General features: G+C 42.4%; 3 protein-coding genes across 12 annotated transcripts; 2 read left to right on the top strand and 1 right to left on the bottom strand.

Moving 5' to 3' along the window:
* Nucleotides 1–47,906: 47,906 nt before the first annotated feature.
* lrig1 (leucine-rich repeats and immunoglobulin-like domains 1) lies at nt 47,907–76,177 on the top strand. Its single transcript, XM_072451641.1, has 18 exons — nt 47,907–48,636; nt 58,213–58,284; nt 59,139–59,213; nt 63,224–63,361; nt 63,754–63,897; nt 64,723–64,866; nt 64,948–65,091; nt 66,576–66,719; nt 69,062–69,142; nt 70,349–70,420; nt 70,766–70,837; nt 70,922–71,085; nt 71,407–71,745; nt 71,830–72,111; nt 72,836–73,270; nt 73,363–73,494; nt 73,564–73,866; nt 74,306–76,177. The coding sequence occupies exons 1-18, from the start codon at nt 48,434–48,436 to the stop codon at nt 74,485–74,487; spliced, it is 3,126 nt and encodes a 1,041-aa protein (XP_072307742.1). The 5' UTR covers nt 47,907–48,433; the 3' UTR covers nt 74,488–76,177.
* Nucleotides 76,178–78,827: 2,650 nt separating this feature from the next.
* slc25a26 (solute carrier family 25 member 26) lies at nt 78,828–129,170 on the bottom strand. 2 transcript variants are annotated; one of them, XM_072451639.1, is made up of 10 exons: nt 128,997–129,168; nt 128,502–128,658; nt 125,091–125,209; nt 118,117–118,221; nt 117,872–117,919; nt 97,631–97,675; nt 94,335–94,404; nt 89,878–89,942; nt 85,125–85,198; nt 78,828–79,213 (listed from the first exon to the last, which is right to left on the bottom strand). In XM_072451639.1, the coding sequence occupies exons 1-10, from the start codon at nt 129,027–129,029 to the stop codon at nt 79,105–79,107; spliced, it is 825 nt and encodes a 274-aa protein (XP_072307740.1). In that variant the 5' UTR covers nt 129,030–129,168; the 3' UTR covers nt 78,828–79,104. The 2 variants fall into 2 exon arrangements, with proteins under 2 accessions (XP_072307740.1, XP_072307741.1); XM_072451640.1 differs by lacking the exon at nt 94,335–94,404 and having other exon boundaries at nt 79,096–79,213; nt 128,997–129,170.
* Nucleotides 129,171–158,464: 29,294 nt separating this feature from the next.
* On the top strand, nt 158,465–280,736 carry magi1b (membrane associated guanylate kinase, WW and PDZ domain containing 1b). Of its 9 annotated transcripts, XM_072451637.1 has the most exons (25): nt 158,465–158,779; nt 209,150–209,266; nt 229,950–230,069; nt 231,617–231,847; nt 234,907–235,132; nt 235,647–235,729; nt 236,139–236,174; nt 239,143–239,200; nt 240,242–240,372; nt 243,074–243,193; nt 244,611–244,796; nt 244,870–245,526; nt 254,879–254,910; nt 255,271–255,315; nt 258,081–258,327; nt 260,830–260,921; nt 261,348–261,540; nt 263,620–264,012; nt 266,091–266,294; nt 272,860–272,953; nt 273,252–273,336; nt 274,308–274,451; nt 276,515–276,653; nt 278,112–278,191; nt 278,867–278,992. In XM_072451637.1, the coding sequence occupies exons 1-25, from the start codon at nt 158,494–158,496 to the stop codon at nt 278,924–278,926; spliced, it is 4,059 nt and encodes a 1,352-aa protein (XP_072307738.1). In that variant the 5' UTR covers nt 158,465–158,493; the 3' UTR covers nt 278,927–278,992. The 9 variants fall into 9 exon arrangements, with proteins under 9 accessions (XP_072307738.1, XP_072307732.1, XP_072307731.1 ...); XM_072451631.1 differs by lacking the exon at nt 278,112–278,191 and having other exon boundaries at nt 240,242–240,354; nt 278,867–280,736; XM_072451630.1 differs by lacking the exon at nt 278,112–278,191 and having other exon boundaries at nt 258,081–258,321; nt 278,867–280,736.
* Nucleotides 280,737–288,358: the final 7,622 nt, after the last annotated feature.

The following is a 288,358-nucleotide window of genomic DNA, read 5'->3' as shown; positions in this document are numbered from 1 at the left end:
TCACGTTCAAAACTGCAGAACTGTTATTCAGCGTAGCAAGCAACGAAAAGAAGTTACTTGACATTTTAGAGCTTTACATATATCACTCGGAGTGCAAGTTTTACACATAATCACAGCCAAGTACAGGGACGTGGGCGGGGATAGGGGGTAGGTGAAAGCAGGATCACTCAAACATGCACGAATCAATCAAAACACAACGTTGAGTAAACTATCGATGAGGAAACGCTGTTGTAACAAGGTCCACAGATCTTTATGGTGATTTTGCATCTACTGTAAATCTCCTTCACGACTGCGTATTCTATTTCCACACGATTCGGTCCAAAAAAAACAACCGAGATCGTCTGGTCCGCGCTCACCTCTGACAGATGCCCTCTAAGACCGAGGAGGCAACTGAAAGTAATAAGCTCTAAATCCCGGCGGTTGGCTTAAGTGTAGCCGGAGACGTTTGGGAAGAAGTGCGCCCGGTCCGTCTGTCAGCGGCGCTCCCATATCACCCAATCGCCCGGATTCATGAGAACAAGATTCACTCTGATCATCAACGAGCCTTTGAAATGTTGTCAAAAATAATCAATATCAGGAAAAATACGTCTGAATTCCTTTGAACAAGCGCGATACTGGGGGAAAATAGGACTAAATAGGACTAAATTAGACGGTTTTGGAACGGTCTGGATCAATATCACAACATGTAAAGTAGTTTGGGCCGAAGTTCACACTGTTCATTCAAAAGAGAAACATTTACCATATTTTCTGGACTATAAGTCGCACCGGATTATAAGTCGCACCAGCCAAAAAATGCATAATAGAGAAGAAAAAAACATACATAAGTTGCACTGGAGTATGAAATAAAGTTGCAAGTGTGAAAATAACAAATAATATCACATGGAGTATAAGTATAAGTATAAATATAAGTATGAGTTGCACCGGAGTATGAGTCGCACCAGCCAAAAAATGCATAATAGAGAAGAAAAAAACATATATAAGTCGCATTGATAATTTTCAATTTAGTTAATTTTATTGTATTTCTGTTTCTGTAATTTATTTGTGATTTGAATGCATTTTTCCTGCTGTGTGAAGCACTTTGAATTGCCTTGTGTATGAAATGTGCTCTACAAATAAACTTGCCTTGCCTTGCCTTACACTGGGGGATGAAATAAAGTTGTAAATGTGAAAATAACAAATAATATCACATGGAGTATAAGTATAAGTATAAATGTAAGTATAAGTCGCACCCCGGCCAAAACTATAGACTATAGTCCGGAAAATACAGTATTTAGATATTCATGTCTTTACAAATCAGTATAAGTCAGGCAATCATACTTGAGTGACATGATTTGAATGTTTGTTTGTTTTTTTGCTTTAGCTTTTTATCAGTCGATTGGACATTGGAGCCTGAGCATTTCTTAACAAAACAAAGTCAATGAAAATACATGTACGTTTCGACTTCTGCTGAGCAAACAGACACGACTGACTGACCAGGGGAAACAGGTTCGCTCAGTTCATGTTTGCTGAGGACTAAGTGAGTCAATTATATCTTTGCATCAACAATCAGCAACATTAGAATTTGAACGTGACCAAGGGGATCATTTCTAAACTATATAAATGTATTAGTAATCACTACAGCCACTACTAGATTCATTCACAATAAGCGAGGAGAGTAAAGCACTGTATATTATTTTCCAACACTAGCATCTCTCTAAAAAAAATTATAAGTAAAAATTATAAAATATGTAAGTAATAGTTACACTTTCATCACAACAATACTTCACTATCGGACTCTGTATCACTGCTTCTATTTTATGTTACATTTGGGGAAAGGAAAACACGTTTGTCTGTATTTTAAAAAAGCAGTCAATGCCATCTCCCATCAGTTCACAACGCCCCGCTCAGTGAATGCAGCGCTCTTGCTCTAATGGTTATCCCGCTCGTGGTTATCCGGGGCAGGGGCCTGACAGCCAACTGTTTGACACCGAGGCGGCGCAGACAGATGGACACCAAATGCCTTTTATTGCCTGCCTTGACCACATCTTGAATTCTCACTCAAGAGCCGCACCGTCCGAGAGTTCCTCAGAGATCAGAATCAGAAAAGGTTCATTGCCTTTGTCAGATTTCACAAACAGGAACTTGCTTTGGTGATTCAGTGCAACATCAAACAATGAACAATGATAAAACAACCTGTATAAGTCAAAAAGAAAAATGCTATGGGATAAAAAATATTAAATAGGCTTACTATGTACGAAAATTTACAGTTGAATTTCTGTATTTTCTGGACTATAAGTCGCACTATAAGTGGTTTTTCATAGTTTGGTCAAGGTGCAACTTATATATGATATTATTTGTTATTTTCACACTGGCAACCACAAGAGGGCGCTCTAGGCTCTAAGCTACGCAGAAGAAGAATCTGAACTTCCTCTACCTCTGGAGTTTGTGGAGTTGTTTAGAAGTGACACAGAGGAAGAAGAATTCAATGGATTTAGTGATTTGGGGTAAAACTGATGCTTTGGTAAACTTGTTAGCATGTTCTTTATGCTATAGTTATCTGAATAACTGTTAATATGTTACGTTAACATACCAGACACTTACCACAGTTCTGTCTGTGCGTCATGTAGCTGAAGGTGTTAGCGTTAGCATACGTACACCTATTCACCATGTTCTCTAATCTGTTATTATTTTAAACTGCATTTCAAGATGAAATGTCTGTTCTTGGTCTTGGATTTTATCAAATAAATTTCCCTCAAAAATGCGACTTATACTCCAGTGCGACTTATATATGTTTTTTCTTCACTATTATCCATTTTTTGGCTGGTGCAACTTATACTCTGGAAAATACAGTATGGTTAAAGTGCCAGAGTTTAGGAAGTGCTTGTGAGTCCAACGTCAGAGGGAAAGAAACTCTTCTTGTGGCGGGAGGTTCCTGCACATGATTCAGACATATTTTCTTTCGTATTTATCCAGTGTTACGGCTGACGGTGCTCGTTGCTAATCACGCCTCGCCGCCCTCCACCACCAGCTGTTGATTCTGGAGTGTCACATGAGCTCCTTACGCACACAGACACACGCACACGCACACAGACACACGCACACAGATGCACACGGACGCACGCACACAGATGCACACGGACGCACGCACACAGATGCACACAGACACACGCACACAGATGCACACGGACACACGCACACCAATGCACACGGACGCACGCACACAGATGCACACGGACACACTCACACAGATGCACACGGACACACGCACACCAATGCACACGGACGCACGCACACAGATGCACACGGACACACGCACACCAATGCACACGGACGCACGCACACAGATGCACACAGACACACGCACACAGATGCACACGGACGCACGCACACAGATGCACACGGACACACTCACACAGATGCACACGGACACACGCACACAGATGCACACGGACACACTCACACAGATGCACACGGACACACGCACACCAATGCACACGGACGCACGCACACAGATGCACACGGACACACGCACACAGATGCACACGGACACACGCACACAGATGCACACAGACACACGCACACAGATGCACATGGACACACGCACACAGATGCACACAGACACACGCACACAGATGCACACGGACGCAAGCACACGCACACAGATGCACACAGACACACGTACACAGATGCACACAGACACACGCACACAGATGCACACGGACGCACGCACACAGATGCACACGGACGCACGCACACAGATGCACACAGACACACGCACACAGATGCACACGGACGCACGCACACAGATGCACACAGACACACGCACACAGATGCACACGGACACACGCACACAGATGCACACGGACGCATGCACACGCACACAGATGCACACGGACACACGCACACCAATGCACACGGACGCACGCACACAGATGCACACGGACACACTCACACAGATGCACACGGACACACGCACACCAATGCACACGGACGCACGCACACAGATGCACACGGACACACGCACACAGATGCACACGGACACACTCACACAGATGCACACGGACACACGCACACAGATGCACACGGACACACTCACACAGATGCACACGGACACACGCACACCAATGCACACGGACGCACGCACACAGATGCACACGGACACACGCACACAGATGCACACGGACACACTCACACAGATGCACACGGACACACGCACACCAATGCACACGGACGCACGCACACAGATGCACACGGACACACTCACACAGATGCACACGGACACACTCACACCAATGCACACAGACACACGCACACAGATGCACACGGACACACTCACACAGATGCACACGGACGCACGCACACAGATGCACACGGACACACGCACACCAATGCACACGGACACACGCACACCAATGCACACGGACACACGCACACAGATGCACACGGACGCACGCACACAGATGCACACGGACACACGCACACCAATGCACACGGACACACGCACACCAATGCACACGGACACACGCACACAGATGCACACGGACACACTCACACAGATGCACACGGACACACGCACACCAATGCACACGGACGCACGCACACAGATGCACACGGACACACTCACACAGATGCACACGGACACACTCACACCAATGCACACAGACACACGCACACAGATGCACACGGACACACTCACACAGATGCACACGGACGCACGCACACAGATGCACACGGACACACGCACACCAATGCACACGGACACACGCACACCAATGCACACGGACACACGCACACAGATGCACACGGACACACTCACACAGATGCACACGGACGCACGCACACAGATGCACACGGACACACGCACACCAATGCACACGGACACACGCACACCAATGCACACGGACACACGCACACAGATGCACACGGACACACCACATGCACCGACATATGTTGCCTCCATATGACTGTGCGGGGCCCGTGCTGCTCAATGCATCAAGTCTTCTCTCACAGGTGCAGCAGGAAATGGCTCAAATTGTTTCGAAACGATCAAAGGGACGACGCTAATAAAGATGATGCGGTATTTCAAAAAGGGATAAACGTGTTGCAACCCGTCGATATTGGATTGAGCTGATGTAGAAGTGAATGCGGAACACTTTCTTACTGCTCAGGCCAGTTTCAGTTTTGAATTTCAAACTGTTGTGCAGGCAAACATTTAAAGCAAGTAAAATAAACATTTACACACGCTTTTTCTGTTATTTTGGTTATTTTTATTCTATTTCTAACAAACATTAAATTAAACAGGGAGAACATGCTTTGCCCCGTTGATTTCTGTCCTAGTTTCACAGGACAGTCCCAGGTGGAACTTTTTAAACAAGTTGTACTTGAGTAGTTTTCAGTCTGCATACTTTTACTCCTGCTTGAGTAATACAGTTTCTTGATAATTGATACGTGATAATAAATGATTTGGACATTTGTGTTTCTCACACTGCTCCTTCAGATATGATTTAGGTTTTCTAATTTTTTTTACTTTCCCCTGCATTAGTAGTTTACTCAAATACCTTTTTACTCTTCCTGGAGTACTGTACTTACTGTACTTTTACGTCACATCATTTTGAAGTAATGCCACTCTTACTTGAGTACATATTTTGGCTCTACCCACCTCTACTCCTGTCTTAAACAACAAAATTAATTTTGTATTTTGATTTTTTTTCAGCCATAGAAAGTCACTGAACTCCTTGTGCCAGTCCCAAACCTGGATAAATGAAGATGACTGCCAATATTGCTGTGTTAGTTGATATGACGGAGTAGAGATTATATGTTTGTTCTTTGGAATAAATATAATGTTTGTTCTTTGGAATAAATATAAATATAAAATTATATAAAAATATAGACCTTGTTGTTCTTCTTTATTGACCAACAGGCTCTGCTATGGATTCCAACGAACGATTCCAACAACAATATGGTTTTCCTCTCAACGTTTTAGGTTCATCCCAGTTTGTGGCACAAAATAAAATCCATATGATCATTGGAGACCATAAAAAATGCCTGCAAAAGTAAAGAAAACAATTATTCGGGGGGAAAAAAGTGAAACTATTGGCTGATACACTTGCCACATACACTCACTGATGATAATATTAGAGTACACGTCGCAGTGGCCACTTGAATCACGACGCACACAAGAGAAAAGAGCGTCTAGACACCCCGTCGTCACAGTAGCGCGCCGCCAAAGCCACACAGTCAGGCAGAATCTTGATGTATAGAAAATACACAGCTACAAACGGAGATCAAAGGGAATCTTACAGAGGGCGTGTGTTCAAGTTGTTGATAAGATATTGCAGTGGAGACCAGCTGAAGGTGTAAGAAGTGCTGTGACTTTCTCCAACTGCAGACTAATCTAATCTTTTGTGTTACGGTGGTGGGTGACGGGGGGGAAAGCTGTCTCAAGGTCACATGGCTGCAGTAAGGCACCTGGAGGATGGTTGAATCAGGCAAATTAATCAAATTCTTCGTCGTTTACGATGTTGTTGCAGCCGCACGTGAAGAAACAATGGACCTAAAGTTTAAAACGCGACTGTAAATGTTGATGGAGTGTGAGGATAGGAGGTTTAGGCGGAGGGTGTGGCTGCTGTACCGGGACGTCCGATGGGGAAAGGTCACCTGTTTATGAGGTGTTTAGGTCGGTCACACTCCTTCTGATGCATGTGGACTACTGCAGACTATGACTGTTGGACGCTGTAAGAAGACTTCTGGGTTGAGTGGTGCATGGATCTGTCATAAATGTCATGTGTTTGTCTTGATTTGAAGGTTATTGGACTGCTGTGGTTTTAGATCTTTTAATAGATAAGACTGCAATATTAAAAAAGCACATTATGTTCTGATGAAAATGTTTATTTTCTTTTTGGACTGTAATCTAATTTGCCTCAAACCATTCCAAGAACCCTGAGAGACCCCCTGAGAATCTTTGGGGACCCACATTTGAGTCCTGACCCCGCAGTTTGGGAATGACTCATAAATACAAAATAGTTTCATATTTGTTTGAGTTTTTTTCACAAATATGATTGCACAGGAATACACAAACAAATGTAGTTAACCTTCGAAAACGTCATTCTGATTGGGTAATTTATGAAAGTAACAGTAACAGTTTTGTTGCTTTAGTAAAACGGGGGCGTTATCTTGCATCGGTGGACGACGCACAGGTGAAGGCGTTTTCTTCCGTCCGTTTACACGAGGAAAGTGGAAATCTGTTCCGTGCAGAGGAATGTCCCTGGCGCTGCGCTCTTGTTGACCCACACATACTGTTTGTTTGTGGGGAGACAGGGAGGAGAAAGGAGGGCGAGGTGCGAGGTAAGGAAGTCATCATACCCCCTCCTGAGATGGACAAGCCTCTATTATACCCCGAGCACCCCTCTCCCCCCCCCCCCCCGGGCTCTGAGCGGGGGCCCATAATTGGAGCTTTGTGCAGTGTGTGAATTCTTCGCCTGCACACACTTTCCCAGAGCGTGTCCGGTCACCAAACAGATGGGCTCTGTGCGCCGGACACAACATGGTGCACAAACTCACAGACGCACGGGACAGGTCACACTTCCGTACCAGAGCACATGGCCTAATGGCAGGAATATGTCGGGGGGAAGTGGTGAAGTTTGAATATTCTTTCATTTGTCAGAAAAAAAGGAAAAAAAGAACGAATGAACTGGTCATATTTCTTATAACTAATATGTTTTTTTTCTGATTCTGGTTTGAAAATGAGGAATCTGTGGCAGTTCTGGGGTGTAGTGGTCATCCTGCCTGTGAAGTTGGCAGTTTAAACCCAGCTCTCCCTCTCACACTGCTGTTGTGTCCTTGGGAAAGACACTTCACTTACTTTGTGGCTTTATAAGTGTTGCTGCGATGGCTGTAACGGTCTTTATTATGCAAAACTGACCTTTTTCAAGCCACGCTATTATGTTCTATACTTTGAAACAAACCTGGAGTTGTGTTGAGGAGTTTCAGTGCCGTAATGTTGCATATTTTGTTTCCAATTTACAATTTACCCAATTACACATTAATCCTGGACAAATTAGAGATACATACATTTAACATTTTCATTTTATAATTCACTATGACCTGCAGATAGGCCCTTTGTTTAAAAATATATGATTTATAGTAAGAGTTTTATCTGCGTTCAGGGTTCTTAGATGTTTAGGTTTAAAGTTTTGATTGAATACGAGGGTCTAAATTAAGAAAATTATTTTAAATGTTATTTTGATTTATTTAATTTTATTGTATTATATTTTAACTATTTCAAAAGTGGGTGTTTTGGGATGTGATTATGTGCAAATAGATCATTTTAATTTTGAAAACGCTATATTAATTTCAAATCTACAAAACAATCTTCAGAAGGTAAGTTCTATTTACAAAAATATCAAACAGTAATTGGTCAATTCAAATGTTTTCTATGCTTTGATTAGTTCAGGCAGATAGAGACGTATAACACCAAGTTCGGCTTTGAAATTCAAACTATTTTCGCTCATAATATTCTCAAAATTGCACGAAACTCCAAACAATTTTGACACATACAGAAGTGATCCAGCAACATAAATATATGAATAACTCAATTCAGTTTTTTGTTTACTTACCATTAGTATTTTTATTATTTAGTCTTATGCTAGCTGTTTTATTTTATTTTATTCAATTTTATTTTATTTCATCTTATCTTATCTTTTAATTTTAATTTTAATTTTCCTCCATTCCCTATTAAGATATGAGAGGAGTTTTGTTAATGAGAGTGGTTTTGTTTATATTCTTCTATTAGAGTGGTTTTTTTAAACTCCCTATAAGTTAACTGTCCTTTCCTCTGTATCTACTGCGTTGTAACATCAAAATCGCCCCATGTGTGGACAATAAAGGATTATCCTATCTTATCTTATCTAATTTTGACAAAGACGTTAGAAAGAACCTTTAAATTTTAAGAGAACTTCGCAACTGGACCTTCAAACGAGCTATAGCTAAACTTTATTACATGTGAAGTTATGCAACACACAGTGCACGGAAATGTGACTTAGTATTTCAATTTTATCATTACATTGATCGTGTGTAAGGCAGGTGCAGCCCAGACCTCGAGCTCGACAGTGAGATGAAACGGGGCGAGCAAAGCAAACGGAAAACAACTTAAGTTCTAAAGGCTTTTGTTGTGACTTTCCTTTGCTTTGTCCACATTACTGGACACTATTGTGGGAAGTTTCGGGGCTTGGACGAAAACAGCCCATCGCCAAGGCAACCAGACTTCACTAATTAGCCTCCTTTGCAGCTGCATGGACACATTTTGGGCCTGGGAATTCATGTGTGAAGGTGTCTGTATAAAACGCCATTCTTCTTCTCTTCAGCCGGTTTGGAACGTTCTCTCTCTCTGACTTTCCCCGTCTCATCCTTCACGCTGTCACCGAGCTATCTCAGGCCCCTTGGTTCTGTTCAGTCATTTTGTCGACGAGCGCGCTCCTGTGCCAGCGCTTTCCTGTCAGGTATATGTTCACGCGTGAGCGGAAAAGTCAAGAAGTCCTCCACTTGTTCGCCTCTTCATTTAGACACTTCCGTCTGTCGGCAAACGAGCGCCGCATTCCCGACCTGCTTATCCACAACGAGACCTTTATGTGTCGGCTTTAAGACCAGTGCAATATGTGGGATTGGGTAAATGGGATAGTTTGATATTTGTGATTTAATGGTGACGATTCTATTCTTTATGAATTTAATCAAAACTAATCAAAGAAGTACCGTATTTTCCGGACTAGAAATCACACCTTTTTTCATAGTTTTGGCCGGGGTGCAACTTATACTTATACTTATATACTTATACTTATACTCCGGAGCAACTTATATGTGATAGCATTTGTTATTTTCACACTTGCAACCGCATTTCATATTCTAGTACAACTTATGTATGTTTTTTTCTTCTCTATTATGCATTTTTTGGCTGGTGCGACTTATATTCCAGTGCGACTTATAGTCCGGAAAATACGGTAAGTCTTTTGCCCCAGAACACCAGTGCCAGTTGTCAGAATACCTCTAACTGTGGAAGGAAGAACCCAAAGAATATATTGTTAATGCTTTGGAATAAGAAATGTGTGTATTTGCAAACAAAACAAAGACAATAGTCTGTTTTTATTTTTTCACATCCAATTGTTTTTTCGTTATATTCTGCTCTCCAACTGTTTCTCCCTAACCCTTACAGTATGCCACTCACACAGCTACGGTCGAAGGCTCGTGATCTCATAAAACGTGTGAAGAAATATTAAACTGGGCTGAAATAGCTGAAGTTTTATTCTTTTTAAACACACACACACATCACTTTTCCAGAGCTGCATTTCAAACCCAAAGTACTGTCCTCGTGACTTCGGAGCCCTCGTTGGAAGCATGTGACCGGAGAGCGCGACGAATCGACAGTGTACATTGGAAAAGGCATTAGAAACAACACACTGGTTTTGTGGCAGGGATTTCCTCCTCGCGGTGGATAGTCATGCTCGTGGAAGGAGGAATGCGGTGGAATATATGTGCTGCCCCGGGGCCCCGACTAACAGGTGCTCCGAGCGCTTGTGTGCGTGTCGTGAGAAGACTAGGCCGCTGGGAGCAGAGGAGGCCAGGTGCACTGTCACCATGTTCATCTGTCCGAGGGGGGGGGGGAATACGCCGCATGAATCCGAGCGCAACTGTAAACCTGATCCAGGACTAAAGGGAATTTAGCCAAGTGCCTCGCCGTAAAGGCAAGTGCATAAACTGGGGAGCGCATTAACCGCATCTACTCATTTAGAAACAACACTGTCAACAAACGGGTCTCTGTGGTCATCGGGTCACATTTTAGACATGTTGTTACGGACACTGGGGGGGTGAAGTATGTGTGCCATTAACTCGTGATCATTTACAAGTGTGGTTTAAGTAAGTTAAGTTGTGTTTTTTTTGGTATGTCAGTGTATGTCTGAGCAACTGAGTAACTGGCCTAGTCGTATTTAAATGCATTTAAACCTGTTTGGATGTGTACTCTTGAGTTTATTTGCACTTCGGCAATCGTTCATAGCGTCTCCGAAAATCAAACGCTCAATGTGAATTATGCCAAGTGTGGTTATATGTGATGGCTGTTTTTATTAGATATATTATAACTACAAAGCTGTAGTGTTAAAAATGACTAGACAACCCTGAACGTCTCTTAGCCCCCGTTTGCACCTGTTCGGTTCCTTGATCTGCTGTAGACTGGGACGAGAGAGGTCTGAAAGGTTTGGGTGCAAAGACTAATTTAATTTGATTGTTTAGCACACTCAGAGTTCTCTGTGCATGTTCACAGTAACTGCTCATTGTAGCTTACATTATCGATCTCGTCGGATCTCAGAAGCAGGACTGGACTTGGTTAGTACTTGATGGAGATCGCTGGAAGTACCAGGAGTGCACACTATACATGTGATGTGTGTGAGTGAGTGATTAGTGGTGGTCGCAGAGGCCAGTTGTGCAGATTGGCAGCCATTTGTCTACACCAGGGCAGCTGTGGCTACAACAGTAGTTTGCCAGCAGAGTGTGGAGTGAAGGAATAATGCACAAGACTAATGCATTATTATCATGGATTTGCCTGGAAAACCAACACACTTTTCCCAGACTTTATAGATGGTTAGTGCTACATAGTAGGAGACGATTTTCACATTACAATGACTCACATCAGTCGTTGTAAGTGAAACATTTAGGGACAGGGTTATGATCAAGGTGAGGAATATGGTCATGGGTACAATAACAAATAAGGGGCTGTGATTTGATCACTCAAAAATTACTTGATTTGATGTGCGTCTAGTCTCATATACTCCTGCATCTGAAAGAACTGGTTTGTCATCTCTTTTTGCAAAGATTTTTGTGTTTCAGTTTACAAGTAACACATTCATTTACTTGCTGAAACGTGTGTCTAAAAAAAGTAAATTACAGAATCAGTTTTTAGTTCAGACAAACATCTGGATGTGAACATTAGATATCATCATCCCAACATAAATGTCACTGGACCTGAGGGTTCAGTTCTAAAAAGGAGGTTTAGGAGGATTCTCATTGTATTGTACAAGATGAATATACAGAAGAAAACCTGTAATGAGGAAACATAAATGACACAAGTGCACAAGCAAATGTTTGTTTTTGCCATTTAGCGCCTATTGACTTAGCTGTGCCTCCGTTCCGGCCAATCCTGTCCTTTCAGAACCAGGTGCACGCTGGGAAAAAAATAAAACAGACTACAGCGAATCTTGTTGCTGCTTGCTGCTCCGCTGTGCCAACCAAAGATGAATCTGATGGTTCTCAACACCTCCAATAGAAAGAACAGTGTCTGAAAGAACTTTGCTTGTAAAGATCTGGGCCTGACTTGAATGCTTGAATGCTTGCAGCTGTTTTCGCCACATATCCTGTGATTATTTGTTGTTCTAAAGCTTAGTGTGCAAACATGGCGCACAAATCCTCTGAGCTGGTTTGGGTTTTTGTGCAGAAACCTGGTGTGGTATTTCACTGAGAGGAGAGAAGTGTAAAGTCCAGCTGCTGGCACTGACAGCTTTAGGACACAGCTGGTCCTGTGGGTGTGAGGAAGGACAAAGTATAAGCACCATAATTTTTATTGCAAAGAATTTAGCACACAATTAAAAACAGGATTACGTTAAAATACAGCGTTGTTCTTTTTTATATATATTTTCTAAATGCATGTATTTAATATTTAAATGTAAACATAACAGTGTAAAGGTTTTACCCAGAATGCGTTCAACATTGCATTTTTTTGGAAGAAATTAATCAAAGAACTGATATTTTGTTTTAGTTTTTCATTATTTTTTGTTGTTGTTGTTCTGGTTGTGATGATGATTTTTTTTTCCATCATATTCTTTATTACATTTCAGACAAAAAGCTTCCTGTCTTTGTATATTCTGAGAAATTGTCATTCCAAATTTAATTTGGAATGACAATTTCTCAGAATGTACAAAGACAGGAAGCGTAACCTGCACCCTGACCTGCATATCTATTGTTACTATTATATGGCACACAGAGAGAACAGGTCATAAAATGCACTGTTAATTTTAACGATCAAACTATTAAAGAACTTTACCATTAACAACAGCCAGTGACCTGTGATGAAGTCAAACCACTTTGTGTGTCTTCAATGTCTCATATTCCATTATGCTGCACTTTGCTTTAGAACGAGAACCTCCTGCAAAACAGTTTGAACTGAGTCAGAACAGATTTTTTCTTGCATAAAACATTGTATTGCTTTCCCTCACCAACTCGCAACGGAGTAAAACAACAGGTAGTTTTTAAAGTATTATTTTAACCTAACAAATCAGATGTACGTTCTATGTACGTTTCTGTTTCAAAGGTGCAGTACTGTACACATTTTTTTTCATGTAACAAAGTCAAATCTGTCTTGCCGTGACTGGCCTCAGAGAGTTGTGTAAAGCGCTTATAAACTAATTGCGGTGAATATTTAGGATGCTTGAAATGCATTAGGTTCATTGGACTGCCGCAGTAACATATTTCAACCAGCAAGTACCGCAAAATTGTAAAAGTGAAAATTGTATCGCGTGTGGCGGGTGGGAGGGCTGCCGGGTTATACCGAGGAGTCCGGTGACGGTCCCGGGGTGCGGTGGTGTTAACTGAGCTCCTCCCGGTCCCACTGAGACCCAGGCAAACCCAGGCAAACTCCAAACGCTCCCCTCTCTCTCCGGCTCTGCCCCATTGTCCCCTGCACCGCTCCTTATCTGATGGGGCATCCACTCACTCCGATTTGCAATTCTAATGAAAGCCGCCACGCTAACCTTCACCCCTTTCTGCGAGAAACCTTGCCACAACAACGGAAGGATACGAAAGGGGACAGCGAGTAAAAAGCCCCTGTTAGAAGAGGGATATTGTGTTACTGCTGGCCTAATAGATTGGATTGTCAGATGGAGCTGGCCGCCTTTTCACCGTGGTGTTCTCACATGATAAAAGAGCCGGGCAACGATACGTCGACTGTAGCACTGTCTGGAGAGCTAATCAGCCCTGTGGGAGGTCGGACGGCAGGGATCCACTTCCGCATTGTCCCAGCAGAAGTTATTGTGGCGTCGTCAACAACGGCGATGCGCATCTGAGCCGCTGTCCGGCCGAGCGTTCAGTTCATCGCGTCGACTCGCCGGGGCTTTTCATTACGACCTGCTATCCGGAATGAGAATCTTACCGAATGAAGTTCCAAAACCTTGCCTCGTCTATCACGGAACAATCTGCGTCCTCTCCTCTCCTGTAATCGCTCCTCTTGCTCACTGACAGCCAAAAAGGTTGAGAGTATTATTCTCAAAGAGGCCTTTAACAGCCAGCGAGCGCACTGGGGGAGAGGGACGAGGTGGGGAGGGGTGGTCAGCACGATGCTATCAGTGCAATACAGACAACTGAGAACAAAGGCCGACTATCTCCTCACCGCTGTGGCCTAGTTGTAGCTTTTTCTGTGCTTCGGTGAATGGGCATCTGGACAAAAGTGGAGGTGTTCCGGAAGATGGAGGTGTCAGGAAGTGCCGGTCACTCTAAAGGGACTTGAACCTGTGTTTTGTTGCGTCTCTTTTCTTGAAATGAACAGACCCCAAAACGTTTTCGACTTCAATGCTTTATTAGGTTGTGTTAAAAACTGTTAATACCAAGATGCGTTGGACATCAAGGCAAACAATCAAGTCTAATCGATGTCTTTAGCTGATACATGGATAACTGCAAATGCATAAATGTTGGTTGTGGTTTTAGTTTCTATGGTCATTGTTGGGACACATCAATCATGTGCATATAGATGATAGACAATATAATGACATTCTATAGCAGGAGCAACAAGGAAATAAAACAATGTAAGAGAAGCAAGAGTTGTATTATGAATTACTGTTACTTTGGAAAAATTAAGATGCTTAACACTGGGTTTAAAAAAGAAAAGAAAGCATTTCTTGACTTTTTATGTAACAACCCTCTATTTTTTTCCCTTTTGTGCCCTTCATGTGATGCCTTCTCTTCTTCCACGGGGGTTTTAAAGCTTTAGAGTAATGTTTTTAGCATGTGTGAGGGCCTCGGGGACACCTGTTTCTCCTCTTTGAATGTCTTCAGCAGCTCTGCTCCCCGACCCAGCCTGGCAGCGAGTCACTGTAGCCTAATCCCGACGGGCGAGGACAGTGGTATTGTCACCCATTTAGAGGGTGCTGCGGACACGTGGCTGACCCTTTAGCACGCCGGAGGGGTACGAGTGCAGGCACGCCGCGAGCAGCCCTGGCAGGTGCTTTGACGGATGTTCTGCGGCTGCCAAAGCAAACAGGGTCGGAGAGGTGCGAGTGAGGGTGCAGAGTGCTGGGAGAAGATCCGTGTGCCGTGGCCCGGGCCTTCACAATGAGAAGGAGCACACGGAATTACATGCCTTTGCTTTCCACGCACATACTCTGATTGGTGTAACGCATCTGCCCTTGGTTGATATGATACTGGTCAAATCTAATCTCTAATATAGAAAATGAAATTACTTGCCACCTTCATACCACTCTCCAGCTAAATGTCCGTGTGAATTAGAGGGAGTTTGAAAAGCAGGGCTCAGTGTCGGGGGCCTTAGATCCACTGAACCACAAGTGATTTTATTAGACGGCCCGCTCCTTAACTCATTGTGTAGCTTTAGCTCTGACGTGTGCCGCAGCGAGAGGAAGTCTGACGGAGGTTTGAGTTTCACTTGTCTTATGTGCTCTAAAGTCCCACCCAATCACCAGGACATGAGCGTTACCCCGAACATGTGCACAGGAAGCCTGGAGGTATTGCCGTTACACAACAGTAACCAGATCTGCCTTGTTCGCTAACCTTGGGTCTCTCTCCTGCCCTCAGCCGCTATTATGAGGGCGACGAAAGAAGGGCATCAAGAAAGTGTGTCCCGCTAACTGTTGTGCACCACTCTGAATAGCTGAACCGACTGCATGCAAAGTCAGATACAACATACATAGAGGATAAGTTGTGTTGTGGCAAGAACAGACGTGTTTGTCAAAAGTTGAGATTCATGGAGATAACCAAAGTACTGTGTTGGATTGTTAATGGTTGATGCCAGATTTATATCTCTATACTCACTGGTTTAAGACATTTCCAACAGTCTTTTCTTTTCCAAGTTGTTGTAAATACATCTTTATCCATGTATTGCATAAGTCATTCTGGACTCATGCCCTGGGCAGTGTATTGTTGTTGCATAATATTGAATTCCCAGTTGCTAAATTCTAAATGTACTAATCTCCCATATGTATAGCCTTTGCTGCTTTGATCATTCACATGACAAGTTCCTGCTACTTTTAACTGTCCCTGAATGAACCTTCAAGATTTCCGGGGGCCACTTTGGTCTGATGGATTAAATATGGAAACAAGAAGCAAATCAAAGTTCGACATGTGCCTGACCCGTTGTAGCTTTCCCGGTTGCCTTCTTGTCCCAGACCCAAATCACTCCCTTTATCACCTGTGTAATATTTCATCCCACAGCCGCAGTGCACCGCTCCAGGGAACAGTATCAGAGTGCAGCGTTGGGGGGGGGGTCTGGTCATCCAAGCAGTACATGAGTGCTAAACACAAGCCAAGGAATGTCTGATAGAAGGGCAGAGGTCACGACGAAGCATGCCTTGGCAGGGACAGAGGGACATAGCCACCTGGTCAGCTGGGTTAATTATAAATGAGGCAGGCCATGAAGGGAAGATGAGCTGCGCAGCTGTCTCCTGTGCGCACACAAACACATACACGCTCACACACATACACACACGCATCACAATGTGCTGGTCAACTCTGCTCAGCACCTCGTCCCGGGGGCCAGTGGTGGCTGAGACGCCCGCCGACCGAGTCAGGTGAAAGTGAGGAAAAGTTCACTGAAGCGGGGACCAAAACCGAAGGGTCAGCAGATGTATGATTGGTTTACCGATCCATTCATCTGTACTTGAACTGCCCAACTTATAATGACTACACCTATACACATAATTGTTCTATTTTTAGTATTAAACACCTTGTAACAATCTAAGTTGCAGATACGTTCTGTAATCACCTTTAAAAGATCCATTCCTTCCTTTATGTGGTTCACAGTGATGTGAAAAACGATCAGAAAATGACACAATCACAAATTACATTGGACATTATGACCATGATTAAACGATTAGAATCAGATGAAGATTACAGAAGCATTGGTATCTTTTATTTGGTCAGTGTTTGAGTTAAAACGATAAACATTGTTATTTTGTGCTGAGCCTTGAAATGCAATCAGGCAGACATGAGCCACTGCACTTCCAAAAATGTTCTGTTACTTCTAAATCAGAAATAACACTCAATGGACTGTCAGGGTTTACCATACATTTATCACTTTAAAGTTTATTTGTAAAGCATGATGCAAGATGCAATAATGCAAACAAATAAAAACATGAAATAATCATTATCATTATATTTCGACCAGTTTTATCACTGCTAAACTGCTGCAATTCCTAAACTATATAACGACTGCTTCCGATAATACCACGTTAACTACAACTACTGTACCACAATAACCTTTTAAATTGCCACCTTAAGAAAGATAACAAGCACATTTTGCAGGAAAGGGAAAACCTAAAATGTTACTTTCCCACCCCCTCGAAACAACGTCCAGCACAGGCACAGGCTTCTGCAAACGCATTGTCCAAAAAGTCGCTGACAATTGCTTTCCTCCATTCAAACTGTGCGCACTGAACAAACTGAATGGAAAACCCATTGCAATACCAGGCGGAGAGCGATCCACAGGCCCTGGCTTTGTACTTAGGAAACCTATAAGAAGCCAAGCCTTGAGTCCAATGCCTCCCCTGGCGCTCATAGCAGAGATAGCAAAGAGTGTTCTGGGGCCACTGCGTATGAAATAAACAGACCAGTGTCCGTTGGGAGCTATAACACTGATGCTGGCTGAATCACTCAAAGGCCAACAGCAGAATACATAATGTAGCCAATTCTCTGTGTGACAGGCTTTCATGTCGAGTCATTTGCCCCATGCACAAATGCTAATGTGCTGTCTTCTCACGGCAGGATTTCATCTGCAAATGCTTGTGTTTATTTTACAGAAATAACGAGGAAGGCTGACCCATATGAACACACGTTTCAGCGGTTTAGTGGGATGGGAAGGACTAACCATAGCTGTTGAAGTGTAATGTTGTTTGATGGTAATTATAGAGATAGCAGGCAATAGTGGTTGTAGTTTTTGTAGTAATTGTTGCAGTACTTGCGTCGTTGTTTACTTTACAACAGCTTGAATTTGGTCTTAGCCATTTGCTAGTTCAAACGTCTTTATTATATCTGTCCACATTCCAACAATAGAGCAAACACTGCCAGGAACTGCAAACACCACAATTTGAATGTTGCATGCTAAAATGTTGTTTTATATGTGATACACTTTACTAATTATTGGACTCCCTCTATAATATCATACAGACTATTCATGGGTTTCAGCTTCATAGAACAATATGCAACATTTTGAGGACTTTTTTCCCATCAAGATAGGGTATTTTGTTTTAAATTGTAATATTTATAATGGTCCTAATGTTGTATGATTCTGAAACACATAGATAGATAATGGCCATAATATAACAGGGATAAAGCTCTGTCTCTTATAAAATATGTTAAAAATTCATTGTAGTAAAGAAAATATCTGCCATGTGACATAATTAACATAAAATAGAATGTGTTGAGGTTATATAATAATAATAACTGACAACATTACAAAGGCTGTAGACATGGACAAAGACTAATAAACTGGACGGCCGAACCACAGCAGCCGAAAAGGAAATTAGATCACGTGTACGATTATTGGTCTTCCAGAGGACACGGAAGGGAAAGATATGGTCACATTTATGCAGGTTGGAGTCCTGAATATCTCAAACTTGGAAAATAAAGCTTGACAGTGCACATCGCTCTCTGGCTTAAAAATGGGCTCTAAACCAGACTTATTATACTGACGCTCCATAACTTTAGTGAGCAGCCCCAGCTAGAAGTCTCGCTGCAGATCGGACCAGACCAAATGAGCTCCATGTCTGATTCTTCAGCGACTTCTCTGCAAGAGTCAAGAAACACAAGGCCTTTGATGATGTCAAATCTCGTTTTGAGTAAGTGGAGTATGCTCTGCTTCATACTGCAACACTGAGGCTCAACGTAGATGGTAAAATAAAAAGATTTACCTCACTGGAGGAGACATCGGCTTTTGCACAGGCCCTACCGGATCCTCGAGAAATGTTACATTCTGCCTTTTATTTATTTTTTCCTTGTTTCTATGGAAGGGACCTGGACTTTATTTATGATTTGCCTGGGCCATTGTGTTTCTCCTTTTGCTTGTAACTACACAGATTCCATTAATTGTACTGGAGGGCCTTTTTTTTACCTAGAAAATGGTTTTCTCTCCCTCTTCTGATCCCTTTTTGGATCAGTCTGTGGGCTCTTTGCATGTTTTTGGCAGGCGGAGTTTGTTTATTTGTTTTATCATGTTCTATTGTTGTAGTTCTCGTGTTTGTGTTTGACCAGAGAGTTGTGTCAAATCAAGGCGTTTTTCATCCTCCTCAGGCAGTTCATCTTCCCCAGCATTTCATCCCCCCAGGGCATTTCATCCTCCCCAGCATTTCATCCCCCCAGGGCATTTCATCCTCCCCAGCATTTCATCCCCCCAGGGCATTTCATCCTCCCCAGGTGTTTCATTGCATTTGATCACATTATTTCACCCTGGGAAGTTCAGCACATTCACCCCCTCTGGACATTGAACTGTATTTCATCATATCCGTCCCCCCTGGGCATTTCACCGCATTGGTCCCTCCTGGCCATTTCATCACATTCATATCCTTTGGGCATTTCACCACATTCATCCCCTAATGGCATTCAATCACTTTCATACCTTTGTGGCATTTTATATATCTTCCACCCAGAGCATTTCATCACACGTCCCATTGCATTCGTCCCTTCTGCATTTGTCCCGCCAGGGCATTTCATCACATTCGTCCACCTTGGGAATTACGTCGCGTCACATCGCATTCGTCCTCTCAGTCTTCGTCCCTTCTGGGCATTTCATTGCATTCCACCTCCCTGGACAAGGTAGTCTTGACCAAGCCAACCTCAACATCTGAAGATGGGTCCCCTGGGTGACCACTGCTCTTAAGTAGATGCCCCAGTGGCTTGATTGAAGGATGAGTCAAATGCAGAAGACAAAATCTAATCTATTTAACTTGCCATGTTTTGTTTTTTTTAAGCTCATCCATAAGCATCAGTCCTCTGTTTGCTAATGCTGTATGTCAGGAGAACATCTTTGCCCATACAATGAAAGCTCGAGACAATCTGCAGTGTATCAACAATACCCAGCAGCCTCTTCTCCCGGGCACATGCTTTTGAGCATGACCAACGTCTGTCACTCACACAGGGCATTAAATCAATTAGCCCCCCAGGAGATCTGATTAAGGGGACTGCAGCATTTCATTTACTCACAGGGAAAATGAATTGCTCCTCTGCCCTTTGTGCTTATTACAAATGAATCCGTCTGTCAACAGAAAGAAGAACGACAAACAAACAAAGAGATGACAAAAATGGATGTTTGGACTTTTATGTGTGGTTTTTTGATTGGTGCCGCAAACAATTTACAGAAAATAGTTCATTTATTTTACAGATACATTTTTCACCTAGGTTTCTGAAACTCATTGTCATTTGTAAGGTTTTAGTATGATTTTTGTTTGTCAAAATCCAGATGAAAAAGTTAGATTCACAAGACTATCCATGTTGATGTGATGAAAGTGAAATGGCTATTTTGATAACAGATGCTAAATTAATACATCCATATTGAAATCATTTAAATGTAATTATTGAAACAGTTCGAAATGTATCAAGAAACAGATTGTAATTGTTAACAATCAATTTTAATTTCTAATTGTATCAAGAGACAAACTATCTTCAGTTATCCCTCAAAATGACAACTGCAAGCAGATGAGAGAGAGAGATCATCCAAAATATGGACTGTACAGGGAAGATGACTTTATAATAACCACTTTTATTAGTCACAAACAAAGACTTAATTCATAATCAACAAAAAGTTTAGTAAGAATGATTCAAGCTTAGTAACTACTTTATTAATATCCCTAATCATAACTTGTTGTTCATAATGAATTAAGGCTTTGTTCACGCTCTATTAAGGCTTTTTAATGTGTAGTTATTATAAAGTAGAACAAAGAAGACGAGCTGGAGGCCCGGTTTCAAGCCACAAGAGCAGGAGGACCGGAAGATGCCAGAGATCAGATCAATGAAGACAGGAAAAGTTATCACCAAATCTAAATAGAATCAAACCGGGGTGGCTCAATGCATTTCCAAATAAAGCAAATACAAAATGTACAATTAAAATTACATGAAAGTAGTCCTATAGATCCTCGTTCTATGCACTCACACGCTGCATGTCTTTTTGGGGGGGAAGAGCACGCGCACAGACACTTCCAACAGCTGAGGATCTAAATGTGAAGAGCTCCACCCAAACAGAGATTAGCAGGTCAGGCCGTCTGTTGTCCCCAGACCACTGCATATCTGGACCAGGTCGGGTCAAACCAGCAACAAATCATGAAGCAAAGCAGCAAGTTACGGGGCTGCTGTGATTATACTTCATCTGTTCGATTATTAAACTCAAAATATGTCTAGATGCATTATTTATTTACTCCTTGGTGAGACTAAAAGTGCTGTAATACTTCTCACCTGCCAGGAATGTTCCGCATCATGGCAATAAATAAACGTATCTATCGCCGTTCGCCACGCAAGCAGGTAACGCCGGGCCGACTTACGGGTCAGATCTTTGTAGAGGGGACCCTGCTCATAAGGCTTTCAAGTTTGTTAATCAGAATACTCATTTAGAGTAACTGTATTCCGGTTACTCTTTCATGCATGGTATAGTGAGGAAAATACTAGAGCCAGCTGTATTGAGCTTGTTACAACAATGTTTCCTCATTATTAGTTTACTCAAAGTTGTATTTTGATTTCTGAATGTTTGAATAATCTTGTATTATCCGGCAACTGAGGCTCCAGTGCTCAGAAAATTCCAGTTGTCACCTAGGCAAAAAAAGGTGACAAAATTCCAGTTGTCACCTATCCCCCACCCACAGCCCTGTACGTGACTACATATATAATATAAAGCTGTTTCAATTGTGTTGATACAGTGCTCTGATTGGACAATAACAGAATAGGTTTTAAATACATTTACTTTACACAGTGCACCTTTGGCATGACATTTGGCATAATCAAAATCTCAACCCAACTTTGTTCTTTTTTCTTTTCAACGGTATGATTAGTTGTGTTTTTGTAAAGTAAAGTCTTTGTATTTGCTATCAAATATTAAATAATAATAGCTTTGAATTTCTCTCATCGCTTCATGTGTATTTGTTTTAAGGAGAAGCAGAAGGCATTTTAAGATGTATATTATATGCAGAAAGGCCCATGCTATAAATTCCATTGATGTCCACTTTTTTCATATATAGTGTTAGTGTATACATATATACCGTATTTTCCAGACTATAAGTCGCACCTTTTTTCATAGTTTTTGCGACTTATACTCCTGAGCAACTTATATGTGATATTATTTGTTATTTTCACACTGACAACCACAAGAGGGCGCTCTAGGCTCTAAATGGCACAGAAGAAGAATCTGCACTTCCTCTTCCTCTGGAGTTTGTGGAGTTGTTTAGAAGTGACACAGAGGAAGAAGAATTCGTAGTGATTTGGGGTAATACTGATGTTTTTATACTTGTTAGCATGTTCTTTATGCTATAGTTATCTAAATTGCATTTCAAGATTAAATGTCTGTTCTTGGTCTTGGATTTTATCAAAATAAATTCCCCCCAAAAATGTGACTTATACTCCAGTGCGACTTATACTCCAGTGCGACTTATACATGTTTTTTCCTTCTCTATTATGCCTTTTTTTTACTGGTGCGACTTGAATTCTTTTCCATCCTTCCGCTTCTCCCCAAAGACAAAGTGTATCTGCTGAGCGCACACTAAACCTTCGATCTCCGCGGGTCCGTTCAGCAGGTGGTGGTCTGGCGATTGACATCTGAGTGAGATGTGATCACACTCGGTCCCGCGTGGAGCCGGTCCAGTGCTCCTGACTGACAGCTCGCCTCTCAATAATTCATCCGGCCCGGGTGTCTGAAGGTCAGGACAGTGTTGGGCGCTGTGTGCAGAGGTGGCACCATCATGAAATATTTATTGACCCGCTGTACTCACAATACACTCTCTAAATACTCCATCTCCTCCGCTGAACGTGGCACCTATTTACACGCAGCTGTAGGAGAGAAATCAGAGGGTGGAGCCAACAAGCAGGTACTGTTACACAAGTAGAAGTAAAAAGTGAAAGTGCAAAAGAGAAAAGAGGTGAGACACTGCAATAGAATAATAATATCTTATAACAGTATGATAAATAAATACAAATTTAGAGTAAGAAGAAAATGTAACACACGTTTTTCCTCATGTAATGTTTTCATATATAGATAAGGCGTTTTATGTACCGTATACATTTTGGAAGTCCAATTTAATATTTAAAATAAACTATAAAATGACTTAGATACAAGTCGTGGGTAATGTAATCAATCCCTCAATTGTCCATGAGTGTTCCATTGTAGAAAAAGATTCAGTCGTAGTCATTTGGACACAACTCTAATCCAAGAGTCATTCTCAATATAGAGAATTGGCTCTGTGACACTTTGCTGAATGTCCTTGCTGCTGTTCACCCCCAGTTCACGCTAAACTGCCCTGTCCAATAAAAGCTGTGCCAAAAACCCATTCAAAATAGACGATAAATAAAAACATAACCAATGCACATGTTAATTTACTTGAGAGAGAAAGTATAGAGTAAAGTATGTGTCTGTTGGGCGATTCGCTCTTAGTCAACATTTCACGTTCCAGTATCAAATCAAACTGTTGTGTAAGATTCCTCGGAGCTGTGAGGACCTCCATATGTGGACATGTCTCCACCGGTGGAGAGCAGCAGCTGCAGACGCCAGCAGCAGGAGCGAGGGATGATGACCTAACGCTGCTGGTCCTTCATCCCGATCAGAGCCGGAGGAGCATGCAGGGCCCGGGCCAAGACCCCCCCCCCCCCCCCCTTCTCCCTGTCGGAGCTCAGGCAGGTGCTGCTGGGGTGCGCTCGGGCCCTTGGCAGAGGACTCTTGGATCGCACGGCTCTGGTACATCTGCATCTGCTGCGTACAAGCTGTTGCGTGCTTCCAGAAGTATGCCGGAGCTGAGTTTCACGAAGGCAAAACAGTAAAGCTGATCCATGCAAATGTGGGATTGATTTGTGTTGACTTGCTGCACTAACGTAACATGTCAGACGTCAGAGCACTCCTGAGTCCTGTGTTCAGTCACTTCTGTTCCGAGTCACTTTTATAGATTCACTGTGTATGACGTAATAACAACTGTGCCTTTACGTTAAAAGAAGACAATGCAATGGCAAAATAAAGGTCTTTCTTTCTTCCCTGGCCTCTCCAGAGTGATCACATCGGGTTGGGCTTGAGACTGGAAAGTAATACTACAACGATAAACACTTCCAACATTGATGGTTTATTTGAATACTGAGGTCAGACTGAAACGGTTTACAATGGATGTTGTGGGTGAATATGAGCTACAAATTGGCTGAAGTATAGCTGGGGAGTCTCTTATTTACAGCTTAATGATGAGTTGTAATGTGATGAAGGAGAAGAAAGACAACTCGCCAAAGATCTTTATTTAGTGGCTGTAAAAGATCCACTCAAAGATCCCACTCATCCCAAATCCCCCCGTTCCCAAGAACTGGCAGAACATTCTACATTATTTCTGTCTCTGAGTGGTTAAGTCTTCCCTTTAAACACTGGGTAAAAAGTGAACTTAAAAGTTACAACTTTTTTCTATGAGACTGGAGCTTCTAGTTGCATTTGCTACTGTTCCTAGTCCTTTTTTGATTTAATACAAACTTTTTGTTTTAGCTTTGTGGTATAAAATTGTCAAAAACCTCTAAACTTCTGCAATTGCATTGTAAGAGGCCTGTGACATCACACACCGCTCTTCTTTACTCCTCCAGGCCCCGCCCCTCCTCCTTCTTCACGCTAAATTATTTACCAAAAACCTGATACTTTTTTTCAACTAAATCTGTCCAGTTCAATAGCACAATTATTATCATATTGATGTGCGGTTTTATGAGATTAGCTGAAAATCGGCAATTTAGGGCGTGTTCCCTCCCTGTGTGCCATGTTTAGACACGGCTTAGTCTCAAATCTGATGTTTTGTGTTTGCCAGTTTGAACACACCCTTATTTATGCCTTATTTGTGCACTCATTCCAGCCTGTTTGAAATTAAAAACTTACCAAAGGCTTTGTTCTTGCCAAGCCTTTGTGGCCACATGCAGACACATTTACCTCTGTAATTTACAAGTGTTTTTTGTGTTTGTTTTTCTTTACAGTCTGCACATCAAAAAAGGCCCGACACTTTAAAAAAGGATGGAACAAATTATCTGTGAGTGAATGTGTGTGCCAAAGCGCCGGTGCTTTCAGGTGTCCAGAACGAGCCGTGACAAACGAGACCTGTCATGTGAGGATGTGTGGAAGATCTGAGCAGTTGTGTCGGGGCTCAGAGCGTGGAGCCACAGGTGTTAAACAGCTAAGCGCTTTATCCGCTCTGGGGGGAAAAGATGGACCTGACCCAGTGAGGCTTCTGCAGCGGCCCCTCCCTGCAGCGCCACTCAAAGCCCCTGGGGTCAAAGGCCGACCGTCAACAGCCATGGAAGCCATTTGTTTTTGGTTGTCAGGGCTCAACAGGTGAGCCCGGGGTGGAGGGGAGCGTGCTTCTCCAAACATCTCACCCCAAAGAAGAAAAATAGCACCCGAGGCTGCGTGAAGAATTCTTCTGGGACACGGAAACGGCACTCGGTAGTTAGAAGTAGAAGTATAGGTGGTTGTAGTGTGTCAGTCCATCCATATTCATGTTTTGTAAAAGAAGTATTTAGAAATAGTGGTTTGGAGCTCAGTCCCACTCACATTGAAGCCTGCAAAGACTCCAGAAGTAATTTTTCCATATATTTTTCCTACTTTTCAGAAAAATGACTATATTAAGAGTTTAAAGGCTCGATGGAGGCTAGCCAGATAAATGTCTAAAAAAAAAACAGGGAGTGAATGACCAGGCCACTATGAATAGTAGGAATTATAGAAATCATACTAAGGATCTAAGGAAAACAAGGGATGTGTTTGTCGTTGGAATAGTAGTAGTTGAGATGAATTGCTATTGGACGGAAATTGCTTTTGGTTACAATTAGCATATCACGAACGCTGCAATTAATGAATGAATTATTAATTAATAATTTGCTTTATATAGCACCTTTCATGACACCCAAAGCACTTTACAGTGAATTATTCATTCAGTCGGTGGTGGTAAACTACTGCAGCCACAGCTGCCCTGGGGCACTGAAATTATTGAAGTTGTATTAATAAAACACACTATTACTTTATACTTTGAGGACCGTGTTAACTTCATGCGGGGCTGGTTACCATGTGACCTAAACAAATCACTCAGGCGGTCTGCTGGGGGACACAAGTACAAGTACAAGTACAAGTACACAACTGAGCAAACCTGTGGTCAGAGTCATGAGTACTGGACTGCTGACCTGTGTCCGGCTAGTTTTGAAAACATGGAAGGACCTATCACTCCTACACATGTGATGTGTAAAGCACTTAGTATTGCAATCTTTGTATGAAAGGTGCTTTTAAAATAAAGTTTTGATATACACAGGATAACATAGGAACTTGTCTCGGCGTGAAGGTGCAACATAAAACAATGAATAATAAAATAATAATAATAGCAACTAATAGCAATAGAATCAAATGTGGCATGTATAAATTAAATTGATTTAATAGAAAAAAGGTAAAAAAATAGGCTTGGTCCTGGTATTTACACAAAAATGTACAGATGGTCGTAAATAGTGCAGAAAGTGAACAGTTTGTGAATAGTATTGGTTTGAATAACTGTTAAAGTGAAAGTGTTTAGAAGTGTTCAAGAGTCCAACGGCAGAGGAAAAGAAACTGTTCTTGTGGATGGACCAACAAATAAAACAAAAACAAACCCAATAAGATTTTCTTTTCTTTTTTCCTTTCTTCAAACCCTTCAGCCGTTATATTGGTGCCATTATTGTCAGTTGTCGGTGTAATCCCTCATTCGTCCAGGCGTGTTCCATAGTAGAAAAAGCTTCAGTTGTAGTCATCTGGACTCAGTTTGAAAAAATAGACGTTTCGACTCTCATCCAAGAGTCATTGTCAATAAAAGAATTTAGATCGAGAACTCCGATATTAATACTGTTCTGTGGTAAGACCCGCCCATTGGGAGGAGCCTTCCTGAAGTAGAAAGAGTTGTTTGTTTCAACAGAAACTCCCTCCTTGTATCTACTGAGCTAACCTATTCAGAATCTTAATGGGCTATTAGAATCCTCTTTGTCTTTGTGAGACCCTGGCTCAACCACCCTGAGTACCTGATTAGCATCTAAATGTCCTGGGCCTGGTCCTCTACCTTTCCAGGGGTTCAGTATACCATTATAGATACCAGGAAGATTGAATCTTAGCCCTCCATTTCTGTTTAAAGAAGGTCTTTCTTTTTTTAACAAAAATAGCTTCCTTGACTCCTCTTTCAAACCATCTTTTCTCCCTGCTTAAAACCTTCACTTCACCGTCTTCAAACGAGTGATTAGAGGCTTCAAGATGGAGATGCACGGCACTCTGTGGACCTGAACTTGTATTTCTTCTGTGCTGATATTATTGTCAGTTGCACATCTATGTGAGAAGTGGCTGTAAACTGTGACTCCACCGGCCTCAGCCCAGTGTTTGTTTTTGTTTGAATATTTCTGTTCTTCTTTGGTGGGGGGCACTCGGGCTGCACTCGGGCTGCACCTGCACCACAATGGCCCCGGGACTGCCCTGCTCCTCGCCTTTGTCCTGCACGCACCGTAGAGTTTTGGGTAAACCATCACACACACATTCCTCCTCTCGGGTCCATTCAGACAGTTTGTAGTCATTATATCAGCACAATGAGGCCTGATGGTCCAGGGCTAATTTCAAATCTTGTTTAACCGGACGATATATGTTTTCTTAAAGTGGTCGAAGTGGATATTCACCAGCGCAACGTAAGATTCAGTGCGTTCAGGTCTTTTATGTACTTTTATGTACTATTTTTAAGTCAAAACTTGGATATTTTAGATGTGGGGACTTGTCATTGGGCTGAGTATAATAACTACAGATTATATTCAAGAAAGAGTAACTTTTCTTCCAAATAATAATCCTCAAGTAGAAGTACACAGTAGAAGTCCAGGAAAATACTAAGGTAAGAGTAAAAAAGTAGAGTAATTATAAGCGTAACTGTCTAGACATTGCATCTGATTCATAATTTGAAATGAATGTAATTTGAAGGACCAAATATTAGTATAACATTGAACATAGCATAGATATAATATAAACCATTATTGAAGGAGTGGTGCAAGAAATCCAAATGTTCTAATCATTAAATACTGTAAAGATAAAATTTGGCTAACTAAAAACTTACAGTGGGACGAAACATTTACTCAAGTGAGAGTACTGTTACTTCAAAAGAAATATTACTGAAGTAAAGTAAATTATATGCGGTCCAAGAACTATTTTAAGAGGTACAATGTCTTTAAGTGAATATTCCACAGTGAGGCATTAAACATATCTTTGTCATTAAAGACAGGACATGTCTACAGGTCTCATCTGTGGAGTGGCGATCCTACTCACAGTTAGAATGCATGCTTTTAAAGTTGAGCAATAAAACATCTGCAATTTAATAAATGCAAGATAAATAGACACACTTTACATGTTTAGCCACATTAGACATTTAAAGTGAATAAACCGTTCACTTTGCACTCTATTTTAACCAGTGTAAGCATTTGTGTTACATAAATTCTATGTGCGTGTCTTTATACATTTTCCATTGTCTGTTCCCACTGCCTGACCATCTGTGTGGAAGACTGTTCAGTGCATAACTCAGCACAGGCGCTCCTCACAAACCAGGCTAACAAGCATAAAGTAATGCTCTAATGCCGAACATGACAGCGCATCAGAATCATTATCTGTAGGGAACTTGGGTGATTTCAGAGTTGTCAAACGGAGCATGAAACATCTGTTGTTTTATGACGGACGGAATAAGAAAAATCTGGACTTCTTCCTTGTTCTCGTTCCTCGCGTCGTCTACCTTTTCGGCCAATCACAAGCCAGTGTCATTTATCCTTGCGACCAATCGGCTGTCAATGCGTTCATTTAAGTGCGTCATCTCAGCCCTTTTTTCATCTGACAGTTTCAGCATCTCTCAGCCACCTCAGCCTTGCAATCTTCTCCTCAGGACTCAGGATTTGACATTCTCATTGGTCTTTTTTATGCTAAAGTGACTCGTGTTTTGGTTTGTGTCGTACATCAGTTACACAAAACAAGTTAAGCTCAGTGAAATCCCTCAAGCTTTGCAGGTAATGTTCATCCAGAGAGTGAGAGAGAGAGAGAATAATATAATATATGCTCAACGGTCTATAAATGTAAGAACTCGAGAGCATTGTCAGGCAAAAGGATTTGAAATGTTGCTGCTGACATGAAACGAGCAACTTCAAAAGAACTTTTAAAGAATAGTCGGTATAAATATACTTTAGAAGAACAACGTTAAGGACAGTGTTGTGTTGACTGATTTGAAAAGGGCAGGAACAAAAGCCTTTCGCCTGTTCACAGACACATTTCAGTTGATTTGTTTGACTGTAATGTTAGTACTAATAAATGAACAGAAAAAAAGAGGTCTGAGTAATTGTTTTTTTTCTTATTTCACAGACATCTTATGCTGCAGTCTGCTTTATTATACTTAATCTATAATATCAAATGGCTCATTGTTTTATATTTTGAACATTTTGGATGAGAAACGATCTAAAACAACTCAATAAAAGAAACAAGTCCATGATACTTGCATCGCAGATTTTCACCTGCACTTCTCCATTAACGTCATGACAACAAAGTGACAACTCCACTTCATGATTATGAAAATGGTGATGCTGCTGAATCCTTTGTGTATCACAGTGTAAGAAAAAAATTGAGAGCAAAGTACAGAGCAGTGGGGCGTGTATGAGCGTGGGGGGGAAAAAAGGGAATTTTCAGAGCAATGGTGCCTTGACTGCATTAGAATAAAGATTACTCGCACATGCACGATGCTGAATGGTTAAATGACGAGGGGAAAACAATAATAAAATGGTTAAAATCGAAGTATATTGCATTACATTTCTCCAGTAAACTGTCACTCTCCACTGTTGCAGAAGAGGAGACCAGAGGTTTTTTTTTACACTGAGAAAATCACGGTTGAAATATTTTCCATACAGGTCATAAAGCTGAAACATCTTTTGAAGCCAGAATAATGCAGTCAATGCCTCACTTCTGGTGGAAATGTGAGGTTCTGAAGGCCCCAAAATTATCTGGACACACATCCCCACATGCACTGCCCAGATGTTCAGTGTTGTCCCATCTCAATAGACGCTGCAGTGGAGATAATTGCGCTTAAATGCACCCGTTTAAAGATAAATGAGCAATAGTCAGTAATGGTGGCTTATTTCCCATCTGTCTGTGCATCGCGGTGCAGCTGTGAAAGAGCCGCGCTGTTCTAAAATGCACCCAGCAACTTCACAGCACCCATTACGGGCAGTTACGCAAAAACCATTACAAATCCAGCTAGAAAAATCAAGTGAAAGGTGAAAAAATGCTTCCAACAAACACCAAATGTTGGCTACAAATAGACAGTATGTGTGTTGTTTCGGTAACCACAACAGTGTTCGCAGCTGCGCCTCACGGGCCCGCGGAGCAGATAGGAGCGCGTCGGCGAGAAGAGCCAATGCGTTGCAGGTTGATTGAAACCAGGCTGCGGAGATGCAATGGGCTCGCGCGTTGCCGGGCGACTGAGAAAAAGCAACTGCGCGGAGGGAAAATCAAAAGGTCCCAGAGTGAACGGAGAGGCCCCGTGGAACATCCCGACGGTCCCACGTGAAGTTCACAGCTCATCGCGGGTGTCGTTGTCTGCAAATGATTAAGCACACATTGCATTTTGGAAGTAATAGTACATAATACATCTGATCCACATGTAGTCCCCTCAGAATTGTAAGGTTGTTGGCATTTTGTTAAATTCTTGTTCCTGGATCACACTGTATCCACATTTTGTAGAGTTTGGTGCATTTCTGAGAATTTGATGAGCAAAAAACTGATTTGATTTCAAAGATTTACCTGGAATTATAAGGTTCTATGTCTGAACCAATCAGAGCATAGACGACACAATTACATTCACCAATTACATTCATCTGCTTTTAATTGTTGAGGTTTTGTTCCGTTTCAGTTTCAGCCTACAGATAAATCTTCATGTAAATGTATTTTTGAGAGATTATAATTAACAAAAACATAGCTTTGTCTCTAAAGGAGTAGTTTGATTAAAATAAGTTGACCTCTGGAACATGAGTGGTTGTTTTTGTCATGTTTTTGTCATGTTTTTGTCATATTTTTGGCGATGAAACCTTATATTTCTAAATTAATAATGCATTTTCAGCATTATAGTGTTCTATCTGCAAATGACCACTTCCCAAACACCCACTTACTGGTATGACATTTCAATAAAATACATTTTCTTAATATAGACCCTCCTTAGAGTGTCCCCACATATTAAATAAACGTATCCTTTCTTTCATTTGTCTTATACAAGCGGTAAAATCCTAAATATCAGAGAACCACTTCATCGCAGATAGAACCTTTTTATGGAAGCAAAAGTAAAACAATTCAAACATATGAACAATTGTATTTCTTTCTGTCTGAGGGCGTAAATGGTACAGGTGCAAGCAGAATAAGAGCGAGAGGCCTGCACAGGACGGGGGCATGCAGGTGTCAGGGTTGTGTAAGCAGCTTGACGCAGGTGCACATGCAGTGTTTGAAATGTGCCGTCCTCTCTGCATTCCACTCATATTAAAGTTCTGCTGCTCCACTGGTTTAAGAGCACACTTCATACATCTGCCCCTGATGTCATTGGATACACAGAATTTCAAGTTGGAACTGGTTTGTATGTGCTTTGAATTTGAAAGTGTTGGGATGCAGGGTGTGATAAATAAGTAGCGACACAAAGCTAACGAATAAACCTCAGTTGTTTTTAGAGACAATCTTATATTAAATCAACTTGAATGAGCTTTTACCCTGGTCACAACAGTGTTTTCTTATCATTAGTTTACTCAAAGCTGTATTTTCATTGATTCGTGCATGAGTTTGAGTAATCCTGTATTGTCCTGCACCCTACCCTCTATCCACGCCCACATCCTTGTGATTATTACCGAGTGACACGTGTAGGGTTTTAAAATGTCACATAGCCATGCGTCACGGTAAAATGTCACTACAAAGAGGCTTCAGTCCTGCAGTTTTGAACAGAAAGTCAAGAAAAGAATAAAGTTTAAAGAATAAAGTCTAAAGAATAAAGTCTGGCGGTAATGTCACACTTGGATACCAGCCGCCATAAAACACCATAGAAGAAGAAGAACAGAAAGTCAATCAACCTGAAGCCGTTTTATATCAGTGTTGCGGTTTACATTGAACAAAAGGTAAAATGATGATGTCTCACAAATAAAATGGGAAAACAAAAAAGTGTGAAGCGCACAGAGATGTTTTTTTGTTATTTTTTTTGCCAGATTAACAAATAAAGACATTGAATGACCAAAGTAACATCTGTATGTGTCTTACAGGAGTGAAACACACAAACTCACACCTGAGAATGTGTCTGCAGCTGAAGTTCACATGCCTTCATGTTTGCATTCATGCATGCTCGCATCTATGAACACATAACACACCGGTCATGAGAGGAAACCTAATACAGCTCGCATGCACATCCATAGGAACCTGCGCAACAGCAAGTGATCAGCACAAAACCACACGCGCTTATAGAATTAGACCAAACTAAATGTGACATTCCAAGACAAGGAAGCCCTTTCCCAGCGTTGTCCAAGATGGAATCTGAGATAAGAGAGCCGTGTCCAAGACCATCAATCTGGCCCCTCAGCGACTGCCAGGAGAGGTCCCCCAATTCCATTTACACCGCACACTTCCTGTTATGGTCATGTTTTAATCAGCCATAGTGTTTAACTTGGACACTCACTGCAGGTGTCAGGGCCTTTTCCCCTTTTTGTTTAAGGACAGTCTCTGCACTTAACTGCACTTTTGATACAAGGGGATTTTAGTGAGGTCTTCTTAAACCTAAGCCTTAATGCCTTGACCCAAGCAAGGTACAAATTATAACAACCTTTTATCAACCTCTCGGTATCAGGAGCAACAGATTTAAAAGTTATCCGGCATTTAGTCCGTTTTCTCAGCTGCCAGAAAGCAGGCGTTTCAAAACAAGCAAATTAAAAGCCACAGACCAGGACAAACGATGAAGGAATCGCCGTAAGTCTGGTCGGAGTTAGACATGTGGAAATGCTCTGCTTCTGCCTCGTCATGCCTGGGCCTTCAAACTGCCCGAGGTGCCCGTGCTAAATATGCAAGACAAATCACACACGAGGAAGCACATGTTGCGTATATATGCGCACGGCTGACGTGTGTAACCGGCCTTTGATGCTAAAACAAATCACGCTGTCGGGTCTAGACAAAACGGTCAGATCGATCCCATGGAAACCAATGGCGGTAGATCATTCCCAGCAGCTACGTTGTCAGGACTTTTGGCAAACATGTTGTGTCTGCAGCCTGATATTAATTGGATTTTATGCTGATTCTTTTCAACGCGGCTGCACATCTGCTGCTTGTTGAAATTTGCACCATCACTCGGGCGGCCCCAAAAACCACAGAGGGACTAGTAATCCTTTGGGCTCAAAACTATTATTAGTATTTCAAGGCTGAAACAGACACTGTCATCACCTTACTGCCCTGTATGCTTCGTGAAGATTAAATTGGAATATTGAATACATTTAAGTAAACTTTCCAGGTATTTTTCCCCTTTTTTAAATCGAAAAAAGGGCAACTCTTAAAAATGGAAAGGAAATAGTTTAATACAAAGTCAGTCTTATCAATGTGGTCTGGTGTATAAAGTTCAAAACATGGTGAATTCTTATATAAATTTCTTATATAACAGTACGTTGGCATATCTCTGATTGTTAAACGAGTGTATGCAAATAAAAATGATATTACTTGCCGTCAGCTGTGAGAAAGCAATGCGTTGTCTGTTTTCAGAGGAACGAAAGAGTTGAGTAAATGATCGTGCAGGAGTGGCAGACACTGCAGTGCTCCGAATGAACAAAGGGGGCGCTCTGCAATGGAGAAAGAAGCATAAACAACAAACCCTTCAAGAGTTTTCCTTCATTCTGAGCCACATTCTGTGTCAATTATCTCTGCCGCTTCTTAGCTCATCTACTATTCATCCCCTTCATTAGTCCTTGTCATGAGAGCATGAGCACATAGGGCCTCCCCAGCAGATTTCCAGCCTCATCAGTCTTGGGCCTCTTTGCGCACTTCTTTTCAGGGCTGCTCTGTCTCTGCTGATCATCTCCACGCTATATCTTTACTTTACTCAACTGAAATTGGAGATAATATTGTTCTACACTATGTAACTACATGCAATGGTATTTATGTATTTATTTATTTATTTATTTGTCTATGGGAGCTTTTATTTATTTATAAGAGATCTTCTACTGAAAGTGTTTTTCAGACTTTCAGACTTCCTATAAGTGTTCTGTTCTTCTGTATCTACCTCTGTATCTACCTGCGTTGCACCAATGAAATTTCCCCATGTGGGACAATAAAGGAATATCTTATCTTATCTTAACTGTTATCCCATAGCAGATTTAGATTGTTTCTCTTTTTGACTTTTTCATTGTTTTTATGTTGCACCGAATCACCAAAACAAGTTCCTATGTTTGTGAGATCTGCAATAAAACCTTTCCGATTCTGATTCTAATTCTGATTGATGATGGAGATGCTATTTCTTTGCCTGTTTTGTTCCAAAAAAGGACTTTTGACTTTGTCTAGCGGCATCATCTGCTTGTAAGTTAAGCAGCTGATTATTAATGCCACAGTGGGACATTCTATACTAGGGGTGGGGAATTATTTTCCTTCAAGGGCCATATTCGAATCCAGGCAAGTAGTGGAGGGCCGGCCCGCGATCATTGGTGTGAAAAAAAACAAATCCCAAAAATATTACGGATACAAGTGCAGACAGATGCCTGAGGGCAAAAAAGGGAAAAAAAATATATATATATATATATATATATATATATATATATATATATATCAGGGTTCAGAATAAGCGGTATCGCATCGCAAAATGCGACGCAATTTCTCTCAAATACGATGCGTTCGTCAGAAAAAAGTGCTTTTGTATCGCAGCTTTTGCGATACAAAAATGTGTGTTCAATTGTGTAACCAAAGCGCCTAAAAAGCACTGATCACTCGTCAATCGATCGTCAATAACAGCATGATACATGTGACGCGTCCCGCTGCTGTCACAGATCACGCGTACGAAAACTGCTGAGCTGGAGGAGCCGCCGGGAGCGCGCGGAGGCGATGAGGCGCTTTACGAGCGCCGCGTCTCGCTGATCTCACATAGTTATGTGTTACATGTGTTCATGTGTTACATGTAGTTATTGTGTAACATGTAGTTATTGTGTAACATTCAGTTATTGTGTAACATGTAGTTATTGTCGTGAGATCAGTGAGACGCGGCGCTCGTAAAACCCCTCGTCGCCTTCGCGCGCGCTCCCGTTTTCATCCCGAGAACCCCGAGGATGTGGAGTTCAAAGGGTCAAACTCACTCATGTCCAGGACACAACCAAAACATGTTGTGTGTGTAAGAGAAGTCATTCTGATACAAACAGCTCATTGTCATGACGACTCTGGTGGTGATATGTAACTAGTGAGTGTAAAGACAATATGTAAATGAGACTCATGCAAATAGTCATCTGATGATGATGATGATATGGATGAAAGTTGTAAATAAGACCATCTGACTTGGTGTTAATTATTTATCAATATTCAAAACTATTAAGTGCACTCTCAAAACAAAACAAAAGAACTCTTATTAACAAAACTGTTGGTGTTCAACAAAAATAATCTTGTTACATCAATGGAAAATATTGATTGTTAGTCACTTTTGTGTTTTGCTATGCAATTATCAAATTGCTATACAAATTTGAAAAAAATTGCGGATGCCGGATTGAAAGGCCCGGCGGGCCGGATGTGGCCCACGGGCCGTAGTTTGCCCACCCCTGTTCTATACAATGCAATATCATCTTAATGGAGACAAACAGACCACGTATTCTCTACCAGAACAGTTACATAATGAATCAGAATCAGAAAAGGTTTATTGCCATTGTCAATGAACAGAATTCACAAACATAGGAACTTGCTTTGGTGATTCGATGCAACATAAAACAATGAACAATGATAAAACAACCAAAGCCTAAACTGAAGCTCTGAATTTGACATTAGAATAGAATTCTGGCATTGCATCTTATAATGAATTTACTATACTTGGAACTTATATCTTTCACACTGCTCTTCATCTTCACTGCTCATAATGTGAAATCACTTAGGATCTGATGTTACCTTTCCATTGCCTATTTGGTCCTCTCGCTTCAGCTGCACAATATTGGACAGACATTCGAATCAAAGAACATCTGCTGAGTAGTTCAAACGGCATCCTCACGTTCCACGGAGAACTTTGCCCTCGTTTTCAAATACATTCTCAACTCTGCAGCTCATTTTGGACAACGCTGCTTTTGCAAGGTGGATCTTCTCAGACGCCACGATCTGTCATTCCACTTATATTCTGCAAAGAAAATAGGGGTTGTATTTTTCCCCCTCTGAATTGCCCTGAGCACTGGGGCTTTTGAGTGTGTGTAACCTGGCAGCGATTATCCCATTAACATCAGCGCGGAGCCGCAGGAAGTTGGGGGGTCAAAAGCAGTGAGGAGAGCGACATCAGAAAGCACGGGGAGGGAGGCCACAACGCTCTGAAGAAAGAAAAGACATGAAAAGAAAAGAAACCTGAAAGCGGCTTTTGCATAACCTTGTGCTTTTCAATGAAATGACACAGAACAAGGTTTGGCGACGCTTTCTGCCAAACATTGTCTCGAACACATATATGTATACTGTATATGTATACTGTGCAGTAACGTGGATAATGTGTAACCCGATCTGTAACCCACACGTAACAGTCTGTTTAACGACATGTAATGCACTGCAACCCAAACGTAACATTCTATAACACTCTGTAACAGGAAACGTAAAGGTAAAGGACTTTGTAACATACTCTGATACCATGTGACTTACATGTAATGCACGGCAACTCAAACGTAACACTCTGCAACACTCTGTAACACTCTGTAACACTCTGCGACACTCAGCAACACACTGCAACGCTCTGCAACACTCTGCAACACTCTGCGACACTCTGCGACACTCTGCAACGCTTTGTAACGCTCTGCAACACTCTGTAACACTCTGCAACACTCAGTAACCCTCTGTAGCCCTCTGCAACACTCTGTAACACTCTGTAAACTCTGCAACACTCTGCAACACTCTGTAACACTCTGTAACACTCTGCAACACTCTGCAACACTCTGCAACACTCTGCGACACTCTGCAACACACTGCAACGCTCTGCAACACTCTGCAACACTCTGCGACACTCTGCAACGCTTTGTAACGCTCTGCAACACTCTGTAACACTCTGCAACACTCAGTAACCCTCTGTAGCCCTCTGCAACACTCTGTAACACTCTGTAACACTCTGCAACACTCTGCAACACTCTGCAACACTCTGTAACACTCTGTAACACGCTGTAACGTAAAGATTTCGGATCTTTGGGAAAACCTTGAGTCGTGGCTTAAAATGAGGGGTCTTAAGATTAAACTTAGAACCATTGTGCGGCCAAAGACGAGATTTACATCGAGCGTGTCTGATATTTTGGGAACCTGGGTTGCAGAGTGAGTCTTCTTCTCGCTGTATCCACGCCAGCGTTTCTCAAAGTAACAGCCGTGAACCGGGACCTTATGTCACAATTTCCCTTTCATTCCATAACTTTTACAAATGCAAAACACTCCAGTGACTTTACCTTCTTGTAAGACACCAGGCTTTATATGGAAGCAGTCACAACATCACTGAGCTATAAACTAGGAAAGCGTTTGTGTTTTTTTTCAGCATTTCAAACTCGGGAAGACCCACAGCGTGCATTCAATCAGTCCTCTGATCGCTTATGAAACTCTTTACTGCAGTTCTTCTGTCTTTGAGTCGCGGCGGAGGCCCTGCCAAGCCGGATTTGGCCCCTCCGCTCGAATCTGCTCCGCTCCGAAGTCAGCCATCCACTTTGAACCGTCGCGAATAATGGACCTCTCAGCGCACTTCATTATAACATGCTAATTTCCTTTATGATTGATTAAAGCAAGCTGCTCTTCTTCTCCCGCCCGCGCTAACCCTGAGAGCGCACAGCGGGGGCATAACGATGGTCTCATGCAAAAATAACCCCCCCAACCCGCCCCTAACTTTCTCTCTCACTCTCTCTCTTCTTTTTGCTTCCTCCTCTATCTATCTCTCCACCAACTTCCATCCCTCACTCCCCTGTCCCGTGCATTCAGGGGATCTTTTCACAAGCTCTCTATTCAAGCGGAGGGAATGGGGCTTTAGAGCCAGCAGCTGTGCCGGCCCTTTCTCCCGAGCAGGTATAGAGTTGGCTGGGAGCGCTCTGCATGAGTGAGCCCCCTCTGCTACTCCTCGGCCTTCCTCCATTCAAACGCTCTGTGTAGCCTCCGCTATTCAGCCGAGCCATACTTTGTCAGAGGGAAAGACTAAGGAAGGGGGAAAAAAGTGGATAAGGATTGGGTCTTTTTGTCTCTTTGTGTCCCGTGCCAGCGTTTCCCAAAAACAGCTTGCCCTAATGAGCACTGGCGAAATGCAAAAGGTTTGATTAATACAAGTTCATTCTCCGCTCTGATGGAATGTCAGCCCCGTGCTCGTTAGCCCACTGGGTGGCTTAGCGTTTTTAAGTGCCGTGTTGTGCAAACCCCGAACTATTTTAAAGGTTCCTGTTCTTGAATTTGAATGACTAACTATTGTGACGTTTTCAATTGGGGAGAGAAAGCGGTGTTTTTGCTATTCCCAGGCACAGGCGGAAACTGCACGTATACGCACGCAGCCACGGCAGCGGTTAACGCAGCAGCTAATTGCCATTTCTCCACAGCTAATGGTACGTTTAAGATAATGTAATGATGCCGGATGAATTGCTCGTAAACATGTACAGCGCGCGCACGCAGGGGGCGAGCCATCTGGTTCTACGCGCAGTAAAAATGGGTATCCAGTTGCTTGAAATAAATTGAATTTTCCACCTCAGCCCATTGCGCCATTGAAGGTCTAATTGAATTTGGGCCAGCTAATTAAAGCGTTCAGGGTATGAGGAAAGGCTACAGGCTTAAGCGCAACCGAGCGTGAAATTGGACAGGTCAAACGGTAGGTGTTGTGTTTTTACTGTGTGTGATTCAGCTTTAAATGGAATGATTTAACAAGCTCGGTGTAAAAAACTTGCTGCAGTGTTTGAAAAAAGCAGGAGCAGTTAAGTTTGTGGTACCTGGATTCCTGCTGGCATTAGGAGTCTGTAGTGTTGTTTTTATGAAGGTGATTGTATACCTGCTTCTGTAATTTGGTGCCGACACTTAAAGAGGGGATACCTGATTTTCAAAGTGTGAAAGGAGAAAGTTAGTAGTTCATGAATATGTTCCTATAACCCTTTGGCACATTGCTTGTATTTTAAAAAGTTAAGGTTGGAGATCGTACTAATCTCCTGGAATCCAGAATACATGTTTCATCTGTTTGAGTGAAGCATATGCAACAACGGAGCTCATTGGCCATCCATCATTTAAAACCATATCAAAGTTCTCTCACCAGATTGTGTGCCTTGCTCATTGAGTCAGCAGAAATCTGCAGAAATTCCTTTCGTTTTCCTTGTAAGCGGCCATATTTGTTTTGAATGGACAGATAGACAGTTTGCGTTCATCAATTATGCCCATTGGAACTCTGGGAGATGAAACCGATGACCAGACTGCAGACTAATATTAATATGTGCATTTAAAATAGAGAAACATCATTCTGGACCTTCAGCCAACAATATACTCTTTTACATGAACAAGTAAAGGCCCAACTTTAGTTATTTAGTCATCCTGGTTTAGTTACGTCCTTGTTTGGCATTTCCCCCAAAGCTCAAACTCTAAGAAGCGCAGGTAAGAGCATGCATATGGTTAGATTGCAGCACTGACGAGGCTGTGGGTCCAGTCAGACTTGACTAAATGGATAATTATTAATAAAAGTGTACGTTATATCAAGAACATTTATACCTATATTACTTTTGATTTAGTAAGTAAAGTAAGTAAGTAAATAAGTAAGTAAATGTTATTTGTACTGCACCTTTCACAGACAGTAGTCATAAAGTTCTTCACAAAAACACAGAATAAAATAATAAAAGCACAAAAAACTTATATACAGTCAATCAGTCCCAAAATAAACTGAGTTGTGCAGGTTCTGATCCAAAGACCTCAGTGAGCGAGGGCCAGTGTACGGTGTGAGGTTCTGATCCAAAGACCTCAGCGAGCGAGGGCCAGTGTACGGTGTGAGGTTCTGATCCAAAGACCTCAGCGAGCGAGGGCCAGTGTACGGTGTGAGGTTCTGATCCAAAGACCTCAGCGAGCGAGGGCCAGTGTACGGTGTGAGGTTCTGATCCAAAGACCTCAGCGAGCGAAGGGGAACGTACGGTGTGAGGTTCTGATCCAAAGACCTCAGCGAGCAAAGGGGAACGTACGGTGTGAGGGACTGATCCAAAGACCTCAGCGAGCGAAGGGGAATGTACGGTGCTGATGTACAAAGGGACCTGACCATGCAAAGCTCTAAAAGTCAGGACTAAAAAAAAATTTCCAGGGTGGAACTTACTGCGAAAAATTCCAAGAACCACTGCTGTAGAACAAGACAGATTTGGTGAAAGCCAGGGCAACGGGTTCACTCATTGGCACACTGATAATTACATTCAACAAAACAAAAGTCAATTTCTTAGGGAGCTGGCAACAAAGGTAAACGGACAAAGGCCTGAATAAGAGCCTTCTCTGCCCAAAACGCATTCACACTGGAAGGCACTGAAACAAAGAGCGCTGGCAGACAAAAAGAGCGCTTGGCCCGCCGCACAGAAGTCACCTTTCAAAGAGCCAAACAAGCGCATTCCTCGCTTTGCACCCAACAAAAACTGTTCCAGCCCATTGCTTCTTTAATGAAATATTCTATTGACAAGGCCTATTAAAACAACCATTGCCAGATACACACAAAGGAGAGCGCACCATCTCCACCCATGTGTCACTGAATCCGCAAAATCAACACGAAACTTTGTCTTTGGCGAGGTGAGGATGTCAGCGATGTGGACACAAGTAAACACCTGTTGAGAACAAATGGAAACCGGAGTGCCACCTTGGCTCTACTTTCAACAATGCATGCCTTCACGGCGCGCATGACAGGTAAGCCAAACAGTCGTCGCTTTGCCCCGCCCGGCTCGTGATGGAACAGGTTAGGGAGGTGCTCGTCCATCATCGGCTCGCCGTCGGGTCCGTGGGCCGTGACTTTTTTTTTTAGCCTCCTGACAGGAACTTGGCACACGGCACCCGCTCGACTCACTCTGCCCATCGGACGAACGGTGATGAGTAATGTCGATATTAAGCCGCACATCCAGGACGGGCATATTCAAAATAATTCAAAGTGGAGAATGGAGAGGCTTGTTTGGACACCTGCGGAGCACAGGCGGTTGGCGGGATGTAGGTTGGAGGTTATGGGCAAGTGAGTGAGTGGTTTAGTTGGAACATTTGTCTGTAAAGGCGCTTGAAAGACGTCAGTGAAAGGGGTGAGAGACGTGCACATCCGTCCTGAAGATGCAGAATCACAGAAACATTGTCACAAAAAAAGAAAAGAAATCACCCGCACGGCACACCTGTTATTTAATCTCTTTGGAGCTAATCGAGTTGTGCGGATCGTCTCTTTTCTTTATCATCAAACATCCTCAAACATCCTATACCTGGAAGAAGATTGGACATTTAGACACTGATTAAAAGTGTAAAAAACGGGGGACAATTATCAGGTAATTGTGGGCCTAATATAGTTCAAATCTGTTTCATCGATATTTTTGCAAGAGGAGCTCCTGCACGCTGTCTCCTGTGACCTTTATCATAAAGCAATAAAGTGAAATAAATTGAAGTCTTAACCATCTGGAAATCCACTTTGGCTAAAGAATCCACATTGCAAAGAGATCCACCTGTAAATGTACATATGTAAGCACGAAACATGAATGAGAACGCACCAAACATGAATTTGTCCAAATTTGCTGATTTTAATTTATAACTGTAATTATTTAAAGGTGCACAATGTCACTTTTCTGAACTCAGTGGAGATGTTATTGAGTTCCACAGAAGGACATTGGATCGATCTAACAGTAAACAAATATAGTTATTTTTATTGCTCAAAATATCCCTTGAAAACATAAATTCTTACAGATCTGACCTTGACCCGGTGGTCTCCATGGAGATATACCGTATTTTCCGGACTATAAGTCGCACCTTTTTTGCTGGTGTGCGACTTATACTTGTATTTACACTTATATACTTATACTTGCTTGTGTGATATTATTTGTTATTTTCACACTTGCAACCGCATTTCATCCTCCAGTGCAACTTATTTATGTTTTTTTCTTCTCTATTGTGCATTTTTTGGCTGGTGCGACTTATACTACGATGCGACTTATAGTCCAGATAATACGGTACGCTTAATGCTATGTAGGCCTTTTGTACTCGATTAATCAGTCAGTTGCGCCATCATTTTTTTTGTCAACTAAATTATTTTATTACAATTTTAGGAATTTATATGGAGAACTGCAGTGACATGAGTTTTTAGTCGCTTACCCTCCTAAATGTCATACTGTGGAACATACCAGGAAAAGCAAGAACACCTCTATGGACACAAACGGGCTGCGGAAATATCAACATTAAAGTTATTGCACCATTAATGTTGTTGTGTATTTTTATATTATGCATGACCGAGCGTCACCGCGTGGTGCAGGCAGGAGTGGTCACACCGGTGCTGTTTTCTATTAGCGAGGTATGTCCACACTCCTGCACACCCGTTAGCCATCTCGTCCCGTCTCATGATGAGTTGGCCACATTTCCCCCTCTCCGGTTTATAGTTGATGCATGTCTGCAGCAGATGGTTTGTTATCTTTGAAGATTCCACTTATAGACGAGCGTGAGGAATCGCTCCAGGCCTCAAACATCCATCCTGGCACCTATTTTATACTTGCTTGTCAGTGCTACTATCACCAGCACTGGCACATTCTCCTTGCTTTTTTGCTTACTACTGTTTCAAAACCGAAAGCGAATCATCAACGTGCAATGAACTGTTTGTAAAATAGATCAACAAGCAGAATATTCACTTACAGGGACCCAGACACTGCTGTGGAGAGAGCGGGAGGTAAGTTGGCATTAAGGTGGTACGTGGTTCTGCGGCTGGGAAAGATGTGAGTTGTAGCTAAGAGTTACTGCAAATAAGGGTGAGAAATTATGACGGGGGTTCAGGCTCTGAATTTCCACCAACAAGAAGGTGACAGTTTCCAGTTTTGCACTATCGCTCTGATCTTGTTGTACCGTATTTTCCTATAAGTCGCACCTTTTTTCATAGTTTTGGCGACTTATACTTATATTTATACTCATATACTTATAATCAGGAGCGGCTTATATGTGATATTATTTGTTATTTTCACACTTGCAAACGCATTTCATACTCCAGTGCAACTTACATATGTTTTTTTCCTTCTCTTTTATGCATGTTTTGGCTGGTGCCATTTACAGTCTGGAAAATACAATACTTTTTCTCTGCACATTCTATTTTGCACGCCTTATTTTATTCTAGCATACTGTTAACATACTTTTTTTTATTATTTTTTTACTATCATTATTATTATGATCATTATTATTATTATACATTGTTATATGTTGCACCTTAACGCCATAAAAAGTTCCTAGTTCTGAATTGTTCACTGACATTGGCAATAAAACTGATTCTGATTCTGACAGGAAGAAGAAATAAGGTCGGGGATATATTACTTTTAATTAAATTGATTGAATTTCATGTTCTCAAGTTTTAAAAAAAAAATCATGTTTATAAAGCATATACAAATCCATGACTAACTTATTTTTGCTAGAAATAGATTTTGGACTTGAAAGTGAATACGGTTTTGCAGATGTGTATGTTTAAATAGAAACATACTGTAGGGTTAGCACTGGGCCCCGTGGTGTGGAATTCCTGTCCCGAATGTCCAGATGCGTTAGGCTTTCTTTCAGACACGTATGCACTGACAGTTTCATTCTTCTTCAGCTGTGCAAACACAAATGTGGTTGGTGTTAAAAACATGCAAGCACACAGACACACACACACACACACACACACACACACGCACACGCACACACCCAGTTCATGGCTCATCTGGTGCAGCCGTTATCTTCTTTACAATGCGCCCTCATGACAGGCTCCACACAGCAGCGCGTAGCAGAGCGGACACAACGGCACACGCGGCAGATCCCACTAATGCTTTTCCTCATATCTCGTATCATGGATCAATCGTTACCAGTGGAAGAGAAACCCTGAAATGTCAAGACGGCCGAAAACCGTTCCCGTTTTGGGAGCGTGCACCTGTTCCTTTCTTGGTCGGCGATCATTGTTTTGATTTTGGTTCCAACCTTGGCAAACACAAACTTTTACAGTGATGAGCAAGGCCATAAAACAACCCTCACCAAGTACCCGTATTTTCTGGAGTATAAGTCGCACCGCAGTATAAGTCGCACCAGCCAAAAAATGCACCGGAGTATGAAATGCGGCTGCAAGTGTGAAAATAACAAATAATATCACATATAAGTCGCTCCAGAGTATAAGTATAAGTGTATAAGTATAAGTCGCACCCCGGCCAAAACTATGAAAAAACGTATAAAGACTTATAGTCCGGAAAATACGATATATCTTCCTCATTTAAACCAAAAGTAATGTGAGACCAAAGCTCCATTTTTGAAGTTCAAGGGACAACAACAGCAGCGAACTTTGACATAAACAGGGATGATCTTCTTTGACACGCTCAATGCCACAGCTTTGTCTTTTACTCGCCATCTCAACCTGGTATGGGCTCGCAGCATTGGCAGTATTTGTGCACGAAGTTGTCCGCAGCAGGTCATCATTCAGATAAATCACGTTAAAAGACGTGTCAGCAGCCTTCTTAAAATAGAGGGCCAAACTACCTGGTCCAAATGCCCAAACCATGCAAGCAAAATAAAAATGCATAGTGTCGCATACTTGGGATTGCTGAGATTACAGACCGCCTGTCACTTCAGTGGAGCTCAAAACAGCTGCATTTCTATTGTGACATTGAAGTTATGGGTCGTCCGTTTAAGTAATTTGTTTCTTTCAGTGCTCAATAAAAGCGCCGTATATCACTCAAATGTGACAAATGAGCCATAACATTCTTTAAGCAGATCTTTAGTCAGACTTTTTTTAATCTGTAAGTTTTCCTCAGCTGCAACTAACGTGATTTCTGTGGCTGATACACACAGCTCCTCACCAGTAAACTCAAGTTTAAACAGATTCTCATATCTTTGATGTGCCTATGGGCCTCACCTCTGGGCTTGTGCGTTCTCACACATACATGATGCAATGTGAAACCTGGGCCTGTTCACTGAGAGGAAGGAGGAACTGGGCTATTGCCTGCAGTGTTGCAGGTGTGAATATCTCTGTCCCTGCTACTGTGATTAATAGCATGAAATCTGGGACTTTTCCAAGCATGAAGCATTCATAAAAGCAGTTCTGACAGCGTCAGTCATTTCACTCAGTCAATCATGCATATGACAAAAAATGCAGGGCTTGAAAAGTTGACACGTCTACTGATTTATCACAGATGTGGAAAAAAATGGACAAAGATGTCTTCAACATTTGCAAAGACTTTTGTGCTATCATTCTGCAATTAGTGTAGACTTTCAAAAGATCTGTGTGCAAGCAATAGCCCCAAAAATAGACGTTGTTTTATTGTGCACTTGGACATACTTAACATTTGCATTAACAATACATTTGTGCATAAGTATACTGACACTCTAGTGACTGAAGGGCTGTGCAAGGTACTGCGAAATGTGGTGGGACCTCCTTTTCTGCCTACGAGCACAATGAAAGTCCTCATATATGATAAGGAGGAGTTTTCTGTTTGTCAAGATTTATATTTTGCAGTTGGGTGAACAGTTTGGGAGTGACAGACTTCTGACACTGTGGGGGCTTGTTCGAACCAATCAAGTGCAATCTACTGAAGACAGAAATCACTGCTTATTAATGAACTCTAAACTCACTTTAAAGTTTGTCATGTGGTCCACAGCTAACTAAGCTGTTTTAAACGTGCCTCACCTGGGGAAAGCCCATGGGAATAGTTCTCAGTACAGTTCAGTTCCTCTTTTGCTGACTAATGAAAAGATGTTATTCAAAACACATGAGCTGAACAATGGTCCCACTACAGTCCTGCAGCGCAAAGATCTGGATGAAACCTAACTTTTTCCATCTAAACCCAAGAAACAGATGGCCTTTGGTCTGGAAGAACATCAGGTTACGAGCACAGTCCTGCCTTGACCCACCACCATATGTTAAAATCTTTTAAGTATGCTTATGTATGAGACTTCCTTACCATTTGGACCGGTTTCGTCCCGCCGCTGTTGGACTCATGAACACATTATAACACTTGTCACTTCAATAACTCATGCCAACAACACTTTATAAGTGTTTATAAGAGATCTTCTACTGAGAGTGTTTTTTTCAAACTTCCTTTAAGTTAACTGTTCTTTTCCTCTGTATCTACCTGTGTTGCAAAAGATAAATTTCCCCATGTGGGACAATAAAGGATTATCTTATCTTATCCATTTGAATTGTTATTTAGCATTTCTGTCCATATTGTATTTACTTTACACCTTATGCATTAATTTTGTCATGTCATATTTTACTATTCACCGAAACACATTCATACTTTGTGCATTTTGTTAACTACAACAACAACGCACCTTTTTTTTCCAGATTTTGAACTTTTTTTTTACAAAACATCCAGTGGCATTTGCAGAGTCTGTTACAACCTGCGCGCTCCCGTTCGACCGTCACGTTTTAACCCTCAAACTTTTTAGCCCATATAAACTTTTCAAAAAAAGCCTTTGCGGTCGCGCTTCAAAGCTATTATGTTATTACGGTTTGTTATAATGCGATTACGCCGCCAGATCTCGGTGATTGTTCCTTTAAGACGCAGCGAGAGTGAGAGGGGGCGGTGCGGTTTCACACCCCGGGGTGGGAAACATGGGCGGGCCTCGCGGGGCGCTGAGTGACGGCCCCTCATTGGCTGTCCAACTTCGAGATGCCCTAAAATTCCCCCGCGACCAATCAGGCGCGTTCGCTTCCCCGTCCGTCATCTTCTAACAGCCTATCGCGAACGGGAGGAGGCGGACCTTTATTCCGCTGTTGTGCACCCAACGTGGGACTTCACACAGAGCGGTCACCGAGGGGGGGAAAAAAAGGGAAAAGTAACAGCAAAACTCAAGAAAGGGGAAAACTGAAGACGGCGTTGGGAAAGGAGGAGACCCAACATATTCTGCTATTAATTGGATCGTCGGGATTTAGTGAGCGCAGAGTGCACCCGATTACGCTGGGGACCGGGGACCTCCGCGCGCAGCATCGGACACTTGGATCTAAGCCGCGGCGAAGAAGTGTTGAGATTTCGGGGCGATACGCGGCGGCGCTGGAGCTGATCCGCGGACGAGCGGAGAACACTTTTTTTAAACTCTAAACTTTTACTTGGTTTAGTTTCCCCGACACCGCGGGCCCTTTTAACCTTCACGCCGAAGCTGTGCGTGAACGCGGTGCCAAGTTTGTGGAGTTTCTCTGGCCGCGCGAGTCTAATTTAAGGATCGGGGGCTGCGCTGTGTGTCCTTTTCCCCCACCGCACGTTACTACAACCTTCTGCTGTCGGACATGGAGATATCAACGTAACTCACGTGTTTTGGGGACTGAAACGAGCTGCTTTCTTTGCATATTTCCTTGTCTTATTATTGCCAATTGTTCCCTTAAACTGAGTCACTTTTTGATCCGCGCTCCGCTTCCGAGTCCCATAGAAAGTTTAGACTGGAAACTCGTCCCGCAAAAAATGACTGTTTGAGATGGATTCTGTGCTCTCCTTGACAAGCCCTCGTTTGTCGGACTACACGGGGTTATAAACGCGTTATTAATGCGTTATAAAGGGGACCGTGTCTCTCTGAAAGCCGCATTATCCCTCGGTTAAGGGTTCGGAGACGGTGCTCCCGCGGCCGCGCTATTTAACTGGATACAAAATGGCGGCGTCCCTGGGAAGATTTGGATTGGTTTCTTGTTTTATTTGTCATTTAATTTTCATACCTGAGCTGACCGTCGGCTCTGGACTGGGCTCGGACGTGCTCTGTGCCCAGAACTGCACTTGCCGTGGAGATTCCGTGGACTGTAGCGGCCTGGGACTGACCGCTGTTCCCCTGGAGCTTCCTGACGGGACAGTGTCTCTGTGAGTATCACTCTTTGTCACACTGTATACTGCTAAATAACATGCGTAAAAGAACGTTCAGGGACAGTTTAGAGTTATCAAAGTGTAACTGTTAGTCTGAGAACTTGCTTTAAGACAACTGTAACTCTACAATCAAAGCACAGGAGAACTTGTCTACACAGTTTCAATAACCTGTTACATTTTATTGACTGCATTATAAGACAATCCTTTAGGTGTTGTGTTGTAAATTCATTAGATTGTTTCTTCTAAACCCAATTGTGATGCTTTGCTGGGCCTACTGCCTATTACAGCCTGTTCAAATGTGTTATGTTTCTATTTTATACTCTACAAACACACAATATGGAAGCGACCACAGTACAATTTGGTCTCATGCCTGGACGTCCCATGAGCTGTAGATTGACATGTGTCCCGATATGTGACCGTCCCATATGCTGCAGATTGACATGTGTCCTGATAACGTGACACATAGATGCTGGATGTGGGCTTTGGATGTGAATGATGACTTCTGGAGTGAACCAACAGCTCCTTGGGCTGTGTAAACAAACAGAGCCAGACATGTCATGAGACACAGTGCTCTTCTTTATGCTTTCCAATTTATCACCCTTTGTGTCGCGGCAATTACTGACAAATTGAGTTTATTAAAACTTATTCACAGGTTACGCCGGGTTAGACCGACAACAGTTGGAACTCTGTCCTGGGAATACGTTTCAGAAATGAGCCAAATCAGGTCGTTTTAATGAAACATCCTGTGGCAGCTTGGGAAACGTCTGCTTAGAGCGGAATGAGGGATTGCTTATGGACAGTGTCGCTCTTTGTTATAGTGTATCTGCAATAGTTGAAGGCGAATGAAAATATTGGGGTTATCGCTCTTTGTTTTTCCGTTTGTTGCTTCGTTCTGGGGTTGAGTTTGAGGTTTCTGTCACATATGAAGGTTGTTCTGCCCCTGGGAAGTGAGGAATGCATCTTCTATTCTACCAAGTCCTCTAAACCATGAATAATAATGACACTTGTGCCCAGCCCCCTGAAGCCCCTCATAGCCAAGTGCTGTTGCTGTTCATCCTGTCTGTCACTGCTCTTTCAGCCTTTGTGCACAGTGGCTGCACCTTTTTTCATAGTTTTGGCCGGGGTGCAACTTGTACTTATATTTATACTTATACTTGAACTCCGGAGAGACGTGTATGTGATATTATTTGTTATTTTCACACTTGCAACCTCATTTCATACTCCAGTGCAACTTATATATGTTTTTTTCGACTTATATAAAAGTTGCACTGGAGTATGTTTTTTTCTTCTCTAGCATGCATTTTTTGGCTGGTGCGACTTATACTCAGAAAAATACGGGAAACACTGTTCCACGCTGGCATTTGCATCTTAATAAAGTTCAGAAAAAGACTCATCGAAGGCGACGTGTTTTTATCTTGGTTAGACTTTATCAGTGAAAGCTCTCAGCATAGTTTTTTATTTTAAGGATATGACTTTATGACTCGGGTTATCTTCTTAAAACACCTGCAATTGTATGGCTTTATGTCTGCCTGATATAGCTTTATTATGCTGGCACGTAACTCAAAGGCTTCCGACTCCTTTTTCCACAAAGATCTGACGTTGTGCCAGAATTCTGCGTGATTACTTTGAAAGCCTCAAAAGTTAAGTATGGATAATTTCACTTGTGGCCAAAAGTGATCTTATTAAATTGTACGTTTTGGCTAATTCCTGTCCAGTTTAATGGATGCAAATACCTCTCAGAGTTAGTGCTTACTGTGCATTTTGGGGCCGATACAGGAATAGTTACGCAATGTGAGGTTATTTATGTTACAATTTATGTACTTTTTGCAGTATAAAATACAACTAGAACCACAGCCAGTTAAGAAATGTGTGTAGTGACTGGTAGAATTGTAAATAGTCTCTTTTTGTTCGAGGATCTACCATAGTTTCCATTATGAACAAATATGGACATAGTTCTTGAAATAGAGGAAAAATGTTAATGCTTCCAACGTCAAAACAAACAATGGTTTAAGAAAAACTTCTTGGAACCCAACAACGTTTCACTCTCATTTATTCAGTATTAGTCATTATTTAATACAAATCTTACATGTTTGAATGGGCTAATAATATTCAAAGCAAGTCACATATTTCCTCCCTGGAGTAGAGCCTTATCTTATTTGCAGCCACGGTAATGTGTTTAAAAGCACTTTTGCGCACTGTGCCACGGCCGTAATGGGATTTCGCTTGTAAATAAAAGCATGAGCGTTACTAATTTCGTGGCTGGATAGAGATGAAGGAGATACGTTGTGTCTGTTCGCCAACTCGGTGCGTGTGTCTTCATTCGTGTAGCCATTGGTTCGGTCATGCCAGCTTTTTTCGGACCTAATTTGTGTTTTTATCTGGCCGTGCGATCTGTGGCCAAAGAAGGCAGGGAAGTGAAGTGCGCAACGTCAGATCCTCTTTTGTGACAGCTCGTGTGGGTCTGCGATACACCACGATGCGTCCTACCATGACCAGAAGCCTCGTAGTATGGCTTCACGGTATAAATGCCTTCCCCCGGCAATTTGGTGTTGGGCTGTGATTTCAGGAAATGGGTTTGTGTTGGTGGTTTCCTGCTGGGGAGCGGTTTGGTCACTAGAGGGGCGGAGCTGCAGATCGCCGAGGCTTGCGGGAATAGAGGGCCACTCGAGGATTTAGCTTGAGACGGGCCCTCGCGACGGAAGGGTTCGTTTGGGGCATAGGGCAGCGGCTTTGTCGGCTCGGTGGGTGAATGTTCCTCACAAACCTCGGCCACTGTCACACAGGAACGCCATTATCATTATACGTTAAATGCGAATTTGTTTCCTATACAAAGCATTTAAACGGATTCATTTTCATTTCCAGGAGCTGATTATCGTATTTTCCGGACTTTTACAAGTCGCACCTTTTTTCATAGTTTTGGCCACGGTGCGACTCATACTTATATTTATACTTATATACTTATACTCCGGAGTGACTTATATGTGATATTATTTGTTATTTGCACACTTGCAACTGCATTTCACACTCCAGTGCAACTTATACATGTTTTTTTCTTCTCTATTATGCATTTTTTGGCTGGTGCGACTTATAGTCCGGAAAATACGGTAATCTAAAGTTGCAAATGTAACTATGATTCTACGAAACCCAGATAGGGAATCATGCTTTTCAGTCATCCGGGATTGATAGAACCGTCACATTCAGTACAAAGTCTTCAATGTAGGGACTTTAACAAATTCTTTTTAAAACTTTCTCTGTTTCTGAATCAGTTGTATTCAATTAGTTTTACTTACCTTGGCCCAGGGCAGCTTCATAATATAACCTGTTGAATACCGTATTTTCCTGACTATAAGTTGCACCGGAGTATAAGTCGCACCAGCCAAAAAATGCATCATAGAGAAGAAAAAAACATATAAAAGTTGCACTGGAGTATGAAATGCAGTTGTGGAGTATAAGTATATAAGTATAAATATAAGTATAAGTCGCACCGCGGCCAAAACTATGACAAAAGATGCGGCTTATAGTACGGAAAATACGGTAGTTATTTTCTATTCTATGTTGCAAGGGTAATGGACCGGAACAGCTATTAAGTAGGACCTATCAGATGCTTAAATTAGAACCATTTCCATCCCTATTCTTAAAAAGCTTCCATTTCCGCCACTTAAATTCAAAGACTAACTGTGGTGTTAAGTCTTAATGCTGTAATGTTTGTTCCCTGCGTTTTACTAGTTCTCCTGATTTACAACTCAAACTTTTAAGAGCAGAGGCCGCCAGCAGCAGCAGCAGCAGCACTACTCAGCAGGCAGAGTCCTTGTGGTTTCCAGGGCATTTCTCTCCGCACAGCCCTGTAATCTTGCGGTATTGAGAGTGATTAAACCGAGTTTGTTTATTGTCATCGTTTTCCTGCCCTGCGACTCGCGTTTTCCTCGGGGCCGGTCGCCGAAGAAAGCAGTTCAAGCATTTCTAAGACGTTTCGGATGATCTTATCGCCGGGAAGATAATCTCGCTTGTTTTTTTCTCACTTATCTCCACTTGGAAGTTTCTAAAGCATCGCAGCCGTTCGAGCAATTCGCCGCGAACAAATAGGAGTTTAACAGCCCCTTCCACGTCTGGGGGGGGGGGGGGGGGGGGGGGGGGGGGGGGGAAGATATGGAATGAGCTCATGCACGGCGCACACTGAATTTAATGACAATCAAACAGCTGCTGCCACAAGTCATTCTGCAAGAATCCAGTCAGCAGAATAGATGGGCCTTTTGTGAAGACACTTGCGAGCGCCAACTTTTGCTCCCCCTCCTCCCGAAGTCGGTGTCTACAAAGTGGGTTTGATCGATGAATCATCTGTGAATTCTCTACATCTGGTACGAGTTTGGAAATCTGGAGAAGATGTTACAAAAAAAAGCGTGACTTGGACGCAGAGCGAGAGGTGCAGCTTCTCTCCCAGACAAGTCTAGGCAACCGGGACAGAGAGAGCGATCCAGAAGTCACGTGGGCGCGCTCATTATTAGCCTATTGTACTTGTGCTGATATTTGAAATCACAATTATCATTATGGTGTCTAGACAGCTGGAATGTCATTTATTCTTAGCTCGTCTGGAGAAAACGGTCCGACGTTAAAGCGAAATCTGTTAGCATACTAAATAATAAACGCGTGACCTACAGAATACGAGGTCCATCCAAACGACATGGTATCGTTTGAGTTTAATTAGGGTCGTTGGTCTACTTTCTCAGACCAGAACGCATTTACAAAGACCCCTGAAGCTTAATGCAAAAGCATGCTCCGCGCGTAGACGGCGTGTGTGCGCACATACATGTGTAAAGCGGCGTCGAAGATCCTGGTTCATGCATGGCCCGGGGCCAGTGCAGACCCCTCCATGTCCATGTTTGCTTGCTTTTGCCCTGCCGTATCCCAAGAGAAGCCGGCGGAGAGTACCGGCCCTCCACATGGTCCCAAGATGTGGCCTTCCCAAGCTTGAGTCACGCTCGCCGTCTAAGTGATCTCAAAGGCTCAGTGCGGTTTGGTGGGTTTTGTGGGGGCGGTGGCGAGTCTGTAACACAAATGTTAAGAAATACGTTCACCTCTCTGACCTCACGGCGAATGTCTTTTAGCCTCCCCTAAAGTTGACGCGACTGCCGTTTTAGCCCGGCACATTTATCTTTTACAGGGCTAAATCTCGCGTCGCGTCTTATGCTTTTAACCTTGTCATAGTTGATAAGATATTGCCACTTTCTACCGTTTGACCGCTGTGTGAAAAGGTGGCGGGTTTTCCCTGCGCGTACACCACTTCCATCGCAGTTGCTCGGATATGAGCGAGCTCCGAAGCGACAGGAAGAGTTGTTTGTGCTGGACCGTTGCCACCGCGGGGTTATTATTTGACTAGTTTTACGATTCTTTGAAATGGGCCACATTAAAGGCCTTTGTCTTTTAGCCAGGTGACAGAGAGCTCATCCTTAACATCACTTCACACTGTGAGCGAGCAAAGTTCAGCCGGCGTTTGTCTTTGATAAAAGCGGCATAGATAATGGCGATAATGGTGATGCATGTGTGCGCGTCCGGCTCGGTTCCTCTCTCGAATCCGCTCTCTCCCACACAACGGTCTGCGCACTGACTTACAAGCGTCTGACATTTGCAATTACATCACCCCTGGACTTCCAGTTCTCGTCGACTCCCACAGCACGCATTTTTAAAACAGTTTAATGACTTTTATTTGTCAGCTCAACTCCATGGGCCAGCGGTGACGGTCTGCTGCAACTATTGAGGACCATTTTTCTCCTTAAAACGGACTTCATTTCATTGCACTCTGGTCTAAAACAAGCAGCAATCATTTCAAAGTTAAGAGGATTCATTATACCATCTTGTCAGTGCACTTTATGTCCACCACTTCGATTGAAAATGTCATATTTTCTAGACTCCTGTGGGTGACTTTCTGGAAAGGTTCACTGCACCAACACAAACCCTGCTCGGGACCGTGAAGGGAACTTAATTTCATCTCCATCTGAGGCGGGGCGACAATATGGACGATTTGTTTTCCTTTTATAGCTATCAACATCTCATTAAAAACACAAAAAAGTCTGAATTCTGTTCCAAACCACACCCTTTTTCTGGATTGGCTGCTAATACACTGAAAGTGTTTTTCAGACTTCCTATAAGTGATCTGTTCTTCTGTATCTACCTCTGTATCTACCTGCGTTGCACCAATGAAATTTCCCCATGTGGGACAATAAAGGAATATCTTATCTTATCTTAATAGCCCCATTGACGATTAGAGTTGACTGAATCTCGCCTGCGATCCAAATTCGATTCACTGCACGTCCCCATCTCGATCGCTTTGCTGCTCGGTTACACGGAACTGTAATACCCATCCGATATTTAAATGAAGGCGTTTACAAAGGTGAGTACGTGTGTGAAGTCGAGTTGTGAAAACAGCACAGGTGACTGGGAGAGCTGCGGTACAGGCATGGTTTTGTGGACGTCTGTTTGTTGCTGTGGCCTTTAGCACCACCATGGCGGGTCGGGCGGACCGTCACGATTCAAGCAGCTCGTGACCGTTTTTGTATGTTGTTATTAAGAAGTAACTGAAGTAATTTGCTGCGACAGAGAGTTCGCACTTCACTTGCAGGGATCAAATCTTATTACCATATTACCCAGCTAATGGCAGATTAAGCTTTCAAACATGACATAGCTCTACGTTTTTACAGATTATTAATTAACAAACAGGCTTCATCGACGCAGTTGCTTTCATTTATTTTCACCTGATTTAAGAGCACGTTTTTCTCTGGGTTCTGACTATACATGATTGAGAATAGTAAGATTATTATTATTATGATTTTATTATTCTTATTATTCTTACCATTATATTATAATTTTTAGTTGTATTATTTTTCGATTCTTTTTTAATTATTATTATTATTATCATTATTGTATTATTATTATAATTTTATTATTACCGTATTTTCCGGACTATAAGTTATACCGGACTATAAATCGCACCAGCCCAAAAATGCATAATAGAGAAGAAAAAACATATATAAGTTGCACTGGAGTATGAAATGCGGTTGCAAGTGTGAAAATATCAAATAATATCACATATAAGTCGCTAAGTATATAAGTATAAATATAAGTATAAGTTGCACCCCGGCCAAAACTATGAAAAAAGACTTATAGTCCGGAAAATACGGTATTATCATCAATATTTGGATCATAGTGGGTTAACCTGCTGGTGAACTTGACCTTTCAAACCTGTCTTAAACAACGGAGACGCACACGTCCCTGTCGACGAGCCGGTGTCAGAAGCCGGGGCCGTGCCTGGAGGGGCCACACATGCACTGCTATTATCTTGTCACACACACAAGAGCCAGGGAGGGAGACTGTCATTACCTGCAATCAGCCACAAAAGACTGGAAAGGGAAATCCGTCAAGAGGGACACGCGATTGAGATGGATCGGTGTAAATAGTGTTAAGAGGCGTGGAGTCTGGAACTGTAATAGAAAGTCAGTACCGTATTTAGTAGCATAAGTCGCACCGGAGTATAAGTATAAGTATATAAGTATAAATATAAGTATAAGTCGCACCGGAGTATAAGTCGTACCAGCCAAAAAATGCATAATAGAGAAGAAAAAAACATACATAAGTCACACTGGAGTACGAAATGCAGTTGCAAGTGTGAAAATAACAAATAATATCACATATAAGTCGCTCCCGAGTATAAGTATAAATATAAGTATAAGTGGCACCCCGGCCAAAACTATGAAAAAAGGTGCAACTTATAGTCCGGAAAATACGGTAATTAGCTTAGCGTTCAAAACAAAAATCCGTCTCTCACAGAAATACAAGTTTAAGACATGTTAAATCAAGTTAATTAGTTTACTCACATTAGCTAGAAGGAAAATATTGTTGAGTTGGGACATAATAAACTATTATAACATCATTACAAGTACTTTTCTTAATACACTTGACATTAAAGTGACAGTATGCAACGCTTTGGTAGGTGGCACCTCACCTATAACCTGCCTGGCCAGATGACGTCTCACCAGATTTGACTCACAAACTCTTGAGGATCCTTTTAGTCCTGTTCTGTTCTGCAGAAGTCAAAAGGATGAACCTAAACAAACATGGTGACGCAGACAGTTTTAGCAGATTAGATTGTTTTTTTTAACGTGCAAATCGAAGCGCTTTGTGTATTTGAGGACGAGGAAGTGGTCTGTTGGTCACTTTGATATTAAACTCGGCTTGTTCCTGTTGTTGTGACGCTTTGACCAATCAGATTCACATATTCCCCTTGACTTTGCACCTTTTCACGACTGATTTCTTCGAGAGCTTGTCCAGATTGATGTTGTGCAGAACGCAGCGTGACACACATCAAACTGGCACGTCACCTGCAGGATTCCATGGAAATATAAAGTTGACACCAGACTTCTGAACATTCTTCATAAAGATACATATGTTTTATGCCATTCTGTGGAATATTATAGCCAAAGGAACAACATCTCTATGGAAACAGGCAGAAGTGCGAGTCTGGTGTGTGGAGTTCAGCTCGCTCACAGTAAGGACGCATGTACAAACGTCCAGAATTATAATTTATTTTTGCTAAAAAGTTAGGTAGCTAACGGTCTATCTCTGCTAAGGCTGCCCCAAATGAATTGTATGTTTGCTGTAACCTGACCCACCATTTTTCAAGCGTGGGTAGGTAGGTAAATCTTTTTTTTTTTATTTGAAGACAAAAAAAAACCTCCAGATTAATTGTATGTTTGCTGTAACCCTACCAACATTTTTCAAGTAGGTAGGTAAACATTTTTTTTTTACTTTGAAGGCATAAAAAATTCCAAATTCGTATATAAAATCCACCCATTTAATGTATTTCATATTTTTTTCCTCTGCCTAATTGTCTATTTGTCAGAATCAGAAAAAGGTTTGTTGTCATTATCAGTGAACAAAATTCACAAACAACATACAACAATGAATAAGGCAATGCATAAATAGAATAAAAGAATTTACTGATAAAATGAAAATAAACTTGGTCTCAGTATGTACACAAAATGTATTTATTCACACCTACAGTCAGTGAAACAATAGCTGTACATTATGATTTGCTTTTTATTGCACACATCTGTTCACATGTGACCCTGCTCTTTGTTCAAACACCTTTGCGTGGTGGTAACGTTATATCAGTGGACAAATTACTCTTCGATACGTCCCGGCACAAGTCAAGTGGCAGCTATAAAGAACAGCGTTAGCTTAAAGTGCAAATTGACTGCGCAGATGAATAGCCTGCGGGTTATGTTTGGTAAGTGAGACAGCATGTATCAATAGTATCGATCTGTCCCTCCTGGAAGGCCGGCTGAATGGATGCGCTGCAGTGTGTTCACCCATACTTAACGCAGACATCTGAAGCTGTTTGTCAAAGAAATAATTGTTACTGGTAATCAATATTGTTTAAGCAGGAAACGTCTGGAGCGGCTTAAACACATTATCACTTACAGTCCACGATGTTCCGGACGAGGACTGTTTTTCCTAATCTGCTGTTTGGAATATAAGTGACACACCTAATAATTAATGATCACTTTGTCTCTCTCATTACAGGAATCTTGGGCACAACAAGCTGACTGCAATAGACCCCGAATCCTTTGCCAACCTCCTTCATTTACGAGAGTTGTAAGTACACACTCTGATTACAAAAAACTCTCACAAAGTCTATGCTATGAGTAATTGTCTGGTTGGGTTGTTGTAATAACTCTCTTTTTTTAAGTTTGGTTACACTTTTCAAACTAAAGACATCAGTGTACAGCGTTATATAAGATCAGAAGTCCTTTTTTAAGAGAACAGGACAGTGTGTAATGGATGTGAGACTGTTTTAACACGTGACCAGAACATTGACCGAAAGCCTCGATGCAAAGTTGTGATTTTTCAACAAATGACTCGCTCTTTTCATTACCTCTTTGTGCGTCGCTCTGAACTAAGCTCAATTGAGAATAAAGTGGTGGTTTTCTATATTAAGCCTCCACTCCACCACCCGATACTGTGGCCAACGCTGCTGGCCTTGTGAATATTTTATACGGTGAGGAGAGGACTTGGCTCGGTGTCACTCAGCGCCGGCGCACTGGACACACACACACACACGGACGGACACGTACACACACACACAAGTTCGAACTGTTGATACACACTCTGGTGACATCTTTGGCAGGCAGCGCAGCCAGTCATTCGCTCTCGACATCTGTTTTACTCCCGTGTTATTTTTGGTCTCTAAAAGCATGACTTGCGACTCGCTTTGCGGCCGACGTGACAAGTCGTGTTTGACATCTTTTGATTTACGCGTAGTTGCATTAAATTAGGAGCCTGTAGCATAGAATATATCTAATTTAAAGTGGGCAGTAGGTTTGAATGCTTCATTGTTCGTATTTGTTCCTGTTGAGTATGTAGATTGTTCTAGCACAACCACATATTAACACCTTGACTGCAAAGTATGTTTTCCTCCTCTGACCTTCTCTTTGTGTGTCACTTTACAGGCGGCTGGACCACAATGAGCTGACCTCCATTCCAGATTTAGGACCTGCCGCTTCTAAGATTGTCTCGCTCTACCTGTGAGTACCGCTCCACTGGCTCTTGCCCTCTTTGAAATGTCACTAAAATAGTTCAGTAACCTTTCGGACAGAGCTTCTTGGGAGAAACTGCCTCGGTGATGATATATACATTATGTGGTAGCCTGCTAACTGACATGTCCACATGCTCTTTTCTACTGTGTGCTTTGGTGGTTACTCACACTGTCAGCTCTGATATCGTTCCAACTCGCTCCCAGTAGTGAAACTGTGCCTGTGGGAGTGCAGCGCAGGCATTTCACTGGAGATTTACTGCCCTATTTGGGATGGGTGTGTGAGCGCGCCTCCGTATGTCACAAACGTGAGCTACATTTTGCTTTATAAAAAGGGACGTACGAATTCTGCTTGGAAGTATCATATTCAGTTTTGTATCTAAGGTATATTTTTTGTAATGATATATGGTTTAGATGATTTAAAAGCTCGTATGCCAGCAGACTGCCCGATCATAAAATCCATCGCTGTTATTTCCTGTAATGTTACTCATCCTTGTATCATTTTCAGTGGTGATCTTAGAGGGAGTCACACCTTCACTTCTCCCTGTGTCATCTGCTGTTTCTCAGAATCATGATGTGTTCATGTGCAGAAGATGTGGTGTAAGCACAGCACAGGGGCACGTAGGCGTTAGAGAGGTCGTACTGTACGTTGTATTATTTAAGAACAGTGCTATCATTCACGCACAATGGTTTGGGGAAAGTTCTCCTTCTCTTTCTGTCAAAGTGTGGCCTCTCCAAATGACCAGTGTGTCTTTTTTTGGCCTGAGTGGAAGCCTGTTGCTAGGGTAAGGCCTGCAGCCCGGGTGGGAGTGTCCCATCTTTACACAGGCACACAGCTGAAGTGAAGGCCTGCTGAAGCACTTGCAGCTGCAGCTGTCCGTCACATGGCTCAGTAAGTTTGAGCTGGAGGACTGGGCGGTGCGAGCGCTGGCGGATCACACTGATTCTGCACTTGTCAAAGATGAAATGGTTAAAGAGAAGCAGACCAGGTGCGAGGTTCGGCAGAAACGGGCACGAGAAGAAGGACGGGAAGTGAGAAGCGGTCTGTCCACAGTTCTCAAAATCCACATCAGCAAATTCATTTAGATTATGAGTGTTTGTCAGTGCGCTGCCAGGACCGTCCCACAGGCTGATGTGTTCCTCTGCATCTGCAGTCTGGAATGCTGTCTGACTGCAAGCTTGTGTGAGAGAGCGGCTGAATCTCACACACACACTCACTTTCACACAGTCAAGCAAATGAAGGAGCCCTCGTCCAACTGCCATTCAAGAGATTTACAGCTCTTTTAAACGTGGCCCTCTCAAAACCCGGCTTTGTGCTGCGTGTATTCTCTACAACGAGATAAGAGGCGAGAGACAGTTTGAAGAGAAGATCACACAGTTGTTTCGGAGATATGCTACATTAGAAAATGAAGCATATGGGCCGTAATAATAATCAGTATAGAAAAAAAAACTACGAAATATAATGGAATAGCTGCGGCGCTGCGCTTTACGTCTTGTGTGATTGAATAAGACGTTTCCCTATTGAGAGCACTTCATCTATACAAACAGCATCTTGGCCCGTTTGGCTCATACGATATGCCAAACTCCCACTGTCCCACAGAGTCTTTGGCGAGACCGGTGGTATCCCATGGACTCTCAGAATGCAGCAGCAGGATGTCAGAAAGGAGTTTTAAGTTTAGTGTCAAAGAGACAACCGGCAAGTTCAGATGCCGTCTTTGTGCTCGCCATCGACTGTCAACGGCCGACTTTTTTTTTTAACGCTCGAATTAGAACAAAAAGAGAACGAGCTTGTGTTTGTCCGAAATATGAACGCCGTAAATTCAGTGCTTCAAACTCTATATCGTTAAAGAAGAGTTAAAAAAAAAAAGAGAGATGCTGTGCGTCTGGTACGTGCAGCTGGACGCAGACTGTGTGAATAAACGGACGGAGGGAATTGGATTTAAGTGGTGGAAGAAGAGAGAGAGAGAGGGGCCACGCTCTCCCACCAGTTCGAGACGGATCTGTTTTTCCCAGCGAAGGTCACCAGCTGTTGACCCCGGCCTCGGCCCCCGCCCCTCGCCGAAGCCTTCCCCCGTCCCGCTCCGCGCACGCTAACTGTAGCCACTCTCTGCCTCAAATCCTGCGCCCGCACTGCAGTTTGCTCATCCCTAACCAGTTCTGCCACTGTTTATTCAGGTGGGCTGTCCCAGTGTAACCCTCCCCACGAGACGCCCATAAAAGGCTGTGTGCAGAGTGCGTGTGTGTGAGTGTGTGTGTGTGTGTGTGCGCGTCTCAGAGCGGAAGCTTGTTAGAAGACGAGACTGACCTTGTTTTGGTGCGGTTTAGCTCTTCAGACACCTGTTCTCCTTCGTTTAACGCCCGAGAATACTGTTGATTTAAGGTGGACAAGCGACAGGTGGAAGAGTCATCGAAAGTCATTTGCAATTTTGTTCGAGATAAATCATTAATTTCTCAGCTGAAAACAAATCCAGCGTCACTCTCAAGTGTCGTCACGGTACTAACGTTTCAAACTCGATGCTGAGGAAAAGGCGGAGCACTCGATGCATATTTTGACCCCGCAATAGTGATTAAAAAAAAAGTGTGAGAGTGTAATTTTGAAGGCAAAGCAATAGTGTTTCCTTAATGTTACCGTGTGATCTTATACTAGTTCTGAAATAGGTCACAAACAATCTGAAACTACTCAGGAATGTTCTGATTTATGTACTTTCTATTGACCAACTGAGTACCGTATTTTTTCATAGTTTTGGCCTGGGGTGCGACTTATACTTATATATTTATTCTTATTCTTATATACTTGTAACTACATTTCATACTCCAGTGCAACTTACATGTGTTTTTTTCTTCTCCATTATGCATTTTTTGGCTGGTGCGACCTGTACTCCGGTGCGACTTATAGTCCGGAAAATACGGTATCTAGTTTTAGTATTGACACTTTTGACAGCCCTCACTTCTATACATTACAAAATAAAAGTCTAATATTTGAATACATATGAACTGTCACTAGTCATACAAGTTTGGGATCTTTTAGAGAGAAATGTAGTGATTGACAGAAAACCATTATCCTGTTGGGATTATTTTAGGCCGTTATTTAGCCAATTTTGAACGTGGTTGGACTCGTATGGAAAATGTCCACAAGGCAGTGATGCCAAATGACATTTCCATCTCTAGTTAGCACACAAGCATGTGTTAAATGTGTCACCCAGCAGAGGCTTTCATGGGCGCTCAGATGACACGGGCCTTCTCACCCAGCAAACGCACACACACGCACACACACGCACACACACACACACACACACACACACAAGCGCACACACAAGCACGCGCACACACGCACGCACACACACACACACACAAGCACGCGCACACACGCACGCACACACACACACACACAAGCACGCGCACGCACACACGCACACACAGACGGATGCGCTGCCATGTTTGCTCTATGTTTACCTGGCGGCCGTCGTTGCACATTACATACTCGTCCCTCTTGTATGTTCTCTGCTCTTTAAATGCCTTCTCTTCCACTGAATTGTTTAAAATTCCATTTCATACACGCACATAAAGTGTCCTAGCTCGGTTGACGTGTCTTGTCTATGTAGTGGGACCCAGTACAGTTTGCCGTAGGTTCTCACAGCTCCACCGACACGATTCCCATGGACAGCGTCATCGTATCATCCACTCTCACGTTGAATCTTATTGCTGTCTATCTTGCAGATCCTGTCCTCTGCTCTGTTTAACATGGCACGGTCGTTGTTTGGAAGCTTCCTCACTGCAGTGTTAACGTTAGACAAGAACCACTTGTGGCCCGCGCTCTCCACTCCGCTCGCCTCGGCTTAAGTGGAGCGACTGTGGCGAAAGAAACAAATGAGTCGTATTAAGCCAAGTGTAAACGGGTCGAAAAATGTCAAGGGGGAGCCCGGAATCCCACAGCGAATTGCAAGCTCTCTTCGCGAGTCCGGTTGCGTGAAGGATTTAGTCTTATTTTCTCGTTGTTTTCAGGCACCACAACAAGATCCACGTTATCGACGGGAGGCTGACCAGAGAGCTGGCTTCAGTGGAAACCCTGGACCTCAGTAACAACGACATCACCGAACTACGAGGACAGTCTTTCCCCGCCGGCCTTCAAGTCCGAGACCTGTGAGTGTCGACACAAAACGAGGATTCTATAAGGTTTTATTTGACTTATTATATGATGGAGAAAACTAGCATCACTGTGACTTTTTAAACTAGCATTCGTGCCTGTCTCATTCTCATTACTGTCGGGCCGCAAAAGGTTAAAGTGTGACCAAAAACAGGACTAAAACAAAGCCAAAAAAGTCTACAAATGATCCAAAATTAGCCGTGTGTACCAGACAGAGAGAACTTCTTGCTCGTTCACATTTTAAAGGCCTGTTTGTTCTCCCTTTCTCGCGTTTTTTTTTCTCACGTTTGTTTGAAATTCAGGCCTCTCCAAGGATAACCGCGTGAATCCACCCATTTCGTGCCTCAGCTCTTGTGCTACAAACGATTAAAATTGTGCTTGTTGTTAGGTATCTGAGCAACAACAAGATCAAGGACTTGGAATTGGGAGCTCTGGACCATCTGGGCGCGACCCTCCAGGTTCTCCGACTGAGCCGAAATCGCATCAGCCAGATCCCTGTGAGGGCCTTCCAGCTCCCCAAACTCACCCAGCTGTGAGTACTGATGCCTTTCTACACTTTCCTCTCCGCTTTATGAAGAAAAGGGGGACGGCGGTGGCGTTTGAGTCCGATTACTGACACGCAAAGGCATCGTTTTGTCTCCCTTGTACTAGTAATGCAGTAGTAGTACTTCCCTTTTGCAACCACATTGTTGTAGAAACTTTTAAGATTTTTCACTTCTGCTTGTATACAAAAAGATCCATGCACAGTTTTGCTCAGAAGCAACTACCAGACATACATTTTATATTTCTGTATTCATTATTTTATAGACTATAGACTGCTGCTTACTCTCATTTTTACTCATTTTTATCATTCTAAACGGGCTTTTATGCCACAACAATTTGATCAGAGCCATTTCTCTTCAGCGTGTTTAAGTTTTAGTCCGTAGTCTTTTGAGAGTCCCCCATCTCGAGGCTCAGTAAAGAGCAAAATGGCACAATATGATGTGATTTATAACCTTTCTCCACATCTTACAACGCCGTTAGTTCATTCGTCACTGTGAGGTCGGGCCCATCTGTAGCTCAACGCCTCCATTCTACCCCGCACTCACCCGAGGGCGGCTCTGGCACTTCTTCCAGGTGCCTTTTGTTACACAGGTGGCCCCGGTGACACTGTATCTCCATGAGTCAGTCACGACATGCACGGGGCACAAAGAAAACAACATGTCAGCCCGGGGCCATTTACAGCCAGTATACGAAACGATCCGGATCCTGTAAAGATACCGCTGTTTTATTCTAGTCCGGTCGCTCGGTTTGTGTCGTTTTGGGAGCGCTAAGAACATGCCAGGATGTAAAAGCGTGTCGGTGTTGTTTCCCGCAGTGAGCTGAGCAGGAACCGCATTCGTCAGGTGGAAGGTCTGACCTTTCAGGGGCTGTCGAGTCTGGAGGTGCTGAAGCTGCAGAGGAACGGCATCGGCAAACTCACCGACGGAGCCTTCTACGACCTGGCCAAAATGAAAGTCCTGTACGTGCTTCCCCTTTTTTTTGCACCGTATCGTCACAAGTTGTGCGACATTGTGAGAATTATGTTCGATGTTTTACACAGACATCTGGACTACAACAGCCTGACGGAGGTAAACAGTGGCTCGCTGTACGGCCTGACGTCCCTTCAGCAGCTTTTCCTCAGTAACAACTCCATAGCTCGGATTAACGCGGACGGTTGGAAGTTTTGCAATAAACTGAGGGAACTGTGAGTATTGTAACATTTTAAGACTGTGTCATTTAAATTTTTAATCCAATAGGTTGTGTTCTCGTTGTTGAAATAGGTCCAACAGGTTGTGTTTTCCAGAAATATTAAAAAAATAAACCCACAAATGTCGAACCGTATCACTATTTGTTAGGGAACGGCTCCACAATTCTGCAATATCAACCTCATAGCGTAAATTCAACACTGTCACATTTTTGGGGTTGAATAACGGCACCACCTTCTGTTTGTGTATTTATGCCGACAGAGAAGCTCTTGAACTTTGTGCCGTTGTTTCTTTCACGCAAATCGGTCCAGTAATTACAGAGATATTACCCATAAACCAGGTCGATAAATCTTACAATTAAACCGCAAATTCCAGCATAAAATTCCACCCTGACCTCCAGCTCCGTAAGAAACGCTACAACGACACATGAACCAAACCTATCGGTCGACACGAGAGAAAGTCATTGTTTAGCTGATAATCTTAACACGTGAGAACCGAACTCTCGCACTCGTATCACGCTCTGGTCGGCCCAGGGTTCGGTTACGTCGCACTTTAACACTCAATACACAATGTAATTCTGAGGATAAGCCCGTTCATCCCATAATTAGAGTCGAGCTCAGCGGCATTCAAGCGCTTTGACAAGAGTTTTTGTGCTCACTTCTGAGGCGTAGGGGTTCGGCGAGCGGGCTGCTAATCCTCCGCCGGTTGTGTTGCGGTAATTACGCCGGGGGTATTGTCTCCGCCGCCTTTGTCTTCTGAACGAGGAGTTATTATCTCTCATCTGCTGACACCACTGCCGTTTAGCCGCTCTTAAGTGCGCTGCGCCGCTGGAGCGTCGCTAACTGCCAGGTAGCGCGCAAATCCGTGGCGCCGATGTTTGTTTATACGGACCAATCAGAACGTATGAAGAGATAAAGGGAATTATGGCCTTTCCCCTCGGTTGATCCAAGTTTACACAGTGGGTTTCTGTGCCATTTCCTGCACGTATGACAGTCTTTGGATGACATATTGCTCCCTCCATCCTCCTCTCGCGCTAAGAGCAGTCGTAGCTTCAGATTTTTATTGCCTGATAGTTATGATGACCCCAGTGGCTCTGAGAATGGAGTGACACGTCTTTATGAGGATCCTGTTATTGCATTCCCGATAGCCCGAGCTGAGAATCCGTGCGCACATGACTGCTCAAGCACTCGGCCGCAGAGTGGGAAATCGAATACGGCACAATGCACCTATTCAACGTGATTTTAAAGAACCATTGTGGATTTTATCAACATTTGTGATCCGTCATTATCGCGAGGAATTTCATACATCATGCGGTCAAAGTGCTCACTCGCATCTGAGAACTTTGTGAACCCCATTTTGTCAAAGTTTTTTTTTAAAAGTGGACTTGAATGTAATGTTTACTGTGAGGTGTTTACTCTGACATTAGCCTCAGAACTGCTTCTCAGACTCACTTTCTGCCACCGTCTGCGTCTCTTCTCTCCAGGAATCTGTCTTACAATAACTTGACTCGTCTGGAGGAGAGCAGCCTCGCAGTGCTGGGGGATCTCCACACTCTCCGCCTGGGCCACAACTCCATCAGCCACATCACAGAGGGAGCCTTCAGGGGCCTCCAGGCTGTGCGTGTCCTGTGAGTACAACCCCCATCATTGCCATAGGCTTTTAGATAGGATTTGAAGACACCCCGGCCAAATAATTTTGTACGGGGGTCGACTTGGAAGAGTAGCTTCGGCATTCTCCGGACCACGGCTCGGCAGCCAATCAGAGCCAAGCACACAAATTTCGTCGACCAATCAGCGCGCAGCATACACATTTTCACTTGTAAACAGTCAACTGTAATGGAGGACTATTGTCAAAGGCTTCCCGGCCCAATTTGATGATAATATTCCCTTTTTTTCTAAGATCTATTAATAAAATGGACTGCACTCGAAAATGCCCGTCCACATTTTAAAATAACCCCGTCCAAAATACGGGAAGATGGCCTCTAAAAGCCTGCATTGCCATTATGGAACACCCTCTGCACGCAACCATAAACGTCAGTAATTGTCATTAATTAGGTGTAGGTGTCATCGTTTTATTAGTATTAGTATTAGTATTAACCCCTTATTCTGAGGGTCTAAAAATCCCATGAAACATCCTCTTCCTAAGTACTTTTTTGTTGGGCCCTTGAGAAATAAAAAAAGATTGAAGACAAATACTTTGGGATCTTGATATCTGACCAAGTTTGTGGTTTCTTCCTCACTTGTTTAAGCCTTTGACACTAGAGCGATGCCAGAGCTGCAAAGACGAGCCGTTTCTCACAGTGATGCGACAGTCAAGCCACAGATGACTTTCTGTTGGCACGCCCACTCAAAGAAAGGGGCAAGAAAAACAGATTGGCTTTCATGATGCTAAATGGTGTGAAAGTCTGTTCATCTTGGCGACATTTGTGGATCAGAGGAAGTGTTATTTCGATCGGTTTCTGTCTAATTGAAATGAGCGTTCACATTAGCATTAGGCCACTTCAGTCTGACACCATCACGCCAACCGTTTTGATCCACGTCATCCTCCTTATTCGCCCGCTCGTGACTGTGCAGATCTTTGAAGCAAGCCTAATGTAATCAGTGGAGGCCGGTGCAGACATGGGCCGGGCTTTGAAAAGGAGTAGGGAGAGCTTTAATTGGTCCGGCACTGCTGACCGTGCCGGCATGGGGCTGGAGCCTGCATCGGGGTGTGAAAGGTCCAAACAAGCCAGCCTGGTTGTTGACCCATCTCACTCTCCCCCCGCTTTCATCTGTGGCCAGTCCCATGCTCCGCAGCCCCCACCACTGGCCCGGCTTTAACAAGGCAGCGGCCATTCACATTCAGCCAGCCAGAAAGAGTGGGGAATTGGCAGCTCAGGTCCAGTCCGAGCAAGATGGTGGTCACTGAACATAGAAAAGAGTAAGAGGGGATGAGAAAAGCGAAGAGGGGTGAGGGGGTAACGGTGTGGTGAGGGGGTAACGGTGTGGTGAGGGGGTAACGGTGTGGTGAGGGGGTAACGCTGTGGTGAGGGGGTAACGCTGTGGTGAGGGGGTAACGGTGTGGTGAGGGGGTAACGGTGTGGTGAGGGGGTAACGCTGTGGTGAGGGGGTAACGCTGTGGTGAGGGGGTAACGCTGTGGTGAGGGGGTAACGCTGTGGTGAGGGGGTACCACGGTAACGCTGTGGTGAGGGGGTAACGCTGTGGTGAGGGGGTAACGCTGTGGTGAGGGGGTAACGCTGTGGTGAGGGGGTACCACGGTAACGCTGTGGTGAGGGGGTAACGCTGTGGTGAGGGGGTAACGCTGTGGTGAGGGGGTAACGCTGTGGTGAGGGGGTACCACGGTAACGCTGTGGTGAGGGGGTAACGCTGTGGTGAGGGGGTAACGCTGTGGTGAACGGGTCTGATCGACAAAGACCTGTCCCGTGTTTTGAAAGGACGTTTTTATGGTTCAGGGACTTGGACTACCGGTACGTTTAAGGCTGTTGTTGTTTTATCCCGTGCACAAAGCAAAGAGGAGCTTTGACTTAACCTCGAGACCCTTTTGACCTTGTGAGGAAAGAAAATAAGCACGTTCTACAATTGTTTTAGAACCGTGAAAGACATTGAAAACGGCATTACTGCTAAAGCATCTTTGCTACAGCTTGATGTGGCGTTGGTGAGACCGCCCATCGTGGTGACCGAGGGGACCGGGTGATTGGCACATTTAGTTTACACCATGAGATGTTTGTCCATGTGACGTTGACACAGACTGGAATATACACTTTCAGGGGGAAGAAACAAACAAACAAAAAGTTCCTTGTTTTGAAAAGAGGGTAACTCTTGGGGAGGGGTAGATGGGGTATGGGGGCAACCACTGCCAAGGCTGTGAGACGCTTGAGTGAGGCTGTGCCCTTTCTCCCCCACTGCCCCCTCCTCTTCCTCCTCTATTTGTGCCTTTCTTATTCCAATCTATTTTCTTATTCTCTGCAGGGAGTTGGACCAAAACGACATCGCAGGCACAATAGAGGACACCAACGGGGCCTTCTCTGGATTGGACAGCCTCAACAAGTTGTGAGTCACCACTTTCTTTAACCAGTTTGAATTGCAATCGTGACAAAGATGTGAAGTGGAAATGCACAAAACCGCATTTGACATAAAGCTGTTTTGCTTTTTTTTTGCTAGAAAACATACAAAACAATATATCCTTTATATTCATAAATCACCGTTACATTTAAATGTACAGTACATTATTATTAGATTAAATATTTAATTATCTACTGTGTTGTCAGTTTTTACATTAAGCTAAATAAAGTCCATGCAAGTTGGTATATAGTGTATCTGTCTATGGACGTCTGCTTTCTATATGGAGAATATGAATGTATTTAATGCATTGAGGAGGAATATGAGCAGACACAGTTGTCTTGGACTCTTGGCCAAGATGGTTCTCAGTGTGAGCGCAGCCCAGCTCGAGCAGGGAGAGAGGGGCACAGAAAGGGCTTTTCTTTAAGCTGGCAGGGGTGCACCCTCCAATAGGCTTATTTCAATTGGTCCCCCACGCCTCCCTCCTTTTATCCTCTCTTTGACCAATGCGTGTTGTTAGGAACACAGAAAGGGTGAAATTGAGGGCCGTATTCAGTAATCAACATCAAACAGCCTATAGGCCCCGCCCTCTGACCTTGGCCCTCTCGGTTATGGGGCAGAGTACAAACTGCTCGCTGCATCTCACTGACACAGTGAGCCATGGGAAAAGTGTTGTGGAAAGTCTTCAAAAGCTCCATGTATTGTCCACCAGGGAAGATGTGTTTAGGGATGAGATAAGGATCTGGCAGTCTGCTTTGCTTATTACAATAGGAGTCAAATGGAAAAGGCAAATGCACCCAAAATAATGTGGTCAGTGTTACTGAAAATAAACCATGCACACCGTAAATAGTGTTATAATGCTGCATCAGGGAGAGGGAGGGGCACACTGAGCACAGTGAGACAGAGGTGATGTAGCCCGCAGCCATGGGAGTTTATCTCCCGGTTTACAACAGTCTGAGAGCTTTACAGTGAGCCTTGTGTTCACATGAGTGAGTGCCCTGGAATATGCCTATAGTTTATACTTTATGAAAGCAAATGTGTTATGCATTCAGCACAAAAATAACAAGTTCCCCCCGTCCTTCCCCCTAAAGTGCTCACAGAAGTCCAGGACCTATGTCCCCCTGGTTCTTATCACACTGAATCTCTTCTTTCCCTTCTCGCTCATCTATCAACACATTTCTTGTTTGCCATTGACAGGACTCTGTTTGGAAACAAGATCAAGTCGGTGGCCAAGAAAGCCTTCTCGGGTCTGGAAACACTGGAACACCTGTGAGTATTCCACAATGCTTAGCCGTTCTTCCTTCTGGCGAGAAAGTTATACAGGGAGTGGAGGCGGGTGGAGGAGCGGTTGCCAAATGTAGCTGGCTGAGGAAAGTGCTGGCAATTAAATAGTATCTTTGTAAAGGGAGAAGACTGAGGGGCTTTGCAAGCTCCAGCTGCTCTGCTCTCCTTAGCTTAGCAAAGCTCAACCTTAGTAAGGAGTAAACTTGTTATTTTCCACAAGCTTTTGCCACATCACAGCAAAGCAACAAGTCTCAGAACAGTTACGACAGAATATTACACAATTTGCAGTTATACATGTTTCATTGAAATCATTTGAAATTGTGCCAACAGAAATATGGGGGACAACGCCATCCGTTCGATTCAACCCGAAGCTTTCAGCAAGATGAAGAGTCTCAAAACCCTGTGAGTCACCTCAGTCAGATTCTCACTGTGTTTTCACTGATGCTTTTCTTTACCGATATTTTATTTTGCGTTCGTGTTCTCCAGCCTCATCCAGAGTGACAGCTTCCTCTGCGACTGTCAGCTTCACTGGCTGCCCACGTGGCTGGTCTCGCGTAACCTCCAGGCCGGGGTCAACGCCACCTGCGCCCATCCCGAGAACCTCAAAGGGGCCAGCATCTTCCGGGCTCCATCCGACAGCTTCGTGTGCGGTTAGTTTTCATTTGAATAATAATGCCGTCGCCTTTGGATTTCAAGATACTCAAAGAACTTCACAATACACTATTCATTCACTCCATCCACGTGCAGTATTATTTTAATCGTTGGTCGTGACAGGAAACCGTAGATCTGTGTAGCCTTTTATAACAGGAAGCAGATATTGTACACAGGGATCTGACTTTACGTTTCTGTTTGATATTCCGACTGATTGTGTGCGGAATTCTGTCACGCACTGGGGTAGACGGATAGAAACGTGGCTGCCAAACTCTTACAATACCTACCAATTACTCACACACTTATCCTCTGTCTCGTAGATGACCTCCCGAAGCCTCAGATCACGGTACAACCTGAAACAACCGTGACCGTTTTGGGCAGCGACGTCCGTCTCACCTGCACGGCGGCCAGCAGCAGCTCGTCCCCGATGACCTTTGCATGGCGGAAGGACCAGGAGCCGCTTCGTCACGCCGAGACCAAAAACTTTGCTCACGTCCGGGCCTCGGACTCGGTGGCGGGACACAGTGGAGGTGTCATGGAGTACACCACCATCCTGCACCTCAAGCGCGTCACGTTTGCCCACGAAGGTCGATACCAATGCATCATCACCAACCATTTCGGCTCCACCTACTCCACCAAGGCTCGCCTCATCGTCAACAGTAGGTTTAGTACAATGGTCATTTCTCATTGACCGGACGGAATGACGTAACCTTTCTGTTTCTGTCCACTCCTTGTTTTCCCAGTTCTCCCCTCTTTCGTGAAGATGCCACGTGACATCACAATAAGGACCGGGCACACGGCGCGGCTCGAGTGTGCGGCGGTGGGACATCCTACTCCACAGATTGCCTGGCAAAAAGATGGAGGCACAGACTTCCCTGCTGCTCGAGAGCGGCGGATGCAAGTCATGCCCGATGATGATGTTTTCTTCATCATGTCCGTGAAGCCCGAGGACATGGGCGTGTACAGCTGCACGGCCAAGAACATGGCAGGCACCTTGTCAGCAAATGCCACGCTCACGGTTCTAGGTAAGATCAGCCGTCAAACAAATGCTTTAGCACTTTATGTCATGAACTTCAAACTAAACATTAGAATCGACACATTTTTAGATTTGCTGGTGTTTTGTGAAGCCCCTCACACTGCTAGGCACTGGTCACTACCCACAGAATGTGAAGCTTTATATTTTTCTTTCTAAGCAGCTGTGGCCTTGCTGTGGGTCAGAGGTCAGAGGTGATGTGCGGGAGTCACAGGGGGTCACAGGGGGATGGGTGGTGGAGGAGAGGGCTCACAGAGGGGTGTTTGTGCAGCATTCTCTCCCGTCATGGACCGTCCTAGCTGCTAAACAGCACCCAGTTGTTTTAGACGGTTGAATCAAATGATCTCTGAGTTTTAAGCAGAGTTTGCTATCAAACCATTTCAAATGTGTACTATTTTGTGACTCACTTATAAATTGTTACTTGTGAAAGTTTTCCTATGCGAGTTATTTTCTCTCTTTCTCCATGATGTTAAAAAAAATGGGTGCTTGAGGTAATAAGGAAGAGAGGTAGAAGGCAAACGCGAAAACCAGAAAGAAGTATTGAAAGATGAGGACTAATTTATAACACACAAGCTCAAAAGGAAACCCATATTGTTTATACAGAAGATTTACTTTGTCTGGAAGGAAACTTTTTTAGTTTTCACCTTCGTGTCCCTTTTCCACCTAAACTAATGTGTGTAGCCATTGTCATAAACATTGCATTCTGCTGTTTACAGAGACGCCTCACCTGGCCCAGGACCTGGAGGACCGCGCGGCGGTGGTGGGCGACACTGTAGCGCTGCAGTGTAAAGCTCTGGGCAGCCCAATGCCCCGCATCACATGGTTACGTAATGACCAGCCTCTGCGCCAGTCTGAGCGGCACCATTTCACACCCGGAAATCAGCTGCTTGTGATCGGCTCGGTCTCCCTGGAGGACGCTGGACGCTACACCTGCCTCATGTCCAACACTTTGGGAACAGAACGAGCTCACAGCCAGCTGGTGGTCACTCAACGCCGATCCCCCTGCGCGCCCTCGTCAGGCCCTGGCACGGTCACCATAGGAATAATTGTGATTGCCGTGGTGACTAGTATTGTCCTGACTTCACTAGTGTGGGTGTGCATCATCTACCAAACCAGGAAAAAGAGCGAGGAGTGTAGCGTCACCAACACGGGTGAGCTGGAGCGATTGTTCTGTCATTTCAGAGTTAAAATGCCATCGTGTGTATGAAACATGCCTAAATTGTGACTTTTGTTCTCTGTACAGACGAGACAATAGTTCCTCCAGATGTGCCCAGCTACCTCTCGTCTCAGGGCACTCTGTCCGAGCGCCAGGACGTGTGCATCCGAGTGGAGGCGGGCGGCGGTCCTCAGCCAAATGGACACATCGACTCCACAGGTCAGCCGCTTTTTTACACTCTGAAAATCATAATATTTAGATCTTCATTTCCTTCTTTTTGATCGACAGGTTTTGATTGTGCCATGATGTGTTCGGACTGTATCGAAACCAGCAAGAGTTACTCCAAAGACTCTGACTACCTGAGCCACGAGTTTAGACCTGTGGCGGGTTTGGACTACCAGCAGCAGGACAGTGAACCTCCTGCGTACTCCCTCTGCACCACAGCGGAGCAGCCGGACAGAGAGCCGCACAGAGAGCCGCACAGAGAGCCGCACAGAGCCCTATTGTGTAACGGGACGCCCAACGGGATCCGAAAGGACGAACAAGACCCATTTCCCCAAAAGCACAATTCGATCCAACATGATAGAAAAGGTGAGACTATCTCGGCATCACCAACTCTGAACTACATTTATAATTGGACTAAACTAAACCATGATCAAGACCATGAATGAGCCAAAGGACGACAAAACACCTTCATATATTATATTATATTATATTACTCACAGAGTCTAGATTTGTAGATGTACGTGCACACCACCAGAATAAACCTGTAAAGTTTGAGAACTACGGTATTTCTGTTTTATATCATGACAGTTGTAGTGGAATAAGACACAAATGCTCCAACACTCCATTTACATTTTGGATAAAAGTGCTTGGCCATTTGTTTGCTTGTGGATTCTGAGGTGCAGGTCTGGACATGCTCCTGTTTATGTACACAACAGGAGTCTAGTACATCTGATCATAGTGTACTGTATTATGTTCAATCCATATTTATCCTTTCAAACTAACTCCTCTCCCTTTCTCTGTGCAGTGGACAGAGAAGCTCATGAAGACTTCTTATCACGGGACAATTCCTTCCACAAACCAGTGAAATTGTCTAATCAGCAAGATTCAGACTGTGAGCTGGAGCTCAGACAGACACTTCTGTCGAATGGACACATTCTCAGAGCCTCCCAGATAGAGAGTGCCCCCTTAAGAAGAGCCAGCGACTAGCAGGCACTTGAGCCAACAACATGAACTCACGGAAGCTGAGAGGATTTTTCTTTGCACTGGGAAATAAACTGCTACCTCATACAGAGGCCAATGGCCCCAAGCTTCCTGGCCTGAGGCTGGGAAAGGCGGAGGGCATCCGGAGTTTGAAGGTGGAGCTTGTGTGGGTGGCGTCCCATCTGAGCGTATCAGCTGTACATAATTAAAACCTTCCTCTGGGAGGTGACCAATAATTCTAGCTCCAAAATATGACTTGCATTGGAAGCATGTACATGTAGGGAATCTGTACAGTATATATTGTGCAGGGAAACGTACCTTGGACATTTGACTGTACATAAGAGTTTCTTATATATTATATGATTTTTACAAAAGAGTATTTGAATTTATGTGCATGACAAAGAAATGAGTGATTGTATCTTTATTTTTGTTCAAAACATTTTCAGCTTCTACCAACATCCAGCTGCTGTGCCTTACTGTACTGCATGAACAAAGACGACTCACAGTTTGAAACGCCTGAGGGGAACTGCTCCTCTCACTACGCCACGTACGGGACCGTTTTGCACTTGAACGATGCCAGTCCTGGCCTTTCACAGATACAGTTGTGCAGCCATTTATATGAAGGAAGAGCAGACATGTTTATATAAGCCAGACAGTTCAGTGTGGATCAGACCGAGGGGAGATCAGTTAAAGCACTTTCAAATTATTATTCGGAAAAGAAATGCGGATAATTGCTGCCAGTTGTTGACAGTCGAGTGATCAGCACACTACCTTTTGGTTTAATTTAAGTCACTACAAGTTCATGCATTCATTTTCTGCCGCTTGTTCCCGTGGCTTTGGGCCTTAGGCGGGGCGCACCTTGGACAGGGGCCAGCTCGTCACGGTTAACACAGAGACAGAGACACAGACTTTCATTCACTCTCAATTTCTTTTTCTTTTTTTTTCCGAGTTGCCAACTGACCTCCCACATGCATGTCTGTGGGAGGAAGCCGGTAACACCCAGAGAGATCATGAGATGTTTGTCTGGCCCGGAAATTGAACCCATGATCTCTTTGTTGGAGATCACACTCAATTCATTCAGTCCCATGTAGTTCCTTTATTTCCAGGAAACGCGTCAATATTTGTTCCGTTGTTCAAATCTACAGAACTGATAACACTTTGCCGTTTGGATTTCATGCATCTTTGCTTTCAAGCCGTGTGTGTTAAAGCACTTATTGTTAATTGGACAAAAAGTGACTGTTTCTCATTAAAAAGTTCATTTGTTACTGCTGTAATGTGTCTCAACATCCTCCATGTGGTCAGTATTCCCCGTTTAGTCATGTCTCCAGGTGAATACTTTTATGTTAAAGTTCTTTATGCGCCGGCACAGCCCCAACAGTTTAAACAGCTACTTTGTCTGGTGTTTGCGTGCGTTTTCTTCATGGTTCTGTTACCTGTGGCCTTATCAAGGTAAACCAGAGGACGCGGCGTCTCTGGTTACACCTGATAGAACCTAACAGCAAGGGCAATCAAAAGCCCCCTTTTCTAGAAACAAATCCACCAGATAAAGAGGGACTAAATGGAGTGAGGTGCAGTTCATGTTCAGTTCTGCGTAATTTATTAAACTGTGCAAACCATTGTACCGGCAGCAAAGCTAAAGCATAGAAGTGTCTAACATGGCATTGAAGTGTCTAATAAAAAATCACTTTTGCTAATACCATGTGTTTGAATTCTTCTTTGATGTGTGTGACCCAGGTATGAGGAGCAGCTGAGTTTGCATTTAGTTTGCTCACATGACACAGCGGTTATGGCGAATCCATCTAGTCAGAAGAAGCGTGTACAAAGACATGGAATCCAGAGGCCGTGGTCATCAAAGCCATGCAGAAGCTTGTGCCTGGGCACACCGCTAATCGCCCGACCAGGAATGTCTCTTGGCTCTCTGAAGCTCCACAAAGACAGCAGGAGTATTTTGTCTTTCTGCTGGCTGTTTTAAATATTTGCTGTAGAGTCTGGGCCGATTGAGGGTCAGTGACTGCCCTGAATGTGCATTCCAGATGGGTGTTTGTCACCGGTGATTGACATGCCCCTGGCTGTGGCCTCCACCAATCACACACAGACACTGTTGTTGCTTAGCGAGATAGTGACAAGTAGCATGACAAACACTCCCACCTGTGAGGCCATACGTCTCCCTCTGCACAGGCCGGATTTAGCCCCGTCTTCAGGATGCCTCATCATGACAAGGCTATAGATAAAGAGATAGAGATAGAGATAGAGATAGAGATAGAGATAGAGATAGAGATAGAGATAGAGATAGAGATAGAGATAGAGATAGAGATAGAGATAGAGATAGAGATAGAGATAGAGATAGAGATAGAGATAGAGACAGAGACAGAGACAGAGACAGAGACAGAGATATATAGATATCTATATATATATATATATCTATCTATATATCTATATAGATATATCTATATATATATCTATATATCTATATATATATATCTATATATATATCTATATATATCTATATATATATAGATATATATATATATATATTTATATATATATATATATATATATATAATCTATATATATATCTATATATCTATATATCTATATATATATATATAAATATATAGATAAATATATATATATATATATATATAGATAAATATATATATATATAGATAAATATATATATATAATATATATATAGAGATATATATATAGATATATATATATATATATATATAGATAGATATATATATATATATAGATAGATATATATATATATAGATATATATATATATATAGATATATATATATATATATATATATATATATCTATATCTATATATATATCTATATATATATATATCTATATATATATATATTATATATATATTTATCTATATATATTTATCTATATATATATTTATCTATCTATATATATATATATATATATATATATATATATATATATATTTATCTATATATATATATATATATATATATATATAGATATTTATCTATATATATATATATATATATATATATATATAGATATATAGATATATATAGATTATATAGATATATATAGATTATATATATATATATATATATATATATAGATTATATATATATATATATATATAGATAAATATATATATAGATAAATATATAGATAAATATATATATATATATATATATATATATATATATATATATATATATATACTTTCTTTACACTCATTTAGTTGTATTCATTTATTTATATAGCCTAAAATGTTTGGAAATGTCAGATAATGCATAATAAATGACTATCCTATAACTGAATGTTGGGCTGTAACGTTTTACAAAAGGATTACTGTACCGTATTTTTCGGACTATAAGGCACACTTAAAAGCCTTCAATTTTCTCAAAAAATGACACCTGCATTTTATAATCCAGTGCGCCTTTGATATGGATTAATTAATCTCTCACAGCAACTGCCAAAAGATTACGAAGAAAAGCTGGACTGATTTATCTGACTGTTTCGTTTGGCTTCATGCTTAGTCTGGTGCGCTTTATATTTGAAAAATGATTACAAAAAATAGACCATTCATTGACAGTGCTCCTTATAATCCAGGCCGCCTTATAGTGCGGAAAATTCGGTAAACAGATGTATTTACAATATTACAATAACCTAAGAAACAATAACCTAATCTTGAAATGCAACTTACTTTCTCCCAACCACAAATGTGTGTAATCATAACCGTCTTAAAACTGTTTCACCGATTTGAAATTATAGTAAATAACTAAGTTTAATGAGTGGGAAGATGCTTTTACAAGTTAGCCCCTGAGCTTTTAGCTTTCTTATTTAGAAATCAGATTAGTTCTACAAAGTACTCCACTCTAGCCATAAACCACTGTAGCATTTTGAGAAGCTTGACAAACGTATAGAGCACAATCCAAACGTACACACAGACACACTTGATTTGATTTTTGGGTCAATAAGTTTGTTGAGTGAAAATTCAAACAGACATTCTCTAACGATCATGCTTGTAATATATCATGTAGTAAACTGGGGAAGATCAGCCCAAAGCCTGGAGGACTAGCAGGAGGCGTCTGAAGGGTGAATTGTCGCTCCTGCAGGTGGATGAGCTCAGTCGTGCTCCAGTGGGAACGACGTGATATTAAAGTTCCTCCCTCCCCTGTGACTCTCCAACACAGGTGGCTTGGCTTATGAGTGAGGGGAGGGGGGGCTGGCCTGGGGGGGGATCAAACACTAAAAACGATGACACACGGGAAGCACGGGGGAGCCAATCGGACTCCTCACGGGAACCGAAAAGAAACCAGCAAACCTCAGAACAGATCATTAAAAAAAAAAAGAGAGACAGGCTTTAATATCAGATTGTAATTCACAGCTGGAGGACAGGAAGACGCTTGTCGTGGTCTCGTGTGACCGGGCGGGGCAAAGATATGTGTAAAAGGCGATGGGTGACAGCCCGTTAAACCGATGTGAGCAGGAATGCAGGAGTAATGTGATAAGAGCCCGATGACGGCTGCTCACTGTGGGTTTTATGTGTGCGTCTCCCTTCTTCTGTAGAACACCGGACCCTCTTTTGGGGGACACGCAAATACTGTCCAGAACGGTAAGTCCAGTCAGGTGTATTGCCGCAGTATAGAGCGCCGCACCTGCTCGTAGGCTCCGAGGAAGATGAAACCGCCGACGCTGATGAAGGTCACTCTGGGGATGGTACCGGCAAACAGGCTGAGAAGAAAGAAAGAGTCAGTTTGTGTTGTCATGTAGATACAGTTAAGCCCAAAATGATGCATTCCTTGTACCAGAGATGTCCAAATAGCAGCAATATATCTTTTATCTACCAAATATCAAACATTTTAGGTGCCCCGTGAAGGTTCCAATGCTGAATAAAAGTCTAACCTGTGTTAAATGCACAAAATTACAACATTGAATAGTCCTCAAATGTCTTTCTGCTTTCAATATCTGTTTCAATATGCGTCTTCCAGAGTCAAAGACCGTTAGAATGCGAGTATCAATAACATTATTCCATTTCAGACATCGCTCACATGACCTCTATCGCGCAATGTTATAAAAAGTACGCAAGAGGAGCGAACTCGGATCCGATTACGAGCGATCTCCGTGGACACAGAGACACTTATAGCCGACCACGTGTTAATGGCACGTCCAGACAGCATCATCATCATCTCCTACGACAACTGCGGGCACGCTCCCGACACACAACGACCCAAACGCTGTCAACAGCCGTGACAATAACACCAGATCATAAATAACACTATGTGGCAGTGTTTTGGAAAATGTGCTTCACTTTTTCTGTGTTGGATCCACTCCAGAGTGACCAGACGTCCCCATTTACCCGGGACAGTCACAGCTTTGAGCCCCGTGTCCCGTGTCCCGGCAGGTGTGTCCAAAACCATTGATTTGTCCCAGTTTTATTCAAGACGTGTCCCAGTTGTCCCAGTTTTGACCACTTTGAGACCTTCTAACAACAAAGAAGGGAATATATTGTTGTTTCTTAAGCCAAACTAGAGAAAATCTGGCTTTAGAATAACCAAAAAAATCACAAAAGATGCACTTATTTCCACTGATAAAGTCTCTCAGATTATACACAGACTCACAAGTTCGCCGTGAAAGAGGTGTGAATGATCGAGTGCATACAAATATACTTAATTACCTGTATTTTTTACTCTTTATTATTACTTCCCACTCCAACCCGGGTGTGTCCCGGTTTTTAAATTTGAAAATCTGGTCACCCTAATCCACTCACATACTAGGCTGCGTTCACATTTTAAGAGTTTAATGTCATAATCTGATGGCGGACGACGGCCTTGCATAACTCTACGGAAGAGTTATCGATTTTGAGGAGAAATATCCAAAATAGAAATCCACGGACGTTGAACCTTATCGTCGTCACCACAAACTTGTCCATTTTTAACATCGCGGCGTGAAGTCCTCAATCAAAACCGGCCAATACACGTTGAACTTTGCGACGTTTTTTGTTTCATGTGAATAGACCGCAGTAATTACAGAGATATGAACGTCGACACCGGGTAAACAAACGCACAGTCCCACAGTTTGAACGGCAAATCCTTCTAGAACGTTTCGATGTCACGCGTACAGAGGCTGGAGCTACTGCGGGGGTCAGTGAAATGTGATGGACCATCCAAAGCGTTCCTACCTCGCACAGCTGGTTTAGGAATCAGGCCCCCCCCCCCCCGTGTTCCTCACTGTGCGCATGACTGATGGCCAGATGACATCCACACATGTCCCGGGTGCCGTCCCTGTGCCCCCCGTCCCAGCTCCGTCCGGCCTACTCGTTTGGATGAGGTTCTCCTGCTTTGTGCGGCGTCATGCTCTCTCGTTTGTGATCCCGCGTTTCTTGTCGACTAATGCTTCCGATCTTTCCACGCGCTCGCATGGAAGGAACCAGATGTAGTGCTTGGCGTGGAGGAAGAATGGCCCGCGCGCACTCGAGTCGACCTGTAACCGTTTGTGTCGGGCATTACATCCACCCTTTCAAAAAACATGAACCTTTAATGTCCACGCTTCCAATTAAAATGTTTTTTTAATACTTATTCTGCTTTTAATCTAACGTTTGTAAAACTAATAAAGAAAAAGGAGGAGGGAAACTCAAAATAATCATCCTTTCGATATCACTAAGGCTCACGTCAATTCTTATCTTTCACTTCATTGGCTGTAACACATTAGTCAATCCCAAAATTACCGTAGACATTTGACGGATTAGACTATGTAATATCAAAACTATGACGCGTTTCAAACAACTGACATCTGAAAACGTGTGTACCCTTTAGTGCAGGGGTGTCCAAACTGCGGCCCGGGGGCTAAATGCGGCCCTCAAGCCAAGTGTTGATGGCCCTCAGGCTTCCGGCTAAATTGGCCCAGACAACAAAAAGTAGTTTTACTGTAAAAGTAATATTACTGTGAAATGTATTACAGTAAAATTGGACGAATTCAAACTTGTTCATGTTATACCAACCTAATATTAATGTTCCAAGTCTTATTAAAGGTGTGCATCAAAACTATGTCAAATGCAAAATGTCCAATGGTTCACTTCATTGTCGGGTTGTGTGTGACCCTCTGCTCCGTGTAAGTTTCAGAATCCGGCCCTCAGTGAAACAGGTTTGGACACCCCTGCCTTAGTGCTTATGTGCAGCTTTTGTCAACTGCAAAGCTCTACAAGGTGCCAGGCATGTTTGAGACGTCCCGAACATCTCACACATTCACACAGTTTCACGTTTTGCCACACCCAGATCAGAGTAACCAGAGTAGGTTAGATTCAAGCTGGTTATCATCCCAAATTAGGCCTTTCATTGTATGTCGATTAAGCACATTTTCCGATTGAGCGTAAACAGTAAACTTTGCCGTATTCTGACTGCTCGGCTTCAAAGAGTGGACTGAAATCACCTCTGCGCTCACTTTTTACCCTCGCACTTCCTGTCCGGGGTCAGGCTACAGTGAATGCTGCGATGTTGACACAGATTCACGGCTCAAATGTTCCCCTCGCCCCCGCCGCTCCCACCCTCGGACCCTCTGCCTTTGACATCACGAGCAGAAAGGCCACTTGCGACTGTCATCCCGCTGTTGTCGGGCCAATCGTCTTCCGAGGGAGCTGGACTAAACATAGTTGCTGAGGTGCGATGGGAGAGTGCAAGAATAGAGAGGGAACTTCTGGGATGATCAATGTTCACGGTCGTGCGGTTTGCAGAGGACTTTAGAACAGATCAGCGTTGCAGATGAGATAAGGCTGCGAGGTTAGCATACGTGCTAATCGCGAAAAGAGGCTCAACTAATTGCTGAGGCCTCCGGGACGGTCTGTAGCAAAAGAGCGTTTAATTCTGTCAACTGGACAAACGTTTTAAGAGTGAATATGTTTTGCTACTCGTCCAAATGTAGTTAGCTCCTCCTGTCGGACAGATATTTGAAGGCAAGCATATTTAAGGCATATTCGTTCTTAAAACGATTGCCCCGTTGACAGAGATTGCTATTTTTAGGCGGCTAATTTCCTGGGGGACTTATTGAGCATCAAAGCAGCAAAAACTAAACTGAATGTTCTAAAACGTAAGTGATTCTGGTAGTAGTTTATCAGATACATTTTCAGTCTTCCCTCAAGTGTCAAAACATGCACCGTGAACTGAAGTTGGATTTGTATTTTAAAACTCTCACTCTCATCTAATCACAATACTTAAACAGTTACAATGAGTGATTATTTTTTTTTGGAGAGGGTAGAAGAAGTAGAAGACTTAAATGAAACAATTCTTATATTTTTTCTCGTTGCAAGGGACGACACAAGTCACTTTTCAACATCTAAGATCATTCAAAATCTCAAATTTGTATCATCTTTCAAAAAAATCTGATAAACATACAAATAAAACCGACATTAACCACTACATGAATTTATGCTGTAAATGTCTAAAAACCTTTGATTTGAATGACTGAAAAAAATGGGTTTGGTTCAAATTTAGGACGTCTTTTTGCACACAAGCTGCAGCGAGCTCCGCGGGACACGTTGCCAGTCGAGTCCTGTGTTTGTTTTTTAAATTCTGGTGTGCCCCCGTTGGGTTTGCAGGTTCCTGACGCGGGCTGCAGGGAGCTCCACGGGTCTCTGGGGCACGGCGCACACATGGAAGCACTTAAGAGCTTCACTGCACTGCAATTGGCTCCATTACCATAATTACAGCTTTAAAGCCAGAGCAATTTGTATGAGGCATGCACCGGCGCAACCAGCAGCCCCATCGCCCCGCGGATCAACGAGCTCCCCCCCTTTTTTTTGCTTTCTAAACACTTGTCTTGGCCTCGGCTGGATCCTTCTCTGGTTACATGGATGTGACAGGAGAATAGGATTTTCGTAGAAAGAGGGAGCGATGATAGACGCTTTACAGGCCGAGAAGATTTATGAAGGAGGCCTAACAATGAAAGCATTTGTCATAGAGATGTACGTTCTATAGATCACAGAGAAGAGAGGTTTTATTTTGATGGGCGTCTAAAATGGAGGGAAGACTGGGGTCGAGCGTGAAGGTGCAAACCTGGAGATGCTGCGGTTCGTGTGGCGTGAGGTTGGTGGAGTGCGGTTGTGATTGGGCAAGGACTTAACGGGACGACTCACTGGCAAAGACAAAGTGTCTATGTGATATTATTCGTTATTTTCACGCTGGCAACCGCAAGAGGGCGCTCTAGGCTCTGAGCGACGCAGAAGAAGAATCTGCACTTCCTCTACCTCTGGAGTTTGTGGAGTTGTTTAGAAGTGACACAGAGGAAGAAGAATTCAATGGATTTAGTGATTTGGGGTAAAACTGATGCTTTGGTAAACTTGTTAGCATGTTCTTTATGCTATAGTTATCTGAATAACTGTTAATATGTTACGTTAACATACCAGACACTTACCACAGTTCTGTCTGTGCGTCATGTAGCTGAAGATGTTAGCGTTAGCATACGTACACCTATTCACCATGTTCTCTAAATAAATTGTATTTCAAGATAAAATGTCTGTTCTTGGTCTTGGATTTGATCAAAAAAAATTCCCCAAAAAATGCAACTTATACTCCAGTGTGACATATAGTCCAGAAAATAGGGTAGTATGGAAAATGCGTGGAGATTCAGTGTTTTCCCTAATGAAATGTTGTTGATAAAATTGTTAATACATGGACATGCTGATTATAATGACATTGATGTTGGATCTTTAGAGACAATTTCATTGGGGCAAAATTAAGGTTAAACACGGCCTAAAATGAGATTAAACCATGGCTAAGGCAGTTCTAATTAACCCAAAGGAAAACAAAAACATAGATTTTTCTCTAAATAAAACCAACACCCTACACTAAAGAAGGCCTTGCGTACACGTACCAAAGTTTGAGAAACACTGAGTAAATAAATAAACCAATCAAAATGACTAGCACAAATAGCTTAGCATAATTGTCATAGGTTTTATATGAGCTTAAAATAGAGCATCAAACACTGCAGAAGGCCTTGCTGTTGAGTTATAGTAGCCACACCCCCCGTGAAAATCCCCCTAAATGATTGCTTCTCATACTCAAGAGGACATATTAAGTCACTAGGGGTATTTTCTGGAGTGCGCAGCCCCCGGGGGAGCCATTAGACGTGTCCCTTTGTCCGATGTGCATCATAAACACATCACAACACTCAAATAAAGCCCTCCACTGGACCTCTGGACCGCCTTAATCAATACAAGGAAAAGCTTTTATACTTCTCATTTTTCAGCTGCGGTTATAAATTCTTGCCCCGGAGCAGCCCCGCCCTCGTCCGACGTGATCACCGCGGTTAAATCGAATCGTGTAAAGAACGCAGAGCTCTTAAATGAGGGCTTGTGTAAAGAGGCCGGCTTTGGCTTTTAAGCAATAATCTCTGGTTATGAATACCGTATTTTTCGGACTATAAGTGGCACCTTTTTTTCATAGTTTTGGCCGGGGTGCTTATATACTTATACTCCGGAGCGACTTATATGTGATATTATTTGTCATTTCCACACTTGCAACCGCATTTCATACTCCAGTGCGACTTATAGATGTTTTTTCTTCTCTATTATGCATTTTTTGACTGGTGCGACTTATACTCCGGTGCGACTTATAGTCCGATAAATACGGTAATCGAGTTTGAGGGGTCTTACCCGGAAAAGCCTCGACTCCTCCACACTTCGCAGAGCACCAGGGGGATGTTGCCGCTCGCCGTGGTCGTCCCGGGCTGTGGGGAAAGACGCAAGAGAGAGAAAATAGGGGTGTGATGATGGATGGATGGTCCGCGCGCTTCCTGTTCTTCACAAAGACGCTGTTTAGTCTTTCTCCGGTGAGCTTCCTTTCTCAACACCCCCCCCACGCTCTTACGCCTCATCGTCTTTCCTCTTGGAGACAGCTGCGTCGGAGCAGGTGACACCCTCGACACAAGCAGATGTAGGGGCCACTCAAAAAGCACACAGAGTAAGCCAAAAGATCGCCCCGAGTCTGATGACGCTGATGACGGTCTAGCACTCGATAGATATGTCAAGTACACGTATGGCGCTAGGGCCGAAGAACTTAAACGATACAACAACATGAGTATTGTGATACTTTTAAACTATATTCAGAATCATAATCAGAAAAGGTTTAGTGCCATTCCTAATGAACAGAATTCACGAACATAGGAACTTGCTTTGGTGATTCGGTGCAACATAAAACAATGAACAATGATAAAACAACCTGTATAAATTCAAAAAGGGCATAAGTTAAAGACAAAATATAACATGACATAAATAAATAACAAATTAAAAAGATAAATTAATTGTAAATGGGTTATATACTTATTAACCTGCTGACTACCTGCTGGGCTGAAAAGGTGACTTATTCATGAGTCAATTGTATTCTGATATTAAAGAATGACATTTCTCCCCTGTGCCAGTCAAACTTTGCTGGCTCACTCAACACGTGCCACTTTAACCATTATTCAAATCAATAATCACTCATTGCACTGCTCATTTTTTTCGCACTATTGATACATGTTAATTGTGTGTATATTCAGATCAAGTCTATTTTATTCTATTTGTAAATTATAAATGTGTGAATTCTAAATTGTATTCATGGCCTTTTTGATATATTTTGCTACCGTTATCATACATTGTTGTGTGCTGCACCTCAAAGCCAAAGCAAGCTCAGAGTTTGTAAATTCTGTTCATTGACAATGGCAATAAACCCCTTTGTGATCCTGATTCTGATCAGAGGAACAGGGCCCCACGTCACTGATGGTGATAAACTTCTCCAGTCTAAAACGCCTCTTCTTTCAACTGGAACAAGTTACATTTATTCTACAACACACTGTGAACATGGCATTCTACATAATCAAAAAACTTTTATCCCTGGTTTACTAGCAGGACACAAATTGTATCACGATTCGAGTATCGGGATACATATTGTATCGTGGACGCTGTATCGGGGCATGACATATTGTATCGTGAGGAACTATAGGAAATACCATGCACTACATTGCACTGAGACTTATTATTATGATTACGATTATTCAACAACTACAAGTGGAATTTGCACGCTCTGCTTTGGTTTCCTTCAGGACTATCCCTCTTATTGTACAACGTCTGATGTAAAATAACAAAAATGCAGTTCTTTTTCAAGTAAGTCCTGCTATTGCCCAAATCAAGTCAAACACACACATAACTAAGACTATAAAGGAGAATGTAGCGTTGCAATGTTTTGTGACTCCAACAAATGTTTGAATGGAAAACATGTTTCTTACTCCGTGTATTGTCCTAATGCCTTTTCCTCGCCTGAATATGAGGGATGAACTGCCTGTGTTGCGAGTGTTTAGTGATGAAGACAGGTGGCTAAGGAATGATTTTCACATCTGTCTGCGGGACGAGTTTTCCTTTACCGCAGTGAAATAGCAGAAGAAGAAAAAGAACGGTCCAAAACACACACATATATTCCCATTGTGGGTTTGCGCTGATAGCAGTTATGGGCCCGATGTGAAGACCCTGGGCTTTAGTTTCACGGCTGATATTTGCACACGCACTGACAGCTATATGCACTCACATTCTTTATTATGGGACAATTTAGACTTTCCTTGAACTGTCGGAAAGCAGAGATTACGTTCAAATACACAAAACCACAATTGTCCGTCACATTGGTAGGATTTGCAGTTACTCTAATGATGATGCTCAAATGGCTTTACATTTGCCCTTCAACATAACATTTTAAAGACTTGTACAGACCCAACAACACAGTAAAGAAAGAAACCTCCCAAGTAAAATGTCTCCGCACTTTCATTTATTTTTGCTGATCATAAAAGCTTCAGTTCCTGTGCGGACTTGAAAGACCGACATCCTTGCTCTCATCGGCATCCTTACAAGTTTATGTTTAAAGTACTTGCAGCGAGCCATTCTACACTGTAATAGATGGAACAAAATCCAAGAGGTTTATCGCCAATCAGGATAAGCTGTTTAAAACTCTCATTAAAGCAATAATCGTGATTTTAAAAAACAGAATTAAAACCTCTTTCACTGGCTAAGTAGCGGTGCAGATGTAGACTGCAGGGCGGAAAAGGTTGGACACATGTGAAACAAAACAAATGGAATACTCTGACCGAAGTAACGGACACTTAGGAGAGAAACAGAACAGAGATCTGGAAGTGACGGCCTGAGATCAGAATGATTCGGACTCAATACCTGCACCTGCTCGTCTCCATGGAGATGTTTTAGCTTCGCCTGGGACGTAAAAGTATCTACAGTATATAAAAAACAGACTTTACTGAGAAATGTATACATTTGGAAGACATTTATTTTGGATTTTAATAGATATCCTGCATGTAAAATCAGCTCAGTTGTCATCTTAGCAGGTTGTTATTCATTATAGCTACTGCAAGCTTTTAAGGCTGCAACTAACAATCATTTTGGTAATTCATTAATCGGGCATGTATTATTTGTTTTTGATTATTCGTTTGGTTACCGTATTTTCCGGACTATAAGTCGCACCGGAGTATAAGCCGTACCAGCCAAAAAATGCATAATAGAGAAGAAAAAAACATATATAAGTTGCACTGGAGTTTGAAATGTGGTTGCAAGAGTGAAAATAACAAATAATATCACTTATTAGTCGCTCCGGAGTATAAGTATATTCTGTGTATAAATATAAGTATAAGTCGCTCCCCGGCCAAAACTATGAAAAAAGGTGCGACTTATAGTCCGGAGAATACGGTATTTGGATTTTTATCAAATTGAGATGATGCCGTTTCCCTCTGTTTAAACCACTTCTCTGAGCACATGGCGTGTTTCGGAGCGCGTGCATATTTCATAAACGGATTCATCGATCGCTAAAACAGCTGACGATTATTTGGAGTATCGATCGGTCACGGTTAATGAATGAACCGGTTTTCTTGCGTTCACCTATGGCTGGCCTTATAAAGTTATAGAACCGCGTCCGTCGAAGTGGCCCGCATCTTTTTTTTTCCCGCCTGCGGTAAATGACAGGAGCCGCAACTCAAACGTTTGTGTTTACGGGAAACCTTCGCGCCGCACACACAACAGATCACGACCGTAACCGGTGTTTTGTTCGTTCCCATTCGTCAAGTCGCGGTGTCTTATGCGCGGACGACTGAACTCGCTCGCCTCGCCGCTGACACCCGCCCGCGAGAGGCCGTGAGCAAAGCCAGACGTACAGCGCGGCCTGCCAAGAAGAGAAGAACGCGGAGGAGCGGGAGGGAAAAAGAAGCGATATCGAGGCAGAGGGAACGTCCCAGCGTGAATGGACAGGAAAGACAGATAGGAAAGTTTACCTGAGTGGAGAGAAAATATGTATAAACGTCAAGCAAAGAGATCAGCGGCGGTTGTGGGTGTGTGAAAGAGACGCACGATGTTAGTAACTTCCCTCCCCAACCGGTTTTACATGTCGCTTGTACTGCAGAGGCTAAATAAGGATTAGCATTACGTGAAATATACCGTCATTTTCTGGACTATAAGTCACACCTTTTTCATAGTTTGGCCGGGGTGCGACTTATACTCCAGAGCGACTTATATGTGATATTATTCGTTATTTTCTCACTTGCAACTGCATTTCACATGTTGATTATTTTCACACTGACAAACGCAAGAGGGCGCTCTAGGCTCTAAGCGACGCAGAAGAAGAATCTGCACTTCCTCTACCTCCGGAGTTTGTGGAGTTGTTTAGAAGTGACACAGAGGAAGAAGAACTGAATGGATTTAGTGATTTGGGGTAATACTGATGCTTTGGTAAACTTGTTAGCATGTTCTTTATGCTATAGTTATCTGAATAACTGTTAATATGTTACGTTAACATACCAGACACTTACCACAGTTCTGTCTGTGCGTCATGTAGCTGAAGGTGTTAGCGTTAGCATACGTACACCTATTCACCATGTTCTCTAATCTGTTATTATTTTAAACTGCATTTCAAGATTAAATGTCTGTTCTTGGTCTTGGATTTTATCAAATACATTTCCCCAAAAATGCAAATTATACTCCGGATAATACGGTTTGTGTATATATATACCTCCAATTCCCGTATTTGATCCTAGCGTGGTTAAGTTCAGCACCCTGATCTCCAGACGTTTGTGAACAGGACAGAAAGCCAACAGAAGACAGAGGACCTTCTGGCTCACATCGAAGAGGGACGAGCAGCCTTGTGATCTGATCTGGATTCCACGTAGAGCAGCGCTAACACTAACCATACACACAAACATGTCTCCCCCCCCCTCGTGTACTGTCCACAATCCGGGGCCGGGTGACGGATGAGGGCCCGGGTCCCAAAACTGTCCCAGCGCTACCTCAGCACCGGGGCCTGGGACGCATCAGCTGACAGCACCGTTTAAAAGGCAGTGCCAGACGAGGTGGCAGCTGCCTCGTGTGCGCCGGAGTGTGCGTTTACCTTAGCGAGCATGATCCGGGTCTTGGCCACGTCCAGCGGAGTGGTGACAAATGCTGCCGCGGCACCTTCAAAAGACACCAGCGTTTAGAACAGTACAAGGCCTTGCATAACTCTCACCAGAGTTGTGCGAGATAAACTGCAGCCGCAAAAAGACACGACAAAGTGAACGTCAACTATTCAGGTAAAATAATCATGTTTTCTTGGGTAAGACACTCGGAAGTGTGAACAATAAGAGTTTTTCTATCAATGTCACGATACTGTACAAAGAATACATGTTATATTTTTAAATAAACGTGGCGGATATTTTTGCCTGTATTGGTTTGGTATTACTGTATTTTCTGGACTATAAGTCACACCTTTTTTCGACTTATACCTATTTTTATACCTATATACTTGTACCTATACTCCGGAGTGACTTATAAGATAAGATAAGATAAGATATTCCTTTATTGTCCCACATGGGGAAATTTCATTGGTGCAACGCAGGTAGATACAGAGGTAGATACAGAAGAACAGATCACTTATAGGAAGTCTGAAAAACACTTTCAGTAGAAGATCTCCTATAAATAAATAAAAACTCCCATAGACAAATAAATAAATAAATACATAAATACCATTGCATGTGATCCCGACAGTAATTGCACATGAATATGTGTCACGACGGCACATGGATTGCACATGAATTTCACAGTAATTGCACATGAATTGCACATGAATTCCAACAGCAATTGCACATATGACAGAATTGCACATCAGTATTAGGTTAGGTCAGTATTGCGAGTGTTCAGTACTAACAGTTTTTGTTATAAAGTCTGACAGCAGCAGGAAGGAAAGACCTACGGAACCTTTCCTTCACACATTGAGGGTGGATCAGTCTCTCACTGAAGCTGCTCTCCAGAGCGGAGAGAGTGTCCTGCAGGGGGTGACACTCATGGTCCAGCATAGATGTGAATCTAGCCAGGACCCTCCTGTCCCCCACCTCCTGCACCGAGTCCAGAGCACAGCCCAGGACGGAGCTGGACTTCTTGATGACTCTGTCCAGCCTCTTCCTCTCCCTCTCTGTGATGCTGCTGCTCCAGCAGGCCACACCGTACAGGAGGGCTGGTGCCACCACAGAGTCGTAGAAGGTCTTCAGGAGTGGCCCTGTCACTCCAAAAGACCTGAGTCTCCTCAGGAGGTAGAGCCGACTCTGGCTCTTCCTGTACAGTGCGTCTGTGTTATGAGTCCAGTCCAGTTTGTGGTTCAGATGAACACCCAGGTACTTGTATGAGTCCACTCTCTCAATGTCCCGTCCCTGGATGTTCACTGGTGAGGGGGCGGTGGGGTGGCGTCTGCGGAAATCCACCACCATCTCCTTGGTCTTCCCCGCGTTGATGAGGAGGTGGTTCCGCTGACACCAGTCCACAAAGTCCTGTGCCAGTCCTCTTTACTCCGCGTCATCGTCGTCCGTGATGAGTGTTATTATTTGTTATTTTCACACTTGCAAACGCATTTCACACATCAGTGCGACTTATATGTTTTTTTCTTCTCTGTTAAGAATTTTTTGGCTGGTGCCGCTTATACTCCGGTGCGACTTATAGTCAGGAAAATACGGTACATTTGGAGTTGGATAAAACAGTCTAGGGGTGGGCAATATTAACAGAAATGTATATCTTTATTTTTTGTAGTATTATTGACAATATTATGTAAATCAGAAATGTGTCAAACATGTCTTTAAATATATTAGTTGAGGTTTATTTATCAGACAAATGTGAAGTGTTTGTAATGTTTGAAATGTATTTAAATAAAAAGTGCAGAAATACCACATTGAAAGTATTTATTTTTTCCATATCCCTTTTTAATCAGCTCATTTTGTAGCTTTTCTTTCTACTATAAGCGATATATTTTATGTTCAAATATGGCAAATCTTCAAAACCAAATTCCCAATATTATCCGCATTTCAAGCCCATCTAAAACGACAGTAAATCTCCTTCAATAACCACAAAACCCTTGACTATTCCGACAAAACAGCCGGCCGGCCACAGCCCAAACACTGTGCATAACCTCTGTGAGCCGTGCGTTAAATTAAAATGATAATATTCCCCTTTTTACGACCTCGTCCTATTATGTGCGCACATAAACCAGACAGAACACACTTCCTCCCCCCCGTACACCCGCACAGTCCCTGCTCTGGAGTTTTATGGACCAGTTTACTTCCCCCCCCTTTAGTTGCTGTAAATTGCAAACTGGAGGGTGGGCCGCATCCAGAAGTGTCTGCGCCGAGCCAAACACTGCGTCTGAGTGTTAAACTATGGGCCTGTCCCTGTCACTTCTTTGCCACAATCATAGCAACTGCTCTCTGTAAACACATCCAGATCAGCCACCGAAAGGAGTGAGCGTACGTTAGCCGCGGCAACAGGATCCCCCGCACGTCATTGCATTTTATTAGCCGCTTATTCTTTCTTTTTTTTATAACAATGAATATTTTGTGTGCTCGTACGCGGCGTTTTAATGCGGGCTATTTTGTCATCTCGGGCCGGCCGTAAAAAAAGGATGCATCACCCTCAATAAATTTCTCACGCGGAGTGGCCGAATTTGAAGACCTAAAATTGGCCGGCGAGACTGCGGCGCGATCCGAGCGGCGATAAATCGAAAGCGATGCTACGCGGCCGCTTGAAACGGGGTCGAATTACCGTGTTTGGATTTAGCGTGACGAGCCGATGCGAGCGTTCGAAAGGTGCAATCCGAGGCGAGTGTGAGAGACGCAACGCGAGCTAATGACATCGTGGGACTCCATGCTGGGCCGACGTATGAAACCGAGCCTGTGTTCCCGGGACGTCGCACGGGCCGAAACTGCGAACCCCGATGAAGTTCCCCTCGTCAGTGCCGCGACTACTGCGATGTACATTTAACGGAGTCTTGTGTCACATGGCCCATCTCCTGTATCCTTATCCAGCGGGTCCTTTGGGTGCCATATCCCCCTGTCCGTCCGTCTCCCCTCTTCGATTTCTGCCGTCCCCGGGGCTGCTGCCGGTCTTCCTGTCCTGTCGGGCCGCTCAGACTCGCCGCGTGAGTTATGGAGTGGAGGCTGCGAGCGTCCAACGCAGGTGCACCACTCGTCTCGTTTGAAAGAAAATAAATGCTGACATCACGCCATTTTAGCGTGATGTGTTGGAATCCGTATTCGGGGGAAAGGCCAGTGAACATTTAAAAAGGAACGCTACCAAGTTAAGGTAGAATTTAAGTTAAAATGACTTATAACTCATAACTGCTGCTGCATCGTACTGTCTACAACCATTACATTGTTGTTACTAAAGTATGAAAGCGGAATACTATTATTACTAAAGTTTTCCTCATTCGGGAGGCACTGATGGAACTGCTTATCGTATTTTTTGGATTATAAGTCGCACCGTTTTATATAGTTTTGGCCGGGGTGCGATTTATACTCCGGAGCGACTTATACGTGATATTATTCATTATTTTCACACTAGGAACCCCATTTCACAAGAGGGCGCTCTAGAGTCTAGACTCTAGCGACGCAGAAGAAGAATCTGCACTTCCTCTTCCTCTGGAGTTTGTGGAGTTGTTTAGAAGTGACACAGAGGAAGAAGAATTCAATGGATTTAGTGATTTGGGGTAAAACTGATGCTTTGGTAAACTTGTTAGCATGTTCTTTATGCTATAGTTATCTGAATAACTGTTAATATGTTACGTTAATGTACCAGACACTTACCACAGTTCTGTCTGTGCGTCATGTAGCTGAAGGTGTTAGCGTTAGCATACGTACACCTATTCACCATGTTCTCTAATCTCTTATTATTTTAAATTGCATTTCAAGATGAAATGTCTGTTCTTGGTCTTGAATTTTATCAAATAAATCTCCCCCAAATAATGAGACTAATACTCCAGTGCGACTTATATATTATTATTTTTTTCTTCTCTATTATGCATTTTTTGGCTAGTGCGACTTGTACTTATAGGGTATTTTTTATTATTTTAACAGCTCCACACAGCTCTTGTTCTTTGCCGTTGCAACTCTGACATGAGTGGGGAAAACTAAAGCATCTCCCGTTTTCTGCATTCGACCTTTTTGTTCGACCTCTTTGTTCCGAGTGCCGGAGATGACATGCCACCGTTTAAATGCAGTACTCTAATTGTGGGATGTGTGCATGGCTTAAGACTTTTGACTCGACTTGGCAAATTCATTTCCAATACCAAAATACGTACAAAATTGCCCGAGCGCATCGTCTGAAGCGCCTCATGCAATATAAAAAGGCACGTTCACTATTTGGAGCTTCGTAATGCCGCGGCCTACGTGGATTATACGAAGAATGTCGATTAAACTTGCTCTGCACTCCTGGCCACGGACTCACCCAACCACCCGCGCGCCCGTCCCCTTATTCCCCCGCTCCCTCCTTTCCTTCATTTTACCCCCTTCGTCCTCACGGTTCCCCAAAGCAGCGCATAATCCTCTGCACCTGCAACAGCTCCGCACACAGCCGACTGCCAAGACGAGAGCGTGTGACCTTGCCTTCGCGTCCACAGCGTCTGCGGGGGAGAGAAAAAACACAGAGGAATTGTCAGGCGAGAGAAAGGGTCGATGGAGAGAGACGGTGATGTGAGGAAGAGGGGCGAAAGGAGGAGTGTTAGTTCGCTAGTGGACGACTTCGGGAACGCTCCGAGGTCCCGGTAGAGCGTCTGGGAAGTGGCTATGTTTCTGTGTCGGGTTTCCTGCCCCGGCGACGTCACGTTACTCCTGTTACTCCTGTTACTCCTGTTACTCCTGTTACTCCTGTTACTCCTGTTACTCCTGTTACTCCTGTTACTCCGTTACTCCCGAGAGGCCGGACGGAGCGGACCGGACCGTGCACTGGATACAAGATGATTGACAGGCGGGTGTAAGACCGGTAGCTGTTTGAAGTCAAAGGTCAGCTGCGGTGGAGTGATGTTGGTGTTTCTGTGGCTAAAGCTGGGAATTTGTTCAATACTAAGGAAAAGGCTTGGCACAAAAAACACTCTTATAAAACAGTTCAGTGTCATTTTGGAACCATAATAATAGTAGTTTCTGTAATATTGTACTAATTGGTGTCTTATATTAGTTCAAGACCATCATAAAACTCTTCAGGAAAAGGCCAGTTTAAGAGTTTTCATCAATATATCGACTCAAATGTATCTACTTTTGATATTAGTTTTAGCATGTAGGAGGAATTGATGGGGAAAGAATCCTACACAGTTTGTTAAGCAGAATTATGCTTTTCAACATAAACTGTGAAAAAGACAGGAATCAAGAATAATTGGGAGGATGAAAATGAGGGATGGAGGTACCGTACTTACCGCACTATAAAGCGCACTTAAAAGCCTTTAATTTCCTCAAAAACCGTCAGTGCGCTATGGATTAATTATGGCTGTGCTTACCGTCAATATGCTAACGTGTCTTTTAGCTGTATCTGAGTGTGTTATTTTACGTGTTATAACTAGACAAGTTTGGGAGTTGTTGTAAATACGCTCATTAACATTTGAACAATGTTGATGCGTTTAATAAAGCTCAACCGATTGACTTATCCGTCTGTTTTGTTTCACTTTATATATGAACAATTATCCAAAATAGACCATTTATTGACAGAGCGCTTTATAATCCAGTGCAGAAAATATGGTTCTATTGAAAAGGGGATAATTGAGCAGACATATTCAAAGTTGTGCACACTTGATATCACTTTTACACTATTTTGCATCACGTGTCTGTTTGTTTTCTATAGGAGCTGCCGCGGATGCCTGAAGAAGCAGCCTGACCTGTGTTTGGACATGTGCGAAAGGCAAAGTAAATAAAGAAAACAGGAGCTGAGCTGGATATCCTTCTCACTGTTCTGTTTGTTATAGAAGAGCTCGGGAGGCAATCTGGAGGAGGGCTTTTGGAGTCCGGTTTGCTTGTGTGATCAGAGCAGACTCAGGTGACTGTTGTGTATGAACTGCATGTGGGCACGAGGTGAGTCCTGTGGGGGAGAGGTGAGTCCTGTGGAGGAGAGGTGAGTCCTGTGGGGGAGAGGTGAGTCCTGTGGGGAAGAGGTGAGTCCTGTGGGGGAGAGGCGAGTCCTGTGGGGGAGAGGTGAGTCCTGTGGGGGAGAGGTGAGTCCTGTGGGGGAGAGGTGAGTCCTGTGGGGGAGAGGTGAGTCCTGTGGGGGAGAGGTGAGTCCTGTGGGGGAGAGGTGAGTCCTGTGGGGGAGAGAGCAATTGAGCAACAGCGTGGAGCCATTATAAATATTGTCTTTGTCCATTGACCCTTGAGAGTCTAATCTGTAGCATGTTACCACGCTCCTGTCCCAACTCTCACACACACACTCGCATCACAAAGAGTGTGTGTCCGCAACAGATGCGAACACACAAACAACTTCAAGAGGAAAGCTGGCCCGAGTGCGCACGGAGCCTCATGTGTATTCCATTAAAGGAGAGATTAAAAAGGAGATTTTGTTTTCCACTTCAAAAGGTCTCGCACTGGGGATTCTTCTGTCTTTCTCAGCCTTCCTCCATGTTTCATGAATAAATAATAAGGGCTCAACCTGCAAAAACAAACTTTTTGACCTCTGAACTCAAGAGTCAGGGTTAGACTCTGCACCTGGGCTACTTCCCACAGGAAGGATATTATACCGTCTGGGCGCTCTTCAGATTACCCATTTTTATTCAGGCAGTGCAAGAAGGGTAAACTTAATTAAATACTGAGTTCCCATCATGCCTTGATGCTAAATTCATTGAATTCTTTGTGGTTCTCTCTTGGTGTTCCGTCATAACAAGTGCTACACCCTCCTGTTTGCTAATGTTGTTTTTGCAAGTCTCACTCTCCATCTGCTGGGATAAACAAGAAAGCCAAACCACTGCATTGTGAAACTAATTTGCCAAAATTAAGACAATAATTCACTTGTGAGAACACAAGACAATAACACAAGACAATAACCATGTGCAGATACTTGCACAATTAAATATGATGTTTTCCCATGTGGACGTGTGTGCCTAAACAAGAGCATTTTGTCTACCATTGTTTCTCTTTGTAGTTACGAGGGCAGATTCAGGTGTCAGTCATCATAAACAGTTAGGGGACACATAAAAACATTCTATGTGCATAACATGTTCACTTAACTTCAACAAAATAACAACAGTAAAACAGTTTACTGTAAAAAGATTCCTGGTGCAGTTTCACAACCAAAGTGGCTCCACTTGATAACACACTTGATTAACTGTGTGCTCATTTAGACTGAACTCTACATCTGGTCGGAGCATGAGAGGAAAGAGCTCCAGATTCCAGCAGTAGTCCAGCTCTCCGCCAACGGACATGTCCAGATGGCCCACAGAGAGAGGGCCTTTGACTCAGGCACAAAGAGACACTTGTGGACAGCAGATTTGGACACACACACACACACACACAGCTGTGGTGGTTATTGTTCGCTTTGCTTGCCCGTTAGCTCCAAACTAGCGCAGAAGAAATGTCTGACTGTCACGCCTTTGAGACATGATGTCACTCTAACACATGTGCCCAGGTCTGTCAGTGTGCCAGCCGTGCCACGCAATGACCATCGCACATAGAACACCTATGCACAAACTGCAACAAGTGTGGTGAATTAAACATAATTAAAATAGGTCATTTAGTCAGAAGGATTCAAGTGAGGGCAGAGGCTGAGATGGTGAAGGTAATGATACACATTCTCAAAAGCAAACATAATAGATTTGTTTTTGGAGAGTGGTTTAAATGAAATGCTTTGTAGATATGGAAAGCTGCAGTACTTACCTTTAAATATTCCCAAAGTGGAAACTGCACCAGAGAGAACGGGATCTGAAAGACAAGCAAACACATCGATTATGATAAAACAAATACAAAACAATCCGTCTCAAATCCTTGTACGGTTTTATTTTTCACAAACTATTTTCTAAAATACTGAGAGGAACATTGATCTGGTATAAAAGGAGACCTATTATTTTTAATATATTTGACTAAGTATTGAACTGTAACATAAGTAGATGATCCTTTTACATTTTGTTCATTGTACACCACAATATTGACCTAAAACAGTGTCAGATTAGAAATAGGTCCACTGACTTTCTGTTCAATTTCACAGTAGCAAGCAGCATTTTTTGTCTTTGATTTTTTTTTCTTCTGTAAATTGCCTACGTGATATTTTAGAACTCCACATGTAGCACTTCATTTTGTTCACATTTTTCAAACAATTGCACCTCGTTACAGGGACGCGAGTCCTGCTTTCTGAGCACTCAAATCGCAGTTGCAAAACAAAAAAGGATGATTCAAACGTGCATGAATCAATCAAAATAAGACTTTGAGCAAACTGAAGCTGCACCAACAAGGTCAAAAGGTCAATAAAGTTGATTTAAGATAATCCTTTATTGTCCCACATGGGGAAATTTTGCTTAAAATGTCTCTTTTAAGTCACAATATTAAACTGCCGTCCTCAGTACAGAGGAGGGGCTTCTTGATGGGACTTTTATGATTCCATGATTATGACTAAGATTTCTCCAACAATGTTCATTTTGTCTTCTCAAGTTATATCCACAGACTGCTGTTTTGTTTTTTTAAAGACAATAATTTAGGAGATGATTATGATTATTACCAACAATATCAACAAGGTAATACCATCTCCTAATCGAGTGTCTTTGAAAAGAACCAAAGTCTACATGTTTTATGTGAGCAGAAAAAGTTAAATTAAAACAACATAATGAGCAAGTGTAAAAGTTGCCACAAAGAAGTTAAAATAAACAAGAAATGAATGCATTGCCAGTCCTTAAATACCACACACACACACACACACACAGACACACACTTCCTAATGTGAGACTGAAAGAGGTAAACAAAAAGGTCCAAAGGGAAACAAACAAAGTGACCGCAAGACGTGTCGTGCGGCTTTGATGACGGCGTCCGCAGCGTCGCTCGCCCACCACTGACCACCCGATGTGAGTCAGCCGCACGACTCACACAACGCTGGGTCTGTTTACACCGGCTAACGAGCTTATGAAGGCACCGGGGCCAAATCTACTGACCTCATATAAACACTCATTACAAGTCGATTAGCTTAAAGGCTATCTGCTGCTGCTGCTGCTGCTGCTGCTGCTGCTGCTGCTGCTGCTGCTGCTGCTGCTGCTGCTGCTGCTGCTGCTGCTGCTGCTGCTGCTGCTGCTGCTGCTGCTGCTGCTGCTGCTGCTGCTGCTGCTGCTGCTGCTGCTGGACCTGACGGACAAGCTGCTGTAGGTGATTCATCCATTTACACAAACTCAATCAAGCAGTTGTGCACGATTTAGAACGGCCAATTCCCTCAGTTCCCATCCAAGTCAGTTGTTCTTAAAAGGTGCACTACACAACTTTTCTGGAAGAGAGTACGCTGCCGGCTCATCTTGATTAAAGTAATATCAAACTTGAGTGAAACCGTTATAGTGAGAAGAAATATCACAATTTAATGAGTATTTACAAATGATGAGCAAACAACAGTGAAATCTTTCATCAGCTTTCATTCTCGTATCAAACACAATCATTAACGCTCCTTAAAGTATGTCCAGCTTTATAAAATAAAACGTTTTGAATGCTACAGTAAAGTTGATCCGACATAAACAGCACTTTTAACTTAAAGATTGAATAGAAAGGACATAATTTTGCTTCTAAAATTTTAGTTTTTATAATTGCATTGTGACATAAATAATCCAGAGTATGAATAAACCTAATACCGTATTTTCCGGACTATAAGTCGCACCAGCCAAAAAATGCATAATAGAGACATATAGAACATATATAAGTCGCACTGGAGTATGACATGCGGTTGCAAGTGTGAAAATAACAAATAATATCACATATAAGTTGCTCCGGAATATAGGTATAAGTATAAATATACAAGTATAAATATAAGTATAAGTCGCACCCCGACCAAAACTGTGAAACAGGTGAGACTTATAGTACAGAAAATACGGTACTCCTAGTCTGGATAGGGATTATCTTTCTTTGCATAGAATGATGATGATGATTACCGGCAGTAATTCAATTACAGATGTTTTTATTCCTTCAAAATACATCCAAACGAAGCGCGGCCACACACAGATCTGACCCGTAACATGGCCATGAAGACGGATACAGTGCGTTTAATGCTGCACTGAAAAACATTCCAGGCCAAGCAATAACTCTTTTAGCAATAACTTTTTTCACACGTTTGGTTTGGCATAATATCAGGGAGAATGGTGGAAATGCAGTAATTCAATAGCAGCGCCTTAAGGGTAAAACCAATCAAAATCTATGTAGTTTCATGATTAAGTTGTCAGTGCCTTGACAGTGTCGCCCTTCGCTCTTCTTTTACTGCAGCGCGCTCATGTGCCAAAGCCCCAAAACATCCATATCTTTAAAATATTCCCACTGATTGACAAGTTGCAACGACACAATATGAACGCATTCTCTAACTAATATGATCAAAACTACCGACAGAGTTGAGACCGATGCAGAGAAACGGTGCTTTGCTGTGATTTATATTGCGGTTGTGACACCTCTGGCGCCCTCTGTGGTGAGCGTGTGTCAGTGCGAGTGTGTGGGTGTAGCGTGGCAGTGATGAAGTGTCAGAAAACCACATGTGTTCGCGTTCAAATTGATAAGATTCCAAAAAAGAGGGAGTTAGGTCTTCAGCGAATACTCCTGCCTCTACTGCCAATTCTGCTGCCAATACTACTACTTAAAAATGAGTTATTTGTACTGCCTGCTTAAACAATACACTATAGTAGCAGCAGTTATTTGAAATGTGCTGAGCTTGCAAAGTGGTTGATGTACTGAAGTGAACTTTTTGTCATTTATAATGCACAGCTGCAAGTGGAAGGACATTTATGTGTCCCCCCCATGCTGTTTGAGGGCCACAGGGGGCAAATAGTTGTAACTAATGCAGGTGAGAGGGGACTATTTTATATTACAGGCCAAATACTTCAACCACATGCCCCAGATTTTCATAGTTTAGACTTAACAAAATACAAGTAGTAGTTCAATCAACTTATTTTGAGAATATAAAACACTAAAGTGGTCATGAATAGTAAAAAGCAAATGTTACTTGAGTGAACCGCAGTGATTTATTTTTAAATACTTGGTCTAGCGCGGCAGTAACAAAGTAAATGCACTATCACAGCATCCTATGAATACTTTGAAAAGAATTCCCGCAATGTTTAGTTGTTCCGCATCATCGCACACAATCAGACAATGGAACGAGGAAACCTTAATATTTAAATTGTCCAATTAAAATGTGGTTTCCCGCTTTGTGCCAAAACACTCAAATCAAAACAAGTAGCACAGTAATCCATTATTGATATCAGTCAGTTTTAATTAAACAACCCATTTTAAAAAACGAACAAACAAAAGGTCAACAGTTCGGGTTAGGCCTGTATTATAAAACACAACCAGGAAGTGCAACCTCACCCCAGGCATGAGGTTCAATAACACAACCACAGTAGCACAGCAACAAAGGCAACAAAGGCAACAGAGGCTAAAGTGCAACAGTTCCTCAAACATTTGAACATTGAGCATTTTAGTACATATTGCCTGCAATTAAAATTGAATCAAGTGTGCACAAGAAGTCGACCTTTAAAGTGTTTTGCATGTGGTTTTGGTTCACAGTCAACAATTTTCCGAATGCCTCTTCTCTCTTTCTCCCCATTTCATGCTTTAACTGACCTGTCCAGTAAAAACAGATTAAAAGGGCCCAGGTTTGTATTACAGAGACAGCAGTCGTTTAATAGAGGCAGCGAATGACGTTCCAAACTTCAAATTGACTCAAGTTGTGCTGAAATTCGCTGCAAACCCACCGCCTCAGCCCGAGCAGCTTCCAGAGCATCTGTTGGAAAAGCCAGAAAAATGTGTGTCGTTGCAGCTGCCTCCTGGGACTGGAATCCACTGCTGGGAACCATATGACCGGTGCTCATGCGGACGCCCTCTGTCGTGTGAGGCATTTTTTTGTGGGAACGCGGCCGACTCGTCCGTCAGATTTCCACCGGAGCTCGAGCGTACGCAGCCTGACACACTTTGCACTGATCAGAGATGACGGCGCCACTTGTGAGATTGTGTGTGTGTGTGTGTGTGTGTTAGCTCTAACTTTATCAGTATTCAGAGACGCTACAGGCCGTCACAGGTCCTTAGGCGCTCGGCGGAGGGCAGCGAAAACACACGTCAAAATATATTCACATCGAGTCTGATTGGAAGCAAGCAGTCGGGCAGCAATTTGACAAATGACTTTAATAGGTCATACGCCGGCATCTGCGAAGAACAAACAGCGAAGCGGAGGAGGAGGAGGGACAGTGAGATGCTGGAAAACAAGGACACAAGACCAAGCCAGCAAATAACAGTCAAAGCCAATTTACTGAGGGGAAAAAAGAAAAGAAAAAGGGGGTTGTCATGTTTTCTAAGAGTCGATGTAGATTGGGAGTGTTGATTTATTTGACAAGTGCAGTATATTCCATGCATTGAAAACCATTCTAACCATCTTTTTTTTTAAACTGCTTGATAACCATTACTGCTGCTGCAATAGAAGGGGGAAAAACGAGACTCTGACGGTTGTTGAAAACCCACGTATTAAATTGAGTGCCATTGGCGTGATATTAAACACAAGTCTCAGCTCTTTCCACTGCTCTCGCGCTCGTCCTCTCCCACCCAGATGTGGATCAAATGAGGAAAATGATTAATGAGTTGAAAAAGCCTGGACTCCAGTTTAGGAGGTTCGAGACTTTGTGACGCTATAGCCCAGGGGTGGGCAAACTACGGCCCGCGGGCCGGATCCGGCCCGCCTGGCCTTTCAATCCGGCCCGCCGGGCCTTTCAATCCGGCCCGCCGGGCCTTTCAATCCGGCCCGCCAAGCTTGTCCAAGTAAAAAAAAGTTTTTTGTAGCTGGCATTGTCCAACACCTTGAATGCCTGTATTGATCACATACTTCTGAAAATGTGTTGTTTGAATCAATTTTGTGTTTTCTCCTCGACTTTTCAGACCATCTAAAAACTGATCAGGCCGTTTCCTCGTGTGCGTGTCGTTTTCACCGTGGTAACTGTGGTACCATCCTCCATAAATGCATCTGCATTTCCCCCCCCAGCGCGTCGTCACCGCAAGCATCGATTGTTTTTATTATATTCAGTGACCAATTTTTTTTCAGATGATGCACTTTGACACCCAATATGTGGATGCTTCAAGAACATGTACCTATTTTCTGGATTATAAGTCACACCAGCCAAAAAAAAGCATAATAGAGAAGAAAAAAACAGGTATAAGTCGCACTGGAGTATAAGTTGCATTTTAGGGGGAAATTTATTTGATATAATCCAGGACCAAGAACAGACATTTAATTTTGAAATGCAATTTAAAATAATAACAGATTAGAGAACTTGGTGAATAGGTGTACGTATGCTAACGCTAACACCTTCAGCTACATGACGCACAGACAACGAACTGTGGTAAGTGTCTGGTATGTTAACGTAACATATTAACAGTTATTCAGATAACTATAGCATAAAGAACATGCTAACAAGTTTACCAAAGCATCAGTATTACCCCAAATCACTAAATCCATTGAATTCTGTGGCCCCATGCATGAACCTGACAACCCACAAAACATCAACAATTACACAAAAGAAAGATAATAATATGATAAGGTGTGTTATCATAGTTATGTCTCAGTTTTTTCAAAAATGTGGGTTGTCAGGTTCATGCATGGGGCCACAGAATTCTTCTTCCTCTGTGTCACTTCTAAACAACTCCGGAGGTAGAGGAAGTGCTGATTCTTCTTCTGTGTCGCTTAGAGCCTAGAGTGCCCTCTTGCGGTTGTCAGTGTGAAAATAACTAATAATATCACATATAAGTCGCTCTGGAGTATAAGTCGCACCCCGGCCAAAACTATGCAAAAAGTGCAACTTATAGTCCTGAAAATACGGTACTTAAAGTAACCGCCACGCCGTCGGGAGCAGAAGTTCTCCCGCAGACATCCAGTCACACCCACATTCCTCAGAGCCGTGTCACGAAACAATGAGATGGGACCAAAAGCGGTGACAATGATAAACAGACTAAACACATTTAATATTCGCAGAGAGTCATCAATCACGCTGCGGACTAGACAGGTGCACTGGATACCTCTGCACGCTCCAGTGCCAAATCAGAATCGTTGGGTTTTGACAAGAGAAGACAAACGGCTGAAGAGTGATGCAAAACAAAAATTCGGATTAGTCAGTGGACAAAACGGGGTGTGGTTGATGCCAGGCACAAATGTAATTAAGTTTGAGAGAAAGGTTTATTCAGGGACGTTATTGCACAGGAACAGTACATGCAATATTACCGATAGATTAAACTGTTTATTACCAAAGCAAACATTACACCTCCTTACCTCCTTTGAAGACTCAATGTGTAACAGTGTGTACATGGCCAACACTGGGTCACATGGGCAATAACACAGAGAACCACCTGTCTAATTATTTTTGAACCGCACTGGTTGATCCGCAGGTCGATTCGTAATGACTTTGGATTTCTTCCTGAACCGCACCCGACTTGCGCTTGGTTTGAACACATTGTTTTTCTGTAGCATTTTTGTTTAGTTTTTTTCCATTATCTTCCACGTGGCACTGCATTAGAATTGTGACAGGCGTGTGCAACGTGAGTGAATAAAACCATGAGGAAAAACACATTGTGAATGCTAACGTACCGTTTTTTCCGCACTATAAGGCGCACTTAAAAACCTTTAATTTTCTCAAAAAAACTGACAGTGCGCCTTATAATCCAGAGCGCCTTATGGATTAATTCTGGTTGCGCTCACTGACCTCGAAGCAATTTAGTGTGGTACACGTTTTGTTTCGCTTGATGCGCCTTATAGTCCTTATATATGAAAAATTATGGAAAATAGACCCTTGACAGTACTCCTTATAATCCAGTGTGATTTATATATGGATAAATTCTGGTTGTGCTTACTGACCTCGAAGCAATTTAGTGTGGTACATGTTTTGTTTCACTTAATGTGCCTTATATATGAAAAATGATGGAAAATAGACCATTGACAGTTCGCCTTATAATCCAGAGCGTTTTATATATGGATGAATTCTGGTTGTGCTTACTGACCTCAAAGCGATTGTGTGTGGTGCACGTTATGTTTCGCTTAATGCGCTTTATAGTCCTTATAGTGCGCCTTATAAATGAAAAATTATGGCATATGGACCATTGACAGTACTCCTTATAATCCAGCACGCCTTATATATGGATTAATTCTGGTTGCTCTCACTGAATTTGAAGCGATTGTGTGTGGTGCACGTTTTGTTTTGCTTGATGCGCCTTATAGTCCTTATAGTGCGCCTTATATATGAAAGATTATGGAAAATAGACCATTGACAGTGTGCCTTATAGTGCGGAAAATAGTAAGTTAAAATGAGTAGTTCCAAGCTTATTTATTTCATTTTTTTGGACTCGTGCGTGTGTAAAAGGCCATTTCATAATTGCGTTTCCCACACAAACTCGGCGTATAGTCGGGGGCGCCTCATGTGTTTTCACTCTGTCGGCCCGTCACATTCTGCACCTCTGTGTTGTGTCTCCAAACAGCCGCCGACCCACACGTGTGCAACATGTATGAGCTCATGTCACGGCCACCTACAGCCGCGACGCCACATGTCCAGGTGACACGCCGCCCGAGCGCAGGCTGGGTCAACACAGGCTAAAGAGAGGGGCTTCTGTGAGCGGGAGAGGAAGGGTCCGGCCTCATCGGTAAGTAAACAAAGGTGGAAGTAATGAGTTAAATACATTCGCAATCGTGTAACGCAGTACACGTTTAAGGAGCCATTTGCACCTCTGTACGTGAATGAATTGACCAATTGAGAGGCGGACCTGCTCTGGCTGGTGCCTGTAGGTGATTCAGAAGAAAACATGACTTAATTAGAAAGGACTAATACACGCCGTTTACATCTATATTGATTTTAAAAGTTTTGTTTGTTCAACATAGACTTTGTCGAGCTGCAGAAAATATTAATAAAACCAGGATTGAGTTTTAAGAACTACAGATTTTACTTTTATTTGAGTAATGACATAAAAATAACTAAATATGATATTATATTCTGTTAGTATCATGTGGGCTTCTGGAACTAGGGATTCCGAAATGTCAAATCTTCTTTTCATTTACGTGTTTTTAAGCTCGGAAAGTTGGAATTTTGATATGACCAGTAATAAAATCACAAAGTCCACTCTTTAACAGCGTTTAAGGATTAAGTTTTGTAGTTGTTAGCATTTTCCAAAGCTAAATGTCCATCTAATGTTACATCTCTATTGAACAGTAGTGTCTGGTCTTTTTACACAAATATGTGGCTCGACAACCGATAAATGTGGTAATGTTTAGTCAAAGAACTCAAATGTTTCAGATAAAGTCGGGCAGAGTTCCAGAAAACCACATGAAGGTCGCGTTAGTTACAACCTCCTGTAAAGACCGGTGCAATATTCACATATAAACAACATTCATTTCGAAAGTCGCAGACCATTTTTTGTTACTCCACCTCTGCCAAAAAGCCACGTACTGTATGTCATCTCTCTCACACACACACACACCTACACACACACAAATCCAGACACTCCCTTGAGGCCCGCTTCACACGAATCGCAGGCCAATCCAGACTAAATCCCTCACACATACGCTGCATATCTCCGCCGCGCTCAGTGCCGCTCCTCAAAAGCGAGTTTTGTTACCGATTACAGAGGCCAGGCTTGTGCCCCGCGGCCCCTTTAAGTCCGACTGAACGGAGCAGAAAAGTTCACGTCTTGAGCCACTCTGCCGCCTCAGCCCAAGTGCAACCGTCAACGAGGCAGATACGAGTGTGTGTGTGTGTTTAAGACTGTACTGGCAGAAGTTCACAGCTGGCCCCGATCCCATTCGCAGCCCGTTAAACGTCAGCACGAGGCAAGCGATATTTCATACAAATTAAGACTTGTTTTGAGGTGACGGCTGAGCAGGAGTGAACAGGAGGATGGAGGAGGAGGAATTGGGGTGGCTGGAACGAATTCAAGACGGCAATTCCATCGAAATGTGAGAAATGCTTCCCAGAAACGCGGAATAATATTGACGTTGGTGTTGGTGAATCTTCCTCGAGCCCACCTGCAAGCGGCGTATTGCCATGACACCGCAGAAGAAATGAGACGGAATGAAAAAATGGCAATTCACTTACAATATGCTCTTTAACTGCCATTTAAATTAAATATATATTTCCTTGAACAGATATTTTCTAGAAGTAGCTATTCGGGTGAACAAGTGAGCAATACAGTACATGTGAACTAGTTCTGTGCTTTGCTTAAGGTCACTTCTCAGCTGAAACTTGGATTTTACTAGTATTTGAATGCTGCTAAAACCGAGGTTTTAGCAGCATTCACTTTGTGACTTTGTTTTAGGAAAAACAAAGTCACTGCAGCTGAGAGTATATTCCACGAGGAAAAAGTCAAAATTCGTACAGATATTTGGCCACGTTTTGGACGATCGACTGGGATTTGACGTTTACGCTGCATCTCTTGTCAAGGACGTTTCGAGGAAGTTGAACTCTTTTTCCGTCAGTCCTTCCATTCTGTGTCCTTCTGTATTTTTCTTAATCACTAGACAAAAAAAAAGATTTAATTCCATTGTTAAAACCTGTTAAAAAATCACAAAGTGCAGCAGAGAATAATGACTTGAAATCATGAAAAGCCAATGTGATTCTTAGTATACAGAGCAAAATTTTAAAATTTGAGTTTTCGTTACCGTCTCCAGGGGCATTGCTAGGTTGTTCCATATTCAAAGACAAGTGGTTAACTGAAATCTTTTGCCCCTACTTCTATTCACCTTTTAAATCTAAAGTTTGAGTGATAATGTAGATTAAATATATTTATTTTAATTAAGTGCTTTTACTTTTACTGCTCCTCTTTGTTCAGATTTGCTTGCATCGTGTGTTTTATGTTTTTGTAGAATGTTTGGCTGTTCTCTGTGTGTTCTTTAACTGCTCGAACTAATTTCTAAACTGAACACTTTTAAACTTTAATCTGCAAATAATAATAATAAAATGCATCTTGTAAATACCATAACATAGGTATAGTATTGAAAATGTATAAAGAAAACAAATAAAAAAATATGACTTTTTTTAATCCAACTCCATAAGATATAGCCTATTTTTCCCCTAGTTTGACAATTTTGGTGACATTTATATAATACTACTTCCTGGTTGGACATGACAATGTCATGTGTGTCAATAATAACACTTTTAATTTGTTAAATGATTGTTTAGAAAAATGTGTCCGTTGCGTTTAAATTGACTTGATTTCTGATGAAATATCACTTTAGGAGGGATTCTGTTCAGAACTTGGCTCTCCTTCCTGTAATTTTCAAATTTTATTTCAACTTGACTGGTGTAACACTATGATAAATATTTGCCATCTCACCAAACAAAGTATTTATCAACTCGTCACGTGCGCTTTAAACAAATTTTATCTCCACTTAGTCAACAATCAAACCACACTTTAGAAATGACAAGCAGTCGTATGTAAGTGCATTCAACAGAAATACTCACTCTCATTTGTTGGGAATTGTTTGTATACACCGTTTATACTCATTATTGCGTTCTTCTTGACATAAATACCACAAATGCAAGAAGCAAGTAGTTTGAACTTTTCTTCTTCAGATTTTAGCTCAATAATGTTCTGAGATACAGCTGAAGCCGTCTCAAACCTGCAGCCCTCTGACGGATGACATCACAGGCAAAGTGCATATCAGCCAATGAATTGCTCGGTCTGACAGGAAGCCCCCAGGGTCAACCAATTAGCCGTTGACAGGAAGAGAGATGTACGAGCGGGGGGCCTTGAGGAACGAGCAAACGCGTTAACAGCTGACAGGTGGACGATGTTACCTTAGGTGGAACCGATGCGAAAAGTGCTTCAAACTACCAAAGATTATAACAAGATAGAAGTTTTATTAAGCGAGGGGGAAACGAAAAATGATATTGTAACTTAGCTTAGCCGTCGGGCGTCATGTGACTTGTCAAACGGCCTGGAGAAAACCGATCTGAACATGAATTGAGACAAATGGCGGTATCGGTAAAATATGCATGGTATTTGAAGAGTAACAGCCAGCGGCAAGGACATAACTCAAACGACCTCGGATACGCAAATGTGCTTATGAAAACGTGACATTAGAAGACGTTGAATGGGTTGGTCATCATTAGATTGAAGCGGCAGTGCTTTGTCTTGCGGTAAAGCAAATGGCATGTATGACACTTTTTAATGTAATATCAATAGATCAAGAAAATACATCCGTTTATTTCCATAGCCACAGCTGCCTTTCCTTTAACCACAACCTAATGATGCACGTACATAGGCAAAGGCAAAGTGGGTGTAGTGTCTTAACCCACAATACAACGAGAGCGTGTACTGGTCCAAGAAGAGGAGGGAAATATATCAAAATGTAAAAATAATATTGTGGAAAAAAAGAAAAAAAACTAAACTAAACAATGTGGTATTACAGATATGCAAATTTTGAATATTTTCCAGACTATATGTTTTTTCACAGTTTTGGCCGGGGTGCGACTTATTTATATCATTTGATATTTTCACACTGACAACTGCAAGAGGGCGCTCTAGGCTCTGAGCGACGCAGAAGAAGAATCTGCACTTCCTCTACCTCTGGAGTTTGTGGAGTTGTTTAGAAGTGACACAGAGGAAGAAGAATTCAATGGATTTAGTGATTTGGGGTAAAACTGATGCTTTGGTAAACTTGTTAGCATGTTCTTTATGCTATAGTTATCTGAATAACTGTTAATATGTTACGTTAACATACCAAACACTTCCACAGAACCACAGTTCTGTCTGTGGGTCATGTAGCTGAAGGTGTTAGCGTTAGCATACGGACACCTATTCACCATGTTCTCTAATCTGTTATTATTTTAAACTGCATTTCAAGATGAAATGTCTGTTCTTGGTCTTGGATTTTATCAAATAAATCTCCCCCAAAAGTGCGACTTATACTCCAGTGCGACTTGTATACGTTTTTCTTATTTATTATGCTTTTTTGGGGGGGCTGGTGCGACTTATAGTCCACAAAATACGGTACATTGTTTACAGAAAAAAATACTGCAAAATGAGCTAATGAGCAATTTTGTTTTTAATAAAACGTTAGCTTGTAAATATTCAAACGAGGTTATTAACTTTTGCGATTCATTTTACATACATTTCACATTTGTCTGATAACTAAACCTCAACGAATAAGTATGAAGACAGGTTTAAACACATTTCTTCAGGACTGAAATAATTTCGTCTTGAGATGTTCATTTGCCGGGTCCAAAAATTTTAACCGCCGAAGCTAGAGCGCAACGCCATGTGCTCATTTGATAATCATGACCAATTAAAAAAGAAACTCAATACACTGTCATGACGAGTATCTTTCAAATAAACACCTTCTTTAACATTATTAATTAACAAGCCTTATGAAAATCTCTGGAAATCTTCAGAAAATAGACGGGGCCCCGACTTATGAATGGGTTTGAACTCCTCACCTCCGCGGGGGTCGGCTAAGGTGGCGCAGCGCGGAGCGAGTGGCACTTTATATTACACTGCCTGCATTGGACGTTAGGCAGTGACATCAGCGCCTGACCTTTGCCCTCCAGGTGCTGCGTTCCAGATGCGACTTCTGGGGAGTCTCGTATGACCGCGGGCGTTTGTCACTCGTAATCGGACGGCGCTAACATTCACTGTGGACGTTTACAGTAGCTTTCATTGGAAAAAATAAACCGTGTCGGAGTAAATTATTGTTTTACATCCAGGGGTGCGCAGACTAAAAAGTAATTGAAAATACCGTATTTTCCGGACTATAAGTCGCACCTATTTTCATAGTTCTGGCCGGGGTGCGACTTATACTCCAGAGCGACTTACTGTATATGTGAAATTATTCATTAATTTTACATTGGCAACCGCATTTCACATGTTGATTATTTTCACACTGGCAACCACAAGAGGGCGCTCTTGGCTCTAAGCGACACAGAAGAAGAATTTGCACTTCCTCTACCTCTGGAATTTGTGGAGTTGTTTAGAAGTGACACAGAGGAAGAAGAATTCAATGGATTTAGTGATTTGGGGTAAAACTGATGCTTTGGTAAACTTGTTAGCATGTTCTTTATGCTATAGTTATCTGAATAACTGTTAATATGTTACGTTAACATACCAGACACTTACCACAGTTCTGTCTGTGCGTCATGTAGCTGAAGGTGTTAGCGTTAGCATACGTAAACCTATTCACCATGTTCTCTAATCTGTTATAATTTTAAATTGCATTTCAAGATTAAATGTCTGTTCTTGGTCTTATACTCCAGTGCGACTTATGTGTTTTTCTTCTCTATTATGTATTTTTTTGCTGGTGCAACTTATACTCCGGAAAATACGGTAATCAAGCTTGTGTGCAAAAGAGTTGATCAAATAATAATGGTTTTACAGTATTAATAGAATTTATTGGAGCAAACTGATCAATAGGTTTGGATGATTTTGGTATATTAGCAATAGCAATGTTTCGAATAAGTACTACAACTGCGGTTACTGGTTTCAAAAGTAGGATTATGCTCAGAGTACACATTGTAAAACGAGTCCAGCAGCATTCGCACGGAGAGAAAACTGACACATGGACTTCAAAACTAATTCAATGCATTACAGAACATAATTTGCAGAGGTAAAAAACTACTGCGTGGACCGTTTTGCTTTGCTTGTCCTTTGTTTTATTTAGTTCCTGCAGCATAACTTTCACAATGATCCACTTTTAACATGTTTTATGTGGCATTAAGCTGCACGATTTGGGCACTGAATGAATGAAGACGACCTTAAAGTAATAACAACAACGCAAAGCTACACAGCTTCGCGTAAAAAAGGGTAAACCACAAATTGCTAGTTGGTAAGAGTAAATGATTATAATTGAGAACGTCTTAAACTCTTGTCGCCGCTTCAAGAACACGTCAGCGCTTGTAAAAACGTCCCTTTCAATTTGCAGCGATACTAAAGCAGTTTGGCAGTCGGAGAAGTAAGTCATTTCATCTTCGGCTTTCAGGGAATAATGCATCATTCACAATCTGGCGCGTAGTGGCAAGTGACACTACATTTCGCCGCAATTCCACTACTTTCCACCGACTTTTGCCGTTTTCATTCACTCCGGGTCCTGTGCGCGGCCATCGGGGCTCGTGTGTGCGATTGGAAACACGTGCGGCGCGCCAACGGTTTTCCGCTCGAATTGGGACGAACGTGCTTAAAGTTGTGGGGGGCCGACGTAGACCCTCCCCGGACGCACACGGGGTCTGGGGGAGAGGAGGCTGACGTATGTTACTAAGACATTGTGGTTTAAAGACTTCTATTTGGCATTACACTGTGAATTTATGTCATTTAGTTTCCATTTACGCTGTGCACATGTGTAGGTGATGGAGGGTTCCTGCTCGTTTCCATGGAGATACTATGGCGTGTAGTGATTTAAGGGATTGTGCGACCACCTCAGCGTCGCGGGTTTGCGCAGAATGTGTCTACTCTCTCTTTATCCTCCTTTCACACAACAGCTGTCTTGTCAAATCAAGCCTCTGAGCAAGAAAATTTAATAATAATTAAAACAAATGAAATAAATTTATGTTAAATATTCAATTACAGATTTGTGTTGCTTTAAATAAAAATCAGTTCTGGTGCGGCCCAGTGGTGGAGCGGTTAAGACGGCAGCACATGGAACATTCAAAGCAAAGCAATGACATGTCCAAACTACGGCCCGGGGGCCAAATGCGGCCCTCAGACCAATTTTTGCTGGCCCTCAGGCTTCCTGCTAAGTTGGTCCAAACAAGAAAAATAGTACTTTTTACTGGAAAATTGGAAAAAAATTCAAGTATGTTGATGTTATTCCAGCCTAATATTAATGTTCCAAGTCTTATTAAAAGGTGTGGAGGCATCGAAACTGTCCAATGCAAAATTTTCAATGATTCACGTCAATGTCGGGTCGTCTGTGGCCCTCTGCTCCGTCCTTATAAGTTACAAAATGCGGCGGCCCTCGGGGAAAAAAGTTTGGACACCTCTGTTGTTCAGCCTGCCACAGATAATTGGTGGTTATAATAATGGTCTTCAGCATTTAACATGCAGCGGATTTGGGTGTATTTTTATTGTTTATCTACCAAGGATGTTTAGGTCAGGAGGAGCGGGAATCGAACCGGGGACCTTCGAGCACCAACAGACCTTCTTGAACACGCACAGAGCAATGAGCGGGGATAAGGGATATGTAGGCGAAAACTGCGGACAACTGAGACACAACAGAGCTGCAATGTCAGCAAAAATGTCCCGACTTTGCATAGCCAATTTTCCAATCACCCGTTGCAGGAGAAAGTACTGCCTGATCCCGTTTAGTACTTATACTCAGACCTGCAGAACTCATCAACAAGACAATGTAGTACAAGCACAGGCCTGAAATACAATGCTAGGTTCCCGTCCAAAAGGTACAGAGGTTATACGAGGCCGCGTTGGACGGGGAGGAAGACAAAACAAAGCAAAACCGGTGAGGTTTTTGCATTCAGCAGGGCTATCGTCATGGTACACACTCATCAAAGACATCCGTTCCTCAGTGGCAGTAGTGACATGTGCTAAAGTGATAGATTCCTCCAGATTCAAACAGAAATCTTTTGTACGGCTTTTTCAGATACAATATCGCCTTCTGCATTATAGTGAACGGTTTAGTTTGAACTTATCATAGAGAAAATTATGGTAATATTCCACATACAATAGAGTAGCCCTTGCAGTACAATAGCACAGATGGACTAAAGCAGGTTTAAAGCAGGTCTAAAGCAGGACTAAAAGTGGACTAAAGCAGGTCTAAAGCAGGACTAAAAGTGGACTAAAGCAGGTCTAAAGCAGGACTAAAAGTGGACAAAAGCAGGTCTAAAGCAGGTCTAAAGCAGGACTAAAGCAGGACTAAAAGTGGACTAAAGCAGGTCTAAAGCAGGTCTAAAGCAGGACTAAAAGTGGACTAAAAGTGGTCTAAAGCAGGTCTAAAGCAGGACTAAAGCGGGTCTAAAGCGGGTCTAAAGCGGGAGTAAAGCGGGTCTAAAGCAGGTCTAAAGCAGGACTAAAGCAGGTCTAAAGCAGGACTAAAGCAGGACTAAAGCAGGTCTAAAGCAGGTCTAAAGCAGGTCTAAAGCGGGAGTAAAGCGGGTCTAAAGCAGGTCTAAAGCAGGACTAAAGCAGGTCTAAAGCAGGTCTAAAGCAGGACTAAAGCAGGACTAAAGCAGGTCTAAAGCAGGTCTAAAGCAGGACTAAAGCGGGTCTAAAGAGGGACTAAAGCGGGTCTAAAGCGGGACTAGAGCGGGTCTAAAGCGGGTCTAAAGCGGGACTAAAGCGGGTCTAAAGGGGGTCTAAAGCGGTACTAAAGCGGGTCTAAAGCGGGTCTAAAGCAGGTCTAAAGCAGGACTAAAGCAGGTCTAAAGCAGGACTAAAGCAGGACTAAAGCAGGTCTAAAGCAGGACTAAAGCAGGTCTAAAGCAGTACTAAAGCAGGTCTAAAGCAGGTCTAAAGCAGGACTAAAGCAGGTCTAAAGCAGGTCTAAAGCAGGACTAAAGCAGGACTAAAGTAGGTCTAAAGCAGGACTAAAGCAGGTCTAAAGCAGTACTAAAGCAGGTCTAAAGCAGGTCTAAAGCAGGACTAAAGCAGGTCTGAAGCAGGTCTGAAGCAGGTCTAAAGCAGGACTAAAGCAGGTCTAAAGCAGTACAAAAGCAGGTCTAAAGCAGGTCTAAAGCAGGTCTAAAGCAGGTCTAAAGCAGGACTAAAGCATGACTAAAAAATTGCAGTTAAGTTCCTCCAGTATCTCATCTTCATCAAAACAGTCCTGTATAAATACATCTGTGGGACATGACCAAACAAGGGTGAACTCTTTAAAGATAACTGCAACGGACTCAAAATCGTGTGTACGCAACGACAGTCTCACACATGTGTACAATATTACAGCGAGTATTCGCAGGCAAGAATAAAGTGTTAAAGTGCGTACAGTGCTGAAGTAACTGCTCTGAAATGACACAGCTGTTGTCGAGTAAGCACAAAGGGGGCACTTCTGCTCTTTCACGTGTGTGTTCCAGAATCCTGGCCTTTTCAAATGTAGCAGATGAAAATAAACAGGCCCCATCCTTCTGTCTCCAGTATGTGTGTGTGTGTGTGTGTAGGTGTGCGTGTGCGTGTCTGTGTGTCTGTGTGCGTGTGCATAGACTAGTATCTGCACACCACTGCTCAGAGAAACAGGATATCGGAGCAATCCCCCATATTCTCTGTAAATGTTGAGTCAGCTTAACTAGAGAGTGGCTTCTTTTCAAACCTGCACCAGGGTCAGCTTTGCTTTGGTGTAGTCGTACCCAAGATCATAAGAGGAAGCAGAAGTCCTCCTTTGGATCAGAAGCCCAGTATGTCCACAAGTGGTACAGTACTTTCAAAAACAGTACTAAACCTTTTGGAAAATACTCATTTGGAAAATACTCATTATTCATCATGCACCTGCAGCCTGACATGTGAGAATGAGAACTGCAACTTCTACTGCAAAAATGACAATCTTAAATACATTAAATGAGTTAATCCCATGTGAGGGAAATTCCTTCTCTGCATTCGTTATCCTCAATGTCGATGGGGAAACCTGAGGAGCAGTGAGCAGCAACTAACTCCAGATTACGAGCTTGTCTTGGTCAGAACCACTAAACTGGAAGATTTTGCCTATGGTGCATGTTTTGGGTTCATGGAGGGAACCAGATTACCCAACGCAAATCCGCAGTAACAGGGAGAACATGCAAACTCCACACAAGAAGCCCCAGTCCGGCCCGGGAGTCCAACTCGGAAACATCCGAGTGCGTGTTTAGTCTAGCTTTCGGTTTAGGATAACTTGCACTGCACTGTTAAAACTCCTGAACCGTTTTGTGCATGTCCTGATACCGTCAAAATGATCACGAAGATAAGTCCAGGGCGTGGTGAGGAGAAACCTGGATGGAGAGGTGTTTCATAAGCGTTCGAATCCTCAGGTGCCAGGTTGCAGCTGTTGGGTGGAGGAGCATGGAGGAATCACATGTGCGATCCAGACAACCGTTCCTCCTCTGCTCTGCCAAAAGCACACTCACGCAGCCAAGAATCGGCTGTTGTCTGCAGTTTTCAGGTGAAACAAGACTGTAGTTGTCACAGTAACAGTAACAGTAATGCCAAGGAACAGACTCGACACATATTACAGTTTCGACACCAAAGAGATCATAAACACTCTCGCTTTATACAAAAGATACAAATATAGCAGTATATTATCATTACTGTGTGGTCTTGTACTAGTTCAGATGACCAGGGTCACACCATAGCAACAATACCATAGCAATTAACAATTCAAAACTAAATATTATATCCTTTGAATGGGCAAAAGTATTCAAATATCACATGACTAGATCAAGAACATTCTAACACTATTCAAGAAAGGTTCAAAATGTCAAAAATGTTTTTTTGCAGCCCTAAGTGTAAAAAGTGTCATGCCTCTTATTGCAAACTTCACATTGAAAACACTGTATGCAGAATATAAACTATAGTCTGAAATAGTCCTAAAATAAATGTCCTGCTTGAGACGGAGAACAGGTAGACAGGTGCAGTGAAGGACCAGTCAGTTGCAGTAGACTATCTTGGCACGCCATCTAGTGGTGGTACACGGGTTCACAGCTTCATTAGAGTTCTAGGTTAGTCTAGTAGTTGGACTAGATTTGTTATATTTACACATAATAGACAAAAGCAGCCACGACATGCTTTCTGACAAATGAGAAAGGGTCGACTATGGCAAAGATTAAAATGACCACGACACTTAATCTTTCTGCATGTAACAAACACAGTCGAGGGGGGCATACTTAGTGTAAGATGTGTACAAACCAAACCCTGTGCCTTTAAACAGCGTTAATGCTTTAAACAGTTACACCTGTAAGACAATTTCTGCGACAACTCGCTCCAACGTGGCATCAAGTCCATCAAAAAGGCTCCTAAATAAATATCCAACACAAGAGGCCTCTCAATTAGCAGGCCGGCAACAGAGGGGACCACATAAACAAACTTATCTTGATGAGATCCTCAGCCAAGGAGCAGAGATGGGCGGATAGCAGCGGCGGCCAAGGGAAAATGAATTACCTGGCTGACACGCGTCAAAGCCAATCACAGCAGAGGATCCTTAGCCGCTTCCTCGCCCGAATCCCTGCTGCCACTGTTGCGTTTCATCTGCCAGCGTTAGTATGCACACAGGCCGTTTGCCAGCATCCAAATGTATTCATTTATTCAGAGCCCCTTGGAGAAATCACAGTGTCTTGTTGTCCCTTTTTCCCCATCTGTCCAGATGGAATTTGCGTGAATAACATCAGTTTAGTGAGGGGGAAAATAAGTACGGGCTAGCGCAGCGGAGGCGACTAGATTACGTTCTCCCACCTCCAAAAAGACAGAGAAAGTCACCTTCAGACTCTCCTTTTCACACCTTTTCAAATCTTTTAATCTGAGAAATATGTTGTTTTTATTATTATCATGCACGGCCAGTCCAACTAAGCAGCGTTATCATTGTAATCAAATGTAATAGCCATCGTGGGACCGATAGCTCAGTGCCCATTTATCCCTCATTTGTTTTCCATTTATACCACGACTAACTGCATCAATTAATCTGGTGCGTTTCTGCAATCTAAACTATTGTCACACAAGCTACTGGGAGAAAAATCTAACCTCTGTGAATTACCATGGGAAGGAATAGGAATAGGAAAAGCCTAAAAAATATCTGCCAGTCTTTCAAAATGAGTCATTACCCCACTTTAAGTACTCCAGTAATTGTCCTTTTAACCTGAGACTTCTTAAGACCACCTGCAACTCAAATCTATTTATCAAGTAGTTGAGAGGCAAAACTAGCACTTACGCTCCATTTCAAACTTAACATCAGATAGTCATTCATCAGTGTATTTTAACTAAATTATGAGTTTCGAACAGAATGTCTTCTTTTCGAGTAGAAAATAAAATAACTCCTACCTCTCGGAGAACAGTGCTCCCGTATCCTCTGTAGAGGCCTTTGATCCCCTGTGGAAGAAAAACATTTATTTTTTTAAACACAATCATCGCTTCTTAACCACAGACGAGTTGAGAATCTTTGAGCAGTGTAAGTTACAGATGGGTTTATATCATTTTTGTTATAATTTCTATTACTGAAGCCGTTAGAATAGCTGAAAAAACACTTATAAAAAGGACAGTATAGGATGTATTATTGACAATGGGACCTCTTGCCGCAGTGTAGCCAGCAGCATGTGGTAGGTGGTAGATCTTGGAGAGGCTTGGGTCCTTTGCTTCACCACTTCAGCCGGCACCCGGATCAGACAGGCCACCTAAAGGAGACACACAAACCACTGCGGTCAGTCTGGTGAAACTCAGCAGATTTCCCCGTCGCCGTGCTACTCCCGGTTCTGAAGGCTAACACGATGATAACTGCATGTGTGTCTGGTCTGGATGTGTGGCAGGTGGTCGTGTGCCGCCGTGGAGCGGTTGTGTTGAGCGTTGGGCTAACGAGCGTTTTAGTTAGAGCTGTACACTCGGCAGACGTGACACCTGAGCGGGTAAAAAGGTCACCGTGTTCACTGTACGGACCCAAGCACGTGATGGATGTATACTAAAGTGATCACATTCACAGCTACAAGTGCCAACCCATCCGCCATATGTCAACAAAACCACGGACTGCCAACAGCAAGTGAAGATGGACATGAATATTTATGCTGCATCACTCCCGCTGCCCTAAAGGCACGCAGCTAGACGGGCACACAGAGCTGCCCACCTGCACACAGAGCTGCCCACCTGCACACAGAGCTGCCCACCTGCACACAGAGCTGCCCACCTGCCCGCATCGATTCTGCCTGCATCAGAGAAGATGAACCGGGAGGCAATTTTAGAAAGTTGGGCCTCTCCTGCTGCAACTCCCCATGATCTCACAGATGCCAATCTGCTGGTGCCACCCCAGTCCCAAACAAATGAAGTGGCAAGAAGAAAACTACTATACAATCACTAAAACCAAAGTATGTCTCGCTCCTACAACAGAAAAGTGTAGTTGAGACAAATTATCTTTATTTAGGTAAAGAGAATGTTCAGAATGTGCATTTTATGTTATTTTTTTAATGGCTATAATATCATATATAATATCATTGTGAATCTCAGTTGTATCTTCATTGATCCAGTTTTTTTAAAGCTATGATGTTCACCAATTTGACCAGAGTGTAAAGTTTCTGCTTCTGGAAAGACCAGGCAGGAATTATGATTAGAGTAAAATAATGATCTGTCTCATGTCCTGTTGTCCTGTATTAATGAAATGATTCAAGAACTATGTCCTGTTAAGGGGAGCCTATTTATGTGCAGTGCAACACTACCACCAAGCGGTCAGACATGAAACTGCAGTATATATTCAACGATCATTATAGTCTATTTGCACACACTTTGGTCAAGTTAAATTTGACACCACAGTGCTTATCTTTTATTTCTTCTTCTTCAACCTCATTTTCTGAAGGTGCAGGAAAGGGTGGCTAAAGGGAGAAAAAGTGGCTATGACAAGTAATTACAGATGTAATTGTCTGGGGCCTGAGTTGATGCAGCCTTTCCTCTGCTGTCACTGCTGGGGTGGAGGCAGAATGAGCCTGTGATTAGAACAAATAAAGAAGGAACACTGTTTATTTTGGAGTCATTTGCAAGCGAGAACGGCAGTAGGAAATAACGGTAGACTCAATCGAAGATAGCGAGCTGGCTAGGGGTCATCTTTGGACCTGCAAACAACTGTAAATGAGAAAACGGTGCAGTGTCAAAAGCATGAAATGAGAATAAATTGGATCACAGAGCTGTATAATATTGGGTGAACAGTGTTTGGGAGACTGTGGCTTACAATTGTGGATTTATATGAGCCCAATGCGTAGAGTGCTTCATCCAGATATGCTTTGTAACTACGTACGAATGACTACAGTTGTCACTAACAGGTGATTTGCGATGTACTTAATTGAGAGAGCTACACGCAAATGTACTATTGCTAATCTGCAAATATTTAAGTGAAATCTGACAGTTAAAGAAGCAAATTCCATCACAGAATTCTGACCCATCTCTGTCTCAATTTATTATGCGATAGCAACCTATTTACTTTTATTCGTTTATTACTTTCGTTACAGACATGCAAACGACCAGCAGAAGAAAAATATATCAAAAAATGTAACTAAAATTAACTATATCACAGAATAAAATGATACAAATCTGTCTTGTAAAACTAAACCATAATATGGTACCTTCACAACATATTACATATTCACATAGTCACAGAGCAGGTTCATTTTTAAATGCAATATATTATTACAACAACCCCAAAAAGCAGGTAAATCCTTGAATCAATTGCTCCAAACTGTCCCCATAAATTACAATGATGTATTATTTAATAACTAACAACATCACAAAACGCTTGTCATTCAATTTACACGAATATGATGCAGAAATAATGAATACAGACCACAATCTAAGGCAGATATAAATAATCATTCAAAATTAGATTGTACACATGGAAAAGCGTTTTGAGAAAGCCACGGAGACTGTACGGTCAGCATATGGGCCCAAACTATTCTATCACATAATTAAGGGGAAATGCAAGATATTTAAGATAAAAGATTAATTTTTAGGACCCAAAGAGAAGCGATAAGGACAGAAGCCCTTTGGGAGAGCGGGTTCACGTCATAAGGCGCTGGTACAGCTGGCAGCCCGGTGTAAACGCTCTCTCTCCTTTCTCACACTTATTGTGCTTTATCTCCTATATTTTGTAAATATAGTTAGTATATTTTTTCTATTTTACTGTACGATAGGGACACGCGCTGGAATAGTTTTTTAATTCAACTGTTTTTGACTTTTTTCGGCTGGATTTGAGCGTTTTTCGTTGCGTTCGTTGTGTTGTTGTGACGTGAGCTAGCTCCGAGCGAGCCCACCAGCCCCCCCTCCCCACGCCCTACGGGCGCGCTAAAGTACGGCGTGTCGTCGGTACACGTTTATATACACGTTTATATGAAAGAGGAACTTCACGAACGATCGGGACACGCACTGGAATCGCTTTAAATTAACTTGTTTTGACTTCATTCGGCTGGATTGAGTGTTTTCGTCGTGTCGTTGCGATGTGTCTTGGCTCTGAGTCCCCCGGCTCCGGCCCCGCCCCCCGGCCGGCGCCGTACCGCGAGGAACTCATGAAACTGCGGAGAACAGTCGTCTTACCCGGAGATCGTCACGTTATCCCGGCGCAATACTGACCTAACCTAATACTGATGTGCAATTCTGTCATATGTGCAATTACTGTTGGAATTCATGTGCAATTCATGTGCAATTACTGTGAAATTCATGTGCAATCTATGTGCTGTCGTGACACATATTCATGTGCAATTACTGTCGTGATCACATGCAATGGTATTTATTTATTTGTCTATGGGAGTTTTTATTTATCTATAGGAGATCTTCTAGTGAAAGTGTTTTTCAGACTTCCTATAAGTGATCTGTTCTTCTGGATCTACCTCTGTATCTACCTGCGTTGCACCAATGAAATTTCCCCATGTGGGACAATAAAGGAATATCTTATCTTATCTGTTACCCACACAGAGCTCCTCAAAGCCTATGCATGGTTTCTTTCTCGGAGCCAATTTTAAGTGGCAGCCAGTTTCTCACCTCAACAAAACTCCTCTCTCTGGCCCCTCCCCTTCCATTTCGCCGTGTCACACTATGTTTTCCAGTACATCGTCCCGCAGATGAGGTGTGTGTGTGCGCGTGTGTGAGGGGGGGGGGGCAGAGATGCGGGAGAAGAAGACCGTCGTCTGGCCTTGACAAATGAGCTTTCAGGGCAAACATCGAGCGAATGGGAATGAAGATAAATCTGATCTAATGGCTGGATAACAGCCTGGTAGAGCCTGACAGACGCCATCAGCGTACACATTCTTTATGGAAGCGTCCCCAGAGCACTGCAGTGGCACACAAACACCAACACACCTGTGCACTGCTGCTGTCTCTGCACTCTGCCTTCTACTGTGGCTTTTCTTTGCACTCGTTTTCAAAATAAAAAATATATACCGTATTTTCCGGACTATAAGCCGCACCTTTTTTCATAGTTTGGCCGGGGTGCGACTTAAACTCCAGAGCCACTTATATGTGAAATTATTCGTTATCTTCACACTGGCAACCGCAAGAGGGCGCTCTAGGCTCTAAGCGACGCAGAAGAAGAATCTGCACTTCCTCTTCCTCTGGAGTTTGTGGAGTTGTTTAGAAGTGACACAGAGGAAGAAGAATTCAATGGATTTAGTGATTTGGGGTAAAACTGATGCTTTGGTAAACTTGTTAGCATGTTCTTTATGCTATAGTTATCTGAATAACTGTTTATATGTCACATTAACATACCAGACACTTACCACAGTTTGTTGTCTGTGCGTCATGTAGCTGAAGGTGTTACGTTAGCATACGTACACCTATTCACCATGTTCTCTAATCTGTTATTATTTTAAATTGTATTTCGAGATTAAATATCTGCTCTTGGCCTTTTTTGTTCTCAGATTTTATCAAATAATTTCCCCCCCAAAAATTCGACTTTTATATGTCTTTTTCTTCTTTCTTATGCATTTTTTTGTAAAAGCATTTATTTTCTTATTGATGTTTTATGTAAAATAATGACATCCATGCACTCGTACTTTCTGTCTTTTGTGATTGTGCTTTAATTTTTGAATAACCTGTAAAAGCCAGTTTGTCCATTTATGATCAGAGTTGTTTGAAAACTAAAGAATAAGCAATTCAAACACAAGCGGGAATTGTATCGCTGAGAATGCATTTGACTTGGGTCCTTCGTGGCCAAACCTAAAGATGACCCTGTTTGAAGGGCAGTTACAGATGGTAGAGATGGAAGACATGAATGGCGGGACAATTACTGATCTGGACGTCCAAAATTCCCGAGGTTCGAAGCAGTTTAAACCCCAGTCTCGCTCCTCACACTCTACGGGACAAACTAAAAGACGCTCTCGGACGCATGAGATCAGAAGCGCCACTAAAACGTGATCATGGAACAGGTGCTGATGCTAATGTCGTAGTAGCTTGACGCTCTCTCCTGAACAATGAGACGCGGTGAGACGTCGTAAACTCTGCTGCGGCCACCTTCCCAGGTGGAATAATCCCATTTCATAAACATGCAAAACTTGGGGGCAAACACTATCCATCCAAAAACCATGAATACTGAAGCGTGTAATATTTTGTGCTGTGGAGGTACGCGGCAGAAGAGCGCCCGCTTTCCATACCCCCTGCCCTACCACTTCCTTTATGCCCACGCAAATCTCCAAAAGCCTGCATACGACTGGGACCCAGCACTGCGCGTGATTGGAACACGGGTGGAGGAAATTGCGCTGCTTCTGCATGGTTTCCGAGGCAGATTCCCTCCACTAAATTGCGGCACTCTAGGGGCCCGAGCTGGGAAAGTAGATGAGTCAATAAGCGGCAATGAGCTCTTATTTACCCAGCTTGTGGGAGCAAATCTGGGGACGTTCCTGAGGAAGCACCCTTTAGTCACCCAGCTGGACCCTGGGGCCTTGAGCTGCAAACCCTGAAAACAGCCACTCTCCATCTGCTGCCCCCTTGGAATGGCCTGTGAAATTTGAAACGGCGTTCATCTGGGACTTGCAGTTGTGGGAAAGAAACCAAGGAAAATGAGCAATTACAACTATGCAAAGCAGATGGTTTTCCTAAATAGGAGAGGTAAGAACATACTTTTTTTTATGCAATATTAGGCCGCAGTTATTTTATTACTTGGTTTACGGATTTTTAAATGAAATATATTGAACAGGCGGGCGAAATATAAATATAATTTCAATTTCAAAAGATCTTTTCTTGTAACAGTAGATTTAGCATGTTTTGCATTGGTAGAATTGACGCTTCTAAGTGTGCACTCTTAGTCACGGCAAAACGCACTGGAGAAAATGTGGTAAACGGGTTTAAAATGTGTATTTGCGATATAAAGGAGTTAGCGCTATGCGTAGCAGACAGGGAAACGGGCGCGCGCGTCTTCTCATGCTCTCCCAGGGCCGCAGCCGCTCAGTCACAGACTCCAGCAGGATTTTGACAAAAAAATTGCTTCACGCGCTCTTATCTTTTGACTTAATGCAACTTTTTATATTTCATTTGAAGCTATTTTGCGTTGTTGGCGGTACTTTATAAAAAAAAAAAAAAATAGATAATAATTTATTTAATTTATATTGTAGAAATCAATAATCTAAGTGCAGCGGATCCGTAAACCAAGTAATAAAATAACTGTGGCCTTACATTAAATAAATGGCCTTTTAAACAGAGCCCCACAACTGTAATATGGGAGTCTTTTTCCTCTTTATTTATATTAATTATATTTCTAATTATTATATGCAGACAATACTTTTTCTTTTCTTTTTTAAATTCCCATCCCCTTTTTGTTCATAAAAAAACTGTCCTCTAATCTGGTGACTATTCAGCAATGTTGTTAATCTGAGAAACAAAAAGTATACTCAATCACCCAGGAAGAAGCTACAACCAAACAACCCAGTCAACTTTTCTGGTCAGAAACTTAATCTAACAAGTACTTAAAGGAGTGCTCCTGAACTCACATTTCAGCTGGAGAGAGCACACTTTAAAATCTAGATTAAAAAACTAAATTCATGGGTTTCAGGCAAATTATTCCTTCCTGGAAAGATTTTGTGAGAACCTTTCACTGCCTGATGTTACGGAAGAGGAATCCTTTGTTTTGAGACTTTTTGTTGCCACAGCCCAGAGCACAACATGCGGCTTTCTTCCTCAAGATGGCAGTAGCGTCACTTCAACTGTGGTTGTCTGCTCTTGTAGTGAATGTTCTTTCTGCAGAACAGGAATCTGCTGCAAAACTGAGTTAGGCCTTATTAATGTAGTTCCATATTTGTTCCTGTATAAAAACAAATGTAAATTATCTGCATCCTCTGACAAAAGCACTGCGTCTTCTGCAAGCACAGCATCTGTCGTCTCTCCCTGGCATCTCAACATATTGTTTTCACTGTCCGCCCTCGGCATGTGGCATTTAGATTTTTTAAAATAAGTAGACTGATATTTGACGGACTGGCCTAACAGACATAGAAAAGATTACAATAGAAAAGTCAACGGAATATTATAGAAAACACAAAACATTCAATGCAAACAGATGAGATGGACTCTATAAATGAGAAAGACTTACAACTTCCCCGAGGGAGGCGGCCAACATATGAGTGACAGGTGCCACGTGGGGGGCCGCTAGCCATCCAGCAGACCCCAGCAGGGACTTTGTGCATTCGTAGGTGACAAAGAAAGCAGCAGCTGAAACCAAGCAGAACCACAGCAATTTAAGGCCCATTAGTCAACCAGCATAGAGCAATTAATATCCTTCACAACCACTGACAGGGGAGACACAGAGGAGGCCATGTGTGTGTATGTGTGTAGAACAAGTTACCCCTCTTTAAGATAAGATAAGATATTCCTTTATTGTCCCACATGGGGAAATTTCATTGGTGCAACGCAGGTAGATACAGAGGTAGATACAGAAGAACAGATCACTTATAGGAAGTCTGAAAGTCTGAAAAACACTTTCAGTAGAAGATCTCCTATAAATAAATAAAAACTCCCATAGACAAATAAATAAATAAATACATAAATACCATTGCATGTGATCACGACAGTAATTGCACATGAATATGTGTCACGACAGCACATAGGTTGCACATGAATTGCACATGAATTCCAACAGCAATTGCACATATGACAGAATTGCACATGGTTAGGTCAGTATTGCGAGTGTTCAGTACTAACAGTTTTTGTTATAAAGTCTGACAGCAGCAGGAAGGAAAGACCTACGGAACCTTTCCTTCGCACATCGAGGGTGGATCAGTCTCTCACTGAAGCTGCTCTCCAGAGCGGAGAAAGTGTCCTGCAGGGGGTGACACTCATGGTCCAGCATAGATGTGAATCTAGCCAGGACCCTCCTGTCCCCCACCTCCTGCACCGAGTCCAGAGCACAGCCCAGGACGGAGCTGGACTTCTTGATGACTCTGTCCAGCTTCTTCCTCTCCCTCTCTGTGATGCTGCTGCTCCAGCAGGCCACACCGTACAGGAGGGCTGATGCCACCACAGAGTCGTAGAAGGTCTTCAGGAGTGGCCCTGTCACTCCAAAAGACCTGAGTCTCCTCAGGAGGTAGAGCCGACTCTGGCTCTTCCTGTACAGTGCGTCCGTGTTATGAGTCCAGTCCAGTTTGTGGTTCAGATGAACACCCAGGTACTTGTATGAGTCCACTCTCTCAATGTCCCGTCCCTGGATGTTCACTGGTGAGGGGGCAGTGGGGTGGCGTCTGCGGAAATCCACCACCATCTCCTTGGTCTTCCCCGCGTTGATGAGGAGGTGGTTCCGCTGGCACCAGTCCACAAAGTCCTGCGCCAGTCCTCTGTACTCCGCGTCATCGTCGTCCGTGATGAGTCCGATGATAGCAGAGTCGTCAGAGAACTTCTGCAGGACACAGCTGTCCGTGTCATGTCTGAAGTCTGCAGTGTAAAGGGTGAAGAGAAAGGGCGCGAGGACAGTGCCCTGGGGCGCCCCCACACTGCAGGTCCGAGTGTCAGACACACAGTTCCGGGCTCTCACAAACTGGGGTCGGTCTGTGAGGTAGTCCAGGATCCACTCTGCCAGGTCATACTCCACACCAGCCGTCTCCAGCTTGTCCCTCAGGAGCAGCGGCTGGATGGTGTTGAAGGCGCTGGAAAGATCGAAGAACAGAATCCTCACAGAGCTGCCAGGCTTTTCCAGGTGAGAGAGAGAGCGGTACAGTAGGGAGATGACGGCGTCCTCCACTCCGATGCCAGACCGATATGCAAACTGCAGCGGGTCCATGGCTGAGCTCACGGTGGAGCGGAGGTGGTCCAGGACTAGCCGCTCCAGTGTCTTCATCAGGTGGGACGTGAGAGCCACTGGCCTGAAGCTGTTGAGGTCTTTGGGGCGCGGTGTCTTAGGCACAGGTACCAGACAGGAGGTCTTCCAGACCTGTGGTACCACCCTCAGCTTCAGGCTCATGTTGAAGACATGCTCCACAACTCCACACAGTTCATCTGCGCAGGACTTAAGGAGCCTGGGGCTGATGCCATCAGGTCCTGCTGCCTTCCTCACTTTAATCCTCTTCAGCTCACTCCTCACCTGTGCTGCTGTGACAGTCAGTGGTTGGCAGGGGGACTGTGTGCTGGGGGGATGGGTGAGTCCAGGCGAAGTGGGGAGCCGATGGTCCGGGGCAGATAAGCGAAGAGGAACAGATGCAGGGCATTGTCCAGCTGTGGAAGAGGGAGCATGCAGCTGTGCAGGGGGAGGGGCGGGTGACCGATCAAACCTCAAGAAGTGAGCATTTAAATCATTCACCCACTGTAGATCCCCCTCTGTCTGGGCAGGGGGGATTTTGAAGCCCGAGATGGTTTTCAGGCTCCTCCACAGGCTCCAGTACTAGACTGTATAGCCAAAAAATTGCTTGTTTTTTGTTTTGTTTTTCATTTTGGATGTTTTTATGGCTCTAAAATAAAATCTGGACAGGCTTTATCTCCACAAAGTCAAACCTTGCTTGTTTTTTCATGGAAATGTGGTTCTTTTGGCTCCATCCCTCCATGGAGAATGATTTTAACTTTATATTTCAATGGAATCGTGTAGGTGACAAGCGCAACACATTCCAAAAATAAGAAGGACACAAGAAGCAGTGTTATGCTCGCGAGGAGAGAATGCTTCGAGGTCTCACTCCAAGGACGTCGCAAACATCTCTGACACCTCGAAGCATCCCTTTCAGTTTTATTGTTTTTTTTTTAGTTTAGCAGCCCAGGGTCAAAAGTTCACAAGACACTCCACATGTGGTCAAAGATCTCAAGATAAACACACACACTGTTCGTTGATACAAGTATTTGTCTAAACATTAACATGGCTTCTCATCTTCAACCCAAACTGGATTTAATGTCTAAACAGATGGATCCTCTCTAACTGCAAGGATTAAAAGAGAGACACTTATGATTATACTTTCATGGTTATATATCGATACAAATGATAAAACCTATGCTTTATTCACATTTTACTCCATAACACCTCCAGAATGTAACATACTGTGTTTTAACATAATCTTTGTGAATAGTACGGTATATAGGCTTTTAGTGGGACTTTATATTAATAATTACAAAATACAAAAAACTATATCTACACACAAGAAAGGTTGTGAGAAGGAGTAGCATGCCAATAAATAAATAGAAGTAGAAAGAATAGATGGCACATATTTGCTGTTACCAAAAAATATACAAATAAATAAAACCATAAATCATTGAATATAATAGTGAAACAACCTCATAAGTATTGTGTACAACTCTATCAAAAATATCAAATCAAATATCATATCAAAAATGCATATAAAATAAATAATGTCAAAAATGTCAAAATAAGAAATTTAATAATGAGGCCATTTATAATCCGTTTGTTTGATATCGTCAACATGACACAGGACTAGATGTGTAATAAAAGGGTGTTGTGGTGCTTTTGGGGCAATGTCATGTTTATATGAAACGGTGCCAACACAGGGGTTAGAGTTAAGGTTAAGGTTGTTACCATTAGGGAAGGAGCCAATGGCAGCGGTTGGGACCCCTGCATAGATTCTCCTGAAGCCTCCAGCTTGGAAGAAGCCCTTTTGACTCTGCAGCCGAGTTTTGATGGTGTCCAGAGGGTAAAGGGTAAGGTCAACGCACATCCCAGCACAACCTCCTGCCTAAACAAGACATAGTGGCACAGGTCACGTAACAACCATGACACATTAGACATAAGAGAAGCTTTGATTCATTTATGTTGCACAGAACATTCATTTAACGTGTAGGGTGGACATAAGGCATCTTGCATAATTGTTTAAAGTCAAGTCCTCTGAATACAAAAAGACTAGGAGCTAAAAGCAGGTGAATAACACACCTGTACATTCTGTTAAAGGCTCGTGATATAAAACATCTTTCCATTGCAGATTGTTGCAGTTGTTGATGGTGATCATGTCATTGATACTTTGACATTTCCCCTCTGACACAATCACTAAACAGCTTATAATATGTGTGTATTTACCATCAGGGACGCAACAAACTGGTGTCTTTCCATTGTCCGACCTCAGCCGACTCGTCCGTCCTCCTTGCGGTCCTCCTTGCGGTCCTCCTTGCGGTCCTCCTTGCGGTCCTCCTTGTGGTCCTCACGGTTGTGACCGCGGAGCATTTTCACGCGGAGCCGCTGAGCTCAAAACCAAAACCATGACAAAACATGTTGGACAAGGGCGCGGCCATCTTGTTTCCGGGTTCAGGGTTGCCAGAATGAGACTTTCATTTTACTCGTTTCGCTCGCCAAATTCACAAAGCAAACTCGTCCCGTGTCGAATTATTAATTCACTAGTTGATTAAAATTACTAATTAACAATCAAATAATCAAAATAAGCTTTTCGTGAGAATTTGCAGCAGTACAATAGTATTAATTCCATCTAAGTCACTTTCTAACTCTTCCAGCTCAGTTGTGTGCAAGAGGCTTTTAACGCCACACTTTTCTGATATTCTAAGGAGTTTTCAAGATTCAGGATGGAATTATTTATTTAGTTAATTATTTTTTTTAATGTTTTAATTTAGTTGATTATTTTTTATGTTTTAATTTAGTTAATTATTTTGATGTTTTAATTTAGTTAATTATTTTTTGATGTTTTAATTTAGTTATTTAATTTTTTATGTTTTTAGTTAGTTAATTATTTTTTGATGTTTTAATGTAGTTAATTATTTTTGATGTTTTAATTTAGTTATTTAATTTTTTTATGTTTTTAGTTAGTTAGGTATTTTTTTTAATGTTTTTAGTTAGTTATTTTTTTTATGTTTTTTTGTTAGTTAGTCAGTTAGTTAGTTATTTTTTTTAATGTTTTTAGTTAGTTAGTCAGTCAGTTAGTTTTGTATTAAGTTATTTATTTTATCTGTATACTTGTTCCAATAAGCACGTTTCTAATTTTGAAAGGACTTTTTGACAAGCCTAATAGACATAGTATTTCAAAGCAATAAGAAAAAAATAGCGAGGCTGCATCGCAAGAAAATGTAAAGCACGTCATTTATCAAGCAAACTTATTTCACAGTGCCATGTTCTTAATGCTAATCACTGCTGACCTGCTTCTCTGCTCGGTCAATACAACACATTCACTCTATGCCATCCTGGAATTGATTTTCTTCTGCTTCTTGTAGATACGTTTGCAGTATCCAGAGTCCTGTCTGCTTCATCATGTAGAGCCATTTATCACGCTGTCACCAAATGTCCTTGGTTATTAGCCTCTTTGTCATTTGTACTGCGGAAGCCCTCAATAGTCACCTAACAGTACAGCGTGGACCCAAAAGAGTTCCATAGAAGCACAAGCAATAGGCCTATTTGTGCTCATAACATGCTGTGAGTTCTAACAGTGCAGACAAAATATGATGAAAATGATCTGCAGCTTCTGTCATGGTTACCACAAACAAAGCAGCCACGCATGAATTTGACCGCTTTTTGTGCTGAATGACTTCGTTAGTCTTTAATTTGGGCTAAAGGGCTAGAAGAGTATTGTAGGGAGACCGACTGTACAGCACTGCCACCATAACTCCTGGTAATTTGACTGCATTTACTGATAATATAGGCTTTCAACACTGTCTCCGTGTACAACTTCCCTTTACCTTGTTACACATAGACTAGTTGAACTAATTTATAAATGTTGTAATTTGACTTATAGTTCCGACTAAAAGTTACAAATTAAAGGAAAATAACATATGAACAGAAATAAATAGAGACTGACATGAAATAATACTGTGTCTTTATTTCATTATGTTATTATTAGGCCCGAGCGCCACAAGCTGGCGAGAGGCCTATTAATCTCGTAAGGCCGTGCGAAGCACGGCTGCGAAAGTGAGTGCGAAGCGCTCGCCCACTTCCAAACACTCACTAACGCACTCCTTCACTCATGCACGCCCCGTGCATACTAATTAGTAGTAGGAAAATGGAACATTACCGTTGTAAACGGGCGAAGCCCGTGCAAAAGTGCGCACTAAACGAGCACTTTACATTGAGATGACGACCGCTTCATATAAAGCACTCATTTGCGCTAAGTAGCTCACGAATACGTTCCCCATCTCTTGCATGTTCCGTGCATATAAGCATGTAATGCAAAAATTGAACATTATTACTGTTTAGAGGGCCAAAAACACAAAGTGGGCGGAGCCCACTCAAAATTAACGAAAGTACCCGTCAGTGACCAGGGACCCACACCATGAGGTAGGAAAGCGCGAGCGCTTTCCGAAAATGTATAGTTTATGATATTTGAAAAATGGGAAACATTGTTTTCGCATCGGAATATTATTCTTTCTTCTTCTTCTCGGGACCAACCCCCCTATTTTTCACCCAGTGAACATTGACGAAAAGTCACAAAAATGTTCACACCTCTAAAAATCGTGCCTCTCTACATTCTGGCTATTTCCCTTTTCTAAAATAAAAAAATTGGCGCGTCAGCGCCCCCAAATGTACCAAAAATGCATTGAGAGATGGGAAATGACCCAAAAAAAATCTGATCGTAGAATCATGAAATTTGGCGCAGAGGTAGATGGTGACAAGAGAAGTAAAAAATATTATTACGGCAACGCCGTCCGCCCAACCAAATGTCGGCCATATTGCTTCAAAAATGGCTAAACATGACTTCGGAGTTTTTCCAAACGTCGTACTTTTACGAACTCCTCCCAGGGCGTTGGCCCTAAAAAGCTGAAATTTGGTGAAAATGCTACTGAGGAGTGGGACATCAAAAGTTATCCAAATTACATTGATACCTCTCACGGTCTCTGTGCGGCGAAGCCGCAAACTGTAGCTAGAATTTCAGAAATCTCCCATATTTAAAATTTCTGCCGTTTGCGCAGATAAAGTCCGAATTGCGTCAAATTAGAATCAGTTGTTAAACTCTTTGCCCTAAACCTACTTGAAGTGAAATAAATTCATTTGGCGCCACAGCGCCCCCTACAGATTTTATATGGAGGTTAAATGTTTAGTTTTGCGAAATTATATGAAATTTGACACACAACTCAATTTTAGCATCCCCATCAAAAAAGTCAAAGAGACCCATGTCATAATTGTTATGGCGTTGCCGTAACGATGACCGAAACCTTTCATGTTATTCCAATGGGGAAATCGCCAGAACATGTTTACACTTTAGACTTTCACAAACTCCTCCCAGGGCGTCAGCCCTATTAACCTGAAATTTGGTGAGACTCATCTTCAGGGGTGGACCATCAAAAGTTATCCACATTTTTATTCAAAGAGTCACGGTGTCTGTGCGGCAAAGCCGCACATTTTGCCAAGAATTCAAAATAAAATTGCTTTTTGATGGTAAAACAAAGGGGAGAAGATGTGACAGCGTCACAGATTCAGCAGTAGGCGTAATAAAAGGACAATTGGGGCGCGTTAGCGCCCCCTCCTCTTGCGGCGTGGCGGCGGTGTGGCGGCGGCGTGGCGAGGGCCGATCATTGCCGCTTGCGGCTATATTATTCTATTGTTATTATATTCTAATGTTCCGTGTCATATTTTATTGCCCTAAATACTAAAAAGCTTATATTTTCACTCCAAATGTAGAAAACAATATGTAAAAACTAATTAATAAATAAGAATGGTCAACATAGAGCAATTCTCTGCATCCACTGACTAAGTGATTTCAGGTCAGAGAAAAGGTGCTGTGAGCGCATTTGCAGAGCGCACCCGTGATCTTGCCCCACTCTTGAATCTGATCCCCAAGATAAAAATAAATAAAAAAGACACACATCTAGACAGAGCTTTCTCCACTCAATTTCTTCTCTGAACTCCAACACCTTCAGGAAAAAGACCCACCTGTTTAGAACTGCTTTTAATCTTTAAAATCATTTTCACTATTTCATCCATTTACCTTTCTTTTTTTCTGCATTATTTGTTAGTTAATGTTCTTTAAATTGACTGTTTGCTTTTATAATTGTTCTGTTAAGCGTCTCTGAGTGTCCTCAAAAGTGTTGTATCTAAATATGTAGATATGATTATGTGATTGTTATATCATAATTCGCTATCGGCAAAGGACAACATGCCAGGGGGTAAAAGTGTGCGGGATTAAACAATACATTTGGTGATGAATTGCAAACCATCAGGTAATGTTGCGCAAAGTTGTCTGCGTTGTACAAGTTGAGTCAGGACCGAAAGTATTCAATCAATAAAACTTTATTTACAAAGCACTTTTCGGGTGACACAAAATGCTTTACCGAGAGTAATGCCTCTCCACAGCTGCCTGACTTCACACACCCATCACCTCAGTCAAAGTCTCACACACACACACGCACACGCACACGCACACGCACACGCACACGCACACAGACAGACACACACACACACACTAAAATAATAAGAGCGAATAGGCCGGACTCTGGTTGTGTTCAAAATGTGATTTAAATAAACAATAGTTCTAATAATCTTTCTTCTAAAAGTCAACCCAAAACGAGGTGCATGTTTTTCACTTGTGGGGGATGGATTCAAATACCCAATTATGTGATCTCCATTGAGTATTTCTCTATGTTGGGAAGTTATGTATTATTTTTCTAGGTCTTTTCACAAGACAACTACAGGATTATATATTTTTAAAGATGCCTGCAGGAGGTCACAGAAAGGTTGTGCTACTCTTTTTTATCCTCCAAGTTTTAAACACGTCTCAGCCTAGCACTATCTGCTTCTGTCACATTGCATACATTTGAATGCCCTAAATACATTTGAATAATTTTGACAATAGTCCAGTTTTAAAAGCACCATCTGTTGTGTTGGTTCGTTTGCGAGGTGGTGGCAGCGCGCATATTGACTGTGACGGCGCAGCGCACTCACAACATGACGCATGCTCATTAGCGGATTCGTGGCATTTGCATTATTAGGACACAGCAACAGCCGGAGCCCAGGGGCCCAGCTCCACGGCTCTGTTGGAGGTGAGAGAGCCGGAGCCCAGGAGCCGGAGCCCCGGAGCTGGAGCACAGGGGACCGGCTCGCACGACTCTATTGGAGGTGAGAGGCTATACATGCTGCTCCCCAGGGAGGCGTCCAGGGGACATGAGCCACCTCAGCTGGCTCTATACTCAACGTGGAAGAGTAGCGGCTCTACCCCGAGCTCCGCCCATGTGACTGAGCTCCTCACCCTATGGCCCAGCCACCTTGCAGAGGAAACTCATTTCCACCACTTGTATCCACAATCTCATCTTTTCGGTCAATACCCAAAGCTCATGACCAGAGGTGAGAGTAGGAATAGGAGCATAGATTGACCAGTAAATTGAAAGCTTTCGATTCAGCTCCTCTTCACAACAACATCCATGAGTGTTGCAGTCACAATTAAATGTGTCATGGCCCGACTAGAGCGCGACAAAAACAAAACTCAGGAAAATATAAAAACACAAACTACCACTAACACTAACACTACACTACACTACACTACACTACACTACACTGTGTGTGTGTGTGTGTGTGTGTGTGTGTGTGTGTGTGTGTGTGTGCGTCTGTGCGCGTGCGTGCGTGCGCGTGCGTGTGTGTGTGTGTGTGAGTGAGTGAATCGATGTCTCCATGTGTCAGGCAGAATGAGGATAGTCCCCTCTCTCATGTACAGATTGATCTGTTGGATCCATCGACGAGGTGCAGGACAGGGACAGGGACAGAGTCTTACTGTCAGATCCACGAGCGAAGCAGAGTCGATTATGCACTGACATGCTTGTGAAATGTTCTGCATGTAAAATTATTATTCTCTATGCATTCAATAACTCACAATATGAGAATATGTAGATGACGAATATATTATTATTATTTATGGAAAAATGCACTTAATCCTTCTACAACCACCACCATAAAGAACAATTACAACCTATTTCTTATTCAAAATTAGACCCATTACCACAATAAATTTGGCTGTAAACTTGTGATCTTAAATATTTTCAAATTGAATTAATTCTAAATGAATTATAGTTGCAAATTACTAACGCGTCACCTCACAAGCTGCAAAGAACAGGTTTAAGAAAATTGTCCTTTGTGTGCAAATAATGACCAATCTTCATTCACATTGGAAAGAATGAACTTTGAGGAGAAGTTATGCTGAGGCCTCATCTGTGGTTTAACAGCGACATCTAGTGGTCAGAGTGCTTTCCTTCAGCTTGAGCGAGCACAAAAGCATGGATTTATAGTTCTATCATTTCACCCCTTTGTTAGTTTGTAAGACTGGCTCTCCATATTATTGCACCTACTTAGTTTTACAATGAACAATAAAAGGCTTACAAATAATATTCCATACATACACTCTATAGCTTGACAAATTGCACACCAGCCAAAACCCTTTATTATCAGCCACTGCCAAGAATATTGTCCCAAGGGATAAAAGGGATAAGTGTGCTGAATACTGTGTGCTAATAAGTAATGAATTAGCTAATTGTTGCTATTAATCTTTGCAGTAATTGCCCTCGTTAATAGAAACCGTGATGTATGGAGATGCCGCAGGGTTTACATGTCAGGACTCATGAAGTATAACATTTAAGTTAAATCAAAAGTCTTGTATTATTTCTATTATTCACTGTAAAGTAATAATAATTGTATCATTAATATTTTGCATGGCATTGACAAAAATAAAAATAATATTGAATTGCAAGTAAGGCAAATGATAACGGACGGTATTTTTTCTTGAAATAAGGGAGTGTCCCGCATTAAGCAGCTTTAAAGCTCAAAGTGTGGCTGAAAGTGCAGTCATGTGATCACTATAGCCATAGCCTAGTGTTGTACTAATTACCAATTAATGCAGCTATAATACAGCATATTTATATTTGTTCATTGGGCTATACTGATGTACATTAAGGATTACTTGTCTGATTATTTTATACAGTTTGAATTATAGAACCTGTAATAAAAACTGTGGTCATTCATTTATTTATATTTTCTTTTTACACATAGACAAAAATAATTATTTTGTTATTTGCAAATTTGTAATAGGTCTGTCATTATAGCCTTATAGCATAATTGCCAAACACTTTTTTTTCATTAAATTGTTTTCATTGCATTTCGTGTGCTGAATTGTCCATGATTTAGGCGGTTTTCGTCTTAGTTCTATTGGTTTCAGATTTTAAATTACGGGTTAAATAGTTGTAAGTTGTATTTTATTGGGAAAAATATTTTGGAAAGTATTCACATTAAAACACAAAAACATAACAGAGTAGAGAGAATTTACAATACACTGCTATAATAAAGATTCAGAGTTAGGGGGTACTTGGAGTGTAAGAAAGACTCAAAAGAAAGACAAAAAAATAGGTTATTATTATTCATTTTTGTTTCGTATTAACCTTTATTTAACCAGGTAAGAACCCAATGCGATCAAGATCTCTTTTTCAGGGGTGACCTGGAGTTCTAGATTGGTGTAATGTTCAAACTCAGCAGCAGAGGGAGAACTTGCTTCACCAATTTCCTTAAACATACCAGTCATACCAACAATTCCTGAGACTGGATTCTGTAAACAATGTTTGACATTTGTCTGTTTAGAGTTTTTTTGTGTGTACTTTCTGCATTGTTCAGGTCTGTGTAAAAATGCCAGACATATTTACACATTAGTCCTGTTCTCAGGTCTCTGCACTGGCCCCTGTGGCTCAGAGAATAGACTTTAAAGCAGCTCTGCTTGTGTACAAGTCTCTCCATGGCCTAGCACCAAAGTACATCTTGGATATGTTAGTGCCATATGAACCATCTCGGACTCTGAGGACCTCAGGGACCGGCCTCCTGCTGGTGCCCAGAGTCAGGACAAAACATGGGGAATCTGCGTTTCAGTTTTATGCAGCTAAAATCTGGAACAGTCTTCCTGAAGATGTGAGACAGGCTTCTACTCTGACAATGTTCAAATCTAAGCTAAAAACAGTTTTGTTTAGCTGCGCATATGACTGAAAGGATTTTTTTCTTTGCACTCTTCTCTTTTGTTTGTGATTTTATTAGTTTAGAAAATCAGTTGGATTGATAATTTTTAATTTAGTTAATTTTATTGTAGTTAATTTTTTTATCTTTGCACTCTTCTCTTTTGTTTGTGATTTTATTAGTTTAGAAAATCAGTTGGATTGATAATTTTTAATTTAGTTAATTTTATTGTATTTCTGTAATTTCTTTGTGATTTTGATGCATTTTTCCTGCTGTGTGAAGCACTTTGAATTGCCTTGTGTATGAAATGTGCTCTACAAATAAACTTGCCTTGCCTTGCCTTGCCTATTTCAGTACAGGGAGTAATTAAAACCAGTCTGTCTTTGTACTATTTGAAGTATTTGAGTATTAAAATACTCCTCCTGACCTTCAAAGCTCTTCACCACCTTGCCCCCCCCTACCTGTCTGACCTCCTCATCCCCCACCGCCCCTCCCGAGCTCTCCGATCCTCCTCCTCTCTCACCCTGACTGCACCAACATCCCGACTCAAAACTTTTGGCGACAGAGCATTCTCCAGAACAGCACCCCGACTCTGGAACTCCCTCCCCCAACCTGTCCGCCACTCTCCCTCACTCACAACATTCAAATCCCGCCTAAAAACATACCTCTTCACCCAAGCCTATGACCTCCCCTACCCCTAGCCTCCTCTACCCCATTGCCTACACTTCCACCCCCTGTTACATCCCCATCTTTTTCTCTCTACTTCTTCTGTCTTGTTCATTTTATCTGTATATTAATGTGTTCTGTACGAGTTGTCCCCCCTGTCTGTAAATACCCCCCCCCCCCCTTTTTTTTATATATGTTCAGTGTCTTTGGGTCACTGAAAAGCGCCATATAAATAAAAGTTATTATTAGACCCGAGCGCCACAAGCTGGCGAGAGGCCTATTAGTCTCGTAAGGCCGTGCGAGGCACGGCTGCGAAAGTGCGCACGTAGTGCGCACGAAATCGAGCGCGAAGCACTCGCCCACTTCCAAACACTTACTAACGCACTCCTCCACTCATGCACGCCCTGTGCATGCTAATTAGTTGTAGGAAAATGGAACATTACCGTTGTAAACGGGCGAAGCCCGTGCAAAAGTTTGCACTAAACGAGCCCTTTATATGGGGATGACGACCGCTTCGCGGTCGTCATCCCCATATAAAGCACTCATTCGCGCTAAGTAGCTCACAAATACGTTCCCCATCTCTTGCATGTTCCGTGCATATAAGCTTGTAATGCAAAAATTGAACATTATTACTGTATAGAGGGCCAAAAACACAAAGTGGGCGGAGCCCACTCAAAATTATCGAAAGTACCCGTCAGTGACCAGGGACCCACACCATGAGGTAGGAAAGCGCGAGCGCTTTCCGAAAATGTATAGTTTATGATATTTGAAAAATGGGAAACATTGTTTTCGCATCGGAATATTTAGGCCCGAGCCCCAGCAGGGCGGAGGGCCTATTGCTCCCGCAACGCTGCCGAAGGCGCCCGCATGTTTGGTGCCCCGTCGCCCCTGGCAAGTACAGTGAACTAGCCCATGCCGAAGGCATGGATCATGCATACTTACTCCTGCGATGACAGAAATAGTCAACAATTTCACAATTCACAAATTGTTGACAACAGCAGCGCGAAGCGCTGCATTCCTCCAAAAACCCTCCTGGCATCGTCCTGTACGCGAGAATCCATGCCGCAGGCATGGGCCATGCTTGTATCTGCTCAAATCAATGGAAGTCTATGGGGAGTGGGCGGGGCATCCCGACGGAATGGGGAGTGACGAGCGCGTAAGCGCTCGTAATGATGATTCCACCCCATGGCGGCATGGGGAAGGCTTAGAGCTTTCAAACGATGTATAATTTGTTGTTATAGTGGAAACGGCTATATTGTTTTTGCTAAAAATATTATTATTTTTATTAGGCCCGAGCCCCAGCAGGGGGAGGGCCTATTGCTCCCGCAACGCTGCCGAAGGCAGCGTTGCAACTGTCTGACCAAACATGCGGGCGCAGCCCGCATGTTTGGTACCCCGTCGCCCCTGGCAAGTACAGTGAACTAGCCCATGCCGAAGGCATGGATCATGCATACTTACTCCTGCTATGACAGAAATAGTCAACAATTAGTGAATGGGCGTAGCCCATTCACTAATTGTTGACAACAGCAGCGCGAAGCGCTGCATTCCTCCAAAAACCCTCCTGGCATCGTCCCGTACGCGAGAATCCATGCCGCAGGCATGGGCCATGCTTGTATCTGCTCAAATCAATGGAAGTCTATGGGGAGTGGGCGGGGCATCCCGACGGAATAGGGAGTGACGAGCGCGTAAGCGCTCGTAATGATGATTCCACCCCATGGCGGCATCGGGAAGGCTTAGAGCTTTCAAACGATGTATCATTTGTTGTTATAGTAAAAACGGCTATATTGTTTTTGCTAAAAATATTATTATTATTATTATTATTATTATTTTTCTTGTTCTTCTTCAGCGCTTTGATCTCTAATTTGACCCCCTGAACATGCTCAAAAACTCACCAAACTTTGCCCAAAATTCAGAATCGGCGAAAAATTTGATTTTTTCTGGGCCATTTTTTTTTTCGTTAAAAAATGGCGCGACAGCGCCACCGACAAAAGTCAAAATACATTGCGCCTATGGGAGACGCCCCGAGGTCAACTTTGGCGTAAAGCTACGAAATTCGGGACACGCATTCCTCTCGTGAGGATAAACAAAAAAAAATCATTGTGGCCACGCCCCCAAACTTACCCTATGGCCGCCATCTTCCTTTGAAAATGAAAACAAGCTGAGTTAGCCATTTTGTTTACGTCAAACTTTGACGAACTCCTCCTAGGGCGTTTTGCCCACCGACTTCAAAATCGGCGTACGTCCTCTGGACAAGTGGGGCATCTAAAGTTATTCAATTTTTTGAGATACCTTTTACGGTCTGTGTGCGGCGCAGCCGCAAAGTTGGACAACTTATTTTGGAATATTGCAGGTCTAAAAATTGCTCCCATTTGATCAAAACCAGTCCGATTAGGACCAAATTTGAATCAGTTGTTAAACTTTCTAGTTTGGACCAGTTTAGGCTGACAAAATTGAAATGGCAGTGATAGCGCCCCCTACAGAGTGACCTTTAAATTAACATTGAAGGTCAAAAATTAGTTTTACCAAAATTGTCTAAACTTTACCCAAAATTCTATTTTGCCGTCCCGATCACAAAAGCCAATCACAAAAATGCCTAAATTTTTACGCCGTAGTCGTAGCGATGACAGAAACCTCCCATGTTATCCCTATGGGAAAACCACAAAATCTCTCAAATTACCACATTTTTATGTTTTACACTTTAACGAAGTCCTTCTAGTGCGTTTTGCCCACCAACCTCAAAATCGGTGTACGTCCTCTAGACAAGTGGTGTATCTAAAGTTATCCAAATTTTAAGGATAACTTTTACGGTCTTTGTGCGACGGAGCCGCAAACGTTTCCCAGAATTCTGACTATTTGGCCTTCAGAGTGGCCTATAAACAATAGAGTTTTTCCAAATGACATGATATTTTGAACTAAATTCTAATTTGCCATCCTGATCATAAAAGTATGAGAGCCAAAGTCATATTTTGTACGGCGTAACCGTAGCGTTGACAGAAACATCCCATGTTATCCTTATGGGAAAATCGTAGAATCGCTCAAGTCACCACATTTTTACGCTTCACACTTTAACAAACTCCTCCTAGGGCGATTGTCCGATCAAGTTCATATTTGGAGAATATCATCTACACAAGCGGGGCATCAAAACTTACCCATATTTTGATTCTAAGTGCTACGGTCTCTGTGTGGCGGACCCGCAAATATATGTCAGAAATGGGAAAACAGCGAAATCTCTAAAATCACCACATTTTTACGCTTCACACTTTAACGAACTCCTCCTAGGCCGATTGCCCGATCAAGCTCATATTTGGGGAAAATCATCTACACAAACGGGGCATCAAAAGTTATCCATATTTTGATTTTAAGTGGTACGGTCTCTGTGCCGTGGAGCTGCAAATATACTGTCACAAATGGGAAAAACGCCAAATCCTTGAAATGTTCACATTTACGCTTCACACTTTAACAAACTCCTCCGTGGGCAATAGCTCGATCAAGCTTTACTTTGGGAAAAATCATCTACACAAGCGCGGCATCAAAAGTTATCCATATTTTTATTCCAAGTGCTACGGTCTCTGTGCGGCGGCGCAGCAAATTTGACTGACACTTGTGTTCATTTGCACTGGATTGGCCATGTCCAATGTGTCGCCGTCTGTCAAGTTCTTTTTTTATTCAACACACAATAAGGGCGCCATCTTTATCAAGTCAAAAGCGCAGAGTCGGAAGGCCGGCGGCCCGCGAGGGCCGTTGGATGCCGCTTGCGGCTTTAATTTTTCTTGTTCTTCTGCTTTTTGATCTCTAATTTGACCCCCTGAACATGCTCAAAAACTCACCAAACTTTGCCCAAAATTCAGAATCGGCGAAAAATTTGATTTTTTCTGGGCCATTTTTTTTTTCGTTAAAAAATGGCGCGACAGCGCCACCGACAAAAGTCAAAATACATTGCGCCTATGGGAGACGCCCCGAGGTCAACTTTGGCGTAAAGCTACGAAATTCGGGACACGCATTCCTCTCGTGAGGACGAACAAAAAAAATCATTGTGGCCACGCCCCCAGACTTACCCTATGGCCGCCATCTTCCTTTGAAAATGAAAACACGCTGTGTTAGCCATTTTGTTCACGTCAAACTTTGACGAACTCCTCCTAGGGCGTTTTGCCCACCGACTTCAAAATCGGCGTACGTCCTCTGGACAAGTGGGGCATCTAAAGTTATTCAATTTTTTGAGATACCTTTAACGGTCTGTGTGCGGCGCAGCCGCAAAGTTGGACAACTTATTTTGGAATATTGCAGATCTAAAAATTGCTCCCATTTGATCAAAACCAGTCCGATTAGGACCAAATTTGAATCAGTTGTTAAACTTTCTAGTTTGGACCAGTTTAGGCTGACAAAATTGAAATGGCCGCGATAGCGCCCCCTACAGAGTGACCTTTAAATTAACATTGAAGGTCAAAAATTAGTTTTACCAAAATTGTCTAAACTTTACCCAAAATTCTATTTTGCCGTCCCGATCACAAAAGCCAATCACAAAAATGCCTAAATTTTTACGGCGTAGTCGTAGCGATGACAGAAACCTCCCATGTTATCCCTATGGGAAAACCGCAAAATCTCTCAAATTACCACATTTTTATGTTTTACACTTCAACGAACTCCTCCTAGTGCGTTTTGCCCACCAACCTCAAAATCGGTGTACGTCCTCTAGACAAGTGGTGTATCTAAAGTTATCCAAATTTTAAGGATAACTTTTACGGTCTCTGTGCGACGGAGCCGCAAACGTTTCCCAGAATTCTGACTATTTGGCCTTCAGAGTGGCCTATAAACAATAGAGTTTTTCCAAATGACATGACATTTTGCACTAAATTCTAATTTGCCATCCTGATCATACAAGTATGAGAGCCAAAGTCATATTTTGTACGGCGTAACCGTAGCGTTGACAGAAACATCCCATGTTATCCTTATGGGAAAATCGTAGAATCGCTCAAATCACCACATTTTTACACTTCACACTTTAACAAACTCCTCCTAGGGCGATTGTCCGATCAAGCTCATATTTGGAGAAAATCATCTACACAAGCGAGCCATCAAAACGTATCCATATTTTGATTCTAAGTGCTACGGTCTCTGTGTGGCGGACCCGCAAATATATGTCAGAAATGGGAAAACAGCGAAATCTCCAAAATGACCACATTTTCACGCTTCACACTTTCACCAACTCCTCCTAGGCCGATTGCCCGATCAAGCTCATATTTGGGGAAATCATCTACACAAATGGGGCATCAAAAGTTATCCATATTTTGATTTTAAGTGCTACGGTCTCTGTGCCGTGGAGCTGCAAATATACTGTCACAAATGGGAAAAACGCCAAATCCTTGAAATGTTCACATTTATGCTTCACACTTTAATGAACTCCTCTGTGGGCAATAGCTCGATCAAGCTCATATTTGGGAAAAATAATCTACACAAGCGGAGCATCAAAAGTTATCCATATTTTTATTCCAAGTGTCACGGTCTCTGTGCGCTGGAGCTGCACATTTGACCGACATTTGTGTTCATTTGCACTGGTTAAGCACAGCATTGTACATGTCCAATGTGTCGCTGTCTTAGTTCTTAGACAATTGCGTTAGCGCCATCTCTGTAAAATGCAGAGAGCAGAGTCGGAAGGCCGGCGGCCCGCGAGGGCCGTTGGATGCCGCTTGCGGCTTTAATATTCTTTCTTTTTCTTCTCGGGACCAACCCCCCCATTTTTCACCCAGTGAACATTGACGAAAAGTCACAAAAATTTGCACACCTCTAAAAATCGTGCCTCTCTACATTCTGGCTATTTCCCTTTTCTAAAATAAAAAAAATTGGCGCGTCAGCGCCCCCAAATGTACCAAAAATGCATTGAGGGATGGGAAATGACCCAAAAAAAATCTGATCGTAGAATCATGAAATTTGGCGCAGAGGTAGATGGTGACAAGAGAAGTAAAAAATATTATTACGGCAATGCCGTCTGCCCAACCAAATGTCGGCCATATTGCTTCAAAAATGGCTAAACATGACTTCGGAGTTTTTCCAAACGTCGTACTTTTACGAACTCCTCCCAGGGCGTTGGCCCTAAAAAGCTGAAATTTGGTGAAAATGCTACTGAGGAGTGGGACATCAAAAGTTATCCAAATTACATTGATACCTGTCACGGTCTCTGTGCGGCGAAGCCGCAAACTGTAGCAAGAATTTCAGAAATCTCCCAAATTTAACATTTCTGCCGTTTGCGCAGATAAAGTCCGAATTGCGTCAAATTAGAATCAGTTGTTAAACTCTTTGCCCTAAACCTACTTGAAGTGAAATAAATTAATTTGGAGCCACAGCGCCCCCTACAGATTTTATATGGAGGTTAAATATTTAGTTTTGCGAAATTATATGAAATTTGACACACAACTCAATTTTGGCATCCCCATCAAAAAAGTCAATGAGACCCATGTCATAATTGTTATGGCGTTGCCGTAGCGATGACCAAAACCTCCCATGTTATTCCAATGGGGAAATCGCCAGAACATGTTTACACTTTAGACTTTCACAAACTCCTCTTAGGGCGTTAGACATATTAACCTGAAATTTGGTGAGACTCATCTTCAGGGGTGGACCATCAAAAGTTATCCACATTTTTATTCAAAGAGTCACGGTGTCTGTGCGGCAAAGCCGCACATTTTGCTAAGAATTCAAAATAAAATTGCTTTTTGATGGTAAAACAAAGGGGAGAAGATGTGACAGCGTCACAGATTCAGCAGTAGGCGTAATAAAAGGACAATTGGGGCGCGTTAGCGCCCCCTCCTCTTGCGGCGTGGCGGCGGCGTGGCGAGGGCCGATCATTGCCGCTTGCGGCTATATTTATTATTATTGTTATTATTTCCTGCCTGTCATACTGTGATCTCCCGCTGAGTCAAAGCACTGACTTTTATAATCTATGAAGAAGGCGGAAGGGAGTCAAAGGAAATCACTCAAAATGACTCAACAGTAACATATTTCAATCCGTTTGCTTATGGTTTTGATACAGTACACTGAATTATTTGTTAAATGAATGCTACACTGACATAATTGTGAATATTAATGCACGTCTGGTTTATAAAATACATTCTAATCTGTGATTGAAAAGCTTGGGCCAGTGTCATGTGAAGGAGGAATTCTTTGCATCGCTCGACTCATTTGAATATTCAAAAGCCAGGCTGAAACTTTCTCATGCTCTTTTGGCACATGTTTTTCCACTTTTTGCTTGTTAAAATGGCATCAGTCGGTTCAGATCGAGTCGTTAGAAATCCATAGATGGAATAGAACTAATCTTATTTCACCTCTTCGAGACTATGGTTCTCATTGGCGCTGCACACAAAGAAAATGGCCTCCAAGACTTGTTTTCTAAGGCTTTTTTGTATTTCCACTTGAGGAAGCACTTTTTAGGATTATCTCAATGAGGATTTGAATGTGCAATAATCAGACGTCCAACATTGTGGAGGAGGAGGAATAGTGAGTGGCAGAACTTCAACAAGTCTTCTGGTTTTCACAATGAAATCAATAATACATGATAAGCCGATGTTTTAGTGTCTCATTTGAACGCTGTTGTTGGTAATGCTAAATTTATAACAGACAAACGCACAATAGAAAACATAACCTCAGGACTCAACTTAAATATAGACATATTTAAAAAAAACAATGGACAAAATGGGACTAATATTCTGTAATAATTCCTTACTTTTACTTTTACTCCTTTACTTGCCTTATGTTCTATCTGGTCCTGCTCATTCTTTATGTTTTTTTGTGTGTGATATTTGCATTGTTTGTTGTTGTTTCCCCCCCTTTCTGTTGTTGTTGTTGTTGTTGTTGTTGTTTTGTTTTGTTTTTGTGGGTCTATGTTCTGATAAAATATAAAATAGCAAAAATAATGCTATGCTTTCAGTTCCAGAGTTAACACTGAGTCCATCAATGCTTCTCAATGAACTATTTTTATTATATTAATTACGTACTAATTTGTTATTCGTTGTCGTCTTTACACACGGGTGAGTAAGAAAAGGTCAAATCGTGACCGTTGTAAATTCAATGATGAAAGTTGTCAACCCCGAATATGAAAGAGGAATAAAATCTAGTGAAAAAGCTCTTTGGATTCACCCAAAAAGTGTTTCTTCGTGTGATTTTTTTTCTTCCAAGGCTGTATTTACGCCGTGTTCCTGTTTCCACCCTCTTCCACTCCTGATTTAGTCTTGTCTAGTCTTTATTTCCAGGTTTAGTGCCAAATATAAAATTTAACACAATGAAGATTTGGGGTTTTGGCTTTTAGTTTGACACTTGCAGGACTTTATTACAATCGTGTAATGTATATAAGTAATATCTGAAAGCGTACAGTAATTTTTCAAATGAGCAAGCAATAAAGGCATCCTAAACTACCACTTCTTTATGTAGGATGAGTATTATTGAATATGGGAAAATACGTTTACATCTCTGTGACTGGTCTGATCATAGCTTATGTGAGTGCAGGCCACACCCCGCCACAATAAGAGAGGCGACATCAGAGAACGATTATAGAAAAGTAACAACAGACGAGTCATTTACCAGTGTCGGTGAGGACGTGAGTCAGTGTCACATGCATCAATCATGTTTGTGTCCTCCCAACACCAGGGCGGCGCTGCAGTGACTCTGAGGGGGACTGAGGGCGGCAGATAGGGCCTGATAAACCACGGTTTCAGAACACACACGAGTCACAAGATGAAGACGTTTTAGAGTTTTCACAGATTTATGAAACGCCAAAAACTGTGATACTATCTTTACTACTGCACTGAAACAAGAACGGTTCATATTTGTTGAGTATATACCGTCTTGTCCACCAAGCGGGAAAACATTTGGTCCAATAAGTAATATAAAGAGTATCAATAACCATGACAGGACCACTTAAATGTGAATGAGCTTTACCTGTTCACAAGCAAAATACAGTAAACTAGGAATATTTCATGTGCACGTGATGTACAATTAGCAAAATTACAGGCATATTGGACCCCACTTTGAGCGTAATGTCCAGATAACCTAACGACAAAGGCAGAATATAGCGTGAGATTTTCCCTGAGGCTTGTGGGGCTTGTTTGTGGTCTTATTGTTTTTCTTCTCCGGACAAAGAAACGTAATAGAAAACTTCTTAATATTGCCTGCTTGAGTGTGGTTTAGGTGAGGCGACCGTAAGATTCTTCTAGAAGATTCCCAATGTGATACTGAAAGTGGTTGTGTGAAATTCATACCACACCTGAGAGTACTTTGTCATTGCAGCAAACAAAAATGTCAAAATAATGATCTAACTTTGCTGACATCATATCAGATAGATGCAATACAAACATCAAAACATACAAACATCCAAACAACAAAGCAAAGTGCAAACGCATTGACTTTGTTCAAGGGGCTGAAAATAGCAAAAGGATTTTAATACATTGATGTGAACAGTGCGTATTGCTGTTGTGTCCTTGGGCAAGACACTTCAACCACATTATCTCCATTAACTATGTATGAATAAGAATCAGAAAAGATTTATTGCCATTGTCAAGAACAGAATTCACAAACATAGGAACTTGCTTTAGAGATGCATCACAAAACAATGAACAATGATTTAAAAAACAACAACAACTATATAGTCAAAAAGAAAAACAATTAATATCTGCTTTAGGGTAAAAAAAAAAAAAAAGAATAAAAATAGGCTATAAGATAAATAAAATAAATAAGAAGATAAGAAAATAAAATAAATAAGAAGATGAGAAAATAAAATAAATAAATAAAATAAATAAAATAAATAAAATAAATAAAATAAATAAAATAAATAAAATAAATAAAATAAATAAAATAAATAAAATAAATAAAATAAATAAAATAAATAAAATAAAATAAATAAAATAAATAAAATAAATAAATTACAATAAATACAATAAATACAATAAATAAAATGTATACATATATATATATACTTTTTTTTTTTCAAAATTCAAGAATTGACAACGAAATTACACTGTTATGTTCCTTTATAAGCGTTGTCTTAACCAAAAATAAAAAATCCTAATGAATATAGTCATAATGCTTGAACACAAATTGAGCCTTATCTTGTGATAACTACCTAATTAAAATGAAAACAATTACCCAATTAAAAGCTACATTTTCACACTCTGATTAGGTTAGACGAGGCATTGAGTTTAATAGTCCTGGTGGTAAAATATGCTGTGGTCAAATGGGAAAAAAGCAGCTTCATAACAAGCTGTGGCATTATTTCTTCATCTCTTTGTTTATATCAGTACATCAATTATTTTGACGCTTATACTTATTGCGTTTCTGTGCATTGCATTGGACAGGCAGCTTGAATGAATGGAGAAAAGACCTATGTCGAGTGTCTGCTTTGAATTATTCTCCACTTCCTGAGAGCCCAAATGAAACTCAATCCAGGGCCGACATCTATACGAGGAGCTTCAGAAAACAGCGGCACTCCCGGCTCCACTCGGGCCCACGGGCAGGCCCTCTCTCCTGGGGGCAGCTCGCTCCATCTCCCTTTACATCTGCTGGAGGTTTGCCAAGCCTTCAGCACACGGGCCACTGCTACAGCTGTGTGCGGAACCAGATGAATCGGACTTTAGCGCGACGACCTAAAATAAGAAATTCGTGTCATTCTTGTATTTTTTGGAATTGTCACTTTTCGTCGTCTAATTATAGAGCAGATGCAGTGGTGTAGAAATAGAACTGTTTCTTTCACAGTCGTTTGAACACAATGCTCATGGATGCGAGTGTGATAAAAATAAATGTGCTGCTGATGATGCTGTTCAGTGTAATATCTATTCCTCCTACAGCTTTACCTATAGTTTATTTGTTAAAAAAGAGGTTTTGTTTGTCACTAACTAAACAAGACATAAAGTCAGTCTTGTAGTTATAAAATTAAAGGCATTTGCACCATATTTTCTGGACTATAAATTGCACTTTTTTCACAGTTTGGCCAGGGTGCGACTTATACTCCAGAGCGACTTATATGTGATATTATTCTTTATTTTCACACTGGCAACCACATTTCACATGTTGATTATTTTTCCCCTGACGCTCTAGGCTCTAAAGCGACGCAGAAGAAGAATCTGCACTTCCTCTACCTCCGGAGTTGTTTAGAAGTGACACCGAGGTTGTGATTTGGGGTAATACTGATGCTTTGGTAAACTTGTTAGCATGTTCTTTATGCTAATATGTTACGTTAACATACCAGACACTTACCACAGTTCGTTGTCTGTGCGTCATGTAGCTGCAGGTGTTAGCGTTAGCATACGTACACCTATTCACCATGTTCTCTAAACTGTTATTATTTTAAATTGTATTTCAAGAAGAAATGTCTGTTCTTGGTCTTGGATTTTATCAAATACATTTCCCCCAAAAATGCGACTCATACTCTATATGACTAATATATATGTGTTTTTTTTTTTTGGCTGGTCATAAAACTCACTGTAATGTTAACAACAGATGGATACCTTGGAACATGTTACCTTTGGCAGCAGGATGAAAACAGCCGCATGTAAATGGATGTCACAGAATGAACCGGCTGTCAAGGACTGAGCTCAAATAACAGTGGACGTTTATCAAATCCAGACCATTTTACTTAAGACAGACAGATTTATCACTGGAACAATATGCCAAGCCACAGACATTATGTGATTCTTACCAGATAAAACATGTATTCTCTTTTTTGTGTGGGGTCACCTTTCCGCAGATCTGACCTATAAGTTGGCTTGGTAGTGTTGAACAAGCCTCTCCCTCCACAAGAATCACAACAACACAAACAGCTCCTGTACCACTCCGCCAACAACTTAAATCCACTGTAATGCAATTATCTTATTTTAGATTTAATTTAAACTTCATCAGGACCCACACCTCTTGAGACACACCTTTTATTTATTTTTTTGGTCAAACTGGCTTTGGCCCCTGTATAAAAATCAGTTGTCCTGGATATGGTGATCATGTGAATGGCAACAGTTTTGACAATAGTGCTGTCCAAGGAGAATGGCCATTGTTATCTTGTCAGCACTGCTGTATTGTAAAGACCCCCTAACTACCCCTAACTATCCCATAACTACCCCTAACTGCCCCTAACTACCCGTAACTACAGCCTATTCCACTGTGTTGGCTCATAAACTACACCAGGCTCCAGAAACACAATCCTGTCTCCCAGCAAGCGTACTGTCAACATACCTCTGTGTGTCTGAGCCTCTTCAAATATTACAAGACAGTGTTTCAGAAGTCATGTACATTTACTATTGGTTGTGTTTTTGTTTTTGTGACATAATCTTAATTCTTGAATATGACAGCGTCAGCATTCATATGGACCAGTGGAGAGCTTGGCAGGGCTGATGCAGACATCCACAAACAGACAATCATTAAAAATGACATATCATGCCCTTTTGGGTTATTTGTCAGGGTAAATCATGGCAGCATCGTCAGAGACAGCTCTCACCCCAGCCACCAACTGTTTGCCCTCCTCCCCTCCGGGAGGCGCTACAGGGTGCTCCGTTCCCGGACCAGCAGGTTCAGGAAAAGCTTCCTCCCTGCAGCGGTCATCCTGCTGAACTCTCTAGACTGTAGACTGCCACACACACACAGTGATTGTGTCCCCTACTGTACATTCTGTATTTATTCACTGATTCACTTTACATACTCTGCACTTTTAACTGCTGTTTTGCACTTCTGGTTGATGCTAACTGCATTTCGTTGTCTTAGTACCTATACTCTGTGCAATGACAATAAAGTTGAATCTAATCTAATCTAATCTATAATGTAATATAATGTAATATAATGTAAATCACCACACACTTTACCTGCTATTTATTGTGTCCATGCTGCACAGTCCACAGCCATAGTCGCAGCCACATATTGGACTTCATAGTGTTGTAGCTCTATATTTTTACTCTACTTGCACAGTGTTTTGTAAGTTTATTTTGCTGCTGTTTTTGAACTTTCAGTTACAACACAATTTCCCCATTGTTTCTCATAAAATGATGGCAATGTTTAAAAATCCCACTTATAATTGCAAATTGTCTGGTTATGGATTTTAAATTAAATGTGCTCTGGAAACGTCCGGGGTGTAATCCGTTACCTTTTCATCTGCAAAAAATCACAAACAAACGGAGACAGGAATGCTAAACGCTCAGTTGACCCTCAATTAAATTACTTTTCAATTCTTTGTTTTTGTATAGCATTTTGCATGATGTCATTGTCAGCCGCTTCTAACCTTATTATAAAAATGTAAAACACTTCAACCCTAACGCAGCGGAGTCGTTATTAGTTCCAGCTGCTCCAACACAAAGCTCTTTGTTCAAGCAGTGCACTCCTGAACGAGAGGGGAAAGCACCTGCCCTGCCCTGACAGCCCATGACCTGCTGAGGCATCACGTCCAAGCTTAAATAGTGGAGCTGCAGAAAGGGGCGTGAAAGGGGTGTGGTCTTTCTCATGAAAAAAATTTACTTCAAATAATTCAAATAATTCCGACTCTGGGTCATACATGTAGAGTAAACAATAGAGTGTATAGCCAACAATAAAACACATTAAAACGTGCTTCTCTTTGTGGTTAATGCACAGAACACATAGGTTCCATGTGCAGCCGGCCTCAGTGTTGCAAGTTCGAATTCTGACCCTGACGATTTACTGTATGTCCTCCCTTCTCTCATCCCCCATTTCCCACTCATCTGTCTGTCTAATAAAGCCTGCAAGCCAAAATATCTATTCAAAAAATTCTAAATAGGGTGCTTGGCTGAATTACTAATTTATGTTCGAGAAATAACGCTTCTGTTTTAACCTTTGGCCATGTTTCCGTTTTTTATTTTTTTTATTTGGGGGGTTTGGGGTATTAACATTCACTTCTACGCAGCATGACCAAGTTCTCATGTAAAAACATTTTGGTCCATATCTCATGACCTCTATTGACTGTTTTGGCTTGCTTCCCGGTGGAATTACACTGCAAAATACAGTATCTACACGAGGTAAAATGACTTGAATTCAGAATGTTTGTCTTGATTTGAACAATTTTCCCCTAGTCCTGATTTTTAATTTGCATTTTATTATCTGTTATTTTTCTTTCTTTTTTGGTTCCTTGCTAATTTTTTATCTAGCAATTTTCTAACTTCACTTATTAGACGGAAGAGTTAGCAATTTTAGAAAACACTAAATTCAAAATCCCAAAATCAACGCCAACCCAAACAGTTTAATTACCGACAGTCATTAAAAAAAAAAAAATAAAGGTTATTATCCTGAATTCAAATCGTTTTACCTCATGCAAATATACAACTTATAGCTTTAAAACACGACTGAGAAGTTTGTAAAAAAAACTCAAATCTCGTCTAAAAATGTGAACACAAAACAATATTCTGGAGCAAAAACAGCTTCCAGACTTTAAGCTCTGAAGGTTCTGACATAAGCCAAACATCTTGCAGCGTCATTCTCTGCGAGAGGCGTTTGTGAAGATGAGAATCGTAGTAATCCTGTGCAGTGTGACGCGACTTTCCCATGGGCTTGTGTTGTTTGTTACGTGATCGTGCCCAGTAGCCAAACAAAGCCACGCTCGCACACAATGGTTGCCTTGTTGGCCAACGAGAGACACAGACGCACAGGTGTAGTTTCACCAACACCAGGTATAGAGATATTGAGATATGTACGTTAGTTTACTATGGTGTGCACATGTCTGGGTTTAAGATGTAAATCAATCTGTAAAAGTGTCAAAAATGTGCTGATATACAAACACTACACTCCTCTAAGTTGACTTCTTTGGGTTCAACATCGACTTCTTCCGTGCACACTTTTGGACATTGAGTAATGGGTGTCGAGAAGAATACTTTGGAAATGTAAAGAATACCTGCATTAAAGTGTATTCTGCAACATTTGTAGCACGATGAGTTGCAGAATATTATAGTGTGACAAAGTGACTTATTGCGTTGTGTTTTTGTTTCACCGTTTGTTCTGAATTCATTTGATTTATAATAAGATAAGAGAACTTTTATCACAAATGTCACATGCGCTCAGTGTAAGAGCTGCGTTTTCTATTTCCCTCCTCAATTTAGGGACGTTTGAAACCGAAATTTCATGATTAAATACCACAGTGTATTCCTCTGATTTTATTTTTTCTGATTTTTAAGTAATTGTAAGCTGAATATCACCAAATTAAAGAGTAACAAAATTAGTATTCCGATTATATATTTTGATGCATGTATTGTATTTGGTTACTTTCCCACACTGAATAAAGCAAAAAGTCGTTGTTTTTTTTGTTTGGGAAATATATGTTTCAGTTGACTTTATCCTAGTCTAATTTTAAAGATGGGGTGTGGTACATTTATTGTAATATTTATTTTATTCTAATCACTAAAAAGCATTTCCTTTCCTTTTGTTTTGTGAAATATGTAAATGTCAACAGGGAAAACTGGCTCTCGGCTCGATCTGTGTGTATGAAAAACATTAATTCATTATAAAACTATTGAACCGTCAGTAGTTTTATCATTTTCACTATTAAAGCAAAAATAAAAGCCAATAAATGTAGCCTTCAGGGCACAAGTCAATCCGCATCCATCCGTGAACACACAACCCCAAAGTATTTCGTAAAAAGTCTTGTTGTTAATTCATTTTTTAATATTCATGAATTATTTTGCATTTGCTGATATTCTAAGCCTTTTGGACACAGAGGGTTATGCAGAGGAGAGTGCAGATGTCACTTTTACTGCCAGAAAATATGAAAATAAATGTTTAGAGGCTCTGTGGAAATAAAACACTGGCAAGCACGCCGTAAATGGAACAATTTATAAAACATCTCTGTATCGTATCATTTATTTAATTTTATTCTAAAGATTGAAAACTGTGGTACGCAAGCTCTTTCAAGTAGTAGTCAACGATTGTTCAATTTAGAGTTCAATTTATTCATATTTTTGTCCTTTTTGTGTAATTTCTTGCCAAGTTGCAGCCAAACTCTTGTCTTTGGAAGGACAAACTGCACAGGAATACAAAGAGGAAGATGAAAAAATCAAATTAAATACATCTTCAGCATTTTACTTTACATTATTAGTGTGATTCTGTGTATGCAAAAAGTAAAAATGTACCTATACTGTACTTCAATTTAAATAAATGCCTATTGTACTGCTTATATTTGCCCCTGCCACACATAAATGTCTTTGCATACTGAATACAAGCCGTACAGTTGTAATGCTTCATCGGCTGAGCTTTCTTTTTATACTTTTTTTTTCCTCGTGGAATCCAGCCAGCATCAGAAATGTGCTGACGTGAATTTAGGCAGTTAAATAGGCTGAACATAGTGGATTACTCACTCAGTGCTTTCCTGATTCAATGGAGACTCATTCAATACTGATTCACTCAGATTATACAATAAATTCTAAAGCCAATACAAAAAGTGCACCATCATAAGTTTAGTTCTGTTCAGTTTATTAAGATCCCCATTATCTCCAGAAATATCAGTCACAGTGTAGACTGATGGCTTGTTTGACAAATGAGGATAAACAGATAAGTTCAGTGGTGAGAGAGATACTTCATGTGTTTAAAAGCGCTTATCTACGGCAGTAAAGCTCCGCCCACACTGCCATGTGACTTGAGAGCCCTCCCCAGCCCCATAATCTGATGTCCTTTTTCTGCACCTCCATCCATTCTTAATCTTTCAGAGGAACACAAAGCTCTGCATGGCTGATTTAGTTAAAAGAAGGATTTTTTTTCTCGTTAATGCTTTATGGATATGATGATGCACGAGGTATTATCAGGGCACTCTGGGAAAGTAGATTAACGTCTCATTTACAGGGCATGGGTTGTACAGATGAAAGCAAAGAGGGCAAAGGTCAAAGAATGAGACGTCACCAAAAGTTTTTATGAGTTGCAATTTTTTATTCTTTTGTTTTTTTAATATTTATAACATTATTTATGTGTGCCATCTTTCAACAGTTCCTGACTAAAATTCTTACTTGATTTGCAAAAGACAATGAAAAATGTGAAGACGAGAGTGGTTAAACTGAATAATATATAATATATCCATCTATTTTCTTTGGCTGTTCCAGGGCTGAGGCAGCAGTCTGAGCAGGGACTCCCATACTTCCATTTCCACACGCACTTCCTCCAGCTCTTTCAGGGGGATCCTGAGGCGTTCCCAGGCAACAGAGAGATACAGTCCCTCTGGCGTGTGCTGGGTCTTTCCCCGGGGCCTCTTTGCAGTGGGACATGCCTGTACGTCTCCAGGGCTCTGGGACGACCAGGTCAGATCACAGCTGACCCTTCTCACCCTGGACTATTTGTGCCACTCCCCTCAGGCAGGAGGCCACGCCCCTCATACAGGAGGCCACTCCCCTCAGGCAGGAGGCTATCACTTTAACCATGAATTAATCACTCACTGCACTGATCACTTTCTGTACATTTGTGTACATAGTAAGCCATTTTAATTTTTTTATCCTAAAGCAGATTTAAATTATTTTTCTTTTTAACTTATATAGGTTGTTTTATCATTGTTCATAGTTTTATTTTGCACCGAATCACCAAAGCAAGTTCCTATGTTTGTGAATTTTGTTGATTTAAAATGGCAATAAATCCGTCCAGGAGGCGTCCAGGAGGCATCCAGGAGGCATACAGAACAGATGCTCGAGCCCACTCAGCTGGCTCCTCTCCACGTGGAGGAGCAGCGGCTCTACTCCAAGCTCCTCCCATGTGTCTCCTCACCCTATATCTAAGGGAGCCACCCTGCGGAGGAAACTTATTTCAACCGCCTGTATCCATGATCTTGTCCTTTCTTGCCTTTCGACTCAGCATCTTCTTCACCAACAGTCCGACATCGCGACCGCGTCACCCACTATGTCTGCATGAAAGCCAGGAACATTATATAAGTTTTTCGATTTCCCGAAGCGCATGTGAACCCCGCCACGTCATTTCAGGTGCTGTGGATCAAAATCTATGAGGCACAAATGGTCTCGATCACTTCTAGTCCGTATTCAGATGCAATGTAATGACATGAATGTAAACGAAGGCCTGCAACTGGACAAACTCACCGGCACGTGCTGGGCAAAGCTAGTAGTGGCGGACAGGCAGGTAAACATTACAATGTGGAATTAACTACAATTCACTCACTTTTTTAGCCCAGTCCAATTTCTCTGTGCGTGTAGATGTAGAGACTGCAGGTGCCTGTAAAAGTCACACTCTATTTTCACCGTCACTCATTAACAAGACTCAGAGATACTTGAAAACACCTGAAAACCTGCATGAATAAATAATTAATGAAGTAAATAATAAATGCACGCAACCTTTTGACTTTGTAGCTATGAATTCCTTAAGAAGGTAGTTTTGCATTAAATATAGTTTGAATAGAGATGTGTTTTGAATCCTAACGTTATGAAGATAAAAGTGTACATAAATCGTGATAAACCTGTCGTATTGCTCAGATAATGTAACCGTTCTTTTCTTTCATTAATAGTCATTTAATTCTCAAAACAATGTCGCTATGTGGCTGTTTACAGTGAGACTTTCACATACGTGGCAAGAATTTAAGCTGCAACACAAGACGATGATGAGATGAATACAGAATGAATGACGGCGGCCAAATTGTTGTAAAACAAGAGGAAGTAGCGTGCAAAGTGTTATGGACAAGCATAGAGTGACGGATAAGTGCAAAGAGGATATGATATGCGAGGCCAGTGGCTGTGTGTCGCTGTGATTCGGGTGATGCTGTGTGACAGGAAGCTGGCAGACAAGCCGGACGACCCTCATCATTAGAGGTCAGAATGATCAGAACAGGACAAGAAACAAGCTTTAAAACTGTACACAGCAGATACATATATTAGCCATGATTTTGTACATTAGAAATTAACAAAGAAGAGAGCAAACATTCAGAGAGCTCCGTCATTTTCTACAGCTCTGACATATTTTGTGGGAAGTTAACAATGAATAAAATAAGTATATCCCTAAAAGACTTGGTGCGTTTTGCATATTTCATATACTGGTACTTCACGTCTTTCAACAATTCTGACGTAGGATAAAAAGGCCCTGGGCTCGTTACAGAACCACTGAACGACAATAAATTCATTTGAGGATATTTTGTTGGAACCTAAAATATTTCCGATCGACTCATAAATCTCAGTGTGCATGTGTAATATTCGACAAATGTTTCCGACAGAAAGACAAAGCTGAACCAACAAAGGGGAGGTTTTTCTGGACTCGTAAAACCTGAATAGCAGATCGGTGAGACTGGGTGCAATCTATTTCACAGTTTCGTTTATCATTGTGAAATTAAAATAGCAGATTTCAAATTAATGTGTTGTAATGTACACTTTCTTGTGTACAAGTCTCTCCATGGCCTAGCACCAAAGTACATCTTGGATATGTTAGTGCCATATGAACCATCTCGGACTCTGAGGACCTCAGGGACCGGCCTCCTGCTGGTGCCCAGAGTCAGGACAAAACATGGGGAATCTGCGTTTCAGTTTTATGCAGCTAAAACCTGGAACAGTCTTCCTGAAGATGTGAGACAGGCTTCTACTCTGACAATGTTAGAATCTAAGCTAAAAACAGTTTTGTTTAGCTGCGCATATGACTGAAACAATTTTTTCTTTGCACTTTTCTCTTTTGTTTGTGATTTTATTAGTTTAGAAAATCAGTTGGATTGATAATTTTTAATTTTGTTAATTTTATTGTATTTCTGTTTCTGTAATTTCTTTGTGATTTGAATGCATTTTTCCTGCTCTGTGAAGCACTTTGAATTGCCTTGTGTATGAAATGTGCTCTACAAATAAACTTGCCTTGCCTTTCCTTGCCTTTCTTTAAAGAGTTTGGAATAAGACTTTGTTAGAAGAATCGCAGTTCACCGCCTAATATTTATTACATATCTGATATATTATTACTGTAGCCTATTAAGTGTTTGTTAAACGCTGTTGATATTGTCTATCTGAATATAGTTAACTGGTTTAATATTGAAAAAAAGAACAAGTAAGGGCCCTATATACACACACACACACACACACACACACACACACACGCATGCGCTCGTTGTAATGCTGTTGCCTTCAGGTTCTCCTCGTAATCTCTGCAACTTCAAGATGTTCGAAGATTTCTCTACCTTAAAATCACCATTGTAAGTCAAGATGTGATTATAATTATGGTTATTATGATTATTTTGTCTTTTTAAGGGTAGTGTTTATTTTAAAATCCAAATAGTACCATTATTAAAACACCCAAAGAACAATTATACTATACCATATAGAACGTGTCCACAACTTTAACGCAAATGCTCAAGTCAAAAATAGGCTAGTACAACAGGAATATAGTAGTTACTATTCCAAACGGGCTGTGAAATTAAATTATACTGTTGTTTGGAGGACAAATACCCACGCACACGTCTAGTCATGGATCTATTATAATATCGCGTCCGGTCTCGCGTCTAGTCCCCGTAAAGTGTTGGAAGGGATTCTACATTTTCCGACGGTACTTGAAGGTCACACGAACAGCAACACGGCCAAACACATTTGAGCCGCAGAACGAGCTCGGAGTACTCACAGAAGTACAAGTATCCGACACGCGAGGGACAGAAGTACAAGTATCCCACACGCGAGCGCTCTTCCCGCTGCGGACGGAGGCAGAGAGTCGGCGTTTGTCCACGAAGAGCACCGCGTTTGTCCACTTTCCACGCGCGGGACACAAGGAAGCGACACCTGGAGTGAGTTCGGGACAGAGTTCGGGACAGCGCGGAGCGGATTCGCCTCACGAGGGAAAAAAAAATGACTGAATTTAAGTGCACTAGGATCAGAAGTGCGTAAGGGGAGCGCGCGCGGGGCCGTGGGGATGTCTTGAAGTGTCCCAGGGGAGACGGACGGAACAGCGGGCGCACTTATGCTTCCGTGGAGAGGAGTAAAGTTTCTTCTATTTTTATTGGACTCGCTGCACTGAACAACAACGCGCCGGGAATTCCGTGTTGTCGTTTTTTTTTGTTTTTGTTGTTTTTGCCAGGGCCGCTCCAAACTGTCCCGTTATCATGGCCAAGAAGAGCCACTGGAGCTCCCGGGTGACCGAGAGCGCCGTGGGCAAGGACGCCCGCGGGGAGCTGCACGTGGCGCTGCGCGGCGGCGCGGAGCACGGGGAGTTCGCCTACGTCGGCCCCGTGAGCGACGCGGAGGTGATCTACCACTACGGGGCCGTGGCCGAGGGGGAGCTGCTGCTGGAGGTGGAGAACCTGTCCGTGTCGGGATTACCGCTTTACGACGTGCACACCGTGATCAGGAACTGCAAAGGTCCCGTCCGGTTGAAGACTGTGAGACAAGGTGAGCGCGCCCGTGGGGGGAGTGGGACACATGGGGGAGTGGGACACATGGGGGAGTGGGGGACACATGGGGGAGTGGGGGACACATCATGGGAGAGTGGGGGACACATGGGAGAGTGGGGGACACATGGGAGAGTGGGGGACACATGGGAGAGTGGGACACATGGGAGACTGGGACACGGGAGACTGGGACACGGGAGACTGGGACACGGGAGACTGGGACATGGGAGACTGGGACATGGGGCAAGCATCACGCGACACGCACTTCAGGAACCATTCCACACACTGTTGTTTTACGTCCACTTTTGTCACACTTTGGGAGTCTTTTGATTACCCCCTGCACGCAATTGTCCCTGTAATTGTCCCCCACAGCTTTTTACTGCGGACACGCCCTCTTGAAACTACTGAGCTTTTTATTATTTCAAGACATTCATTGCCACAGCCACGCGGCCCTATCTCTCGTTTGCCCTCTGGAATAATGTAGCCACCACAAGAAAATTGCCACCTGTCGCGTCACGGGGCATAAACGCACACACCCTGTTTACACAACCTGCACTTATCAAACACAGGCACACAAAGCAGGACACACACACAAAGCAGGACACACACACACAGAGTCACTCCAGCAGACATGTCCTCCTGGAAGCTGTGGAGCAGGTGTAATCCCACCATCACCATGTACAAACTTCCATGGTTTTACTGTATTTCGTGTGGTATTTTTGCCCCAGTGTAGTGTGGCAACTACAATCTGTTGGTAGTACGTGTGTCTGGTTGGAATAATAGTGTGTGTGTGTGTGTGTGTGGTCATTGTGTGGTCAGTTCCCATCAGCAGGAGCTCGGGACGGGTGTGAGACCGAAACTCTGTGACGCCACTGACCACCCAGCCACTTCTTCACACACGCAGACTCTTCAAGGACATTCTCACAGCGATATCCAAGTCTGTGAAGGCAACAACTTGGCCCGATCTGGTCTAAACGAGCTCAATATTGTCTTTAAAGTCCTGGTCGTGGTTGAAAATATGAGCAATCGTTTGTTTAGTGTCCTTTTCCTCGACTGCTTCTACATTTGGCAAGGTTTTTGTGATAAGAACTTGATAGAAACACTCGAACCACCCCCCAAAAACAAATAGGATAACAAATGTATGCAAATCGCTGCATGGCTACTTCAAAAATCAATGTTTGCTTACGGACACTGCACATTCACTGCGATGATGGCGTTTTAAAGCTGCACTATATAACTTTCTCTCAATCGTGTGCTGCTGCTGCTGCTGCTGAACGCAAAACAATGACAAACAGGAAACGCGAACATAGGTTTAAAATTAGCTATATAGTTATCACGGTCCACCTCTGTTGACAACATCCTGCCTCTTTTACCACCCTCGGCCTGATTTGGGACAATAGCAGGAAAAGCTCCCCTTACGTTGAGCCGCTGAGAGGGTCCCGCAGCCGCCCGTCCTGTTTGGGGATGCTGCTGTGCTGACTGTTACCCCATACCTAGTCCCGGGACCAGATTCCATTTCGGTGTTTTAAATAATTAACGCTGTCTGGGAATACCCCCTCCCTAATCGGGCCTAATTGGAAAAATATGCCTCAACAAGGGCCATCTGTAAAATCCGAGTGACCTAATTCTAGCCAGCGCTTGTGCCATTTTCCAGCGCTAATCAAAGGAGATGTGAGAAAAGGTGTATAGCTCAGTAAAAGTCAGGAAGTCAGAAAAGTAAGAGCATTCATCTGCCTGTCATGGTCTAAATGCAACTGTTATTGTCAAATAGAACTAGTCATCTGAGCCCTATATTGTTGTACTGCAGGAGCTCTGGGGAAAAAAGACTAATGACTTTGACCCTCTAGTGTTTATTGCCGTATATTTGAGAAGATATCCGGCAAGAAGGTTCTGGGTTTCTGTGCGGAGTCTGCTTGTTCTCCTCGTGTCCTTACTACTACAACTATGAAAACTGATTGGAATATGATTATGTGGTGCTTTGAGAGGGGTGTGTCTAGCTTGTAAAGGGCAATATGTAGAGCTTTTCCCCCTGCTGTATGTCCAGTTCAAGTGCAAAATGTTTTATAACCATTTAGCAGGAATTATCAGTGTATTTCCAAGCAGAGGAAAATAATGCCATCTGGTTTGGATACATGACTCTTTCCAATAAATCTCTGTAAGGTTGTATTAATTTGACCCTCCAAAAGAATAAAGTCTAAAGAATGAAGTCTAAGATGTACAACTACAGTAGGTGGCGATAATGTAGCGCTTGGATACCAGCCGCCATAAAACACCAAAGAAGAAGAAGAATAAGAAGACTTTGACCCTTCATGTCTAATTAGATAAGATGATTGTACTGTAAGAAAAGGCTCCAATAGTAGGCTGACTATGAAAATGACCAGAGGGCGATCGGGGCCATTGTTTATCATTTATCATTGTTTATTATACGAATACTTGTGGCATTGTTGTGTTTAACCTGTTGCTCACTTGCTGTTGATGACTTCTGGTCCATCTCCTGTGTCGGTGTTGGTCAGTGGAGCCTCAGCCTCTGCTTCCTCCAGTACTCTGACCTCAGTCTCTGTGAGCTGCACTGGACACTGGACTGTGTGGACAGAAAAACTAAAGACTGAAACTTTGGTCAAGACGGAAAACGTGGAAAGAAATATGCTTTCGATAATAAATCTAGAGAAGTATTATTATTTGAACCCTATGAATAAGAGGTGAAATAAAGAATGCTTATGGGATGTAGAACTTCTCAATGTAGTCTCCAGAGTTGCTGGTTTTGCGCTATTCAGGCGATGGTCAGTCAGTGTTCTCTTCAGTCTTGCTGCAGTGATCCGTCTCTGCAGTTTTGGACTCAAGTGCCTAGCTGCTTGTAGCCTAACGTCGCTTATTTAGTGTAGGTAAACATATTTTTCTCTTGTTCCTTTTAGATTTCAAACCGTCTTTAATATTGCGCGCCGTAATCCCAACGAACAGGGACGCATGGGGGAGGCGGGGCGTACGGCAGATAAACCAATGAGCGCTGCGCATTGAGCTGAGCTGTGGCAAATCACAGCGCTGCGGGCCCCGTGTGCGGTGCCACTGTGTGTCTGCGGCGGAGAGGCATTGTCCCTCTCTCAAATCACCTACTGGACATTACCAACTTGAGCCTGGCTTTATACTTCGCTAAACTTATCTTCATAATACTTCATAATACTTTGTGACGACAGTAATTGTAATGGGTTCATGTCATGTAACAAATTTAAATGTGCGATGACATATTTTATTGGCCCATCATTGTTGTTGCGTCAACAGCTAAGCTCTAACTCTTTTTTTTCTCTCATCCTGTCCAATGTTCCAGTTTTGACTTGAACAAAAACTGACCTTCAGTACTTGCGTGCGGACTGAATGCAGTAAAGGTCTCCTGTCCTGTACTAGAACTAACTGTTGAATAAATGGGTGTGTTTTTGCTTTTGGGACATGGCACAGGGAACTGAAATGTTGATGGGATTCCCCTGGATTTTTGTGTGTGGAGGTCATCAGCACTAAAGGATTGTGGCCACCCAAATATACCTTACTAGGTCTGCGGATTATGTAGATTTATTTATAATGTTTTTTTTGAGGTATTAAATATTGTGAATCATAATGCTGCCATCAACTCTTCCTGGAGAAGGGTTCGTCAAATTGTTTGGCTTGGGCTGGCACTGAAAAGGTCATGCCTCTGAGTGTGCCAACACTCCACGCAGTCACACCATTAAATTGCTTCTGCTCATTCATTCAATTTCCACTCTGCAGTTGTAATATTGCACTTCAAAATGTGATCAAATTAGCACACGCTCTCCTAAATAGTTTTGTTCTGCCCCAAACCTTTGTCAGGACTGAGCCAAAAGCATCTCCCATTTAAATAACAGCATTACTCCAACTACATAACAGGTCTGTACGGATGAATGGAAGGGCGCGTGAGGTTTGGTCACACACCTTTAGTTTCATGCTTCGTCACATCAGCACAAAGGGTGAAAGCGAGACAGTGGACTGGCTATTGGGATTTGCTTGTGATTACACTGTATTATAGTTGTTATAGTACGGTAATTGTGATTTTTGTTGTTGTAATTGTCTGTATTCACTGGCGACGCACATTTTCAAACCCTCTGATTCTGTTAGAAATAATAAAAAGCTTCAGTCTGACCCTGGCAGTGGCCTCAGCACACGGTGATGGAGGAGGTGAGGGTGGTCTTCTTGGTGATGGTGTAGAACTGCACCATCATCAGCGCTGGCAGCTCGGCCTTCCTCAGCTGCAGGAAGTACATCCTCTGCTGTGCCCAACCGATGAGGAGCTGATGGTGGGCTCTCTCTTGAGGTCCCAAGTGAGCGTGGGGCTGAGGAAGTGGAAGAAGTCCACAGTGGTGATGGAGGAGTCTGTCAAGGCTGTGACTATTGTTTGAAACCATTTTATTCTTCATTTGTTTTATGTCCCTATAGTTCTGCACATCTATAATGGCATAATTGCTGTGACATATTAAATGACTTATATTTATGATTATTACTTCCAGCATTTGCACATTTGCTGCCATTAGTACATCTAATTACCTTTGCAGTTTATCCTTCCAGATTGTATCCATGAATCTATACTTGATCTTGTGCCTCTGGACATGTAAAGACTCTCTTCTCCATTCTCCAACAATCTCCATTCTTCACCTTTAATTAGGTTCTGGTGAGGCCTCGGGCTCTGTTTACAAATCCCATTAATGTACAGCTTTGTTTGTGCACATTCGCATGCACACACATCAGTACGAGATGGTTTGAGACCAGATTAAGAGGATTTAGCACCAAACGTGTCTGTCAGCAGAAATCCGCGAGGTCCTCCTGTCCGGACCATCATGGCTTTATAACAATCCCTCACCAAGCACTTTTCTCTTTTTTCTCTTATTGTTTGCCATCTTTATCATGCTCTTTCTCAAATATGCTTCATGCTTTCCACATCTCTCTTTGTTATTGACGGCTTGTATTTAGACTTGGACCATTGTGACTGCTTCCTGCTTAAGTGCTCTAATGAAAGGAGGACTCTGCAGAACACTTCACCGAGGTTATGGGTGACGGGGCTTTGGCAGCCATTGTGAAGGGAGATTACCACCGAGTCACATTTTCTCAATTAACCTTTAAGAAGCGTGTAGCAGTTTTTTTTCCAAGTCCAAAGTCCAAAGCGGTGTTGTTTAAGGGTGCTTTGTTTGCTTTAGGGGTTCAATTTATGAGATTGGAATATCATGTAGGCTCCATTGCACTGGTTTAAACTGATGATGACTTGCTGCTCCAGTTATTTATTTATTTGCAAAAACTTATCACACAATTTTTCCAGATAAATAAAGTCAGTTATTTCAAACCATCACTTCTAAACTGTCAAATTAACCTGTACATGAAGAGTAGATCTAATTTGTTTAATTTGTAAGGTTTTGTGACCATTTTGTTTAAAAGCCTTTGTAAATAAGACTTTTTTTTTTGCCACCCCAATATCAGTCACCCATATGTGCATTTTCTCTCTGGTTGTTGTACAAAAACTAAAATGTTTCACCATAATAATCCCTTTTTTACCATGTTTTAAAATGTAAATATGGTCTTTTTGCAGCAATATTATTTATATTAATTATAATGCCCAATACAACATTTTCAAAACGGCTTTCACAAAATTATCAGTAATTCAATATATAGCTCGCTACATTAAAACGCTGACTTCATAGAAAACACGATGAACAATTTAGCTTGAAAGGCAAGAAAAGACTGGCACTGAGCCCCGACCCAATATTTTTTAGCGATTTGTTTGAAGAGGTGAATGATGTTGGTGCATACTGTATATTTCTCTGTTGACAAATGGGACCAGGAACCTCCGACGGGGCTTTGATTGAGAAACGATGCACCCCGCAGCTCCCGGGGCATCTCCATGACACACAACGGCCATTGTAATTTCCCACAAAGACACGGGGGACACGGGGTCTGCCATTAGCGCTGCAGGTGGTCTCTCGCCGTTTATGGAGCCGCTGTGACGGAGCAGCTGAGGTCGCCGTAGTGTGTAATGGCAGGTTTCTGTGTCTGAGCTCCTGCATCAGCTGTTACCGTTTGCCCACTTAAGCTGGCCCCTGATCCGCACACCATTGTTACTCCCGAAATATTGGACCACACTCAAGTTTAGTTTCTGATCGAATAAAGATGACAAACCTCGCTTTAACATTTTGCTGGCTGCGCTGAACTGCAAAGGACATTGTTGGATTGGTGATGGCTAGAATCTGTCTAAAAATGTCTTGAAGTGGCCACAAACCCCATTTATAATTTATGTATTAATGACATACATCACACTTGGAGGTAAGAGATGTATAATTAAATGGATAATATTGCAATTGTTCTTTTGGAAATATACAAAATTAGAATATTGAGTAAATAATCTGTAATTAAAATGGGGAAAAAAGACGGTGGCGACCTTTCTGCCCTTTTGTGGTTAATGTTATGGTCTATTCACCATTGTTAATATAGAGAATGCAAAATATATATATCATTTTTGTCAACACTTCTTCCTTTTTATGGGGTTTTGGTTCCAATTATTTATATCAATATCGACAAGATGTTCAAACAAACTTAAATCGACAAATTGTTTTAGTTAACGGCACAGTACGTAGCTTTTATAGCAAAAAAATGGACTAAAACAAAAGGATGTATAAAACACTTGGGCATCTTGACAAAAACGACTCTTATAACCCTTACCTGTCTGCTCGTTTCCATGGAAATGCTGTCCCTTTGGTTATAATATCCCACAGTATGGCACAAAACTTATCTGCATGGAGAATATTAACTTTCTCTTTACATGGAATTATGCAGGTAACTTTCCACTTCCTGAGAGTTACGTTGTGTGCTTTTAAGTATCTCGTAGCGTTCATTTTGAAAGACTTAATTGATTGATAGCTCTGCAACCACAGCGTAGCGCTTGTTTCTGTTTGGGGACCCTTCATTTGATCTCCACCAGCCCGGATCTCGGTCAGGAACATTGGAACACGGGTCAACATTTTAAACCGGATACACTTTGGCCTTGTTAGTCTTTGACAGTAGCCACCGAATTACTCCACGTGGCTGGTGCAAGCTCATTTTAACAACCTCTGCGGTGCAATTGTACCAAGGCCACTGATAGTCTCTGCTTGTCTAATTAAGATTCTAATTAGCAAAGACAGGAGCAGAATTGAGTCTTAATTAAGAGGCCATCAGTGTCCATCCCGTTTCACAGCTGCTGACAGATGTGCGCTGGGGTTGTCTTCTTCAAAACCTGTACACTTTTTCATTCCTTTTTAAGGATTTTTTAAAACTTTATTAGACAAGACAGCTGAGCGTGAAATGGAGATGAGAGAGATGGGAGGACATGCAGTAAATTGTCAGAGCTGGGATTCAAAATCACGACACTGCGGCCTGGCATGTGTGCTGCCACCTTAACCACTCGACCGCCGCGCAAGACAAAACGTACATACCATATTTTCCAGAGTATAAGTCGCACCAGCCAAAATATGCATAATAGAGAAGAAAAAAACATATGTCGCACTAGAGTAGAAGTCGTTTTTTGGGGAAATGTATTTGATAAAATCCAAGACCAAGAACAGACATTTAATCTTGAAATGCAATTTAAAATAATAGCAGATTAGAGAACACGGTGAATAGGTGTACGTATGCTAACGCTAACACCTTCAGCTACATGACGCACAGACAGAACTGTGGTAAGTGTCTGGTACGTTAACGTAGAACATGCTAACAAGTTTATCAAAGCATCAGTTTTACCCCAAATCACTAAATCCATTGAATTCTTCTTCCTCTGTGTCACTTCTAAACAACTCCACAAACTCCAGAGGTAGAGGAAGTGCAGATCATTCTTCTGCGTCGCTTAGAGCCTAGAGTGCCCTCTTGCGGTTGTCAGTGTGAAAATAATGAATAATATCACATAAGTCGCTCTGGAGTATAAGTCGCCCTCCCGCCAAACAATGAAAAAAGGTGCAACTTGTAGTCCAGAAAATACAGACTTTTTTAAAATATATTTTTTTCTATTTTAAGAAATGGAATAGGGACTAACACATGATAACAATGGTTCATTCCTGCATTTCTAAATGTGCTTCAAAGTAGTGGAAGCGCCACCACCAGACCAGCTTGTAAAGTCGTAACGCCTTTTCTCTTTTGTCTACATAATAATAAATCATGGTTTTCTGAAAAGGTCATCCACCATTAAACCAACTGCACAGAGATGTCCTCGTGCTGGCCGGCTCCCCTCTGCCTACAGAAAGAGAGGTAGCTCATATGCAGGAGGAATGCAGTGTTTACTTAGCTGTGCCTGGTTCTGTGTCTCGGGTGTCTTAGTTTATGAGCCTGTACACTCAAACACTCAACTCACGCTAAAGCTAGTTGATATATCAGAAGAATGAGGGGTTCAGATGGTAATCCATAGATGTTTCTTTTACATACCACAGGCGCACACGTTACCTGTCTGTTGGGGCGCCACCTGCTCGTCTTCAAAGAAATGTTTGTTGCTTTGTTAGTGGAACTAGCTTGCATTTATTCGACTACCGGAGTTTTTTTGTTTCGTTTTTTTGGATTAACATTCACGAGTCCGCTGCCTCTCCAAAGATCTGACCGTCGCTCGCTTGTGTCATGGAGATGGTCATGTTTCATGTCATACTGTGGGACATTACAAGCAAAGCAATGACACATCCCTGGAGACTGGCAAATGGTAGACCCTCCTCTCACCATCTTGTTCCTATCTTTTACGGGATTTATGTGTACAATAATTGTCATCTTCTGCGTTTTCCTCCAGCCAGTGATAACGGTTCCTGTAATAACGTGTTTAAACAAGTATTGCCTTTTTTTTTCCTTTTACAAACCTGCTGTTAAAGTATGATGGATGCACAACACGCTCACTGATTGCTGAACCAAATATTTTCATGCTGCCTGATTAGAGGCTGAATCTCCTTTTGTAAACACGTAACGTCAGTATGTCTCTTCGAAATCATCTCAGTCTCTCTGATGTTCCTGCTCGATACACCTTGCGAGTAAATGACAGTTCCCGTGCCATTGATGTATTGCACCAATCTGCCTACAACACCTAGACAATAACTTACTCTAGAAAAGAAAAATCTGCTCATTGGTGCAAATAGTGGAAAGATTGCTGGCGAACGCAGATGTCCCTCTTGTCCTGAGGCTGCACTGGGCTGCAAAGCTCATAAATTAGACAAGAAATCTAATTTCCCTGTGGGGCTTTTAGACTCTCTGAGTGCTCCGAGACACGTTGTTTCTTCTCTGAGTGGCTTGACTTCTATTCCTCCTGATGTAAATGGGCTGATAAAGGGACGGCGGCCGGATCGTGCCCTAGTTACTTGCTGAGTCACAGACGTAGCATCTCGTTGGGACTTTTTCAGACGTTCGCTGTTGGATTCCGGTACATTGTTTGACAGACGCACGTTAGCAAACCGTTTCGCACGCCCGGGGGTCAAGCGGGGAGACACACTTGTTGGGGAATCTTATCGCTCAGAACAGCTGGATGCCCGCCGTGGGAATGACTGTGATAAGCCTACTACTTTTCACTACTTTGATATTTGACCAAGCTTCTCCATTGTTGGGAAGGAACTTTAGGTGATGCCGTGCTTTATTCTTTACTACGCTCGGACTATCTCAGATTCCACTCCTCTCCAGTTCCTGTGTTACTTCCTTGGCCCATTGTCTGTTGTCTGCTCGGTGTTTTTTAGCCCGTGATGGAATTTCCTGCTGTTTGTTAACTTTAAAACTCACTGAATCCTCAAAGTCGGGCCCAAAAAGGTGAGATGCGTTCGGCTGAGGTGAGACTTGCATCGTGTAACCTTTCTTGTGTGGGATCTCAGGTCTGCCACCTGCAAGGAGGTTACCGTATTTTCCGGACTATAACTTATACTTATATTTATACTTTGGAGCGAATTACATGTGATACTATTTGTTATTTTCACACTTCATTTCATACTCCAGTGCAACTTCTCTTTCTTCTCCTATTATGCATTTTTTGGCTGATGCGACTTATACTCTGGTGCAACGTATAGTCCGGAAAATACGGTATATTGATTGCTTGGAATGGTCCGCAGTATGGCATTTACTGGTGCACCCTTTTTGAATATCTGTTATCTGAATATTTATACAAAGAAAGACTTGAAGACTCTTCTGCAATCGAATACTTGGAAACCGAAGAGTCATTTGTAAAGTTGGCTCATTACTTTTGACAAGACCATTTTGGCTTGTACTTCCTTTTGATACTTGAATTAGAATGAGGTTTTGAGTTGATTGGCCCAAGGATGGATGGCTGGATGGATAAATGGTTGCACTGATCCAGAAGAATATTCAAGTTCAGCTGCAGACATATTTTCGCCGCGCTTCCCAGTCGCCTTTGTCTCTCAGCCAAAGGTCTGAGTGCAGCTTAGCAGGAGGGTTCGTCAGGTGGGGTGAGGGTCAGCAGATCGTGTGTCAGTAGACAACCCCCCCAGGACAAAACACCGCTCTGTGTCCAGGAGAAAACCCTCTTCTAAGCTTCACTCTTACTCCACTCTGTCGTTTCGTTTTGCTGATGAGACGGGCCATTCCCTCCAAGTATTTCCTCTTGAACGTCTTCTGCCACATTTGGTGTAAAAAGTGTGTATTTCAGAGGTCCGGTTTCCATGGATACAGGAAAAACAAACCGCTCATTTCACATAATCGGTATAATTAAAAACAGAGATTAAAAGAAAATATTCAGAACTTAGCGTAGCCACAGAAGCTTCAATCCATGTTGAGCTTAAGTAAATACCGTGTATCGTGTCACATTTTCCATTTAAATGTGTTATGTTAAATAAACACTTTTACATGTTAAGGATCTGCATAAAATAATCAAGTTGATGTTTTTTTTTTGCCGCAGTTTATTTGCCTATTGCAGCACATTAAGAATTCCTGTTGCTGTAGTTACTTTTATAGTTGTCAAAGGAAACTTAAGAATAGCAAAATACGTAGAAATGACACATTTACCGACTGCTCTTAAAACTTGAAAGCAGTTTCCACTCTCTGTTTATGACAAAACAGTATGACCCCACCCTGTAGCTGCCACTGCGCTGCTGTGATCATTATGTCAAGGCCAGGCCGGGCCATTGTCCTTTGGGGAGGAATGGTTGGAATCCTACACGACCAGTTGGGGCGGTTTATCATCTCAACATCTCTGCTGTACTGTGAGTTAGCAGAGAAGAAGCCCCTCCATTCCCCTCGCCATGTTTGCGGTCTTAGTAAATATACTGTATACCGTTATTGAAATTGTGGACGTGGCACGGGCATAGACTCGGTGGGATATTTTTCAGTTCTTGGAGCATTTTGCTGATGGTTTGAAGTTAATTGCGCATTTCAATTGCCAGTCCAGTCGAACAGGTTGGGGTGAAACTTTCTTCCAATGCACCTGACTGTCGCAAAACTGGGTGGAGCTCAGTGTGGCACCTAAGATGATGAATGAGATGGCGATAGTAATAATAATAAATAAAATTAGGGGTATTGCACAATGGGGTCATAACTAGAGCATTGTCAACAAGGGTACGCGAACAACTTGAAATATGGATATATCGTGTTGCTATATATATATATATATATATATATATATATATATATATATATATATATATATATATATATATATATATATATATATATATATATATATATATATATATATATATATATATATATATATATATATATATATATATATATATATATATATATATATATATATATATATATATATATATATATATATATATATATATGAGATATCGCCTTGACTATATTTTACGCAACTAAGCATGACAATAGTGTTGCTTATTTAGAGAAAGGAAAGTTTTTTATGTGATGTGCTTGTGAAGGTAGTGGTTTAACAAAGAAATACTGTTAATAGGGATATATCAGCAAAAATCATCTTCAATATGACATTATCACATTTTGTGCTGATATTGTATCATGAGTGATGTATAGTGTATGTATTCTCAACTGTTTATTAATGAACTTGCTCAGATTAAGTTTACACGTATATATAAAAAAAATATTGCCAAATAAATATATGTATATATTTATTTTTTAGCAACTGTGGGTCAAAATCTTTAACAATGAGCCAATAAAATATATTATAAAATCAGAAAAATGATTGAAAAAAATAAGGGTAAAATAAATAAGCAGGTTAAGGTACCAATATATTGATTTACACACTAAAAATTAAATAAATGTAAATAAAAAGTAAATAAATGCTGACATGTAATATAACACACTGCCTGTACAAAAGTATAACAATAAAATACAATACAACAAAATACAAACTATTTCGGAACAAACTTTATTGGCGTAATCCATCTTTTTATACCATAGCATTTTACCCAGTTGTTTGTGTAAAAATATACATAAACAGTAGTTAGATAGTGCTCTTCCTTCCACTCCTCTTCTGCTGAGTGTAAACATAACGTCGGGGGTGATTGGTGTCAGGTGACCTTTTGGTTTCCAGGGCAACGGGGTCCTAAATCCCAAGGCGCCGGTCATCTCCAGGGGCTTGGCTGATTACTAAATAAAATCTTCCCACACACGCACCAGGCACAGTGACTTAGAGGGCAGTAGATAAACAGTGGTGGGACTGGAGTGCATTTTAGTCCCATGATGCTACAGGCAGATAACTTTGTTTAGCCGTCTCGGTGCGGACAGGCTGCATTCTTGTAATTGCTCTGCCAGACACGAGGTATGCCAGCACAGTTGTCCCCGTTTGGGCCGACGATTGTTCAAGTTGTAAATAATAAAAGGCTTTTTGATCAGTTGATGAAGTGAATTTACCCTGCATTTCTTTTAAAATGCTTCTACAAAACCTGCCTCTGCGTTCAGGTACTAAAATGTGAGGATGAATGTCTTTTTCCACTCGACACAGCAGTGAAGTGAAAAAGTGTCCGTATTAGGCCCTGTGTGAACTGTGAAGTGGGTTGTGGTCTCGTTGCCAGCACCTCTCCCCCCCACAGGCTTGCCCTCTGATAAGCTGCAGCCCGCCTGCTCTGGAGCCCCCTGGTTACTAATCTATGGCACGCACTGGAGAGGTCACAGGATTACCTCCACGAAATGACTTACTTCAGCATGACTTCAGTACTTCATGTAGTTCTTGAATCAGAACTTGCCCACAGAACATGCATTTCAATAGTTTGAGGAGAGAAGTTTGGTAATTTAATAATGCCGATTGCAGATGATATAAGATGTAAATACTCATTGTCTCTCCAATATCCACTATTCCTGCAGCAGGCCACATTTCTTTCTTTCCTGTTCTGCCGTCAGAGCTAAAACCATATGTGAATGTATGTATACATAAAGGGCAGTGACTTTTCCACAGGAAATCTGTTTTATGGAGGTTTATGTTTCAAAACATTATTAAATGTGGTGTCATCGCTTGATCCCCTTTGTACCAGAAAAAGGAAAATCTTTTGTTTTAAGTCGACAAATGCGACCACAGCTTTCTACTGCAGCTTCTGTGTGGTCTAAATACAGCTCTTACTGTTGCTCAAATTTATAGTGTGCCAAAAGGCACAAACAAGGTCATAAAAGTGACTTTGTTTTGCTGCACTAAACATAGACCAGCCCTTAATTTTCAAAGTCCTTTTCACAGGCAGTTGTATCTCATGTTAAATGTTACTTACCAATGAATCTATATTGATGTCCAAGGGTAGGGGGGCATAATATTTTTGTCATCACACATTCCCTACTCCATTCAGTTCCCCTTCTTTTCCTCAGTGTTGATGTGTAGTTTGTGGGAATGTAACTCACCTGGTGTTGGACTCTGAATGTGCCAAAGTCCGTGTCAGGCTGGATTAACCCCTGCTCTCATCTCACTGCAGAGTCAGTCACACACACAGCAGCAGCACACACTCCATCTGCACTCACCTGAAATAAAACACACACACTCACACACACCACCATACTGTGTCTGGAAGCATACGCTCACCCGCACTAGCATTCGCCTCAGTCCTGCTAAGAGCCAGCTGCACAGCGACTGCAGCGAAAGACAACACTTTGGCCAGAACATAACTCCAAAAGCTTTATAAGATGACAGATGTGATATTTCTTACTGCTCTGGTTTTTATTTGTGTCAAATGCTTTGCCTTGTGGATTGTAACATTTGAGAAGGTGCGTTGACCTCCTGTGTTGGGGGTTGACACTAGATGTCTCCTAGAGCTTTGAAGGCTTAGGAGAACGTGCTCAAGCCCTTGACATTTACATACTTCTGCTCCATTCCCCCGTCCCCTGATCTTCTGCTATCTCTCCTGTTCCTTATCTATCTTTCATTAGGCTGTCCAGGGCAGGTCTTGTGAATGTCCCAGACTCCTGTCACCCCTCCTCCCCCTCCTCGGGTGTGTGTCTACCTTGGCATTCCCACAATAAACACTGCCCGCGTTGACGTTGTTCTTGCAGCATTATCACGTTTTGGTGACATGGGAGCAAGCAAACCGCGAACGAGAACGAGGCCAAAGCACGGCCACCTGTGGAAGCCACGATGACTCTGAACATGCTCACTTTGTTGCAGAATGTTGGCAGGCAACACAATTAATTGAATACATATTGTGCTATATTATTTGGAGTGTGCTAGTGAGGTATCTGATTTAATTTGATGTTGGGAATAAATGTGATTGTAAATGTTAGTGAGTTATTGTGGCTGAACATGTTGATAAATGTGATGCTTTTTCTTGGTTAGAATGCGCAAATGTACTATTTGAGGTTGTGTTTTAATGACATTTTTGTGTGTAATTAGCATAACAATTATACAAGGTGTTTCTCTCCAGCCTCTCCAAACTGCCATCATGAGAAGACAAATCTGATGAAAATATAATGCTAAAAATAAGTGTATCAAGGACATTCATCACATAAAAAGAACAAATAGTTTCCTTCTCAAAACAAATAATTCTGCTCCTAATTATTAAAGCAGCCACATGTCACGCTGTTCATTATAATTCTGTTTGACAGGAGCTATCAAATATAACCTCAGTATTTCATGTCAGGAGGCGCGATGAACCTGGCCCTCTCTTTTTCATAATCAGTCTAGCGTGTGTAGAGGCCCAAATCTCTTGACTTCTCATTTTGGTTGGAAGTGTGATGATGAAGGTGCGATGGGGCTGCCCATGTTCTCACGGGTTGTGCTGTTGTGTGGGCCGTGTCAATATGATAATCCTGCAAAGGTCTGTGGCTGCAGAAGGAGCGCACAGATGGGATTTGAGTGTGCGGTCTGCAGGTCAGGCCCGTGTTGTACTGTAGACATGCAATCACACGCATTGTAGTTAACGCACACCCCGACTGCATACTTGACATGTACTTCATTTCATTGATTTGTCGCAACATCTTTGGGGGGAGGGGCTTCTGAAAACAACGCTGTGTAACATGCAATTGCCTCCCTCGTGGTTTTCATCCTAGAACATAATCTATTATTAAGGAGACATATTATGCAAAATTTACTTTTTTGGAGCTTTTAACCAGGTTCTTGTTCCCTCATCAAAAACATACCTGGAGTAGCATTTAGCTTTGTTCGTGCTAGTTTGAACAGTCAAAAACAGTCTCCTGCAGCTCTGCAATAACTGCAGTTTCTTTGATAACTTACTTGGCTCTGATGTAGCTCAGATGTAGCTCTGATGTAGCTCTGATGTAGCTCTGATGTTGCACTGACGAAGCTCTGACGAAGCTCTGATGTAGCTCTGATGTAGCTCTGATGTTGCACTGATGAAGCTCTGACGAAGCTCTGACAAAGCTCTGAAGCTCTGATGAAGCTCTAATGTAGCTCTGATGTTGCACTGATGTAGCTCTGATGTTGCACTGATGTAGCTCTGATGTAGCTCTGATGTTGCACTGATGTAGCTCTGACGAAGCTCTGATGTAGCTCTGATGTTGCACTGATGTAGCTCTGACGAAGCTCTGACGAAGCTCTGACGAAGCTCTGACGAAGCTCTGATGAAGCTCTGATGTAACTCTGATGTTGCACTGATGAAGCTCTGACGAAGCTCTGATGAAGCTCTGATGAAGCTCTGATGTAGCTCTGATGTTGCACTGATGAAGCTCTGACGTAGCTCTGACGTAGTTCTGATTTAGCTGTGACGTAGCTCGGACGTAGCTCGGACGTAGCTCTGACGTAGTTCTGACGTAGTTCTGACGTAGCTCTGACGAAGCTCTGACGAAGCTCTGATGAAGCTCTGTAGCTCTGATGTTGCACTGATGAAGCTCTGACGAAGCTCTGACGAAGCTCTGATGAAGCTCTGATGTAGCTCTGATGTTGCACTGATGAAGCTCTGACGTAGCTCTGACGTAGTTCTGATTTAGCTGTGATGTAGCTCGGACGTAGCTCGGACGTAGCTCGGACGTAGCTCGGACGTAGCTCGGACGTAGTTCTGACGTAGCTCTGACGAAGCTCTGACGAAGCTCTGATGAAGCTCTGATGAAGCTCTGATGTAGCTCTGATGTAGCACTGACAAAGCTCTGACGTAGCTCGGACGTAGCTCTGACGTAGCTCTGACGTAGCTCGGACGTAGCTCTGACGTAGCTCGGACGTAGCTCGGACGTAGCTCGGACGTAGCTCTGATATGATATACATTCTTTTAAACAAATGGCTGCTTTTACAAAATACTGCATGGTGTAAAGGCTTAAAGAAATATAAGTCAAGTACATATCCTTTATTTAATCCTAAAAATATATAGGGTCCATGCATATGTCCTAACTTTCCTTGCCTCTTCCCATCCTCATTTCTGAGGGTCCGGGATCATGGATGTCTCGACCAGCTTCCTCCACACACTCTGTTGCCTTTGCACATCTGCATAGTTCTAAATGCCATTTCTTTGTTCTTTCCCCCTATTTGGCAACCACCATTGTATATGACAACTCAAAATGATTGTGAATATTCTGAAAAAAATGCCTTAGGATTTATACCCTTTTTAAAATGCCCCAAAATATATCTACCACCCTCATCTTAATTGGATTAGCTTGACTGTTTTTTAATTGGTCACACTTTAATAGGGTCAGTATTTGAAAGGAAGAGACATTCAAAACAATCCCAGACTTCCTTTCTAATAATTAAATGTACGGCTGTGAACAGATGTGTGGTGTGGGGTGGAGTTGCTCTGTATCAGAAGTGAGCAATTCTGTGTATGTTTTGAACAATAAACATCTACGTTGAGGGGAAACTTGAGCCTACTCGATGTTGTAAACTCCTCAGTTTTAATCACTTCCACATGGGGCACATTCTGACCCTGCTCCTGCCTCTGCACCCTGCTCCTGCCTCTGCACCCTGCTCCTGCCTCTGCACCCTGCTCACCAGCCCCATCTGTAAACCCACTTCTCATGCCAAGCAAACCTGTATTGAGTTGACTATTTTTAGGAATGTGTAGACATGTTATTCCCTCTGATTTAACCCTTTGATATTGGGTTAAACCGGTTATTCATTTAGCTGTATTTACGCCTGCCAAGTTACTCGGTGTCTAAGTTGCCATGTGGTGGATTCCATTTCCAGTGCATGGGATATAAAGCTGATAACTGGTTCGTCCAAAAATGTTGTTGTTTCTTTATCTTAGTATTACAGTATTTTCCGGACTATAAGTCGCACCGGAGTATAAGTCGCACCAGCCAAAAAATGCATAATAGAGAAGAAAAAAACATATATAAGTCGCACTGGAGTATGAAGTGTGGTTGCTACTGTGAAAATAACAAATAATGATCTCAGAAAGTCACAAAAAGTATTTGAGAGTTTGTGGCGCTGTGAGACGTGACTAAAATACTTAGTTTATCTGCAGCTTTTTCTGTCATTCTTTCACTTCTCCACGCCTCTACTGTTATAAAATGTCTTTATTTAATGCATCGGGTTTAAATGGCGTTAAGATGCATTGCACATTGTAAAAATAATATTTCCGGTCTTGACGCAAGTTCTGTGCATCGATAAACGTGAAACGGCGAATGTTAACGTGCGCTTGTCGGCTCAAAAAAATAAAGTTACCATCACTGGAAATATGCAGTTTATCACAAGAAGATGAACTATCATTTTTTGTTTATCTGTCTGCCGTCTTGCTTTCATCTGATTCTGCATTCTCTCTCGTCCAATCATCTCGCTCTGGTGTGTAGCTCCTCCTCCGCTAAAGCATCAGAGAGCTGGACCGGTTCGGAAGCTCGGAGCGTCCGCTTCGATTGGCTGGCTTGACCGGCCCAGTAGTGTTCACCCAAGACAGTGGAAAAACCGTACCAATGCGTTCCAAAGCGAACCAATGGAAACGAGCCTCAAAAGTTCACTCCCATTTCATACTCTTTGCTTTATGACTTTTATCGCCATGTTTACATTACATTGTTTCCTCATTGGTTCTAGTGTTTGTTTGAGGCCTCTTCCTCCTTCCTTGAGCACGAGGGTTATCTGAGGACGGCTCTGGTGGCGGCGTTGTCCAGATGGCCGTGCTCTCGCGTGTCTGTCTCCGCCGATGCTACCTGTGTCCTGCGCATCGTCACTCCGCCCCTTCTCTCGTCGACTAGCCCCCTTTCCTACCATCTATTTACCTCCGCTCAATGCTTCATGTCTGTCTAATATCGCCGCCGTACGCCTCCCAAGCCAGTGATTTGACTGGACTAATGGCATTCCAATACAAACGGTTTATTTAGTCTGTTTTGCTTTGACAACTTGCGCTCGGGTTTGATTTCCTGCCATCTGTGGGAGTTCGCCGCTTCTGCCCGTCTCTGGTTTGGTTGCTGTTTTAACCCTTGCTAAAACACATGCGGTTTTGCAATCCCAACAGCCATCACTTATGCAGGAACAATCACAAGTTGTAGACAAATTCTGGGACAATAAAGTTAGTTTGTCCATCTTCATCAACCAAATTTGAACTATTTTCTAAAAGGCCATTCATGCTTCAACCAACAACAAGCATGTAGTTAGATATTCTGTCTTTTTTAATGGGTTTACCTGGTGTTGTTTGTTGTTGTTGTTGTTGTACTGCAGTGACATATTGTACGTATTTGCTAGTAACTTGTAATTCAAGTGTATTTTGATCTTTTATTTAGCTAGAATGTATATTTGTCTATGTTTTGTTGTACTTTGCTGTTCCGACATTGTCATTTCCTCATTGTAGAAGAAATAATCAGTGGTCTTCTTCATGTACCTCCTACACATTTTAAGCTCTTGAAAATGTCAGTTGACCTGTCACAATAATTAATATATGAAACAATATTTTTGGGGCTCGTTATTCCTTGTGTATATCTTTTTTTTTTAATAAGTGGGCAACCTTCTTTTTAAATCTACTACTATTTGAACAGGAGATGCTGATGAACTACTAAACATTTGTAGTTCATTAGCATCTTCTGGTCAAATGGTAGTATAAAATGTATCATCCTTCTATTTATTACATTTGATTCCACAGTAATTAAATTAATTACCAACATGGAGTTGAGTGACCTATGTTCTGTAAATATTTTAGTTTATCTTGTCATGTCTTGTTTATGTTGATGCTAAAGACCCTCAAAAAGAACTTGTAACCTATAGTTTATTCATAAATTTACAATGTGGTTCGTACAAAAGTGTTTACTGGCATTATCCTGCTCTAGGGCGCCATGGTGATATTTTCCGCATATTGCACTTCAAAAACATGTCACGCGTGCCCTGATGGAAAGCAGAGACTGTCGGAGCGGAGATGATCGGCGACGCTTTGGAGTCGGAACTTAATGTTACGCATGCGGCCAAACCTGCTCAGAAGAATGTGTGTGTGGTCTGATGTCACCGCTCACACACGCAGCCGGTTTCTGTTGTTACGCAGCACGGGCCGGCTTTGGTTTCTGTCTTCCTAAACTTGCGCAACACTTTGATCTTCCATCACATCTCCATCTGTATCTCGGTATATTCCTGTTCAAAACGCGCTCGAATTTCAATAGTTTCAAAATTTGATGTGATATCGCCTCTCGTGATTCCAAATTTCTACACAAATAATTTCCAAAAATGCTGATAGTTTGACCTTTTTGAAAGTGGGCTGGTAGTAAGATAATATAAGATAAGATAATCCTTTATTGTCCACACATGGGGGAATTTCATTGATACAACGCAGGTAGATACAGAGGAAAAGAACAGATAACTTATAGGAAGTTTGAAAACCATTCTCAATAGAAGATCTCTTATAAACAAAAACTATAGACAAAACCTCCCATTTCCCAACAAGGGATGGAGGGAAAAAAATAATAAAGATAAAAATAAATAAATAAATACCATTGCATGTGATCACGATGTAATTGCACATGAATATATGTCACGACAGCAATTGCACAGTAATTGCACAGTAATTGCACGGTAATTGCACATGAATCAAACCAGTCCAGTTTGTGGTTCAAATGGTGATATTTTCCGCATATTGCACAGTGCACAGATGTACAGTGATTGCGCATGAATCACGACCGTAATTGCACATGGATATGACGGAATTGCACATGGTTATGTCAGTATTGCGAGTGTTCAGGACTAACAGTGTTATAAAGTCTGACAGCAGCAGGAAGGAAAGACCTTACCTAGTAAGCCCATCCCACCCCGACACAGCAACAAATCAGCAGGTCTGTTTGTGTATGTTTGTGCCGTAAGATTTGCTGAAGAGACAGAAAAACACAAAAGTCACACAGGACAGACTTTGTGCTTGCTACGTTGGTCTTAAGGTAGGATCAGTACTTTGGTCTCGCATTGTATTTTAAATTTGTAGATTCAGCAAGTAGTAGTAGTATTCCTTCTCGTAACGTTGTTGCTCTAAATATTTTTTTTTGCTGTCGTTGTGGTGATGGTGGCTGGACCGACTTGAAATATTTAAAAGTCGGTACTTTTACTTGTACTTACTTGGTAACTGGAACGTAATGTATGATTGATTTAGTCTTTTTTTCTTTTACCGTATTTTCCGGACTATAATTCACACCTTTTTTCATAGTTCTGGCCGGGGTGCGACTTATACTTTCTTATATACTTAAACTCCGGAGCGACTTATATGTGATATTATTTGTTATTTTCACACTTGCAACCGCATTTCATACTCCAGTGCAACTTATTTATGTTTTTTTCTTCTCTATTATGCATTTTTGAGCTGGTGCGACTTATAGTCCGAAAAATACGGTAATTGAATATTTTCATTCAGTCTTCCAAAGTGAATTGTTGACATGACAACTTCTAGATTTTGTGATTTAACTTCCCAGTTCCCGTCACAATCATGTCTTTGCCTCGTATCCATTCTTGTTTGAACGTTTAAACTATAAATATTAGTTCCCTCATCCTTTTAGTATTATACACTTCTTTGGAATGAGCCCACTGCATGTAGAAGTTGTCTCCCACTTTGGTGTGTCAGGTTGAACAGCTGCTTTGTCCCAGAGGAGGCTGGAGCCATATGCTGCCTTTGATTTAGCAAAATAGCTGGTCCCTGTCTGAAAGATGAGCATGGAAAATAGGATTTATAAAACATTGTCAATTCAAAACGATGTCGTTTCCATTTTCCAAGTGAAGATTCTTGCCGCCGTAATGCCAAAAATGTAATTCCTTTTAGTCCATTCTTCATGACCTGGCAGTTTACAGGCCGTACGGCTTTCTCTGATTTCAACTGGATTTCAAAATGCAGTTGTACGCGGAACCTTCAATTGGGGTGGATCATAATTCAAATTTGTCCTTGAGAAGCCTTCAATTGCGCTTGTCAAGTAGAAGCCAAGAAATCACTCAACGAGGACACAAATAATGATCAAACTTACTAGTGCTTGATTGTGTTGGTCCGCTAAAGGTTTAAAAGTCAAAAGTAGTCTCTATTTGTTTTACAGGAAGTCCTTATGGTAGCAGCTACAACATTGTAAATCAATGCTAAATTAATGGTACCGTATTTGCGGCATTATAAGGCACACTTAAAAGCCTTTAATTTTCTCAAAAAATGACAGTGCGTCTTTATAGTCCGGTGCAACTTTTATATATGAAAAATGATCAAGAATGGACCAGACATTGACCGTGCGCCTTTATAATCCAGTGCGCCTTATAATCCAGTGTGCCTTTATAATGCAGAAAATACGGTACACTATGTAACTTGTCTGATGGGGGGTCTTTCACCTTCTTGTCTCCATGGAGTTTTTACTTTTTGAGCTCAAGATCTGGAGATTGGCCCCCCGAGTGACTACCGGTCCTGACAAAGTTGCATAAAGTTGATAAGTTGATAAATGAAGACGCTCCAGAACGTCGGAGCGTTGCTTAGCTGCTTGTGGAGCTGGACAACAGCGGTCCGACCGGTTCTACGCAGAAACTGGACCATAATCGGGCAACGAGCATACTCCGAGTTCCACCGTGTGCATGTGAACGTCGCGGGCGTGTCTCGGGGCTGCCTCTATATTCTAGATTGTTCCCAGTGCACAAGATCTAGAGTGCCGAACCAATGGACCCTTGATGACTCAGAATCTGGGGGGGAGTGATGTAATGCAAAAAGAGGTGGTGATTGAAGGACGCACGCTTTGTCACGGTCCAGTTTTTCAGATCTAATAAGGAAAGCCTTGAGTTTGCGAAATGTTAATGCCCTCCGCTCGCGTGAGCAGGAGCAGTAGCTTGCGCAGTATTTAAAATGAATGCAGCATCTCGACTGTGATGCTACATTACCAAAGCATCCGTCTCGTCTCGTCACAGCTGTAGTTGCTATGATACACCGGCATATCCGAGAGTCTTGATGGATTCTTTACATCTGAGTGGCTTTCATTGATTTGATCATGAGTGCAGTATAGACACAAGTTTACATTTGAATTGGCATAACAATTGAATTGATCTTGTTATTTATTTATGGAAATTGACTATTCTTTCCATTCAGACTTATAATTTCCCATGTAACATACTGAATATTTTTTGAAAACTGAAATAAACTTTATCATGTTTTATATGAGGATTTATGGTGCTACGAATAAATCCCTCTTTCCCAAAATATTGAGCAGCATGAAGTGGCCAATTCATAGAAATAATGGACATCAACATGAGAAAAGAGTAAACCAGGATTAAACTACATCAGGATATTCCTGCCAACAATCCTTAATAATCATCATATCGTCACATCTTTCTTGTCACATTGATTGTAACAAAAACTTTATCTATTCAGAAACCTTTACTCTTAATCAGATGGATGAATCTCTACAGCAGATTCTATTGGTATCAGTTCCCCAGTTTGTCCTCTCGTGAAGTGCAATCGATCAGTTGACATCGACGACGGGCAGTGGCCATCACCGCCGTGTTGTATGATAAATCAACAGATGTCATTGAGTCAGAAGTCGCGCTCGGACTGCATAATCTATCTAGGATCTACATAAGGCAGACGTAAAGGCCCTACGTGCACTTTTGGCAGCTCCAAACAATCGCAGAGACATCATTCATTCATTCAGTATCAATTCTCTTTAGTCCACTAACATCTGTGAGAGCGGATGGTGCTGCCACGGCGGACAGAAATATACAAAATGAGCATTGTTAATGGCCATTCTGCGAGTTTGATACGGGCGCGTTGTCCTCGCAGCAACTCGACAAATGGGTTTGTGACTTTATCTATCCGACCTCGAAGTGTCGCTAGTCTCCGAACAGAGGTGAAATGTTATAAGAATGTTAAAAGTAGCTCGCAGAGATGGGATGAAAGCAAAGTCAGTTTTCCGGTAATTCGCCGTAAAAGAGGCCGGGTTGTGCGGCGGATGAACTTAACGCGGGGCTCGGTGGCTCCAGGCTGACTTTGAGGCTAATTCTCTTCCCTCCGTGTTTTCAAATCCAAGACATTATTTCGGTCGTCTGCAGTGAACAAACTAATCAAGGCAATCGTGTGGCTTATTCGACTGCAGTTTGAGTCATGCTTGTCTGTTGTTAGTTTTTTATTCAGTACAAAGAAATGCATGCGTTTCCCTTACTAAACCTTCATGATTAAGTGTTGTAAAAGTGTTGTAAAACTAGCACATTCTCGATGCTAACGTTTGTTGGATTACAGCATGTATGGTAGTGTTGTCAGGATAGAACTAAAAAAGAAAAGAAAATGCTTGTTGAGACTTGTTTTCAATACTACAATGTACATAAAAGAATCTACGGTGTAAATGGTGTAAATGGTCATCGTGTCTTTATAGTTGTACAGGATAGGAAAAATCTGATTCAACTCATTAGTCAACTGGATAGAAGTTTTTAAGAGTGAATATCCAAGACGTTTCTTCTGTTCTGGAAAGGCCCAACTTTTTCGATTTTGTTATTCTTTATTTTGACAAATTAACTTCTATTCTTCATTGTTGTTGCACCTAACGATTATAACAGTATTCAGACAATGTGCCTATAAATGTCTTGCTTGAGGTTAAAGTATCGCACAAAATTAGAATTTACCATAAAATGAACCACAAAAGTGCAGAAACCTCACTTTATACCCTTGTTTGGGAGATTACACTGCACATTTCTGTCTCTGCTTGAGCACATTTTTTTAAATAGTTTTTTTTATTGTATACCACATACTTGACATTCTAATTTTGCTATTGTGATAATATACATTTTGATACATCTTCTATAATAAAGATTTTTGCAGTTTTGTTGTTTATCTATTGTATCTATATTGTTATGTCCCTTTTATATATATATTATATCGTATTTTCTAGACTATAAATCGCACCAGAGTATAAATTGCACCTGCCTAAAAGGCATAACAGAGAAGAAAAAAACATAAATAAGTCGCACCGGAATATGAGTCAAAATTTTTGGGGAAAATTGATTTGATGAAATCCCGGAACAGACATTTAATCTTGAAATGTAATTGACAGATTTTTAACAGATAGAGAACGAACAACATGGTGAATAGGCGCATAGCATAAAGAACATGCTAACAAGTTTACCAAAGCATCAGTATCACCCCAAATCACTAAATCCATTGAATTCTTCTTCCTCTGTGTCACTTCTAAACAACTCCACAAACTCCGGAGGTAGAGGAAGTGCAGATTCTTCTTCTGCGTCGCTTAGAGCCTAGAGCGCCCTCTTGTGGTTGCCAGCGTGAAAATAAAGAATAATATCGCATATAAGTCGCTCTGGAGTAAAAGTCGCTCTGGCCCAAATCTGAGTCTCATTTCCTCGTGGCGTGGACTGCCGATTAGTCCTGCCACGTATCAATCATAAAACGCACCTACCGCTCACCTGCAGCCGCATGCGGTTCGTCCCCACGTTTCCGCGTGTCCAAGCGCATTGATCTATCATAGTTCCCTCAGTGTACGGGACAAAATGAAGACGGAGAAAGACAGTTCGAGCTGACTCAGAAGAAGACGGAAATCTACGGGAGACCAGAGATGCGATGCGCTCCGTCGCGTTAATAAACAAACGCACGTGTGTGTTGTATCAGTTCGCATGGGAGAGTGCGCATGCGCACTTCCGCCTGCGTTCTCAAATCGCAGAAAAGTCATCCATTGCGCCTTTAATCTTGCACCATGACAGAGAATCAAGTGTCTGGATAGCTTATATATTACTGTTTCAACTTATTATACAATATTTTCCGGACTATAAGTCGCACATTTTTCATAGTTTTGGCTGGGTGCTTATACTCCAAAGCAATTTCTATGTGATATTATTCATTATTTTCACATGACAACCGCAAGAGGGCTCTCTAGGCTCTAAGTGACGCAGAAGAAGAATCTGCACTTCCTCTACCTCTGGAGTTTGTGGAGTTGTTTAGAAGTGACGCAGAGGAAGAAGAATTCAATGGATTTAGTGATTTGGGGTAATACTGATGCTTTGGTAAACTTGTTAGCATGTTCTTTATGCTATAGTTATCTGAATAACTGTTAATATGTTACGTTAACATACCAAACACTTACTACAGTTGTCTTTTCCCTCAAAAATGCGACTTATACTGCAGTACGACTTTTATGTACGTTTCTTTCTTCTCTATTAAGCATTTTTGGCTAGTGTAATTTATACCCGATTTATAATCCGGAAAGTACAGTACTTTCTGCTGCACGGTCCTTAGTTGTCAAGGTCCGCGGCGGATTAATCATATTTAAATTTGTTCATATTTGGGTGTAAAATGAATGTAGAGATATTTTTAATCTATTAAGCTTCCGCGCACGGACAGAAACAGCCCAAAATGGACATTCGCACTGGGCTGAAATGACCTGTGGAGCTCTGAGTTTGCAGAATTAATCCGTCAAATATAAGGACATTTTTTATATGGACATTTTCACAGACCACTTTTGTAATTATTACACTTTTACATGAGGTCGCGAGGTTAAACTAATCCTGCCCAAATAGGGTTTTTAGTGTATTTTCTTTCGCCGGCCCTAGATGCGTGTAAGGTGTTGTGATTGGTCAATGCACACTCTATATGTTCACATGCAAATCTACACCACAACTAAGGCCTCTGTTGTGTACAGTTCCTTCCCTCTGCTTCTGTTTACAACACAATTTAAGTTGGAGACTAATAGATCAACTCTGATGTCAACACCTGGTTGTTTTATGTTGCAGCTCTTAACATTTGTAAATGACTTGCTACAGCGTTTTGAAGCGCCACTAATTTATACAGTGCATTAAGTCTGCTTTCCTTTAGCCAAAACCCTCGTTTCCCCCCGCATGTGTTCTGAATAAAAATGTCAGTCGAGGAAATGGCTTCTTTTTAATGATTTTTCCCCTTTAAGAAGATGACATCACTATTGTTTAGAGTAAGTTTGGGGTTCTTGGTTTAAAATGCACTGCTCAAAGGAATCAAAGGAACATGTCGTGGCTCTAATGCTATTGAGCTGTGGATGGAGATCAATGGGATTCTTTAAAATGGTGTTAAACGGTTACAAAGAGTTGAGGTTTGTCAGTTCTTTGCGGCTCTATGCTCTCTCTATACTTTTTCACCTGCTCTTTTAGTGGCTGTGCTTATGAATTATCATATGGTTTTCTTTTCAATTACATTGTTTGTCATATTTTCCACCCATACAATTTCATATCAATTAATTCAAATAAGTCTAGTAGAGCATAAAGGTCCTCTATAGCCACGAAAGGCGAGTGCATGTAAACGATTCACATTTCACCCACAAATTATATATGAACCGCATTTACTACAAACTCTTCCACAGCCCTTAATTGTTCAAATAAAGCTTTATGCATATTCTTTAGGCAGCTGCATGGTTAGTTTTAACATTGAAAAGGATGTTAAAATATATCTGTAGTGTTCCAACTCCAGAACCTCTAAATAATAAATGATGTCTTCTATATGGATAGTTTTCTGTAATAATATTTTCTCAGGCCTTTATAGCGAATTGGGAATGTAGTTCATTTTTTTTTACCGTTACGGCAAATATTGCTACTTAAGCTTCAAAGGCATAACTTCCTTCGCTCATCCTCTTTGTGGTAATGTGTTATCTGAGTGCAGTCGACCAAATACCACTCCTCCCTGTTGTACTGCATGTAATATTCCTCGGGACACTCCCTTTCATTTCTCTCAAAATGTTCCCCAGTATTATCTCTCTGCTGGGAACAGCGGAACTCTTAGAAATTCCTCCAAAGGGTTGAACACATTTTTATTGCTACAGTTCAGTGTGTATTTGTGAGTGTGTGTGTGTGTGTGTGTGTGTGTTATGGCTCTCCACCAGCTTGGTTAAACAGTGAAAAGACAATATTTGGTAGAGGAAGGATGGATAACATTGTGTTCTAAAAGCGATGTTATTGCAGTCAAATTACAAGTAGAATTGTACTGCAGTTTTGTTACTAATACAATCATCACTACTGCAACTTTTACTCTTTAATTTCACCATAATCTCCTATCCCACCTCTCTTTCTGGATGTCTCTTCTTTTCATTTGACATCCAGAATCTGCAGTGTCTTGCCCAAAGACACAGAGGCCATCATTCGACCCCGGTTTGAACCTGCACCGTCCAGTTGGTCCAGAACGGCCTGTGTGAACGAGTCTTTGGTCAGAAAGCACTTGGAACTCTTTTGCTTCTAGCTTTGTCATAGATATATCAACACCCTGATAATTGACAGTCTGACACATCAATCGATCATTTATGTGTAGCTTGTTTTGTCAGTTTTCACAAATGTATCTCTTAAACACGGTAAACGTCAAAAAGAAAATCAACTAAATCTGGAAATTGCACACTTGATTTGCCCCCTGTCTGCTTATCTCATCGAGGCAGTGGGGGGAGTGTTTGTAGAAGTTGACTAATTATTGTAGCATGGGATCCGGTGCCTGGCTCTCACTCACTCTATCACCGTCTCCCTGCTGCTGCCCCGCCCTTCACCGTTTTTTCACTCCCGTGGGATCCAAGGCCAAATCGTTCAGTTCATCCACTCCGAGTGTTTGTTTTTGCCTGCGTTATGACACCCGGTTAGATTTTCCCACAAACGTCCACCGTAACAGCTCGCTATCGACTCCGACGTTGGTTTGGAGGAATAAGGGCTGTGGAGTTATGAAATCCGGTGTCTCCTGTAAAGCCCTAGGAAGAAAAGCTAAAGCGATGTTTGTTTTTCTCCTCAATAAAAATGGCTCGGAGCGATTTGCTGTTCTTGCATTTTGCCTCCGGTTTTCTACTGCTAAGACTTCCCCCATGGTCCAAATTGGTTCCTGCTGAGATTTGTCGTCGATATTTTCTTAATAATGTATGCAATTGTCTCTCTTCCTGGTATTAAGGCGTTCTCGAGGTTACGTTTTGGGAACTGCTGTATGAAGCTAAAGCCCACGTCCTTATTCCCTTATATAGAGTATAATATAAAGAACATATTTATTTATTATGAAGCATTTTTTTCTCTCAAACCTGGATGTATGGCTGGATTTGTTTATGTCTGTTTCTAACTACTCTCTTCAGTCCGTTTCAAAATGGTGTACCTTTTTTCACCAGCGTTTTAAATTCATGCATGTGATTTAAAGAACAATTTGTCACCCATTTACTACAACATCCTCAGACCCAAACCAAAACAAAGGGAACAAATATGCTAAGAGTATGCTAATGGGAGTTAGAGCAATGCACGATCATGCAAAATATGACTCAGGTGACCGTTCACGCCTCGGTTCGGTGTAGTTAGCTCCTCCATTCAGACAGATACCGTATTTTCTGGACTGTAAGTTGCACCGGAGTATAAGTCGCACCTGCAAAAAAAGGCATGATAGAGAAGAAGAAAAAAACATATATAAGTCATACCGGAATATAAGTCGCATTTTTGGGGGGAAATTTATTCTATAAAATCCAGGAACAGACAGTTCATCTTGAAATGCTATTTAAAAATAACAGATTAGAGAACGAACAACATGGTGAATAGGTGCATAGCATAAAGAACATGCTAACAAGTTTACCAAATCATCAGTATTACTCCAAATCACTAAATCAATTTAATTCTTCTTCCTCGGTGTCACTTCTAAACAACTTCACAAACTCCGGAGGAAGAGGAAGTGCAGATTCTTCTTCTGCGTCGCTTAGAGCCTAGAGCGCCCTCTTGTGGTGGTCAGTGTGAAAATAATCAACATGTGAAATGCGGTTGCCAGTGTGAAAAGAACAAATAATATCACATAGAAGTTGCTCTGGAGTATAAATTGCACCCCGGCCAAAACTATGAAAATACAGTATATAAGCCAATGACTTACTAGAACCCTGTCCAAGAAACTACTTTAATTAGTAGTGGACTGAACCCGGACTGAACCCGGACTGAACCCGGACTGAACCCGGACTGAACCCGGACTGAACCCGGACTGAATTGGTTTCGTCTTACATGTTCTTAGTCTAAACATTTCAGTTCAGATCCGTTTATATGTAAATATCAGCAGCGATCCCCAGTAGTCTCCTGTCACTCCAAACATCCTCCAAACATGGACTGAAGTTTCTCTGGAGGACTTCAGGAGTTAGCCACACCTCACTGATCTAAATGCAACATGAATCCCTCGGCGAGACTCTTAAGCACTCTACAGATGAGCGTGTTTAGCCATTTCCGTGTTCGTTTGTGTGTCCTTTTTTTGGGCAGATGTGTTGTTTTCTTGAGCCTGCAGTTTTTGGTTCAGACCAGTAAAGTCCATGGAAGCCACCAACAGAGAAACATGGTCGTCCCTTTCCCTCCACAGTCCATCCTGGCTCTCTGACTCATATCCTCTCACATTCCTACTTCTCTGTGCAGCATTTCCTTTTTCTGTGTGCGTTTTGTTTTTTTCAGCTATATATTTTTATTTAACTAATTTAGAAAACTCAATTATTAAGCGCCGTAGCAGAATTATTTGATATTTTGTAGGATTTTAAACTTGCAATATTACACTTTTGTTATCCTTGTAAACACATTATGTTTGCCCTGAATATATATAAGGTATTTTGAATCATAGCCTATTTAGAACAAATACTATCAAGTGGGTATGTGGATTCAAGTGTTCTGGGGATTCTGAAATGTGACGCCAGCATTATTCAAACGACACCAGTACGCTCTATGAACCACGTCACCTTGACCGTTTGATTATTAAGGCTTAGGTACACTTTATTGTCCCCGTAGCGAAATCTGCATTTGACCCATCCTTCAGTGCTGCTGGGGAAACCTGTCAGGAGCATCGGGGACCCATCTTGTGCGAGACTCGGTCAGGACTATCTTAGCTGGAGGGTTTGTCCTGCATGATTTATACAAGGGAGACCTCGGGGATGGGACGAGGCGCAGAGTTTAACATGTGGCCTCACAATTTTTATTTGTTCAGTGTAATATCTTTGCTGTCATCGGTTCGTGTCGTAACTGACCTGCACTTAACAATTGTTTTCATGTAAACTAACATGGACAAAGCTGAGGGCTACAGATAGGTGCATTTAGCAGAGGTTTGATTGTGCTGCCACGGCTTTATTCACACTGGGATCTTGAATATTGCACCCATTTCAAACCAAGTTATTTGTTAAAGAGTGTGTTATGTTGAGAATTAAAGCACTACTAATATTAATATGGGCACTCAAAGCCTGATGGCCAAAAAAAAATTGGTCTGAGGTCTGTATTTTGCTCCCGGGTCATAGTTTGAGTTGTGGTCAGTGCTTGTTCTACCTTTTGGAAAATATATTGAGCATTTCTTCAACTGCTTTTCGCTCAAATAAAGTTAAAGTTTACTGCAGGTGCTCTCAATTAATGATTTTTAATGCAGCAGAGAGTTGTCCAGATTCCAAATGGGCATTAAAAACGCTAAACCTATACATATATATTTTACCCTATAGCGTATTAGATTTGTTTTTGGCACTGACGCAGAGCTATGTTTTAAATTCTGGCATAAAGTCAATTATCGAGCGCCGCGGCCCAAACGGATGGTCTCTCTTGTATTAATCTTCACACTTGAGCCGTAATGGCCGCCGTTTGTAATGAGCGGCTTCTTCCTGACAGGCTGTGGCAGGAAGCGAGACAGTGGCTGACCTCTCGCAGTTTGAGCTCGTCTCTGCGGAAGACGCTCGTGTGCACGTGTTAAATGAAGCCTCTCCGTTAGCCCGTCGTCACCTCCCATCCTCTTTCTACGCACGGTTACGAGGACTTTAGGTAAGGAGTGCTAACACTAACGTTACGCTATAGGCCCGTTCCTTGCCTTCTGAGACAGTGATGAATGGTGCACTATTTCTGAGTAGGCAAAAACCAGCGTCCCAGTTTCGAAGCGCATTAATTGCATCGCTTACAAATGCTTTTTATCAACGTGAGGCTAACGTGTGTTGTTGTTCCTCTATTTTGAGTTAGTGGGAGTTTGAGTTCTGTTTGTTCACTGGATTTCCAAGTATTAGCAGTAAGAGTACCAGCAATTGGGATAACTTTTGGGAGTTGTAGCCGTGGTAAAGGCAGTATAAGTCAGGGGTCTCATTTAGAAAGAGTGTGTATGTAAAGAAATGTACAAGACTTTCCATGTTATGTATGTTTGTGATCTATAAAAAGACAAATTTACATAGAAATTAGTAGTCTACCTGTGCATAGAATGCAAGACGGTAAAGTTTAATATAATTCTGTGGAACAGAACACACAACAGGAAATGCTACACAATGCACCTTTAATGCATACTATCCATCCTTCCGCTTATCCGGGGCTGGGTCGCGGGGGCGGCAGTCTAAGCAGGGACCCCCAGACTTCCCCCTCCCCAGATACTTCCTCTAACTCCTCCTGGGAGATCCTGAGGCGTTCCTAGACCAGCCGAGAGACCCTCCAGCGTGTCCAGGGTCTTCCCCAGGGCCTCTTCCCGGTGGGACATGCCCAGATAGGCGTCCAGGAGGCTCCAGAACAGATGCCCGAGCCACCTCAGCTGAAGGAGGAGCGGTTCAACTCCGAGCTCCTCCTGTGTGACTGAGCTCCTCACCCGATCTCTAAGGGAGCGCCCAGCCACCCCCCTACGACCGCTTGTATCCACGATCTTGTCCTTTCGGTCATTACCCAAAGCTCATGACCATAGGTGAGGGCAGGAACGTAAATTGACCGGTAAATCGAGAGCTTTGCCTTTCGACTCAGCTCCTTCTTCACCACAACAGTCCGATACAACGACTGCATCATCAATCTCACATTCCATCCTTCCCTCACTCGTGAACAAGACCCCGAGATACTTGAACTCCTCCACTTGGAGCAAGAACATAATGCATACTAACATTGCTAGATGTTTTTTTTATCCTTTCTTACCTTATGCCTTTGGGTCAGGCCAAGCTTCTTGCACTCGCCCTTACCTCCATCTACTAACACAAATGCCACATGCTTTTTGATCTTTAGATCTTAAGACAGCACCATTAACACCAGAAGCCGGCCCCGCACACAATTAAAACTGCCAATTTCCACCAGCTCGTCTCACTTTCTCTTCTGCGGTCCCCCAGACTTGCTGGGACCCGCTCACTCGCTGGTCTAGGGTTATCGAGGCGAGATTGTGTTACATTGAAGGGATTTGGAGCCACTTTTTATAAACCCCAAATAACGAGCATTTGAGCTGCGGAGTGTTTCTCTGTTTGCAATCATGAAAATCAAAAAAATGTAAAGGTTTTTTGCTATATTTATTATTTTCACATTACATCAAGATACAAGATCCTTTTGTTTTCTCTTTCCTTCATTGTTCTGCCTCTCCACCACGCTTCATTCACTTCTTTCAATCCGGTAAATCAGGTCAATCAGAATTATAAGACGAAAAAATTGTGTTCAAAATTGTCACACTGAATCTTTCCCTTCTGATAAGCTTTAAAAAGTGGAATAACGGCTGTTGCAGAGAATACATGGCCTTTTAAATGAATTGGAGTTGCTGTGTGTGGCCGTGTGTGTCCAGTATAATCTTAACCATGATGATAATAGTTTTTCTAAAGGAACTTGTGAGGAGTAAATAGCTGGATGTCACAAAGTAAGTTTTAAGTTGAGAAGTTTTCTCTGGATGGTAAAACTATGACCCCTTTTCCCCCTTCTCCCCGTTTTATGGCCCACAATCCCTTGAGCAACTCTGTGTGTCACTGTTTCTGACATTTAGTGCATTTTCCATTCCACTTGTGCGATCTGCTGGAATCGACTGCTGCAGAAAAGATCCAGAAGGTGCAAACGTTCTGCAGAGGGATACACTTGGATTAACTGTAATAGTCGTTTGTATTGGAGGATGGAGAATAGTGTTTCCAGAGTGTACTGTTTGGTCCACTTGGAGTCTTATAAATTATGCAGTGCAGAGCAAAGAAAAAGAAACAACTCCCCCGAAGCTTTTGTTATGAAATTACTAGAGATAAGAGTTTGTCTCGAAAGCTTAATTCAAGACTAACTTCTCTAGCGTAGGGTTTGCAACTTACTTTTCATGAAACATATTTATCTCTATGGACAGACGAGCAGGCGATGACCCAAATTACAAGTCAGATCTGTGAGTAAGCAAGCCCTCACAGGAAAACACCTTCAATTGTATAAGTACTGCACTGTGACTTCATGTCAGACTGTGGAATGGTGGTGTCACGATACTAAAATGTTCAGATTTCAATATTAAGGAACAGGCTCGATTTAAGTATTTTTATATTACAATGATAAGAAAATAGCACTAGAATAGAAGAAAATAAACGAAAGTTCAAAGACGTGAGATGTTATTTATGTATTAAGTAGCTAGTTTTGATACTAGCGTTGGTATCGTTTACGGCCTTTTGATACTTTTGACAACTCTACCGTGGAAAGTAATAATGTGGCGACCCATCCACCAGAAAACCTCCGTAGGGCACATTTTTGTTTCTGTAATTGTAACTAGTCGGCATTGTAAAGTAAATGTTACCGTTTATCATTATATCACGGGCATAGCATTTCTACTCTCTATTGTAACTTTTTCTATGTGGATGTCTAATGTTGCAGCCTTTATTTAAATCAACTATTCTTTTCTTGTGGTCAGTGAACGCTTTATATGGGCGGAAATGGGCTGTGTAATGAGCAGCCTGTGTGTACAAATGAAACCTTTACCTGGGACGTCCTGAAGGAGACCCTGGCGTGCTGTGTCCACTCAGCACATTCCCCGTGTGTGTGTGTGTGCATGTATGTGTGTGTGGGGTGTGTGTGCGGGGCGTGGGGCACATCTGTGGCACACTGACTGCTCTGGAGCTCTGCCAGGACTCATGCTTTTCCTCCCACACCCTCTCTCTCCCCTCCCCCCCGCTCAACCCCACTCTTCCCCTGTGACTGCGCTTTCTGCATTCGGTCTGTGCTGTTTTGCTTTACATTTCCATATCTATTCAACTGAAAGATGCAGTTTCACAGCCAAACACAGTCTCGGTCCTTGTGTCATGCGTTTCCACGGATTGAACGTCTCGCGCAGTTTGGCTTAATCGAGTTCCATTAGCTTGTAAACATTAACCGAGAAATGATTCTATTCGGAGTGAGCTAAAGACCAGAACTCGAGTGGTCTTTGCCCCCAAACCTGTCACCACTCTAGTCCCAGTCTACAGCAGGTCAAAGAGGCAAATAAGTGGGAGCGGGGGCTGAGACGCGTTCAGGGGCGTCTTGTAATTTAGTATAAGCAACAAAACTTTGCCGTTTTTATTAGCAATTATGGGTATAGCGACAGTCATACATACTTTTGGCAAACATCGATAAGCTGCACCTCTGTTTAGTTGAGCATTTGAGCTTTTTCAGACATGAACTGCATCTCTCACAAGTGATTTGCTTTCTAAATAAATGCATTGAGGCTCTGGTAGTTTTTACTTTCACTTCTCAACGCGACCAACAAATACAAAACAACATGGTGATCCGGGGTAGAGGGGCAGGAAGTATGCAATATCACGATTTATTTTAAGCTAGATCACAATTTACAGCAATTTCACTCAGTGTGTTCATTTTACATTAGAGATCACAATTAGAGATCACAATTAGATTTTTATCACAGTATGTCCCAGGCCTGGTTTGTCATCTCTGCTACACACGGACTCCTCCAGACGTTGTTTTTTTTTCTTTCTTTTATATATACTAATTACATTTGTCAACGGTTCCAAAGACGCACACCTTTACCGGCCGGTGGTGTGTGTGGAACGCCAGGTCAAATGACAGTAGATGTCTGAGAATGCTTTACATACATTCAAATGTGACGAGCCTTGGGTTTACCTGTATAATACGCAATCACCAGGTCTGGAAACCACTCTGAAGGATGAAGCCTGTCACTTGAACTCATAGTAAACATAATCAATCATAATGCTACATGGAATGGAGTCGATACCTTTCAGTATGTTCGAAAGGGAGTAGGAAGTAGTCCAGACTTTTTAATACTGACACTAAAGTTCTTAAGCACATTTCTGACTCACATACTTCTTCAGACACATTTAAGTCCAGAAATGTACATCAATTATTAAAGATCAAAAGCCCAGCAAGCCATTTGTACAACACATGATCAAAATGTGGCAGTGCCGTATTTTCTGCACTACAAGGCGCACTGGATTATAAGGCACACCCTCAAGAAATGGTTTATTTTGGATAATTTTTCATATATAAGGCTCACCGGACTATAAGGCGTATGAAGCGAAACAGTCGGATAAGTCAGTCATTTGAACTTTATTAAACGCGTTCAACTCTTTCAGCTCAACATTGTTTAAACGTTAATGAGCGTTTTCATGATAACTCCCTGCCTTGTTCAGTTGCAACACGTAAAAAAACAGTCTGATACCGCTAAAACAAAAGTTAGCATACCGTATTTTCCGGACTATAAGTCGCAGCAGTCAAAAAATGCATAAATGAGAAGAAAAAAACATAAGTCGCACTGGAGTATAAATCGCATTTTTGGGGAAATGTATTTGATATGTTATTATAGGTCAATAAGTAATAGGTGTACATATCCTAACGTAATACCTTCAGCTACATGACGCACAGACAGAACTGTGGTAAGTGTCTGGTACGTTAACGTAACGTATTAACAGTTCTTCAGATAACTATAGCATAAAGAACATGCTAACAAGTTTACCAAAGCCTCAGGATTACCCCAAATCCCAAAATCCATTGAATTCTTCTTCCTCTGTGTCACACAACTCCACAAACTCCGGAGGTCACTTCGAGCCTTGAGCGCCCTCTTGCGGTTGTCAGTGTGAAAATAACGAATAATATCACATATAAGTCGCTCTGGAGTATAAGTCGCACCCCAGCCAAAACTATGAAAAAAGGTGCAACTTATAGTCCGGGAAATACGATATTCACAACAACTCCCAGGCTCCCTTTTGTCATAAAGAACTGTGCAATAACATACAATAATAATACAGAGCTTAGTTAATTCTTACACCGTTTACTTTGAACTAAACTGAGCCTTTAAACACTCTTCCGCTGTTACACGTCCGACACAGTTAAGCGTCACGCATGGCCCACTTGGCACGCTCGCATGCTCCCAAACGCATAAAAGCCCAACTAGGCGTGCTCGGATTCCGCTCAGTCACTTTGCACGCGCGTGTGTCACTCCACCGCGCCGCGATGTCGCTCCGCGCAGTCGGCTGAGCTTCACGCAGCGCTGCCAAGATCGCCCGCATACGTCGGGGTCACGGATGCGGCTGTTCTCACGCGGGCTGCACTCCGCTGACGGACATATGCGTGCGAGTCGTGGGTGCGGAGAGGCCGGACTACATCATGCACTAATTGAGGCGGTTTATTCATATGGATGGCTCGCAAGCTGCGCAGTCTGTTTGGATGTGAGCGCTGCGATGCCCGCGGTGCCATCCTTGCGGTGCCATCCTCTTGGTGCCATCCTTGCGGTGCCATCCTCTTGGTGCCATCCTTGCGGTGCCATCCTTGCGGTGCCATCCTCGTGGTGCCATCCTCGTGGTGCCATCCTCGTGGTGCCATCCTTGCAGTGCCATCCTTGCGGTGCCATCCACGTGGTGCCATCCACGTGGTGCCATCCTCGCGGTGCCGTCCCTGGTCAGCGTCGTGCCAAGAATCAGATTTGCAAAGCACCAGTGTTGTGCCAAAATAAGTCTTTCTTTTGTTTTATGGTTTGAATTAAACTTCACTTCTCATTTGAGTGCACCGCTACATCAAAAATATGCCAACATAATGTAATTGGAAAGGGCTGTAACAATTAATCAGAATAATCGTGACTAGTTGACGACTAATGTGATATTTTTTTCATAATCCTAATCTTTTATCTGGACTAAACTGAATCTAAAACTCACGTCAAAACCTTTTATAACAGAGACAGCTTTATTAAATCAAAGTAAAATTGTAATAAAGAATATTTAGTAATAAAGTTTATGATTTATCCTGAATCCTTCAACATATTTCAACAATTTTTGATTAAAATGTATTTTAAAGGTAGAAGTCGAGTAAAAGATACGATTATCACTGACTAGTCGACTGCTAAAGTAAGTGAAACTCTATAATGGAAGGATTTCTGTTCTCACATTCTTATCTCATTACATTATTATCTTATCTGTAAAATGTGTCATTTAAAACAACTGTTCTGGAACAGAGTTATTGTCATCCATTCAGAAAAACACATCAATTCATCCAAATACACTAATATTGAGAAAGTATAGACTATAATTAAGAGAGCCGGATCAAAATGAGATTAAATGCACAATGAAAAGATTAGTTGGTAGTAGAAAATTATATTCAGATCAGGGCTGCAAGATACAATGGCAAGGACTGCAATCATTTATCTTATGTAATTTCCTTTTCAAACAACAAAATAAAAACATGCAAAAAAGGTAAATAAATATAACATAATAATACTAATATAAAATAATGATAAAATAGTATGTTACATTAGTGGGAACAGTTTTAAATATGAGCAAAAATCAAATTTATGCCCAACCTGAATTTACCACTTGTACTACAGCGCCCCTGCTGGTCAAAAGCCGACACTGCAGCTGTATTGCTGTGTGATTCTGTGTCTGGCCTGAAGTCAGCTGTTGGGAGAAGCTGCACTGGATGATGCTGCTGACCCAGAAACAGCTGTAGATGTAAACGCGCAGTGACTGATGCTCCACTAGCCTACAAACCCCACCACACCAGTCCACACCGTCAGTTTAAGGCTTCATTAGAACAACTATTGCTTTCACAGATCATTTTGCTTTCAAATATTCTCTCCTCTGATTAAGCACGGTGCTTTTTGTGCATTGAAGTGTGTGTGTCTCTGTGTGTGTGTGTGTCCGTGTCCTCTTTCTAAAATTAGTCCAGTGAGCAGATGTTGGTGTGTTCATGCAGCCCGTTTCTTCTGGGTGTGCGCTGCCAAACACGTTACTGCGCATGAGACGCCGGGCAGTGTGTGGCATCTTGAGTGCGCCTTGACTCAGCAGAGGGCAGGGGCGGGTGACGCGGGCAGAAGTGGGTCAGCCGTGCCCACCTCAGGCGCTAGGGACGACGGCGTGACGGCGTGACGGACGGATGAGAAGTGATGGATGGTTTCTGGATGGAAGTGTGGAGTTAAGAATAAGAATAGTTACATTATGGGTGTTTTGTGAGCAGTTGAAAAGCTACATTAAGAGATTTAAATGGCTCAACAAAATGACAAGGCTATCAGAGTATTTAGTTTTATTTATATTTGACATTGAACTGTTTTAAATACATTATTAATCAATTACATGTTGAAATATGGTCACTGAAGGCTTCTAGATAGACAATTTACTTATGTATAAAGCGTATTGCTGATGAAAATAACAAATTGCGTGTATATATATATATATATATATATATATATATATATATATATCATATGACATTTCAATTTCATATTGTTGCTTTTTTGTTATATAAAGATTTTGTTGTGCGTTTTAAAGTCTGTATAGTTCACTTAACAATCAGAATGATCAAAAAACTAAAAGTATACTTATTTTTTAATAGTTGACTAGGCAAGGCAAGTTTATTTGTAGAGCACATTTCATACACAAGGCAATTCAAAGTGCTTCACACAGCAGGAAAAATGCATCAAAATCACAAAGAAATTTACAAAACAATTTAAGACATAAAAGAGAAGAGTGCAAAGAAAAATCCTTTCAGTCATATGCGCAGATAAACAAAACTGTTTTTAGCTTAGATTTGAACATTGTCAGAGTAGAACTTGTCTCACATCTTCAGGAAAACTGTTCCAGATTTTAGCTGCATGATTAATCAGTGCCACCCGAATACTACATATGCATATTTTGAATTCTTAATAGAAATATAACATTTCTTTTTAACTGTATCAAGGTATGCAAAGATGAATAGGAAAGCATGCTCCCTTGCTGTCAAAGTATACTTCAATTGACTGATGTGTACACAAATACACATAATACAGAAGTATAATGAAGTAGTTAGTCACAGTGGTCACAGTATATACAATTCAACTTGTATACACAGACTTTGTTATTGGTCTATAAGTGAGACATTAAAATGATCAGTTTATTTCAATATTTAGCATATTTTAAGGGAGAAAGTCTGATCCAAATATCTCCAGCCAAACAGCCCCATCTCTTTAGTGAGAGTGCACATTTCTGCACACTTCATTGTGTCCCTCATCGTGATCCTGACTGACATGTGCCCCCTGGTGGTGGATTTAATGAGCTTGCCATGGGCTCAGACCAGACAGACTGCAGTTGTCAACCCAGCCTAATCAGAGACTAAAATAACACTCTTTTCCCCTATAGTGGCCTGTTTTTAGGCCCGAGCGCCACAAGCTGGCGAGAGGCCTATTAATCTCGTAAGGCCGTGCGAAGCACGGCTGCGAAAGTGCGCACGTAGTGCGCACGAAATCGAGCGCGAAGCGCTCGCCCACTTCCAAACACTCACTAACGCACTCCTTCACTCATGCACGCCCCGTGCATACTAATTAGTAGTAGGAAAATGGAACATTACCGTTGTAAACGGGCGAAGCCCGTGCAAAAGTGCGCACTAAACGAGCACTTTACATTGAGATGACGACCGCGAAGCGGTCGTCATCCCCATATAAAGCACTCATTTGCGCTAAGTAGCTCACGAATACGTTCCCCATATCTTGCATGCTCCGTGCATATAAGCATGTAATGCAAAAATTGAACATTATTACTGTATAGAGGGCCAAAAACACAAAGTGGGCGGAGCCCACTCAAAATTAACGAAAGTACCCGTCAGTGACCAGGGACCCACACCATGAGGTAGGAAAGCGCGAGCGCCTTCTTCTTCTTCTTCTTCTTCTTCTTCTTCTTCTTCTTCTTCTTCTTCTTCTTCTTCTTCTTCTTCTTCTTCTTCTTCTTCTTCTTCTTCTTCTTCTTCTTCTTCTTCTTCTTCTTCTTCTTCTTCTTCTTCTTCTTCTTCTTCTTCTTCTTCTTCTTCTTCTTCTTCTTCTTCTTCTTCTTCTTCTTCTTCTTCTTCTTCTTCTTCTTCTTCTTCTTCTTCTTCTTCTTCTTCTTCTTCTTCTTCTTCTTCTTCTTCTTCTTCTTCTTCTTCTTCTTCTTCTTCTTCTTCTTCTTCTTCTTCTTCTTCTTCTTCTTCTTCTTCTTCTTCTTCTTCTTCTTCTTCTTCTTCTTCTTCTTCTTCTTCTTCTTCTTCTTCTTCTTCTTCTTCTTCTTCTTCTTCTTCTTCTTCTTCTTCTTCTTCTTCTTCTTCTTCTTCTTCTTCTTCTTCTTCTTCTTCTTCTTCTTCTTCTTCTTCTTCTTCTTCTTCTTCTTCTTCTTCTTCTTCTTCTTCTTCTTCTTCTTCTTCTTCTTCTTCGTCTTCTTCGTCTTCTTCTTCTTCTTCTTCGTCTTCTTCTTCGTCTTCGTCTTCTTCCTCCTCCTCCTCCTCCTCCTCCTCCTCCTCCTCCTCCTCCTCCTCCTCCTCCTCCTCCTCCTCCTCCTCCTCCTCCTCCTTCTTCTTCTTCTCGGGACCAACCCCCCTATTTTTCACCCAGTGAACATTGACGAAAAGTCACAAAAATGTTCACACCTCTAAAAATCGTGCCTCTCTACATTCTGGCTATTTCCCTTTTCTAAAATAAAAAAATTGGCGCATCAGCGCTCCCAAATGTACCAAAAATGCATTGAGAGATGGGAAATGACCCAAAAAAAATCTGATCGTAGAATCATGAAATTTGGCGCAGAGGTAAAAATATTATTACAGCAACGCCGTCCGCCCAACCAAATGTCGGCCATATTGCTTCAAAAATGGCTAAACATGACTTCGGAGTTTTTCCAAACGTCGTACTTTTACGAACTCCTCCCAGGGCGTTGGCCCTAAAAAGCTGAAATTTGGTGAAAATGCTACTGAGGAGTGGGACATCAAAAGTTATCCAAATTACATTGATACCTCTCACGGTCTCTGTGCGGCGAAGCCGCAAACTGTAGCTAGAATTTCAGAAATCTCCCATATTTAAAATTTCTGCCGTTTGCGCGGATAAAGTCCAAATTGCGTCAAATTAGAATCAGTTGTTAAACTCTTTGCCCTAAACCTACTTGAAGTGAAATAAATTAATTTGGCGCCACAGCGCCCCCTACAGATTTTATATGGAGGTTAAATGTTTAGTTTTGCGAAATTATATGAAATTTGACACACAACTCAATTTTAGCATCCCCATCAAAAAAGTCAATGAGACCCATGTCATAATTGTTATGGCGTTGCCATAACGATGACCGAAACCTTCCATGTTATTCCAATTGGGAAATCGCCAGAACATGTTTACACTTTAGACTTTCACAAACTCCTCCCCGGGCGTCAGCCCTATTAACCTGAAATTTGGTGAGACTCATCTTCAGGTGTGGACCATCAAAAGTTATCCACATTTTCATTCAAAGAGTCACGGTGTCTGTGCGGCAAAGCCGCACATTTTGCCAAGAATTCTAAATAAAATAGCTTTTTGATGGTAAAACAAAGGGGAGAAGATTCAGATTCAGCAGTAGGCGTAATAAAAGGACAATTGGGGCGCGTTAGCGCCCCCTCCTCTTGCGGCGTGGCGGCGGTGTGGCGGCGGCGTGGCGAGGGCCGATCATTGCCGCTTGCGGCTATATTTTTGTTTGTTCTTTTTTTCCATTTTCTTTTCTTTTTTGCCAAGCTCGCTTTAACTTGTTGCATGGAGAGGTGGGGAGTATATTGAAATTGAAATTGAAATGTTGAGAATATTGTGAATATTGTTTTGAAGATATGGAACATTTGAATGTCTTGTGTATTGTTTATTTGAAAAAAGCTATAAAAAGATCTTAAAATGAAAAGTGATGTTGGAACATTTCAAATAAGGGTTAAAGATGATATTTCTGCACTTTTGTGATTAATTTGACAAACATTTCATAAATGAACCTCAACTAATATCTTAGAATTCACAGTATGTAAGTTTTAAGTCTTTTTATTTTTTTATTTTTTTTCAATCGCGCTGAAAAATGTAGAAAAACATGCTAACTTGTGGCTTGCATCACCACAAACCTGACTCAGGCGTGAGGCTTGTGAGGGGCGTGCATCTGCTTGTTTCCATGGAAATGTTGTACCTTTGGCTATAATGATCCACAAAATGTTCCAAAGTATGGTTTTAACTTTCTACCTCCGTGGACCTCCAGAACATTACATACTGTTGCTTTAAAGACACATTTTAACACATTTATGTTGGATCACCATAATATTGTCCATAAAAAAATATATATACATATACATTTATGTCGAAATGATAGTATGCAATAGGGGTGGGCAATATTGACAAAATATATATTTTGTCAATATTGCCCATTGCATACTATCATTTCGACATAAATTCTTTACAACGTAAAGGTGAGCAGTGGTTGCTGTGAGCAGTGGTTGTTGTGAGCACCGGTTGTTGTGAGCACCGGTTGTTGTGAGCACCGGTTGCTGTGAGCAGCGGTTGCGGTTGCGTGAGCAGCGGTTGCTGTGAGCAGCGCTTGTGGTTGTTGTGAGCAGCGGTTGCGGTTGCTGTGAGCAGCGGTTGTGGTTGTTGTGAGCACCGGTTGCTGTGAGCAGCGGTTGCGGTTGTTGTGAGCAGCGGTTGCGGTTGTTGTGAGCAGCGGTTGCGGTTGCTGTGAGCAGCGCTTGTGGTTGTTGTGAGCAGCGGTTGCGGTTGCTGTGAGCAGCGGTTGTGGTTGTTGTAAGCACCGGTTGCTGTGAGCAGCGGTTGCGGTTGTTGTGAGCAGCGGTTGCGGTTGCTGTGAGCAGCGCTTGTGGTTGTTGTGAGCAGCGGTTGCGGTTGCTGTGAGCAGCGGTTGTGGTTGTTGTGAGCACCGGTTGCTGTGAGCAGTGGTTGCGGTTGTTGTGAGCAGCGCTTGTGGTTGCTGTGAGCAGCGGTTGCGGTTGCTGTGAGCAGCGGTTGTGGTTGTTGTGAGCAGCGGTTGCTGTGAGCAGCGGTTGGTCTGTCGGCACCGGTTGTTCACGTGGGCTGGGGGGGGTCTTAGCACCACGCCTCTGATTACATCCCAGCAGTGGTCCATTTATCATGCAGCTAGCGAGTAAAGACGCAGCTGAGAAAGGACAGTCTTTCTTCTCCCTCTGCAATGTAAAACCAGATGATAAAACCTGTATTATGCAGTGAAATATATAGATAAGTATGTATTTTAATATCGGGATTAGAGTAGGTTTTGCAGGTATTTGTTATGGTGATGATCTAAGATCACATGACATGGTTGCCTATAAAGAAGAAATATAACATTATACTGTTTCAAAAAAAATCTTTAATTAATTGAAATGGTTATTTACAAAAAAATACTTGTGTATCTGCGTTTGTTTCCTCAGACAGATCACTGCAAATTGTCACCTACATTGCAATAACTCATGTGTGTGTGTGTGTGTGTGTATATATATATATATATATATATATATATATATATATATATATATATATATATATATATATATATATATATATATATATATATATATATATATATATATATATATATATATATATATATAACTATTTTGTATTAACTATGTTAAGTGATCCATACGAGGTTTTTGTTGTTGCTGTTGTTTTCCTACAAAGACAAGAACCTATCACTAAGTTGATAAGCCCCGTCTGGTTCAGAATCTGGCTCTTGCTGTCATAATAAAAACAACCCATTTAACTTCTGCTTTCAAGGTTAATATCCAAATAAATGCCTTGAGGACATTCCCTTTTCACTCTCCAGCCCTGCCACTTCATGAAACCATTGACTGGAAACTGCCTCTTCACAGCTCATCAGTCGAATAGAAAAAAATAATTTGTGCATTAGCGTGTGTGTGTGGACGTGTGCTGTGCGTTTAGTCATCGTAGTGTTTGAATGAAAATTCTTAAATCTCCCACCGTCCACTGTCAGTACAGCACACATTTCCCTGTTCTTTGTTTAGACGTGGCTTTTGTTTTTGTAACACCCGCACAGTCCAGAAGGGGGCAGCAGATTGTGTCCTAGCCCTGCTTTTCACCATTCCCACCTTCCTCACAGCCAGAGCCTCTTTTTGGCAGCTGTTGCTATGGATACAGGGGCTGTGCTAGTGCTGCCATGCACACCACATCTCACAGCAGTACAGAGGCTAGTATTGTGGTCACATGGGCAGTAGCAACGCGCTCTCATCACACACACTTGGCTTCAATCTTATTTTCAGTCTTCAAAAAATATAAAGACTTCCTGTTGTTTGTTTTGGAGCTGGTGCTTAGGTCATTTGGAAGCAAGTACACGATAAAGAAACCTAATAGGATTTTGGTGTATTCAGAAACTAATGCAATAAGTCACTAATAGTATAATATGATGGGCTTTGCATTATAATGTCTTTGCATAAAATAGCACTCTATGGCTTGGTTTGGACCCACTTTGACGTTTCCACATACCATACAGTGCTTGCCTCGTTTTAATCAATTAGCTTGTGATTTCCCTTTATAATCTGATTAAGCCGAGCCGTGGATGGACTGCTCACTTAAGAGATGATTACCTCAGACATGAACGGACAGCATACGGTCACGTGGACAAATGGGTAAACTCTACTACAGTATATGTTGGGAAAGGATGTCACTTCTAGCCCCAGAGTATCATTCTGTTGGGATATTAAATGCGTCATTGTTTTTGAATGGTGCCACTTAGTCTTTTAGTTGTTTAGTCGATAGTAAACATTTGATTGTAAGGATTTATATGGACCAGAGCAGAAAAAAGAAAGCATGGAGCGAGTTAGCCGGACTTTTGGAAGTGACTGGACACTTTCATCGCTATAGTTACTTGTGAAAACAATGTATGTAGAGATGTCAAGAGGTTAACTGATCATTGAGATTATTCCGGAACCAAAAAAACAACGTTAGAGGCAAAATTAAGACTTTTTAGTTCGATCTATAGTCCAAAACATAGATCTAAATGTAAAGAACTTTTTTTTATCTGGTTGCTGTTGCTGTTGCTATCGCTAACGTAGCCGTAGCCGTAGTCGTAGCCGTCTTATATAACTTTATTTTGTCTTTCGGAAAGTAGAGTATTGTAAAGCCTGTCACAAACTTGAGGAACAGTACGTTATACCACAGGAAAGGAAGAAAAGAAAAGATTTCACTCTTGTTTAGTCACAGTCTCAATAATCATAAATAATCGTGTAATAGTTTTTTTCACAATAATTGTAACGCTAAAATTGTGACATCCCCAGTGTTTAGTCGACCAAGAATTAGTTCAGTCGACTACAGCCTCCTTTTCCCTACATTTTTGAACAATGTGGCAATAAACTACATTGTGTTGTCGACTTTCTATTGAATCATATTTATACAAAACCACATCTACTGTTTCTGTAATCAATAAAACAATGATATCCAGTGTCGCAGCACGTGTTTCTCATTAATGTTCGCTCAAACGCCTCAAATTAACGACCAGTTTGTCTGGCAAACAAGCGGTCAGCTCATGCCCATGCGTCCTGCCTTTACTTTAGGGGTAACGACTTTCTTCATATAGAAAACTTACAGCCTCTTCTTTTACATTTCACCATGAGTTACAGAATTTCATAAAGGCAATCGGTTTCTAATCAATGACTATTATGTCGTGTGTGTTCTATCCGAATCAAATCAGAAATGGTCGGCCCGAGCTCTCTCCTTCTTTCACATCGGGCTCCAGACTTCCCAGCGAGTGGAAGATTGGGTTTCAGCTTTTTTTCCACGTCGTGACTACAAATGTCCGGTGGTGGTCCGCGCCCGCCTCTGCACGTCTGAGCCTGATCACTACCAGAACTGGCGCCTATGGATTCTGGACTTTTGTCTGCGCATTCTTTCCAACTGGATTACAATTTATGAATGAACTGACTGAATAGAAATACAACTGCGCAATTGAATCATGTCTTAAAAAACGAACAAGTTTGGTCAGATGTTGCTAGAAGAACACACCATAAACCAAACAAATACATATTGAATCTTTTACATCAGTTTCTACTAAAAATGTTGTTTCAGATCTAATACAGCTGAATAAAAACATTTACATTACAAGCATCAGTATTACCCCAAATCACTAAATCCATTGAATTCTTCTTCCTCTGTGTCACTTCTAAACAACGCCACAAACTCCGGAGGTAGAGGAAGTGCAGATTCTTCTTCTGCGTCGCTTAGAGCCTAGAGCGCCCTCTTGTGGTTTTCAGTGTGAGAATAATGAATAATATCACATAAGTCGCTCTGGAGTATAAGTCGCACCCCGGCCAAAACTATGAAAAAAGTGCTTTACATTAAGGAAGCACCCATCAAGTTAATCAACCAATTTACATTCTCGATACTTCGTCACAGAACAATTTCACTTTTGTTTTAATCCGGACTAGATTATTATATTTTTCAGATCAAAACCATGAGTCTTAGTTGCATAAGCTTTTCCAACTTTTCGTGCTTTATACTCACCACACACCATCTATTTTACCAACCAATTTGCATGAATAATTTTTCCTCTGAACAGTTTCCCGTCTTTTTTTTTTCTTTCTTTCATTTTGTTGTTCGTTAATGTTACTGGACGGCTCTTTCCCGCTTAATGCCCCCTCCGCTCTGTTCCCCGTCTGTGGTGGATTGTGTGCCTCTCGTCAAACTGAGCTTGTTTTTTTTGGGGGGTTCAGTGAAAATCTGAAACAGGTTGGCAGTGTTTGAGGAAGATGTATTTTCTAATCATGTATCTATAGAGGGATTTGTGGCTGATGGAGCAGCACTACCTCCAGTCTCACGCTGTGGATTATTTTCACTACACACAGAAAACACACACACAGAAAAGTGAACATTTTGCAAAAAGTTAAGATTTACTGTCATGCTACAAATGAAAATGAGTCATTTATAGATGTAGTAGTGTAGAGGAGTAGCTTTAGTAGTGGTAAATAGTAACTGGGATAATTGGTGTATTTAGCCACGCTTTGACTCGTTCACTTTGGTCTGGCTCGCTTTCGGCTCGCATCACGTGTTTGAGCGAGATGATTGGATAAGAGAAATCACATATATAGACATTTTTATTTTCTGTTTATATCTGCTTTTTGCATTTTTGTGTCACCTAACACTTGATCTGGTGATAAATCACAGTATTTCCATTGAAGATGACTTTGTTGAACCGATAGAGTTGGCTAACAAACGAAGCTCGCACAAGTTGGCATCAACTTTTTTCTCCGACTTTAGGGTTGTTCATTGTTGATTTAAATGTTATATTTCCGGTGCAGAATACATCTAAAGTTAGCCAAACCCTCTGCATTACATTAATAGATGTGTAGAGGTGCTGAGCCAGAGGAGAAAACGAATGCAGCACACATGCCAGGCTCCATGTGCAGCTCTGACAAGTTACTGTATGTCCTCCCTTCTCTCTCATCCCCATTTCACACTCAGCTGTCCTGTGTAATAAAGCCTGTAGGCCAAAAACCCATATTAAAAAAAAAAAAAGCGCTTGTAATTACCACATCTCAGTGCCACAAACCTACTATTACTAAATGTCTTTTTGTGGAGATTGGCCTCATTGTGATTAAAAGTATAATTCAAGTACGGTTTAGGATTTATTTACTAAGAAGACATTTGTTTTCATGTTTGGGTGATTATGTAGCAGACCCCTGTGAGCCAGGCCCTGAGCCTAAAGTCAATCAAAAAACCAAAAATGTATCTTTTGTTTACTTTAGCTCATGATTTTAAAGTAGATATAACTTCTAACACAATCCTTTGTCTACCGTCCTACTACAACTTATAGGTATTTAAATCTTTATCAGCAAACAATTCAACAGTCTTTATTAAACAGACTACTGTCGATAATTTGAGTGCATCTTATTCTGATTATCTGTAGCCCCTATTGTAATTAGTCCAATTACAAAACGAGGGAGCTGAGCAGCAGTTAATGGGCTTATGGTGTGACTGAAGGGACAGACGGTCTTACTTAAAAGCTTAAGCTGAGGTAAGTCATGATCCACTTGACCTCTCAGGCATTGTCAGATTACTGTCGGAGCATTCACGCAATACTGACCCCCCCGATCGCAAAACGACAACTACTCCTGCAGGCATCTGGCCAAAGGCGGATTGAACAATGTTTTAACCTTTTTATAATTTACTGTTGTGGAGCGTCGTAGCACTGGTGATTGCAATTATTGTTATTTTTCGCTTTGTGACTGTTTTCTCAAAGCCCACTCGCAATTATTTCTGTTCTCTTTCTCTGTCCATCATACCAAGTGAGCTTCCAGAAATCTTTTTAAGTTGCGCTTTTAAGACGAAAAATCTTCCACAACTAAACCGGGACTAACCAAGACTAACCGGGACTAAAAGGGTCCAAACCATTCTTAAATTATGCCTTAAACACTCTCATCACTTGTGACCCATTATTGCCGCTCTATCCAATGCGTAAAACAAATAAAACATGGTATTTGTTTTGTTTTTATGACATGTTTTGATCATCACAAATGCTCCTACTGTATTCTAGCAAGACTGAATGTTAGTTGTGGTTAGTCTAGATTGCCGCGTGCTGTCTAGTAATTGGTATGTGTACAAAGATATTCTCCATCGTTTGGCTGGAGTACGAGCTGGTGACCTGTTGAGAGGATTACAACACGGTTACAAGTCCAGATGGGCCCGGGCCAGAACGGAAATCTCTCCAAGAAAGTGCTCGGCTTGTGACACAAAAACAGGGGTGCGGAGTCTGCCTCGGAAAGTTGTCTGCCGCAGCATTTAGTCACAGGTTACCACGGCGATGATGTCTGCCAAAAAGGCTTATGAAAACTAAACGTTTTTTGGCTCTTTACCAACTTAACTTATGGTTGACTTTGAAATAATTGGACCACCTTGCACCTTTTGAAATGTAGGGGTAGGGGGTAAATTTATCATAAAAAATACTTATTGTGTGTCCAAACCCCCTCCCCCTTTTTAAATGAACATTGGGAACCAGAGAAGGATGGGACTGTGCAGCTAAAGAGGAGGAAGTCTCTGTTTTGTATGTTCTAAAACACGTGCTGGTTCTCATGGCTGTGGGACGTGCATGTTGTGCCTCGCATTGTCTGAATGTACAATTGTTGCTGTGTGATTCCATACGAACAGTCTCAATCATCTTATTAAATACATACGCACATCTTCCCAAACGTGCATACACACAGTTTCCATGGAAACAAGATCTGGGGCCTTTTTAATGACCGGTCGTTTGCCGGAGACGACCAAATGTTTCCAGTTTACCGTGAACAAAACAGGGGAAATTATGTTTACCGGCAAATTAAAGACGGTCTGTGATTTGTTCATTTCTTTTTTCCTCTGGGTTTTGGTTTTGTTTCTCTTTCTCTCATGTTCATGTTTTGTAGTATTTATGTGGAGGTTTGAAATGTTTCAAACACATTTACGAGCAGACACTCTCCAGCCTCTCTGCCCTTCAGTGGCCTAATGTGTGTCTGAGGTCCAGATGGCCGAGCAGTAGGAGGCTTGCTTCCCTGTAGAAGCCCTAGTGCTAGCAGTTTGGATGGTTATGGTGGGAGAGCACGCAGCCAGCCCCCCCCCCCCAAGTGACAATGGCAAGTGCACAATTTGTGGCTACACACTTAGCATCAAGCTTTGTTATGTTTTTTTTTCTTTTTTCTCTGAGGAACCAAAATAATGTTGCCGTTTCACACTGTGTAACATTGTTAGCAATTAAGGGTTTTTGGTTGTGTGAATATGCTCACCATGTGTTTTGTTTGTGTTCATAGGAAATAAGCTGAACAAAGACCTCAAACACTACCTAAGTCTGCGCTTCCAGAAGTCGTCGCCGGACCACGAGTTGCAGCAGACCATCCGCGACAACCTCTACCGCCACGCCGTGCCTTGTGAGTGCATCGTTTCTCTAATTCCATGTCTTTATAGAGCGGAACGTCAGAAATGTTACAGGATTATGTGCCAAATGTCCAGAGAGATGCATTAAATCTGAAATTTCCCCATTGTGTGGACAAATAAAGGCTTATCTTATCTTAAATAATAACAACCTTGTCGCTCCTCACTACATGTATCCCACTGTAGTGTCAGAATACTTTTTAATCTACGCTAATTTTAGTATTTAGCATTTTACCAGTCACACATTCCTGTTTAATAGGCTAAGTGAAAAGCTGTGATGACACAATCCCACTGTTTGGACGCTGTATCGTCCAAACAGTCTAAAGGAGTTAGATTTAGATTTTATTGTCATGCATGTAGTTGACGTGGTAATGTTGTCTATATGAGGACTAAAGGCCTCTTCTGAAAACTTGGGATTGCGACCAATATGAGTGAGTAGGGAAAAGTGTTTGTTTTTGAGAAATATACAGTGGTCTCCCATGCAAGTACTAACCAGGTTCTGACTCACTTAGCTTCCGAGATCTGTAGTGCTCATCCTTGTCTGTGTACTCTTAAAATAAGTTAATTTAATCAATTTTTCCTTAGTATCTGTGATAGTAGAAAGTTGTTTTGCAGTGATATCATTACTTAATTGAGGTGCTTCTTGATTAACCTTTTAAAAGAGAAAGCAGCGTCTCGTACCTTTTTAGACTTTTCAAATTCTAATTGTAGCAACGTTCAAAGCCAATTGAACTATGGACATCAATGCTATTTTTGATGAGCTTCTATATAATTAAGCTGTAAATGTTCTGTACTTTTGCACAGTCAATTAACTGAGAATCTGCCATAACAATGGGCTAATTTTAAGTTCAAAATGTTTTTCTCTTTACACCTTTTAGTGTAACGTTGCTAAGGTGACATAATGCCGCCTAGTTTTCAGACCTTTCAAGGAGTTGTCATGCAGTTTTGTTGTTTGAGAATGAGCTTCTGTGCACCTTTCCAACACTTGGTTGCCATTAAAACAGGCTTTCTTTCTTTTTCCTTATTTCTTCTCTCTTTTCCTTCGGACCAGGCATTTGTCATCTTCTTTTTTGCGGCACCTCTCATCCTCTCGTTCAGCATTCCCAATCTTTCTCTCCCAAAATCCAGTTCTCATTTCTGATTCCCCCAGTTCATGACATTGCTGCTCCTTACTTTGCTTCACTACTACTGCCGCTTGCCTGTCGTAATCCCTGCCTCTTCGTACCACCGAAAGGAAGGCGGGACTGCTCTGTCTGTTTGCCATCCACCTGATTACAAAGCTGCTTTCTGTGTGAGTAGCCTTTCAGCATCTAGGCAAGTATAGCTCCATTCTTTGTGCTTTTTACTTGCAATGCAGTAGTTGTTTGGAATGGAATGAGCGACGCTAGCAGGAGCCGCTGATGAATCGCGAGCTAGCCGTACAGACCGTCGGGTGAGTGGTGTATATAGGCTAAGAGGACGGCTGGTGGGGTAAGCGGGGAGGCGGGAAGGCGGGGGCAGAAAATGGGGGTGGGGTGGACTTCAGGGTGCGAGAGGGGGCAAGAAGGGGGATGGGTATATAGGCAGAGGCGCGGATGGAGTGACGCTAAACTCATTGGCTCTTGGATCTACATGGCAGCTAGCAGGGAAGCTAATGTAAACACGAGTGGTCTGACACATGTGCATATGCTCATATTCCCTCTGGCATGTGTAAACACCGGGGTGATTGTATTTGCAGCCAGTCTGGTGATGTTCTGATGACGTACTCGCGTTGCACCCCTAGATGCAACTTGTTGTCGTCGCCGCCCTCTCAATATCAGAAGGTGCAGACACGGGTAGAATACGTGTCATTTCTGCAAAATAACAACTGTGAAAACGCACAATGGTAGAAGGTAGAGATGAGAGCCGAGAGGTGTTTTCCGCCTGTTCACTGACTTGGGCTGTCAGTCATTCACCCAGCATGCTCAAGTGGGAGTCTGTTTTTGTAAAGCTCCTTTTGGACACGGCTTATGACAGCTCTACCTGCTCTACCTGTTCTTGTAACCTGTGCTAGTATTAGTGCAAAGTTAAACAGTGGGTCCAAACTTTGCATCTGATAGACGTCAAACATTACTTGTATTATGCTTTTATATCTGCAGCTAGGCCCGTATTTTTTTTTTTAAATTTCTACCTTTTTGTGATCTATAGACTCAACAAAGGATTTCTGTAAAACATTTCTGTGAGTATTACAGAGGAACTTATAGTTCATGTTTTTGACTTTTCTTTTATTATCTACTCTGCTGTTCTAATGTATTCGGACACCTGCCTAATCTATGCAGGCTGGGCTGGGGGTGTATTGAAAGGCTATGGGCCGAGAAAGGGTCACAGCCTCTGACCCCTGACTCTCCCCATGACCCCGCTGCAGTTCCCACCACCCAAAAAAGTCTAAGTTTTGGCCACTCGGTGTGACTGAATGAATAATTTATGCAAATGTGTCATTGGAAACCTGATTTTGCACTCGACGTGTTTGATGGAACAGTTGGCCTCGTGGTCATTGGGTGGCTACAGTACAAATCCCCCCGCCTCATAGCAAGAAGGTCCCAGGGTTGATTTCCAGGCTAAGTGGGAACTTTGTGTGTGGATTTTGTCTTTTGTCCCGCTCTCATTTGTGCGAGCTAATCCTCCTGGCAACTCTCATCAAACTAGAGCCGTTAGTGTCTTAGTTGACCAACATTTTTATCAGTCAACTATGTTTCCTAGTTACTTCCTTCTAAATAGTTGTTTTATGGTCTTGTGAGTGCAGTTTGGGTCAGATGCATGGTCAGGACATCGTGATAATTCATAGTTTTGAACTCTTTAGTCGACTAATTGATCGGCAGGGCATGGTTTTAGTTGACCAAGAATTCATTCTGTTTACATTCCAAGACCAAGCATGGCTCAAAATTTTGAAGTTGGGTTCTGCTCCTTACAGATTGCCCTAGTGGTATTCAAGGACTGGTCAGAACAGACTAATCGTAACCTGTTTTTTTTTTTTTTTGTGTAATTTCACTGTTGGGTAGATTCCACCTGTAGTTCTTGATACATTAACACTTCATTGGCAGCGCTGCTTTTCACAGCTTTTTTTCCTGCAAGAGTGCCCAGTCCACACTTCTCCCTTTTCCAGTTGGCATGCTGTCCAAGAATGACTGACGAAACACAAAGAACATGCGTATGGCTTCTTTGTAATCACATCAGTGTCCAGAGAGGTGTTGGCGGTGAGAGGGGCTGGACGGGCAGGAAAAAAAAAGAGGGGAGCAGGGGAAAACTGCGAGAGGAAAGGAACCGAGAGGTGGGTGGGGGCATGTGGGTGCGTGCGAGACGGGAGAGACAGCGAGACAGTGGCACCCAGTCAGTCAAGCAAGATGCACAGGACCCAGTCGAGCTTGGTATTGGTACGAGACGTGTGGATGCTGCTGCCGCTTTTAGCCTAGCTTCCCGTTAGCTTAGCATCACAAAGCCCAAGCGCTGCTGGACAGAGGACAGACGCACAGGGAGGAGAAGGGGAGGGTGGATCGGAGCGAGGATTTCTGCGCCGCTTCTCCTACCACTCATCCACACCTGGTTGGAATTTTTACCCCTCTTGTTTTTTTTTTTCTTCTTCTTTCCTCCGCCGCTGCTTGGTTTTGACTATATCATTCAGGAAAGCGCAGACGGGAGGAGGAGAAGCAAGGAAAAGCCCCTGGCCGCTCTGGCTCCGAGGTATGTTGTCGGGGTGGCTGCGATTTGACGGTTGGGGGTTGGGATGGAGAGGCAAGGCGGAAGGCGTCGGGCAGCAATGGAGGTGGCTGTGCGTTCGTCTCTCGGACAGGTGTGCGCTTCCAGATTGCCGTGTGGTCAAATAAAAGGCAAACGGTACGCGGAGCTGAATGATGTCTCGGAAGCTGTTACCTCTACGACCAGATTGCTACCTTTTCTGCAGCTGGAAGATGCTAGCTTCTACAATATTTTCTCACTGTTTTTGCCATCTCGTCTCCCCCCCCTTTTTTTTTTCTCCCCCCTGCTAAATTTGCCAGTCTGCTAGCTCCTGCATACCCGCCTCCCAGGGTAAACTATTTGTCTTCCATTTATACGTTGCTGTAGGTAGTAGGTAGATCACTCATGGTGCATTTTCCGGATGAAATAAAAAAGACAAAGGCCGGCTGTGTGTATGTATGTGCGGAGGGGGGGCATTTTAGGAGCAGGTTTCTGCCCGGTGGCTTTTTGTCATCCTTTTTTTTGCGCGTTTTAATCTCGCTTTTGGATGTCAGCAGCTTGTGTCTGGTGCACTGACAAGAATCTGTGCCGTACTCCCCAATATTGGCACGAGGAGGATGCGTTCAAGAAAGGAGGGACTGTAGCGTGTTATAAAATAGGCCTGTTTTGGTGTTGTAGTGGAGCATGTAAAATCTCCACCTTGCTTTGCTGAGACAGATGCACATCTAAAACAACAGCTGATAATTGAACAGAGCTGTATTGTTCTCATTAAGAGTGGGACTAGGTTTAAAAAAATACTGAAAGACACACAAGACAAAATGAAAACTGTATTAAGAAAATTTAGGGATATGGAAATGCTGGAATTTGCTGCCTGTGCTTTTGGTGGGATTAACCCTTTACTAGGACAGATGGCTCCATCCCCCTGTCGTGCTAACAGACCCCCCTCCTCTGTATTAGTGTGTATGTGTGAGTCCATGCATGTGGTAGACTCCCCACAAAAATCAGTACTGGCAAGACAAACCAGCCAAGATGGTGGACAGATCTGTTTGGGTTTGGGAATTTGATGACAGTCTGCTAGTCTCCCCTTTTTGTGTGGTGTGCGTGTGTGTGTGTGTGTGTGTGCGCGTGTGTGTGTATGTGCGTTTGTGTGTGTGGTGAGGATGATTCAGGAAGTATCTTGTTGGAAAATGTGGACTTGCTGGCTAGCAAGCCACCAGAGCATGTTTATTGTGGAGACTGAGGAAAATGCTTCTGCAATAGCTTGTGCACAACAGTTGGGATGCCGATGGCGGCCAGAATTCCATGGCACAGAAAAAATGTATCGTAGACACTTTTCAAAGTTTTTTTTGGAATATATTTGAATATATTATATTTAGTTTACATTTTTTTGTGACTGCAAAAAGGTAAAGGACAATACATTCAAGATGGTAATTCGACTAGCCATGACTTCAAAAGTTAGAAAAATCATTATAGAATATTCTTGATATAGTTTATTCTTTGCCATAGGATTGGGAAAGTCAATTTGTGACTTGATTCTTGTGATGATCTTACCTGGAATCGAGAATAGACACTTCTTAAATTCTTTACAATGAGACAGATTTATTTATGTCTGTGACGCATCTATAATGTCTAACATGACTAGGGTTTTGTGCTTTGTTCATTGATTCTACAGAATATATGTTTTTCAGTCCAAACTAGACGCTCCAAATGAGCAACCTTCCCCAGGTTGTACTGTCCTGTCTAGTGATGTACAAAATGTTTAACATTTAATTCTAGGCTCTTAGAAAGTCGTGGATTTCAATGCGGTACATATCGGTGCTCTCCAATGATACGCAGAATGTATCATAGTTACGTGCCCAAAATATCAGTTTAAGTTCTATTTAAAAGCCAATTAGTTTCACTTAACCTGGGTGTCAAGGGATGGAATTGATGACTTTCCAATTTCTGGGCAATAATGAAGACTTATTGAATTGATGTTCTGAATCACAGTGGAGTTTGTCTGCCTCGTCCCAATGCACAGCGAAATCTCCAAGATTTTCTGCTGGAAAACAGGAGCAGATAATATTGGCGTCTCCAGCGCACAGACTTACCTCTACTGCCACATCATGTTCTCTTGACAATAGTTTGGGGCGCGTCGTACTTTCATATATTTTAATAAATTCTGAAAAGGCATTGTCGCTCCTTATGCTCGCTCGCTTCCGTATTACTTTTCACTTCCCTAAACTCGACATTCTTGTGTGTTGAATGTGCTGTCACTGCCGATTTGAGTGAGTTCACACTGAGGCGGCAGTGGCGTCTTACTCGCAGATAACACAGAGAGGCAGTCGGAGGTTTCGGATTCCGCTATTGCTCGGCGTATTGTAAAGAAGCGCAGTTGTCCTCCAGTCAAAGCAGAGAGCACGAGCTATTATGCAGGGCCACACATGCAGTTGTCACACATGCCAAAAGCAGTGAAGACGGAGAGAAAAACGTGAATGAGCAGATCAGAGGCTGGGAGACGGCGGGCATTAAGTTTCTTCAAATCCAAGAAGGGATGAGGGTTAATGCCTCGAGATTAAAAGAGTTGTCAGTGTTACAGATTTGAAGCCGAGCCATGTTTGGGGAGGAAAGAAGCAAAATGTGTGACGTTTAAGGCGGTATAAACCAACGCAGAATGCTTTTTTGCCTCAAATATTGTGCTGAACTGTTCCCTGGCATGATATTCTGGTGCAGAAACAAAGCCTAAATTATGGAAGACTCAAATATTCTGCGGGTACTGCTGTTGTTTTCAGTCAGTCTATAATTCACTTTTTCAATTGACTTTTCTCCCCAACGACCTTGTGCATGCTCACAAGCAGATTTTAAATTCTATTAATAGAGCAATTATGAAAATCACCTCCACTAAACACATCACCATGGCCTACTTCTCACTCGCAGTGCTGAACAATTAAAGGTGAACAATACAAACTTGCCCTAAAGCACTAACTTAACGTAACTTTAATTTTTGACTAGTTTTATTTTTTTATTTTGAAACGCATCAGGCTGAAACAATTTCACTAACTCTAATTATTGAAATATTGTCAACAAATTTAGTTTTCAGGTAATCGTAATCTAGACTTTACACAAGACTCCAAAGCGTGACATGTGCTGTGTAAGTGTAGTGTTTTTGACCAACGGCCTCAAGCGTCAACACTCTATTGTTATCTACCGTATTTTCCAGATTATAAGTCGCACCTTTTTTCATAGTTTTGGCCGGGGTGCGAATTATACTCCAGAGCGATTTATATGTGATATTACTCGTTATTTTGACACTGGAAACTGCATTTCACATGTTGATTATTTTCACACTGGCAACCACAAGAGGGCGCTCTAGGCTCTAAGCGACGCAGAAGAAGAATCTTCACTTCCTCTTCCTCTGGAGTTTGTGGAGTTGTTTAGAAGTGACACAGAGGAAGAAGAATTCAATGGATTCAGTGATTTGGGGTAAAACTGATGCTTTGGTAAACTTGTTAGCATGTTCTTTATGCTATAGTTATCTGAATAACTCTTAATATGTTACGTTAACATACCGGACACTTACCACAGTTCATTGTCTGTGCGTCATGTAGCTGAAGGTGTTAGCGTTAGCATACGTCTGTTATTATTTTAAACTGCATTTCAAGATGAAATGTCTGTTCTTGGTTTTGGATTTTATCAAATAAATTTCCCCCAAAAATGCGACTTATCGGTATACTCCAATGCGACTTATATTTGTTTTTTTTCCTTCTCTATTATGTATTTTTTGGCTATTGCGACTTCTAGTCCAGAAAATACAGTAGTTAAAATGTTGTAAAAAATCTCTGAAGCTACAGCGCTTCAGCCTGGAAGACCACCCCAGCACCACAGAGTTTATATTTTTCTTTCCAGATTTATTTTCACCACCGCCAGTGTCTAGGCTCCGCGGGGAAGATTCCTATCATATCCTGCCCTCAACCTCCTGCGCATCGCTCGCCGTTCCCTGCCGGGGTCTAAGCACCAAACCTATGTTTTCATATGTCGTCGTTAGGGTCTCCAGGTTGGGAAATTGCTAGATTAATCAAGAAGTGAGATAATATAAACTTTATACACTGCCAGTCCAAAAAAAAAGGTCCTCTCCTACTGGATAACTGCTGCAGGTGATGATCTTTCAGCAGCAACACAGTATTTAAACCAAACTGATGCAGTGAGTGTCTTCTCATTTCTGAAACAACCATGTGGAAAGACAAATCCCGTGGTCGTGGACAAGATGTCGGTGTGTTTGAGAAAGGTCTAATCATTGGCATCGAGCAGAGAAAACATGTAAGAAGAAGCAGAAACTAATGTACTACAGATCTGAACTCCAGTGAGAGTGTTTGAAGCTGGAGAAGACTTTGTGCAGTGGTCACTCTTTGTGCAGTGGTCACTCTTTGTGCAGTGGTCACTCTTTGTGCAGTGGTCACTCTCTAACATCATCAATACAAGATCAGCTGGAGAAAAATAATGCAACACTGGACGGAAATACATTTTAGTATTGCAGAAGCTTTATGGAACTATGCCTCAGAAATGTGTGCTGTAATCAAAGCTGAAGGCGGTCTTTTTGCCTGAACAGGCAGTGTGTGTAGCTTCAATAGTTTGGGCCGGCATATTTGACCTTTCACAGTGACATCCGCCTCCTTTGCCTGCAGCACGGAGCAATGTTTAGTTTGGGCTGACCAGTGACCACAAATGAAATGCATGACATTTTCTTTGAACACTTTGCTGCAGCATTGGTTTAGTCCTGCCCTAACTGTGGCAAATGGTTTTTGATTTGGAGAGGATTCAGTAGAAAGACTGTGGGTACGTAAAAGCTGAAGCTATAGACAATGCAATTCTGTCAACTGTGGGGAAAAAATCAAGAGTGAAGATTTTTTCGCCACTCGTCCAAGTAGCTTCTTCAGTTCCTCATATCTGTCTGAAGGAAGTGCTAACTACACTGAAACTAACGCAAGCTAGTTGTTTGTTTTGTTGTTTACAGTATCTGTTGTTAGTCTTTTGAACTACTCTAAAGTGTGAATTGTCGCCTGAGTCATATTTATATACCGTATTTTCCGCACTATAAGGCGCACTGAATTATAAGTCTCACTGTCAATGAATGTTCTTTTTTCCATAATTTTTCATATATAAGGCGCACCGGACTATAAAGCGCATTAAGCGAAACAAAACGTGTACCACATAAAATCGCTTCAGTATTACGAGGTCAGTATTACAACCAGAATTCATCCATATATAAGGCACACTGGATTATAAGGTGCACTGTAGTTTTTTGAAAAAATTAAAGGCTTTTAAGTGCGCCTTATAGTGTGGAAAATATGGTATATATATTATAACTGTTCATGCTCCTAATGGGTCATCCTATTCCTGTTAGCTTACTCTGATTAGCTCTATTGTTTCCTTTGTTTTGGGCCTGAGAGTATGGTGCATGTGCGTGTCAGGAAGTACCTTATTTTGTGTTCAGTGCAGCGAAACGTTTTCAAATTTGTTGTTGTTGGCCAATTGACAGAATCATGTTTTTTTTTTTTACTGGAACCTACCTGACCGTCTGAGTGCCTACACAGACAACCGTAACTGAATGCACACTTTAATTTAATTTAATTTCACAGCACATAAAACATTTTTTTTTCTTTTTTTAACTCCTATATTGTTTAGAAAGCTGTTAAATAACAAATCTGTAACAGCGGTTTGGAGAGTAAGCTCGTTTATGAAATACTCGATCCAAACCCAACAGGCAAACATAAAGTGTCACTGTTTGCCGTGGAACCAGACCAACTTGTCACACGCTGTCGTCATCAACTATCCACATGCTCAGCGCGTCGTGTTTAGAACAAATGAAACGTCAAACTGCTTCTGCCAGAATTTTAAATGATTGCCTAAAACTATTTACAGTAGCCCTTTTCTTTTTGGAAATCAGGAGGGGACGCTGATATTATTATAAGAAACCTTAAGTGTTTTATTAGGTACCGTTTAGTCACATTAATTTATTTATACTGCAAAAAAGAAACCATGATTAGACTGAATGGAATGTACCTCTTTTTAATGTATTAAATTATGAAGCTTTCCTTTCTTTTGTGAACCTTTTCTTTTCTACACGTACAGTCAAAGAATATCTGATATTACAATCTGTCTTTTGGCGCGCTCTGTCTATGTATCTTCAGTCTGAGTAGCTCCAGGCTGAGAATGAGGTCCTCCTCCTCAAATACTGGAAGTCATCGTAACTCGTGGCTGCGGTACTTTGAACTTAAGAGTGTTAGACCGCCTTTATCAATCCACAAGGAGCATTTCCCCAAAACCACGCACACTTGCCTGGTGATCACGCTACGACCAGGATGGAACGGCAATTTTGGATTGGTTTTCATGCTCGCTTAATACCGTTTGAGGACGCCATCGCAGACATTGGGCGGCTTTAGGGCTTTTGTCATGTACACGCTTTTCCCCCCTGAACTCTTTGCTTGTTGTGGAGCGCGCAGGAGGAGGAGAAAGCACTCTAACAACATGAAAGACGTCTTTCTGTCCGGCTCGTTGGACACCTTTTTTACGCAAGTCAAATCGGTTAAGTTTAAGGATGAGCAGTCTGAACGTCTGACACTCGCAACTGCATCTGCCGACGATTCCGGCCGTGGTCATGGAGGAGGACCCGCTGTTATCCTGGTGCAGGGAGTTAAATGTAGGTCAGAAGGAGCAAAAATACAGGGTCAAGCTCTGAGGAGATGCGCTCTCTGGGTGCTTGATTGCTCCGGGGGAATGTTGGCTTTAAATATGGTCAGAACGCTTAAACGAGAGGATCGGAACGGAAAGCTGTGGTTTTATGTAACGCAGTGGTATTTTCTTTCAATTAAGGTGTCAACCAAATGTTTTAAAGTTGCACTACGTAACTTTTCCTGTGGCGCGTCTTCCACCTGCTTGTTGTCCCAGTGACGATGCTTTAGCTTTGCCCGGAGAATCAATCAATTCAAAGTAAAGTAAAGTTACTGCGTTTCATTACCGTGTTTTTTTTATTGTTCAAAAATACCTCGGGGGGGGGGAACAGGCGTCCTTCCCATGAGTAGGGTCATCTCTCTACAGACCTGACCTGTATCTTGGCCTCGTGGCGTCACTGGCTTCTCTCCATGGAGATATACATTACGTTACATACTTACGTTATTACATATACTTTTAATGCCTTACTGTGCAATATTTCAGGCAAAGCGTTAACATCTTCTCCATTTTAAATATGTTTTTATTTTATGACGAGTGTAAGGCTTATGTAGGCAAAAGTAGTAAACATTTGTGCTGTGTTTATGCAGTGTAATGAGTTAGGAACGAATAAATAAAACAGACCTCAAGTGACTTAACAAATACCATATTTTCCGAACTATAAGTCGCACCTTTTTTTTTATAGTTTTGGCCGGGGTGCAACTTATACTCCAGAGCAATTTATATGTGGTATTATTCGTTATTTTCAAATTGGCAACCACAAGAGGGCGCTCTTGGCTCTATGCGACGCAGAAGAAAAATCTGCACTTCCTCTACCTCTGGAGTTTGTAGAGTTGTTTAGAAGTGACACAGAGGAAGAAGAATTCAATGGATTTAGTGATTTGGGGTAAAACTGATGCTTTGGTAAACTTGTTAGCATGTTCTTTATGCTATAGTTATCTGAATAACTGTTAATATGTTACGTTAACGTACCAGACACTTACCACAGTTCTGTCCGTGCGTCATGTAGCTGAAGGTGTTAGCGTTAGCATACGTACACCTATTCACCATGTTCTCTCATCTGTTATTATTTTAAACTGCATTTCAAGATTAAATGTCTGTTCTTGGTCTTGGATTTTATCAAATATATTTTCCCCAAAAATGCGACTTATACTCCAGTGCGACTTGTATATGCATTTTTTCTTCTCTATTATGCATTTTTTGACTGGTGCGACTTATACTCCGGAAAACACAGTATGTAGAAGATTTTTTTTAAGTTTTAAGATTAAAATGTTTTGCCCTTGGAGAACTTACAAAATCGGTTATGTGCTGCTCGATGCTGGAGTGAAAGACTAATGTGCCCGGCGTATGAACTGGCTGCAGCGTTGTGAGTTTGCATCCAGCTCCGGTAGCTTCACAATTGTATGTAACGTTAAAAAAGTATGTTACAAAGGAGACGGCTATACATTTATCTAACGAGGGATAAAAGTATTTTGTTTTAAGCATTAAATAAAAATAGAAAAAGTGCATAATGCATTGCGCCCAACAGTTATCTGCTTTTGCTGTGTTGCTGTGCGTTGCTGTGCGTTGCTGGGCGTGGCTGTGCGTGGCTGTGCGTGGCTGTGCGTGGCTGTGCGTGGCTGTGCGTGGCTGTGCGTGGCTGTGCGTGACTGTGCGTTGCTCCATGTTGTCTTCACCTCAAGACTGTTGAACCATTCGACTAATAGGCCAAAGTTGCAAAATCAAATTAAGTTGGAGGGCATTTTCTCAGATGTCGAAAGTATTACCATTTGTACTGATCTGTAATGCTTTTCAAACACCTACCGTATAAGCCAAGAAATACATAATAGAGAAGAAAAAACATATATAAGTTGCCCTGGAGTATGAAATGCGGTTGCATTGTGTGAAAATAACAAATAATATCACATATAAGTTGCTCCAAAGTAAAAGTATATAAGTCGGTGTAATCCCTCATTCGTCCAGGCGTGTTCCATAGTAGAAAAAGCTTCAGTTGTAGTCATCTGGACTCAGTTTGAAAAATAGACGTTTCGGCTCTCATCCAAGAGTCATTGTCAATAAAAGAATTTAGGTCGAGAACTCCGATATTAATACTATTCTGTGGTAAGACCCGCCCATTGGGAGGAGCCTTCTGTTAAAAAAGAAAGACCTTCTTTAAACAGAAATGGAGGGCTAAGGTTTAATCTTCCTGTTATTTATAATGGGTTACTGAACCCCTGGAAAGGTAGAGGACATTCAGATGCTAATCAGGTACTCAGGGTGGTTGAGCCAGGGTCTCACAAAGACAAAGAGGTCTCTAATAGCCCATTAAGATTCTGAATAGGCTAGCTTGGTAGATACAAGGGGGGAGTTTCTGTTGAAACAAACAACTCTTTCTACTTCAGGAAGGCTCCTCCCAATGGGCGGGTCTTACCACAGAATAGTATTAATATCGGAGTTCTCGACCTAAATTCTTTTATTGACAATGACTCTTGGATGAGAGTCGAAACGTCTATTTTTCAAACTGAGTCCAGATGACTACAACTGAAGCTTTTTCTACTATAAAAGTATATAAGTATAAATATAAGTATAAGTCGCGCCCCGGCCAAAACTATGAAAAAAGGTGCCACTTATGGTCCGGAAAATACGATAAAAGGGTTAATTATTGCCAAAATATATTGTGTTTGCTTTCAGTTGGAGATGGGGTGTCTTCATAAATACTTGCCTTTGCCTGGCTCTAATCTCCGAACTTCTATTTCAGACTCTATACCGGTAATTTGAAAAATAAATAAATACAAATTGGTGAGATCTAGTTTCTTAGACACTTTCAGCAGTCTGAGTCGACAAGTGTTTTGAATTGGATGCTAGCGCTGCGAGATTAATCTAAATTGCTGTTTGACTGGACGCAATTGGCAAATCGCAAAGGCTGCAGTAGTTGAAGGACCATAATTTCCTCCACATACGACAAATAGTAAGCATAAAAGCTGCTAACCCTGTAGTTTAGCTATGTACAAACATGTCATTCTTGTATTAGTTTGTCGGTTCATAGGTCTTTTGTCAGTAAAATGTAAATTCCAAACAAGATCCTATTGTTTAAAAAAAAATGCAGATCTAATTGCAGTGGGAATACTTCTCTTTTGTGTCAGTCATGGTTTGTTGTTTTATGTCAGTTACAAATTGCAGACCTGAAGCAAACTGATCATTTCTTTTTGCTCTAGAAGTTAAGGTTTATTACTCCAACCGTTTATAATGATGTCGGAGATGGTAACACTGAGATCGGGGACAGACACACAATCTCAGGCTCCAAATAGAGATTCCCTCTTTAAAAGTTCTGTATTATTAAAATGGTGTTCGCTCATATGGGATGTTGTTGTTGTTGTTGTTGTTGTTGTTGACTGCGCTCAGTGGAATGACAGGAAAAGAGACATTTACTATTGATTCTGTCCATGAGTGAGTGACGATGTGGAGGGGCGAGAAAGGCCAAGGTCAGAGGGAGGGTTGTGACTGGCTATTGGATATCGATTTGCGTATAACGTGGTCACAGGGTTTCTCATGTGTTTGGGGAAAGGTGCATTGAAAAACAACATTTTGATATTATCGTGAATGTCGTTTTGAAGACGCTCCAAATTTTAACATAGAGAATATATCCTTTAAAGTAAAAAAAAGTGACGTTGTAAACTTTAAAATAAGGCTAGATGACAATATTTTTCCATTTGTGTAAATAATTTGATCAATATTTCACTCTCGTCTGATAATTAAATGCATATTTCACAAAACATTGGGCGTATTTGTCCCCAGTTTGACCAATTTTGGCAAGTTTATAATTGTACTTACTGGTCGAACTTGAGCAGCAGATACGACTTAGGTAGAGCTAATTCCACAACTGTTACCTAGCAACCATACTGTAAACAAAAATCAAAATCCATATTAATTTCACATCATTTATGATTTGACAAACAATAATAGCAATCTTTATTTTTTTGTTGAAGAATTTAAACTGTCAGAACATTGCATCAGTTATGTGTAAATCATCTTTGTTTTCAATGGCACGTCGCCTTTTGATGACATCACAGAGGGATTCTGTTGTAGATCCCAGCACTACATCCTGTGAATTTAAACTAATCTCAACAATCAGCTTTGTTTGTGGGCCAATTACTGTCACCTACTCATTCATTAAAAATATATATATATACCGTATTTTCCAGACTATAAGTCGCACCGAAAAATAAGTCATTAATCAACATGGGACAAGCGGTTGCCAGTGTCCATCCATCCATCCATCCATCTTCTGCCGCTTTATCCGGGGCCGGGTCGCGGGGGCAGCGGTCTGAGCAGGGACTCCCAGACTTCCTTCTCCCCAGACACTTCCTCTAACTCCTCCGGGGGGATCCCGAGGCGTTCCCAGGCCAGCCGAGAGACATAGTCTCTCCAGCGTGTCCTGGGTCTTCCCCGGGGCCTCTTCCCGGTGGGACATGCCTGAAACACCTCCCGAGGGAGGCGCCCAGGAGGCATCCGGAACAGATGCCCGAGCCACCTCAGCTGGCTCCTCTTGACGTGGAGGAGCAGCGGCTCTACTCCGAGCTCCCCCCGTGTGGCCGAGCTCCTCACCTTATCTCTAAGGGAGCGCCCAGCCACACGGCGGAGGAAACTCATTTTGACCGCTTGTATCCGCGATCTTGTTCTTTCGGTCACTACCCAAAGCTCATGACCATAGGTGAGGGTAGGAACGTAGACCGACCGGTAAATAGAGAGCTTTGCCTTTCGGCTCAGCTCCCTCTTTACCACAACGGTCCGATGCAGCGACTGCATCGGACCATCTCCTTGAACCGACACCTTACCGTGGTGGAGGGGTTTGAGTGCCCGAATGATCCCGGGAGCTATGTTGTCGGCGGCTTCATGCCCCTGGTAGGGTCTCCCAAGGCAAACAGGTCCTAGGTGACGGGTCAGACAAAGATCGGTTCAGAAGCCCCCTATGATGACAACACGAACAAGGCAGTTTACATCGCCCGGATCGGCGTCACCGGGGCCCCATCCTGGAGCCAGGCCTGGGATGGGTGCTCCATGGCGAGCGCCTTTGGCCGGGTCTTACCCCACGGGGCCCGGCCGGGCACAGCCCGAAAGAGCGACGTGGGGCCGCCCTCCCGTGGGCCCACCACCCGCAGGAGGATCCATAAGGGGCCGGTGCATAGAGATCTGGGCGGCAGTCGACGGCAGGGGCCTCGGCGACCAGATCTCCAGACACAGAGACTAACTCTGGGGACATGGAATGTCACCTCGCTGGGGGGGAAAGAGCCTGAGCTTGTGCGGGAGGTTTAGCGATACCGACTAGATATAGTCGGCCTCACCTCCACGCACAGTTTGGGCTCTGGAACCCATCTCCTCGAGAGGGGCTGGACGCTCCACTTCTCTGGTGTTTCCCGTGGGGAGAGGCGGCGGGCTGGTGTGGGCTTGCTGATAGCCCCTCAGCTCAGCCGCCACGTGTTGGAGTTTACCCCGGTGAACGAGAGGGTCGCGTCCCTCCGCCTTCGGGTGGGGGACAGGTCTCTCACTGTTGTGGCGGCCTACGGGCCGAACAGCAGTGCAGAGTACCCGGCCTTCTTGGAGTCCTTGGGACGGGTACTGGACAGTGCACCGACCGGGGACTCCGTTGTTCTACTGGGGGACTTCAACGCCCACGTGGGCAATGACAGTGACACCTGGAGAGAGGTGATCGGGAAGAACGGTTGCCAGTGTGAAAATAACAAATAATATCACACAAGTCGCACCCCGGCCAAAACTATGAAAAAATATGGTATATATCATGCTTGATCACCACTTTCCTTTGATGGTGGTACTTTTTGCTTCAAATCTGTTTTAGTCCTGGTTTATTACAGTTGTTTTATCCGTTGAACGATAACGAGAGTGAGCGCTGACCAAAGATGCAGCCCTAATGGCACATTTAGTCCTGATCTGGTCACAGTGGGTGGTGCCCTGTGGCGGTTGTATAAAACAGGAGACACATGCACCGTTTTACTGACACGGGATTGGCCTTAGACCTTTCGAGCTAATGATTGTGACTACCAAACTGTTTCATTCAATTTGAATTTGATTCTACTTGAAAGACAATTTTGAAATGTAAAATGTGTTCTTTGAGAGGTTTCACAATCTAATCACAAAAGTAATTGTAATTTAGTCAGGTAGTAATTTAGAAGTGGTTCTCATTCAGTGTGTGGATTTAATTGCTTTTTTAAACATTTGTACAGCTTTTATATCGGGAACAAATCACTACAGTCTGTGCTGTCTGTGTAGTTCATATATGTTCTGATGATGTTTCCTTTCATGTAGGAGCTCCGTTTCCTCCACCCTCCTCTCCAGCAGTGTGAAAGCACTTTAAAGGCTCAGATCATCTTTATTATGTGCCAAAAGATGGATTATGCCGACACATGCTTGGCTTATTAAGTTTCTTTTTCATTGCGTGGCAAAAATCAAAACATGCCATCAGCTTAACCCTTTTTATAGTCATTCTTTAATCTTTAATCGTCATATGATTTTGATCATTCTGATGTTCTTAAGCCTGTGTACGTACTAAACCTATACTATAGTTTGCTCTGTATAGTATAATATAAACGGAATGATATGGAAATAAGGAAACTTACTCTTGGTATGACTTCACATGGTGGACTAGCTTTACTGTCCACTGTTCTACTTTAGAAACATTGTATTTGGCCAAGAAACAACAAAGTGTGAGATGTCTGATTCTATTTTCATCCCATAACAACTTATTTAATCAGATGGACCCTGAAACAGTTAAAGAAGGCTCTACCGGATTTTATACCATTGTCAAATCTTAAATGACAGAGTTTGCTGCAATCCAGACTCATTTCTCACTTTACTAACACATTCCTAACAACCAGAGGCTTTGCGAGGATGAGTTTGTATCTTTTATATCTTTTACTTTCGCTTTTAGGGTGCATCTTACCCATTTTTAAACTCTCCAAGGGCATCAGGCTTAAACTTGTGTTGTGTGAGAGGAACTGACACCTGTAAATGGTGTTGTGGACCTCACTGCAAAGCAAAGCAGTGTGAACCACAATGTTTTATTTGAACTACGTTGGTGTAATCAGTTTGAGACAGGAATCTTTCAAAATTGCATCCCTTGAATCCACACTCCGACACATCTTTTAACTGTAACATTTGTTCACGGACTTTATGCTGAAGTGTGTCTTTAAGCCTGGCAACATGCTCAACAGACCCCTGTCCCTGACCACACGCACATTCCCATTGACACTTATCTCTTCTATGCAACAAAAGAGTTGAACCTGTATGACCCAGTCTCAGTCTGAATATGTCGTCCTTCTTCCTCTGGTTCCTTGAGGTTGCTCTCATTTTCTCCTCGTTTCCTGAATACCACAACAGTGTATTTACAGTTTCTATCCCTCAGCCCCTGTCGCTTCCTCCTAACCTCCTGCTTTACTAATTTTCAGCCTTACTGTAACCTCCCTCCTCTTTGTCAGCCGCTTGGCATGTCTGTCAGCTCCTGCCCGTTTGATTCTGAACAGCTTATGTAGGATTTCAATCTAAATATCTTTATGTTGCTATTATATCATAGGTCCATCCATGTAAACCCAATGCCAATATACAGCTGAATGATTTGTTTTTCTTTGTGACTTTATATAGGTTGTTTTATCATTGTTTTATTTTGCACCCCATCTCCATGTTGCGCTGTTAATTGATAATGGCAATAAACCTTTTTCTGATTCCGATATCGTATTATTGGAACAATGCCGTAGTTACAGACTGAACAGTTCTGCAACAGTCTGCGCCGGTCAAATCTACGAGACTATAGTTATTTTGGCCGCTGCCCAGTCCCACTTCCTCCGACTTCCTTTGCTTTGGCGTCTCCTCCCTCACCTCTCAATGAAAGGAACGTTTGTCACATGCCATATTGAACGAATTAACCCATTAGCCATGAATTGTCCAAGCAAAGGGCAAGCAAAGGTTCAAGCTCTGTGGGAGGAGCTGGGCGAGAATAGAGTAAATAAACCTGAGTGTATCATTGGTCATCCCCGTTTCACTCCACCCCGCCTTGTCCAGTAGAGCCTAGTGCCTAAAAGTCCCTGAAATAAGACATGACAGTTATTCAGTAAATATTATAAATGTTCTTGGAAGTGGAAGTTGTGAATTTGCAAATCCAAAGCTTCTAATCCTATAGTTTTGACACTTGACAGCAGTTTTCGTTTCAATTTAGCAGCCAACTCCGTCAAACTACTGGCGTCAAACTGAAATGTTAGTTTGAAGTTGTGTATTTTCTGTTTCCTATATATACTTTTCCCCCCTATGGAGCTAAATCAGACTCTTTAACTAGCTTATAAATGTTCTAGGCCGTTGCAGATTTCTTAGTTCATTGATGCGCAGGGACTTTTTCCAAATTATTTTAAAAGCTGCATTTTTTTCTATTTTTACTTGTCATATAAATATAATTGTGCCTTTTTAGAGTCATATAGGGATGGTATACTATATCGGATATTGATGATATTAGAAGGTTTCCCCATATATTGGTATTACACCCATATTGTATAGTAGTAGCAGTAGCAGTAGTAGTAGTAGCAGTAGCAGTAGTTGTAGTATTATATTTGGCACCTATATTTTTCTCTGCACTGTTCCGGTCTCTGTTCTCATGTGTCAGATTGTCCCAGTTTTGTCCTCGGCATCAGATTTGCCTTTTTGAAACATCTAAAGTATTATATAAACATATGGCTGTAGGTTTATATAATCACGCAGCAGATAAGTTTATAGCAAAGAAAGTGAAATGTTAATCTGTGAACTTTACACTTACTAATTTGTGTTGAACATGTTTCTCTGCAAATATCGATTATCGACCACAACAACAAGGCAGATGTTGGATTATTAGCTTGAAAAAAGAAAGAAAGAAAGCATATCAAACCATTCCTCATATCTCGATCCCCGACAAGAAACAGAAGAATCTTGTGATTTTTTTTTTTTTTTAACTGGCGGCGTCTCGTTCAGATCATGCGTGCCGTTCCAGAGAGCAGCTAACGCATTTAACCTCCTTCGTCTTTCCGGAGATGCTGCATGTTTGTGTGGGTGCAGTGAATAGGGATTTTGCACACGTGTGATTTATTACCTCTGTTATTGCACACGGCTGCAGCAGGAGTTCCCCCAGCTCTTATCCCCCCCCTATCCGTGTTTCTATTTTCACCCTCTTACGCCCACCCACCCACCGGAGGTTCACTGATTGGGAGATGAACAGATTAAAGAAAGAAAAGAAAAGAAAAAGCCTCTCATGTTACTATAGAAATGTGTGGATTATGAGGTGCGTGTTGTTTCTGTATCATCTGCAGTGGTGTATCTCAGGTCACGCCAACTAAGGATCGGTAGAATTAAGTTTAATGTACATAGCAGTAGACTTCTGGATACTGCTATTATTGTACTATAAAGTCAAAGTGCGCTTTTCACACAATTTTGACAAACAAATAAAGAGAAGCATTTGCTCTGGATGGACTGGCGCATCTTGCATAAAATCTATTCATTACAATTTGAGTGCTTTTTCTGCTTATTTATTAGTTCGTAACAGTGTGGATTTTTTATTAGGCTTATACATTTTATGATGTCGCTTGCAATCCCAAGATGCACAATATTTGAACTACCATTACTACTCGAATACACATTTTTTGCGAGAAGGATTACATTATACTGCAAGAAAAGAGCAGAAAAATAAACAGAACTTGCATTTATCTACATATATCGTCCAAATACACGTATACAAACACATGTTCATATAAGTACTGTATATAGTTACATACAAAACATTAGCTACAATATAATGTCCATTTGTCCATGTTTCCCATTTAATACAAATCAAAAGGGCCAAGTTGCAAAGGCTGCATGTATTTATTTATGAACTACTAAAGTTCTACAATAAACAAATAATTTCACCACTAATATGTGTCAAACGGCCAATTTGCAAATCCAATTAAAATCTTTAATATCGCACAGTCTTATTTACTAAAAACAATGCGGAAGACTAGTCAAAACTGTTCATTTCACCATCAGATTCACGATTGCCTCTGCCGTAAGCTATTTACCGTCGACACCACGGCGACCAACTGTTAAGTCATTAAAGACGCCACGCTAAGCCACATTCGCACACATTCTCAGCCAAACATATGGTAGGACCCCGCCAAGGTGCTACTCCGACGCCTCACATTCTACCCTCGCGTGAAATCCCGCTTTAGACGCCAAAAGCCAGCGATACGTTTCACCGCTCGGTCTCTCTGAACAAATTCTCTCCTCTGATTGGGTGTCCAGGTACGACCCGCCCCCCTCGTAACGGAGAGGTTCCCGGCGTGGACTACAACTTCCTGTCGGTGGAGGAGTTCCTGAAGTTGGAGAAGAGCGGGACCCTGCTGGAGACGGGCTCATACGAAGGTGAGAGGAGACCACCGGTTCTGCTTTTGAATCTTCTTTGATCACGACGTGGGGGATCAACTGCTCTCTGCAAAAGGGATCTGCTTGTTTTATCTTATTTTAGATTTATTTTGAAGTCCAGTCCTGGTGCATGCTGTCACTAAACCAGTGCTAAACCAGTTATATAGACTAAAGATAAGTTCTAAGGAATAAAAGCTGCCTGAATTAGTCATTTAGACATTCTTTTAAACTTAATTATGCCCCAACCAGTGGATTACGTACTAGAGTTTGTTACTTACTAGTTTTTTTTAATGGGTACTTAAGTAAAAGTATTGCGTAAAGTGATGGAGGGGTTTTGATAAGGAATTTCCATTGATTTTGGTCTAACAGTAGCAACTGAATCTTATTTATAAAGGCATTTTTATTTATATTTTCAAGCCGGACCTTTTAGACCATTATGTTCTCAGGTTTATGTTTTAGCAAATTCACGATGACAAATTTTGTCATCGTGAATTTGCTAAAACACAAACCTGAGAACATATGGAATTTAGTACTTTTTACTTGAAGTATTAAGTATAACGTACAGATATTTGCTGTCTGATGTATTAAAAGTGAAAGTGAAAAAGTATCCACTGAAGTGCAGACAATTTTACTTTTTACTCCAAAAATACAATTCTAATGTAGTGAGTAGTAACAAAATTCTGAATAATTGTATTTTGCTATTAGGTTTATTTTTTCATTTTCTCCATTATAGTAAGTGTATAGTAGAGTATAGTACGAGTAGGTTCTTCCACAAGCCTTGATCTCATTCTGCTTTAAAATGCAAGTTATTTTATTTGTTTTGTTGTATTTTGTTGTGTTTTGTTGAGTGTTTATCGTGTTTATCGTTGTTTCCCTTGTCATGTAGGAGTTTAGAGTAAAACACTACAGACTGGTCCCTCTCTCGACATAGAAGCTTTTTCATGGAAACATTGAAACATCTTAAAGTGCATTATTGATCATTTAATTTTGCATCTATAGATTTATATTTAAGACTTTTTTCCCATAGGGACATCACAATCAGGCCTTAAAGTCACACACCTCAAACTTAGGGATCCTAATGAAGGATTTGTTTCTAATCTTGATTTATTACACGTTTAACCCTGAAAACACTTTTTACACCAACAATCTAGTTTACTGAAATATTTAATTGATAGATATACTAACTCACCTCTGTTATTTTTGTTGTATCCGATATGTCTTCAAAATTGAGAAATCTAAACCTATATTTCAGATTTAAATGTGCCATTTTGGCCATTTTACATGAAAAAATTGCATTGCAAATTGCAGCTTATAATATTTTTTATTTCATTTCGGTAAATAAACTACAAAAGAGGTTTATGATAAATTTAATTCATATTGTCCTGAACCTTATTCAAATCCAAACTAGTTTCTCACAGTGTTCATCAGTCATTGCAGCACACACTTAATTAACATACAATGGCACACCCAAACTCTCCAACTCCCCCTTCTCACACCCCTCCCACTTTTAATCCAATCCCTTTCTGGCTTTTCGCTCCATCGCCTAGGTAACTATTATGGGACGCCCAAGCCGCCGTTGCAGCCCCCCAGTGGGAAAGTGATCAGCAATAGCAGCGGTGGTGGTGATGACCGGCTCAGTGGTGGCCTGCCCGGCTCGCAGTACTCCTCTTCCCTGCGCTCCAAGTCCTACCATGACATGCACAATGCTGGACTAGTGCCTGCAGAGACACAGCCGGAGGACGACGACGACCTCCCCGACATGAACAATAGCTTCACAGGTAAGAAGGGGTCGCAAAGGGCCGGGGGCGGGGCTAATCTGGTCACTTTACAATACATGCACACGTACTTGTTGACCTTTAGTGTTTACAAGTACGTGGCATTATATATATATATATATATATATATATATATATATATATATATATATATATATATATATATATATATATATATATATATATATATATATTATATTCAGAGTTTGCTGATTATTCAACCACAATAGTGTATAGAATAGATTCATGTGACATTCTAAACATTCTTATTTACTGTAGTTTCCGGACTATAAGTTGCACCGGAGTATAAGTCGCACCAGCCAAAAAAATGCATAATAGAGAAGAAATAAACATATATAAGTCGCACTGGAGTATGAAATGCAGTTGCAAGTGTGAAAATAAAAAATCAAGTCACATATAAGTTGCTCCGGAGTACAAGTATATAAGTATAAGTCGCACCCCGGCCAAAACTATGAAAAAAGGTGCAACTTATGTTCTACTTAAAAAATAAATACCGTATTTTCCAGACAATAAGACATCTAAATGTTAAGGCATATAGTGTCCCATACGGTCCAAAATTTGTCAAATAAATCAATTTCCCTTTCCATTTTTTTGACTTTCAGTTATTATTGTCTGTTAAGTTTGTGTCGTCCATTTCTTTTTCAATGGCCTTTTCCCCTTCAGCCACAATGCTCCAAAAATATCCATTTATTGTTTCCATGGCAGGGTTTTAAGGCCCAGGGACATGGTTCTGAAGTCAAATGGGATATCAATACCGAAACAGTTCAAAGTGCTTTGTTTAAAACCTAATCACTCTGATAAAGAAGTATACTCCAAGTCCATTTATGGGGTTATGTTTTGACCAGGTTTATGGTTAATTATGACAAGACTAGGCATAATTAAGCAACATTAAAAACAGACACAAACTGACAAACAGTGAAATGACCAAACGCACATCAGACATCCCGAGCATGCGTGTGCCTCATCTACAGACGTATCAAGTCTATTAACCGCATTTCACATTACATTTCACATTATATTTCACATTACATTTCACATTACATTTCACGTTACATTTCCCCCAGACATCTTTTATGCTTTCACGTTCCTTGTGCTGCCCAGTTTGGACAGGAGAGAAAGTGTTTGGTGTGAGAAGGAGCTGAAGTAACACAAGGTGGCAGGAAATGAAAGAGTGAGAGGAGGAGGGAGGAGGAGCTGGGAAGGGATGGTGAGTTTTTATGAGATTTGTCAGAGAAAGAGCCAGTTTGTGAATGAGGATAGATACAACATGGACACGTAGTTGAAGAGAGAACAACCCGGAGAGATAAACGTCTGTTTTATTGCCTTTTTTTTTTTCTCTGAGTGGAACGGTGAGTAAGTTGTGCCTGGGTTTTATTAAACATGTCTGCATTGACACGTAGAAAACATGTAAAATAGTGCCACCTGGCTGTTAACATGAAGGCATAACCTCCCGTGTAATTATACCGTTTGTTTGCTTAAAGTGTTTGCTAGTTTTGTCTTTGAATAGAAATTAATATCAAGCAATAAGGGAAGAATTGCTCAAAAGTCAATATATCTGCATGGACTTTTTGAACCTTCATGTTTTGACCCACTTCGCCGCTATAAATGTCACAATATCGCGATTTTTACGAGCAAAAACTGCGAAACTCAATTTTCTGTCATCGTCTACGTCCCATATGTCGCCGCTTGTTCAATTATGTTTCTAGCTTTGAGAAATCAAACTTTCCGAAGGATTAAGTACAAAACATTTGACATGCTTAGTATATCGTGACCTTAATTAATCATGATTATAACACAAAATAAACCTAAGTAAGCAGTCACCTTTGTAAATGGGTCTGTTGACGTCTTCGCAGTTACCGTGTGTTTGTCACGTGATGGGATCAAAAGTACGTTTATTTGTGGTTTGGAGGTGGCAGTCGCGCTTGAGAGTGGAAAACGACACTTGCGAGTTCGAGACGGAGGTGTGAACTCGAGCAAATGGTTCAAAGGAAAGGCGGGATGTCTCTGGATTAGTCAAACGTTGGTTTTAAAGTATTGTCAGGGTGGAAAAGGTTTCAAAAAGTACGACGACTCGTTTGACTTTGCTGCGTAAAAGACCAATGATATTACAGTATCGGCCAGTATTGTCTGCGAGCTTGATTATCAGGTCAGATATTGTGTACTGTACGTATTCCTAGGTGGTTCTTTGACTATTAGTTTTACTACAAGAGCCTTCACTGACCTTCCCTGTGTGAGAGATGGGGAAGAAACAATGGACATGGTTCTAAATTTACTTGAATGACTTAAAGAAGACATTAGGGGTTTGTCAGGTACGGAACGATGCCATAAGTAGATCCTCATTTTACATTTTGTTAATTATAAACTGCTATATTGTTCTAAAACTACTTACCGTATTTTCCGGAGTATAAATCGCACCAGCCAAAAAAAGCATAATAGAGAAGAAAAAAACATATAAGTTGCACTGGAGTATGAAATGCGGTTGCAATTATGAAAATAACAAATAATATCACACATAAGTGGCTCCGGAGTATAAGTATAAATATAAATATAAGTATATAAGTCGCACCCGGCCAAAACTATGAAAAAAGGTGCGACTTATAGTCCGGAAAATACGGTAGTAATAGAAACAAGTCTATTGATGTCATGTTCAAAACTGCAGAACTGATATAGCGTATTCACCGTATCAAGTAGCAGATAGTCATTTATGTATGTATTTATTTAAAAAAAAGTCTAAACACATAGTCTTGATTTAAAAAAGCAGTGGGTGGGCATAGGGGGTAGGTGAAAACAGTCATTTTCCACTTAAACCTCAAATTCAGGACCATATAAGAGTACTCAAACGTGATGATCGAACACTGTTGTAATATAATTAAAACTTCATTATAGTTGATTTTATATAGAATGTCCACTTTAACCAAACTCTTAAACAATAGCTTTTACCAGTACTTGTTGAAATAGCTCTTCTGTTGCTTGTGTACAGCTTTGGCATTACTATAGCTGCTTTTTTTTAACATCCCTGTGACTTTCACTTGTTTTTGCAGGAGACTCAAGTGAATTTGAGGAGCTTCATCACTCGGTGCGCCCCTTTCCCCCCCATCAGAGTGCCCCGTCCTACCTGGGGACGACCCCTTCACCAGCGGTCACCACGGAGAGCGCACAGCAGCCCCACCCTCACCTGAGCCAGCCTCCCCCAGAGGACCCGCTGGGACCTCTGCCGGACAACTGGGAGATGGCCTACACAGAGAACGGAGAGGTCTACTTTATAGAGTGAGTGGGATTCTTTATTCACATGAGCGTACTCCAGATGTTCAACCAAAGCTAATAAGATTAATATATGAATACCAGCAACTTAGATATTACTGTAAGGTATGTTTTTGCTTGTATCAAAAACACATTATAGAACAAACTAAAGGCAAAAAACAAAATATTGGTAATACGTTTGAGATGCATTAAAGAAATTGACAAAAGACTTTGTGTGCAAGAGCGTCTTGTTCAGTGATGTTTGACCCCCCCGTGCCTGAACTTATTTAAATCCTCTGACTTTCTTTTGGATTTAAATCTGGCGATGGAGGATTTCACTTCAGAGCGTTCCATAAAATCTCTTAATATAAGACTGGTTCAGGCTCATCTTTAATTGCACTGAGCTGTATAATCCAGCAGAATGGAAGGCCATATCATCTCGGTTCCCGCTTGGAATTGATCATGAAGTGACTAAATCTGTAAGAAAACGGTGTGCATTCATCTAAAGTTTGTGAGTAAATGTGTATTTCTTGTTTTGTAGCCACAATACAAAGACCACCTCGTGGATAGACCCTCGGTGCCTGGACAAGCCTCAGAAACCCCTGGAAGAGAGTGAAGATGATGGTTAGTTTGTTTATCTCTCGAACTTGACATGTGATGTTCCAGTATTATGACATATTACAGATCTGTGTTGTTTAATTGGTTTACATTTGCTAATAAGTAGAACAATGCTATGATACTCCGTGTGACACATAGGGGTCAGTGTTGAGCTAGTTGCGTGCTGCTTGTGCTGCTGTTCAAACAGAGATGACATCATTTGCAGTATGTTTCTTGAACATGCAGTTTCAGCCGCTCTTATTGCAGAACTAGAGTATTTTTTTGTTTTTAATGGAGTGAATTGTGTGACAGAAACTATTGTGCTCTTGTTACCAACACACCCATGTTATTTAGTTTTCAATATTTGTATTCGTGGCTATATTTACTGACTCTTCTCTCTCTCCATCCGTTGTCATCCTCCTGATTTTGTGAGCAGAAGGGGTGCACACAGAAGAGCTGGACAATGACTTAGGTGAGTAGAGATAAAAGCGTACGCCTTTCTAGCTTGCTGTGTATCGATCGACCTTTAAATATAACGTTGTACTGCAGACATTCTGAATACAGACGCCTTTGAGTCATAAAACAAAAGCACATTCTACTAATACTTGCCTAACAGACTTAACACTGCTCCATCAGTACAATTAGTTTGGCAAATGCAGCTGCACTTGTGTCACAGTTTGATGGACTTAAGGCATATTATTGACAAGGTCTAATATGCAAAATCAATTCATTTACATTGCTCGTGAAGGGTAATGCGTCGACTTCCCTCACCTCACGGTTTTCTGCCCTTTTTACACTTACTCGGTTCCATTTTGTTTGTGTTCATCCTCACTTTCAAATGTCACCGTGTTTTGTTTACGGCGAACATCTAAAGGAGCTGCTAATTTGAGACCTTAAGGTTCACCACGCACACGGCTATAGATGACCAGATTCGCTATCAATGTCCTTGAGTTATTCATGAGCAGAAATCGATGTAATTACAAATACCATACATGTTCTTTCTGCAGCTCCTCGCTCACTTAATATAACTCTGACTATATTATCAACGGCTGCGGGATATAAAGCAAACCGAAATCACAGTTTGAATAGTCGCAAATCTCGCAATCAGCAAAATCGACAACTGCAATTATTTAAGTCCTTTGCAATCATCAAAGTATAATTTTATTTGTGTATAAAGGCTGCTAACGCTATAGTTTAGAAATCGACAGTTTCTCCTGTTAGTTTAGCTATTCAGATTTCAGTCTTTATCTCAAACGTTAAAGCTCCTGGAACGCGCTTGAAAATGTGCACTTTGAACAGAATGCTACGATTACGGCATAAATCGCACATTTAATCCCAACGTATAGAAGAAAAATGCCAATTGGATACAAACATGTCCAGTTCTAATATTGCCTTTGATGAAAAAGAATGTAAAATCTGCAAGAAGAGCCGATTAAACTCTAATTTAAACGAACAATCCTGCACATTTCTGAAGAGCCAGAACGACGTCTTATTGGGACAATAAAATGCATTATAGAGAAGAAAAAACATATATAAGTCGCATTTTTGGGGGAAATTTATTTGATAAAATCCAAGACCAAGAACAGACATTTCATCTTGAAATGCAATTTAAAATAATAACAGATTAGAGAACATGGTGAATAGGTGTACACCTTCAGCTACATGACGCACAGACAGAACTGTGGTAAGTGTCTGGTATGTGAACGTAACATATTAAGAGTTATTCAGATAACTATAGCATAAAGAACATGCTAACAAAGCATCAGTATATCAGTACTAAATACATTCAATTCTTCCTCTGTGTTACTTCTAAACAACTCTGCAAACTCCAGAGGTAGGGGAAGTGCAGATTCTTCTTCGCGTCGCTTAGAGCCTAGAGCGCCCTCTGGTGGTTGTCTGTGTGAAAATAATCAACATGTGAAATGCGGTTGCCAGTCTGAAAATAACGAATAATCTCCCAAATAATTAGCACCCCGGCCAAAACTATGAAAAAAGGTGCGCCTTATAGTCCGGAAAATACGGTATAAATATTTCGTCACTATCGCCCGCCACTTGTCCTTCGCAACGGCGCACTTACGACACTTGCGGGGGGGAAAGCAATGTCAAATAGAAAACGGCGATGACTCACATTTCTACCCTCGCCAATGTCGCCCTCGACGCTGTAAATCCCATTCACCCCTGCTTAGCGAGTCAGCACGGATTGTAGATTCTTTCTTTTTTTTTCTCGTTGGTGTCGCCGGGTCGAACCGAGTTGCTTTCAACATTCCAACAGTTGCGCACAATTCCCCCCTTTACGATAAACTCCTGGCTGTCAAATGTAAATGTGGACGGGGCATCTCCATCGGTTAAAGAGCATCAGTGGCGCGCCGGGCTTTACGTCTCTTTGCGGTGCCTGTGCGCTTGACTCCACGTTAAGGCAGCTCATTAGCAACGGAGGGAGACTCGAGCTGGAGGACTGTAATCGCCGGGCTAACCGTAATTGGCCAAGGGTAATAATATGTAAAACCGCTACATTACGCGCGCGGACTATCTGCGATCTTTACGCGCGGCTAATTGGACGCCTCCGACATCGACCGGCAATAACGACAAGAACCGAATAACGCATTTCAAGTGGGTTCGTGTTTTCTGATGAACAGCGCGGGATAAACATTGCACTTTAGCCAGGGTGACCAGACGTCCCCATTTACCCGGGACAGTCACCGATTTGAGCCCTGTCCCGGCAGGTGTGGCAAAAACCATTGATTTGTCCCAGTTTTATGCAAGACGTGTCCCAGTTGTCCCAGTTTTGACCACTCTGAGACCTTCCGACAGCAAAGAAGGGAATATATTGTTGTTTCTTTAGCCAAACTAGAGAAAATCTGGCTCTAGAATAACCAAAAAACACAAATATGCACTTATTTCCACTGATTAAAGGCCCTCGGATTATACACTGACTCACACGTTCGCCGTGAAAGAGGTGTGAATGATCGAGTGCATAAAAATGTACTTGATTAGCTGCATTCTTTACTCCTTTATTATTATTTCCCACTGCAACCTGGGTGTGTCCCAGTTTTTAAATTAGAAAATCTGGTCACCCTAACTTTAGCCCTTCTCTTGATTCCATATTCCTCGAACAAAACGCTGTCCGCCGTCCATCTTTCTTGCTATTTTTGCTCTTTTTTTGTCTCTCCATCTCTTAATCCATCCACGTATCCATCCATTCGTCCCTGCGGGGGTGTGGAGGGTGGGGGGTCTACCTGCGTTCTTATCCGACACTCTGAAATGTCAAGCGACGAGCAGCCGAGGTGTGAAGGGTTTCGAGTCACGGCTGCCCCGGGGACGTTCACACTCACTTTAGCGTCTCGTGGACCTTCTCTCGGACCGCTATCCGCGGGCGCTCGTATTTCCCCTGTCGTGTCGGCATCGACTTAAGTTTTCTTTTTCTTCCTCTCCCCGTTTAGAACTTCCACCAGGATGGGAGAAGATCGACGATCCAGTGTACGGGGTCTACTACGTTGAGTAAGTGACAGTGAAGAGCAAATGCAACACAATTTTAAATGAAATCGATATTTGCCATAAGGCTAAAAATAATCGGCATCGCAACAAACAAAGCATATCGCAATAACATCTGAAAGAAATAATGACCTTAATAACTTTGATTTAGTCTTGGTTTTGTTAAGTTTTATTTTAACAGAGTTTGACCAATACATTAAGGTATGAACATGTATTGTGTCGAAGAACATTGCAATGATATCAAAAGGACAATATTAACAGGCAAATCGCAATTATTTCCAGTATCGATCTATCTTAATAAAGACAAGCCAGTGACGCTACCAGGCCAGTTACAGATCAGATCAGTGGAAAGGAGAGCCCGCTCTTGTAAGAATCCATGTTTTTAAAGGTATTTGTATGCCGTGTATGTTTTATGCCATACAAGTGAACTATTGATTTAAAATGTACCTCTGGGGCCGCCCGGTAGGCTAGTGGTTAAGGCACAGCGCACATATGCCAGGCTCCAAGTGTAGCCGGGTTGTGGGTTCGAATCCCGACACCGACTGTATGTCCTCCCCTCTCTCTCATCCCCATTTCACACTCTCCTCTCCTGTCTAATAAACATAATATTAAATAAATGAGATAAAACATGGTAATCCGTAATACTTGTATAGAATGTCGACTTCGTTCTTTTGTGAAGTGGGAAGAAAATTGCTAAAAAAATATAATAATTCTGAGCACCAACAAGAATGAAATGTCCTTGTACTTTTCACCTTGGTGTCCTTTAGTACACAATATTTTAAGTGCAAATTCTTCTTATAATCTTGTTCCTTTATGGATTGAATGTGAATTTAAAAATGTTTTTCAATCCTTTTAAATGGCAGAAAGATTAACTGGAGGATTTGACTGAATATTTTGTGACTTCAGTCCAAAAACTATGATTTCTTTCTAGAGCAAATGACACCACCTTTTGTAGGAGTCCACCTGTACACATTATTCATTCTAAACGGCCATCTCGCTTTCCCTCACCTTCTCTCGTCACTTACCCGTTGCTCCCCCGGTCCACAGTCACATCAACAGAAAGACCCAGTATGAAAACCCGGTGCTGGAGGCCAAGCGGCGCCGACAGCTGGAGCAGCCGCCTCAGCAGCCGCAGCCGCAGAGCCAGCAGCCGGCCGAAGGTGAGCGCTACATCCGAGGTTCGTCACAAGCCCCTAACCAGGGCGTCATTTTCCTTTTCTTCTACCCATTTGAGCGAATGGCCCGTCTGTCCATGTGTGTATCTGTACGCAGTGGTGGAAAGTAGCCAAGTACAACGTTTGTATGTACCGTATTTTCCGGATTATAAATTGCACCGGAGTATAAATCGCACCAGCCAAAAAATGCATAATAGAGAAGAAAAAAACATGCATAAGTCGCATTTTTGGGGGGAAATTCATTTGATAAAAGACCAAGAACAAGACATTAATCTTGAAATGCAATTTAAAATAATAACAGATTAGAGAACATGGTGACTAGATGTGCATATGCTAAAGTAACACCTTCAGCTACATGACGCACAGACAACGAACTGTGTTAAGTGAATAACTGTTATATGTTACGTTTACATACCAGATAACTATAGCATAAAGCTAACATATGCTAACAAGTTTACCAAAGCATCAGTATTACCCCAAATCACTAAATCCATTGAATTCTTCCTCGGTGTCACTTCTAAACAACTCCACAAATCTCCAGAGGTAGAGGAAGTGCAGATTCTTCTTCTGCGTCGCTTAGAGCCTAGAGCGCCCTCTTGCGGTTGCCAATGTGAAAATAACTAATAATATCACATAGAAGTCGCAACCCGGCCAAAACTATGAAAAAAATACGGTATCTGTACTTTACTCAATGTCACAGTATCTTTACTTCCCTACATGTGAGAGAGAGCCGGTATCTGTACTTTCTACTCCGCTCCACTTCATTTTTTAACAAGGACTTAGAAGTAAAAAGCACATTCTTATGGTTTGAGGTTTTATTTTTAGCATGTTCATGGTGACAACCTGATTAAAGGCTTTGACTTAAAGTCTTGGCTTTGAGCGAACAAATCTCTATATATATATAAAAAGTGCAGAAACTTTGAGAATTGGTATGTCACAATATCAAGTCTTAGTGTTACGATTATTGTGGAAGAAAAACATCACAATTTAACAATTATTCACGGTTATTATTGCTACTGTTCCTCAAGTTTGTGACCAGCTTTACACAAATTTACTCTCTGAAAGTCAAAATAAAGTAACATTTGACAAAAACGGCCAGATAGAATAAAGTTCTTTACATTTAGGTCTATTTTTTGTGCTATACTGTATATTGAACATAGTGCTTCTAAAATGGTCATCGATTAACCTAATAATCGTGACATCCCTAATTGAGAAATGTGTTTGCTAAAATTCAGGACTATTCTGTCCTGTAGTATATTAAAAGTACTACTTATTATATACAAACTTTTCCTTTTTTTTTTGCTCCTGTATCTGTACTTTTACTCACAAAATGGTGTACATCTTCCACCGCTGCACTTATGCCTACTGTATGGATGTGTGTTTTCCCAGCTACTACTGTTATTGCCTGCTACTTTCTTTTTGCTTAGCATCGATCCATAAAAGCATAACTATGATTTGCGGCTGCATAATTCAGCCTTTACAAATTTAATTTCTACATATTACAATGAGGGCTTTGGCGCAGTATTAATGATTCAGAAGCGTCTGCACAGGAAGGTTTAGCCCTCAATGTGAGTCTATACTGCTTTTTGTTAACAGGCTCCAGCTATACCTGTATTAACGTTGTATTTTGATGTTAACTGGTGTTTTACTGTCCTTGTGCGCGTACATACGCTCAGGAAAGATGAATGGTATATTTATATATATGCAGTGAGGCTCACAGGGGGATTCTGCACCCCCTGCTCACTCGGCAGATAGTCTTTGATTTCCCTCGATTACCTGCTGACTCTTTTCCCGGTTACACAGCTCAATCCCAGCAACAACAACAAAAAACTAAATATCTTCAAGCGTGTTTTTCACCAGCTCGTGAACTTCACTTTGGAATAAAAATGAAAACCCATTATCCAGCTTTAACTGAAATGTCAGGTCTTATTTTATATTGTTTTGCAAGAAGAAAATACACAAACCCTAATTAGTGGCATTGAAAAATTCAAAGTTTTAAATGTGAAAAGTCCTCAAAAACAGCTGAAACCTATGAATACGAGCCCTGTGAATCACTGATGTACAATACATTTTTTATATATGTCTGTACAGAAAATATCATGATAAATTACAATATTGAAACTTCTTTATGACACAATAGTCCTGAATCTTGTTAATCCCAGTGAAGCCTTTTTTTCTTTCTAAATGTTCAATATATAAAAGGAAAAACACAAGCTGATTTGCATAAATAGCAGAATAAAACACTTACACTCTTTTGTTTTTATCTGTTATGAGTAGTGAAAAAATAAAATAACAAAAATGCGGCCAATAACTCAAAGAAAATGTACTCCCAGTAAGTATTGAGTCCCTAAAAGTATAGTTTCATCGAACGTTTATTACAATAATTCAACATGGTAATAATCGTGACAGGCCGCGCTGTCGTTCCTGTTTTATCATGGGGAACTTGTTAGCAGTGTAATTTAAGATTGAGACTTACATCTTCCCAAACTTAAAGTCCTTCTCATTCCAAACACTGAATGCCTTGGTTGAACTTTAAAAATCACATGAATCAAATTCTGTCTAACTATCAGAATAATACACCCTACAACCTGAAGATGTGACAAAGAGTTCCTCCAAGCGGCTCCGGTTGATTTCACCCTTGCATTCCTTGACGTCTATCGTTGCTTTAACCTTCTAGAGAAAATATGCAAATTGCTTTTTACAGAATGGATTGAAGATTCCACGATGGCTGGTGCACCACTGGCCAGTTACGCCGCCAACCACCAAGAGACCTACAGGGAACCGCAGACAACCCCCGCGGTGCCCAACGCCATGGGACAGAAACGTAAGGACGACTCGTTCCCACGTCGCCTATTAGAAGTTCAACAATGGGAATTTGGCTCATATATTCTGTCTACGCTCAGGGCTATAGACGGGTTTTAATGGATTGACAACCACGAAGCTTCTGTCTGACATGTTCTCTGTCAGATTTGCATTGGCGGTGCAGGAGACTATCATATTTGAGGAAAATCCAGTTTATACAGATATATTTTTTCACTGGGTTGCATAGTTTGTCTGTTTGTATTGTCTAGGTTATGATATAGAATTTGTGCAGAACTTGATATATTTCCCTATTGCATCACTCATCACACAAAATGAACTGCTTCTCCCCAGTTTCACTTGGTACCGTATTTTCCGCACTATAAGCTGCACTTAAAAAGCTTATATTTTCTCAAAAAATTATAATACAGTGCGCTTTATAATCCAGTGCGCCTTATATATGAAAATTCATCAAAAATAGACCAATAATTGACAGTGCGCCTTATAATCTAGTTTGCTTTATAATCTAGTGCACTTTATAATCTAGTGTACTTTATAATCTAGTGTACTTTATAATCCAAGTGCGCTTTAAAATCCAGTGTGTTTTATAGTCTGGTGCGCCTTATATATTAAAAATGATCGAAAATAGACCATTCATTGACAGTGCGCTTCATAATCCTTTGTGCCTTTATAGTTTGGAAAATACGGTATGCTTGGTCAGCGTCCTGCTTTATCTTCTTGCCTGGTTGGCCGTTTCCCATATTCTCTTTGGCTTTCTGCTCCACATCACCAGCTCTGCATTACCCAGCATACCTCACAGTGCTGTTCTGTCCTGACCACAGACTGGGCTGCTTCAGTCAAAGTTGAATTTAAAAAATCTCTTCATCTTTCTGCCCACTTTCATGTCCCGCTGGCTTCATGGTTTGTTCTCTGGATCCCTGTGGCTGAAGCTGCCATTCCAACTTACCATTATATTAAATCTCAAACCAGACTGATTTTCAACGGCAATAGAATGTAAATGTTTGAATGAAAACTATAAAACCAACCAAATATTTGATGTGTGCTTTTGTAAAATGATGATTGAAGTTTCCCTCCTTCCTACTGCAGATAGAAGTATAAAAAATAACCAGTTATACATCTGAATTTGGGCAGTCGAAAACATTACTCTTTTTGTTGAATGGAAGTCTTATCTGGCTCATTTTCATTGGTCATTTAAGGAATCGATATTGCCCTTTCCATGCAGCCGCAGAGTCTGCATAAGATCCTGTGCTCGGATCATATTCGGCAAGACTCATAAACTGTGCTTTCCGACACCTGTGAGACACTGCACAAAAGCCCGAACGCACTACGCCCCCGAAGAGTTTTAATTAAAAACAACAGGCCATTTAATTCACTGAGCGCTGTTACGCCGGTGTAGTTACTCTGTGTTTCCCTGTGTTCAGGGGGAAAGCCATTCTTCACCCGCAACCGATCGGAGCTCAAGGGCACGTTCATCAATACCAAGCTGAAGAAGAGTCGCAGAGGCTTTGGTTTCACGGTGGTGGGAGGAGACGAGCCTGACGAGTTCCTGCAGATAAAGAGCCTGGTGTTGGATGGACCTGCTGCACTGGACGGGAAAATGGAGACAGGTACTTTACTGCTCTTTCACCACGTGCAGTGTTTGGAACTCCCCATTGATGTTGTTTTTCTTCTTATTCGCAGGTGACGTGATCGTGAGCGTCAACGACATACGTGTGTTAGGTTACACCCATGCTCAAGTGGTAAAAATCTTCCAGTCCATCCCCATTGGCTCCATGGTTGACCTGGAGCTTTGCCGCGGCTATCCACTGCCCTTCGACCCGGATGACCCCAACACGAGCCTAGTAACCTCAGTGGCCATTGTTGACAACAAGGACCCCATTATTGTAAATGGCCAGGAGGTGACTAACAGCTACGACTCGCCATCAAGCCACGGCAGCCAGAACAACAACGCTGTTTCCACTAATGGAGCAGTGCCTATCAACGGGCTGCCTCGGCCTCACAGCCCCGGCGCAGAGGGGGCCTCTGACACCTCGTCCCAGCACGGCTATCCCAGTGATGTCACCCTGGCCTCATCCATAGCCACGCAGCCTGAGCTCATCACCGTGCACATGGAGAAAGGAGACAAGGGCTTTGGCTTTACTATAGCAGACAGCCCTGGAGGCGGAGGACAGAGAGTCAAACAGATAGTGGACTACCCTCGCTGCCGTGGGCTAAAGGAGGGGGACATCATTGTGGAGGTGAACAAGAGGAATGTGCAGACCATGTCCCACAACCAAGTGGTGGACCTGCTCAGCAAGTGTCCCAAAGGCAGTGAAGTCACCATGCTGGTGCAGAGAGGTGAGTGCCGGCTCATTCAGCTTCATGGCAAGTTTATTTGTAGAGCACGATTGTACACAAGGCCATTCAAAGTGCTTCACACAACAAGAAAAAAATGTATTAAAATCACAAAGACATGACAGAAATGACAAAACCGTTTAAGACATAAAGGAGAAGTAAAGAAAATCCTTTCAGTCATATGCACGGATAAATAAAACTATCTTTAGCTTAGATTTGAAAATGTCAGAGTGGAAGCCTGTCTCACATCTTCAGAAAGACTGTTCCAGATTTTAGCTGCATAAAACTGAAACGCAGATTCCCCATGTTTAGTCCTGACTCTGGCACCAGCAGGAGGCCGGTCCATGTTTAGTCCTGACTCTGGCACCAGCAGGAGGCCGATCCATGTTTAGTCCTGACTCTGGCACCAGCAGGAGGTCGGTCCATGTTTAGTCCTGACTCTGGGCACCAGCAGGAGGCCGGTCCATGTTTAGTCCTGACTCTGGGCACCAGCAGGAGGCCGGTCCATGTTTAGTCCTGACTTTGGGCACCAGCAAGAGGCCGGTCCATGTTTAGTCCCGACTCTGGGCACCAGCAGGAGGACGGTCCATGTTTAGACCTGACTCTGGCACCAGCAGGAGGCCAGTCCATGTTTAGTCCTGACTCTGGCACCAGCAGGAGGACGGTCCCTGTTTAGACCTGACTCTGGCCACCAGCAGGAGGCCGGTCCATGTTTAGTCCTGACTCTGGCACCAGCAGGAGGACGGTCCCTGTTTAGACCTGACTCTGGGCACCAGCAGGAGGCCGGTCCATGTTTAGTCCTGACTCTGGCACCAGCAGGAGGCCGGTCCATGTTTAGTCCTGACTCTGGCACCAGCAGGAGGCCGGTCCATGTTTAGTCCTGACTCTGGCACCAGCAGGAGGCCGGTCCATGTTTAGACCTGACTCTGGCACCAGCAGGAGGCCGGTCCATGTTTAGTCCTGACTCTGGCACCAGCAGGAGGCCAGTCCATGTTTAGTCCTGACTCTGGGCACCAGCAGGAGGCCCGTCTATGTTTTGTCCTGACTCTGGCACCAGCAGGAGGCCGGGCCATGTTTAGTCCTGACTCTGGCACCAGCAGGAGGCCCGTCTATGTTTTGTCCTGACTCTGGCACCAGCAGGAGGCCGGGCCATGTTTAGTCCTGACTCTGGCACCAGTACAGATGTTTATATGGAAGAGAGGGGCAAACAAGCAGCACATTTAGCTGCAATTCCTGATTTATTCAGCCATATGTCTGAAATATTCCCGTTCCACTCACAAACAAATATCTCTCTTGAATCTTCTTGACGCTGTTGGCGAAAAATAATGGTCTGGTGTCTCCTAGGCTGTGCTGTTCGCAGAGAACTCCTATTGACACATTTATTTATTCATGTGGATACAGGTTGCAGGATCAAAACAAGATCCCTCCGAGGGGACGATGGAGAGATGGTTATAGCAAGAAAGGAGAACGGGGGAAATGGGGAAAGCACATTCTTGTTTGAGGCCTTAGGCAAGAATCGAGACCCATAAGGGTTTGTGCAGGCACATAAAATAGCAGCTTGTCAATAGATTATAAGGCGTAAGATTCCAGCCTTCACTCTTTCAGTCAACAAATGTGTCTGAATACGCTCTGTCAGTACTGTACAATGTCTCACTGGTTTATTTTGGGGTTTGTACTCAGTTGCTCACCCTTGCCACTGCGATTTGACATTCTGCTGCTAAGATGCATCCTATTTGACTGTTAGTTCTGGCTTATAAATACTATTGTTAAGCGCAGATGAAGAATGAAGTCGACGTGATTGGGTTTTAGTCTTTTCGTCTTGAGTGGCCGGAGACTGGAGCCCTGTATGCACTGTATGATGGGAGTAATTGGACCGTTTTCTCTCCGTCACGCTGCGCTAAGCCAGTGCAGGGCCTTATTAATCCAAGTCCTTTCTGCCGTACACGTGTTTGGGCCTCTCTGGGGTTTGCTCGCCAGCCGTAACCATTGTGATCTCGCAAAATGAACGACAGTCTGGTCATCTTTCTGTCTTGCTGGTTGTAAACATGCAGGTCCAGTTGTATCCCTTCATCCTTTCTTCCGCTCGTCTCTCGCCCAACTCGCTCCCACACGCTTCCAGCCACACGAGCCAATATGTTTAACTCCCCCTCGCCGCCTCGAGCTAACGAGCAGTGTTTTCAGCGCTAGATCGTAAAGTGATAAAGCCTCATCGCAGAGCTTGACGCACTGTCAATACAACGGCGCGCAGTTTAAACGCCATGACTCTTTTTAACAGCCGTCAGGAAGACGGATCGGGTTTGTGCAGAGAAGGTAAACATGATCATAATACGCAATGATGTCTTTAATTGAATTTAAAGTGCTGCTAGACGTGCAAATGCGGGAAGCGAACGCGGGCCATTACGGTCGCACCTGCCCATCTGGAGATTGAGGGCTCGATAATAAAACGCCCGTCTGTTCAATGCATTATTCGTACGTTCCGGTAAAACGGCAACCGTGCCACATTAATGTGAGTAATTGGTGAGTAAAGGTCACTCGCAGCGGTTCTGAAATAACTTAAAATTGCGCTCAAACGCAGTGCCATGATTTGATCAGCTTGACGTGGATTTTTACAGCAGGGTTATTTATTATCAAAGGAGCTGATTGGGGATTGTTTGAAGACCGACCCGTATACTTGTCTTGGAATTGTGAACCTGTAATAAGTCGGTTTCATGTACTATAGGGCTACAAATTAAACCACCAGGGAGGAAAGCGTAAAATCAAACGTTGACTTGCTGTATCCCTGTCATGGAACGCCGCACAATCAATGAGCAAGTTAAGTTATTAATTCATAAATAGAATAAACAGGGCTGCAACAATTAATCAACCAATCGTAGTTTTGAGAAACGTTTGCTGGACTATACCGTCTCTAAACACATGCATACCACACAGATCATTATAAGGAAAACATAGTACGAGAAATGACTGCTGGGGAAAGTATCACTGTTATAACGGATCCAAAAGCACAAACATGACAAAATAATTAATGTTACAGATATAATTACAGCTATCAATGATTAAACCATTTCAGATTTTTCTCAATAATTCTTCACAGTCATCACATTTCAACCTTTATTTGATCAAACCGTTTTTTTAAATGTCAATGTTTAATAGAAATTATAATTGGACTGGTCAACCACTATAATAATTGTTGATTGCAGCCCTATTTAAAAAAAAAAAAAAAAAAATCCATTTGTCTAATTTGCACTGTATTACTTTTGGCCCCTTCATTTAATCTCTTCTGTCTCTTATTCCTTTTTACTCATGATTTAATTATGCTTCGCTTTGCACATTGAGATCTACTATTTGCCACAGATTTGCACACGTTAAAAAGCGCACACCGACTTGGCACAGCGCTTCATACTCCCCCCTCAGCAGCAACAAGGCGCGCGTCGTACTAATTGGCTTCCTTATGTCACTTTTGCTCATCACATGCATACATCTTCATCTCTCCCGTGCCCCGTGCTATTCTCCTCACGCCGTCATCCATCACACACATCCCCAGGACATATGTCACGGGGAAGCACCGACAGCCATGCATACGTTTATAGCACGCGGCGCAGGCAACGGCAACACGGCGCTAATCTAATGCTGGTCTAATCGCCGGCGATCCCCTCCTTTTTCCGTCGCCTCTGTTCCATTTTCCACATTTTCTACTCCTGACGCTGCTGTGGGGAGTCACGCTTCTCGCCCACGTCGCCTGCAAGGGAGTTCCCAGAAGGCTCGCGCATACGCCGATTATGCAGGCCCCACTGTTCCCCTTGACCCGCCGTTCGTCGCTCTTTGGCATTAGTGTGAGCTAATCTGCTTTTTCAGACTGTTGAGGTGTAGACTGTGTGAAGGCACAAGGGACGCTGTTGCAAAAAGGAGAGATTATGACCAGGTTTTGTCGGTTGTCAAATGACAGTACGCTCAACTTGGGGCTGGGTAATTAATCGAGATTCTGTCATTTCTAATCGTCAATGCGAGATATGCGGTTGGGATTTTTGAATGGCAAGGTCCCCAGACAATCCTCTGTAAAAAAATGCAGTTTGGAGGAATTTGTTTTTTGTTACCGTATTTTCCGGACTATAAGTCGCACCTTTTTTCATAGTTTTGGCCGGTGTGAGACTTATACTTATATTTATACTTATATACTCTCCGGAGAGACTTATATGTGATATTATTTGTGGTATTTTCACACTTGCAACCGCATTTCATACTCCAGTGAAGCTTATATATGTTTTTTTCTTCTCTATTATGCAATTTATACTCCGATGCGACTTATAAAATACGGTAAATGGAGAGATTACAGGTAAAAGTCTGTATAGTTTACAGACTTAAACCCATTTTTATTTAGTTTTTTTAAAAGACAAAATACAATTGAATTCACCTAAAATCAAGTTCAATATGAGATTTAAAAAAATATATATATTATTATATATATATTTTTTGCCATATCCCCCCCACCATCACTCAAGTATTAATTTGCTGTACTATAATAGTCCGATTAGAGCAAAACCTGTCCATCTTTTTCAGTTCTGATACCAAGAATGATACTTTAGCTTTAAGTTTGTGCATAGTTTATATACTGTATACCTGAGACTCAAAGTAGATCCTTATTAAGTCATTTTTTCAAGTATTCTTCTTTAGAACTAAGTCATATAAATAAAGATTCAAACATAATAAGATGTTTTGAGTTACAGCAGCTGGGAAGAGTTGTACTTTTTGATGGATGTTTCTTTATCAGACCAGCCATCTTTATTGATAAATTATGCACTGTGCACATTTTTTTTTTTTTTTAATATATTCTGTGAAATAATGGTAGCCTTAAGGATTTCTGCCCTGTTTCATCTTCCTAACTCCAACAAAATAAGAGTTTTTGCCTCAGGAAAGGCAACAAGTATAGAACATACTGAGTAATGGGAGACAGACTTTGCAAAGGTGAACGGCTGTGTTGAAATAATTCAAACAAGGGAAAACGTATTGTTGACGGTGCGTTGACATCTCTGTTAATGCGTTTGGTTTTGTGGCACCCAAACAGTCTGAATGCATGAAATACAATATGCATTCCTGTGCATTTACGGCTCAATCACACAGCGATTTCACACACATTTTGCATGCTGACTTTAAGAGTCTCACGCTTGATTAATGACTTCAATTGTGTCCCTGTTCCACTAGCCACAGTTTGTCTAATTGCACTGCTCTAATGTGCTCATTTCCTCCTGTCTGTCCTCTCTGCTCTCACTGATACCACCACATGCACTCAATTCCTTTTCCCATCATTAAAATGCACCGTGTATTTGCACACCTGCCTTAAAAGTCTTAAAAGACAAAAAGCTCTCTTGCCGTTAAGTTACCTGAAGCATGGTTCCCCAGTAGCAAACCAAGGCTCTCTACTGTCAAAAATGAAAGTTATTTATTTTTTACTAGGGTGCAGTTGTGTGCTAAAGCTTGGCACGTCTGACAGTAAATTAAAGGACAATTGCTGCACTGGGATGACAGAACATATGCTGCAATGTAGGAAGGGGATGAAATACAGTCCATTGGATAATGGTTACAAGTTGTGCACCTTGCTAGCACACACCCACACTTAAATTTATCACTCACCAGTATTGACCCAATAATGTAACATGTTCATACACATTTTATATATTTTTCATATATATTTTTCATGCATACTTAATGTTAATTTGCATTTCTCAGTCGGCAGTCTTCAGGGGTTTGAGCTTGTAGCAACTAAAACAAGGTTGACATCAGAACATGGTCATGGAACAAATTTTGTGGATGCAATCTGTGCTCATCTTTATTGTCCTATGGGGGAAAATGCAGTTACAAAGTAACTGGCAAGTACAGTAGATTAAATTAAACAATAACATATTTGACAAAGTGTTATTTCCATGTGTTGACGTATATTTGTTTAGAGAGTATACTGACCCAAAAAAAATCCAAAAGACCTTTCCCTGTAGTGTCTTGCCATGGTGCAAACAAGCTAGATTGTAGTGACAGTAGGTCAGTGGTGACTGCAGCTGCCTCTGGGGAATACTGCTGTTGTGTCCTTGGGCAAGACACTTAACCGCCTCTCCTCTAGTGTGTGAATGGGTGAATTATTCCTTGATGTAAAGCGCTTTGAGTGCCTTGAAGGTAGAAAAGCAATATATAAATGTGACTGCTCCCATTTAGTACTGCCCTGTCCCAGTGGGTGTTGGATGATTGGATGATGTCATAGTAATGATAAAATGGTCTGAGAAAAGCTGTCTCCTGTAGTATATTAAGGTACACATGAGCTGCCGTCTTTACACTTGTTTACCCATGTTTAAGTCTCCCCTCATTGATTCCAATTGCTGTTTACTGGAGATTTATAGCACCCTTGAAGATGGAGCCGTGTGTGAAACGCTCGTACTTGTCTTTTGTCCTCCGCTGATAGTGACTTTAAGAGGCTAAAACACAGAGTGGATCACTGCCACACTTGATAGCACTTATTGGCATAATGATGGGCAGGCGCAGCACCGGTTTCCAAATGGCCCCTGTCAAAAAGCACTCTGCCGACCGGTGTCGTGAGGACAAACGCGCGCCAAACGCCAATAAACGGGAACTTGCACAACCCGCGGACGCAGTTACGAGCAGGCGCATCTTAAGACCGGTGTAACTTGTATACTTTTGTACAGAGCAATTATGAGGAGATAAACATCCAGAAGGGAGCATATCGATTCACTGTATGGGAAAGGAAGTGTTGCATTTTTGCCCTGCTCGCATTTAAAATTCTGCCGACTAAAAACAGCCAGTGGCACCACACTGAGCAAGCAAATGAAAGCGGTTGTGAGCGGAGAAGAGCGTGGTCTGGGTAGAAAATGTGCTTCAAACCTGCCCAAACAGGCCATGTGTGTTTCATGACAATCTTCTGCACATAATCTACAAAGGCTGGGCATCTGTGCTCATCTTCCCTTTAAGCGAGAATGCCTTGCTTGTTATTAATGAAATGGTAATTATCGATTCATTCAGAAATTCGACGCCAACTCCATCCTGTACAAATGCAGTAGTAAGCTCAGCACAAACACTGTTGCTTAGAGACCGCCTGTCAGACCCTCATGGCCACTAGGCATTGTCACCACGGTGACAGATGGCCCTGCCTGTTGGAAGCCGTTGGTGCTAGCTGCGAACTAGCATCACGTTGACACAGGCACGGGAAAGGACCACGTCGTCTGCTGCGTAATGCCCACAGTTTAGGAAAAGGCGCGTTGCCAACGTTGACACCGTTTGCTGAAGAGCCCATGCACAACTCTTAATCAAAGTTATTTCCAAGCAGCTAGTGATCTGTATCTTTTTTTTTTGCCTCTTTTTGTCAAATTGAATCGTACATTCATAGACGCTTCAGTCGTCAGTGAGCGCCGTGACGTGCTTGGGCAGTAAAACACTCAACATTTTGCTGTTTTTAATTTAATTTTTGCTGGTCCCGAAGCAGAAAAGTTGATTTCAAATTCCTTTTTGACTCTCTTCATCTAATTATATTAACAGACTTCATCGGAATTCAGGGCAAAATGTTGCTCATCCATCTCATAAACAATGCATGCAAATAGTGAACCTTGAAAAGCGTCATTACTTACTTTGGAGAATATATGTGCTGACAAACGCTGGGAGATTGAGCAAGCAGAATGAAATGAGCTCCGGGGCTGTGGTTTGTTGATTATGTGAGAGTGAATACAAGTTTAAGTAAAAGCACAGGTTGCACGGCTTTGTGTCCACGTTGGCTGTTGATGTTTGCTAATGCCAATGTTTCAAAAACCCTGACGCATCAACTGCAAAAAACTAAACCAAAAACAAGCAATTTTAATGTTTTTTTATTAATCTACAGTTTAGAACCACTTAATGACCTGGCAGTGTGTTAGGATGAGGCGCAACACAATCAGTCAACAACAAACAAAATAGTGCTAATTTTCTGATTCAAGAGATTGCAAACAGATAAAACTCTTGGCATGTGTTGTCGAATCCACAGGGATGAGTCTCTGCCAGGAATTGATTTCTTTTGACTTGATGCAAAGGTGAAAGAGGATAGAAAGGGAAGGGAAAATGTGCAGACAAAACACAGTTGGAGCCGTCAGCTGTGAACGGAGCAGATGTCTGAGATGCAGAAGAGAAGGCATGCGCGTTCCATATCTGATCCCCTCCTTTTCCCTCAAGGACCGACACTGAGAATTCGCCCAATTTATTTCATTATGCTCGTCGCAGCCTCGTTTTGAGGTGTTTTGTACATTCAAAGAGTACAGAGATCGTAACTTTTTGCTGCGTTGTATTATCCGCCTCTCATTTCCATAACTTCACACAGCTGCTCGTGTCACGCAGGCGGATTGAGAGCCTCGGAGTGGCGTGTGCTTGAAACACATTCGGGGCTATATCTGAACTGATTTAGCGTAGCAGCCATCAGTCACTCTTCCTTTGTCTGGCGTAATGATATTTCTCCATGATATTTGTGTGCTCTGCTCGTTCACGCTCAACGCCGCCTGTCACACCTTGAGCACGCCAGGATTTGTGTGCGCCGCTGCATGGATGTGCGCTTCAGAAGGAGGGAAAACGGGAGGGGGCGAGTGAGCGCGGTTCACTGATGCTCAGGGGAAGAGAGTGAGCGGGGAGGGCAGTGTGCAGAGAGGTGAGGGAGGGGAAAAAAGGAAAAGCGGCGAGAGAAGGGAGGACGCGCTAACTGCCTATAGATGCTGGAGCCTTCGACTGAGGAGCGCGGCGCTCAGCGGACGCACGAAGATGGTCTCAGTAAGAGGGGAACTGACGGTTGCCTATAATTTAATGTTCAGTATCTTGGACTCCTTTTCCATGGGTAATGCTACGGCGTGGACTCCAGAGCACAGCTGTCTTTCTGTCTTCTCTCTTTCTGTGGCATTAGTTGTGAAACCCCCCCCCCCCCCCCTCGTCCTCTCCCTCTCCTGTCACCACTGCATCGGTCTAGAATCGGGCTGGAACAGCTCGCGCCTGCTCCCACCCCGGGGGTTGTCTGGCCAGCCTCTCTTCTGTCTCTGCGCTGCACCAGTCAAAGCGAGGGCTGACCGCGGCAGTGATGCAGATAGATCGCAGCGCTGCCTGTCTGCCCCCCACCCCTCCTCCACCCCCCACCTCTCTGCCACCACCACCACCGCCGCCGCCGCTGCCGAGCTCAGGACCCGAGCCGGAGAGGCGATAGTAGCAAGAAGAGCAGAGCAGAGCAGAGCTGAGCAGAGCTGAGCAGAGCAGGGCTTGGCGTGCACTGTCTCGACACCTCTTTTTTTTCTATATATATTTTCTGGATAAAAACTATTGTCATAACCTACTTTTGTTTTTCTGTTTGGCTTCGCAGGAGTGGCACCTGCAAAGAAGAGCCCCAAATTGGTGAGTAGTTTGCATTCTCCATAAATGTGCTGCCTCGCAAATACAGTGTTGCAAAGCTCTTAACTCTGCTTACAACTTAAATTGTGTGTGTGTGATATACATTCTGTGTGCTTTGCGTGGGTGGATCCTGGTATCCTAGCTCCCCTCCTCTGACTCCCCCCCTCCTTTTTCATTTTATCATTACCTTTCTCTTCTCTGGGGGGCGCGAGGGGCTTTGACGACCACGTGAACTGGGTTGCTAACAGGCTTATGAAGGCTGGGCGCTGGGCTGCTGGTGCTAGGTGCTCCTGTGGTGAACTGAGCTGCTGCTGGTGCCGTCATTCAAGTATTTTATCACATGTTGTTTTTGTATTGTTGCAGGATAATTATGGGTTGGCCCCTCCGTACAGAGATTACACTAGGACGGTATGTGATGTCAAATTAGTCCACGTGGTGATGGGTCGTACAGCAGTATCTTTCTGTTTTATAATAGTAAATACAACACATTAATACTATTGTCACAAGAGGATGAAAAGGGTCATTCTGTATGGAGCCGTTTTGCCACGCCATGTGAGAGTCGGAGGAAATTGAGTGCACAGCTTTTAAAATAAATTAATTATGACCTGACGGGATGGGGCGGGCTTGCTGATTGGTCAGTGCCTTCTGGAGTAGGAGAAAGTTGTTTGAAAGGCACATAAAGACGGTAAACAGGCTCCAAAATAAAGAGATGATGAAATGAAAAACGATTTTGGGTATGTTTGTAATAATAAAATAACAAAATGACATGGTAGAAACTGAGAATGTTGCAAAGACTTTTCCTCAGATCTGTTACGGCTCATATGTTATGCCTTTTTTAGATGCTCTCATTGCTTGATTTATGAAGTTGTTACATTAGTTTGCATCCTCTCTGCTGCTTCCTGTCTTCTTGTGCCTTCTTAATACGTTGCAGAAGGCAGTAGACCCATCCAGAAATTCAGAATAGGTTTTCTAAGGCTTGTGTTGTGTTAGAAATTAAAGAGGCCTCGATTACCCGCTAAAATAATTTCTCTGGTTGGAGTTCGGCTTTACATATGCGCCTGATTACAAAACTTTATTGATTTTTTCTCCACATAATAACCTTGTAATGCTGGCCACATCTACTGGACTTAGCCAATGTTTACTTAGTTATTTAAGCGGAGCAATAAAAGATGGGTTGCAGAGGTGCGGGAAACGGATTTGGCGAGTAATGAGAAGTACTTTGAAGGTCTTTGATGCCAGAAAGGAGATGAGCTGCTGGCCTCCACCTATTTTCTGTGTGTATTTTTATCCCTCACATCGTAAGGACCGGATTGGGTGGTGCTGCAACGAGACTTTGTTGCTTTATTCTCTTTGAGTCTCCTATTAATGACCTCATTTACAGACAAAGGAAGACGTCTACTACTTTTTTTCTACTGAGATTGTACTGCTACTTTTACAATTATGTTCATCTCTACTTAAGACGGCAATGCTTTACTTACAATAAAATGTTTACTCAAGTACAAGTTTGGGAGTTTAGGTTTCTAAAATACAACATAAAAGTAGGAGTATACTTTCCTCAGTACTACTTATCATGTCATACGTTCTTCAACTGTGTGGCTTACTGGGAGTGAAAGTTAAAACCATGGAACATATTTTATGGAGATTAATGTGTGTTGTAGCATGTGCCATGCTGTGGAAAATTATGGCCAAAGACACAACCGTTCCATGGAAATGAGGCCAAGTAAGAGGCAGGGTTGAGATACAAGTCTGCTCACAGTAAGGACACATGCTCCTCTATGTTAAGTGCAATAAAAGCATCCAAAATGAAAAAAAAATTAAACATTTCTGACTCAAATGTTTCATACTGGGGCTTAAATCTAAACAAACACTGCTGACACCCTTAAAACTAATGCTATAATTGCTACTATATTTACTTTTTACCATTAGTTATTGCAGCTTGACAACCTGTCTCAAAGATGGTTTAGTATTGTGTAGTGTAGAAAATGGTGTGCCAGAGTATGCAGAGGAGCCGATGGAGAACAGTGAAGGTGGTAGATAAACTACTCCAGCGAGTACTTAAGGGCCCATGTGACGGGGCGCTGCAAGTATCTCTGAGGAGGTCTACATTGTCAGCAGATGAAGCCTTCGTTCTGAACCTTCTCCGTGCATTATTAAGCCTGGATCATTCGTATGTGGCAGAGTGCTGTGCGCTTTAATAAATTCTATGTTAAAGAAAAGGACTCTTTCCCCGCTGAATGACTTAATCATGACAAGCCCAGTCTATTTCTACCATTGTTTGATAATCCCCTGTATAAACCCTTTTATCATTCTTTGTGTTACGTGAAATACCCACACAAGTGGCACAGGTTGTTCAAATGCATTGCAGCAAACCACATTTACACTGGTTCATATGTCAAAGCTACAAAACATTTTTATGGACTATGATTATGGAAGTATTAGATGATAAAGAAAGTTCTCCAAGTCCTGTTCTGCAGTTTGACCTTTATACCAAAAGACAAAAATAGTTTAAATAAAACATGAAATGTTCTAGAATAAGTGCAAATAGGATTTCACTAGAATTATATAGTCTATTATTTTAATATTTACATGTCTTGCGACATACTGCAGGACATATACTACAAATTTGAATTATATTTGCTTTCTGACCTCGGCCGTTGGCTCAAGCCTTCTTTTAAAGTTAGAAACCGAAAGAAGGAAAGAAAGCTTTCACATTGCAGGATATCAAACTAGTGCATATTCAAAGTTGGCCAGAAAGGTGAATTTTTACTAAAATAAGAATAATTGTAATTTATTTTGACCATGCATATTTAAAGTTGAGTTAAACATTTAGTTTTAGTAAAGAACCGCCTCTCCACCACAGGACATTTTAGTGTTCATTTTACAATAAAGTGAAATACATACAATTCTAAATATACAGTATATGCACATTATATAGAAGACATTATTGTGCACTGTTGAATTATGTAGGAAAAAACATTGTTTAGCTTGTAATATTGTTAATATTGTAAATGTATACACCAAATACAAAACGAGATTAATTCATTCAGTTACTACCCCACAGTGCAGCACGTCTATCTCCACGGCACCCGTTACTTCACCCGATACCTCACCCGATACCTCACCCATATCCCATCACCTGACATGACATTATGGTCCATCTGCTCTGTTTACAGCAACTCACGAGGAAGGACAGCCAGAACAGCTCCCAGCTCAGCGTGTCCAGCCACCGGAGTGCCCACACGGACTCGCCTGTGCACTCGTCTCTGGCCGCGCCCCTCAACGAGACCTCCGCCCCCCCACCCCCGTCACAACCCCTGCCCGGTCTGCCCCCCCAGGACTCCGCCACCGACGGGACCATCCAACGGAAACCGGACCCTGTCAAAATCTGGGTCCAGTCCAGGAGCATGTATGAAAGTAGGCGTAAGTATATGTTGCTATGGTGGCGGTTGGCGGAAGGCTGTGTGGTGCATGGGGTGAGTTTTATAGGAGGTGATGGGGCTGTTAAATGGATGATGGGATAAACGTCGGGCTTTTTAGATTAGAATGAATGTGTAGCTTAGATGCAGTATCCAGGTACACTCGGTCAATTACATTTAAGTGAGTTTAATGGAGTTTGATGTAACAGGGCTCTTACTTCCATAAATGTTTTGGTTCCTCTTCCCACCGTGAGTAGTTCTATTGTAACAAAAGCTTAATGTAAACGATATTAAATTATTCAAACATTTGCACTTCTTACATTTTACCTCCCGGATACGATTTGTTTGTAGATTTTATGCCCAGAATCTGCATTATTTATTTTCTTGTCTGTCCGATGTCGCATTTTACGTCCCAATTGCTAATCTACAAGTTGATGAGCTTTTTGTGTAGTGCGTATGGATGTTGCGGTGATAGCGCAGGCAAAAATAGTCTTTATTACACTGTTGGAGGTCATAGTTTGTAGCCTTCATTCACTTTGTTATCGCTGCGTCTCTAATGTGTTTAATAAGCCCACACAAGTCTCTGTCCAGCGCACACGACTTTGTTCCAATTGCCAACAACGGCACCAATGACACACTTTCACACCAGACATCCCTGAAGACACTTTGTGCATATTTTTAGCCGCTGTAGTAAAATGAATGTCAGTGGATCGCGCACGCCTCTGTCAGGCCCGAGCGTCTCTGAAGGGAGGGGGATGCTCCAATTAAATAGAATAACCCTTACGTTCGCTGCCAAGTATAAAACGGGAGCCCGCAGAAGCAGAGATGCCATAACGTCTTCTCACTCGAGATGCCCACGAGGTGCTGTGCAGAAAGAAAGTCTGCAGCCCAGGCTTGTAAAACAGGCTGTGATGAATACAGCAAAATAAAGGAGTCGAGAACGGAGTAAAAAACAAACCAAGAGGGACAAGAGGGAGCTGCATTATTGTGCCTGTTCTGATATAAGATAGAAGACAAAATCAAGGACGAGGGAATTGCACAAGGTCACCCTTAATAGCAAATTAACTGGAGACTTTGCTTTAGATAATAAGATTAACCTCAAGTGCTGTATGACTACAAGCCTAATAATGAGTTCTAGCCAGTTGGTTTCACAGGAAGCATATAGCGTGAACACAAGTACAGGGAGCTCGGAGGTTGTGGAGTGACCTGTAACTGCAGGTGTAAATCGCCCCCTTCTTCATGCTGCATTGGGCACTTGTCCTAAAATCCACTGTATGCCCCCTTAAGGCCTTGGCTGTGGCTAAGAACTTTCTCTACGCAACATTTGCTGTAATGAAAAAGTCGGCAGAGATCAAGGTCCTAAGCACACAATGTGCCGAGCCGCTAAAATCCTTTTAGGGAATGACCCGCTCCGAGCCACAGCAGACATTAAACTCACCTGTGGATTTACAACCTTCACGCACATTCATTTTTCATTTTCAGTTTAATGTCCTCGCCAAACTGCCCTCAACCGTGGTAAGGTTTTTAGCCGTGATGTCATGACCTCTGCACGGGGTCATACACCGATCCATTCTCAACCAGATGCCCGGCCACGGGGATCACTCATGGATCTATCTATTGACAGCAGCGTGGCATAACCGCAGCCGACCCTCCCAAAGTGGAAACACAGATTGCCGCAGTTAACCCGGTGACTTTTCCCTTTCACGTTCCTCGCCGGCTCCATGGAGATATATTGGAGGAGATGGCAGTCCTCCACAGGGATTGTAGCTGTTGACTGAGGGAACAGATTGTAGCAGGCTGCTCGGGCCTCCTGCTGCACCGAACAAGTCTGTGCGGCTTCTGTGGCCCTGGACATGGTGGCCTGTGATGGCTCAATGGAAAACTCTTGTACTTGTTCATACATACAGACAAAAATGAATATGCATACCTAGGAGCAAAGAGTCCTCCCTCGAAAGGACACAATTTGCACAAACTATATTCAGTATGCGCATGAGCTGTCACGAGCTGCGGGTTCGTATTAGGGTGACAGGCTTGGACGCGCACATCAACTTTCATTTCTCAGTAATCAAATAAATAGATGGAGAGCAATAACCACTCTAGCTTGTGATAATGGCCATGTCAAGCGGTCACACAAGGAGAGGGTGGATGTTATGTATCTCACTGGCATAAAAAGATCATGAAATCGTCTCCTATATTAGCACAAATTTACCGTTTAGAGTTTGAGAGCTACTTCACACTATGATTTTCAGTAGAATCAAGTTATTTAAAGATCTATAAAAAGTCACCTCTAAATGTGTTTTGGCGTGGCAAGTTCTGTTTTTAGCTCTCTCAAGCTGTTTTGCTGAAATAGTTCCCCTTTTGAAATGCACATTTCATCCCATCAAAGCTACAATATCTTTCGATGCAGGCAAAGACGTTTGGATGTTCTTCTTGTTTGGTTGTGGATTTCATACTTTGTACTATTGGTATTGGCGTGTACACATCTTAATGTTCGATTGTTCTCCAGTTCCAGACTTCCAGGAGCAGGACATTTTCCTGTGGAGGAAGGACACAGGCTTCGGGTTTAGGATCCTCGGAGGAAATGAGGCCGGAGAGCCAGTAAGTCAATTAGGGCCCTTCTCAAATATCATCTTTAATGTTTCTATCTATGTTGTATACATACACCAGATTCATCTTCATAGGTTTAACAGCATGGACCGAAGCATCTGCATCAGCCTGTGGCAAAACAGTGAATGGCAGTGTTTCATGTTGTTTCTTTTTGATCTGGCTTTGATCAATCAAAAGAGTAAAAAAGAAAATAAAAATATAAAAGATAAAAAGACTATTTGTGTAACTTGGCCTGAAATGCACTTTTTGGTTGAACAAACTGGAATAGTTGAAAGATTGACTTCATTTACAGCAGCCAAGTTGAATTGTATCACTCAGTATCAATCAGTACTTTCTCCCCACTTGTCTGACTATCGCTAAGTTTATCTTTGCACTTAATGTTGATTAGGACCGGTCACAATTGTGCTTTTGTTGCAGATTTACATTGGCCACATAGTGAAGTACGGCGCCGCAGATGAGGATGGGCGTCTCCGTTCGGGTGATGAGCTGATATGTGTGGACGGCACGGCGGTGGTGGGCAAGTCACACCAACTGGTGGTGCAGCTGATGCAGCAAGCGGCCAAGCAGGGCCACGTCAACCTGACTGTGCGCCGCAAAACCAGCTACGCCGGTGAGAGCAGCACAGGTTATACAACTGCTCAGCATATACTCACTGCACTGCACAGCCACACACTGGGTCAACTCGATTTAATTCAGGATATTTGTCTGGATTTTAGTAGTTTAAATTTTTCATATGTGATTTTTTTAATGTCATTTTAATTAATAATACACTTTATTGTATGTATTCTCTATCTAGAAGCATTCAGTTTGCTAATTTACCATAACCTGGTTTAATACAAATAATAATCTATAAATTAGGAGTTTTGCCATTAACTATTTTAAACACAATTATATCTTTTTAATGGGTAAAAGTCCTCAAAATGTTGCATAGAACAGGAAGACAAAACCCACTTATCATATTTTGTGTCAATCTAATAAATAAAGCTTTACTAGTCCAAACTGTACACATGAGTTATATTGAGATTATATTGCTGAATTCAAGTCATTTGAACTAAATCTAGACATAAAAATGTTGCTTTGTGCTTTTGCTTCACATGCTCGTCTCGACATATGCTTTAGATCAGTGGTTCTCAGGTTGTGGTGCAGTAGTAGTGCACATGTCCATAATTGCTCGGTTATAGTCCGTGCAGAATTTAAAGGAAACAGCAGTTCAGTTTTACCGACCAACAATCTCTCCCGCGATAAAGAAAAAGAGCCATAAATATGATGGAGAGGCCAGTCAACCTTCGGCCCGATGACAGCATCCAGACATTAGTGCTCTGCTGCTCTCCGTCTGCCTCGGAGCGTCAGGAATATGAGGCGCCTCCTTTGAGTGCCCGTACAGGAAAGGAAATGCCCAGATACACGGCACACAGAGCTTCAGTTCATATTTTGTCCTATACAGATGAGTAGATGGATGTGGAGCTTCTTTAAGACCTACTCAATCTAGTGCTGGATGTATCAACACAACCAGGCACAGGGAGATGTTGGTGCACAATCATCGACAATTGTTAAGTTATAATAGGGATTATTCAGGTCACAGTACGTTTAGAAGCAAAACTAAGCCATTTCTATTCAATCTCCTAAAATGTGAATCTAAACATGTGTATTTTTATAGCTGACATTTTCGCTTGACTTTGACATTGACTTTACTTTATCATTTTGAAAGTTTGTTTTGATAAAGCTAGTGACAAAGAGCAATGGTAATACATTATACAGTGTGAACTGAGGATTTCACTGTGATCGTTGTGTCTATAGCAACAAACATAACATTATTATGGTTTTTGTAGACTTTTAATGTTGACAGTACAATATTTAGACTTTTACAAAGGTTTTGCTGGAACAAATTAGATTGTGAGACTAGGAAGCAGTGGTGGAAAGTAACAAAGAACAAGAGCAAAAGTACCTTTACGTACTGTACAATTTACAGTTTACAATACTTTTTACTTTTCCTTCACTACTTTTGAGAGCAGTCATCTGTGCTTTCTTCACTAAATTGTTTTAAAAGGACAGAAAAGTAGGGTTGTTTTTCAGCACATTCATGGCGACATTAAAGTCCTGGCCTATATAAAAAATATATAGAAAAGAAACAATTTATGGACAAAAAAAAATCTAAACAATGATGTATCAAGATTTACTTCACTCCATAAACTCTTGAATAGTCGTCAAACATTAGCATTTTAAACACACATGTACATTTTTCAGTGCAATACTTTTACTTACATGTGTAAATTTTTTCTCGAGTATCTGTAACAAAATGCAGTACTTCTTGACTGACTGATTGCATCTGGCTTTCGGCCGACAAATACTTAAATACTTAGAAACTTAAATACACATTGAATCTTGCTCAGAAGATTGTGGCGGACAGACACAATCCTCCTGGACTGAAAACTGTCTCCTGCAATCTGGACAAAGGTACCGCGATGCCTCGAATCAAGATCAAGAGAGGCTTTACAGTACATCCTTTGTCCCACGCAGTATTAAGCAGTAATCCTAGTACTCCGCTCCTCCACATGGACTCTATTTTAACCCTTCTGTAGCCTCTTTACGTATTCTCCACCTTCTGAAATACAGGTGTAACTCATTCACCAATATCTTTGTACACCGCTTTTGCCGTCAACTTAAACGTTCTTTTTCTTCTGCTATTTAGTGAAAGCTGAAGGAGACGTGCCGCCCTCGCCCGCGTCGTCCCACCACAGCAGCAACCAAGCGCCCAGCCTGACGGAGGAGATGGGCAAGCGCACACCACAGGGCAGCCAGAACTCGCTCAACACGGTGAGCTCGGGCAGCGGCTCCACGTCGGGCATCGGCAGCGGAGGCGGAGAGAGAGGCGGAGGGGGAGGAGGAGGAGAGAGGGGCGGAAACAACACCGTAGTGCCCATCTCGGCCGCCGCAGCCACGTCGTCGCAGCCGCCCCTCGCCGCCAACAACGCCGGCTCCGCCCTGCAGCCCTACGACGTGGAGATCCGGCGCGGGGAAAACGAGGGCTTCGGCTTCGTAATAGTCTCCTCCGTGTCCCGACCGGACGCCGGCACCACTTTTGGTAAGAGACCGTCCGCGACACGAGCGGTTGGATGTACATACGGTTTTATCAGGGTATCAGGGAAAGGGTTTGTCAATGTAGGATTTGCTGACAAAAGGTTGGAAAAAAGAAATGTTATCGGTGACGAATGTTTCCTTGACGAATGAAATTGAACAGAGGGGAAGTGGAAGAAGTGGGTTGCAGGGTTTAGAATTATTAGCGAATCACGAAGGCTGCAATTTTTGAAGTACCATCATTTCCTCCACAAACCATTAAAACGTCTTTATTGTGCGTGAAAACCGCTTACTCTGTCGGTTCATATTTTAGTCCTTGTCAATTCTCCCGGGCGCATTTAACATGTGAATCCTTTTATTAAAACAAATTCCAAATCTAATTGCAATCGCACAGAAAACCAAATCTCCAAATTATGCAGTCTGTATTTTTTTTTTTAATTTATTCTCAGTCAATCACAGCAGCCCAAATGCCAAAGTCTTTGTACATGTGGTAGAGAATCCAGTCCAACATAATTAATTACAAATGCAGGGAAATACTTGTTTTGTTCTGAACTAAATGCATTCAGATGTAACCAGATTAGAATTTGAGAACTGGCCTGAGGCTGAAATATCAAATATTCAAGTCAAATTCACCATTATCTCTTTTAAAATACTGCTCGGGACTGTATTGTGTTTCACTTAGTCAGACACAAAACACATTTTCTTGCTCTCTCTGATGGCCGGGGTCTTTTATCTTCCTGACTGCACCGTCTCGACTCCATCCCAGCCATAAATTCCTCTCTGCATGCTAAAAACTCTCGACAACCTCCGCCGATCCGAGCTATTTACGGCTCCCGCAGATCAATACTGGCCGGCGCACTTCAAAGCGGCGTTTCTTCCTGCTCATTTTCACTTTCTGCGCCCGTCAAACTAAGACACTAAGACCCTTTCTCTGCCGCCGCTGCCGTTGCCTCCGTCGTACACGCACAAGCCTTTCATGATTGATCACGAGTGGGAGCGGCTCTTACATAAGCCACTTGTATTATTCAGCTGAACCCAAATGGCTTCTCCCCGCCAGGTTCGCCGACGAGAGAGCGCGACGGCACTTTAAACGAGCGCCGCCGTAGCATTAATAAACAAGGAGGCGATTGACAAGGGTAATGTTTGTTAATCCACATCAGAAAGTTTGCCGTTTCATAGTCGGCGTTCCGCATTTCATCTCGACATGAAAGTTTCGCTGCAGACCTAAGTGCATAAGCCTCATCTTTTGTACAAGTTTTACTACGCTTGCCTAGTGCCGTGAAGTGCTGCCTACACCGCTATGACACTTCACTACTTAAGTCTGTCAGCGTGGGCGGATCTGGAAACGTTCATCTTTCCAGGTCCCGGCTCCTCGCAAAGCAGCGTTCTTTTAGCCGCAGCCAAAGTGAAAAAAATAAGGGCCTGGGAGCTAGTTTTTCTTACGAGTTAACCCGGCGTTCACATCTAATAGCAATGCAGCGTCTGTGTAAGCCAATAGGTTCCCAGTGTCTGTTGTGCAGTAGGAAAAACCTAATAATTCTGCACGACGCCGCATGCGGTGTCAATATTTAGAGAAGATTATTGCCTCCCGAATGGCCGCGGCGAGTCCGGTCTCTGTCCACAGGTTTCTCAGCCGCTTACAAACCGGAGCGGATGAAAATCTGTTTAAAGGTCAGCTTTATTCATGTGTAGAGTAAAGCACAAGACAAAAAAAAAATAGATAAACAATGCACTTTCATTTATTCTGAGCCAATGAATGTTTATTTCAGTGTAGCTCAGAGAGACGGTCACAGAATTCAGAAATATGCATTTGCGTGACACATTTCGTAAGCGGTTTATATCAAGCACTCAAGGACGTGTTTTTTTTTTCCTTTTTTGACTCCCTCGCGATGCAAATGAGCCGACTCTGTCCTCTCGTTGTAACCTGCAGTTCTCCTGGTGCTTTGGCTTGGCTTTGCAATGGGTAGATTAACCCCTAACATTCTTCTTTTCTCTGCTTTTATTCCAATCTTCCCTTTTCCCGCTAATTCTCCTGCAAATGAACACCACACATAATGCTTGAAAATGTGACAATGGTGACCACAGCTGGCAATGCATGTGTGGCCATGCCCCATAAAATAGGGCGCATCATCGAGGGGAGCCCAGCTGACCGTTGCGGGAAGCTGAAGGTGGGGGACCGCATCCTGGCTGTGAACGGCTGCTCCATCACCAACAAGTCCCACTCGGACATTGTCAACCTCATCAAAGAGGCCGGCAACACCGTCACGCTGCGCATCATTCCCGGAGACGGTAATGTTGTTGTGTTTGTCTTTCATTTTATCTAACCGCATTACTAAGGAACCTGTTGATAATTATTTGTAGATAATCACTGTCCGATTGAATACTGTAACTGCATTAAAGCTGGGGCACCTCATGTTCAAACCATGAGAGTCGATGTATAAATATGTCACTAGTACCGTTTTTTTCCGGAGTATAAGTCGCACCAGCCAAAAAATCCATAATAGAGAAGAAAAAAAAATATATAAGTCGCACTAGAGTATGAGTCGCATTTTTGGGGGAAATTTATTTGATAAAATCCAAGACCGGGGTGCACGGTGGCAAAGGCGGTTAGCGCTCTTGCCTCCCAAGAAGGAGATCATGGGTTCAATTCCCGGACCAGACCAACATCACACGATCTCTCTGGGTGGAGTCTGCATGTTCTCTCCGTGTTACCGTGGGTTCTCTCCGGGTTCTCCGGCTCCTCACACCGTCCAAAGACATGCATGTGTTAGGCAAAATTGGTGACTCTAAATTGGCCCTAGTGAATGAATGTGAGCGGGAACTGTCTGTAATGTCTATGTCTCTGTGTTAACCCTGCGACAAGTTGGCCACTGTCCAGGATGTACCCCGACCTAAGGTCCGAAGTCACTGGGATAGGCTCCAGTCACCCGCGACCCCGAAAGGGACCAAGCGGTAGAGGATGGATGGATGACATTTAATCTTGAAATGCAATTTAAAATAATAACAGATTAGAGAACATGGTGAATAGGTGTACGTATGCTAACGCTAACACCTTCAGCTACATGACACGCACAGACACAGTCACTAAATCCATTGAGGTCACTTCTAAACAACTCCACAAACTCCAGAGGTAGAGGAAGTGCAGATTCTTCTTCTGCGTCGCTTAGAGCCTAGAGCGCCTTCTTGTGTTTGTGATTGTGAAAATAATCAACATGTGAAATGCTGTTGCCAGTGTGAAAATAACGAATAATATCAAATATAAGTCGTACCCCGGCCAAAACTGAAAATATGGTACTATAACTGCTTTAAAGCTTGGGCGCCTCATGTTCAAACCATGAGAGAGTAGGTGTGTAAATATGTCACTAGTATTCATAAGCGTGGATTTTCCGGCGTGTGCACAGCTTTAGAACACCTTTATTCACAAGCCAATCTGCTTTCATCCCAAAGAGGGACAAAATGTACCTTTTTACCAGGGGAAAAAGGGTAATGCCATTTTACAGCGCCTGAACCTAAATTTGCGTGAGTGAAGAACACTTTTCAGTCCCGTTATCAGTCACTTAAAAGGTTTTCAACTGTAAACATTGTAAAAGGCGTTAAAAGTCTGGTACACACCCTTTTACTGTCGACATCCTGTTCTTATGGAAGCGTTTTTTATTTGAGAATGAAAATGGACAAACTCAAGTGATTTAGTAGTCATTAATGGTGATGAAGATTGAGAGCTGGAGAGGCTGAGGAGGCGGTTGGTTCTGCTGCTGAGAAGGAGGAGCATATCAATGACTTAGAACATGAAGAGACATTGTTTCCAATCCAAATTATGCAGTAATATTCATTATATCCAGTATTTGTATAGCACAAGTAAAATATGTTAAAAATAAACAAATAAATAAATAAATACATACAAACCAAATAAAAACTAGTAAAAAAATATATAAAATCAAATAAAATATATAAAATCAAATAAAAACTAATTAAAAACAACATAAAAATATAGCCGCAAGCGGCAATGATCGGCCCTCCCCACGCCGCCGGCACGCCGCCACGCCGCAAGAGGAGGGGGCGCTAACGCGCCCCAATTGTCCTTTTATTACGCCTACTGCTGAATCTGTGACACTGTCACATCTTCTCCCCTTTGTTTTACCATCAAAAAGCAATTTTATTTTGAATTCTTGGCAAAATGTGCGGCTTTGCCGCACAGACACCGTGACTCTTTGAATAAAAATGTGGATAACTTTTGATGGTCCACCCCTGAAGATGAGTCTCACCAAATTTTAGGTTAATAGGGCTAACGCCCTAAGAGGAGTTCATGAAAGTCTAAAGTGTAAACATGTTCTGGCGATTTCCCCATTGGAATAACATGGAAGGTTTTGGTCATCGCTACGGCAAAGCCGTAACAATTATGACATGGGTCTCATTGACTTTTTTGATGGGGATGCCAAAATTGAGCTGTGTGTCAAATTTCATATAATTTCGCAAAACTAAACATTTAACCTCCATATGTAGGGGGCGCTGTGGCGCCAAATTAATTTATTTCACTTCAAGTAGGTTTAGGGCAAAGAGTTTAACAACTGATTCTAATTTTACACAATTCAGACTTTATCTGCGCAAACGGCAGAAATGTTAAATTTGGGAGATTTTTGAAATTCTAGCTACAGTTTGCGGCTTCGCCGCACAGAGACCGTGACAGGTATCAATGTAATTTGAATAACTTTTGATGTCCCACTCCTCAGTAGCATTTTCACCAAATTTCAGCTTTTTAGGGCCAACGCCCTGGGAGGAGTTCGTAAAAGTACGACGTTTGGAAAAACTCCCGAGTCATGCTTAGCCATTTTTGAAGCAATATGGCCGACATTTGGTTGGGCGGACGGCGTTGCCGTTACAATATTTTTTACTTCTCTTGTCACCATCTACCTCTGCGCCAAATTTCATGATTCTACGATCAGATTTTTTTGGGGTCATTTCCTATCTCTCAATGCATTTTTGGTACATTTGGGGGCACTGACGCGCACATTTTTTTTATTTTAGAAAAGGGAAATAGCCAGAATGTAGAGAGGCACGATTTTTAGAGGTGTGCAAATTTTTGTGACTTTTCGTCAATGTTCACAGGGTGAAAAATAGGGAGGTTGGTCCCGAGAAGAAAGAAAGAAAGAAAGAAAGAAAGAATGATATTCCGATGCGAAAACAATGTTTCCCATTTTTCAAATATCAAACTATACATTTTCGGAAAGCGTTCGCGCTTTCCTACTTCATGGTGTGGGTCCCTGGTCACTGACGGGTACTTTCGTAAATTTTGAGTGGGTTCCGCCCACTTTGTGTTTTTGGCCCTCTATACAGTAATAATGTTCAATTTTTGCATTACAAGCTTATATGCACGGAACATGCAAGAGATGGGGAACGTATTCGTGAGCTACTTAGCGCAAATGAGTGCTTTATAAGGGCGGTCGTCATCCCAATGTAAAGTGCTCGTTTAGTGCGCACTTTTGCACGGGCTTCGCCCGTTTACAACGGTAATGTTCCATTTTCCTACTACTAATTAGTATGCACGGGGCGTGCGTGAGTGGAGGAGTGCGTTAGTGAGTGTTTGGAAGTGGGCGAGCGCTTCGCGCTCGATTTCGTGCGCACTATGTGCGCACTTTCGCAGCCGTACTTTGCACGGCCTTACGAGATTAATAGGCCTCTCGCCAGCTTGTGGCGCTCGGGCCTAATAATAAAAGACAGCCACAGGACCACACAATTCTCATGCCAAGTTTCATTAGTACTTCTGGAGTAGTTATTCTCTTCACCCCCAGGACGTAGTGTCTATATAACCTCCTTTTTTAACACATTTTCCTCTGATTTGTGCCATTGTAACAAAAACATTTGACAATCCTTGAGTTTGATGTGTCAGAAAGGCTAAAATCCCTGGGCGTGTCCTCGGTGTCAGAGCGGTTCAACCTTTTTTCCAAGTCGTCCGGCCTGAGAGCACTCGCCGCTTTGTGCTGTCAGCTCCGCTCTCTACAAACGCTGTTTAATTAAGTGTACGTGTGCGTGCCACGGAGGCGATTCTTGCCGTCAACCTGAGCGCCGCTGGAAATTGGAGCTATTTGTCCGCCGCGCTTGCTCTCCAGCTCGCTTTTTAGGGATGAAGAAGGTTTTTTTTTCCATTCATTTCAGTGGACGGACGCTGATGATCAAAGTAAGCCAAAATCGCACTGCCAAGAAAGCGCGCGGAGCCGACGAGAGAACAGTGAAATAATAACAAGATGTGGTTTATTGGAAAGTATGTGTTTACATGCATGCTTCTGGTAAACAAGAGTTGCACGCCGAGCTCATCGCCGTTTCAGAGTTGCTTTCGTTGCTGTCAATCATTGCTGCTGTTTAGTATTCTGCATTTTTTTGTATCGCACGCTTTAATATCGTCTCTCCAAACCTTCTGCTGCTCTTGAAAGTTGAGTCGTCAGCAGGAGAGCAGAATATTTAGCGTGTTTCAGACTGATATAGGAATTTAAAGTATCAGTGTCTTCGAAAGCGTGCAAAGAGTAATACATTTTGGACATTTAAGACGGTCTAGACGTCTCAAAACACAATTGGCGCGCGTCTTGACTGCGCGATATCCTGAAAAATATGTGATACTTACACTTCTGTTCATTTAAATATAGACAGGAGTGAAGAGTCTACCGTCTAAGGCGTGTACAGTAGTATAGGATGACGTAACCTGGCAAATGGATGAAATAAGATGAGAAACAATCATGGGAAATGTGTACTGTATTTTCCAGACTATAAGTTGCACCGGAGTATAAGTCGCACCAGTCAAAAAATGCAAAATAGAGAAGAATAAAACACATAAGTCGCACTGGAGTATGACATGAGATTGCAAGTGTGAAAATAACAAATAATATCACATATAAGTATATAAGTATAAATATAAGTATAAGTCGCACCCCGGCCAAAACTATGAAAAAGGTGTGCCTTATACTCTGGAAAATACGGTATCTTTGTCATTATGTTGAATGTGATTGGAAAGGTGTTCAGACTTTAGAGGAAGAAATTGTTTTAAATCTGCATTATTTCTATTCACGAAAAACCCTTCAAATGTGGTTTTTGAAGAGAAAAAGTTCACTTCCATGCTCCATTTCTACTTCTACTTCTACTACTCTCACCCTTTAGCTAAGTACTCATCGACTTGCACCCATCAGCAATAATCACACACAGGGCTATATTTAACTGCGGACGTCACGCTGAGGCAAGGTTCTCCCCGCAGAGTTTTTAATCCCAGCTGTGCCGCCGTGCATTTGACCACTTTGCCCGTGCGATTGTGGGCTCAGTTTAATCAAAGTTTAGCCTACTGGCCAGTCAGAAGGGGGGGGGGTGCCGGCAGAGGCAGAGGAGATGGAATAGGTTGGGCCAGAGGTGGGCCGGATCGTGAGGGGTAATCGAATAACTGCAGATAGACGGGGGAGAACGGGCTGTTAGGGAGCAGGGAACGTTTCGGCGGCGTAATACGTGTCACGTAATGATGGAATCGGGGTAAAGCAGTATTTATATTTCGCCTGCTTGATCGCTCGAAAAGAAAGGAGTCTCTAGTGGCACTTGTACCTTTTAAGGGAAATGAAAATGCCTTTGAGAAAATTGACACACGCCATGACAAATGAGTCTTTGTCTAGTGTCACGCTCGTCCCGTGTTATTGTTGTGTATTGTTGTACAGTAATCTGTTTTTCCACTAATCCTAATTGTACTGTATGTAATGTGAAATGTATGTTTTGTGTATTGCTGGCATTCTACACATTGCCCGGGGTTGGAAACGAGCTAAACTAGAGCTAATACTGGCACGTTTACAGACATGTTGATTAATGTGCACTGTCCTACTTCAAATAAACGAATAATAATATTAAAAATGATCAATGTGGCAAATGAGAGCGCTGTATTTCTCCAGCGTCGCACCGCTCTGGGCAAACGGGACTGCGGGTCGAGTTAACTGTCCATTTGTGTTTGAAGTAGACAATATTGTGAGGATGTGCAAAGTTTGACTAGTCAGTGTATCGTTTGTAGTAATTTTAAAAAAGCTGGTTTAAAAATTGAAAAAGGTTACTTTCAAATAAGGCGACGCTTCTGCACTTTTGAGATTCATTTTTTTACAGATTTTGCCTTTGTCTGATGATAATTAACCCACGACTGACAAGTTTAAAGACTTGTTTTAACATTGGATTGACGTGAAATATCGTGATAATCAGTTTTGTCAATATCGCCCATCACGCGTTCAAAGGTACGCTATTGCAACTTCTCTGATGGATAGACAGCCTCGTGGAGTTCATGCTTCGCCCAGAATGTTCCACAGCACGGCATTAAGCTTCTCCATCTCCATAGAAACAAGCAGTTAACACCCAGTAAGAACGCAGTATTTATTTGCACTAAACCAACAGAAAATGAATAAATGCAAGTCAAAGCTGTGGAGAATTCCAGGTGAAGCAATGACATCTCCATGGAGACGAGAAAAGGGACACAATGCACTTTTTAAATAAGAAATAAAAAGAGAAAATCGACTGTAGCTCTGGATTTTAAATGTCTCGCAGCAGTACTAGCGACTTCATTTTGTGTTTCCAACGTATCGAGCTCGACTCCACGTGGACCCGGCGAACGTCAATAAAATGTGCTAATTGATGACTTTTTCGCGTTTGCTCGAGGCAGGAAAACGTCCAACGAGATGCACGAGCCGCACGGACTGACAAAAAGCAACATCGTGACCAACATAAATCAGTTTTACGATTGATTTCTTTCACTTGCCGGTTGTGTGTTTTGGGCTGTCTTTTTTTATTTTTTTCTTTACTCGAATGTGTTTCAAAGTAAGTCATTTTCCTCCTCTTTTTGCACCTTCTTTAGAATCTTCAAACGCGTCCTTGTTGACCAACGCCGAGAAGATCGCCACTATAACCACGACTCACACGGCCCAGCAACAGGCGGCGCCGGAGGCCAGGTGAGACGGTTTGGACTGAACAGTTAAACAAGCGGTTAAATAACTAAAACGGTTCAGTAGGTGTATAGGACCTAGTAATACAAACCGCTTTAGCAAGAAAGACTGCATTTGCGCTTGCATTTGAAGGCTACAGCTTGCTATAAACGTTATCGCGAACAATATTCTTTTTACAGCACATCATAAAGCTATTTATGATGTCGATCGGAAACACCCTTCTGGCTTCGATCATTTATTGACGTGTTTTTCGCCCGTTAAACGCCTATTAAACACGTGCTTTCTGTGTCGCTCGTCTTTGCAGGAACAACACCAAACCCAAACAGGAATCGTTCGAGTTCAAAGCGCCGCAAGCCCCGCCCCCGCAACCCCCGACACAAGTCTCGCAGGTGAGTCTTTTTAAACCCTTTACAAACCCTATTCCTCTATATTTATCCGTGCTCTGCCCACCCACCCACCCACCCAGCCAGCAGGCCAAGGACGAAGCGTCTTCTTATTAATTCCCTGGCGCCTCCACCTGCTGCTCTTATCTGGACGGGTGCATTATGGGAAGCGTGTTTGCTTTCAGAGTCGCCCCTCAGTCCGGCGTGTTTTTTGACCGGCGCATTAATCTGCCGCTGTAGCGATGGCGTTCTCTGATAGCATTGATCCCGAAGCAGAGCAGATTAAGGGGAGCGGCGCGAGTGCGGTGTGAGGCGGCCCGGAGCTGTTTGCGTGTCCTTTAGGTGCCCTGCCTTCCCCCGTCTGTCCGTCTGTCTGTCTCCCCCTCCCTCTCCGTCTGTGTCCTGTCGCCGCCTCCACCACTAACCCGAGGCGTACATAATTCAGCATCGCTCCACCTGGGCACATGCGAGTCTGAGAGCGTCTGGTGGCGCCGCTCTTGCAGTCGACGTGGCGTTCGTCCTCTGGTTCTGAAATGGAAACGTCTTCAAAGGACACTCACAGGAGAAGTCTGAAAGTCAAAGTGGCCTTGCGAGCTGTGGAAGTCTGGTCCCTCTGATGATGTCATAGTTGCTCAGATGGTGGTGGGCAAGAGCCTTTACTACTCTGTGGGAGAATCACTGGTTTTTGTAGAATTTTCCTTGCGATTCTATATTGCAATCGAAATCGCTATTTGAATGGAAGCAATTGGCAAATCAAAAAGGCTGCAATTTTTCATGAAATGTCCTCCACAAACAACGACATATCCCTGTCTTTTTCTGCATTCAAACTGCTAGTCATATCATTTAGATCTGCACAAACACGTTCTGAAATACATGTGATTCTTTGACTAGTTTGTCAATACTCCTGGACATTGAATTACAGTATATATCATTAAAACGCAGATGTCATTCTCACGACCTTGTTTGCGTTGCTTCAGGATGGGGATTTCTACTCGGTGGACCTGGAGCGGGACAACAAGGGCTTCGGCTTCAGCCTGAGAGGAGGCCGAGAGTACAACATGGACCTGTACGTGCTGAGGCTCGCCGAGGAGGGGGCCGCGGTCCGCAATGGCAAGATGATGGTACGACCCAGAATGTGCTCTTCAGTATTCGCGATCTTCTTAGGAAAGCTCTACCAAAATTGGACGGTTAGAATCTTAAAGGACACATTTTATGCCTTATTAGGCCTGAGCGCCACAAGAGAATGTGGGCACGAAGGAAGGCGCTCGCCCGCTTCCAAACACTCACTCACTCCGCAGCCCGTGCCCATCCTGTGCATACAGATGACCGGTGGAAACATTATTCTTGTAAACGCAAACCAAACGAGCGCTTTACATGGGAACGACAAAGCAAAGCACGTTATAACACTGTCCCCTCATGTTATTCCTGTTGATTATTCATTTAATGTCAATTTATTTTGTTTTATTCCTTTTATTCCTTGACCAAGATGAAGCTAAAGTGATGCTGCTTGAGGACATATTGTTGGAGTATATGTACAGACACAATAGGTTTTTCAAAACACTAAATGCTCCTCGTTCCCGTGTCATTTTGATATCATTCCTGCTCCGTCCGTCACGTAACCACGAGTCTGTGCATACTTCAGGTAACAAGGATTTGATTACCGAACTGGCTAAATAAACGATTAGTCGCGATTAATGTTTCAGTTTTTTGCACTGCGGGCCCCGGGCAGCTGATTGTGTCGGTGAAAATGGCCTTTACAACACAAGAGGGAAAAAGAATCTATCAAGATAATTGCTTATGCATAATGTACCTTCCAATTACAGTTGGCTGCGCTCGGCTGGCGATAAACACGTTGCGTTCTGGCTCGGGCAATCACTCGACACCGTGCGTACAAACACGAGGGCGGACCCGGGACTAAACATACTTTGAAGTCATTGATATTTGCGATTACTGCGAGACGCTACGCAAGATTTAACCTTTGTTTGATGAATCTGAAGCGCTTTCCTCTTAGGTCTAAAGTGATTTAATCTCGACGATGCAAACGAAGGCTTTGCAGGTTCGTTTTTTTAAAAAAGTGGGGTGCATTTGAGGGTGCGTGTTTTGTGCAGAATGGCTTTGTTAGCCCCAGGTATGGAGTCGTCTGAGGCAGAGGTGTCGGAGCGAGATCACGGATTCCCCCGGTAAACCGACGGCGCCGCTCTTCAGGGGTCGAAGCAGGAACCGAGCAGCGCAAAGCTTTTTTTCTTTTTCTTTCCCCCCCGTCTGCCTCTCTCGCGTTTTTCCCCCCAGCTCGGCATCACAGTCGCTGCTTTAAGACACGATTTGCCTCCTTGGAAACCGTCGCTACACAAACTGGAAAGCGTACCACAGACTAGAGTTTTAAGTGAAGTCGCACGTACGGTTGATGTCAACATTCCTTGGGGGGTGAAGCTAACTTACCGCTACTGTTACTCAAGTTAGACTTTAATCTGATCATAAAGAACGGGTTCAGTTGGAACTATAGCGCGTGCTTTTTAAATAACAGCCGAGTCAGATCACTTGAAGGGGCGGTGGACGCTCTCTGTGATCACCGGCTCCGTGAAAATTGCCGTTTGAATCCGTAATATTTTTGGTTTTCAGAGCAATCTATGTACGAGGCTATGTTTCCTCGTGTTTGCACAGTGTTTATGGTGTGTCGTCATGGTAACTGACCGCCAGCAGAACACAAAGCGCTTACAGCAAGAACGAAAAAGAAGACAATTCGTTCTGGAAATGTTCTTCTTTCTTCAGTGTAGTTTTAGTCGACCCATTAGTTGTATTAGTTGCTTATATTTAGTATTAAGGGTTTATTTGCACAACAGCAGAAGGTAATGGAGTGAGCTAGCTGAATATTTTGGAGCGCATCATTGTCAAATCAAATCCACTTTATTTATGCAGCACATTTAATAAACATGAACCGTTTCCAAAGTGCTGCATGGACAAACAGAAAATGAAAGGTTTCAAAAGTGCTCATTTTGATCACTAAAACCCAAAACTGTAACCGCAGCTAAATCAAATCAGAGCAAAAACCATAAAAAGTCAGATAAATAAAACTCCGAGGAGCACAGAACTCACGCAGCGTTAAAAGCCAGAGGATAAAAGTGGGACGAGACCTTTCACGCCTGCCGCTTGTGTCTGATTCCGCTCCGTTGTTTCTCCCTCTCAGGTCGGCGACGAGATTCTGGAGATCAACGGCGAGAGCACCAAAGGCATGAAGCACGCCCGGGCCATCGAGCTCATCAAGAGCGGGGGCCGGCGCGTCCACCTGGTGCTCAAGCGCGGCGACGGCTCAGTGCCTGAATATGGTGGGTCAATCTACGAAAACATTCCCTTCTCGCCCATCTTCACGCCCTGAGCGGGGGTGGGCTCGGCGTGGACGGTGGTGGGGGCCTGTGAAGGAACTGACCTGGTGTCTTGGGTGTCTTTCTGGTGGAAGTCACTGTTACCTCTGTTTTCTATGGAAGCATTAGCTGGACGCGCCTTTCGCCCGCTCTCTACCTGTGTGTCATCTCGCGGTCACGTGTCACCTTATAGCCACTGAGCAAAAGCACTCTGCTGGGACTTTACGCGTGTCAGTGCTACGTTAATACCGTTTACATGGTTTGAATGAGCAGATTAGTACAGTCAGTATTCTTTGTGGAAGGAAGTGTCAATGTCTAAATGTGTTATGAATATTATTTAGCATTAAGGAAAAACTTGATCCACTGCATCCCGTGGTAAAATGGGACGTTCTTGTTAAAGCATTACTCTTTTGGTTAAGATGTGTCACAAACATATTTATGATATTTATTGAAGGTGAATGTAAGCTACTGAATTCAAAGGATTTGAGCTAAGAACGTAACTGAGGCGAAAGAGCAAGTGCTTTGGAAAAGAGGAAATGTCACTGTATTGTGCTTGACATGACTCACTAATCCTTGGGATTTATTTGCACCCACTGTTAATGTCATTGATCGGCTGTGGTTCTAGGATGTGCCCCTCCCAAAGCCCGGAATAGAATAACTGATAAAAATATACATTTTGTACATTGACTTAAAGAGGCATTTTTACAAGTATTTTTGTTCGATGTACAGAGCCGTGAACTGAAACCACATATTAATGGATAAAAGTCTATTGATGCATGAATTGTTTAACTGTAAATTTGATTTGTATGTCTATTCTCCATAATATTTATGGAATTATTTCTTTTTTTTTTGGTTTACTTAATAGTCCTGAGTCATTGTTTGGTTGTTTTATTACATTTTTATTACAGTTGAGATGCATTTGCCTGTCCAGAGACGCTCATTGGTGTAAATGGATTTTGCGCTAAGAATGTGCTGTCTTTATGCACCACTATCACATCGTGCGTACTTGTACATTTGGATCATGTTTTGTATTTTCAGTTGGCACGATGTTGGCGGCCTTGCCCGTATTCTTGTTTTTTTTACCTGTCAGCTATGTAAAACCGCTTCATACGCTGGTGTTGTGGGTCTCACTGTCTTCTTTTGAGTTCCGTTTCTGCTGCTTCTGTTCACATGTGCGTGTGGCTAATGTGTGGCTAATGTGTGGCTAATGTGTGGGTGTGTGGGTCCACGGGGGCAATATCTTTGGACTGTCTCTGTTCTGAATGAAACAATGATCAAATAAACACTTTTTTATTGAAAATCAACACAAACAATAATTCCTCTTTTCTTGCTTCAGGTTTGTTCAGTGATTTAAACTGTACTTTTCTCTCTTTCTCTTCTCCTTCTTTATTTTTTTTGCGCTGGGCTCTTGTCTTTCTTCAGGGATGGTTGCTCCCCATCTCACTGCATGTATGAAAAATGACAAGATGGGGGAGGCCTCTGTCCTCCAAAATCAGACCACGGTTTGTAACTGTCCCCCCCCCCCCCCCCCCCCCCCCCTGTCGTCCGTCTTTTTCTCGGTTGTCTTCTGTCTTGTGCAGTCATCCATCCTCCACTCGCCGCCGCATCCGCAATCACCGTCCATACTATATCGCTTATTTTTGACGTGAAATTCAGTTGATAGACCAGGCATTCTTGAGCGAGCACCATTGTTTTTAGATTTCCTCTTGACAATTCAGGTGGATTTAAACCATGTCACGTCATGAGCGCATGAAAGAGCATGGCTGGTCAGAAAACTCATCATCAGGCTGCATAACAAAGTGGGTGTTTCTTTTAAGTCGATGGCTGCCTCACGATTCCGTCTCTTGCTTTCTATTCTCATCTTTAAGCTTCCACTGGCTCAAGACTTTAACTCTACATCACAATGGCTTTCATCGCTAACGTTTCCAGTTTCTTGTTTGAGCGGTTCAGCATGGTCAGAGAAGCCAGAGGGAAGTGCTTTGGGCCTGGGTGCATATCCCAGAGTGCTTAATCGTGACCGGCTGGATATGGGTTCTCAGGACTGATAATTGATCATTGAAAATACAAGGTTAAAAGCCTTTAAGATCAGTCCACCAAATTGTATTGGGGTTTTTAAGCACTCTGCGATGCCCCGCGTTAGATGTGACGTATGTTTGATCCACTGCCCTATGTTACAGACGCCAACGACATCAGCGCAGTCAACGCAGCCACAGGGTTACAAAACGCTGCGGAAGTAAGCCTCCAGCCCTCAACCAATGAACTGTTGGAGGCAAGTATCTCATCAGAACCCCACCGTTCATCCAGGAGCAAGAAGGACACGAATCGTCACTCCACCGGCACCGGCAAGCACCACCACTCCAGTCATCGGCATCGCTCCCCACATAAAAAGAGCGGGACGGGGAAGAGCAAAGGGAAGAAGTCCCCTGTCAAGCTGTTCAAGAAGAAGGACAAGGACGGACGGCATCATTCCAGCGGGCAGCATCACCGTAGCCGCCACCGCTCGCCTGAGCGCAAACACCGCTCTCACAGTGCAGAGAATACTCTGGACAGTCGCGGCAGAAGTGGGCGGTCCCCAGATAGACGCCACAGGCATCGCTCTCCACACCGCTCTCCACAACGCTCCCCCTATCGCTCCCCCTATCGCCATCGCTCTCCCAACCGCACCAGGAGACACTCCCCCACCAGGAGACCCTCCCCCACCAGACAACACCGTTACTCCCCTGACCCCTACCGCAGGTATGGCTCTCCAGCCCGACAGAGGCCAGCCGGCAATAAGAAACCCAATGGGGAGGTCTTGAAGGAGGCGGCCAGGTCTCCTGAATCCCTCCCACCTTCAGAGCCCAGTGTGCTTCGAGAACCTCCAGCCCTGGACCGCCTAAACCGTGAGCCCGTACTCCCATCCCTGCGGAGGGAGGAGCGGCTGTACGGGGAGGATAGTCTCCTCAATAGAGCCTCTTCTATGGAAAGAGCCTACAGGGGTGACAGGGGCGACAGGGGCGACAGCCTGCTGCGTGATGTAGTGAGAGATCCCTTCAGAGATGTCACCTTACCTAGAGTGCGCACACCTGACTCGGATTCAGCATACCTGAGGTACAGCTCACTGCTCAGAGGCCGATCCCCCGACAGGCTGGACCGGGACGAGCGTTACCCCAGCCGCGGGAGCACCCCGGAGCCCCGGTACCGAGCACGCAGCCTCGGCCGTGACGTGTCCCCCCCCAGGACCTCCAGGCTGGATGACTCGGCAGACGAAGAGGATGATGACAACTTTGTAGCGGCCAAAGTAAGGGAGTACTACAGCACGCTGAAGACGGACACCAGCCGCTCCTCAAAGTCCACTGTCCCGGAGCCCAAGAAAAACTACAAGGGGAACCCCAAAGATCTGAGCATTTGATTGGCTGTTACCGCGACCGCTCAAAGTCCCAAAGTACCAGTCGTGACCATATGTGTTACACAGTCTGCTATAAATATGTGCCAACGTCCAGACACTGGCAAAACAGAGATTCCAGAAAGACTTTGAAAAGCTTTTTTTCTCTTTTTTTTTTTTAACTGTATGTTTTCTTTTTTTGTTTAACATTAACATTTAAAATGACACTTGACTTTTCCAGAAAATGTAAAACCACAAAAAACAAAAATGTGCCTAACAGTTTCATCAACAAGCAACTTTAGTTTCTGACCTACTTCATTCAGGCGGTTTGTGCCTCTGTCCGATGATGAAATGTATGGACTTCTCCGATGACCCGAGGACCACGCACTGGGACCACCACAGTTGGTGCTCTCAATAATGCTGTGCATGTCTTTATCATTTTCAATGTCTTCTCTCTTTCTCCCTCTTGAGTTCTCTCTCTCTCTCTCTCTTTCTATAGCTCCTCCCAGTGCCACTGTTTTTCGACATGTGACCAGACTATAGCACAAGCCTGCATTTGTTTGTATATTTTTGACAGTTTGCAGTTTGTGTACATTCAGAGGTGGCCATTTTAAACGAAGGGAAACGTGAAACTTCAACTATGACAATGATGTTAAAATAAAATAATATATTCAACAAATAAATATATGTTTGATTTGATTCACTGTAAACGTAACAGTTCCAGTATTACGTCGACCCTTTGTAGGCTTTTTATGGGCAAAGATAAAGTGTTGTAACAGTGAATGTCTTCTGACTTTGAAGATAAGCACGTCTTAACTCTTCTGCAACATCAAAGTCATGAGACGGCAGTGGAGCCACATCCACCTTTGATATGCACTTTATTCATTCTCCTTTATCTTCTACGTCCCGTTCTACACCTCCACACTCTTAATGTCTTCCTCTTTGCTAACGAGTAACCTGTCTTTTTAATTATCACAAGTAAACAATTATCATGGACTGAAAATCCACTTTTGGAGTGCAGTGTTCCCAGTTTGCAGTGATATCCAACAAAAGTGTAAGAAAGAACTGTATGAAATGGCTGCAGAATAGTATATTTGCTGTAACTGTTAGTTAAGTAGCGTAATAGGTGTTGTAATGTGCCAGTTTGAGAGGCATGTGGCGTAACACTGTAACTAAGCAGCATTAAAAGCCAGGCGGGTTATAGTAATGCGTACATATTACAATACTGCAGGGGTGTCCACACTTTTTTCACCGAGGGCCGCATTTTGAAACGTATACGCAACAGAGGGCCACAGAAAACCCGACAAAGTGACATTTTTGACATTGTTTCGACGTCTTCTCCCCTTTGATAAGACTTGGAACATTAATATTAGGCTGGTATAACATAAAAATGCTTGAATTTGTCCAATTTGACAGTCAAAAGTACTACGCTTTGTTGTTTGGACCAACTTTGCAGGAAGCCGGAGGGCCGCATTTGGCCCCCGGGCCGCAGGTTGGACACGCCTGCTCCTGCTGCACGTTCTCCAGGACGTTGTTGCTCTCTGGATATAGAGTTGTTTCAAAATGATCTGTCGCAATGGGCTTTTTTGCAGATGCTCGTTTGCTTCTGCCTCCTCAGTAATGGGACAGCGGCTCCTGAATAATGGATCTGAGACACTCTCCTCCCGCTCTTTAAATCTCTCACATCCTTTTTTTTTTTTTAATTTTTTTTTCATTTTTTATATCAAGACTCGACTCCTTCTCATCATCAAATGCAGGACCGGGTGACCCCTAGAGATGATGAACGGCCGGAGCGCGCTGACGATTTACGACGTGGACGGGAGGCGGCTCGACGCTAATGAAACGTTCGATAGCGACGTGTCCATAAGCCGAGGCGAGGCTGGAGCCGGCAGGTCCTCTCACGCTGACCTCTGAGACGGTGCGCTCCCTGGTTACCATGGAAACGCTGGCGCAACAGGCGCGCTGCACAAACGTAGAGTCAACAAGCGGGATCGGGGTCATTTTGAGATGAGGGAGGGACGTTTGAATGTGCTGTGCTCTTTGTCCTCGTACTGTACGTGTCTCAGGGGCTCTTTGTCCTCGTACTGTACGTGTCTCAGGGGCTCTTTGTCCTCGTACTGTACGTGTCTCAGCGGCTCTTTGTCCTCATACTGTAAGTGTCTCAGGGGCTCTTTGTCCTCGTACTGTACGTGTCTCAGCAGCTCTTTGTCCTCGTACTGCAAGTGTCTCAGCAGCTCTTTGTCCTCATACTGTACGTGTCTCAGGGGCTCTTTGTCCTCGTACTGTAAGTGTCTCAGGGGCTCTTTGTCCTCATACTGTACGTGTCTCAGCTGCTCTTTGTCCTCATACTGTACGTGTCTCACCAGCTCTTTGTCCTCGTACTGTACGTGTCTCAGGGGCTCTTTGTCCTCATACTGTACGTGTCTCAGCGGCTCTTTGTCCTCGTACTGTAAGTGTCTCAGCGGCTCTTTGTCCTCGTACGGTACGTGTCTCAGCGGCTCTTTGTCCTCGTACTGTACGTGTCTCAGCGGCTCTTTGTCCTCGTACTGTACGTGTCTCAGTGGCTCTTTGTCCTCGTACTGTACGTGTCTCAGCGGCTCTTTGTTCTCGTACTGTAAGTGTCTCAGCGGCTCTTTGTCCTCGTACGGTACGTGTCTCAGCGGCTCTTTGTCCTCGTACTGTACGTGTCTCAGCGGCTCTTTGTCCTCATACTGTGCGTGTCTCAGTGGCTCTTTGTCCTCGTACTGTACGTGTCTCAGCGGCTCTTTGTTCTCGTACTGTAAGTGTCTCAGCGGCTCTTTGTCCTCATGCTGTAATTGTCTCAGGGGCTCTTTGTCCTCATTCTGTACGTGTCTCAGGGGCTCTTTGTCCTCATACTGTACGTGTCTCAGCGGCTCTTTGTCCTCATACTGCAAGTGTCTCAGGGGCTCTTTGTCCTCATACTGTACGTGTCTCAGCGGCTCTTTGTCCTCATACTGTAAGTGTCTCAGGGGCTCTTTGTCCTCATACTGTACGTGTCTCAGCGGCTCTTTGTCTTGATACTGTAAGTGTCTCAGGGGCTCTTTGTCCTCATACTGTACGTGTCTCAGGGGCTCTTTGTCCTCGTACTGTACGTGTCTCAGGGGCTCTTTGTCCTCATACTGCAAGTGTCTCAGGGGCTCTTTGTCCTCATACTGTACGTGTCTCAGCGGCTCTTTGTCCTCATACTGTACGTGTCTCAGGGGCTCTTTGTCCTCATACTGTACGTGTCTCAGCGGCTCTTTGTCTTGATACTGTAAGTGTCTCAGGGGCTCTTTGTCCTCATACTGTACGTGTCTCAGGGGCTCTTTGTCCTCGTACTGTACGTGTCTCAGGGGCTCTTTGTCCTCGTACTGTACGTGTCTCAGGGGCTCTTTGTCCTCGTACTGTACGTGTCTCAGGGGCTCTTTGTCCTCGTACTGTACGTGTCTCAGGGGCTCTTTGTCCTCGTACTGTACGTGTCTCAGCGGCTCTTTGTCCTCATACTGTAAGTGTCTCAGGGGCTCTTTGTCCTCGTACTGTACGTGTCTCAGCAGCTCTTTGTCCTCGTACTGCAAGTGTCTCAGCAGCTCTTTGTCCTCATACTGTACGTGTCTCAGGGGCTCTTTGTCCTCGTACTGTAAGTGTCTCAGGGGCTCTTTGTCCTCATACTGTACGTGTCTCAGCTGCTCTTTGTCCTCATACTGTACGTGTCTCAGCAGCTCTTTGTCCTCGTACTGTACGTGTCTCAGGGGCTCTTTGTCCTCATACTGTACGTGTCTCAGCGGCTCTTTGTCCTCGTACTGTAAGTGTCTCAGCGGCTCTTTGTCCTCGTACTGTAAGTGTCTCAGCGGCTCTTTGTCCTCGTACGGTACGTGTCTCAGCGGCTCTTTGTCCTCGTACTGTACGTGTCTCAGCGGCTCTTTGTCCTCATACTGTGCGTGTCTCAGTGGCTCTTTGTCCTCGTACTGTACGTGTCTCAGCGGCTCTTTGTTCTCGTACTGTAAGTGTCTCAGCGGCTCTTTGTCCTCATGCTGTAATTGTCTCAGGGGCTCTTTGTCCTCATTCTGTACGTGTCTCAGGGGCTCTTTGTCCTCATACTGTACGTGTCTCAGCGGCTCTTTGTCCTCATACTGCAAGTGTCTCAGGGGCTCTTTGTCCTCATACTGTACGTGTCTCAGCGGCTCTTTGTCCTCATACTGTACGTGTCTCAGGGGCTCTTTGTCCTCATACTGTACGTGTCTCAGCGGCTCTTTGTCTTGATACTGTAAGTGTCTCAGGGGCTCTTTGTCCTCATACTGTACGTGTCTCAGGGGCTCTTTGTCCTCATACTGCAAGTGTCAGCAGCTCTTTGTCCTCATACTGTACGTGTCTCAGCGGCTCTTTGTCCTCATACTGTAAGTGTCTCAGGGGCTCTTTGTCCTCATACTGTAAGTGTCTCAGCGGCTCTTTGTCCTCATACTGTACGTGTCTCAGCGGCTCTTTGTCCTCATACTGTAAGTGTCTCAGGGGCTCTTTGTCCTCATACTGTACGTGTCTCAGCGGCTCTTTGTCCTCATACTGTACGTGTCTCAGGGGCTCTTTGTCCTCATACTGTACGTGTCTCAGCGGCTCTTTGTCTTGATACTGTAAGTGTCTCAGGGGCTCTTTGTCCTCATACTGTACGTGTCTCAGGGGCTCTTTGTCCTCATACTGCAAGTGTCAGCAGCTCTTTGTCCTCATACTGTACGTGTCTCAGCGGCTCTTTGTCCTCATACTGTAAGTGTCTCAGGGGCTCTTTGTCCTCATACTGTAAGTGTCTCAGCGGCTCTTTGTCCTCATACTGTACGTGTCTCAGCGGCTCTTTGTCCTCATACTGTAAGTGTCTCAGGGGCTCTTTGTCCTCATACTGTACGTGTCTCAGCGGCTCTTTGTCCTCGTACTGTAAGTGTCTCAGGGGCTCTTTGTCCTCGTACTGTACGTGTCTCAGCGGCTCTTTGTCCTCATACTGTACGTGTCTCAGGGGCTCTTTGTCCTCATACTGTAAGTGTCCCAGGGGCTCTTTGTCCTCATACTGTACGTGTCTCAGGGGCTCTTTGTCCTCGTACTGTACGTGTCTCAGCGGCTCTTTGTCCTCGTACTGTAAGTGTCCCAGGGGCTCTTTGTCCTCATACTGTACGTGTCTCAGGGGCTCTTTGTCCTCATACTGTAAGTGTCTCAGGGGCTCATTGTCCTCATACTGTAAGTGTCTCAGGGGCTCATTGTCCTCATACTGTACGTGTCTCAGGGGCTCTTTGTCCTCGTACTGTACGTGTCTCAGCGGCTCTTTGTCCTCATACTGTAAGTGTCTCAGCAGCTCTTTGTCCTCATACTGTCCGTGTCTCAGCGGCTCTTTGTCCTCATACTGTAAGTGTCTCAGCAGCTCTTTGTCCTCATACTGTACGTGTCTCAGCGGCTCTTTGTCCTCATACTGTAAGTGTCTCAGCGGCTCTTTGTCCTCATACTGTAAGTGTCTCAGCAGCTCTTTGTCCTCATACTGTACGTGTCTCAGCGGCTCTTTGTCCTCATACTGTAAGTGTCTCAGCAGCTTTGTCCTCATACTGTACGTGTCTCAGCGGCTCTTTGTCCTCATACTGTAAGTGTCTCAGCAGCTCTTTGTCCTCATACTGTACGTGTCTCAGCGGCTCTTTGTCCTCATACTGTATGTGTCTCAGCAGCTCTTTGTCCTCATACTGTACTTGTCTCAGCGGCTCTTTGTCCTCATACTGTAAGTGTCTCAGCGGCTCTTTGTCCTCATTCAGCGAGATAGGTGTGTGCAGCCTGGAACCCAATTATAAACCACTCAACACGATGTACTTTATTATGTATAAGCAGGTGATTGCTCAAGGGCCATTTGTAGTGGATGGTTTTATTAAAAAGAAAAATTACCACAGCTTCTTACAGTTGCCACACTAATCAATAAGAGGCAGACGTCGCAGCTCGTAACGCTGTAATATTGTAACGCAGTAACACAGCAAAGCCTTTCTCACCTCCACTCTTTTCCTCAATAACATGCAACAGGTTTTATTGTTTAACTCTTCTATATCAAGATTTACAGCCCAAACTGACCAGAGCACAAGTCTTAGAGCTTTTTTTATGTGTGTTCACTGACCTGATATTGTAGTCACAGTTGCCCTGAGGCAGGCTGGCAAAACTGTGATCGCTCAAAGCCCATCTGACCTCACGATCGGGCGACCTGCGAAGACTCTGCATTTTACAAAAAAATATATTGCAGTAATATTGAGCCATTGCCAGTGTCTCTTACAATGAAGAAGCCCTAATGTAAGTATTTTGTGTAACAACTTATTATTTAGCATTTGTAGCCTTCTAATTTGCTCTGTGGGCTGTACAATTATGAATTAAAATCAACACAACTTGAATTAACAACATAATCGCAGTCATCCTCAAACATATAGCATGGTTTATAGCTATTAGAAAGATGAGATAACCTTTTATTCGTCCAACAATAAGGAAATTCAAATGTTGCAACACAGATAAGGTACAGAAACAGATTATGCAAATATGTATAATATAAAGACACAGATAAACTTGGAAAAAAAACTCAAAGAGAAATAAAACTAATAAAAAACCTCGTATATTCTTAATACAAACAGCACTCTTATTTACAGATGTTGTACAGACAGACAATATTGCATCAGGATGAAGTATTATTGGAGAATCACGCTGTAAGATGTCATAATAAAGTGCATTAGTAGAGCCTGCACCTGTAGCGTCTGCGGCGTGGCGCCATCTTGCGGCTTGTTGCTGTACGTGCAGTCTGTCGTCAGCACACGGAGGATCGTCTTCCCAAATCAATCACGTTGAGCTGAAAACTCCTCTTCCACGTGTGACGAGCTGTGCAGAGGCTGAGCTGTCCCGGGACGAGGCGTGGTCAACGGGACAAGTCGCTGATGGAGCACCGTGTAGCTCAGGGGCCGCGCTGCGCCCTCTACTGTTCAAAGTGGGACAGGTCCACGTTCAAGTCATGCAAAATTCAAGCGTTAAGACACTTCAAAATGATGAATACTTCTGCTTCATACTTGTAAAACACAACGCCATAACTTGTAGCCACTTACTTACTATGGAAGTTGTACAAATGTGAAGCTATCTTTTATACTCACTTTTTATTCCAAATGAGCCTGATTATGTTGTTTCTGTTCCACAAGCTATAGGCCAATCTTTTTATTTATTTTATTTGTTTTATTTTATTTATTTTAATTTTATATTAGTTTATTGTATTCATTTAATTGTATTTATTGTATGTATTTTATTTATTTTATTTATTTTATTTATTTTATTTATTTTATTTATTTTATTTTATTTTATATTGTTCATTGTATTCATTTAATTGTATTTATTTTATATTATTTTATATTAGTTTATTGTATTCATTTAATTGTATTTATTGTATTTATTTTATTTATTCTATTTCATTTGCTGGTTCATGTCATTAGAATAGTCTACTACTACTGCATATAACCAGTGGGCAAATATAGGAGCTACAGTACACGGTATATTAAAATAACACTTGTTAGTCGTTCAGTCAGTTAATGTCAATCATTGCGTGGCTCTTGCTCAAAGGCAGCAGCAGTCGGAGGTTTGAAGGTGCCACTGTCAGATCACAGCTTTTGCAGGCAGAGGACCAGAAGAAGGAGAAGAGATCCACAGCATGATAATCAATCTGCAGCCGGCCAAGCGAGGCACAGTGCCAGATCTGGACGTGCTGACCTCACTATGGGCCCGAGGCAGAAGACGGAGCGGAATCATGAAAGGTGGAATAAACGAGTGCAAATGAAGCCGCATGTGTGGCCCGAGTATTGTCAGCAGATTGCAGATGAAGCCTTTTATTCAGTTTATTCATGTGACTTACAGAAGATTCAGTATGTTTTGGATGTTCTTCGTTCTGATGGATTACTTCCAAAGCATAAACTGATTTCAGTGATAGATGATGTAATATTTAGACATAGTTTGTAGCTGACAGTGACAAAGTGCAGCACAGGTTGGTTATTGAAATATGTGTTCATAATTTAATACTTTTCATTTTCATAAAAAGTAAACACGGCAATGAATAGTACAATAAAGAGTCTATAGGGCTGTCTCTGTGGCGTTGTCATATCTCATATCTGCAGCACACAAAAGGATAGTTAAGCATGAAGCCATGGTTATGTAACTGTTATATGGAATATGAAGCTAAAGAAATAATTCAGACTGGAAGACTGGAATCCACCACTCCTGCATGCGCCGTATGACATTCTTCTGCCAGGGTCAACGCGGCAAAATTATATTCTAT

Source organism: Eucyclogobius newberryi, unplaced genomic scaffold (genome assembly GCF_026437365.1).
Source record: "Eucyclogobius newberryi isolate DKJ021-1_F unplaced genomic scaffold, fEucNew1.0.hap1 SCAF_19, whole genome shotgun sequence".
Taxonomy (NCBI): domain Eukaryota; kingdom Metazoa; phylum Chordata; class Actinopteri; order Gobiiformes; family Gobiidae; genus Eucyclogobius; species Eucyclogobius newberryi.
This window is presented reverse-complemented; position numbering and strand designations above follow the sequence as displayed.

What these genes read in the sequence shown, in the direction of transcription:
- lrig1 (XM_072451641.1), top strand. Translation starts at nt 48,434, where the DNA reads ATGGCGGCGTCCCTGGGAAGATTTGGATTGGTTTCTTGTTTTATTTGT. An exon ending in TGCCACGCTCACGGTTCTAG is followed by an intron (nt 72,112 to 72,835) that starts GTAAGATCAGCC and finishes TGCTGTTTACAG; the next exon opens with AGACGCCTCACCTGGCCCAG. An exon ending in TGGACACATCGACTCCACAG is followed by an intron (nt 73,495 to 73,563) that starts GTCAGCCGCTTT and finishes TTTGATCGACAG; the next exon opens with GTTTTGATTGTGCCATGATG.
- slc25a26 (XM_072451639.1), bottom strand. Translation starts at nt 129,029, where the DNA reads ATGGAAAGACACCAGTTTGTTGCGTCCCTGATG. An exon ending in AGTTTGTTGCGTCCCTGATG is followed by an intron (nt 128,659 to 128,996) that starts GTAAATACACAC and finishes TGTCTTGTTTAG; the next exon opens with GCAGGAGGTTGTGCTGGGAT. An exon ending in CATTGGCTCCTTCCCTAATG is followed by an intron (nt 125,210 to 128,501) that starts GTAACAACCTTA and finishes GCTTGGTTTCAG; the next exon opens with CTGCTGCTTTCTTTGTCACC.
- magi1b (XM_072451629.1), top strand. Translation starts at nt 158,494, where the DNA reads ATGGCCAAGAAGAGCCACTGGAGCTCCCGGGTGACCGAGAGCGCCGTG. An exon ending in GGACGGGAAAATGGAGACAG is followed by an intron (nt 244,797 to 244,869) that starts GTACTTTACTGC and finishes TCTTATTCGCAG; the next exon opens with GTGACGTGATCGTGAGCGTC. An exon ending in CAAAGAAGAGCCCCAAATTG is followed by an intron (nt 254,911 to 255,270) that starts GTGAGTAGTTTG and finishes GTATTGTTGCAG; the next exon opens with GATAATTATGGGTTGGCCCC.